At 42.8% G+C, this 288,358-nt stretch overlaps 1 protein-coding gene across 1 annotated transcript; it reads left to right on the plus strand.

The window, feature by feature from the left end:
* The first annotated feature begins 75,967 nt into the window (after positions 1 to 75,967).
* On the plus strand, positions 75,968 to 199,801 carry LOC140597336 (uncharacterized). The gene is made up of 3 exons (XM_072745555.1): positions 75,968 to 76,304; positions 77,830 to 78,729; positions 196,991 to 199,801. The coding sequence occupies exons 1-3, from the start codon at positions 75,968 to 75,970 to the stop codon at positions 197,107 to 197,109; spliced, it is 1,356 nt and encodes a 451-aa protein (XP_072601656.1). The 3' UTR covers positions 197,110 to 199,801.
* The last annotated feature ends 88,557 nt before the right edge of the window (positions 199,802 to 288,358 follow it).

The raw sequence follows: 288,358 nt of genomic DNA on the forward strand, positions 1-288,358 counted from the left end.
TGCAGGCTCAATAAAGCTAAGTAAGGATAGAAAATAGTTCTTTTGATTTTTGGATGATCCTTAGGAACCCTAATATAGGAAGTGCCCATTAGTCCCAGGGCTTGGCCCCCTTTCTTCTCTTTGGTCGGTGTCTACGTTCCTAGGGTTGTCATAACAAAGCATCACAAACTAGGTAACTAAAAATAACAGAAATGTATTCCCTAACTTATTTGCTTCTGGATGCCCCAAGTCCAAAATCAAGATATTGGTGGGGCTCAGCTCCCTCAGAAGCTGGTAGGGGAGGATTCTTTCTGCCTCTTCCAGCTTCGGAGAGCCCCGGGCATTCCTCGGTTTATGGCAACACAACTCCACTATCTGCCTCTTTCTTTATGTGTCTTTTTTCTCTATTGTGTCTGTGTCTAAATTTCTCTCTTCTTATGAGGATCCCAGTCATATTGCATTAAGGGCCCACCTTCATCAAGTATAACTCACCTTAACTAAGTGCATCTGCAAAGATGCAAACCACGTCACATTCTGAGGTTCTGTAGACATGAATTTTTAGGGGACAACATTCAATCCTGTGTAGTGGATGTAGAAAAGAGATCTATAAAAATTGAATTATAGTTATTCCATAGAAAGGTAAATGATATTTATTTATTTATCTTTAAAATTTTTATTTTATTTTATTTTAAATTTTATTTTTTTATTTGAGAGAGAGAGTGAGCACATGAGAGAGGGGAGGGGAGGTGGGGAGAAGCAGACTCCCTCCTGAGCAGGGCTCCATTCCAGGACCCTGAGATCCTGGCCTGAGCTGAAGTCAGACGCTTAACCAACTGAGCCACCAAGGTGCCCCAAGTGAATGTTTCAAAGTGATGCTGTGCAATTTGGTGTCCTTTTCATCACTATCACCATTTATTTCTTTTTTATGAAGAATTGACATTAAGGAGTGAAAATGATTGAGAATGACTCATTTCATTCATTCAAGATGCTTTTCTCTTAAATTTTTCTCCAAATTTTAGAAAAATGAATGCTTTGAGGAGAAAATTAGATTTGCTAAAATAATATTAAAGTAGAAATATTAAGAAATAGTATTCTTTACTGGATAAATGCCTTTGCCTGTGAAAGAAAAACTAAACTGAACGTCTCTTCAAGTCTTGAATTTTATCCATTTCACTTCCCCTCAATAGATGACCTAACCTATTACTTTACTAAAAATCCAGCTTAAATAAGTTCTGTCATGATGCAGAGTTGCCTTCAATAGCTTCATTTATTTTCCTTCCCCCTCTGTTTCTCCATTTTCCTCCAGGAGGAAAGTGCATCTCTTCCCCTGGCAGAGGCTGGTCTTTTCTACCTGTGCTCTTCTTGGTCTAACCTATTCTTCTTCCTCTTGGATTTTATTCCTTTGATTTCCCTTTTTCTGTTATAAATTTGATCTTTTTCTCTACTAGCTCTTTCCCGAATGTTGACAAACACATGTGGGTCTCTGTCTCCTGACAAACTGCATTTTCTTGACTCTGCCATAAAATCGATACTATTTTTCTCAGATCTCCATTCTTTTTGCCCTCTGAGCGGCATTTGACATGTTGACCATCCACTCTTTGAATTTTCTTTTTCCCCATTTTTCATTTCTTCTAACCTCACTAGTATTTCCTCCTGTCTCCTTCACCAGCTCCCATCTCTCCTACTGTATCTTAAAGTGGACATATTCCCAAGGTTCTCTCCTCAAAACTATTTCGTTTATTTTATGATTTGATCAACTCTCACATCTTCATGTGTAAATTCCTTTCAAACCTATACCTCACTCTCTCAGTTTTTTATAATTTTCAGGAGAAACAGAAACAGGAAGAGTAAAGGTACAGTACTGGGTGCTTTTTCTCTCCTTTTTAAAAAGCACTGTTTTATTTAATTCTAAATAAAGTCTGGGATGCCTGGTAGCTCAGCGGTTGAGCATCTGTCTTCGGCTCAGGGCGTGACCCCAGGGTCCCCGATCAAGTCCCACACTGGGCTCCCCACAGGGAGCCTGCTTCTCCCTCTCTCTGTCCCTGCCTTTCTCTCTGTGTCTCTCATGAATAAATAAATAAAATCTTTTAAAAAAATCCTAAATAAACTCTATGTGTTTAATATTATTATTCTTATTTTTCAGAGAAAAAAATAAGCTTAAAAACATTAGGCCAATTTTGCAAAGTCACACACTAAGGCATGATACTGAGAAAGCAAAAGTTCTCTCCATAGGCTCTATCAACATCTCAGTATTCCCCATGGGCCTCTTACCTCCTATTTTTTTTTTTTTTGTTAATATTAACACTTCATTCCTTATTTTATTAATTTTAGGGCTCAGATTCTAAACCTTTGGTTTTTCTCTCACTTGAAAAAAAATCATAGAACTCATAACACAATCACATAATTATTTGCCAAGTTCTTCGTAATGTCTCCAATCCATCCCCTTTTCTAGTTTCAGTGCAGCCCCACTAGTTTAAGCCCCCATTTCTTCTCTTGCCTTTTGCAAACAAATATTCTCGCTACTCCCTCTTGCATCCTGCACTGCACACTCTTACCTGACAATTAGCCTTACTGAATGCCAATTAGAGCGTGCCCTTTACTTTCTCAGAGTTCTTCAATTGTTCCCTGTTGGATTATGTGCAGATCCCTCACAGAAGAGGTGATATAGAAAATATTGTATATATAAAAAAAATTATTTAGGGGATCTCTGGATGGCTTGGCGGTTTAGTGTCTGCCTTGGGCCCAGGGCCTGATACTGGAGTTCCGGGATCGAGACCCACATCGGGCTCCCTGCATGGAGCCTGCTTCTCCCTCTGCCTGTGTGTCTGCCTCTCTCTCTCTCCCTGTGTCTTTCATGAATAAATAAATAAACATCTTTTAAAAAATTTATTTTGACAATAAATTGAAAAAGTATACATAAGACATTTAGCAGAATGCCTAAAGAGTTTAATGCATATATTTTAAATTTTTTTTTCAAGATTTTATTTTTTTTTGTTCATGAAAGACACACAGAGAGAGAGACAGAGACACAGGCAGAGGGAGAAGCAGGCTCCCTGCAGGGAACCTGATGTGGGACTCGATCCCAGGACCCCGGGATCATGCCCTGAGCCAAATGCTCAACCCCTGAGCCATCCAGGAACCTCAAGTTTAATGCATATTTTATAATAACATAGTTTAGTGCCCTTTACAGTGTGATGTAAACTTACTCCTTCAGCTTACCTTCAACTCTACCCTCTATTCTAACGGGACACATGGAAAGGCATTCACTTCCCTGTTACAGTGCTCTCATTCATACTGATTTCCTTCTTATCATTGTTTATCTCTGCTTTTGAAATCCTTTCAATTTTAGGTCCTTCTCAAAGGCCATCCTCATGAAGACTTTTCTGATTCAAGATTTCTTGGTCCAGGTAGATAAAATTGTTTTCTACTATAATCCCATAGCATCTTGCTTATAATTCTCATCTGGGTACTTAGCTCATCTTTTCTGGATTATAATGTCTTTGAGGGCAGAACTTGCATCTAGTTAATTCTGCATCTTATACACCCTGACATAGTCACTTGCATAATACTTGCACTCAATACAGGTTTTTAATTTAACTTCTATTATTTTTCTCTAAATTTATTAAGATAATACTAGTCTGCTATGCCAAAAAGACTCCAAAGTGCTCTGACTCAAATGAGATAGAAGTTAATTGCCTTGAGGGTGGCATGGGGTCCAGGGGATGAGGGCACCTTCCGCAAGTGGACCTGGGGACCCAGTTTCCTCTGTGTTTCTGTTAAGCCAAATTTCCTTGGTTGCCTCCTCGTCTGTATGGCAGAGGTAGCTTGCTTGCTTCATGTTCCTAACATAACTTGTGGAAAGAGGAGGAGGAAATAGAAGGCAAGCAATTACCTTACAAGGAAGCAACGTAAGTTACCCAGTAGATTCCTTTTATATTCCAGTGATGTGAGTTTAGTCACATGACCACCCTGATCTGCAAGGGAGACAAGAGCTTGCAGTCCCTAGATGAGCAAGTGGTTATAACCTCATATACTCAAAGACATTTCTTTTTTTTTTTTTTCCTCAAAGACATTTCTATTTCCAAAAAGAAAACTTAAAGAATGAAAGGTAGGGGGGCAATTAGCAGTCGTTGGGCACACTTCTTCATGAAATAATTTGCTATGTCATATTTTGTTTTTACTCTCAGTATCTTCTCATAAGAACATTTAGGTTAAGTCCTTCTGAATAACTGAGTATTTTGGATAGCAGAGTATATAACTAATAAGGCACTAAAATTTCTTATATGGCTCTTTCAAATAGAAATCTTTCAGAATATATTTCATCGTTGATTGAATGATTGGTCTCTTAATTATTTCTGGATGCTCAGCATGGTCTTTATAAACATCAACTATTCTACTGAGCTGAAATAGATGTCCTTGGACAGATTAGTCGAGGTTCCTTTTTATAAACTTTCACTACTCTATTGTGATGTAATTAAGTGATGTGCCCTTGGATACTCACTAGGCTTTTACTTCTAAACTCTACGTCAAAAAAAAAAAAAAAAAAAAAAAAAAAAAAATAAAATAAACTCTACGTCTCCAGTTCTTGGTGTCCATCGACAGATGATGGATAGAGAAGCTGTGGCCTCTGTATACAATGGAATATTCCTCAGCCGTTAGAGACGACAAACACCCACCATTTGCTTCGACGTAGATGGAACTGGAGGGTATTATGCTGAGTGAAGTAAGTCAATCGGAGAAGGACACACATTATATGGTCTCATTCATTTGGGGAATATAAAAAACAGTGAAAGGGAATAAAGGGGAAAGGAGAAAAAAATGAGTGGGAAATATCAGAAAGGGAGACAGACCATGAGAGACTCCTAACTCTAGGAAATGAACTAGGGGTGGGGGAAGGGGACGTGGGGCGGGGGGCGGGGGTGACTGGGTGGTGGGCACTGAGGGAGGCACTTGACAGGATGAGCACTGGGTGTTATTCTATATGTTGGCAAATTGAACTCCAATAAAAAATAAATTTATAAAAAAAATTAAAAAACTCTACATCCTCAGTTCTTATGTTTATTTTTAAACAATACCCTCTTCCCCTTGCTATTAAGTAGACCTTTAGTTGATTATGCTTGCTGGTGTAGGTGCACATTCCTGCAGAAGCCCTTGTCCCTCTCTCTTCCAGCTGTTTATAGCATTTTATGGGCTTCGAAATCAAACAAAAATTATGTAGTTGGCACAGTCCTAGGTGTTTTACATATTTTAATTAATTTTATCCTATACCAACTCTATAAAACGTATTATTATTTTGCTCATCTTATGGGTGACCCAACAGAACACTAAGTTTAAGTAAGTTGTCCAAGGTTACGGGCTAGTAAACAGCAGAACCATGATTCAATTACACAATCTAACTCCAGAGTTTGTGTTCTTAATAATTATACTGTCCTGCCTTTAGGCTTCTCTGATGCTATTCAAACTAAGAATAAATAGATTCAGAAAAAGTGTGAGACACATTCTTTTTTTTTAATAAATTGATTTTTTATTGGTGTTCAGTTTGCCAACATATAGCATAACACCCAGTGCTCATCCCGCCAAGTGTCCCCCTCAGTGCCCGTCTCCCAGTCACCCCCCACCCACCTCCCCTTCCACCACCCCTAGTTCGTTTCCCAGGGTTAGGAGTCTTCCATGTTCTGGTGAGAGGCATTCTTATATAAATATCATTTTTGGTCTTTAGAGCATTCTCTCCTTGCTCTATTACATGAAGATTGAATTGAAAGATAGACAAGTTCCACAAAGGTGAGGTAATATGGCAGCTTATTTGTGGAGGCAGTTATGCCAGAAAGTAGTGAGGAAGATTATTTGTACCATGCAAAGTAGGTCAGGTATAAAGCACGCAGTCAGAGGTGAATCAAATGTTTCTCCTCTGCATTTGATGTCACTGTAATTGCAAGCTCTCTCATTCTCTTTTTCAACGTGGTAAGACAGTTTGATGCCTCTTGGTTTAGCATATATGTGAGACCCATGTTTCATGTATTGACTGTTGAAGCCACCAGGGTATTAGAGGGAAAATTTCAAAGGAAGAAGGAAAAAGAAAAAAAATGTCACCAGTGTTTTTCTTTGTTGCTATAATATAGAAGTTAGTTTCTAAAAATGATTGATTGATTTTTAAAAATATTTTATTTATTTATTCATGAGAAACAGAGACAGAGAGGCAGAGACACAGGCAGAGGGAGAAGCAGGCTCCATGCAGGGAGCCCGACGTGGGACTCGATCCCGGGACTGGATCCTGGGACTCAATCCTGGGAACCGGAGCCAAAGGCAGATGCTTAACCCCCGAGCCACCCAGGCGTCCCTAAAAATGATTGACCTAAAGGGAAGTGAAATGGTTATCTTTCGGCCACAGAAAAAGGTATTTACCTCACGTGGAAAATTGGTACTTTGAAGGAAATGTGCATTTGAAAAATGCAATCTAAAGTATCTGGGCAACATTTTAACTTCAAGTATAAATGCAACAGAGAGCATCTTAGAGTGAGGAGATACGAGCTGGGAATGATGCCAACAACCAAGAAAATTAGTCAAGTGAAAAAAATGTTCTGTAAATGCTCATGATGAAGAGTCGACACCATCTACTTTGCTCTACCTTCCACAAGACTGATACTTTCAAAGGACTTTTAGGCGTTGCTAGTTTATTTTGATGACTAACATCAGTTTTTGGAGTATTTCTTGGGTGTTTACTTATTTTTCTGTTTCAAAACAACCCAGAAGTTTTGTTTGTTTGTTTGTTTTATAGCAGAGGCGACTATCACTGAAAATTAAGTCTCTTCTCTTAGCCATCGCTGTGAGTGATGTTGTTACAAGGCAGTAGCGTATTTTGGAGGTCGGCAATTGGGTGTATTACAAAACAAGGATAATAGTCGAGTTTTCTCTAAAATCCCATACTTCTAGCATTTTGTACTCCTGCACCTCATTAGCCTGATTAGCCTGTCAAAACAAGTGGTTACATTCATTTTTTTATATAAACAACACATATAAGTTAGAAAACTCAGACTGCAGCATACAAAGGAAGTCAACTAGCTCATATAGCATCAAAACGAGTGTGAAGGAGGTAGTGGCCCAGTACTAGGAAATTTTCTATTTCTAGAACCTGATAACTGGCCGACAAATGTTTCTACTTCAAGTCATTAGACATTCCCTTCTCCTCCCTCTCCCCATCTCGCTCAGCTACGACGACACACGTATATGTTGAGGAACACGGAGCCCTGAAAAGTTAAAAGAGAGAGAAAGAAAGAAAAGGACATGGAAGCCGATTATTAATTGTTGGCCTACTGCCAGAGTGTCCATTAGCTTATACAGATTTCCTTAAATTGAAGCAATATGAGCTGGAGCCTAGTTTCAAGGTTGTGCTAGCTTCATGCATTTAAATCTCTTTAGAATTGACACCACTGCTCGGAGTGTGGGAAGAGCTCGCCCAAGAGCCAAGCTGAGGTTTTCGAATTCCTCTTAGAATCTTAAGCGGGTTTGTTGAGCCTGGTCTCTGGGACGGAGCACTGCCTTGTGCAATCCTCAGCACTTGATTTTGTAACTTCTGTTGGGTCTTTGGGTAGGAGGATCTTCCGGCTCCCCCATCTGTAGCACATTCCCTGGCAGAGGCTGAGGTCACACTTCAGCTACCACGTTCCTTTATGGCAAGTCTAAGTACTTTCCCTGTAACATGTGACCAGGAATGTAAATCTAGATCTGCTGGTGGCCTTTTCTTCTGGCTTTTGTGTCCATAAATTTTATCTCATTTTTTTTTTTACCCCACATAAACCTTGATTTTTAAATTCCATCATTTCACTGCAATGCAATGAAATGCAATGGATGAAAATATCCACTTACACCAAGGTTTTAATAAATTCCCCAGAAGACTGAAGATTTGAAAGGCAGGGGGGTGAATACACTGTCATGATCCGGGTGGCCTCATTTTCTCTCTATTTCTTTCTGTGCGTCACTCTTTTCCTCTTATTTTGCCTTGAAATTGTTCAAACCCTGTCTCTTTATTATGGAAAGTATTCCCCACTCCCTCCTGTAAGCTTTCATTGGTTGATATGTGGGCCCTGAGGGGCTTAGCTTCTACTCTAAGGAACTTTCCAGCTCTTTTTGCTTTTGTTTTTTAAGAATTGTGTCAGCTATTAGCTCTTATAAACTTTAACTATCCGATTATGGGTCATAGCTGAATAATTTTATTAATTGCTTTCCTCATTACATTTCTGCCTTCCATTTGTCTTCTTCTTTGACATTTTCCTTTTATTATTCATGTCTTCCTCTCTTCCCCCCTTTCCTTTTTTCTTTCAAACCTTGTACACCTGATGTTTACTAGATACTCTTCTAGCCACTGAGATAAGGAGGATGAAGAAGACATGTCCTTACTTTTCAAGAAGCATCAGTCCAGAAGGGGTAGACAAAAAAAGAAAAAAAAAATCCAAATGTGGGAGTCACAGAGGGAGGGGGAGAAGCTAATGGGCATTCCACAGCTGCTAACATGGAAGATTTTTTTTGGAGAAAGCAACAAGCTGGTTTTCAACACGATGACTTTTATACCTGCGAGACACCTGAAAAAGGAAAATTCAGTCTGGAGCTTTGGAAAGAGATTAAAACTGGAAAATATGTTTAATTATAACCAGCACGTGTGGGTGAGATTATCCAGAAAAGAGAAAAAGAGTAAAAAGAAAAGGGACCACGGAAGATGCAATTTTAAATAAAACCTACCTTTTGCTGGTAGTCAGAAGCAGAGCCAATAAAAGTGAAAGCAAAAGTAAACAGTAAAAGGTAAAAAAAAATTTAAAAAATTACATGGAGACTAACTCAGCCCATTTCCAAACTCTTAGCTTCCTCTTATGACTTTGAAACCATGGATAAAAAAGAATGACGAGCCAAACAAGGTAGTATGAAAAGAGAAAGTCGTACTTTAGGAAAGAGAGGAGGATCTTCATATGGGAGGGAGTGGTTGATGGTCCAATGTCTCAGGAACGTTAGGTTCCTAAAGACTGGAAAGGGGCCATTGGATGAATGTTCTTCCTCCTTAACCTTCTCCTCTAGGTGGTTCCATCTTGTTCTGTTTCAGTGAAGATGTAGGGCAGATGCTCCCAACTTCCTCAGTTTTCTTGCCTAATATTTTTTTTCACCGTTTTCCATTAAATTCCATTCTTTTAAGTATTATTTTGTGAACCTTGTCAGAAATATATTCTAGTTTTTTTATTTCTGTAAAACCCCTATTGAAATTTTATCTTGAAAGGGTTGAATTGAATTGATGTTTCATTTGACCTCATGCTTTTATTAATTCATTCCTAGAGAGCACTTGTTTATTCAGAAGCATGTTGAATTCTTGGATCATATTCACGTGATCTTTAGATTTCTTTTGTTTACCTTTCTGTTTGGACCAAAATTAATAGATCTTAGTATGTCATAATGGCACTGGTTTCAAAGGATATGGTTACTAGTATTTTGTTTTGTTTTTTTTTTTTGGCAGGTGTGGAGGGATAGAATCTGGGTAAACATAATGGGAAAAGTAAGACACAGTATTAAAAAGATTTTTCAGTTAATAGAATTCATGCTGAAGGTTTCTATAGATGTAACCAGTGATCAGTTGAGTCTTTCCAAATTGGCAATAACAAAATGACTTTTTAATCCTGAAAGCACGCAAGAAGTTGAGCCGATTAGAGGCTTAAAGAGTAGAAAAGTTGTTTTTCTTAAGTGATAAATGTCTTCAGATTTGACATCTCTCAAAAAGTGATTTTATTCTGCTATTTTCTATAAAATATATGATTGGTTTTAGATAGTTTTTACATTATTTTATTACTTTTATAAGGATCCTTGAAATAAATTGCATTGTATTTTTTACAAGGAGAACAGAAAGATAAAATTGCAACGAGGCTGAAATAATTCCTACACCTAAATATTCATTATATGAGTTTATGTAAAACTTTGTAATCAAAAGGCCAGTGAGTCTAAAAGTCTATTTTTATGTCGTCCTTTTCTGGAGGAAGCATATTTCTATTCATGTCGTATTTGGATGCCAGATTTCTGTGACCAAGACTTTATCCAACCTAAAACAAGTCATTGGGTTTAGAAAAGAAACTGCTGGGGGTCCTGGCGGTAGCCTTCAAGTCTTTCTTGGCTTGAAGTCTTTCTTTGGGTTCATCCATCCTAAGAAACGCAACTGATTGAAAGGGTCTTTAATACAGAAAGTCTTATCTCATCAGGCAGGATGGGGATGAGATGCTAAGTTTTAAAACATTTTATTATGATTTTCCTCAAACATATAGCAAAATTGAAAGAACTTTATGGTGGAAAACCACACTGCATATAACCACCATCCAAATTCTATCATTTACATTGTCCTATAGGTGCTTTATCACATTTTAGATACCCCTTTTATCCCGCCTTTAATTCATCTTACCTTTTTGATGCATTTTGAAATAAATTGCAGATTTCAGCACACCTCTCCCTGAATATTTTAGCATGCATATTATTAATTAGAATTCAATATTGGATTACTATTTTTCTTTTGGCATAAAATTTGTCTCCATAACATGCAAAAACATTATCAGCACATTCACTGAGATATTTTTGGTTTGTTTTCAAATTTTTTTAGAGAGAAGGAGGGTGGGAGGGCAGAAAGAGAGGGAGAGAGAGAATCATAAGCAGGCTCCACGTCTAGCATGGAGCCCAATGTGGGGCTTGATTTCACAATCCTGAGATCATAACCTGAGCCTAAATCAAGAGTCAGATGCTTAACTGACTGAGCCCCCGGGCGCTCCACATTGACTGTTTTGACCAATGAATACACTTGTCTAAACCAAATACATATTAAGATATCACCACCCAAGAAAATTCCTTCATTACCCTCCTCAGTCAAACTCTACCCGTATCCCCGGAGGAAAATACTTTTCTAATTTTTTTCTACCATAAATTAGTATTTCCTGTTGTAGAATGTCACATAAAGGGAAAAATATATTGTATTTTGTAGGGTTTTGTGTCTGACTTTTCCTTTAGCATAATGCTCTGAGATCTAAATTGTTGCATATATTAGTAGTTCATTGCCATTTTATTGCCAAATTGTATTCCATTGTGCAGATATATCAAAGATTGTTTATTCATTCTCCTATTGACAGACCATAGATTTTTCTAGTTTTGGGTCATCATGAATAAGAATGCCATGAATGTTGTTGTACAAGTGTTTTTTTTTTTGTAAACATATGCTTTCATTTCTTTTAGGTAAATATCTAGAGTGACACTGTTAGGTCACGGGTAAGGAGGAGTTTGTTTAGTTTTATAAGAAACTGCCAAGCTTTCTCCCATATTATTTATATCATTTTGCATTCCTGTCAACAATATATGGGATTTCTTTTTCTAAATTTTACTATTATTTTTTAATATATGGGATTTCTAATTGCTCTACATCCTGTAGTGCTATAAATCTTTTAAATTTTAGCCACTGTGGGGGTTGCCTGGGTGGCTTATCAGTTGCACATCTGCCTTCAGCTTGTGTTGTGGTTCCGAGGTCCTGAGATCAAGTCCTGCACTGGGCTCCCTGCTTAGCAAGGCATCTGCTTCTCTCTCTGTCTCTCCCACCAGCTCATGCTCTCTCTCACACACACTCGTGTGCTCTCTCAAATAAAATAAATAAAATCTTAAAATTAAAAAAAAAAACTATTATGGTGGGGATGAGAACTGCAGGACTTTGAAACAAACCCTCCTCCCATTACCCCCCAATTTTACTCTCTTTCTCTTTCTCTTTTCCTTTCCTTTCCTTTTCTTTTCCTTCTCTTCTTCCTTCCTTCCTTCCTTCCTTCCTTCCTTCCTTCCTTCCTTCCTTCTTTTCTTCTTTCTTTCTTTCTTTCTTTCTTTCTTTCTTTCTTTCTTTCTTTCCTTCTTTCTTTCTTTTCTTTCTTCTTTCTTTCTTTCTTTCTTTCTTTCTTTCTTTCTTTCTTTCTTTCTTTCTTTCCTTCTTTCTTTCCACCTCTTTTCTTCTTATTTCTGCCCAGGAAGCTCTTGCAGTACTCACTGCCTGATTACTAAGACCATGGAGGGTCTAGAATATTCTGCTAACTTAAATTTTTGATTCAGATGGACTCTGTTTTATGGGCTTCTTGACCTCGAAGATTTCCACCACTTTTCTTTAGCTGCAATAATAGATTATATAAGGACCAATCCAGTGTTCTTCCAAACTCTTGCCTTCTTTTTATGACCATTACACAATGAACATCACAATACCAGCTAGCTGATCTAGACATAAAAACAGGGGAAGGGTATAGAAGAACTATTACCTTTCTATGAGTGTTTTATGCAAGATAAATATTTCTACATTAATCCTTGAATGTATCCAATCAGTTAAAAGAAAATACTGGGAGGTTGTATATACCTGGCACTTCCACCTGCATGATTTGCCCTCCGTTTCTGTATGAACGGAGTATGAAGAACTTCCTTTAAAAACACTTTTCTTCTTGGTTTCCCAAACAGCTGGATGGAAATGAGTGGATGTTTTGAGATGTGCTAAATAGAACACTGAATGAAGAAAGGGGAGCCCTCTTACCCCGTTGGTGGGAATGCAAGCTGGTGCAGCCACTCTGGAAAACAGTATGGGGATTCCTCAAAACATTGAAAATAGAGCTGCCCTATGACCCAGCAATTGCACTACCAGGCATTTACTGCCAAGATACAAATGTTGTGATCCAAAGGTGCACCACCCCAATGTTTATAGCAGCAATGTCCACAATAGTGATCCGATGGAAAGGGCCCAGATGTCCATCAGCAGATGAATAAATAAGGATAAATAAGGTGAATAATAAGGATAAAGAAGATGTGGTCTATACACAATAGACTAATATTCAGCCATTAAAAAATGAGGTCTTTCCATTTGCAACTGTGTGGATGGAGCTAGAGTGTATTATGCTCAGTGGAATAAGCCAGTCGGAGAAAGACAATCATCATATGATCTCACTCATATGTGGAATTTAAGAAACAAAATAGAGGATCATAGGGGAAGGGAAGGAAAAAATAAAACATGAGGAAATCAGAGAGGGAAGCAAACCATAAGAGACTGAATCATAGGAAACAAACTGAGGGTTACAGGAGGGGAGAGGGGTATGGGGATGGGGTAACTGGGTGATGGACATTAGGAGGGCAAGTGATGTGATGAGCACTGGGTGTGATATACGACTCAGGAATCACTGAGCTGTACCTCTGATATTTAAAGAATTCTGTCATATAAGAACTTTACAAAATCTAGCATTAGCCTCATGAAATGCTCTAGGTCATTGGCTAGGGGTGTCATTTCTTGAGATACTTTTTAAGCCTATACTCTGAAACTTTATTTAATTCTTAGTTGTTATTTGTATTGACTTCAGTGTTTTACAGCTACAAGTAGCCATTGGTTTTAGTGTCATAAGATTTTCTTCATTTTTCTTTGTTAGGTCTTTCTCCTTAACTGTCCTCTTGTGCTTTACATTTGGGTCAGGATGTTCATGGAAGAATGAAAATTTGAGTTCTGCAACTTTCTTAATATTGGATGGCTGATTTTCTCAATTCTTGGTCTCATACTATCATTCCCTTCCACATGTTACAGCTATTAAAGAAATTTTAACTAGTTTTTGTTTTGTTTTGTTTTGCTTTGCTCTCACAAACATAAAACATCTTGATGTTTATCTTAAAGTAACCCCGGGCCATAGTATCAGTAATTATTATCATTTTATATGTGCAGGAGAAATGTTTTCATAACTAAGGTAGAGGTCATGACCTAAGGCCAGGTCTCCAGGAATATTTAGTGGCTGTCATGGTCCCTTAGACAGGATGAAGGTAGGAATAAAAAATATTGGTGGGGAGGATCCCTGGATGGCTCAGTGGTTTGGCATCTGCCTTCAGCCCAGGGCATGACCCTGGAGTTCCGGGATCGAGTCCTCCATTGGGCTCCCTGCATGGAGCCTGCTTCTCCCTCTGCCTGTGTCTCTGCCTCTCTCTGTGTCTTTCAGGAATAAATAAATAAAATCTTGAAAAAATATATCAGGGGGTAGGATGGACAGATTTGCTCTTCTATTATGGATATCAGAGGTTCTGGATGTTAGTGGTTAAAAATGAGACATTAAAAAAAGGCAACATAACTTATGCCTACCATTTTTTTTGGTAGTAATATCTATAACCTATGCCATCATTTATGCATTCAACAAGTGTTTACTGATGGCATACTATGTGCCAAGCAGTTTTTAGTGGTATATCAGTGAACAAAATAGAGAAAAAAATTTCCTCATAGAGTTTACAGGTGGGTATAGAAAATATACGTAGGTAATTATTGAATGTGTTATGAGGTGATAAGTGCCATGGGGAAAAAAAATAATGCATCTGGTGGGTGAAATTTTCAAGGGAAGTTCTCATTAAGAAAAGAACATTTGGGGATCCCTGGGTGGCGCAGCGGTTTGGCGCCTGCCTTTGGCCCAGGGCGCGATCCTGGAGACCCAGGATCGAGTCCCACGTCAGGCTCCCGGTGCAAGGAGCCTGCTTCTCCCTCTGCCTGTGTCTCTGCCTCTCTCTCTGTCTCTGTGACTATCATAAATAAATAAAAATTTTAAAAAATTAAAAAAAAAGAAAAGAACATTTGAGCAAAGACTTGATAAAAGGTAAAGGAATCAACTATGTTGGAAATCTGAGGTAAGATGATCACAGGCAGAGGAGTACATGCCTGGTATGGTGCAGGCACAGCAAGGGGGTGAATGTGACGCCGAAGATCATAGACGAGAGCAGAAAGGGGATGGAACCCAGATCCTACAGGAATCTCGTCTGCTGTTGTAAGGGGCTTTGTTGTAGGGGAATTTATTCTTAGTGTGCTGTTTATTCTGTTGGAAGACTGACATGATTGGACACGTCTAAATGGGTCACTCTGGTTCTTGGTTAAATACAAACTGCAGGAAAGCGAGATGTAAGGGGAGATCCTTTGAGCATGGGCAGAACCTTCTCTGTGTCTGGAATACAAGAATTTTGGGCATAGTACAACTGGAATAGGCCAATAGGAAAACTAAAATTAAAAGGATGACTCAGAATTTGTGGAAAGACTACACACACTGTGTTTGTGTCTTGGTGTTGGTGTGTTTGTTAAGTCTTGAGGCATTTTTACATGTTTCCAGTGAATAAATCTGCAATTACACATTTCTTTCCATGTCTAGATATTCTATTCTTTGAAGTTCTGTCTGTACCTCAAAAGTAGTTTTCCTGCTTAAGTTATATCCAGTGGCTTATCTCAGTGGATACTTGCCCGACTGTCTTTGAAGAAATATTATAACTCTGCTCAAGGACAAAAGCTTCCCTAAAAACAAATAATAATGAACCCCGGAAGGTCTTATGTTAGAGGCTTCTCCAGGAGTAATGGACTAGACAATCTCAAGAGTATAATATTAAGAAATGTATGAGTCAATAGAAATTAACTAAGTGTTTAAAATAGTAAATATTTTATGTCTAAGACAAATTGGATTTTAAAAGTCATCAAGACTACAGAATTGAAGCAAATAATAAGGCAATTTCTTCTGCCTATGAGAGTATAAGAAGAATATCAAGACTTCAGGAAAATGAAATAGAAAGGAAAAATTACTCATCAGCTGGCTATTCCTGAGTTATGGTGTATGAATAATTAAGACGATCAAACCAATAGGAACGAAAGCTTAAGCCAATTGTATAAGCATTAATTTAATTGCCCACCAATTCAGAAGCTCAAAAATAGGATTTTATTTTCCTATAATTGAAATTAATCTCTGTCCCATTCCAACTGCCTAGTAGCACAGATGTACAAATGTAACCATTGTCATTTTGAGGTAAATGTAATTAGCGCAATAATTTCTCAATTTAATCATAGTTTTCCTCTTTCCATTCTCCCTGAAGATGCATATGCATTCTGGGGGGCTTGCTCCAGTGCCCGGCACCAGAGGGGCAGGACATCTATTTCTCAGTCGTCCTTGTTGGCATCTGTTTCCACCTTCCAGGGGCTGATCCATCCTTGCACTCAAGGTAAAATTTGACTCTTGTTCTTTGTGTACTTTGCAATTTTTCTGCTGAGGCAGTGTAATTTAGTATGAAGCACATCTTAGTATGATAAGGAAACGATGCAGAAGTAGTATTCCTATCTCCCAGATGGCTGGCGTCACTTCCTTTCCTCCCTGGATGTGCATGCTGTTTCCTCATCCAGTAATAGCCTGGTTGACCCTCCTCCTCTTGAATCTAACCTCAACCAATCGACTTGCTTGACTAATAAAATAAAGCCTCGATAGTGAAATTTGGAGACTTTCAGAGGCTGGGTCGTAGGGAGTCTTGCAGCTTTGCTGGACCTCTTGGAATGCTCACTTGTGGGAACACGTTCTGGGAACCCTGAGCTTCTATATGAAGTCCAACCACTCTGAGACGCCTGACCTGGAGAGGATGCACGTGAGCGTGCGGATGAATAGTTTAGCTGAGCCCAGCCAGTCTTCCAGGCGTCTGGGCCAAGGCACGCGTGTGCAAGTACAGCCCTGCTGGGCCTTCCAGGTGAGCTCCTTCACTGACTGGCTGCCACTAAGTGATCGCTGTTGACATGACAGGGAGCATGAGAAGGGAGGTGAGCCTTGTCCGTATCTCTGACCTACAGAATCATGAGAGATAATAAGCAACTTCCTGTTTTAGGCCACTAAGTGTTGAAGTAGTTTGTTATCGCCTCAAAAGACAGCCAGCATGGGAATGGAGTAACACGTTCACTCCATAGCTCAAGTTCTCATCCCATTGTCTAGTCAGTACAAGCCAGCTGGTAAGACTGCTTTGATTTCAAATTCCTTTGAGCATTGTGGTCTGTTGTGAGGAAAATGATCTTTCCTCCACAGAGCAGGGTCTACTCCATGACTCTGAACTTACCATTGTTTGCTGCTTTCATATGTCTTCACCGGTAGATTCGCAGAAACACTTCCTTAGGAAATATCACCGCAGTCCTTTTTGGGTGAATATCCATTCTCCCAGCTTTGAACCCACCTGCTTCGTTCCTCTGGATCTTTTAGCTATTTTACATACTTTCACTACCTTTTTTTGTTTATTTCTTTGGGCTCTGAAAGTGCTCAAATCCCACCAACCTACCCTAGTCCTTCATTCCTCTTTTGATATGCGTCTTCTTGATTAGTAGATTTACTTTCACCGTTTTTGTTGATTTTTATTGGATGGTAGTGTGCATACAGAATAGCGCACAAATCTTAAGTGTATGCACAAAACAAAACACACTTGTATAGCTATCATCCAGATAAAAAAATAGAACATTCAGGAGTACCCAGAAGCTTCCTTTCTATCAGGTCTCCACTCATCCCGAAGTAACCAATATTTTTATTTTTATTTTTTTATTTTTTATTTTTTTATTTTTCCTTTTTTTTTTGTCTGCTACCTTAAGAGAGTCTTAGTATTTTTATTTTTATAGCCATAGTTTTGAACTTTATGTAAATGGATTTATATAGTAAGTATTCTTTTGTTTGGATTCTTTTCTTCAACATCATGTTTGTGATATTCACCGATGTTGTACACGGAACAATGCTTTTGGTCGTTTTAATTGTTATATAGTATCTCACTATATGAATATATCACAATAGTCATGAATATTTGAATTGTTTATAAGCCTGGACTAAGTATTGTCACATATGAATATCCAAGGATATGTATGTTCTAGTACACAGGTACACGTTTTTGTTACGCACTCTAAAGTAGAATTGTAGGATCATAGAGTATGGGTATGTTCAGCTTCGGCAGATAATCTCAAACCAACTTCAGAAGTAGGTGTGTCAATTTACACACCCAGAAGCAGAGTGCCTGAGAGATCTAGTTGTATCATATCCTGACATTATTTGGTTTAGGTTTTTTTTAATAATAAATTGTTTGCTATTCTACTGGATGTGTAGATTTTTTTATTATGGTTTTAATATTCATTTTCCTGAAAAAATAATTATTTTAAACACCTATTCATGTATTTATGGACATTTGAAATACTCTCTGTGATGTGCCTGTTTAATTTTTTTTCCTTTACAAAATCAAGTTGTCTATATATTACTTATTGATTAATAGAAGGTTTTTATATATTGCTGAATTGAGTTTTTTCCTTGGAAATGGTTGCAAACATATTCTCATTTTACAACTTGTCTTTTTACTCTCTTAATGGTGATTTTTGTGAGCAGAAGCCCTTATTTTTAATGAAGTCTAGCTTATCAGTCTTTTTCTTTGTGGTTAGCCCTTTTTTTGCATCCTATTAAAGGAACCCTTGCCTACCCCCAAAGGGTTTTCTATTGCTGTTGAACAAATTACTAAAAACTTAGTAGTTTAAATAACATTATCTCATAGTCTCTATGGGTCAGAAGTCTAAGCATGGCTTGGCTGGGTCCTTTCCTAGGGGTCCCACAAGGTGGAAATCCAGGTATTGGCTGGACTGTAGTTTCATCTGGAGACTCCACTGAGAATCTACTTTTAAGATCATTCAGATTGTTGACAGAATTAAGTTCTCTGTGTTGGTCTGACTAGAGGCCCTGGATTTTTGCTTGCTTTCAGTTACCCTGAGGCCACAGAGGCCACTTGAAGTGGGAGGCTGCCTGTAGTTCTTCATCACGGGGTTTCTTTGACAGGACTGCTTGCTTCATCAGGCCCACGAGAGGGTCTTCAGGGAAGCCCCAGTCTCTCTTGGAAGGGCTTTCACTTGATTAAGTCAAGTTCATATAGGATAACCTCTCTTTTGATAAAACTCCAAATCAGCCTGTTTGAGACCTTAATTACATTTGAAATCCTTTCACCTTTGCCATATTCTTTGGTTGGAAGCAAAACCACAGGTCCCATCCACACTCGAAGGGGACAGGTGTCATGGGGGCTACTTTAGGGACTTCCCCACAATCTGGGAGACTTTTGAAAAATGTTATCTTTTAGCAGTTCTACTATTTTATATTTCACATTACTCACATTCTACTTGGAATTGATTTTTACGTGAAGAAGGGATTAAGTTTTTTTTTTAATGTAGATAAACAACTGAACCAGTACAATTTATTTGTCATACGCCAAGTGACTATATACATTCGATTATTTTTCTGTTGTTGTTTCTATTCATTGGCCTATGTATCTCTTTTGTGTCAGAATCGCACTTTTTATACTTTGGTTTATATGTCTTGATATCTGGGTAGTATAAATGCTCCACATTTTTTCTATAAGTTTCTCTAATTTTTTATTCTTCATATTCCCATATAAGTCATATAATCAACTTGTCAGTTTCTACAAAATGTCTAATGGGATTTTTATTGGTATTCCATTGAATTTATAGATCAATCTTCAGGGAACTGATAACTAAAAATTGAGCATTTCAGAAATCTCTCTCTAGCTCTCACTCCTTTTGGTCTTTTAAAATTTCCTCACTACTGTTGTGTAGATTTCTGTGTAGAAGTATTGTGTATCTTTCACTAGGTTTATTTCTCTAGGAGGTGAATTAGCAGTTCTCTCTGTGGTTGGAGATTTTCATTCGTCCCAGGAGAGCAAGCATTGTTGAACCCTGAGAAAACATATAGCTTCCCTGAATTACTCAATCAGAGAGCTAAAATATAATTTCACTAATAAAAATTGTGAATGTTCAGAAGATTAGAGACTCCAGTATTCAAATATATGGACAAACTCCACTCCAAAACCAAATCTAATGGCAATTACAGTGACAGCAAGAGAATTCGCCTGCTTAGAAATCTATACCAGGGGTTGGCAAATTTTTTTGTAAAGGGCTAGATAGCAAAAATTTTAGGCTTTGTTGGCCATAAAGGAGATGACTCAATAATCAATTCTGCCTTCATGGCTTGAAAACAATCATAGAGGGATCCCTGGGTGGCGCAGCGGTTTGGCGCCTGCCTTTGGCCCAGGGCGCGATCCTGGAGACCCGGGATCGAATCCCATGTCAGGCTCCCGGTGCATGGAGCCTGCTTCTCCCTCTGCCTGTGTCTCTGCCTCTCTCTCTCTCTCTCTGTATAACTATCATAAATAAAAAAAAAAAAAAAAAACAATCATAGACAATATTTGAATAAACAGGCATGGTTATGTTCTAATAAAACCTATAAGACAGGTGCTGGCTGGATTTGGCCTAAGGGCTATAGTTTGCTGGCCTCCTGCTGTAGGGATTGTATAGATATTATTGCAATCTACGTAATCCATTTAATTGTGAATATGGAATGCCTAAATGATAAGCCTCTGACTCATTGCAACAAAGAAGGATATTTAATGTTATTCAGAAGGTATAAAAGCATCAATGCTTCTGCCCAAAGGGCCAACGTGGTTCCTGACCTCATAGTGTTTGCAAGCTAGTTGAGCGGGAAAGAGGTCCCAGGAAGAACAAAGTATTTCTTGACCATATTGCACTAAGGATCTTCGCAGATTTTTTAATGAGGAGGGGAAGGAAAATCAGATCCATAATGTAGATGCATGTTCACATGTAAATGTATATGTACACATATATTTGTGTTTGCATTAGCGTACAGTAACAATTCTCTACGTATTTCATATGCTTTTGTTATTTCATTTGTGTAAACTCTTTAAGAGCTAATTATTCTCTTTCAGCATGACTATAATGCATTTACTATATATAATTTGACTTATTTATGAATATAGACACAATTAATATAAATAATTTGAGTTATGGGAATTTCACTACACATTTTTTTGGTGTGCAGTGTTTTAGTGTAATAACATTCAGAAAATAATAAAGTTCTGAACTCAAAAGCTATTGATTTGAAACTTTTAAACATAAAGAGAACAACTTTTTTATGATGTATAATTAAAATATATATAATGTCTTAAATAATAATTGAGGATTAGTAGGGATGAGGAAAGTATCCCTAAGCCCACATACAGCTGTGGTAAATTGAATGCGAATTCAAATATCTGGAGAATATGTTAGGGTGAACAGATAGATCATTATTGTCCAAGAATTTCTAAAAATTTCTGCTGCCATTTTAGTCTAAGGAAAACATGGCACAGTCTATCTAAGGTCTAGATTTATTTGGTTAGCTAAGAAATCAGGGTACAATTGGTAATTTCTACTTTTAGAATTAATCATTTTGTATTTAGCAACTGCCTTGACATATTTTTTTTTAATTTTTATTTATTTATACCTTGACATATTAACAAGCATTTTGTGCAAATGTTGACAAGCATTTTGTATAACAGGAACCATTACTAGCTATCATGGAAAAAAGGATTTGTGATCAAATCAATGTGGGATTCATTGGATACTATCTCCCTCTGTTAGGGATTCACCGTGTGCATGAACATATGTTGAGAGCTTCAAGTCTGGAACTTAAAAAAATATGTTCCTGCTTAGCCTAGATTTCTCACAAACTTTTAGATGATGAAGCAAATATTTTTCCCCCTATAAAACACGTTGTTTTACAGCGGAAAAAGTGCTAGTGTTCTATAGGGAAAAGTTTGGGAAACAACTATTTTGATCCATAATTTATTTATTTTCCCTTTTTTCCCCAAATCACTCCCCTTTGTTTCTGACATTTCTAATCAAATTAGTTGTATTTGTTTTTGTCATTTCACGTAGACTTCTAGAGTTGGCTAACTTGAGGATAACTTGGGGAGAGAAATTTACCCTTTTCTGCACATTGATTCTTGCTTAGTTGAAGATATTAGAGGCAAGTTGTTTTTTATCAGCAGTTTTAAAAAGTGTGTTGACAGAGAAATATGTTAATCCGGTAAATACTTTGATTATTAGTGGCTTAGCTAAGTATTGCACAATACTTTTTATTTTATCGCTTTAAAATTTATACAATAATTATGAAAATATGCTCATTTATTAGAAAATAAAACAATTCAGAATTCCTAAAAATTATCTTTATTTCTTAAATAAAATTTTAAAATTCTCCACTTTCTAAAGATAATCTTCATTAACAGATTGCATTCTTCGAGGTTTTTAAAAAATGCATATTAAAGTATTTAATGTTGGGGATGCCTGTGTGGTTCAATTGGTTAAATATCAGTCTCCCTATTTCAGCTCAGATCATGATCTCAGGGCTATGAGATCAACCCCATTGTGGGTGGGCTTTGCATTAGGTGTGGAGCTTAAGATGGTCTCTCTCCCTCTCCTCTACCCCCTCTACACTCCCTCTCATAAATAAATAAGTAAATAAACAGATAAACAGATAGATAAATAAATAAGTAAGTAAGTAAATATATTTTTGGCTTTTGAGTTTTTAAATTTATTTATGTATTTATGTATGTATGTATGTATGTATTTATTTATTATTAATTAATTAATTAATTTATTTATTTATTTAAGAGAGAGAGAGAGGGGAGGGGCAGATGGACAGGGAAAGAATATTCAAGCAGATTCCTCACTGAGCCCAGAGCCTGACATGGGGCTTGATCCTCGGACCCTGAGATCATGACCCAAGCTGAAACCAAGAGTTGGACCCCCAACCAACTGAGCCACCCAGCCACAACTTGGCTTTTGAGTTTTATTACAGATGTAGAAAGGCCTCCTTTCTCCCGTGATTTAAAATAATCATATACTTCCTCCTTAAACAGGATGACTAGAATTTCTGGAACCATAAAAAAAATATGTACAAAAATGGCTTACTGATATCATGTTATATATTTATTTATATATGTTCAATGATATTCATGACATGTTCAATATGTCGTCCCTCATTAGTGCTCCATAGTTCAAGTGTGCTATAAAGTTGCATTAACAGGGACTTTCCATCCACACCAGCTCATGCATCTGTAATGCATTAATTTATATCTCTAATTTTCACTGTGCCTTTAACATCATCTCAGAAGACATCATCAAAGTTTGAATTATAAATATATGTCCATATTTGTATTATATTACTTTATGTTATAAATGTATCTATGCATTTGTTTTCAAACTTTATGACCACTCTGTGCTTTTACAGAAATACTTTTAAAAAATGTTTATCTCTTTAATCCATCTAGAATTAAATTTTATAGATGGCATGAAGATAGGATCTATATTTATTTTTTTCCAAGTGAATCATCAGTAGTTCTAATGCCCTTTATAGAGCAATCCATGTGGGATCCATGTATGTCCATTTCAAGGGGGAAGATGAAGAACTTTGAGCTACCTACAAAGAGATGAAAGTCGAAGGTACCTGAGACCTGGGGGGAAGAGAATGGATACAGGGAAGGATGATGCATAGCCTACGGAACCTTAGGACTTGGGTGACTTTGAAGGGGGAGAGGAAGGAGAGGAGTTAACCAAGAGGTAGGCAGAGGGTCTCAGAGTGGTGTCATGGAAGTTATGGATTAGGGACATTTCAAGACAGGGGGAGGGCAGCAGGGAAGCAAGAGTGTCCTGTGAAATGAGTGAAACAGAACACTCGATACTTGGTCATGCAGCCAATGGAATTCTGTGGTACAACTGTGGTATAACTGGCTTTTGGATTGTTTGGGATTATCTTCAATTCATTCTATCATTTTCACCCACAGATGTGGATAATTATGAGCAAACTGTAGGCATGGTCTATTTTCGGGGATTAAAGTGAAATTTTCTGAACACATTTTAAAATTCTGAACACATTTTATTAAACTTTTACTTGTATGGTGCATTAGAAGAGTATTTTCAATGAAAACCCAGTGGACATACAATGATATATATTTAAAAGGGCTTTTGACCTAAACAAATATTAAAAATAAAAGATATGGTTTGTGTGTATAATGCGCGGCTTTTCCCCATTCACTTGGTGATAATATGGAGCCCATTTGGCAGGCCTCTGAGCGTCACCATGTCTGTCACCACCCAGCAACGCCATGGAAGACATTTGAAGCTCGCTCTTTGTTTCTGTAAGCCAGTCATTTCTGACACCTGCCTGTGGCCCACTTTTTCCTGTTTGTCGCCTCAAAGGAGGTGGAGAGAGGTAGTGAGTTTATCCCAGTTAAGTGGGGACACACCGCTTGATCAGCCTGCGAGGGTGACAGTCACTACACAAACGCACAGCGGCACCCAGGCCTTCCCAGCTGCCCTGGAAAGCAGCCAGTCTGCCAGCGACCGGGCTGTGGTCAGCTCTGCTCGGCTGGCCCAGGGCGATGGCACAGGCCCTGGAGCGGCTGCTCTGCAGCAGGACTCGGGGGGCGGCTGCAGCCACCCTGAGAAGCCCACAGGAAATGTTGATGCCACACCAAGGGGGGCACTGTCTGCAGGCGGATAAGGCCCATGGCAGTGTGACAAGAGTGACTCATTTTGATTCAAGGTACTGAGCAGGCTGTGACGCTACAAAAACCAGCCAGCAGTGACAGGCCGTGCCCGGGTGCCTGTGGTCGGAGGGCAGGGCTTGACCAGCTAAGCTCTCAGTTTGGAGCAGTTTGAAGTAGTGTTTTTGTTGTTGTTGTTTTTAAAGCTTTAGCTATAAATATGGAAAGTAACTTTGCCAGCGTCATTATAATCACACGTGAGGAAGAGGGTGCACATCCATAAATCATACTGATGAGCGCCGCTAATGGTCATGTGCCCAATGCTGTGCTCCCTGAAAGTCTTCCCGTCAGTCTCTGTCTGCTTATCCTGATTTATTTTCTTCACAGCCTATCTCTGCCAGGTATGTCATTATATATATTTATTTCATTACAAATTGTTTTCTTCCAGGATCTTCCTAACTAGAGGTCACGGGGAGTAGGCTCTTTGGCCTTATTTCCTCCGTATCCCTGGTGTCAGTGAGAGTGCCTGCATGCAGTAAGCCCTCGATATATATATATATATATATTTGGAAAACAGTGTAAAAATTTGGTCTGACAGGTTTCTCATGGTTTCACATAATATTAGATCCAGAACATCAATTTAGAATCATAAATGTGCTCATTCACTAAACAGTAATTTTCTTCAAGGCAATTCCTAACTAGCTGAGTTTTACAGTATCCAAAATGTTTGATGCCATCTTTCTTTCTTTTTTTTTATAAATTTATTTTTTATTGGTGTTCAATTTGCCAACATAAAGAATAACAACCAGCGCTCATCCCATCAAGTGCCCCCCTCAGTGCCCGTCACCCGGTCACCCCCAGCCCCCGCCATGTTTCTGATGGATCCATCAGTCAGTGTTAACAATTTAGCCAGTAAATTCATTGCTTGTGCACATGCTGTCATATAACAGGTTTTTGACTAAATTCCCCTCCTCCCTTTCTTATCCCTCCCATCTCACCCCAGAGAGGGTGTTGTCACTGTGCAAAAACTTACCTTTCTCCAACTCATTGTCAGTACATTGATAATAGGAATCGAATGATCTACTTCCTCTCATAGACTGAGTGTGTCTGTGTATAAAGGGAGGTGGGAAAACCATGAGTTTTCCTAGGTAGAGAAAACAAGCTGGTCGTGATTATTTTAGGTGGAAAAGGTTTGGGCTCTCAGCACGGAGGTGTTCAAGCAGACAGAGTAAACCGGGTCAGGCCAAGGGAAGCTGTTCTTGAGCCAATCAGACAGCGGAGGCGTCTGGGAACATTAATACACAAGCAACAACCCCTCCAAAACAAGAGCAAGCAAACCGACAAAATCCCACCCCGTCACAAGACCCCATTCTGGAGGTACCGCTGCAGAAGTTCAGGAGTCCACAGGGAAGAAAACTCCCTAGGTGGTTCTCGTGCACAAAAAACATTAGGAACCACACAAGGCCAGCGTTTAAATTTCAGGTAGAAAGTTGAGCCAGATCAGCCTTTCTCGAGTATCACCTAAGAGCAACTGCAACCCCTTAGTCAAGGCTTTTCCCACTGGGGATTCAGGTGTGCCAGGGTTGGGGCCCAATAATCCTTTCCTATTTTTTAGGATTTAGGATTTTTAAATAAGATTCCAGGTGATTCTTATTTTCAGGCACATTTGGGAGAAGGCCCTGCAGACTGGGTCTGGTCCTAAGAGTCTATGGTTATTCAAATAGTTTAGTTATCTGCTTGATCTGTGTGTAGACTCAGTCTTTATGTGATTTTTTTTTTTTTTTTTTTTTTTTGGTATTAGGAGTCATATAACTGAAATCCTAGACGGTGGTACATAAATCGAGCAGTGTATGCTTGGCTGAAAGACACATAAACAAATAAAGAGGCTTCATTTCATACAAACTTCTCTGTGGAACGACATGCCCTACGGATCACTGGGCCCGGGAATGTTTTTCATCTGTTTGGGAGCACACCCTATGGTCCTGCATCCTGTGGTATGCAAAGGTTAAACTCAACAGCTAGAAAAATGATGACAATAACAAAGTTTAAATAACAAAAAAGCACAGTGCATGAAAACCAATCTTCAAACCCTATAAAACGCCCAGTGCCAATTCCTCATTGTATTTTTAACTACATCATGATTACGCAACCTGAACTACCGTACAAGTTGCAAAACAAATAGCCAGGAGTTGGAGCGGTATTTCCCAGCGATGATTCTGCTTTGAATTTTCTCTTTCTTGCTTTTTTTTAAAACTATATATTTTGAGTGGATTAAATAGGGAATTTTAATTAAGAAAACAGTGTTCAGAGCCCTATTTGCTTCTCAGATGCTGTACTCTATGGTCTAGTAAGCATTTTAATGAGTTGTAACACTGCAAGATGTTTCTAGTTCCTTTACATCCTTGACTCCATCAGCACATATTTCTGCCAGACTTTCAAAATGAATTCTATTTTCCCAAAATGGATAATTCTTAACAAAGAGCTTAGTGAAGGAATTTATTCCAATTCTACTTCTTAAGGTACCTAATTTAAAGTATAAGCTATTCTTTACCCTAAGTAGGATTGAACCAATTTTTCCCCGAGCCATTTTTACATAGATATTCAAACTGCAAAAGTCTTTGGTAGTTCTTTTTTTTTTTTTTACTTTTAGGTCTCCAGATGCTGCAGACAATAATTATAGAAGTACGGAGTTTTGTAATTTGAAATAACATTCGAGATCATTTATTGTAACATTCTCAAATTTCAGGCATGAGAAATGAGACTCACAAGGACTAGGCCTTAATGCTTAAGGCCATTAATTCAAGACAACCAACGCCAGCGGCACACGAGCATTCAGAAGCGAGATTCTGAGTTCTTTCCAACCCGCACGTCGACTTCAAGTGTCCTCACCCTAACAAGACATGTTGGTTCTAAATTTTAAGCTATTCAAAGAGATCCTTACAGATGATTTTGAAAACAAGGGATTTCTGCTTGTATACTTTGTGCAAATATGTTTCTAGGTACACACACACGTTTTTTATGGTTTCCATCATAACACACATATACACGTAGAAATAAAATGTCTCTCCAGATCCAGACTTAGAAATGATTTTCTCAAGCATCGTGTGGCTTTTAGGTTCTCCTTTCTTTTTTTTCTCTTTTCCTCCCATTCAACCTTTATATGTCAGTTCAAGCATCATTTCCGTAAAAAGGACCTTTCTCTGACCGCCCAGATCAGGTCAGGAATGATTGTCACATCTCTCTTACACCTTTTAACCTTCCATCCCAGCACTTCTAATAACTGTGATTTTCTATTTATTTGTGTGATTACTTGATGAATGTCGGTCTTTCCTCGGGTCTAGACTGACCCACCCACATGAGGGCTGGGCCACTTGCTGTTGCTCATGACTGTCCTCTAGAGTCTGACGCAGGGCCTGGAACACAGTACTTCCTTAGGAAGCATTTATGGAATGAATGAGGACATGAGTGAAATTTCCTCTATCGTTGCGTCTATATTTGAAGTAAATACTCTATTGCTTTCCTTCTGGTATCACATTCATGAAAATTAATTTTAATTTGTGGTTGCTACTCATTGAACTCCAATATGCTGGAAGTAGACTTTACTCCAAGCACCTGCAAGTGGCCCCAGCCTGGGTCTCACCTCAAGGGGGTGTTTCAGGGTGAGCTGCTCTGCAGGAACATCAAAGTCACCTTCCTGGTGCCCTAGAACCACAGACAAGGCGGGAGGAGACCGTGCTCGACAGCCGGAGTGAGAAGCTCTGCAAGACTCCCAGCAGAGCTGTATCCAGTGAGTACAGCGCAGCACTGTTCAGGGTGGGCCCTCGGCATTTATCCCAGCCGGTTTTGAAGAGGGTGCAGAGATCTTACCGAGAAGGTGAACCCGGACTGGTAGGCGGGTTCCTTATTTTGGAACTGTGAGGATCAGGCCGGGATTCCACAGCCTAGACACATGCCAGTGCAGACCGTGAGAAATCCCGAAAGGCATTCTGGAAAGACGGTTTTGCGGGCCCTAGAGGGGGCACATCAGGAAGCAAGTTGTACGTTCATCTCTGGATTGGGTTCTTGGTCATCTCCAAAGCCTCTGAGAAGCTTTGCGAGAGCTTTTGGCCTGATCTGAGCTGTGCTACGGGGAAGTAAGGGAAATTCTCTTCCCCTGACTGAGCGTAGAAGGGGGTGGAGGCCCTGCCCCTTCCCAAGGGTGGTGGTGCAACTGCAGACCCTGTGGACACTGGTGGGGCCTGGCACAGTATCCCTTGGGGAGGCGCACTGATGGGGCGCGGACATCATGAGGTTGACCAGGAGGCCACGGGAGGCTGCAGAACTCCCCCGGGAGCAAGCACAAATGCTTAAGAAATAACAGGGACGGCACTCAGCCGTGTGTGCACACTCAACAGGATAGGACGGCCCTACACTTACAGCCTGGGGAAGCAGGGCCATCCTAGGAACTAGCGGGCAGACAGACCTCCAGCTGCAGGCGTCAGTTAGCGGGACACGCGGGCTCAGGAGCATGTGCAGCCCTTCATTCTCCAGAGCGACTAATGCTGACGATCCCCTGCTGTCGCTGCTGTAGGCCTCGCCTGTTCTAGGGGCTCCATGTCTGCCCTGTCACTAGTCTTTATGAGGAGCCTGCCCGCCAAGCGCTTCGTTTGGGTTTGTTTTAGCCCCACTCTGCAGATGACGCTCTCTTGCCCAAAGTCACACGGTTGAGTAAGTGGGTCAGAACATGAAGCCAGGGAGTCTGACTGCAACACGGGCCCCTCGGTCAATGCCTCCACTTCCTTTCTCCATTGCCCCAGAAGTGGTAGCATGAGTGGGCTGCATAGACATAGGCGATGGACTCACGTGTTTCCGGGCGTTCATGCAAACAGCCCACACTGGTTAAGCAGAGCCCTCGTTGACCCGCCGCCACCTGGGCGGTGCTGACATGCTGTGCTGGCCCAGGCCAGTCGCCGCTCCCCGAGCTAATCGCAGAACCACCTGCAGAGCAGCAGCAGAGCTTACCTCTGGGCCGCACGGGGTCGGGCATTGGGCCCAAACCCTGCCTACTCTCGGCCTTGTAGACACCATAAAGATTTTCTCATTCCCCCGGGGCCTTGTTCTGTTTCTTCAGCCATTTTCATCCCCTGATGGCACCATTTCCTCTTGCTGTGCCTTGTGAACTTCTAAATACCTTTCATGAGTCTGCTCCTTGAACTCCCTGCCTCCCTCCTCTTCCTACCTTACAAATGTGGACGTCTCAGGGTTTTGTCCTCTCGTCGCTGTCTACACTGTCTTGGGGTGTTCTCAGTCAGTCCCGTGGCTCCAGGCACCACCAGGCCACCCACGAATCCCCATGATCTCTCTCCTCCCATATCTCTTTCCTGCTCTGGGGCTCATTAAGATTTTGCTATAAAAGATGTGTGAGAGCTGGTCTTTTTTTCTGAAAGATATTTTAACTTGGTTGCTATAAATTGCACATTTTAATAGGAAACAAATATTGTTCTTAGGTCTGTGCTTATTCAAACTATCTTGATTTTTAGTTAAATTTATAATATGATAGGAAACATTTTGTAGTTTATTTAAATCATAATTATATGTTAGATATTTAATGTGTCCATTTAATTTTTATTGGTAATAAAAATCATAATACCAAGTAAGGATTAAAAGCCACTTAGGGGAATATAGAAATATTAACTAATAACTTCTTAGTACTTACATTTAATAGAATTATTTTTTGAAATTACTTTGTCTCAGAAATTAAAACATAAAGCGAACTTACAGGTATTAATTTTTTAAAGCACTTTTGCACATGGGGAACGCTTAGCCATTTGTATAGGCACGAACTTTGCTTATGAGAAAAACAAATGTTTCCTCGGTAGCGATCCATAAATACAGTTACCAATGGAAAATGGAGAACTTGGGTTTCCTTATTAGTCTCTAGAAACATCCAGAGGATTTTCTTTCTTTAATATAAAAATGAGCTAATGCCCTTTAGATTTTTCTGTCCATAGTCAGCCCCTCTAAGCTAGATCCTGGAAGAAAAGTGAATCCAATTACTCAGGTAATCCAGGAAAATCTTTTAATGTCCATGCAAAATACTTTGTTTAAAACATCGAGTTTGGGCTTTACTTTTTCTCACTGATTTTTACCTTAATTAAAAAAAAAAAAATCCTATTTTAGTTACTTACAGATGATCTGGGCAAGTCAAGGACAAAGGCCGGGACATGGGTCACTCTTCTGACCTGGCATCACCGTTTCCTGGAAGCATGAAATTAAACATCCCAGAAGATCCGAATCTGTGTGTCTCTGTAAAATAAATAAGACAAGCGCTAGGCATTGCCCAAGTATGCAGGATAGTGCTGTCTTAGGTCCTCAGTATTGGGGAGGCGAGGCTGTCAGTCCTCAGCGTTCACGTGATGACAGACCTGGCAGGTCTCCCAAAGGGCCCAGCAAGCCCACACAGCCAGTGGCCCAGCCCGGCCCAACCATGGGCCACACCTATCTGCATGTGTGGGTCCACTCCTGGGTCGTCCCGTGGGAAAGGGGGTTCGGACGTGTCGTTTGGGCAGCTGAGGAAGTCTCGGGGTGCGTGGCTTGGTGCTGAAAAGGCCCAGACGTGGCCCTGAGTGTTCACGCCATGTGACCGGGCTGTCTGTCCACGGAGGCGATGTCCCCGTTGACCCTCAGAGGCCTGCCACGCCTGGGAGAGGAAAGAGAAGGGGGGACGCAGCCTGGAAGGGGCAGGGGGCACTCTGCAGACAGAAGCCAAGAGCCACCGCGGCGGGGAAGTGAGACCTTCCAGAGCAGAGGTGTGAAGCGCTCATGAGCCAAGCGTGTGGCCTAGGCTTGCCCGGCCTCCAACTCCAGCTCTCATGAGCTTGAGGAAGTTCGTTGCCCACCACTGGGGACGGGGGACTTACAGGCACCTCCCTAAGCCATTCCTACACTCCAGAGAAGCCAAGTTGGAAGCACACCAAAAAGCAGCGGCTCGTCTGATGGATTTTCACAACAGGGGAAGCAAAGAGCGCTCTTGCTCTGCGAGGCCCCATAAGTCATCTGTATGGATCTCCTCCCTCCACCCGGAGACTTTCTGTGAAGGGGCAGGTTTGGCCCTATGGGGTCAGGAGGCCCCCCTGGAATGACTTACTTTGCATTCCTCTCTCTTTTCTTCCTTCTCCTCAAAGACAGGCTTAGGCTGGTGGGGAGTTTTCCTTAGTACATAACTCGGCTGCTCCGCTTGGTGATCTGCTATGCGGAAAATTTTCCAGATTTTGCTTCCTGATTGAAGAAAAGCTCTTGGAAATTAAGGCGTGTGTGTGTGTGTGTGTGTGTGTGTGCGCACGCGCACACATATGTCGGTATGTGCATCTGTTTGTAAACTCTTGCTCAAGGAAACCAGAATTTCAAGACTGTTTCTCACTACGAACCTAACAAACGAGACTTAGCACTCAATTATGAGCAATTCCTTTTTTTCTAGACTCTTCCCCTAAAGCAGTGAAAGCCCTTGATTTAGTGCCTGACAGAGCCATAGGAAATTAAAAATACACGATTACATTATTTTCAAAATATTACAGACATCACATATATATCTAGTTGGATGTTACTTCCTGAGCGGATTTTCCTTTTATGATCCTCAATGTTCATAAAATTTTTATTTAACTCTTCCAGTGTGGTTTCAGTTGTGGTTTGGCTGGAGCTTTATTTTTTTTTTATTATTTATTTTTTTATAAATTTATTTTTTATTGGTGTTCAGTTTGCCAACATATAGCATAACACCCAGGGCTCATCCCATCAAATGCCCCCCTCAGTGCCCATCACCCACTCACCCCCACCCTCCGCCCACCTCCCCCTTCCACCACCCCTAGTTTGGTTCCCAGAGTTAGGAGTCTCTCATGTTCTGTCTCCCTTTCTGATATTTCCCACTCATTTTTTCTCCTTTTGGCTGGAGCTTTAAATGGGCAGCAACAGTATTTGCTATTCCAGGGACATTGAATGAAGAAAAGGAGAAAGTGATTCCAGGGAGGAAGGGGTGGGGTGTGGGGTCCAGCGGCCCATCCTCACACTGGGGACTGTCTTCCAACCCTAGCTCTGGAGGTTCAGGGATTATCTGTTAACGAAGGTCATTTCTGTCTAGGAATGTTTAGTGTTTGGCAATCTTTCTAACGTTTTTCTGACTGCCGATGTTATTTTTGGTTCTACCTCCCTGTGCGTTGACTGTGGAACGCAAATACGCACTATTACGCAGAATGTAGAGTTTGCTATAGATTTCGTATGGAGATTGGGTCTCATGTAGGCATTCTACAGGGTTTTAAGTCTTATTCTATCATTAAGGATGACATTTCATTGTGCTCTGTACCTGGCATCCTGTTAAAAGTCAAACATTAATGGGAATTTGAAGAAACTCGTATCCTGTTATGTTTCCAGAAGTGTGTATTTCTGACTATGAAAGGAAATCCAGAAATCTCTGTGTGTCTCCAAAATGCAGGCATATATTTTTGTAATGTTCAGTGCTACTCTTCCTTCATTCATGTTGTGTCCTGCCTCACTCCCCCTTGCTGCCCCACCCGACCTAGTAGGGTAGGGAGACAGTTTTGTTTTCCCTTTTACTCTGGCCCAAATGCAGACTCAGTTTCCCCCCAATTCACCATAATGGAATTGGGAAAGAGCATTTAGGTAATAATTTTCTATGGACAAAGGCCATTATTTGCTCTACAAGGTACGGCTTCCTCACGTTCAACTGGGCTTCTGAGTTTCCCTGCTTCATTTTGACCTCGTTGGCAATTAACCTAAGGAATCTTAAACTATTCCTCCAGTCTGATGAGAACACGAGCAGGAAAAACCCATTGATATGAGTAACCACCACCAACCAGGAGAGCTTCTGAAATGCAAAGTATCTGCTAGAGATTAAAAGGGCACACAAATAAATCCTAGGACACAGCCCTCACTTCTTTTGGTTGCATCCTTAATGCTCACAGGTGGGGGTGGGACAAGAAAGGAACCGAGGGAGAAGAGAGGTCAACATGACACAGAGCTCCATCGAAAAGGGAAGCAGGAGAAGAATGATCAAGGAGTGAGCGGGCAACTGTAGGTGCGGTGACGGACAGTGTTGGGCGGTGTTCTGATGACTTTCTAAACCCTTTGTGATGTCCTCCTGCTTATAATATTCTCTTTCAACATGACTCTGTCCTTTTATTTTTTTAAATTTATTTATTTATTTATTTATTTATTTATTTATTTATTTATTTATTTAAATCTGTCCCTTTAGATCAATTGGCACTGCTCTGGGTAACTGGAGCCTGTTTGTGTAAATTCCACACATCGCTCATATTTTAATGTCTTAGATTCTTCCTCATGGAAGATTTTCATAATTCTGCTTGATTAATATCCCGTTCCCACATTTATCTGGGTAATACCACATTTTATGTTTTTTTCTGTTCTTATGCCCACCCAGCCAGACCTGAGCAGTGGTACAGCTCCTTCACCTTCTCCAGTTTGCCCTTGTTCTTGGAAGTACCTGTTTCTGTCTCCGTTGGTACTGATGGGAAGAGAGTGGGTGCTGTGGATGCTGTAGCTAGACTGCCTGGGTTTATTTCCCGGCTTTGATTTGTTAGTGGGCAAACTCAGGCACCGGAGTCACTTTAAATGACTTCAAATCTTACCGGGGTGATGCACATCCAAACTGAGTAATTTGATGTGTGTAGTGGTTTGCCACGATTGTCCGGGTTATTCACCCTCCTTCCCTTACCCCCTTTGATATGTCACTTTGCAGAGCTTTTTTACTCGAGGCGGTTCACCTGCCTTATCCACTGCCTCCACCTTGGCACTGGGTTCGAGCATTGGCCAGTGAAATATTAGCAGAAAGAATAAGAGCAGACCCTTGGAATGGATTTGGGCACAGAAGATTCCTTTTCTGTGCTTCTACTAATACAACAAAAGCACACCAGGGTGACTTCTGAGGTCAAGAGGCGTGAGGAGCAGATCTGAGGCGAGCTTAGATGGGCTGTCAGCCAGCTGCCAGATACATCAATGAGCCCGACCAAGCATTACCTAGCTGACCATCCGGCTGATACTAGACCTATGGGCCATAAATGCTTATTGTTAGTGCTTTTTGAGGCTTTCTGGGTTTTATTATATAGTATTGTGACAATGTGAGAATTTAATTCTGGGACTTTTTAAAAAGGGATACATCCCTTTTAGATAAACCAGAGTTTAGATAAACCAGGGTTACCAGTTTAGGGGTAGTAGCAGCAAGTTGCCCTTAACCATACTCAGGCCTGAAAGATCTGGGAGAGAAAGAGGTTAATAGAATTAAGAGAAAGGAATGTATGGATTTCAGAGCTTGAACCCCAGCCAGTTGGTGGTTACACTGCAGGGAAGGAGTTGGGGGAGTAAATACCCTCACCCCACTTCCCCCTTAGACCTACTGGCTGCGTGAACTTGGTCCAAGATTTCATAAGCACCCACTCTGCACAGTGGCGTTTTAGGAATTGGGATTTGCACCAGATCAGAGTTGAAGCTCCAATTAGCCTAAGATGTTCTGAGTATTTTCCTTCCCGTAGGGAATAGTCAAGCTGGTAAAATCGCCCTGGGTCCCGTGGGAAGGACTGGGGTAAGATGAAGGATATAGGCCTCTGGCTGTGTTGCATGGTCCTTCCTCGAAGGTCGCAGCCTCCCTCTCAGGCAAGGGCCTCTGGGTTTATGAACTGGCGTAAGCCTGCTTGGGTAAGGCGTACATTCCCCCTATAGTTATTTGAGATAAGTTTTTGATGCCCCAAATCTAGAATATACCTGCTAATATACGTACAGAGATACTTTAATGGGCAGCCTATCTGCTTTATTCCTAGGGATCATTACTGATCCCAGGATCAATTCATCATCCCCACAAACCCTCGTGGGTTTAAATAGTTTGACTTCATTTTTCCCAGAGGCTTATTGTTTAATTGTATGCACCTTATCGCTAATGCACCAACACCTGCTTCCTACCCCTCTGAGACTGCATCATATCCACCGAGACCAGGAAGCTAAATTTTAATGCCACATTCTCCATTGTCATCTGTAGCTTGCAAAGGGCAGCCACCGCAGAGCTCTTCAGTCTTCTGATGACATTCTCCTCAGTGCTTTGGTAAAGGAAGTGTTTGGGGGGCCTTTCCATGAGGTTTGGTTGGGGTGGTGAGCCAGTTGCGTATGAGGGATCCATTCCAATCTTCCATTTCCCCTTAGAACTCCTTTCTCTCCAGTAACTTGAGTGTTTCCGCATTTTGACCTCACCGATGTAGATCAGGGGTCAGCAAACTTTCAGTAAAGGAGCAGATAGGAAATATCTGAGGCTACGAGGATCACATAGCCTCTGCTGCAACTACTCAGCTCTGTCACCGTAGCCTAAAAACAATGATAAACAATATGGAAATAAATAAGTGAAGCTATGTTCCCATAAGGCTTTATTTACACGAACAGATTGAGGACTGCATTTGGCTGATGAACCATCATTTGCTGACCCCTGATGTAGATGACTTTTGGATCTCCCTTCAATCACCAGCTTCGCAAACGATCAATGCCTCCGCCATGTTTATGGCCTAATACACTGTTTGTGTGTCCTGGGTGAGAAGACTTTATTTAATGAATTCAGCTAGATCAAGCTTTGTGTTTCTTTTTTTTATATAAATTTATTTTTTATTGGTGTTCAATTTGACAACACAGAATAACACTCAGTGCTCATCCCATCAAGTGCCCCCCTCAGTGCCCGTCACCCAGTCACCCCCACCCCCCAAGCTTTGTGTTTCATTATAGATCTACTACTCTTAGATTTTCCTTCCATATGTGCTCCTCAACACTGCCAGCATGTGTTATTTCTCTTTTGGTATATAGATTATCTCCTCTGGAGCTGGCCTCGTATTATTCCAACTGGACTAAGTAGGGCTTTCACTCCTGTTAGGGTCTAGAGTTAATGGTTGAGGTGGACCTGACAATAGGCACTAGTCTGTGAGGCAACCCTCCCTGGTTAATCTCTGAATGACTTTTACTATGGATTAGGCTAGTCCCCTTAGAGGAAGTGTGGGGAGAGTATTCTTGAGGGAAAGAGAGTTCCTTGAATTCTACAAGGGGTGTTCAGAGTGGGTTCATCAGCCACATCTGTATGTGCTATTACATATCTCGGGGTCCTATTACTTCAAGCCCTTTCATTAGGGCCTTGCATTTTATTAGGACCAGGAAGCATTGAGCATTTAACTGCTGATGTAGTTCTTCTGTGAGCCCTTAAGATTAAGATCAATTCATTTTTTAAAGGCTTTATTTATTTATTCATGAGAGACACACAGAGAGAGATACACACACACACAGGCACGGGGAGAAGCAGGCTCCCTACAAGAAGCCCGATGTGGGACTCCATCCCAGGACCCCGGGATCATACCCTGAGCCAAAGGCAGATCCTAAACCACTGAGCCAAAGATCAAGATAAATTCCAATTACAGTGGAGTAATTTGAAGGGCATCTGAAGAGAGATTATTTAAAGGTTGGGCAAAATTCAAGGAAGATACAGCTGATGATGGGGTGTGTTATTAGGACACAGGCCACCCTGCAACAATTAAGGGACCCCAAAATACACTAAATTAAGAGAGAAATCTGTTACTTTCTAATGTAAGAATCCAGCGGGAAGTGGTCTATTTCTAATAGGAAAGCTCGAACTTTTGCAACCAATGATGCCCAACGTTGTCCCCATCATCTTCATTTTCTAAGAAGTGAGAAAAGGAAAAGGGAAGGGTCAGGAGAAGTAGCGCTGACTCTTAAGAGATGACCTGGATTTTGCATTCATCATTTCTTCTCCTATCTCCTCAGTCAGTATTGTCACTAGCCATGCCTTGCGTCAAGAAGGCTGGAAATGTAGCTACTGTCTGGGTGGTCACATGCCAAGCAGAAATGTGGTAGAGTTTATCACTCAAAGGAAGACATGGAGATATACTGGGTGATAACTTGCTCTAACTGCCTCAAGTGACGTATTAAAGATAAAAACCCAGCAGGCAATACTTATAAGGACACATGGAAGGTTTGAGATGATGGCCTGGGACCCATACTTGTATTCTGGGGGAATTGATTTTTTGGACTGAATTTGTAAGTTGATTCATGAATTCATTTGGTTTAGGATTTTGATGTGAATATTCAATACCCTGAGGTATATTTGTTAATCAGAGAGAAATTACAATTACACACTATTCTTTTGTTATTGAAATTCAATGTGAACACTCATAATTCATTTTTCTTAATATGTGCTCTCGTCCAGTCAGAATTTATTTTCATAAGCTTATCTTATATTTACATTAGCTTTTTCAATTAAGATCTGCACTGATGAAGGCTCAAAAAGTCTAGAAGGGTTATTGGTATTACAGAAGTGTACTTTACTTCATTCAACATGGGTTAATATTTTCCAGCTCTGAAAAGATTTTTTATTATCTCTTTATAAAGGTGTCAAGGCCTCATATTTTGCCTTTAATCAAATAGTGGGGAAATGTATTTACTCCTATTTCAAGCAGATCTAAATGCTGTTGGTGGTAATTTGTGATAATGTAATAAGAATTTGAAATCAAGGCAATATTAAAAATACAGCATGGGCTATGGTAAAAATGCAACGGTGGTTCTAACATTTCCATTTCTGGCTGATATTAGGATTGGTGCCAAAAAAGAGATTATTTCTGATATTTGAAAAATGAAAAAGATGATGCATTACATCTACTTGACATTATCATTTCTGATGATGCTTATCTCCCTTAATTTTAACCCTGGAGGGTAAGATAATCATCTTTTTAGAAGATTAAAACGTATGTTTAGTCCCATTTCTCTAGGCTCAGTGAAATTATGTGGAAAAGTCAGCAACATTTTTTACCACTTTACCATGTACATAGCGCTACCTTATGTTTCATGAAGGTAATATTGTTTCCATTTTACAGAGAAATTAAGTCAGGTTTAGAGATATTAAGGGCAGTAAGCAAACATTCATTTGGTAGGAAATTAAGAATAAAGCAACTCTGTCTTCAACTTCTGTGTACTTTCTATTATACCATTACTGCCTCTCATTATATTAGACAAATAATCATGGTAATTTGTGTTTAAGAAGACTACCTAGATTCTAGCAAGTCACTTATTTTATCTTCTAGTGTAGATTTCCAAACAGAGAGCTTGGAATGCCTAAGTTCTTAAATAATGGGTTTATTGTTTGTTATTTTCTAGTATAGATTTCGAAAAAGAGAGTTTAGAATGCCTAAATTCTCAGTAAGTGTGTTCACGCTCGTGATCCATGTTAAACACTGTCCATTGTATGTCTTGACTAAATCACTGGGCAAAGATTAATATGCTCAAGAGCTGCAGGTACGGTTGGGGTTAGTTTCTGTTGGGATATTTCTCAAGGTGTGACATCTGTGATCTGTGTGGCCTTAAGGAGCATTCAACACAAGAAGGTGAGGCCCACTACTTCTTGCCGATTTAGAACCTTAAAAAAGTTAAACTAAAAAAATTAAAAGACAAATTCACGTAAAATATAGGATTTCTATATTTAAATGTTTAATCTCAATGAGATAGTGTTGCTTTGATTTTCTCCAGAATAATAGTATCTAGTTCCATCTGGTGATGGATAGTTTGCGCTTCTGGTCAGGTTCTACATTCTATCCTTCCCTTTTTATTTTTCTAGGAAATCCCAGCTTGCAGGGATTTGATAAATTAGCCTATGGTTCTGGATATTCAGATATGTAGTGATTTTTATAGATTTTTCATACTGAAGACAACATTAACCAATAACACCAGAAGCAAAATTATAAGCAAGTCATACACAGAAGCCGGGAGATCTAGTTAGTATTTCATTTTGGGAGGTAGAGGCCAGTGACCCTCTAAATTCATTCTGGAGATTCATTTACCTCTGTTCTGTTTTAGAACTTATAGCAGGTGATAAAATATGCTTTATAACACATAAAATATATCATTAATTTCTGCCGAAGGGTATGAAGAATATCATTCACTGTTATCAGTGAGACTCTTGGAGATAAGCCATTTGTATCACAGTTTGGTTTTCTTCAGAAACCCCAGTATCTTGTCTTTAGTGAATAGTAATACTTTTTTCCATATATAAAAGGTTCAACTGTTTGAAAAATGCTAGATAAATCCCTAAAGTATGTCATTTGAGGAAACAATTTGAAATCATAGATTTGTACATAACTAGGTTTGCTCATTTAAAAATAACCCCTTATTTCTTATGGCCTACATTTCACGTAGAGAAGGGGCTCTTGCCTTTGCTGGCCGTTTCTCTATGCAGCGTGATGAAAATAAAGTTCCCAAAGTCTTGTCTGTGTTTTGGACATTGGTTACGTTTTGCCAAACGGTTATAATCTGGTGAGACTCTTATCAGGAGCCTTTTCCTCTGCCGTTCAAGGTGGAGTATTTGAATCCTATGTAGAGAGAAAAAAAAAGAGAATAACAGCTGGCCTTCTGTGCCGAATCAGTGGCAGACTTTCATCATTCTGGTCCTGATACAGCACAGTTGCTTCCCAACCCTTAGTCTCCGACTCATTTCATCCCTACCATTCCCAAGCCTATTTCACTGGGCTGCCATCAATTCTCTGAATTCTTGTTACCATTCCAACAAATTTATTTTTGTTTAAATCAGCCAGAAATTGGTTTGGTCGTAACTAAAGAACATTGACTTGATTATATTCACAGTTATTCCTATTTCCTGCAGCACTGAATCAAACACAACTTATTTATTTATTTTTGTATTAATAAAGCACAGTGTTTGGTATTTTGGTGCAAAATCTTAATAACACCTTTTCTTGCCGCACAGCTAGTGAGTGCTACTTAAGTACTCATTCCAGTGTACCATTTCTAGACTACGTCATGATTCAAAAGTATTGTAGCTATAATTTTTCAAAAGGCTTTTTCTCAAAGAGTATGAAACTTCAGTCCTAAATGTCATAGAAAAATCATTACTTTCTTTTGAGTATCTACTGTGCATATTATAAGAACTGATTCATACTACATCAATGGTTTCATCCAAATGCAGGGTGAAATATCTGGTAGGATGCAAGTATATTTGTTTTGTTTTGTTTTTAAGATTTTATTTATTTACTTGATGGGGGAAGAGAGAGAGAGACAGATGCACAAAGAGGGGGAGTGCCAGGCAGAGGGAGAGGGAGAAGCAATCGTCCTACCGAGAAGGGATCCCTACTAGGGGCTCAATCCCAGGACCCCAGGATCATGACCTGAGCTGAAGGCAGACACTTAACGGACTGAGCCACCCAGGGGCCCCATAAAAAAACCCTTCTTTCAATATAAACCCTTTTTTTATACTGGTTTTACCTTTAATCTATGATTTCTTTGCGGGAGTCTTTTCAAGACACTTCATTTTGTGAAAGTTAGCTTCAAAGTTAGCTTCGTATAATCTGCGAATTCCTGTAAGTAGTCACTCATGAGTTGTAATACCTATGACATTTCTGAATATACTGAAAGTATTACGGACGGTCCCCTCTACTCTTACCTCAGAAAGTCACATGATTACAAATTAGTGTCAAGTTACACGTCAACTATCAGTAAAACTTAATTTCTTTTACTTTTCTCTTTAATCAATAAAAGAATGATTCTAATGTTTCTTCCTACACTATTACGTATCATTGTGCATACTTCCTGGGATGTCTATACACTCATTTTAGAGACAACTTCCTTTTTTTTTTTTTTTTTTTTATAGATATTAGATATCTACTGCGGCATCCTGGGAGTCATTTAGGCCTGGAAAACAGCTGCCCTTAGTAGATATGTATAAACAAATCGTAGGGAAGAAAGGTTATTATCAATTGCCTATCTTCCCTTATTTTTATTAATATAACGTAACATGATTTTTAGCTTGGCATATGGACTACCCAGCTAGAAGCTGCATTTTCCACCTGTCTTGCAACAAGGCATAGCCACATGACTATAGTCTGGCCAATGGGTTGTAAGTGGAAGTGACACATGCAACATCCAGGTCATAAAGTCAGAAAGGAGGCCTCCATGAACTCTACTTTCCCCTTCCCACTGAATCACATGTGGCCATCAGAGCTCCCAGCCTGGAGCCAGCGATAGAGATGACTTGTTGAAGATGACAGAGCCATCCTGTCATGAACTCTTACGTAAAAGAGAAATAGATTTCTAGTTTACCTGAGCCATTATATTTTGTATTTTCTTGTTAGAGCAGTTTGACCTGTTTATCCTACTATAAATCCACATTTGTTTGGACGGCAGAGGTATTTCCAAGGGACGGTATCTGCTGGTAGCTTTCTCATTGGCACTAGAACCAATTGCAGGTGAATTTTGACTCACCTGCTATCTTGACCATACATGATAGAAGTAGAACCAAAGGGAAGAATATGTTAGATCATTTCATAGCAAGATAGTAACAGCTACTACCGTTTATCTATTTTATGGATAAAACATTTGTCCAAAGGGTTTGAAGACTCTGTAACTACTAAGAGACAAGACCTAAGAGTCCAAGGTCTCTGGTCTCTTTCCATTCTGACTCTGCCTTTCTAGATCTATTTTAAAAATAAATAAAGCTATAGCTTGATGGGTGGAGGGATGCTAAAGTTTTGCCAACTTTTTTAACAAGGAGATTTCTGTCTTTTTTTAATATACCGAAGTCAAGGTTGTGAATCACCCCCACAAAGAAACAGAAAATCAAAATAGTTTGGCATACCCAGGCCATTTATTCCATCAAGATGCATGTGTTTGACCTAAATACTTGGTCAACATGATCTGCTATTGAGATCACCAATAGATATGTTGAAAGAAGTAACACAAAAGGAAACTTTGATTTATATCAGCTGCATCAGTTTTCACAGGGGTGGATAAATTAAGAGGATCCATGAGATTTTCTATGGCATTATTCATGTAGGCTTAACCAAAGGTAAAACTTATGCTATAGGAGGAGAAGAGAAGCACAAATATCAGAGAGGTATGAGACTTTCCGGCACAGGTGCCAGCTTCCATTCTCAGTCCCACAGGATGTGCTTGGTCTGTGGATTATGAGCCACCAATATATGTGCAAATTGCCTTAATCTCAGGAAAATCAGAGCCCCATGTGAGATGTCTTTTATACCCCCCCCCCCCCCAGCCACGTGGCTCAAGCAAAGCCTTATGACAAGGTTCAAGAACAGAAACCAAGAAAACACACAGAGGCCAGGTGTTAATCGTCAATGTGTTTTTTTTTAAATAAACAATGGTGATAAGCTGGTGGCCTGGACCGCCCGGTCCGCCGTGGATCCCAGCTCAGGACTGTATTCATCAATGGGTAGTAGCTTCATTCAGGTTTGGCCAAACGTCAGCACCATGGCTCGAAGTATCCCGGAGATAAACATCGGGTTGAAACAGATCAGCTGAGTGAACTTGTTCTTAGCACCATCCACCCCTCGATGCTGGGTCAAGCTTTCTTAATTACAAATTGGTCATCATCATTCTTTCTGCATTTTCAAGCTATTTATGGAACAAAAAGAAGGCAGAAAGATAAACACCAAACTACTAATCATTTGTGGTATTCAATGAAGTGTAGGTATTACTTTAAAGAAATGTTTCAGCTTTTCAAATATTCCAGCAGCACAAAATTGTTCATAATTACATACAAGCTTGACAACTCTTTTTTTTTCTTAAATTTCATTTTATTGTTTTTTTTTTTTAATTCTACAGAAAGAAAAGATCATGAGAAGAATATTACATGTTGGTGACTGAGGAAGCAGATAGAAGGTTTGGGGTAGGGCTGCATGGAGAATTCCTATGTGTGAGTATCCTAGTAGGTGTGTGGAACATGGAGTCTGAAAGAAGCAATAAGATGAAAATTAAGACTTGTTTGGCCCAAGAAATGAGGATGTTGTTAGGGGAAAACTCAACCACGGGACCAACATTCGGGAGCAGTGTTCATATTCCTAGGAACATTGCAGAGCAAGGAAAGATCTTAGAAATACCAGGAAATACATCAAGATTCACTGTTTTGAATTCAGTTACAAAAAGAGCTTTTTGCCTAGAACTCAACTAGGACAACAGAGAATCCATTCATTTATTCATTTATTCATGTTTACTCTTTCAATACATATTTACTAAACTCCCACTATGTGGCAAAAATCAGGTGCGAATACATAAGGCTAAACATGATAGAAAAGAACAAAAATCCCTGTTCTCAAAATTTATATTTTGATGACTGACTACAGAAAAGTTACTTTAACTCTTCCCAAATAGAAATAACACTTGTTATCAGAAAGGGAGACAGAACATGAAAGACTCCAAACTCTGGGAAACCAACTAGGGGTGGTAGAAGGGGAGGTGGGTGGGGGGTGGGGGTGACTGGGTGACAGGCACTGAGGGGGGCCCTTGACAGGATGAGCACTGGGTGTTATTCTATATGTTGGCAAATTGAACACCAATAAAAAATAAATTTATAAAAAATAAATAAAATTGAAAGCTTAATAAAAAATATTAAAAAAAAAAAAGAAATAACATTTGTTCCCAGAGTCTATAGTAGGAAGACCCTGAAGAAGGGGGCTTAGCTTTCGAAAAATGTGCCAGCAGAAAGTCAAGAAGGCTGTTTCACTGCCTACATCTTCAGAATGGAGGACCAAGAAATGACATAGTTTGGGTTGGAAATCTAAATTCATGGGAAATTGTCTCCCAAATCATCTATGGTCATGATAGAATTATCTTGATGTAACTGGCTATTTCCGCATTCCGCTTGACTTTGTTATACGGATCTAGACTTAAATGAAGCACAGAGTGAGAAAATGTATTATTTTACTCCATTGATGGTTGTTTTTAAAAGTATGTTTAACAAAGGCTCTGCTCAAGCATCCTATGTCTAATAGTCAAACCTTAACATCGTCCTTCTGTCTCAACACCCATTATGATAAGTACTTACTATATTCAAGCTCTATGAGTTACAAGATTTTCAAACTTAAAATAAATATCTTCTATCAACTACAGAAATACAGTTTTTCATGTTATCGTACTTCCCGAAGCTTTTGTAAACTATTTATTTCATTTTACCTTATTTTTAATACTGAAATAGTGAGCACCAATTCATGCAGTTACAGTTGGTAACAGTAAAATCAGAAACTTCATTAGCCAATCAAACTTCTTGTTGCTTAATGGTGAGGAAAAGAATCTTTATTTCCATTTCATTAAAACGTTGACTGCTACTTTACTCCCTTAAAGAAATAAAATAAATTCTCATGGAATTAGCTGGTGGTTTTTAAGACTCTTATGCAAATTGGTAGCAGAGCTTAAGCAGCTGTAAAAGAAGCATTTAACTGAAAAATATGAAAAACTGGAGTGCTTGAACTTATATACACATATGTGGCTCCATTTAAAGGTTGAACATGAACCAATAACTTTGTCAGAAAAAAATGAGGTTTCTGAATTATACGTAGTGAACAGAAAGGAACTAGCATCTTTGAGAAGAGAATTTAAGTGAAAGGCAATAGAAATACATTGAGATCTTAGAAAAGATACTGGAGCATTAATAGGTTGTCACATTATGAAGAGTAAAGAAATGAAGGCATCAAGTAAGGAAACAGCGTACCCATGACAACTTGGGTAGTTTCTGCTTTCCTTTGTCAGAAACAATGGATCTCATCACCATGCGCAAATCTAAAAATAATAGCTTCTTGTCACAAGAAAGTCATCCCGGATTTGTATTTTGGTTTAGGCATTTATGTGCCATTTGCCTGTCTTTTGATGAACAACCTATCTAAAATTCAGAAAGGTAGGTCTTATTTTCAAAAGGTATTCTTAAATAATATTTTGAAAAACTGATCTATTTTGAGGGAAAAAAAAGGTCATGATCACAGATTTGCTGACTCTAGGACTCTTGGCTTATTCTTCATTTGTTTCAATTATAGAATCCGATTAAACAATGAAGCCTGCACATTTCATGTCAGAAAGATTATGTAGCAAATGCCAAGGTTAGTTATTGGACAGTTGAGTCTACCAATGAATGGCAGATGTCGTAATGAGATTCATATAAAGAAAAAAGGGCGAATGTAAACTTTTTAGAATTGTAAAGGCATAATCAAAAATGCATATTGCTACACATGAGCATTGAGGGATGGAAACCTCTACACTCAGTAGCCTTAGCTGGGGCTTGGCATCTAGCAGGTAGCTCACAGAGAGAAAGCTTGATAAGCGTGTCTCAGCGCAGCATTGAGGTCTACAGTGTGGACTCTAATCTCTACGAGATTAGTATCTAGACAGTGAAGAGAGACTGCAATACAGAGCAGCTTTGAGGCCGAGACTAGGAGAGGTCTGGATCTGGAGTCAAATAAAACTGGCTTAATAGTATGACCTGGGTGTACAGGTTTCCTAGACCTTGGTTTCTACAAAATGGAAAAGGTGGGTTCAATGATATTTAAAATTTTTTTCCTGACTCTAAATTCTGTCACTTGTTTTTAAATTGTATATTTGGTACTTCCTGGTCAACTCTTTTATTTTGTATTGTTTTTAAAGATTTGTTTGCTTATTTATTTATTTATTTATTTATTTATTTATTTATTTATTTATTCATGAGAGACACAGAGAGCGAGAGAGAGAGGGAGAGACCAGGCAGAGACACATTCAGGGAACCCGTCGTGGGACTCGATCCTGGGACTCCAGGGTCACACCCTGGGCTGAAGGTGGCTCTAAACCATGGCGCCACCCAAGCTGCCCAACTCTTTTATTTTGAAAGCAAAATCAGATTTAACTTTCAGCCACTGGCATTTCAGAAGTATGAGTCAGGTGAATTTTGGATAGTGATACCATTATAGTCAGACGACTTAACTTTAAAAATCGGTTCCATTTCTACTAACATTAAAACTCCATATCAGTTTAGTATTTCGAAAAAAACAATATAATCTATCACTGTATAAATTATTTTCCTAATGTTGTGGGCCTCCTGAATAATGAGACATGGTGAACTACAGCATCATCTTAGGAGTGCTTCTCAAGGGTTCACCAATCAATCATGACTTAAATAATACTTATCTTGGGTAACCAAGGAATCTTATTAGAAAAGTTAATTGAGTGGATCCCATTAAAAAAATTAAAAACAAAATCACAGAATAAGAACAACACAAAAAAACCCAGCTGATTTAAACTATGCATTTAGTGATCTAAGATATCCAAATTGAACCATTTCCACCACTACTGAATTTCAATTAAGAAATGTTTATTGAATGGACAAGTGTTCTAGAAATGTTTTTTCCTGGGAAATAAAAGTTCCAGATACTTTTCTAAGAACATTTTTATAAATATATATTTTTATTTGAACTGCTATCGACGACTCTGAGAGCATTCCTCTGAATAGTAATATGATAACTAGACAAAGAAATGCATGTATTTATATACTGCCTGAATCAGTTAGGAATTTTTTTTTTCCCTTTGATAGAAAACCCAAAAGTAAGAGTCATTTAAACATGATAGAAATGGATTCCTCTTTTACATAAAATTCTGTGGTAGATAGTCCCGAGTGTATTTGGCAACTTCTTTTTGTCTGGCTCCATCTGGTTGGTTCCACTACCATATCTAACTTCCATACTCAAGATCCTTTCATCTTCTCGATGGCTGCTAGGATCCAAGCAGTTTATTGCTTTATTTTCGATAGCAAGTATGAGGAAAGAGATAAAGAACATATTTTTCTTTTTCCTTGAGGACATTTCCTGGACACTCCTCTTACACTGCATTGACCAGGACTTAGCCATTTGGCAATACCTAATTGAAATTTAGGCTGGAAAATGTGGTCTTTACCTAAGGTAGTCATGTGCTCAGCTAAAAATCAGGGGTTCTGATAGGAACATGGAAAGGGAGAGTAGATATTAGGGGCCACTATGTATTATTATTTTTGCCTGAATAAAAAGCAGAGTATACAAAGTCTATAAAGCAAGCTTTCTTCCTTGATTAAATCAAGCAGTGTTGAGCAAAATTAACAAATAGATAAACCACTAGCTAATTTAATCTAGAAGAAAAGTGAAAAAACACAAATGCACAAGATGAAAAATGACAAGTGGAATAACTTGTAAGAGTAGAAAATTAAAGGGAGGAGTTAAGATGGTGGAGGGGTAGGGAAATCCTAAATTGGTCTCATTCCTCAAATGCAACTGGGTACTTATCAGATCATCCTGAATAGCCAAGAAACCAATTGGAGATCTGAGAAAACAAATGCCGCTGCAGGTCTACAAGGAGAAAAGCGAGCACTGTTGGGAAGGTGGGAGGTGCGGAGACCAGAATCTGGTGTGGGTACCTAAGGATAAGGTGGCAGGGAGGGAGCCTGCTCACGGAGGCTACTGCAAAGTATTACGAGCGGCCTAGTGCAGAATCAGAACCTTTAGAGGTCTGTTTCAGCGAGGGACACGGCTGGTTTGCAGGTGCTCAGGTGGTAACGTGGGGTGGCAATCCCAGGGGTGGCAGCCTGGTCTCAGATTCCCTGGGGTTGCAAGAAGGGGTGGTGCTAAGGGAGGCAGGGTTTCTAGGTATAGGAGCACGGAAGCCCGCTGAGCACAGTGAGTCTAGGTGCTGGTTTACTGCTGTGTGTTGCCATCAACTGTGAACCATCGCACAGTCATGGGATTGCTTTCCTGGGAAAGGTCCAGCAAAAAGCAGAAGCACGGTGAGACCACCCTCCCTGTGCCAGGAAGAGCATGGGTTCATGCTCGAAAATTTGGAGTTTTAAAACAGTCACATGCCTGAGATAAAAAATGTTCGGACCCAGGGACGGTGAACACAGAGTTCCGACAGAAACTGGGGAGACAAGAGTGATTGATTGCTCTTCTATGCGGGTGCACTGAAGGCTGGGGGGCATGAATTTTCAGCTCTGGGGCGAAGAGCCAGGGAGTGGCCCACCCATCAGTGCTGACAGCTTTCAAGGAGCAAAACAGCACTGCTTAGTGGAACTCTAGAGCTGCTCACGCTGATCCCTGCCTCCTCTGCACTGGAGGCACATTTCCACGAGGGCAAGTCCACCTGAGAGTCAATGCACCAGGACCCGCCTCCAGAAGAGCAGCACAAACAACTCACTCACACCAAGTTTTCTGATCACAGAGGGCTGCAAAACCTCAGCTCTTAAAGAAGATGGTATACAGCACTCTATATTTTTATTCTTTAGTCTTTTGTTATTATTTTTCAGTTATTTTCTTAGTCTTTCATCTTTAAAATTTTTATTTTTATATATACTTTATATATCTTTCATTTCCTTTGATTGTAATATATATATATATATATTTTTCTTTCCTATTTTGGGATCCAGTTTCTTTTTAACAAGTAGACCAAAACACATCCAGGATCTAGTTTTTCATTTGTTTGCTGTTTTTATTGTTGCTTTTGCTGTTTTTTTTTCTTTTTCTTTCTTCTTCTCCTTTCGAGACAAAAATGACAAGATGGAAAAATTCACCCCCTAAAAAAACAACAGGAAATAGTACTCACAGCCAGGAATTTAGTCAATACAGATATAAGTAAGATGTCTGAACTAGAATTGTAAAAGGATGATGATAAGGATACTAGCTGGGCTTGAAGAAAGCATAGAAGACACTAGAATCCCTTACTATAGAGATAAAAGTACTAGCATCTAGTCAGGCCTAAATTAAAAATGCTATAACCATAACAATTCTAAGTGAAGGCCATAAAACAAGGATGGATGAATCAGAAGAGTGAATCAGTGATACAGAAGATAAAATTATGGAAAATAATGAAGCTGAAAAGAAGAGGGAAAGAAAACTATTAGACCACAAAGGTAGACTTAGGAAACTCAGCAATTCCATAAAGCAAAATAATATCTGTATTTTAAAACTGCCAGAAGGAGAAGAATGAGGGATATAAGGGACACAAAGTTATTTGAACAAATTATAGACGAGGACTTCCTTAATCTGGGGAAGAGAACAGGCATTCAAGTCCAAGAGGGACAGAGAACTCTCCTCAAAATCAACAAAAATAGGTCAACACTCGGACATACTAGAGTGAAACTTGCAAATTACAAAGATAAAGAGAAAATTCTGAAACCAGCTTGGGGGAAGAGGTCCTTAACCTGCAAGGGTAGACACATAAGGCTTGCAGCAGACCTGTCCACAGGGACCTGGCAGGCCGGAAAGTGCAGGCATGATATATTCAATGTGCTCAATGGGCAAAATATGCAGCCAAGAATACTTTATCCAGCAAGGCTGGCATTCAGAATAGAAGGAGAGAGTAAGAATTTCCAAGAGAAAAAAAAAGACAAACTAAAGGAATTTGTGAACATTAAACTAGCCCTGTAAGAACTATTAAAGGAGACCCTTTGAGTAGAAAGAGAGACCACAAGTAACAAAGACCAGGAAGGAACAGAAACAATCTACAGGAAGAGCAACCACACAGGTAATACAATGTCACTAAATTTATATCTTTCAACAATTACTCTGAATGTTAATGGACTAAATGCTCCAATCAAAAGACACAGGGGATAAGAATGGATTAAAAAAAAAAAAAGCAAACAAGACCCATCGATATGCTGCTAACAAGACTCATTTTAGACCCAAAGACACCTGTAGATCGAAAGTAAGGAGGTAGAGAACCATTTATCACACTAATGGTGTTAAAAGAAAACTGAAATCGCCATCCTTATATCAAACTAGATTTTAAGCCAAAGACTGTAATATGAAATTAAGAAGGACATTATATCATAATAAAGGGGTCTATCCAACAAGAAGATTAAACAATTGTAAATATATATGCCTCTAACTTGGGAGCAGCCAAATATATAACTTGATCAAACAAAATTGAAGAAACTCATTGATAATCATACAATAATAGCAAGGGACTTTAAGACCCCACTCACAGCAATGAACAGATCATGTAAGCATAAGATCAACAAGGAAACAAGGGCTTTGAATGACACACAGGACTGGATGGACTTAATAGATATATTCGGAGCATTTGCCCTAAAACAGCAGAACACACATTCTTCTCAATCGCACATGGAACATTTTCCAGGATAGATCACAAATCAGGACTTAACTGGTACAAAGGGATAGAAATCATACTATGCATATTTTCAGACCACAATACTATGAAACTTGAAGTCAACCACAAGAAAAAATTTGGAAGGGCCACAAATACATGGAGGTTAAAGAAATCCTACTAAAAACAAATGGGTCAACCATGATACTAAAAAAGAATTTTAAAAATTCATGGAAGCAAATGAAAATGAAAACATGACAGTTCAAAATCTTTGGAACACAGCAAAAGCCACCCGAAGAGGGAAGTATATAGCAATATAGGCTTCCTTCCTCAAGAAGTTTAAAAGTCTCAAATATACGAGCGAACCTTACATCTAAAGGATCTGGAGAAAGAACAGCAAATAAAGTCAAATCCAGCATGAGAAGAGAAATAATAAAAATCAGAGCAGAAATTAATGATACAGAAATTAAAAAAAAAACAATAGCACAGATAGATGAAACTAGACACCGGTTCTTTGAAAGAATTAACAAGATTGATTAACTCGTAGCTAGACTTATCAAAAGGAAAAGAGAAAGAATCCAAATAAATAAGATCATGAATGAAAGGGGAGAGATCACAACCAACACTGAAGAAATACAAATAATTGTAAAGGATATTATGAGCAATTATATGCCAACAAACTGGGCACTCTGGAAGAAGTGGATGCATTCCTAGAAGCATATAAGCTACCAAAACTGAAACAGGAAGAAATAGAAAACCTGAACAGAGCCATTACCAGCAAGGAAATTGAATCTGCAATCAAAAATCTCTCAACAAACAAGAGTCCAGGGCCAGACAGCTTCCAGGGGAATACTACCAAACATTCAAAGAAGAATTAATACCTAGACTTCTGAAACTATTCCAAAGAATAGAAATAGAAGGAAAACTTCCAAACTCATTTGATGAAGCCAACATTACCCTGATCCCAAAACTAGACAAAGACTCCACTAAAAAGAATTACAGATCAATATCCCCAATGAACATGGATGCAACAATTCTCAAGAAGATACTTGTTAATAGGATCCGATAGTATGTTAAAAGGATTATTCATGACAACCAAGTGAGATTTATTCCTGGACTGCAGGAGGGGTTCAACATCCACAAATCAATCAATGGGATGTACCACATTAATAATAGGAAGGAGGGCAGCCCAGGTGGCTCAGCGGTTTAGCGCCGCCTTCCGCCCAGAGTGTGATCCTGGAGACCTGGGATCGAGGCCCACGTCGGGCTCCCTGCATGGAGCCTGCTTCTCCCTCCTCCTGTGCCTCTGCCTCTCTCTCTCTCTCTCTCTCTCTGTGTGTGTGTGTGTGTGTGTCCTTCATAAATAAATAAAATCTTTAAAAAAATAATAGAAAGGATAAGGACCATATGATGCTCTAAATAGATGCAGAAAAAAGCATTTGACAAAACACAGCTTCCTTTCTTGATAAAAACTCTCCACAATGTAGGGATAGAGTGAACATACCTCATCATCATAAAAATCATACATAAAAAATCCACAGTTGACTATCATCGTCAATGGGGAAAAACTGAGAGCTTTTCCCCTGAATTCAGGAACATGCCAGGGGTGTCCACTGTCACTACTGTTGTTCAACATAGTACTAGAAATCCTCGCCTCAGCAATCAGACAACAAAAAGAAATAAAAGGCTTTCACATCAGCAAGAAGTCAAACTTCCACTCTCTGCAGGTGACATGAATACTCTATGTATAAAACCCAAAAGACTCCACCAAAAAAATTGCTAGAACTGATACAGGGATTCAGCAAAGTCGCAGGATATAAAATCAGTGCACTGAAGTCTGTTTCATTTCTATACACTAATAATGAAGCAGCAAAAAAGGGAAATGAAGGAATCTATCCCCTTTACAATTGCACTAAAAACCATAAAATACCTAGGAATAAACCTAACCAAAGATGTAAAAGAGCTGTACTCTGCAAACTGTAGAACATTTATGAAAGAAATAGAGAAAGTCACAAATAAACACGCCGCGCTCATGGATTGGAAGAACAAGTACTGTTAAAATGTCTACGCTACTCAAAGCAATCTACACATTCAGTGAAATCCCTATCAAAATAACACCAACATTTTTCAGAGCTGGAACAAATAATTCTAAAATATGAACGGAACCAGAAAAGACCCCAAATAGCCAAAGGAATGTTGAGAAAGAAAACCAAAGCTGATGGCATCACAACTGTGTGCTTCAAGCTGTACTACAAAGCTGTGGTCATCAAGACAGTGGGGTCCTGGTGCAGAAACAGACACAGAGATCAATGGAACAGAATAGAGAACCCAGAAATGGGCCCTCAACTCTATGGTCAACTCATCTTCAACAAAGCAGGAAAGACTCTCCACTGGAAAAAGGACAACCTCTTCAGCAAATGGTGTTGAGAATATTGGACAGCCACGGGCAGAAGAAAGAAACTGGAGAACTTTCTTCTACCGTACACAAAAATAAACTCAGAATGGTTGAAAGACCTAAACGTGAGACAGGAATCCATCAAAATCCCAGAGGAGAACATAAGCAGCAACCGCTTTGACCTCTTTGACCTTGGCGAAGCAACTTCTTGCTAGACACATCTCTAGAGGCAAGAGAAACAAAAGCAAAAATGAACTATCGGGACTTGATCAGGATAAAAGCTTTTGTACAACAAAAGAAACAATCAATAAAACTAAAAGGCAACCTACAGAATGGGAGAAGATATTTGCAAATGTCTTTTCAGATAAAGGGCCTTAATCCAAATCTATAAGGAACTTACCAAAGTCAACACACAAAAAACCAAAAAAATCCAGTCAAGAAATGGGCAGAAGACAGGAACAGGAACAGGTCTTCTCCAAAGAAGACCTAGACATGGCCAACAAGCACATGAGAAAATGCTCCACATCACTGGCCATCAGGGAAAAACACATCAAAACCACCATGAGATCCCACCTCACCCCAGTGAGAATGGGGAAAAATAACAAAACAGTAAACAGCAAATGTTGGAGAGGATGCGGGGAAAGGGGAACCCTCCTGCACTGTTGGTGGGAATGTGACCTGGTGCAGCCACTCTGGGAAACTGTGTGGAGGCTCCTCAAAGAGTTAAAAATAAACCTGCCCTACGACCCAGCAATTAAACTAGTAGGTATTTATCCAAAAGTACAAAAATGGTGATTGGAAGGGGGCACATGCACCCTAATGTTTATAGCAGCAATGTCCACAGTGGGCAAACTATGGAAAGAGCCTAGATGTCCACTAGCAGATGATGGATAAAGTAGAAGTGGTCTCTCTCTATATATATATCCAAAGGAATGTTGAAAAAGAAAACCAAACATGATATGGTTCCATCATATACCTATGATGGAATATTACTCAGCCACCAAAAAGAATGAAATCTTGCCATTTGCAAGGATGTGGCTAGAACGAGAGGGTATTATGCTAGGTGAAATGAATCAGTCAGAGGAAGACAAATACTATATGATTTCACTCATTTGTGGAATTTAAGAAACAAAACAGATGAATATAGGGGAAGGGAATCAAAAATAAAATAAGAGAAAAACAGAGAAGGAGGCAAAGCATAGGAGACTCTTAACTATAGGAAATAAACTAAGGGTTGCCAGAGGGGAGGTGGGTGGGGGGATGTACCCACTGGCTGGTGCACATTACGGATTGCACTTGATGTAATGAGCGCTGGGTGTTATACGCAACTGAGGAATCACTGAATTCTACCCCTGAAACTAATAAAACACTATATGTTAACTAAATTGAATTTAAATAAAGAGTAGAAAATTAAAAATACGACATTACTTTTTTTACCTCCTGTATGAAAATAAATTTGAAAATATAAGTTCAATGGCTAATTTTTTATGAAAATGATTTTAGCAGTCGTGTTTTTATTTAGATAGTGAGCCTAAACAGATCAATTTTTTATAGAAGTAGAGAAAGTTGTAGAGAAATTACCCTACTAAAAAAAAAAGAAAAAAAGAAAAAATTACCCTACTAGAAAAAATTGGGCCTGAATGATCTTATAGGGAGAGTCTAACAAAATCTTAAAGACCAGGTAGTTCTAATGTTATAAAACGTATCTTTATTTTTTATGAGACTCTAATTATACCTCAATAGAACTAAAAAAAATCCAATCAAATTCGATGTGGTAAGCTGATTGAATCCTAGCTTAAAAAATCATAAGAGATATTTTGGGGACAACTGAAGAAATTTGAGTATTAACTAGATATTAGATGATTATTAAATTATGATAATGTCTTTATTTTTAGGAGATACATATTGAATTATTTAGGGATAAAGGGCTGTAACATCTTCAACAACAACAACGACAACAAAATTGTTCCAAAGGAAAAAAATTATTGGGAAAGTTAACATTTCTTTTTTTTTTTTTTTTAAATAAATGAAATGTTGCTATCTAGCTAATAAAAATAGTACAAAAGTAAACAATCACAGACCAACCAATATCACTATTAATGCAAATATCTTAAATAAAGTGAGCTGAATTCAATGATATATTTAAGAAGATAATGTACCTGGACCAAATGGGATTGATTCCAGGAATGCCAGGTAGATTTATAATTAGGACATCCATTAATTTAATATACTACATAAAGCGCCCCTTTAAAAATCTTTTTGCTAAAAAATAATAAAAATAATAAAAATAAAAATTTTTTTGCTTTATTCGTTTTGGTGTTATATATATTTTTTGATGCACAATCTCATGACAGTTCATTGTGTGAAAGTAAAGATACTTTCTATCTTTATAAATTTTATAAATTGTTTAATGCTTTGAAATTCCCAAAGTTCAGTGTTCCCATCCAGGCCTATTTCACTGTGTCCTCCATCCATCACCGGGGTGGTTAGATTTTATCATTAAGTAGTATTTTCACAAGGCTCATGGTTTTACTATATTCCTCAAATTCTTTATGTTTGAAATTGTCGGCCTCTATAAAATTCTTAGTGTTATATGTTAGTCCTATGCCAAATTTATTGAGAACCTCCCTATATTCTGTTATTAACTTGGCTATGAATAATTTTAAAGTTGACCTAATTTTCTCCCTTAAAGATAAATTAGTTGACTCTTCTGCTTTGGGGCCTGAAAGTTTGCTACAGATAACTATCTGCTGCCCTGGAATCCTGTCTGATTTTACATTTAGAATTTCCATGTTTTAAAAATAAAATATTTCATAAATATTTATATATCCTATAAACCTGAATGTATTTGATAGATCTTCACTCTGCACTTCCAGCCTCCATTTGAAACTTGCTGGTTATGCGTATCCAGGGAGTGGAGCTGAGCATGCTGTTAGGGCTGAAAGCTGACTAGCAATGATCTGTCCCATGGGTCCCAGATACACCTTTCATGTATGCAGGGCACACGCCCTTGGAGTCCACACAAATAGCTGGAGGAGCTAACCCCCTGGTATTTGGTGAGGGTGTTGGGTGCCAGACTCTTTGCTGCTGCCTCTGCGGGCCATGCGGTCTACCAGGGAGCTGCACCGGGGTCTGGCGGTTGCTTTTGGGATGTATTGGGACGCCTCAGGAATACAACTTCTTCATGCTTGGAGCTTAGAGCAAGGGCGGAGACGCTGCTGGATGACCAGAGGAAGCTGGCTGCAGCAGGAGGGGAGTCCCAGGGCTCCGAGGGGAGCCTCACTGTCCCAGGCCTTCTACCCACGGTTTGCCATTTGGTGTCTGTTGACAGATCCGGGGGGGTAGGCATCAAGTTTTCTCAGATTCCTAGCTTCGAGCAAGGGCCATTGGCCGGCTTCTTCTTGGTCTTCCACTGGCGTGGAGGGCTCCGCGGGGGCCCTGAGACCTGCTCGGTAATACGTTTCCTTTCAGAGTCCTTTCTTGACTTGGCTCTGCTTCGGTGGCTATTTTAGATCGATTCTGGGTTGGGGCTCTGGTGTTTTCTGGCGTCACCAAGAATCATCTTTTCTTGCTTTCTGTGTTTAATCTTTGTTGTTTTCCCTGGTTCTAAAGAGCGAAGCGATGGGAGAACCACAACTTTCTTGTTTTAGCTTTCTTGTGGCCTCCTGCTCGGCCTTTTGGTGCTTAGCTACCTCCCCTGCACAAAGGGGTCGCCGGCCACCTTCATTTTCTCTGGATTCATTTTTTTGTGTTTATGTCCCTGTCACTCGCATTCTCTCTCTAACGTACGTACACATACTCAGATAACCTCACCACAACCTACGATCAGAGCAGAAAATATTCCTTACTCAGTATGAGGTAAGTGGGAAATACCTGTAGGTTAACAAGGAAGCACTCTGTGATTTGGTAGTGAAATAGAATAAAGGGAAATAAGTCCACAAAAGTTTGTGCTGAGATTGACTTAAGTAGTGCCTTTTGAGCTCCATCAGCTGAAGTAGGCATTTTCTTTTTCTTGAAATCTCTGTTACAGCTGATTACCTTGCAGCTCGGATGTTGCCTAAATAATAAGGAAATGATTCTAGGGAGCCCATTTAAATGGGCTCACGATATCCTTTAAAGGACAATGAACTACGATTTTTCAAGGTGTTTCTAAGAGAGAGGAGACCCATTTCCATGCGATTGCTCTGATACCGCCATTCAGAAAATAAAAATAATAAAAAAGATGTCTCGGATCTTTGCTGAATAGTTCTGTACTTTTTTTTTATGTGAAATAAATTTTAGAAAGGTACTTTAAATCCTAAAAGCATAGGATGCATTCCAGGATAGACCATATTTCATCCAGATCATCTGGAGGATTACGGGCCATTGCGAGGTCTTTAGTGTTTAGTTTGAGTGAAATAAGGAGCAATCGGAAGGTTTTGAGGAGCAATAGGATCCGACCTAATAAGGTCACTGGTTGCCGTGTGAGGAAAGAATCATGAGTGTAAACACTGGGAGACCAGTTAGGAGGCAACTGAAATAATTTAGTCTGGAAACAACGCTACCTGGAGCCGAGCTGGTACAAAGTCATAAAATTAGAAATGTATTTTGAGAGTAAGATTTGCTAATAGGATGTGGGGTGTGAGGAAGACACAGAAGCTGAGGGTGAAACCAATCTTTTGTCCTGAGGAGCTGCCAAAGTGGCTGGGAGCGGTCCCAGTTACCTGAGACGGGGAAGCTGCAGGAGGTGCTGGCGGCCGGGAGGTTGACAAAACTCTCTCTGGAGCATGTTCTGTCAGAGCCGTTTATTGGACGTGTGTCCCAAACAGACGTGTGAAGTAGGCAGTGGGCCCGTAGGGATCCAGAGTCCAACGGAGAGGGTGCACCGCAGCGTGGCCTGGGCGCCTCTGGCCTACGGGGGTAGTCCAGCAGGAGTGGAGGAGGTCACAGCCGAGGGCTAACTGTGGACGGAGACAGAAGAAAGCCTCGGGCACATGCACTTGTAGGGTCTGAGAGGTAAGGAGGGACCTTGCGGGGAGATGGGCACGGGCTAAAGGACAACCAGGCGAATGGGGACCCTCTGTCGGGGAAGAGCAACCAACAGCATGAAGAGCTGCTGACAGGGAAGAGCAGGACCGGGGATTTCACAGGGGACCGCGCGACCCCAAGGCCCTTGCAGACATGCAGAGGAGTGGGTGTTATATATTACTTATTTACACATGTGTGGTTTTAATTCACATCTTCTCTTCCACGAATATCCAAGCATCAGACAAATGCTGTATCTTCTTGGTTCACCAGAATATTCGGTGTTTAGCGTAAAAATCACTTGTAAGTATTTACTGGATGAGTGAATTCAGGTCAGACGACCCAACTTTAACCTTCATTTCAGGTCTACTTCCGAGTGCCTACGCCGTGTATGAAGCATTTGGTGTGTGTGTGCAGGCGTGGAGTCCTTCCTCTGGATTCACCACAGTCGTTACCAGTTGTTAAGTGACTACTGTGCACAAGCCCCGAGCTTGGCCGTGGAGGTGAACGGGTCATCCCGTGTCATGCCTGGTTTTCTTGGGACTCCGGCTGGAATAATCACCACATCGCAACTTCAGCATATTTCCTAAAAACTGGATCAAACATAAAAGAAACGTTTACCAAGAGACCCTGTTGCATCTTGTTAGCGATCATAACAGTGTGCGTAGCTATTTTAAACTTGTTTGGATGGATGAATTGGTACTTAGGACCAAGATTTTTTGCATAGTTGACTAGTTTGTAATGTTATCATGAACAATCTATGGAAGACAGCCTTGGGCCCTGAGAAAGACCAGGAATTAACAACAAAAGAGCTGAACGGAGATGGTTCTGCACTAACGTTCTATATTCGAGTATTTACCAGGAATATTTCCATATTCTTTTCTCAATGGCTTGGTGCTGCATCTATACATGTGTGAGTCCCATAAAATGGACTATAAAATCCTATAAAATCTACCGCATCACGCTCACATGTAGCCGTTTACGTGCATTGTCCTCTTTCTTCCGTGGTTGCCAATCCATCACAGCGCCGCAGAGGCCAAGTCTGTTTTCTCATCTCTGTTGTTCTGTGAACAAAGTAGCACTCAGGTAATTTTAAAACTTGACAGATAAATGAAGCTCTAATGGCGTTTGGCTGTTTAATGACTTAATATCAATGTTAAGTGAATGAAAAGACCCCGCAAGCCAAAATAATAAAAAAAAAAAAAGAATAAAATCGAAGGAAGTTTAATTCCCAACTGGAAAATTTACTATAGAGATACAGGTAATAAGATGGTGTGATACTGTTGTAAGGACAGACGTTTAGAAAAATGTAACAGAACTGAGAATCTAGAAATAAACCTTTATATTTGTGGTCAAATTGATACTCCACAAAGGAGGCAAGGCAATTCAGTGGGGGAAAAAAGGACAGTCTTGCAACAAATCATGTCAGAACGATCGGATATACCCGTGTAAATAGGCGGGAGTAGACTCTTGCCTCACACGGTACACAAGATCCAATTCAAGTCGATCAGAGATACGGGTGGAAAAGCTGGAAAATCTTTTAGAAGAAAAGATAGAAAAAAAAATAAGAAGAAAAATTAGAAGAAAATCTTTTAAAAGAAAAGATACCCAATTTTCGGTATCTTGGGTTAGGTAAATATTTCTTGGACGTGACCCCAAAAGCATGATCCATAAAAGAAAACACGATCAAGTGGACTTTTGTGCTTCGAAAGACATCATTGCGAAAGTGGAAATGCAAACCAGAGACAAGGAGAAAGTGTTTGCAAATCGTGTATCTGATGAAGGGCATGTACTCAGAATATACAAATGACCCTGACGCCTTCAGAAGAAGAAGACCACAGCCCAGTTAGAGAGAGATAAGATACTTGAAGAGACTTTTAGCCAAAGAAGTCATACGAGTGGTTGACAAATCCACCAAAGGGTTATCAACCTCATTAGTCATTAGAGAAATGCAAAGTAACCCTGTAGTGAGAGGCCCTTTCACACTCACTAGAGGGTTCTAACATACAAGATGGTTGGCAAAGGTTGGCAGAGATGGGGGGGGGGGCGGTCCAGAAGCCGCCTGCGTTGCTGCTGGGATGTATGATGGGAGAGTTGGGCAGTTTCTTATAAAATTAGCCAGAAATTTATCAAATATTCCAGCAATTCCACACCCAGCCATCTACCCTAGATAAATGAAAGCATACGTCCATGTTTAAAGAATTGCCTGTGAATGCTCATGGTATTATTATACACAATAGAGTGGAAATGGTGCAAATGCCCTTCCATGGATGAATCGAGAAAACGTATATTCCTACAGTGGAATACTACTGAGCAATAGAAAGAAATGATGTACTGACAAAGATACGACTTGAACGAACCTCCTAAGCGTTACGCTAAGTGAAGAAAGTCATACTCCCAAAGGCGTGACTGGGTGGATATAAAATGATCCAGCGAAGGCAAGTGTGTAAAAATAAGAAGCAAAAAAAAAAAAAAAAAAAAAAAAAAAGAAGCAGAACACCGGGTGCTGGAGGCATGAACGTGGCATAAGGATGGGGATCAACAGCTAATGTGCATGAGGGATGTTACTGGTGGCATGAAAACATTCCGAAATTCGATTATAATAATGGTGCACACACACACACACAAATAAATAAAAAAATAAAAAAATAAAAATAAATAATAATGGTACTTGCCTCAGTATGTTCACTAAAAATCAGTGAACTGTGCACTTAAAAGGGGTGAATTATGGAAATGTAAGTCGCACCTCCATAAATTTGTTGAAAACTGGCAAAAGAATGATTGAAACAAGTAAAATCTAGGTCTGTGTGTCATCTTGCTGTCCGGTTGGGTTCATTCTTATTAGAACTGGCGCATGACCTCGGTGTTACTACTCCCGCCGGACCCCAACATCCAGTGGGACACGTCTCTACCTGCCAGCAAGCTAGCTCCTTACTTGCAGGTAGACGTGGGCCCAGGGCAGATCACACCCTCTGCAGCCGCAGGGAACGGAGCCTTCCTGGGCCACAGCGGGTTGTCCTTTCCAGCTACTGGTGTGGCCTCAACACCCTTCTTTTTTTTTTTTTTCTTTCTTTTTTTTTTTTGGTGGCCTCAACACTCTTCTAACCCCATTGCCTCCCGCTCATATTTCAGATTTTACCTTAAATCGTGCATCCCCAGGGAGTTCTGGCTCCCAGACCAGGCGTGTTTGCCTGGCATCAAGATCATGAACCAGTCCTTTGGTTTCCCTGATCACCTGCTGTTTAGACTTTTTCTCTGTTCTGGGCACTGATGCCATTTGTCACATGATGTTTAGCACAGCGATTCTCCGAAGAGTCTGATAAAGGGCCGATTAAATACTTATTACGTGGGACTTTGTTAAAAACGAAGATTTCTGTGTCCCCCTATATGACTCCCGGGGAGTGGATTAGACCTAAGTGATTTGGACGAGCCCCCACGATGCCCCCATGTGTGTTGTCCGCAGACCACACCACGTTTTGGGGACACAGAGATCCACTGCTGAAGCCGGAATCCGTCAGGGTGTTAGTTAACGTGATCATATTTTGACATATCGCAGGATTCACATGTTTAAGGCACACAGTTCACTTTGTTTTTGGTCAGTTGGCCAGACTGCAGCCAGCCGTGCCCACGGAGCGGGTTTAGAACATTTCCGTCTCCTGATACGAGTGCCAGGGCCGGCACCGCTCATCCCCCTTACATCGCGCACAGCCTGCCCCGAGTGGGCACTAATCTGCTTTCTGTTTCTGCAGGTTGCCTTTTCTGGGTATTAAAAAAACAAACAAACAAACAAACCTAGAATCATGCAACATATGCTCTCTTCTGCTTTCCTTCCTTGCCTGTTGTTTAGGAACTAAACGAAACCCAGAGTCGCCACATCATGGACAGGCCGGGCTCGTCCCCGTCCTTGCCCAATGCTCCTCCACGACACGGGCACCCTAGGTTGAGTCTATTCATTTATCAGTTGATGAACATTGAGGTTTTCTCCCAATTTTGGCCATTATGAGTAATACCCGTGTACCTATTCGGGGGTGAATATTTGTACACATAGACTCTCTCTTCTTTTCTTGGGCAGACACCTAACAGCCGTTACAGTAGATTTATGTAACAGTGTAAGAAACTGTGCATGTTTCCAAGTCCGCGGTCCATTATTTTATGGTCGCCTTCTGATGCTCCACGTTCTGGCCAACACCTGTCGCTTTCTTTTTCCTCAGGGCCTTTCCAATGTGTCTGAAGCAGCGCTAATCCGCGTTACCCTACCGGTTAATGACACGGAGGACCTTTTCATGGGCTTATCAGCCATTCATATATTGTTTTTGGTGAAATATCTATTCAAATCTTTTGTCCATGTTTTCACTGGGTAGTTTGTTTTGTGGTTGAATCGTCAGGGTTCTTTGCATGGTCCGGGGACATGTTCCTTACTAGATACGTGTTTTGCAGATATTTTCTTCCTGTCTATGGCTTGTGTTTTTATTTTGTTAATGTTTTTATTTTGTTAATGGTGTATTTCAAAGTGTGAGAGTTTTAATTTTGAGGAAGTCCAACTTATTAAGTTTTTTAATGGACCACGACTTTTATGTTGTGTTTAAGAAATGTTTGTTTTACTCAAGATCTCAAATATTTTCTCTTATGTTATCTAAAATATCTGCTGTTTTAGCTCTTTAAGTCTATGATCGATTCTGGTTAATTTTTGTGTATGGTGTGAGAGAGAAGGATCTCAGCCCACTTCTTTTTTGCATGCGCATATCCACTGGTCCAAGAATCATTTGTTCAAAAAGCAAATAAATTTTATATATAAAAAGAATATGTCTGCTCTTATTCCAATACCATGCTGTTTTGATAATTATGGATTTCTATTACGTAACTTCGCAATTTGTTCTTCTTTTAAAAATTGTTTTGGCTCTTTGGGTCTTTGCAATTCCATATACATTTTAGGCCAATGGGAAAATTCTCCATACACATTTCTCATCATTTTCAGTCAAATACAAAAAAAAAAAAAAGACCTCCTGGAATTTTAATAGATATTACACTGACTGTAGACTGTGTTGATCCAGAGATCAGTTTGAAAGAATTTCCATCTAAAACATTAATGAGTATTTCAATCCAAGTAGATGGAATTTCTTTCTAATCACTCAGAAATCAATTTCCCCCAGTAATGTTTATGAGTTTTAGTGTATAAGCCTTCCACTACTTTTTGTTAAATCCATTCCTATATATTATATATTTTTTTAAAATCTCACCACAGTACTTAATGTCTATCATGATCAAGATGATTTAAAACTGTATACTTAGATATTAAAAGTGTTTTTGTCTGACAATGTAGTAACAAGTATAATTTTATTTTTCAATGCTTGTCCATATTTTCCAAAATTTCCTGAAGGTCCACAAATCTCTTTTTGAGTTGATGATGCCCCTCAAAATAACAAATCATGAATATACGAAAAACATATGAGATGGAAAACCTTAACCGTAGTAATTAAAGCTATTACATACTAGACTCTTACTATATATCAGGATATTTTCCTAAGAACTTTACATGAATCACTTCATTTAATTTTATCATTGTGTCCATGAATTATCTCTATTTTCATGCCTATTTTATTGGTATGGAACCCGAGTCACAAAGTAATTAAGGTACTTGCCCTAAGTCTCCAGCTTACCAATGGCAGAGGAGTAATTTGAAGTGGCTCTAGATCCCACGCTCTTAACCCCTGAATACTGAATGAAATCCATGAAAATATAAATAGTAAAGACCTCTGGGTAGGTTAAGATAGATCTTTTTAATTAAAATGCTCTTTTGAATTTTTAAATGAGTGTTAATACTTTTGTAATTAGAAAACAAATATTTGAAAGTAGCACAAAATAATTCAGCGACGGGATGCTTTTGCTTACCTGACGGATGATCCCGAAACTCAGTTACCAGTGGTTGATCCAATGAGTAAAAACATTTTATCTTTTTTTTTTCTCCATGAAATACCTATTCTATTACTGTGATCAAAATTTTACACTTGTACTTGTATTACTTTATCCAAATCACAAGCTGATCCAATAGCAATTTCAGTGGTGCAACAAAAAAGAATTGAATGTTCACATATTCAGGTAAATATAAATAAGGAAGGCAAAGGGAATGCAGTTATCTTTAAAAGGTTACTTAAAAAAAAGACATACAACTTATTTTCTTTCACTCCTACGCCATTAAACGGATTCCTGTGTAATGTTTAAATTGACATTTTCACTAAAGTTTTTCTGTTTTTGTGTCTTGTTAATGAATAGGCTTTTTAATGTCCCAAAGCCATAAGGTCATTGGAAGAACCCTGTATACCGGAATTAAGAATTGCCATCCTTCTAGCTGTTTTGCTCAGCAAAGGCATAGGGCACAGTGTCTTTTAGAGACACTGCTTCTGAGACGGGAATGAAAGATTTTGACCTTTTATTGCAGCATTCACGAGTTGGAGGAACTTCATTTATTTTAGGTAAAGAGCAAATGGAGCCTTGCCTATTTTTAGTAATTCAAAAAGGACTGGAGTCACATCCAACTCGCCAGTCAATAGACTTTTCTAATGCTATCCGTTTAGGAAACTATCGTATTTGTCTTTAAACATCACGGGCTCTCAGCAGTTTGAACACGCACACGCACACACAGACACACGTGCACACACCCAGCCGCGTGACCATAGTCCAGTTCTTGATGAGCTGCGGTCCCAGAGAACAACGCTGCCCTCGTGTATCAAAGTCTTCCTCCTCTTCCAACAGAAAGGACATATTTTTCAAAACTGAGAAATCACTTAAAAATTGAATTTTAAATGTAAAATAAGGAGAGCTCTGGGGCTCCATCTAGCTCAACGTTTAAATGTGAAAAAAAAAATGGCTTAAGGTCTATTTGATATTAAATCAACTCTATAAGCACAATACTGTTAGCTGACTCAGCTGCTCCTCCGTAAAATTAAGTCCATGGGTAATCTGTGCACTTACTTTTGCTGCAAAGGAAAAAAATTCAGATAACAATTAAAAACTGGTAGGAAAAGATCTTGTCAGTGTCTCCTTAGTCACTAAGTCACCGTTCAAAGCCACAGGTAAGTTCTTGGAAAGCTCAGTCCCCTCTGGTCTGATTAGGCCACGGGGAGCCGGGAGCACCTGGACATCAGGTAGGCTTGGGGGTGCTGGAGTGGTCTCCAGTCGCCGGGACTCCCCGTGGCCCCTGGAGACACTCCTTACAAAGGGGTCTAGTCAGCCACCCCTCCCGGGGACGAGCCACCGAGAGCCAGGGCCACCGCTGCTGCTGCAGGCCGTGGACCGTGGGCAGCCCGGGGGGACCCAGGGGAACAGAGTGCACCCCTGCTTTGCTCCCGCATTGAAGAAGACTGTGGTCAACGGTGAAAAATGGAATTCGGAGCCAACAGAAATGTCTGCTTTTGAGGGTTTGCTACAGGATGGGGCGCGCCTGGGGGCACAGCTAGGCGGGGGACCCCAACTTCCTCTCCTTGCCGGTCAGAAGGACCAAGTAAATTAGCAGCTCTGCTAGGCAAGACCTCCTTACAAGAAGAAGGAATGACTTAGGGATGCTGGTGATGGCGGGGGAGACAGTGTGTGGATTTTAAAAACAGCAAGGAGAGAGAAATTCTGAGTGATATTAATAACTTGTGAAAATTATGTAATTTCAGAAGGCTAACCTGGGAGCAATCCAAGATTTATTTTTAGAGTCAGATGTGTCAGACGCATTTACAAAAAAAACCAATTTCCTAACTCATCGAAGATAGAAACCTTGCAACTATGTGCTGGATACCTAATCTCCAAAAGAAAAAAAAAAAAAAAAATATATATATAAACGTAATGGGGTTGTTTTTGAGCAAATGCCTATTTTATTGGTGGCACAAGTAATAAAACAGAAGTCTCTGTCCATCCTACAGTCGCGCGGATACAAACTGCGTGTGCACAGGCCGAAGTCCTAGAAGCAGCAGCTGTTGGAGGGAGACTCCACGGGCTCTTTTTCGGTTTTGCTGCGACCCGGGTGGAAAGGCCGCGGAGCAGGGAGGGTGAGCGTGGTCCCTGGTGATTCGCTGGTGGAGAAAACCTTCCTGGAGCCTGAGTCTGTACGGAGGAGGCTGCAGGGTTCATCCTGTGCTGGACCTTCAGAAAACTCTGAAGTTGGAATATAAAGTCTCTGGAGCCAAGTGGTTGGCACGGCCTGGGGCGGGGGGCATGGCCTGGGGGTACAGGGGCAAGGCTGGGGCAGTCTAGGGGGCAAGGCTGGGCGTGGGGGGTGCGGGGGGGCACGGCCTGGGGGGCGGGGGCACGGCCGGGGCAGGCCGGGGTAGCCTGGGGGTGCGGGGGGCACAGCCTCGGGGGGCGGGGAGCGGCCTGGGGGGCGCGGCCCGGGGGCGGGGTGTGCTGGGGGCGCGGGGGGCCCCGTGTCCGCTCCGCGAGCGCAGCTCCGGCCGCCGAGGGTCAGGCGCCCCCGGGCGGGAACGCGGGAGGCGCAGCCCGTGAGGGTTTTACTTACTGATTTGAGAGAACGAACCCGGGAGGGTGGGGGGGCAGCCTCGCCGGTGACGTCACGGCCCGGGAGGGTGGGGATGGGGGTGGGTGCGGTCCGCTGACGTCACCGACCGCGGGCAGGTGGGTCCCACGCCAGGGAGCCCCGCCCCGGGGCAGGCGCAGAGGACGCGGCGCCGCCTCCTCCGGGGGGGCCTCCGGGCTGCGGCCTCCTGCATTTCCGGGCGCCGCGGGACCCGCCAGCCGGTGACCCATGAACGCGCGGCACGACCCGGGGGGGCCCACGCGAGCCCCCCGCCTGCTCCTCGAGGGCCCCGGCCGGTCCCACGTCTCCTCGCGGCCTGAGCCTCTGACCCGGCGTTTAGTCCCGGTAGACGCGTGCCCCGCGTGGTGTGTCTGCGCGGTCCCGAGCCGGCTCAGCGGTGACCCGGGGTCACGCCCAGGGCTCCGGGCCCAGCAGGCAGGTCTATGCGGCCGCCCCGCCTGCAGAGACGGCCCCGGAGTCCGCTGGTCCTGGCCTGGGAGTGGCGGAGCAGGAGGACGGGCCGAGGGGCTTCCAGGGGCCCCGAGGCGCCCCCAGACCCAGGCCCCAGGGCGGCTGAGCCGTGAGGCCCCGCAGGATGCGCGGCCCGGGACACCCGCGGCCTGCGGACCCCAGGGCGGGTTGGAGGCGGCTCAGGCCGCGGCCCCCTTGCTGCTCACTGTCCTGGGCCGCGGCTGGCTCCCCTCTGCGCACCTGCCCGCAGGCACCGGGAGCCCGACCACACCTGCACACTCACCTCCGGCTGCGGAACTCCACCAAATTGTTCACAGATTGAAAATAGCCGCTCTGCCGGCCTGTTTCCCTCTCCCTTCAGAGTGCCCATCTATCAGGTAAGAAAAGAAGAAAAGGAAGAAAGAAGAAAGAAAGAAAAGAAAGAAAGAAAGAAAGAAAGAGAAAAGAAAGAAAGAAAAGAAAAGAAAGAGAAAGAAAAAAGAAAGAAAGAAAAAGAAAAAAAAACAAAGAAAGAAAGAAAAAGAAAGAAAACAAAAAAGAAAAGAAAGAAAAGAAAGAGAAAGAAAGAAAAAAGAAAGAAAGGAAAGAAAGAAAGCAAAAGAAAAAACAGAAAGAAAGAAAAAGAAGGAAAACAAAAAAGAAAAGAAAGAAAGAAAGAAAGAAAAAGAAAAAGAAAGAAAGAAAGGAAGGAAGAAAGGAAAAGAAAGAAAGGAAAGAAAGAAAAGAAAAAGAAAAAGAAAACAGAAAAAGAAAAAAGAAAGAAAGAAAAAAGGAAGGAAGGAAAGAAGGAAGGAAGGAAGGAAGAAAAAGAAAAAGAAAGAAAGAAAGAAAGAAAGAAAGAAAGAGAAAGAAAGGAAAGAAAGAAAGAAAGAAAGACACAAAACCACTCCAATCCACTCCGAGCGCTCTGGTCACCACCAGCAGAGGCTCACGCGGAGAGCGAGATTTTTATTTTTACATTATAGGAAGCTTGAAATGAGTCACTCATTGGTTTTCATCGTACCTTTGATGAAACTGAGACTTGGTCCTAGAAAATGTTACTTCCGTTTAGACCAAATAAAATCGTTATCTTTGGTTGTCTTTTCACATCGATGAACTTTCTCAAGCATTTCCTAAGGTTTCCAAGGATCCTATTGGCCGCAAGTGCAGGGCTTCAAAGGAAGAAGGTTCTTGAGCTCTCTGCTGGCCCGGCTTGCCCCCGAGAGAGCGCTGCGATGTGCTGGGTGCGAAATGCTTAAGCGCTCCTTACGCACAGGGAAATCTGTGACTTTATGCTTTTCTGGGTCTGTGCAGGAGGCGGTGTCACTGTATATTGAAAAGAAAAGTTACTCTGAAGTTTCCAAGGTCCTCAACAAGCTAGTGATCCTACACACGTGCAGACACATCACACGCTGTTCGCCCGTTGGTGTAAGGCGCGGTGCTATTTTCGGCATGACACAGGTGAGTTCTCCTCGTGTCCTCTCCAAATTCCTTCTCTGCATCTTCTCCGGCATCAGTTGTCCCAAGAAAGAGAAGCACAGTTGCCACCAGAGAAAGAGGAGGCTGTGGTGTGCAGGCCGTGGTGCCGAGGGCGGGAAGCAGAAGCCTGGGGCACGAGCAAGAACAGGGAGGGGGTAAGGGGCGGGAGAGTGGCTGCGGTTGTCCTTCCTCCCGTTGGCCTGCTGGGGACGGGCAGTAGATACAGTGAAGCACACTCTGCACTGCCCTGAATACAGCACATTCTAGAGAATTCTACACTCAGCCTGGGGCAGGGTGTTAATGAGCATTGACAGAGGAAGGTTCTAGATGGACGAGCAGTGACGTCCCATGATCTTCATGAGCTGCATGGGAATCCAGGGCCCCAGCTGATCCTGTGAGGGAAACTGAGGCACTGAGGGCATGAGGGCTTGGATGACGTCTCAATAGGAGGAGGCCGCAGGAGGCCCAGATGCAGATGCTACCGGGGCCATGCTCGGACCCACTGTGTCCTGCCTCGGTGGCCAACGCTGGTTTCACCAGCCGGGAGCAGGTCACCAGGACACGGTGGAGCTTGACCAGAGCACAGAAAAGACACCTCGTGTGGTAACTTGTAGGGGACAGTGGACGGAGACGAACGACTGGAAACATGATGAGAAGGATGTAGTTCCCCGTGGAAGCGACGGAGTCGACAATGAACAGAATGTGACAAGATGTTCAGGAAGTGGCCTTCGCTCTGGAACGTACCATTGCTCCAACCAATGCCAATTACCACGAACATTTCCCACAAGTGTGTCTGGTATGTAAGTTTGTCATTGTCCGCCACTAGCGACATAATTAGGTAATAAAAAATATTTGGTTGAAAATGAGGACAAGAAGAAAAACAAGATATTTTTGCTTTTGAAGACTTCTGTTTTTCAAAAAGTTATTTTTCTGAAGTTAAATTCAATTTGCCAACATATAGTCATATCACCCAGTGCTCATCCCGTCAAGAGCCCCCCTCAGTGCCCGTCACCCAGTCACCCCCAACTCCCACCCACCTCCCCTTCCACCACCCCTTGTTGGTTTCCCAGAGTCAGGAGTCTCTCATGTTCTGTCTCCCTCTCTGATATTTCCCACTCATTTTTCCTCCTTTCCCCTTTATTCCCTTTCACTATTTTTTATATTCCCCAAATGAATGAGACCATATAATGTTTGTCCTTCTCCGATTGGCTTATTTCACTCAGCATCATACCCTCCAGGTCCATCCACGTTGAAGTAAATGGTGGGTATTTGTCGTTTCTAACGGCTGAGGAATATTCCAGTGTAGACATAGACCACAGCTTCTCTATCCATCATCTGTTGATGGACACCGAGGCTCCTTCCACAGTGTGGCTCTTGTGGACATTGCTGCTAGAAACATCGGGGTGCAGGTGTCCCGGCGTTTCCCTGCATCTGTATCTTTGGGGTAAATCCCCAGCAGTTCAATTGCTGGGTCCTAGGGCAGGTCTATTTTTAACTCTTTGAGGAACCTCCACCCAGTTTCCCAGAGTGGCTTCACCAGTTCACAGTCCCACCAACAGTGCAGGAGGGTTCCCCTTTCCCCACACCCTCTCCAACATTTGTGGTTTCCTGCCTTATTAATTTTCCCCATTCTCACTGGGGTGAGGTGGGATCTCATTGTGGTTCTGATTTCTATTTCCCTGATGGCCAGTGATGAGGAGCATTTCCTCATGTGCGTGTTGGCCATGTCCATGTCTTCCTCTGTGAGATTTCTCTTCATGTCTTTGGCCCATTTCATGATTGGATTGTTTGTTTCTTTGGTGTTGAGTTTAATAAGTTCTTCATAGATCTTGGAAACTAGCCCTTTATCTGATACGTCATTTGCAAATATCTTCTCCCATCTGTAGGTTGTCTTTGAGTTTTGTTGACTGTATCCTTTGCTGTGCAAAAGCTTCTCATCTTTTTTTTAATAATAAATTTATTTTTTTATTGGTGTTCAATTTGCCAACATACAGAATAACACCCAGTGCTTATCCCGTCGAGGGCCCCCCTCAGTGCCCGTCACCCAGTCACCCTCACCCGCCGCCCTCCTCCCCTTCCACCCTCCGTAGTTCGTTTCCCAGAGTTAGGAGTCTTTATGTCCTGTCTCCCTTTCTGGTATTTCCCACTCATTTCTTCTCAATTGGAGAAGCTTCTCATCTTGATGAAGTCCCAATAGTTCATTTTTGCTTTTGTTTCTCTTGCCTTCATGGATGGATCTTGTAAGGAGTTGCTGTGGCCAAGTTCAAAAAGGGTGTTGCCTGTGTTCTCCTCGAGGATTTTGATGGAATCTTGTCTCACATTTAGATCTTTCATCCATTTTGAGTTTATCTTTGTGTCTGGTGCAAGAGAGTGGTCCAGTTTCATTCTTCTGCATGTGGATGTCCAATTTTCCCAGCACCATTTATTGAAGAGAGTGTCCTTCTTCCAGTGGATCGTCTTTCCTCCTTTATTGAATATTAGTTCACCATAAAGTTCAGGGTCCACTTCTGGGTTCTCTATTCTGTTCCATTGATCTATGTGTCTGTTTTTGTGCCAGGACCACACTGTCTTGAGATCACAGCTTTGTAGTACAGCCTGAAATCTGGCATTGTGATGCCCCCAGCTATGGTTTTCTTTTTTAATATTCCCCTGGCTATTCGGGGTCTTCTCTGATTCCACACAAATCTTAAGATGATTTGTTCCAACTCTCTGAAGAAAGTCCATGGTATTTTGATAGGGATTGCATTAAACGTGTACCTTGCTCTGGGCAGCATTGACATTTTCACAATATTAATTCTTCCAATGCATGAGCATGGAATATTTTTCCATCTCTTTGTGTCTTCCTCCATTTCTTTCAGAAGTGTTCTGTAGTTTTTAGGGTATAGATCCTTTACCTCTTTGGTTAGGTTTATTCCTAGGTATCTTATGCTTTTGGGTGCAATTGTCAATGGGATTGACTCCTTAATTTCCCTTTCTTCAGTCTCTTTCTTCAGTCTCAGAAATGCCACTGACTTCTGGGCATTGATTTTGTATCCTGCCTCACTGCTGAATTGCTGTATGAGTTCTAGCAATCTTGGGGTGGAGGCTTTTGGGTTTTCTGTGTACAGTATCATGTCATCAGCGAAGAGGGAGAGTTTGACACCTTCTTTCCAATTTGAATATCTTTTACTTCTTTTTGTTCCCTGATTGCTGAGGCTCGGACTTCCAGGACTATGTTGAATAGCAGTGGTGAGAGTGGACATCCCTGTCTTGTTCCTGATCTTAGGGGAAAGGCTCCCAGTGCTTCCCCATGGAGAATGATATTTGCTGTGGGCTTTTCGTAGATGGCTTTTAGGATGCTGAGGAATGTTCCCTCTATCCCTACACTCTGAAGAGTTTTGATCAGGAATAGATGCCGTATTTTGTCAAATGCTTTCTCCGCATCTATTGAGAGGATCATAGGGTCTTGTTTTCTCTCTTGCTGATCTGATCCATCACGTTGATTGCTTTATGAGTGTTGAACCAGCCGTGCATCCCGGGGATAAATCCCACTTGGTCTTGGTGAGGAATCTTCTTAGTGTGTTGTTGGATCCTGTTGGCTAGTATCTTGGTGAGAATTTTTGCATCCATGTTCATCAGGGATGTTGGTCTATAATCCTCCTGTTTGGTGTGGTCTTTGTCTGGTTTTGGAATTAAGGTGATGCTGGCCTCATAGAACGAGTCTGGAAGTTCTCCATCTCTTTCTATCTTTCTGAACGGCTCTAGTAGAACAGGTATGGTTTCCTCTTTAAACGTTGGCTAGAACTCCCCTGGGAAGCCACCTGGCCCTGGACTTGTGTGTCTCGGGAGGTGTTTGATGACTGCTTCAGTTTCCTCTCTGGCTATTGGCCTGTTCAGGTTTTCTATTTCTTCCTGTTCCAGTTTTGGCAATTTGTGGTTTTCCAGAAATGCATCTATTTCTTCTAGATTGCCTCGTTTGTTGGCATAGAGTTGCTCATAATTCCTTTTTAAAATCGTTTGTATTTCCTTGGTATTGGTTGTGATCTGTCCTCTTTTGTCCATGAAAAAAAAAAGTGTCATATTTCTTTAAGTGCAGCAGCATCATCCTGTCACTTCCAATCCCTCTACTCCTTGAATACAGCTGTCTTTACCCAGTGATTGCCTATAATTTCTCCATTTATGATTCTATTATTTTTCTGGCATTTACCAAACATAATCATGTGAGCTATTGTGCTGTAAATTACAGACATGATTCTCTTTAAGAAAATAGAGTTTCAAATAATACGTTAGTGGAAAATTATATATATAAGCAGGTATTTTTTGGTTAAAAAGGAATCAGATTTAAAGAACCAGATCCCCTGGGGCAAATATTCTCAATCTGGAGTCATAGATGCTATTCTGAGAGATCAGTGCACGTCCAGAAAATCCATTGAAAATGAATAATGTAAGGGATATATTCTTTAAAGTCAGTAGAGTCTTTAAATCTCAGGTATAAAAATATATATATGTAATTTTTCTACAATAAAATTAACTTACAAACTCCCATATATAGTCAAAAACAGAAAACTTAATTCAGTTTTCTTAGCTCTATTAAACTGAGGGTATCTGGGCTTAAAACTCACCCCGTTTAAGATACTGTTGCTCCCTTTCTTCCTCCTTCTCCCTCACTCTGGTCCAGGGGAGACTTATGAAGCCCTGTGACATTGGGGGACCCCCCCGGGATGTTGGTGACCTCTCTCAATTTCCAAAGAGGTGACTTGGCCTCTGTCCTCTGGGTAAGAGTGAAGCACAACTTTGCTCTAGTGAACAGGCACTGACTATTCCGAGGTCGTCGCTTGTCGCGTGCCTCACGTGTGCGATGCCATGGACTTGCGGCCACATCTGTGCACCCCAGTCAACAGGACACACGGTTCCTGGGTATTTGGGGTAGTTGCCATTCCAGGTGGCCTCTCCACGTCCCATTGGCTGGATCCCTTTTGTAACGAACTTCCAGGCCTCCTACAGCTCACACAGTCCCATCCTTACTAGGCGGCACCATGAAAGCACCCCGGAGGCTGGACAGGCCACAGTCCTCAGCTGCTCAGCTCCAGGGAACGCATCGTAACCTCCGTATTTCCACTTTACACCCTTGTGTTCTGGGCTCTTCTATTATGACAGATTCTCCCAACACTCCAGTGGCAGAGCTGGATACAAATTTCTTTACTCTTGAGCCCTGTTAACATAAAGGGGAAATCTCTGCCTCACCTCCACCTGCGAGACCGTTCTGGGGGTGGAGGTGGCGCCTACCTGGTCCGGGCTACCTGCGTCCTCTCAAATCTGTATGCGGAGGCCCTGAGCCCAGGGTCCCGGAATGGGGCTGTATCTGGAGAGAGGGCCTCTAAGGCGGTGCTCGGGTTAGGTAAGGGTGGTACCCGACCCAGTGTGAGGGCTGTGCACAGGGAAAAGGCCACGTAGGGACACAGAGAAAGACGGTCACCTTCAGGCTAAGGGGAGGCCTCCGGAGAGAGCCACCCCGACAGCAGCGTGATCTTGAGCTTCCAGCTCAGGCACAGCGAGAAGTAAGGCTCAGTGGTTAACGCCACGTCGCCTGGGGTTCCATGGTGCCAGCCGGCCAGCACCTCAGCCTTCCCCGCCTGGCCTGGCGGCGCTCGCACCTTCTACGAGCTCTGTTTTCTGTTCCTGCTGGTAGCTCATGTGTGTCTCATCCAGCGCAGGCGTGCGTGGGGAGGGGACTTGTTCCCTACGTGCGCGTGGGCTCCAGCACCCCCTACCCTCAACTAAATTCTTGGCTTATATTTACTGGGCATTAAAAAAAAATATATTTATCCATGAGAGAAACAGAGAGACAGAGACACAGGCAGAGGGAGAAGCAGGTTCCCTGCAGGAGCCCGACGCGGGACTCAATCCCGGGTCTCCAGGATCACGCCCTGGGCCAAAGGCAGATGCTCCACCGCGGAGCCCCCTCAGGTGTCCCCTCACTGGGCATTTGAATCTTTTGGTAAAGAATCTAGATTCTTTGTTTCACTTGTTCAGATGGGGAGGACTGATGGACGTAAAAGGAAACGTGGTATCTAGAGTCTGAGTGCTCACGTCCAGCTGACCGCCCGCGACGGCAGGGGACGCCTCCCCCCACAGGGGCCTGGGGCCACCGCCAGTGCTGAACTGCGGACACACTACATTTTCCTGCACGTACCAACCTATGATGTGGTCTAAGTTACCCATCAGGCGCGGGGAGCTCCGGCGCCCGCGAGCGAGCCTCCAGTGGAACCGCTGGACGGACAGTGAGGGAAGTGTGGGCCACTCCGGGTCGAGCCCCGGGCCATGTCCCCAGCCCGGGCGGTGACATGGGGCTGAAGGCCCCGCGCTGCGGTGGAGTGAGTGCGCCGCGGGGCCTGGTGGCCTGGAGCCGGTGATGGGGGCCCTCTGACCACACGTCACAGGGGGCCCCAGTTTCCAGGCAGAGTCACAGAAACGGTGGAAAGTGCAACCGTATCTCAGAGGCGACTAACGTTAGGGTGTCACATACTGTCCACCGCACACGTGTGCATCTGCCTGTACTTTTTTTGTAGGGAGAGTGTGCAGCTCTCTTAAAACTTCAGAGGGGTTCACGACCACAGAAACGTTAGGGTTCACCAGCCGATTATGCTTGAAATATGATTCACTTGCAAATATATGATTTCTAGTCCGTTTACAGATGCAGCTATTATGTAAAAGGGAGCAGGACGCTCATGTTCCGGAAGTGTGACGGCGTCGCACTCATTCCTTCGTTAGACACTGCTCTGATTGAATTTGCCCCGATGAAAGCTGCTACAGTAAACTGCGAGGCCCTCGATTCGTGCGTCACGCTCATGCACTTGCGCCCCGAGGGCACGGCCCGTGTAACCCCTCCCGGGACAGGTCGCAGGAGAGCAGCTCGGGTGGAAGGGCTGTCCCGGTCACTCGTGCCCGAAGCCCGCGGCCTTTGACCTGATGGCCTCGCCCCTTGGGTCGCCTGCCTTGTGGGCCCGAGCGCACGGGGCACCAAGGACCCGGCGCTCAGGTGGTCGGCGGGGGCCTGGCTTCACCCACATTCTGGGAGCTTCCACGGGCTCTCTCCCGTGTCAGCATGTCGCTGCTACCCCTGACAACCGTGGCAGCTGTCGTGTGGCTGAGCGGTGCCCTGGGCCGCAGGCCATGACCGTCGTGGCCCGTCGGCGCCTGGGACCCTGCAACTGGCCCACAGACTGTGAAGCCCGGGAGCTGTGGTGACCGTGCGACCCAGGGCACAGCACACAAGGAGGGTGGGCCTGGTTCCAGGTGACCCGATGCCGGCTGCGTTTCTGCTTGTGGTTCCCTGGGCAGCCAGTACCGTCGCAGTGGCTCCCCCGTGGACTCCAGGGGTCGAATCTCTAGTTCTAGTAACATTTCCCATTAATTTAAATACCCACGAGCATCCACGTAGAAACGACCTCAGGGCAGCCTGGGTGGCCCAGCGGTGCAGCGCCCACCTTCGGCCCAGGGCGTGACCGTGGGGTCCGGGGATCGAGTCCTACATCAGGTCCCTGCAGGGAGCCCGCTTCTCCCTCTGCCTGTGTCTCTGCCTCTCTCTCTCTCTCTCATGAATAAACAAATAAAATCTTAAAAAAAAAAAAAAAACCCGACCTCAACGTAAGATCATCAAAGCTTGATCTTCCAACGTTAAGTTCTCAGAAGTGAAAACCCTGACCCCATCTACAAGTGGCAGCTGGTGTCAACCCCTGCGGTGGGACAAGGCTCCCCTGCGCTACTTGGTGCTCCATTCTGAGAGGTCTGTAGCGCCACACGAGTGTAGGGTCCTCCTTGCACCGAGCCCCCCGGAATCATCAGGAGGAGGAAGGAACCGCCTCGCCACGGAGCGGGTGTGACGCCGGCCCTGCCCACCCTGCCTGATTGTGCTGCTTTAGCAGCAGGGGGACCCCCGGGAGTCGTGCTTGTGACCTCTGGCCGCACAAGGATACCTCAAAAGGAGATGAGGAGGGCTTAGTCCTTCACAGGTAAGCGGAACTAGGTTGGGGCACAAGTGGCTGAACGTTCAAGGTTTGCACAAGCGGATGCTCGTTCAAAAGGAGTCGGTCGAGGCGCAGAAGCACCTGCACCTCTGGGCCTGGAGGACCCGGTGGCGCCGTGCCAGGGCCCTGACTCGCTCCCTGCCTCCCCCTCCCGTCCTGTCCCCCGTGTCCCCAGACCCTCGGCCCCGGCCAGATGCCAGGTGCCAGGTGCCAGGCTCGTCACAGCCTCCAGGCGGCCCCTGCGCCAGGCGCTCATCCGAGGATCTGCCGGGCTCCTGCCCTCGCGGTTCACGCCCAGGAACAAGCGCTGCGGCCGCGTCTGAAAGGGACCGGGTAGTACTTTGCACGCACCACCGCGTGCACGCACACGCATGCACACGTGCTTACACACGCACACCCCCACGCACACATGCCCACACACGTGCACACACACGTACACATGCACACCCCACACGTGCACACGCACGCCCCACACACGCACACGCATGCACACGTGCTTACACACGCACACCCCCCCACACTCACATCCACACATGCCCACACGCTCACACACGTGCACATACACGTGCACACGCACGCCCACACCCCACACGTGCACACACACGCCCCCACACACGCACACGCATGCACACGTGCTTACACACGCACACCCCCACACACGCACACGCATGCACACGTGCCTACACACGCACACCCCCACACACTCACATGCCCACACGCTCACACACGTGCACACACACGTGCACATGCACACCCACACGTTGACACCCCACACGTGCACACGCACGCCCCCCCACACACGCATGCACACGTGCTTACACACGCACACCCCCACACACTCACATGCCCACATGCCCACACGCTCACACACGTGCACACACATGTGCACATGCACACCCACACGTCCACACCCCACACGTGCACACGCACGCCCCCCCCCACACGCATGCACACGTGCTTACACACGCACACCCCCACACACTCACATGCCCACATGCCCACACGCTCACACACGTGCACACACATGTGCACATGCACACCCACACGTCCACACCCCACACGTGCACACGCACGCCCCACACACGCACACGCATGCACACGTGCACACACATGCGGACGCACACACACGCGCACCCCCACACGCACCCACAGGCACCCACACGCACGCGCAGCTCCACCCCAGGTCACAGGACAAGTATGTTAAAGTGTTTGCAGCTCTGGCGGCAGGACGCGGGGTCGCCTGGGCTCAGTGGGGCTGGAACCTTCCCCCCTGCTGCCCTGAGACTCCCTCAGTCTTCCTGGACGCGGGGGGTGGGGGGGGTGGGGGGGGGCGCGCCCGCTGCTCCGCGGGGGTCCCGGAGTCCCGTCGTCTCCCCAGGGCCTGGCGGGACGCGCCCCCGTTTCAAGCCCCCCCGGGACAAGGTGTTTTCCCAGGCAGGACAGGCTGCTCGCAGATGCACGGTCCACACCCCGCGGGGCCTGCCCGGGCGCTGGGAGATAGGGACTGGGGGGGGCAGGGGGGGCTGGGGGCTGCGGGGGGCCAGGGGCAGGGGGAGGGGGAGACGGGGCAGGAGGGCTGTGGGGGGGCAGGGGGGAGGGGGCTAGGGGAGGGGGAGACGGGGCAGGGAGGTTAGGGGGCAGGGTGCTGCGGGGCGGGGGTTTAGGGGGCAGGGGGAGGGGGAGAAGGGGCAGGGAGGTTAGGGGGCAGGGTGCTGCGGGGGGGGGGTTAGGGGGCAGGGGGGCGACGGGGGCAGGGGGGAAGAGGCAGGGGGACTGCCGGGGGGGGGGGGGGGGGTGGCAGGGGGCAGGGGAGGGGCAGACGGGCAGGGGGCCTGGCCGGGGAGGGCGGGGCGGCCGAGCGCACTTCCTGGCCTCGTGTTCAGTCTATACACGTTCCTGGAAAGGGCAGCGCGGGAGGCGGTGCAAGCGCTGCAGGGGGGGGGGGGTGACCCGAGCACGACCCGGGGGTGCGCTCGCGGGCGGGGCGCGTGACCTCGCGGCACTCGGCTGTCCGGGCCGACGTGTCCCACCTGGGCCTTCCCGCCCGGCAGGCGTGGCCCGGGCGTCCGCTCCCTCCGCAGGCTGCGCTGGCGCGGGTTCAAGGCGCCCTTGGGCAGGGCCCGGCAGGGGCGCCCCGGGGACCCGCCAGCCTCGCGTCACCTCCGAGCGGGCGGCTGGAGGCCCCGGGGACGCCGCCAGGTGGCACCTGCGAGGCGCGGCCGGAGGGCAGCGGCCCCGCATCCCCACATCTCCGAGTCCCACACTCCGCATCCCCACGTCCTGCATCCCCGCATCCCCGCGCCCCACACTTCGCGTCCCCGCGCCCTGCGTCCCCGAGCCTTGCGCCACGCATCCCCGCGCCCCGCATCCCTGTATCCCCTCATCCCCCCTCCCCGCATCCCCCCGCATCCCCCCTCCCGCATCCTCACCGCATCCCCCCTCCCGCATCCTCACCGCATCCCCCTCCCCGTATCACCCCTCCCCGCATCCCCCCTCCCCGTATCCCCCTCCCCGCATCCCCCTCCCCGCATCCCCCCTCCCCGCATCCCTGTATCCCCTCATCCCCCCTCCCCGCATCCCCCTCCCCGCATCCCCCTCCCCGCATCCCCCTCCCCGCATCCCCCTCCCCGCATCCCCCCGCATCCCCCTCCCCGCATCCCGCCGCCAGGGGCTGCCGTGCACCGCGGCCCGCCGGCTGGGAGCGGGGACCTGGGTCTCGGAGCCCCGGTCCCTGACACTTGGACGCGCGGAGCGCAGGTCCCGCGGCGCAGTCGGGCGGCCGAGGGCGTGTCCCCGCTGCCGAGGTGCGGCCCGGGCGGGGGCGGGGGGGGGCGGGGGCGCGGGGTCCCGAGCCGGCGGGCGGCTGTGCGGGGGAGCTGCGCCACTGGGGACGGGGCCGCCGCCTTCGGGCCGCTGGTGACATTGGGAGGAGGGCGCCGGGGGGAGGGGAGGGGGGAGGAGGGAGGGGGGGGAGGGAGGAGGAGGGAGGGGGCGACGCCGCGGGGGCGTGGGAGCAGCCGGAGACAACTTCTCCCGGGCGCGCGCGGGGGGCGGGGGGACGCGGGGGGACGCGGGAGCGGCGGGAGCGGCGGGAGCCTCGGGAGCCTCGGGAGCCTCGGCCCGCCCCCCCCGCCCCCGCCTGGGCCCCCGCGCGGCTGCCGGGCTCGGCCCTATAAATAGCAGGTCGCAGCCGCTCCGCGCGCCGGGGACGCAGCAAAGTGGGGCCGAAGTGCCCGCCCGGCCGCCGCCCCCGACAGGTAAGCCCCGCGCGGCCGAGGCCGGGAGGGGAGGGGCGGGGAGGGGAGGGCGAGGACGGGAGGGGAGGGGAGGGGAGGGGAGGGGGGCGGGGGCGTCCGTGCGCACCAAGTTCCGCGGCCCCCCCCCGCCCCGAGCGCGGCCTCCGGGAGCCTGCAGGGCTCCCCCCGCCTCTCCCCTCCCCGAGAGGCCCGGGCCCGCCGCCCCCGGGAGGCCCGAGGCGAGGGAGGCGGAGGTGCGGGCGCAGGTGCACGGCCCCCCCCGCCCGCCTGACCCCGCCGCCCCGCGGCAGCCCCGGCCCGGGACGTGGGGGACCCGGCGCGCAGCAGCCCCGCTGGCAGGACCGGCCGGGACCGGGGCTGCCCCCACCCCCACCCCCACCCCCACCCCGGGACTTGCGGGGCCGAGGAGCCCGGGTGCCCGGCCGCACCGCGCGCTCCTGTCCCCCCTCCTCTCCTCTCCCCTCCCCTCCCCATCCTCCTCCCCCTCCATCCCCACCCCCTCCCCATCCCCTCCCTCCCTCCCCTCTCCCTCCCTTCCCCATCCCCATCCCTCCCTCCCCTCCCCCTCTCTTCCCCATCCCTATCCCCCCCATCCCTATCCCTCCCTTTCCCCTCCCTCTCCTCTCCCTCCCCATCCCCCCTCCCCCTCCCCCGGGAGGGGGTCTCTGCCCCCGGTCGCGGTCCCGGTCCGTGCGGGGACAGGAGGATGTGCCCATGGACCAGGTGGCTGCTGCCGCGGCACAGAACTTGCGGGAGAACCCACCGGGGCTGCTCTTCTGTTCCTCCCGCTTCGTGAGCGCGGCCCCGCGGCCCCCGGCCCCTCCCCTTCCCCGCGGCCAGGTGCCCCCGGGTCCCGCGGCCCGAGGCCCTCGCAGCTCCAGGTGCCGCGCCCGCGCCTCGGCTCCGGCTCCGGCTCGGTCTCACCGCCAGAACTTGCTCCCGAGCTGTGGCCTCTAAAGTCGGTGGCAGCCCCGGAGCCAGAGGATGGACGCATCCTCCCCCTCATGGGGCACAGCTACCTGCCCCAGACCTCACCTGCCACACGGGGTTCCGCGTGGGGCCTGGACCACAAGTGGCAGCGACCTGACTGATGCTGAAGCCAGTCAGGTGCAGGGCACCCAGGCGGGGCACCCAGGCGGGGCACCCAGGCAGGGCTGCACACGAAGGTGAGGGCCAGGGCATCACCCCTTGGCCGGGATTTTGTCCTGGGCTCCTTGGCCACATGCTCGCTGAGACATCCACAGTCAGAGTAAATGACCAATGGCCTCGTGACAACGGCGTGGCCTTCCAGAATTAAACCCCTTCACATGATGCTAATGTAAAATGCTGCTGCGGTGGGAGGCTTCTCGGGCACATTTCTCTAAAATGTTGATTTAGAGGATCGTCCTTGAAAGGTCATGACATTTGCATGTGAAGCGAGTCTAAGTGCTCAGCGCGGTTAAGAAGCGCCTGTGCTGCTTGGAGCATGGCTCTTGTTTCGGGGACAGTATTCTCTTTAGGGGACAGTATTCTCTCTCTTTGATTCGGCAGGTCGCTGTGTCTGTGATGAACTAAGGGGCGGCTGGAATGCACGTATTGACACCCGTGTCTGGCCTTTGAGCCTCCGATAAGGCATGAGGAAAGCCAGACAGACCGAATTTAGCCTCGTCCCCCTAGTTTTCTAAAGAAGCACATGGTCAAAGTTACAGGCAGGAAAGACTTTTAAAATGTTGAATCTGAGCCTTACTTGGGGAGTGCCAACTGACTGACTGACTTCGTTTATCATAGGATTTTTGTGCAAAGCCTCAGACTCATCGTTAGGTTTGATTGTCAAACAACGCTGTTGTATTTTAGTTGCATGAAATGGAAGCTCCTTAAGTTTGGGGAAAAACCCAGATATTAGTTTTAGATTGTGCAATTTGAGAGTAATACGTTTCTTCTTGGACACTTGGGAGTTTCTTCTAGTACAAGTAATATAAGTCCCCACATGGGTAGCAGAGTTGACTTTTACTACTTTGAGGCAAAACCCAAGAGAGCGATTCTCCTAAAGACACAGGAAAAAAAAAACTGCAAACTAATCTCCTATCTCTTAGCAACCAAGTGGATGTCAGTTTCCAGGTAAGTATCTGACATCCGAGAATACAAAGTTAAAAAAAAATTATGAAATCATAATTAGTGAGCAAAATGCTTACTGAGTATCTATTACATTCTCTGATTTCACGGTGTGCAATACCAGCCAGTACTAATATTAGACATACAAGTATCATAATTTTTGTAATCTTTGTGGAATAAGTTCCTGTCTTTCATAACCATGGGGATTCTAATAGAAATGTGCTGTTTTAAGTAATCTCAAGTTAAATGTTAATGTTTAGTTCAAAGCTGTGACTGTCTCTTCTGTATTCTGTGCTCTTCGGTGTGTCTTATCTTTCTAAAGCCCAAGGGAATTTGCTTCATAGGCCATTTTGTTGCCTTTTTTTTTTTTTTTTTTTTTTTATGTTGAGTTAGAAATTCTTGGTTACAGATCTCCTTAGGACACACTCCTAAATATATGTACTTCCATATCCAGGCTTAGGAAATGAGGTTATTAGGTGAATAATTTCAGCTTAAACATTTATTTTTCAGTAAATCCAAATGATGATGCTACGATTGCATTTTTTTTTTTGGTGTGTGTGTGCAAATGCACGCAGCCTTTGTTTTCCGGAACTTTAAATGCAGTATGTATCCAGAAAACACAGTAAGGTATGTGAGAACCTTCTACGGAATCTTCAGTCTCCGGCACGATTGTCATTTGAATCAAGACTTGTTAGTTCATTCACTTTATATATTTTTGCTACCTTGTAGATTAATAGGAGCATTTTAAAAAATGCTTATGGAGTTTTATAGTTAATAGAATAAATATAACTAGGATATATGTGTGTATATACGTATATATACACACATATATCTGTCATTGCAGTGCTTTTTCTTATATCAAGCAAAGTCATAACCACTATTTCCTGGAATTATCTTTATAGAGAATATACCATAATTCCAGTAGAATATACAGGAGTTATAACTTTAGACTTTTTATTCAATTGACTAGTTTTCCTGATCATCGAGATGATATGATAGACGTAATCCCAACGTAGTGAGAAGAGTTGGATTTCAATATGTGTTCTTAAGTCATAATTTCCGGACTAAATTTCTTAAGTTGCAATATTTTGAGTTACTCTTTTCTTCTGCCTTGGGCAGCCATATCAGCTGGGTACCTTGACCGCGTGGTGAAGGCCTCAAAATAGCCCTAATAGCCTCACTGTAGCCTTAATAGAATTAAGTGAAATGGATTTGGTAGTAGTCATTTGATTAAGCTGATTAAAGGAAATCTTGAGAAGTTTTCTAGATCATGTGGCTTTGATCAAAGATTCCTTTGGGAATTATCTAAATTAGTGATTTCAAGGAGATGGAGGTCGTGCTTCCCTTAAAGGAAAAAATCTTTCTTCTCCTCTCTTTTCCTCATTTTCTCCCTTCTTTCTTCCTTCTTTGTTTCTTTTCATCTATTAGTCTGTCATCTATCAATTTTTACCTATTTTACCCTCTGATTATTAAAATGAAACAATGCAACAGGCCTAAAGTTGAAATCACTGAATTATATGGTCTATTGTCCACGTTCCAGGGATGGAAAAATTCATAGGGTATGTGGGCAGCCTTAATACTCACACGGATTTTGAATTATTGGAATAACAACAACACTGAAAAGTATCTTCCAAAACCAAACTAAAAATAAGATTCTTAAAAATTTCCAAATATTGTTTTAAATATATCTTTTATTTTAAAATTTTAAGTAATATTGTTTTAAATATATCTTTTATTTTAAAATTTTAAGTAGTTTGGAAGAAGAACCTGAGATTTTTATGTTTCACAAAAGGGAGTGTGATTTATAAAAAGTTCAAGTCAAGTAAAATGGCTTAAAGAAATCCTCTTATTATTTTTCTCTATGAAAAACTTAATTGACAGAAATATGAGTCTTTCACTTTTCACTTTAGTTCTCAAAATGGATAGTTATGCGTGTGAAGTAGAGCAAGGTGGGGATTCCATCACAGAATATGATGAAGCAAATAATATATACCTAACCATAGCAGGGTCCTCTATAATCCTTTCTTTAATCTAGTTTTCCAGATGGTTCTCATTTCGTTTTCATGGGGCTTTATTTTTCTAGCCAGAGATGACTTCTAGCGATTAGCACAACTGAAACACACGCACACAAAAATTATTCATCTCTGGGAAAATAAAGTAGAAGTAAAAACCAGTGGCATCTGAAATTGAAATTATAACCTGTAGACGAGGTAAGATTACAGCTCCGTCCTTAAGAAAGCTTGCAAGTATCATTGCTGATTATTTAACATCCCGTGACGCCTCTTTAAACGTCTTCCCGTGTCACACTTGTCGGATAAGTGCACGTTCCACTTAGAATGCCAGCATACGTCGCATTCATAATGGGGTATGTTGCATACTTTATGCGCAGGGCAAAAAATACCTTAAAAAAACCCCAAACGGTTCATGTTGTCATTAACAAAACCTGTAGCTTTTAACACTTACAATCTAATCAGATCTTTCTTACCTGAATGTATGAGACAGCGCTGATTTTATGGTGTGTGTGATTCCTTTATTTTTACATCGAAATAATTATGAATAAATATGTTTCAAATCTTTCTGGATAAATTTGCTTTCACCCCGAGCCTTTCCACTTTCCTGAAGACGTCCATTGTGCAGTTGTTTTAAAGAGACGTTGGGCACTAGGTGGCAGCAGGCAATGCTGAGTAGCCTTGCGTCATTTTAATCGCAATAGATTCATTATTAAAGCTTTTTTTTTTTTTTTTTTAGAAAAGGATATATTTATGGTGTGAGTGTGTTAATGAAATTGAAATCAACAGGCAGCGGAGCCTTTAGCAGTATATTGAGAAGATCTACCGTCTACAAGATTTTAAAGATTTGAGTCTAATATTTAGCAGGCACCCTGGTTTTATGTGGGGTCTGCTTCCGTGAGGGATTGTTAGGAATTAATTGAATTAAATATGCCAGAATTCTGCTTATGACCGAGTAAGAGAAAAGGAAAGGGAAAATGAAGGGAACAAGACGGGAAAGAAGCCATATGGCCGTTCCAAAATAGACATCACATTAACTGTTTGCACTTTAATCCTAATCCTCTCACTATAGAGGCTGAGCAAAAACACTTTTTTTTTCTAGGGAGTAGAATGCTACGGTCGTTAAATCTTCTCTATCTCGTTGCCGTTGGGACAATGCACAACCAAAAACAAACCCAGAAAGAAAACGTGCAGCTTGTCTCCCGGATGCTTCAGCAGATCCCTTGGCATCCTCCGGGGCGGTGCTGGCCTGGCCGCCACAGTGAGCAGCGTGGATCAGTCGGCACCACGCTCTCCCGCCACTAGGATAGTTGAAGTTCATCCGCACCAGTTTTTTCTTGGTTCATCTCGATGTGTGTATCTCTGTCTTTGGCTGAATGATGGAATTATGGGTCTTGGCGGAGTCAATCAGTTTATTCCATCGGGGTACAGCGGAATGGGACTTCTGCATGGCTTAGCCAGCGGGTCGGTCGGAACTTCCTCAGGACCCATGGGGTAGGCATTTCAGCCCTATTCCCTGCACGTGGCTGCGGGGGGAAAGGAGGCCAAGGGGAAATGTAATCATCATAAATTGACACAATTAAGAAATACGCTTCTTTAACCAAAGCTTTTTACTACATAAAATTAAAATTTGATAAAACATAGAGCACCTGGGTGGCTCAGTGGTTGAGCATCTGCTTTCGGCTCAGGGTGTGACCCTGGGGTCCTGGGATCGAGTCCCTCATCCGGTCCCTGCAGGGAGCCTGCTTCTCCCTCTGCCTGTGTCTCTGCCTCTCTGTCTCTCATGAATAAATACATAAAATCTTTTTTAAAAAATTTTTTTATTGGAGTTCGATTTGCCAGCATATCATATAATACCCATCAATAAAATCTTTTGAAAAAACATAATAAGACATAGGATAGCACAACAAGCTCCCACGTACGTCCAGCCAGCTTTGATAATTGTCGCCATGTCTGTTCTTGGGTCATCCACAATCCCACTCGCTCTGCTCCTGCCTCGAGTTTTTGAGAGCAAACCCTAGAAATTGTCAGAGGACATACCTTTGTGAAGTAGTTACTTACAAAAATAGGTGTTGTATGTATGAAGGGCAATTTAAGGCCTAATTGTTGCAGTTCAAACACTAGACACTTCTCCTAAAAAGCCTGAAGTCTTGGCATTGGGTGAATCAAGCTCTTGCTTGATTTCCAGGAAATATGGCAACTTTGAATCGTTAGGGAATGAATGTCAACGTACATATCTGTCCTGTATGTTCTGAATGAGCAGAGGTGTGTAGCCATGGTCCTTGAACGTGCTGGGTGCCCAGGGCGTGCTCAGCAGCCCGTGACTGCCGTGGGCTTCTTAGGTGAAGACACGAGTTGTCCCCGCGCCTCATTACCAGCTCTCTGTGTAGTGTCTGAGCCCGGCCTGTGGCCTGCAGGACTCAGTAGGCACCAGTCAGCCTTCCACTGCTCACGCTAACCATACGTAACCTAGAGTGATCTGTAGTTTCACCCCAGTAGGAACCTGAACTCCCCCACCCCCCGGCCCGGAAACCGGCCTTTCAGTGAATGAGCTCAGCCAGTGGCCCAGTGTCGCGCATCTAGCTCGCTTCGTACTCCGGGTAGAAACGGTTTGGTCCTCTGCTTTGAGAATATCATGGATATTCTGAAATATACCCATGAGATGTTGTGTAGAGTTAGAATTTTAAATAAAATTCTTTCAGATTTCAAAACATGGGTAGTAACCACTGTGTGATATTATGTGCCCTAGAGAAAAATATGATCCCATTATAGAGAAAACAAGTGATGTGTATTGAGAAGGTTAAGATGCCGTCACATGTTCTTCATGTACGTGAATTATATGGGGAGAAAAGCCCCTGTGTACTTCTCTTAATATTAGACACATGATTTTTGACTTTATTTTTGAAATTTACTATGGGGCAGCCCAGGTGGCTCAGCAGTTTAGCGCCACCTTCAGCCCAGGGCCTGATCCTGGAGACCCGGGATCGAGTCCCACGTCGGGCTCCCTGCATGGAGCCTGCTTCTCCCTCTGCCTGGGTCTCTGTCTCTCTCTCTCTGTGTCTCTATGAATAAATAAATAAAATCTTTAAAAAAAAAAAAGAAATTTACTATAATGTTTTCTTTCCTGAGCTCTGTTTTAAGGCTGCCTCCCAATTTATTCATGCTATTCATATTTCCATTTCTCATTTTATATTCGGGTGGGAGTGAAGAATGGTACATACTTAGAATTGTGTAATGAGAAGTAATTGAGCCAGTTGGCTTCTAGTTGATTTCTGGGATTCTTTCTTTCCTTTTCTTTCCTACTCATTTTTTCCCCTTGGTTATAAATGTAATACATTTCCCTGAAAAAAATTTGGCAGTAGAGACAAGTCTAAAGAGTCAGGAAAAAAAAATCACCCGAGGACAGTAGTATTGACATTTAATGATATTTCCTTCTAGGATTTCCTGTGACTCTTTTACAGAAGTTGAGAATAAACTATGTTCAAGTGTGTGTGTGTGTCTGTGTGTGTGTGTGTGTGTGAAAATGAGTGTTCTGATTTTCTTTTTCCCACTTAGAATTCCATCGTTCAATTCAGTTTATTTATTTTTTTAAAATTTTTAAATTTATTTTTATTTATTTTTCTTTTTTTTCAATTCAGTTTAAAATTTGATTGAGCAGTGTGCCAGGTACTGTGTGCCAGGCACCATGCTAAGCTCTGTTCTGGTTTACTGCAATGGATGAAAAAAAATCACATTTCCATGCCTGTAAAATTTTTTTCTATCACTTTTTAATTGCTACCTAGTATTTAGGCATTTGGATCATTATCATTTGGTTACTCCTTCAACTTAGGCTTTTACATTATTGCGCATTCCCCCCTTTGCTGTTATTTCACTGTGATATTTTCCTTACGACCTCATTTTCCAATATTCCTTGTCTGTATTTCTCATCGTTTTCTTAGGAGTGACTTCTAGGAGTAGTAAACTGGATAAAGGGCATGAACGTTTAAGATGCTTCTAATACATATTGCCAAATTGCTTTCCAGAAGGGCTGAACGCATTTCCAGCCTCCCTGGAGGTACATAGGTCACATCTCCAACCTCACCAGCCCTGAGCGATACTATTTTTTTTTCTTTAAGAAATCTTGTTATTGGGAAAGGTGAAGATGGTTGTAACACCACCACCCCAACATCGTCAGTGATCACAGCTGTAACACTGAGCATCTCCTACACGCCGTTCATCACGCGAGACCTTTTTATAAAGTGTCTCATGTGATCTTTACAGCCACCGTGAAGGAGAACAATATTATTATCCCACTTTAAAGTGGGAAACTGGGACGCCTGGGGGCTCAGGGGTGGAGTGTCTGCCTTGGGCCCAGGCCATGACCCTGGGTCCCAGGATCAAGTCCCGCATGGGGCTCCCTGCATGGAGCCTGCTTCTCCCTCTGCCTGGGTCTCTGCCTCTCTCATGGATAAATAATTTTTTTTTAAAGGAGACTTATTTCTTGAGAAACAAAATGACTTATCCAAGGCCACATAACTAGGAAGTGGTAGATTTAGGTCCTGGCCCGTGATTGACCTTCTCTCACTCCCGGGCTCTGAAGTGCTACCCTCTTCTTGTGCCATTTCTGGTGAGGCTGGCTACGTTTGACCTGGTTATTTCCATTTATATGTGATTTTTTTTGACATGAATTCCTGTCCTTAGCCAGTGTGTGTATTGGGACCTTAGTTTTCCTCAGTTCCCGTGTCCTTTGTGACCCAGGGCATTGTGTCCTTGTCATTTACGTCATCTCTACCGTGTTCTTATTTTCTTTCGTGTGCAAGTTAAAAACGTGTCTAGTGAAGTTGAACGTCACATTTCTGCTGTTGCTTATTTGGCTCAGACAATACCTTCCTGTTTATAGGACACATTAAAATCTCCCTGAATTATTCTTCCCTTGGTACAATTTGATCCGATTCTTTAGTGATTATTTTTTCTCCCGAGTCCAGCCAACACTGAGATGGCGTGAGACAAGACTTACATGGGCTCCCTCCTAAAAATAGTTGAGCATTTTCCAGCAGCAGATCCTGAATGATCCACTCACTTCCCATTTATCTGAGCTGCTATCTCGTCACATCCTGCATCACCTTATTGTAGAGGTAAACAAACGCACCCTTCAGAGGGGGGCTGGTTCTGCTGTACTTAGTGCAGTTTTATGTCATTTCTTTTAGTAATTACACGCAGGTTTCAGTGTTTTTATTTGCTTAATGTCTGGTACGGTCGATACCCTCTTCCTGTTCATTTTTTCTGTATTTATATGTAGCTTTTAAGATTCTCACTGATAAATCTTCCAGATTCATTTTACAATTATTTGGTAAAGCAGCCCCAAACATGATTTTGGAATTTTAATGGAAATTTCATTGAGTATATGAATGAAATTGAGGAGAATTGCCACTTGGTAAGGTTTAGTCGTCTTATCCAGGAACCTGGTGAGTCTCTCCGTTAATTTCTGATTTGGGGAATTTTTCATACTGTGTTTAAGGGCTTCTGTTAGACATCAGTTATTTTGCTGAAATACTTTCCTTTTTCATGTTTCACTCTTCAGACTGACCAAGGAACAGTACAGCCTGCCCGATGCACCATGGGCCCACATTGGCTTCGCTCATTCACAGACGTATGTTTGGCCTACTGGCATCTCTCTGTCCCTGTGGGGAGGGACCCAGGAGGCCTGAAAGCTTCTCTTCCCCATTACTGGGCCACCGTCTTGTCCTAAACATATATTTAGTTTGAATTATGTTACTTAAATTATCCCAAGAAGATACCTTTAGCATAAATATTTAAACCGTCAGTATGAATAATAGTTCAACTTCAACAGCTCACTAATGAGATGTCATAAAATTGTCCACAGATATGTATTACTTTGTTTATCAACAGCGTACAAGGCAGCAAACATTTCTCAGTTTGATATTTGGTTTCCAGTTGTCAAATCCAACGTAATTACCTCCAAGATCATCAATTTTGGCCCATTACAATGGGGTGGCAGGCTTGGATAACCAGCCTGAAGCCGTAGCTCACCCGTCTGCGTCTATACTCCAGTTACAGAGATTCTCAGAATGGAAATCTGGAGGTGTTTTCATACGCACGGTTTGTTTATGAGTTTCCTAAGTGCCACGTAGCCATATACGCCAGCTCTCTCCCATTGACCATGGTATGCCAAACTATTTATTTATTGGGATTATTCAGAAGATAATGTGAGTCCTAATGTGAGTCCTCCAGGTTTTCTCGAAGGGGAGACTTCTTTATCTGTCTCAGGCGAATGGATCCTACTTTTGCTGGTGCTCCGTCACGGGAAGCTGCAAATGGATAAGTAGAGGCATTATGCATATGCATGAGGTCTTCAGGCCTGCTCTTCTATACTTCCAACTGCGGTTTTATCATTTTCAGGAACAATTTTGCACGGTGGAATTGTGCATGAAAGTTACAGATGAGCTACAAGGATTAGGGTATACTGAGAGCTGTGTTCGCTTCCCTGCCTAAAGCTGCAAGGGCCTGCCCATGGATGGATCACCCGTCAGATTACAGCAGCATCCACTTTTCATTTCATGGGCTAGATAATTAAGCTCAGCAACAGATGACAACAAGAGAAGAGCTTGTAATTTGCTTCTGTTAAGATCTTCTAATTTCCATGCTTAGGTTTATATGTTTCTTTTTAGCTCAAAACTGGAAGCAACCATAATGCACTAGCAGTGATGAAATTCCTCTCAAAGCCTCAAGAGACTTTTTTCTACCACTTGTTGAAATTTCCCCGTCAAAATATCTTGGGTGATACGATGCTAGGGAGGAATATGTGAGAGAAAAACACAGACTAGTGCAGATAGTACACAGCAAAGAAATTGTAATCTGCTTCCAGCCCAGAAACATTAATTATAACAAAAAATGATAAAAATTCACTGAAAAAAATACAGCCTTAGTTCAAGGAACCTTCAAAGATCTTGATTTCTGTGGTCTGTTGTAGGATGACCAACATTCTGATTTGTTTGGGACTGAGGAGCTTCAGGACTAAAATTAGGAGAGACTTCAGCAAATGGGACGATTGGTCACCTTATCTCCACAAACATGGTGAAAAGTATAGGGAGAGTAATAGGTACAGATTTTTAAGTAACCTGTATTACTCAGTAGAAAGAAAAGATGATTTTTGGTTATAAACATGTACCTTCAACATTCTATGGGTAAAAACGATACAAAATCTGGACTTAGGTTGTCCTCTGCTGGAAGATACTCAATATCTTTTATTTATGTACTTCTACTTATTCATAATTTATTCCCTGCGTACTTCCCAAAATGATTCGAGATGGCTTACAGTAAAACTATGTATAAAGATACTGAGCTTTTATAGCAGTTCAATGATCGTGTAAAAGATCCCTTCTGGAGCTTGACTGAGAGTAGTGAGCTTGAAATAGTAAGTGTGCCAGTGCGGGCTCCGAGGTGCTCTCAGTAGAGCAGTATGTTGGGACATTTAAAGTCACTACATGGATCCTATGATTTTGGATAAAAAGATGGCAATTGCTTGAGCAATCCTTTGATATGATGAGGCTCTCACCAGACAGTCTGGGCGAGGTACTGGGATGCCCCGGAGGGAAGAGCTCCAGATCCATCCAGGTAGGAACAGCAGCTCTCTTCACATGCATGTTCTTGATTCTGGCTCCATATCCTGGTGTCTAATTTGGTGACTAATGCATATACTGTAGCGTTAGACACGGTGGTTTTGCATTGAAAAGACTGTTGTTGCATTTATTAGAAGACCTGGTCTGGGTCTTTGTTCTTCCAAGTCTAGACTATAGCGATTTGGAGAAAGCTGTTGTAATCTACATGAGGCTATTTTCTCATCTATTAAGTACAGATAACAATAACCATCTCATTGGGACGTCTGGGTGACTCAGCGGTTGAGCATCTCCCTTTGGCCAGGGCGTGACCCCGGGGTCCTGGGATCGACAGAGGATGACCGCGGGGTCCTGGGATTGAGTCCTGCATCGGGCTCCCTGCAGGGAGCCTGCTTCTCCCTCTGTGTCTCTCAGGAATAAATAAATAACATCTTAAAAAAGTAATAACCATCTCAGATTTGTAGTGAGAATTAAGTGGGATTGTATACAAAAAAATACAAAATATACTGTAGAATCATAGTATTAAAAATATTGATAAGCATTAGTATAATTATTTTTCTGTTAATATGTCCTATACACAGAATGATCATTTAGGACTTGATTATGGCTCTAAATGTAACCAAGGAAACAATCAAGATTCAACTTGGATAGGAGTAGGTGGCCAAGTATCTTTACTAGAGAGATACATTTATTCTAATTTATCCAAGTTAGTTCTTTTTTTTTTTTTTTTTTTTTTTTTTTTTAGTTAAAATTTATTTACAGGGGTGCCTGGGTGGCTCAGTCCGTTAGGCACCTGCCTCTTGATTTTGGCTCAGGTCATGATCTCACCATCATGGGCTCTGCACTCAGTGGGCAGTCTGCTGGAGAGTCTCTCTCCCTCTGCCCTCCTCCCCGCCCTGCTTGTGTGCATGTGCTCTCTCTGTCTCTGATAAAAAAAGTTTTAATTATAAATGTAATTAATTGACTCCGTAAGCATAATAAGTGAAATTGCCTCATTTTTTATATATGTAAATTTATTTTTTATTGGTGTTCCAATTGCCAACATATAGAATAACACCCAGTACTCATCCCATCAAGTGCCCCCCTCAGTGCCCATCACCCAGTCACCCCCACCCCCCATCTACCTCCCCTAAATTGCCTCATTTTTGTGTAGGAGCCATCTAGAGTTTCTAGAATAAATGACAAATCATAAGTGTTTTAAAAATTGCCTTAGACAAAGCAGGGGAGTACATTTTTAAAAAAAAAATATTGAATTTAACTGTCTTCAGACAGGATATGTCTATTCAGATGGCCACAGTCTCTACTACCACCTGTTATCTTACACTTGACCCACTTCACTTATGTGTGTTAATCGCCTGACCCTTGTGGGCATTTGAGCTTGTGTCTTGTAAACTAGAAACAACAACGAGTGGATTATATATTCCTCGAGCTATCTGTTACTATACTGTCACATAAAACGAATCTCTAGTAAATGTAACCTGTTATGTTTTTTGGTAGTGTTTTGGTTTGACTATGCTCTATGGCTACCCCCAGCTTAAAACTTGAGCTAAAATAGAAATGATAGGCTTGACATTATTTTGTGAAAATTAAGAACCTAGTATAGATTCTCATCCATATGTGTAGTTATGTCTCGTGCCAAGGAGTTATCTGTGGGCATAGCCAAGAAATGGTTTCAAAAACAATTCAGAGTCAGTCCATTCTGATGAGTTTTAAGCCATAATCTCCTTATCTATAAGGTGGTTCATTAGTAGCCAGGTGCAAAAATGTTATGAGGATCAAACATACTAAGGAGCGGAGAGTGTACTGTGTCAGAACATGGTGAGTCTTCAAGCTCTGTTATTACTATGATTCATACTTTTTATTATTATATGAATGAACAAGGAATTGCGATATTAGAGTTACCTCTAACTAGTTATCTTCTAAACTCTTGATAGTAGAAATCTAAATGAATTTCCAGCATATAAAGTGAAATAAAAATAATATTCTATTAAGATGGGCACGTTTTGGAAGTTCACATTTAAAAAGATATCCTTATTGATCATATTGATCATATCAATATGTTTATTGATCACATCAATATCAATAAGGTTAATCGGTGAAACCAACGAGGTTCCTTTGCTGAACAGAAATATGTAAAGTTTGGACATACAGATAATAGTTGTGCAGTTATATCAACTTCATGCAGCTTATTTTTTTGTTTATTTTTTAATTTGGTGTCTTTGATTTTTGTTCATTTGGTATTTTTATTTTATGTCTTGGTTTATATGGCTTCTTCCTCAAGATTACTAATTTTTCAAGCATGGAAACTCTTTTGTGCCAAAACGCAGTAGAATGCGTGGCACGTGATAGACCTCACAACTGTTTTCTGAGTAAATGAATAATTGGTGGAGCGGGCTTAATTCCACCTGAGAGAAATCGCTGGGCTGTTAAAGGTGTTAGAGTTTTAAAAGGACAGGAAATGGTATAATAAGGTGACTGATCTAACAATGGTACTTTCCAGAAGAACTTTAGGCTATTGGTAAAGCTCTTGCTATACCAGGGAAGACTCTAGTCTGAAAAGTCAGCGTGTGAGACATCCGGGGGCTTCTGGTTGGGCACCTGCCTGGGGCCCAGGACATGACCCCGGGGTCCTGGGATCGAGTCCTGCATGGGGCTCCCTGCAGGGAGCCTGATTCGCCCTCTGCCTGGGTCTCTGTGTCTCTCTGTGTGTCTCTCATGAATAAATACATAAAATCTTTAAAAAAACAGAAAGGTCAGCATGTGTGTGTGCGTGTGCAGACGTCCACACGCCCGGGCGTGCTCCTGCATGCACGTACACGTGTAAGAGCTGGCGAGGGCGCAGCGTGGAGCAGGCCTGTGCGAGGCCGTGGACTGACTGCCTGTGGCTCGGCTCCCCCGGACGCTGGCTGTCGAGGGTGTGCAGCCCCGGCTCGGCCGGCTGCGGCCTGTCGGCAGGTGGACTGCGGCCAACAGGGACAGGCTGCAGGGGGAGCTTCTGTCTTTGAGGCTGAGCAATCTGTAGGGTCTTAGGTGTCTCTTAACCACACTTATCCGTGAGAACCAGCAGAAAGGTTGAGGTAAATAAAAAAATAATGATTCTCGGGGGCTCTGCGTGGCCGTCGTTCCTTGTCTGTCTGACCTTCACTGCCCACAGGCCGTGAGCGCGGCCCAGATCCTCGCGGGGTGGGCGAGTCAAGCCCCAGCAGGTGCCACGCGCTCTGGGGCCTCGCCTGTCCTACCCGGTCTCACTCCCTCCCAGCTCCAGTGACACTGCTTGCCGCCGGGGACTGAGACACTGTGTCACCGTCCACAGGTGGGTCTCGGTTTCATCCCGCTGGACCACCTGGTGACGTCCGATGGTGTAGACGGCTGTTTCTCTCTGTTTTCTTGATGGCGAGTCTCCTTAATGTTTCAATAGGAAACGCCTTGCGTCATGTATAGGACATGTCAGTGCCTTAGGGTCAGGCATGCCTGAGTCCCCGTCGCCCCCCCACACCCCTCTTTGATTGGAATTGCGCTCGACTCTTAGTTTGGGTGACCTGGACATCGATGCTGTGACCTTGGTGTCCTGAGCAGGAGCCTCCCCGGCGCTCGCTCTGGTGCCCCTGCGTGCAGGCCAAGCGCTCACTCTGGGCCCGTCGTCAGCAGCCTCTGTGCCTTTCCTTCTCAGGCACCTCATTTTGATCGTGATCATTCAAAATGGGACCTTTCTCTAAGATTAGCGTTTTTACCTGTTCGTCGGTGGTGTGTAGACGCTGCTCCTGCGTTCAGCCGCTGTACTAGGCTCTCCTGTTCCCACGATTGTTCTCCAGCTTCCTGCTTCTACGTCCGTGTGTTGGGATGGGTCTCCTGCAGCGGTAGGTCCGGGGTGTGTGACCTGGGGCACCCCATCCGGGGCTCGCTGGGGAGTCGCCCCAAACGATTCCAGCTTTGTGGGCTTCCTCGCCGCGCCCCACGGCGCCTTTCCTCTGCATCTTCGCCATCGGCTGCTTCCCTTCTGTTCCTAGCACCGGCTTTCCTTCGGGTTCAGGTACAGAGGCAAGCACGGCAACGGGGCAGGAGCCCGGGGTGCAGGAGCCTGGGGTGCAGAGGCTAAGGATGCAGGAGCCCGGGGCTCAGGAGCCCAGGGTGCAGGAGCTCAGGGTGCAGGAGCCCGGGGTGCAGGAGCTCAGGGTGCAGGAGCCCGGGGTGCAGGGACTTGGGGTGCAAGGCCTAGGGGTGCAAGGGCTCAGGGCGCAGGGGCTCAGGGTGCAAGGGCTCAGGGTGCAGGAGCCTGGGGTGCAAGAGCCCGGGGCACAGGGGCTCAGGGTGCAGGGGCTTGGGGTGCAGGGTCTCAGGGTGCAGGAGCCCAGGGCTCAGGGGCTCAGGGTGCAGGGGCCCGGGGCGCAGGGGCCCAGGGCGCAGGAGCTCGGGGCGCAGGGCCTGGGGGTGCAAGGGCTCAGGGTGCAGGGGCTCGGGGTGCAAGAGCTCAGGGCGCAGGGGCTCAGGGTGCAGGAGCCCGGTGTGCAGGGGCTTGGGGCTTGGGGCCCGGGGGATGCGGTGATGGGCTGTCGGAGAGGAGGTTGCTGGGTGAGGAGGGGCCGTCTGCAGCTGCCGTCAGGGGCGTCGGGGAGGAGACTCGGGGTCCTGCAGACCTGGGCTGGCTCCCTTGGCCTCTGGGTCCTGCACTCAGGCCTATCCCCTCCCGGGTGCAGCCCCCCCTCTGCTGCAGGGGTGTTAGCCAACCCGGGGCCTAGTGTCCCGGCCTCCACGCCTGGCCGAGCCTCTCCTGAACTTTTATTCCTTAATTTGCCCCCGAGGCCTTTTGCTCAGTCGTCCTCTGGCCCAGGAGTCGCCCAGGATTCGCCCCGTCAACGGACTTTAATGAAACCCAGGCCTCCGGCTTCACTCGCTGCTGCCTTCCTGCCTTGTCGTCCGTGTCGCGTCACTTCCCTGCGTGTCCTCCAAACTTGGGGACCTTCGGGGTTCTGTCCAATTCTCCGTCCCTGGATCATCCATGTATCAATAGGTTTTTATAGGCCTCATTTACGGATTCCCTTGCCTAATTACATCCATTTGTAAAGGAACTACCCCGTCACCGTTGGTCATCACGTCTCTGCGGCAGGGATGTGCTGATATTTCCTGCCAACACGTCCCTGGTGGTTAGCGTGGGGCCTGGTCAGCGTCTGGTCCGTATCTGAGCCTCCGTGGCCTGGGACCAGCTCGCGTCTAGGTGGCAGCGGTGGGAGCAGCGACAGGGCCACGGTGAGGACGTACAGTCGTTCCGCTGCAGTTTCAAGTTTGCATTTTTTTCAGAAAATATAGCTTTGCCTCTGGATTTGTGTCCCCTTCATTGCACAGGCCCCGTTACGGGTTTTTCCCGTCTCTTAGAGGTGCACGTGGGGGCCTCTCCGCAGCTGCGGGCGGTTGTCATCGGGGCCCTTCTGCCCGCTGCCGGGCAGGTTGTTGGGGCTTTGCCGGCAAACGGTCACAGGTGGCCGTCGGCCCTTCGTCCCGGTTATCATGGGGACCTGTTGCTTTGGGAGCTTATGAAGCTGGTGGCGGGGCTTGAGGACAGCTTGGAGCGGAGCAGATAAAAGGAAATGTGGCAAGGTCGAGAGCCGCAGCCCGAGTCCCCAGGAGCGGCCCAGAGGGCTCGGGGTGGCGGCCCGGCCCACCCGACGGCTTGCGAGGGCTGCGCGGTGGGCGCTCTCCCGAGGCGCCGGTGCAGGGCCAGCGTCGCTGTGCACGGGCAGGCCGATGCGCCCTCCAGATGGGGCTTTGCGCCTCGCTGAACAACAGGTGCCTGACCTTGGGGGCAGGTGCCTTAGCAGCGGCGAGGGGGCTGCTGTGCGTCCTGGGGAAGCCCGGGAGCAGGGCTGGGCCAGCAGCCCCGGAGAAGCCCCGCGGACCCGTGGGCGGACAGATCGCAGCCACTGCAAGGGGAGAGCCGTTTCCACAAGGGCGACAAGCTGCTGACGACCAGCGTGGTCACCGTGCTTCATCTCGGCTACTTTGGAGGCCTTGCTGGCCATTCATCCTGCCACGCGGCGGCAGCCGGAGAGCGGTGACCGTGGTGACCGCGGTGGGACGGCTCCTGCCCAGGTGAGTGGAAACTGAGGCAGGGCCGGGGTGGCCCTCGGAGCAGAAGGGTGGTTGGCAAGGCCGCTGGGAGCAGGAGCGGCAGGTGGCTGAGGCGGCCCGAGCGGGGACGGGGACCGTGCAGGGGACGGGGACCGGGCCAGGTCAGGAGCTGGGGCACGGCCTCCAGTGGGTTGCACTTGGCTGCGCTTGAGTCTAGGCCAACAGTTGGGCTTCCGGGGATGACGAGGGGGTCAGTGTGGGGCCTCTGGGCCCTGGGGACCTCGGGACGGCGGGGACGTCTCCGGGCACAGAAGGCAGCAGTGCCCGGGCCAGGTGCGGGGCGTGATGCCGTGGGGGCCCGCGGAGCCCCGGCCGAGCACTCGGACCAAGCTCGCCTTGCGGGACTTACGGGCCTTCTGTGGCCCTGCGCCGCCGAGCACGCGTGGAAGCCTCACCTGGCCTCCGGGTGTGGCCGCGAGCTCCTGGGGGGAGGAGGATGCGCGCGTGGGTCGCAGGGGACCCGGCCAGCTCTCTCCCCAGCCGCTCCCTCGAAGTGACGCGTGAGCCTGTCCGTGGAAAACGGGCAACACGATCGGAGTAAGAATCAGCAGCTGCAAGGGGGCACGGAAGCCGTGGCCACGCGGACAGAGGCTTTTGTTTTCTCGGAGGGTAACGCACAGCGGGTCCCCGAGACACCGGCTGGCTCGGGCGCTGCGCGGCCCCAGGTCCACAGGCTGCGTTTCATTTCCCACGTGGCGGGGCCCGCGCTGCGGTCACCCAGGACGGGCTTGTCTCGCGGGCTCCCTGCCTGTTGGCACTTTCTCCTTCAGACTGTTCTGCCCTCAGGTCTGTCCCCCACCCGCCTGCGCGGATTTTCTATTCACACGTTGGCCGAACTGAAAGTTGAGCAAAAAACAAAGAAACAGACTATGTATTGGTAGATTAACGCCAGCCGGGTAAAGGTCTAGAAATGTTCTATGCTTATGTGATAAATTTAGTGAAAATAATCAAATTTTATGATCCAGGATCTAAAATATCTAAAATACATGAATACGACCTTTTTTTTTTTTTTTTGCCTCTCTACTAGCAGTTAATGACATCTTAGATTTTCAATATTTTTTTTTTTTTAGATTTTATTTATTTATTTATGAGAGACCCAGGCAGAGGGAGAAGCAGGCTCCTTGCAGGGAGCCCGACGCACGTTTCGATCCGGGGACCCCGGGGTCACACCCTGGGCCCAAGGCGGGCGTTAAACTGCTGAGCCCCCCAGGCATCCCCCCAATACTCCTCTTGAAGTAATCTAGTAACTCTGTCCCCCCCCCACTGATAAACTACTAAGTTTTCTAGAAGTTGAAACACAGAAAATAGCCTATCATAGTCACAAAATGCAAATAACTTGCTCTTAAAATATGTCAGGAGAAGCATGGCCGTTAGGAAAGTTTGACCTGCGCTTCAGCCCAGCAAAGAGGTCAGCGCGCAAACCAAGGCCGTGGTTCACAACCTCGCCATCATTTCCCCCATCCAGCGTGCCTCCTAGCTTTAATTTTTCTGGTGCTAAAGTGGAAATGGCTTTAAAAAAAAGTCCTTAACACTTAGTCAAGAAATGTTATTTTTAAATCCAAAGGCAAAAAAAACAAAAACAAAAACAAAAAACAAATCCAAAGGCGATGATTTCCATTTTGAAGTATTTCTAATTTGTATCATTAAAACGAACGTTCTTTCCGTTCTGGATTTCTCTTAACAAAGAAAAGATCCTTTTATTCCAAAAAAAATAAAAAATAAAAAATCACTTGTGTCAAGTGGAATAATGTGGAGGTGATCAAACTATCTTTTTGAGAGGGAGACATCGAAACTCTGAATCTGGATAAAAACTAGGGGACACAAGTGAGGGTTGAGGGTGCCTTGATGGCTCGTCAGCGGGGACGTGTGCTCTTGGGCTGTTATAGGGAGGAAGCTTCTGGATGGAGCCGCTGGAGCCAGTGATTCCTACCACAGAGGCCACGGCTTTGGGATGTGCTCGGTGCTCAGTGCTCGGTGCTCGGTGCTCAGTGCTCGGTGCTCCGTGCTTGGTGCTCAGTGCTCGGTGCTCGGTGCTCAGTGCTCGATGCTTGGTGCTCAGTGCTCGGTGCTTGGTGCTCAGTGCTCAGTGTTCAGTGCTCGGTGCTCAGTAACCACGTTCTTCCTTGAGTGGGCTTCAGGCGACACTTGCCAACCGACCACTCTTTGTGTTTAAAGCCACGAGGCCTCAGGAAAAGAGCCCAGAGGACTCCTGGCTGCTGCCGCGCCTGCCGCACCACGTGCTGTCGTTGCCGCCGGAACCACCCCAGGTCCGCCGGGGCTTCTGTGAATTAGTGTTGGAAGCAGGGTCGTTTGAAAGAGGAAATATTTAGGGATTCGTAGGACCTGTGAACAATAAAGCGTTTTAATAAAAGAAAAAGTACATCTTCATCATTTAAAATTATTGGGATTGAGAGAAATTCAGTCTGTTTTTAAAAAGGCTGCATACGGACATTGCATCCTTACCTCTACTCCATGGGGTTGTTTCGGGGGCGGATAAATATATCATGCCCTTGGAACACTTAACATCTTGATTAGTTTTTTTAAAAAGATTTTATTTATTTATTCATGAGTCACACAGAGAGAGAGAGAGGCAGAGACACAGGCAGAGGGAGGAGCAGGCTCCATGCAGGAACCCAATGTGGGACTCGAACCCGGGACCCTGGGGTCACGCCCTGGGCAGAAAGCAGACGCCCAACCGCTGAGCCCCCCCGGCTCCAGGCCCACCCCGGCCCGGGAACCTCTAGGCCGTGTTTGCTCTGCACTTAAGGCTCTGGGTCCTGCTGTGCTTCTCCCTCTTGTTTTCTTCCTTTGTTGGTTGATTTTGCTCCTTCACTTGCACGTGGGCGTGAAGTCGCCTGATGTGCTCTTTCGCGGCTGCTCCCACCCAGGCTCGCCCTCTGGCTCCCCCGTGTCAGCGCGGACGGCAGCGTCTCACTCCTCTTGGGGCTGAGTCCTGGTCCACGACACGTGCATACCCCACAGCTCCTTGCAGTCGGCTTCTCGGTTGCCCTGGTCCTGGGTGTGGGTGGCCAAGCGGCTTGTTCCGACCGGTGACCCCTGAGTGATCGTGAGCCCCGGGCACTGTCCCCAACCACCCGTGTGGCCCACTTCAGACCGTTTCCCCTTTGCAAAGGCCCGGGACACCTTGGCGGGCGGTGGCTGCCCCCCAGGCCCTGGTCCGACCTCAGCAGGTGCAGCAGGTGCACGGGGCTGCTGACACAGCCTTGCCTTGTGCATTCGGAGTGAGACACGGGGAGCCCCAAGCAGCAGAGCCGGGTGGGCCGGAGCTTCCTTCTTACCATTTCCCCATCCCTGGGATTGGGATGAGGTACAGCAGGTGTCGGGGATCCTGGGTACAGCTGACGGGGGGACTGTCCTCGTGCAGCCTCTCTGCCCGGCCGGGCTTCCAGCCCCGGGGGCCCACGTGCTTCCCGGGCAGGTGCGCGGTTGCCCAGGTGGGACGAAGGCTGCCTCCCCACGGCCCTGCCCCTGCTCCCCAGTGTTTTATGGACACTCAGAGCCAGACCGAATCTTCCGTCTGCAGAATACGCTGCTTCCTTAGGTCAGTCCTTCGGCGGCAAGACTTCCAGTTCCTCTATGATGTCCTGGGGCCTCCCCTGTGCCGTGTGCGCAGCCCCACGCGCCGAGCCAGTGACCCCTGTGTCTGGGCCGTCGGGCCGCATTTAGTGAGTGCTCAGTCCCGGCCGGGGGCCTGTGTCTCTCTTACGATTCTAGGAGTTGATTTTTGTGGGTTTCTCCATTTTATGTTCAAGCAACGGAGAAGAGTGAGAGTGTATCATTTTACCTGTTTTTACATGAGATCGTTGGGTAGATAGGAAAGCATCTGCATGTAGAATTAGAAAAGGAGATTCAGTGAGCAAACTACGGGATTGAAAATATGTTAAATAAGAGTACGTAGCTGATGGCCATTTGAAGAAGAAAATGCAATGATAATATATTAATATGAATCAGATAAACCGATAATATGATGCAGGACGAGTGTATTTTGATCAGGCTCTTTGTTAACTTGGATTATTCTAAGCAACAAAGAACATCGTCGCCCAAAAAAGGCACAGCCTTTTAATTAAAGCCCTGAGTATTCCTAACGTAACGTGTGAAAATAGGACGCCGACCGAAATATAAATCCCACTGTTCTATGAGAAACTAGTGTATAAATCAAATATATATAAATGCCGCAAGAGAATTTAGGCCCAAGAGAACGTCATAAATACTCCATCTTCATAGAACTTTTTTATAATGTTATTACTAAAAATGTAAACTAAAAAAAAAAAAAAAGCAATTGACCAGGTTCTCAAGAGGCATTTTAATTCTTAAGAGAAATAACTGACCAGACGGGAGCAAAGGCTGCATATTGGGAAGATAATTCACAGTTTGCTAATAAAATGCAGGAGACAGATTAAATTCTTAACCGACTATAGCCAATATAACGTTATAATGGAAACCATGAGATAGAGTCCTCTTAAAATCCGCCGAATACACAAGCACAACTTCAGACAACGAGCAAAGAATTTAAATTAGAATAAAGGGACTCTGAGTTGGCTAAATGGGTGATTCCTTCAAGAATCAACTTTTCTATATTAAAAGATTGGAAAGAAATATGCAAATAAAAGCAAGCCAACCAACTATGTGTGCAGAAAAGGAGCAAAATAAAAGGCAGTAGGGACGCCCAGGGGCGCTCAGATGTTGAGCATCTGCCTTAGGCCCAGGGCGTGACCCCGGGGTCCTGGGTTTGAGTCCCGCGTCGGGCTCCCTGCAGGGAGCCTGCTTCTCCCTCTGCCTGTATCTCTGCCTCTCTCTCTCTCTCTCTCTCTGTCTCTCATGAATAAATAAATAAAATAAAAAAAAGTAAGACGGCACAGTACACTGCAGCCATCCATTTGAGTGGGCTGTGCTCATTTTCGTCCGTCATAGCACAGATGGACCGTGAACTTGTCGACCGAAATACAAAAGTTCTTCCTCCGCATAGAATATCTTTGTTTTTTGTTTTTGTTTTTTCATAGAATATCTTTGTGGTTCCGTGAACTTAGAATCTATTAAATTCGGGTGGGCTTAAAATGAGGCGGGATCTATTTCAATTTGATCTAACTTAAGCCATGCTAATTTGGGGTTTTAAGCCCAAGGCCTAAGCTGGACATCTGCTGCTTTACGCTGGGTTTTCAGAAGCACTTTTACCTTTCCCAGGGCAGCGTATTTCACAGAAGGGCATGCACAGTGCAATTACATGATCAGATATTGGTTTTTTTTTTTAAAGGTTTTATTTATTTATTCATGAGAGACAGAGGGAGAGAAAGAGGCAGAGACACAGGCAGAGGGAGAAGCAGGCTCCATGCAGGAGGCCCGATGTGGGACTCGATCCCGAGTCTCCAGGATCAGGCCCTGGGCCGAAGGCAGCGCTAAACCGCTGAGCCACCAGGGCTGCCCCAGATATTCTTTAAAAATGTCTCATCACAATATTCTTGATGATCCTTGACGTTCTTAACAATTTCTTAATAAATGGAGCCGGGCAACTTTGAAGTCAACCTGCTTTTTTTAGTCTCTTCTGAAAATTACTTGCCCTGACAGTCACAGCCCCAAGGCTAGAGGGGGGCGAGGTGCTCCTGCAGTGGGGTACCTGCGCCGGAGGGTCGGCCTGGGTGCCGGGGCGGAGGTGCTTCCCCCGGGACGTCTCCCCAGGGACAGAGGCAGAGACGCCCGGGGCGGTTCTGGCCCGGAGCAGCCCCCGTCATTCTTCTGACCTTTTTTTTTTTTTTTTCCAAATCTACTCCTAGAAGTAGATTTTCTTTTTTTTCCAAGAAGTAGATTTTCATCTTTCCTTCAAAGCAAGACATTTCAATTTTTGAAATAGATCCCCAAAGAATACACCCGATTTGTAATAAAGTAAAATCCAGAGAGACCGATGCGAATACGTAATGATATCGAGAAATGGAGATAAGGTTTTGCCACGTTTACTCACGTGATTTGTCTTCATAAGGCTCAAAAGTCTAACGACAAAGTCCCGCAGAAAGGTGGTTCTATTGAGATGTCGAATTTTTCTCCTTTCAGCTTACAGTTCAGATAATGAGTAGCGTGAAAGTTCATTGTTCTATTTTTTAATATAAATTTATTTTTTATTGGAGTTCAATTTGCCGACATACAGAATGACACCCAGTGCTCATCCCGTCAAGTGCCCCCCTCAGTGCCCGTCACCCCATCTATTAAACTGAAATGTATGAATGGCCCAATAGACATATTTGTGTAGCTTTTGTTAAAATAAAGTTTCCACTTTACAACAGTTTGGGATTCATAGAAAAAAAATTATCAGGTACTCCGGAATTCCCGTGGACCCCACACCTAGTCTCCCTGTGAATGGCACATGAGTGTGGGGCAAGTGCTAAAATTAATGAGCCCAATATTGATTTTTTATTATTAACTGAACTCCGTGGTTTGTTCGGACTCCCGTGGTTTTGAACCCAGGCTCCTTTTCCTGTCCCGAGATCCCACTCGGGATGCTGTATCACATCTTAGTTGTGACGTCTCCCGAGGCTCCTCTTGGCTGTGACATTTTCTTAGATTTTCCTTGGTTTTGATGACTTTGACAGTTTTGAGCAGTACCAGTCGGGTATTTTGCCGACGGGTACCCTTCTACTGGAATTTGGTATTTTCTCATGAGCTGATCGGTCTGCTGGTCCTCGGGTGGGAGACCACAGAGGTCAGATGCCGACGTCATCACAGGATAGCAGGAGTAGGTCCGACCCACGTGTTTTGCTGCTGCTGCTCTTCACCTTGATCGTGTCTTCATCATTTCCCTGCCGGGAAGTTGCTATCTCCCGGTCCACCCTCCGCCTTTCCATATTGTATTTGGGGGCAGCCCACACTCCACGAGTTTTGGGATGTGCCGGTTGTGCTCCGTCTCCTGGGGTCTACATACGTTATCTGGGGCTCTTCTGTGCGGGAGTATTGCCTCTTCTCCTATGTGGATTTTTGCAATTATTTATGTGGTTTGGTGTAGACCCATGGATATTTATTTCATGCCTTGGATTACAATCCCATACTACTTTATGAATTTTGTTGCTCAGATTGTCCCAGCTTTGCCTATGGGGAGCTATTTCGCAAGTCAGTTCCTGTCGGTTGGTTTTAGGTCAACCAGACTGAATTTTATTTTATTTCATTTCATTTTATTTTATTTTATTTTATTTTATTTTATTTATTTACTTTAAATATTTTATTTATTTATTCATGATAGACAGAGAGAGAGAGAGAGAGAGAGAGAGGCAGAGACACAGGCAGAGGGAGAAGCAAGTCCATGCAGGGAGCCCAACGTGGGACTCGATCCCGGGTCTCAAGGATCACGCCCTGGGCCAAAGGCGGCGCTAAACTGCTGAGCCACCCATGGATCCCCCTTCATTCTCCTTTTACTTGCAGATCTTGTGCTTGAAATATGGCCTGTTGGTCGAGGGCGAGCTTACCTGGCCCTCCTTCATCCCTTCCCCAGGCTTTCCTACCATGCCTGTCCTTTGTCTCGGGTGTGACAGTGGGGAACAGCCTGCTAAGTCAGAGTAGCTCAGACGACGGCAGCTCCAACCACCTTGCAGTCTCGGCACACGGGGGAAAGGTCCAGACCTTTCTCAGTCACTTTTCCCTCCTTTCAGGGACAACACCAAGTTGGAAGCGTCTGATGGTCTGGAGCAGAGTGTTTTTAGAGTTCGTAGAGAAGTTAGTATCATGTTTGTTTTTTTTTTTGTTTTTTGTTTTTGTTTTTGGTATCATGGTTTATTAAAGTAGTTACCACTGTGTTTTACTGGACCTTAGAATTTCTTTTTATTTATTTTATTTTATTTTATTTTATTTATCTTATTTTATTTTATTTTATTTATCTTATTTTATTTTATTTTATTTATTTTATTTATTTATTTAATTTTTTTGGACCTTAGAATTTCTTTTTATTTTATTTTATTTTATTTATTTTATTTTATTTATTTTATTTTACTTATTTATTTATTTATTTATTTTGGACCTTAGAATTTCTTTTTATTTATTTTATTTTATTTTATTAATTAATTAATTTAATTAATTTATTTTTATTTTAATTTTTTTTGGACCTTAGAATTTCAATTCAGAGTATAAATACTGATCAAAGATACAAAATACGGCATCATAAAAGGCAGCGAGAGATTAAGAGGTGGAGTCCCTCAGTTACTTCGTGGTTCTGTAGTGCTTGGGACGCCAATACGTTGTAAACCACTTATTTAGGATTCATTATGTTGTTGGCATATGATCTTTTAAAATGAGACTTTTTATTAGCTTGGATCTCTAGTCTGTGTCCCTAGAAAGCTTTGCCAACCTCTTTTATGCGTCAGTGCTTATTTCTTTGTCTTTGTATTGCCGGCGACGAGGCATAGAGCGAGGCCTCGCTGAGCAACACGAAACCCCATGACATCGCTCGGGAGCGTGGAGGGGAAAGGAAGCCGCGGAGAAACTGGCCTCACAGAACACCGTGGGATGCTTACTGCGTCCACCCAACTGCCTCTGACAAGGAAACCCCGGGTTCTGCTCCAGAGAGATTTTTTTAGCTCCTTGTAACGATTGGTCTGGAGGGGTTTTTCTTAAAAGACCCACTGGCATTCCTTTGTCTTTTATCAAACGGATGTTTAGGGAAACATGTTAATTTCCATTTGCAATGACATGTTTATGAAACATTTATAGGGTTGCAAGGCAGAGTCGTGTTTTCTTCTTTTTTTTTTTTTCTCATTACTGGTTTGGAATAGGAATAGTGCATGTATACATCTCCGTTCTGGGTTTAGGAAGAGGGTTTATGGAGCACTGGAGTGGAGTGGACGAAACTCGTTCCCCAGTGAGGCTGTCTCTGCATTTCCCTTTTACCGTTTTGGGAGCTAGGTCACAAGCACACGGGGGGAAGCTGAGGCAGGGCACGTGGCATTAAATACCCGGATGGGCCTTATGTTACAGATTAGAATTTAGTGTTGATCATAGTGAAGCCTTTTATTTTTTGGCATCTAAAGGATGAACGTAAATCCTCCATCTGCGGCTGGTGAGGTGTTCCAGAAAGGTGTTCTTCTAATAATTATAAAAGATTGTCACGCTTTTTGCAAATACGACCTGTCAAATACGTATAGCTGAACGAGGTGGGAATAGTTTATGGATTCGAGCGGTCTTTGTTGCTCAGAAATATTTGAAGTCCGGTGTTCTGATGTTTTTTTTAGCTTATTTTGTAATGAGTAAATTTAAATGAGTCATCAATGAGGGAATATAGCTATTCCTATCAACGGTAGCCTAGTTATTATTTGAATTCTTTGAGCAATCCAGGTTGTGTGCGTCTCACGATTATGTGCTCACATCTATTATTGCATCGTAGGCAATAAGAAGAGCATGTTTGTAAGGACGGGATTGCACCGAATTTAGTGGAATTAATAAAACATTTATATTTATTAGAAATGCATGGTACAGTTTTCTAGCTTTAAAGGAGGGGAAAAGCAAAGCAAAACCAAGAAATTCGGTGATGAGGCCGCTGTCATGGCCTAGAGCCGGAACATGTAGTGTCTACTCTGCCCACCAACCACAGCCATGAGGGAGAGCGCACTTCTGGGGCCACGTAGGAAGGACACGGTCCCCAAATCCCAAGCACTGCTCTGCTGTCCGGGCTGAAATACCTACCACAGGTGAGTGGCCACGTGTGCACCATTCAGTGCATCGTTTCCCCAAGAGTTTGTTGCCCGGGGAATGTAAAGCCCAACACAGAAGTGTGAAATAAATGTTGGGGATTATAGTTTTTACCAAGAAGCTCCCGTCTCTCATTCAGTTTTCGGTTGTTTGAGGGCAGGGACCGGGTAATCGTTTGCCTTCATACCCCCCGCAGAGCCCCATGGCATCTTACCCTTAGGAGGTTCTCATAGTCTTTTTGTGTGTATGCAATTGAATTATTGACTTTGGATTTAGGGGGATTTGGGAAATCATAACCGCTAGTTGGATATATATGTGTTCAATTATTTAGGCATTCACTGGATAATATTTTGAGGCCTGTTGTGTGCCAGTACCACGTTTCTTAGGGAGGGAAAATTAGCAAGTGAATGTAGATTCAGGCCTTCATTCTCACGGAATGGGGGTGATGAGAGTGAAATGAAAAAAAATTTTTTTGAAGTATTATTAACTAGATGGGCTGATAAATTAATATGTAAATCAATGCATAAGACAGAATTTCCGAATATTTTATTTTCTGACTTAACTGGTGTGCATGAGGAGGCTGCTTACCAAGTGTTGCGGGCTGTGATTTAAATACCCTTAAATTTATCGAATCATTGGTTGATTTTTGGATAAAGCCGATGCGATGTTTTGTCGGAGTCCACTGGTAGTCCCGTCAGTCTCTTCCAGTAACGTCCTCGTTGGGTGTCCCCGGTCAGCCTTCCTGTGCGGGCAGGGTGCAGGCCTGGGTGTCGGCGGGTCCCTCGGCAGCGGCACCTCCGCCAGGGCTCCCGCCCGCCTGCACCAGGCTGCCCTGGGCCGGAACAGCCGGTGCCCACACCTGCCCTGGGCTCTACCTCCGTGGTCGCCCCGGGACGTGCGAGACGGACGGGCAGGTGGACGTAGCAGGTGCGTATCTGCCGACCCCGCACCTGCCCGTGCCCAGCGTCTGCGGCCAAACACTCCACGGTAACGTCCTTGAGGAAGAGTAAGTGTTTGGATTCCAGGTAGATGGGTATCGGAGTTGCCAGTGCAGAGAAATGTTAGCGCTGTGTACTGGTGTCTATATGATACCTGTAATTTTTAAACGGCTGGAAAAGAGCCCTCTTCTGCCTGGACGTGGCTAACGAGAAAATTAGGAAGAGATAATGTCAATAAATACTGCGTATCTGTTGAATGATGGCTTGTCTGCAAGGATTCTTTTGGGGGGACAAGAGGAGAGGGGTTGGGTATAGTATAGGCTACATATGATGACGACAAGAGTTAGTCTCGGAAAATTTCCATAGTGACTTTGGGATCGCAGTGTAAGGTGAGTAAGTCTTACATGTGAGTGTAAGTACACGGTGAATGGAAGGCTTACAAGTCAGTCCACAATATATTAACAATAAAAATGTCTGGGAGCGGCCCTTGTGTTCCACAGGGATTCAGTAGATGTTAGTTGAGCTGATTTTATGAAGCCACTGGCACGGCGCGGAAAACATGATTGAATATATTAGCTGTGGCCCCATAACTGAAACGTTCATCGCAGTAGATTACTGCTCGTGCTTATGGCAGTAAAATATTTATGTTCTGAATCGGATAAATAATGCTGGTGGATCAAGATATGGTTCAGGGTTATAAGTAAGAGGTAATAGACTAGGAACAACATTTTATGAGTAGATGCACGGTAAACAGATATGAAATATCTTATAATTGATAAGTGGCAGCATTATCAATAAATGTTTAACAATGAATCTATTTAAAATTTGTGGTAAAATATATGCATCATGAAATTCATCATCTTAACCATTTTTTAAGTATATAGTTCTGTGGCATTAAGTACATTCACAGTGTTGTGCAGCTTGACGATAAATTCTTATTAAGACCAAGGTCACGTTATATCCTGTAGGGTTTCTTTAAAATGTGGGAAAACCAGATCTTTTCACGACCACTGACTACAGCTCAAGTGACTCTTGTTGATCCAGGAACAGAAATCCTAAAGAAGATACAGGGGATGGACACATAACTTCGTGCAAACCTCACCCCCTTTTATTCTAGTATATGTTATGGGATGTTTGCACAATTTTTTTCTTCACATTTGAAGAAAATGTGAAGAAATCTCACTTTTTTCACATGATGCCACAGTATTATTAATAGTATAGTGGGAATTCAGTTTGTGAATCCATCCTCTATAATGTACATTTACACTAAAAGGGCAGTTCCTGGTACCTTTAGTGTAGAGCTACATGGAGAGGGGTAAGAAATGTATTAAAAGATAAAATATGGGGATCCCTGGGTGGCGCAGCTGTTTGGCGCTTGCCTTTGGCCCAGGGCGGGATCCTGGAGACCCGGGATCGAATCCCACGTCGGGCTCCCGGTGCATGGAGCCTGCTTCTCCCTCTGCCTGTGCCTCTGCCCCTCTCTCTCTGTGACTATCATAAATAAATTAAAAAAAGTAAAAAAGAAAAAAAAAGATAAAATATGTTGACCAATAGCCCTCATGTGGAAGGTAAGGTTATGCTGAGTTCTGGAGTGCTTAGGACAGCTGGGTTTTTAGAAGACCTTTGTTTTTTTTCAGAGAAATTAACATTAATTATTAGGCATTAAGGCAATATCCAAAGTCATGGTTAAAATTTAGTGTTGCCATTTATTTCTGTTAAACATGTTATATCACGTAAATGGAAATTAAATGTGAAAGAATGTTATTTTGGAGAAACAATGGTTTTACATTCTCTGATTGACTTAACTTCGCTTAGCGTAATAATCTATTTCCATTCACATCACTGCAAATGGCAAGATTTCATTCTTTTGATGGCTGAGTAGTATCCACTGTACATGTGGGGCCACATCTTCTTTATCCATCATCTGTTGATGGGCATCTGGGCTCTTTCCATAGTTTGGCTGTTGTGGATATTGCTGATATAAACGTTGGGGTGCACATGCCCCTTCGGATCACTATGGTTGTATCCTCGGGGTAAATCCCCAGCAGGGCAATTGCTCGGTCATAGGGCAGGTCTATTTTTAACTTCTTGAGGAACCTCAATATCACCCACGTTCCCACCATCAGGGTGAGAGGGTTCCCCTTTCTCCACATCCTCGCCAGTATCTGTTGTTTCCTGCCTTGTTAATGTTCCCCATTCTCACTGGTGTGAGGTGGGATCTCATTGTGGTTTTGATTTGTGTTTCCCTGATGCTGAGTGATGATGAAAATTTCCATGTGTCCACTGGCTATCTGTAGGTTTTCTTTGGAGAAATGTCAGTTTATGTCTTCTGCTCATTACTTGACTAGATTGTTTGTTTCTTGGGTATTGAGTCTGATAAATTTTTTTTTTACATCTTTTTTTTGTTGTTGAATGCTTTTTATTTTTATTTTTTGTATATAAATTTATATTTTATTGGCATTCAATTAGAACTAAATTACATCTTAGATACTAGTCCTTTATTAAAAAGATATTTGCAAATATCTTCCCTATCACATATCACTCATATATGGAATTTAAGAAAAAAAAAAAACAGGGGAAGGGAGGGAAAATAAGATGAAACCAGAGATAGAGACAAACCGTAAGAGACTCTTAGCTGTAGGAAACAAACTGTAGGACTGCTCAGTTGTTCTAAAAGCATCCACTAAAAAGTCCAACTTTGTACAAATCATTTGATATGATGGTTTTTTTTTATCATATATGAGGTCATTTAAATATCTAAAGCTATTTTTGCATGTAGTAAGCAGAGCAATGGCCTTCCAAAGGCGTCTGCATCATAATTCCCGAATCTATGAATATGTTATGTTGCAGGGTAGAGTGGAATTCAAGTAGTGGATGTGATCCAGTTTACTAATCAGCTGACGTTGGATAGGGACGTGATCCTGGATCACCCCGATGAGCACAGCATAGTCACAGGGATCTGTCTATCTATCTATTTATTATTTTTTTTATTGGAGTTCAGTTTGCCAACATATAGCATATCACCCAGTGCTCAGCCCACGAAGTGCCCCCCTCAGTGCCCGTCACCCAGTCACCCCCACCCCTGCCCACCTCCCCTTCCACCACCCCTAGTTGGTTTCCCGGAGTCAGGAGTCTCTCACGTTCTGTCTCCCTCCCTGATATTTCCCACACATTTTCTCTCCTTTCCCCTTTATTCCCTTTCACTATTTTTTATATCCCCCAAATGAATGAGAACATACAATGTTTGTCCTTCTCCGATTGACTTATTTCACTCAGCATAATCCCCTCCAGGTCCATCCATGTCAAAGCACATGGTGGGTATTTGTCGTTTCTAATGGCTGAGGAATATCCCATTGTATACATAGACCACAGCTTCTCTATCCATCATCTGTCCATGGACACCGAGGCCCCTCCCACAGTTTGGCTATTGTGGACATTGCTGCTAGAAACATCGGGGTGCAGGTGTCCCGGCGTTTTGCTGCATCTGTATCTTTGGGGTAAATCATCTTAAGATTTGTGTGGAATCAGAAAAGACCCCGAATAGCCAGGGGAATTTTAAAAAAGAAAACCATAGCTGGGGGCATCCCAATGCCAGATTTCAGGTTGTACTACAAAGCTGTGGTCATCAAGACAGTGTGGTACTGGCACAAACACAGACACATAGACCAATGGAACAGAATAGAGGATCCAGAAATAGGCCCTCAACTCTATGGTCAAATAATATTCGACAAAGCAGGAAAGACTATCCATGGGAAAAAAAGACAGTCTCTTCAATAAATGGTGCTGGGAACATTGGACAGCCACGTGCAGAAGAATGAAACTGGACCACTCTCTTGCACCAGACACAAGGATACACTCAATATATATGAAAGATCTACATCTGAGACAAGATTCCATCAAAATCCTCGAGGAGAACACAGGCAACACCCTTTTTGAACTTGGCCACAGCAACTCCTTGCAAGATCCATCCATGAAGGCAAGAGAAACAAAAGCAAAAATGAACTATTGGGACCTAATCAAGATAAAAAGCTTCTGCACAGCAAAAGAAACAGTCAACAAAACTACAAGACACCCTACAGATGGGAGAAGATATTTGCAAATGACATATCAGATCAAGGGCTAGAATCCAAGATCTATACAGAACTTACGAAACTCAACAGCAAAGAAACCAACAATCCCATCATGAAATGGGCAAGAGACATGAAGAGAAATCTCACAGAGGAAGACACAGACATGGCCACCAAGCACATGAGAACATGCTCCGCGTCACTGGCCATCAGGGAAACACAAATCAAAACCACAATGAGATCCCACCTCACCCCAGTGAGAATGGGGAAAATTAACAAGGCAGGAAACCACAAATGTTGGAGAGGATGCGGAGAAAGGGGAACCCTCTGCACTGTTGGTGGGAAAGTCTCGGGGTTCTTAAAAGTGAAAGCAGGAGGCAGAAAAAGGGTTAGTGTCAGAGTGATGCGATTGGAGAAAGACTTGACCGGCCACCTCCGCTCTGACTACAGCAGGGGCCGTCGGGCGAGAAGTCTAGGCTCCTGAAAGATGGAAAAGCCAAGAAAAGGATTCTTCCTAGAGCCTTTGGAAGGAGTATCGCCTTACTGATGTCTTGATATTGCTCGCTGAGACCAATTCTGGGCTCCCCTCGTCTTCATTGAGGTGCAGTTGACCGATGAAAACGGTGAATATTCAAGCTGTATCCCATGATGACGTGACAGCCTTTACGTTGTGAAGAACCGACTACATCAGGCTGACTAAGGCGTCCGTTGCCTCTCCTAGTTGCCATTTCTGCGTGTGTGTGCGGTGAGGACACTTGAGGTGTATTCTCTGGGGGAATTTCGAGGGGGCGTACAGTCTTGTTAGGAGGGTCCCTACGCGGCCCATCAGGTTCCCCAGGAGGCACTTAACTTACTGAACATGTCCACATCCTCTCCCCCCTGCGCCCCCAACTTTTGGAACCACCGTTCTCCTCTGCTGCTGTGACTTCAGCTTAGGTGTCACGTCGGTGAGATCGTGCGGTATCGTTTCCCTTGTCTGGCTTCTTTCACGTCACATGTTCATCAGTGTTGCTGCAAATGGCGGGAATTCCTTTTTTTTTTTTTTTTTAAAGATTTATTTATTTATTCATGAGAGACCCAGAGAGAGGCAGAGACCCAGGCAGAGGGAGAAGCAGGCTCCATGCAGGGAGCCCGACGTGGGACTCGATCCTGGGGCCCCAGGGTCATGGCCTGAGCCGAAGGCAGACGCTGCATCGCCGGCCGAGCCACCCGGGCGGCCCATGGCATTCCTTTTCTTTATGGCTGAATAATATCCCATTACATATAATATATACATTTACCAGTTAAGAGATATAATGATATAGAAGTTCCAAGCTATCACAGCAAAAAACAAAAAAACCCCACAGCATAACAGATAAAATATTGCTTTTCAAATTATTTTTCCAATAGGTGTGCAAAAATTTACTGTTCTGATACCTTGCTAAAAAGCTCATGCTCTTCATTTGAATTTTTCGCTCCAGTTGTATAACCCTCTTATCTACAAACAGTTCTGTTTTCTCTGTCCGTGCTTTACACACATGTAGTTTCTATTTCTAACTAAGCCAGCTAATGCACACTATAGAAGTTACGTGGTCGGTGGTGACCGTGGCCGTCCTTGTGCCTGGTGGGAGTGGAATCTTCCAGTGTTTTCTCTATTCTAAAAGAATTTTTTAGGTAAATAATTTTAAGAACGAAGCTGTCAATTCCTACCTAGTTGGGTATTTAGCAAGAATGTATATTTGTCTGCCAAATGGCTTTTTGGCGGTTATGGGGAACACCACGTAGCTTTTCTTCAAATATACTAGATAATCGTTCAGTCATTTAGGAAAATCAGTAGAATGGTGACTAAATGCCGGGTGCTGCTGTCGGCATATGGGATATAATGGTGGACAAAACAGACAAAATGTTTCTATGAAGGGGAGAGATGAGGGAGAACGTGACCTATAAACCCGGTGGATTGGTTCTAGGAGATGACGCCCACCTGCTCTGGTAAGTGCTACAGGAAAGAGAACCAGAGCAGGGCAAGGAGCAGGAGCGCCCCGGGTGGGGGAGCACGGCCCCCTCCAACAGCGTGGGCAGCGGAAGCTTCACGGTGACGGCGACACGCAGGGAAAGTGTTTTAGAAGGTGAAGGACTTAACCTTGCAGATATTCGGTGGCAGTTTGGAGACGAGGACGGTGGCGGTGCCAAGGCCCCAGGGCAGGGACGTCCAGCGCGGCCGGAGGAGAGACCGAGTCGGGAGGGGGCGGCTGCCAGGGGCGACGGGGCCCTCGGGTCACTGGGAGTCGGTGGCCTTCCTCCGAGGGACGGGAGTGTCCAGAGGTCTTGGAGCAGAGGAGCGACATGGTCCGGCCGAAGCGTCAGATCGATACGTTTATTGTCCCTGGTGTTAACGGATCATATTGGCATTTTCTCCCAAGCTCCAGCCAACGACCTTAGGGTAAGGAGCCGCCTCTGGTCACGGCGCGTTACTCTTCGAAACCCTGATGCGTTCCGTTCGCTGGCGTCGTCTTTAGGGTTTTTACAGCGATGGTCAAGAGCGGCCTTGGTCTGGAGTCTATGTTTGTGTGCGTTTTCAATACCATAGATATCCGCAAGGTTCATAGTAGTGTTTTGCGCATTCATGAAAATAATCCGAGACGTTGCTTCCATTTTTCTATGTTTTTCAATGCTTCACCAGAATTGGTATTATCCTTCTTAGAAAAGGTTTCCTGGAATTCCCCCGGGAAACCAGAGACTTTTTTTTTTATCTCTGTTCCTGCATTAGACCACAGAAGAGAAGTCACCGGGTAGAGCTCTGTGTCGTAAAAAAAATAAAGTGGTAGAGATAGTTGGATTTTTAAGAAGTCTAGGATAAAAATGCAAAGAAAAGTCCTTGTAAGTTTTTTTTTCTTACACAAGGAGACTGAAAGTGATTTTGCTCATAATTTTCCGTGATTCTCACATCAATCAAAAGTATTTTTGAGCATGGACTACCTGATATTAAATATACGTATACTCGAAATCACGTCGCGTCTTGATGGCAATCGTAAAAACCCACTTAAAGCTTTGACATCGTATAAAATGCTTTAAAGAACGGGTTCTTGAGGTTTCCTATCTTGAATCCTACTAACTATTCAATTGTAGTATTTTGGCACACACAGGGGGTGGCCGATGCTATTTTTTAAATCATCACCGTTTTCTAAGTAGAAGCGAAAGAGGACATAGGGACCCCCCGGCTGGGGGCTGGAGACGCTTGGCTTTAGAGTTGACGTCCGAGGAAGTTGACATCTTAGCCTGCGCTCTTGAGACACTTTCCCTAAAATGGAATCCCTGTGTCAGGGAACTCTTGGTGTCCCCGTGTCCAATGAAGCATTATTTTCCATTGCTAGGACACGGAAACAACTGAAGCATCCACGGGGCGGGCTCGGGCGTAGACCTTGTGTGCACGGCGGAGGCTTGCTCGGCCATAACAGGAGGAAAGCCCGGCTCCTGTGACAACGTGGGTGGGCCTGGAAGCATCGTGCTCTACAAGCCAGACACGGGAAGGCGAGTCCTGTGTGGCCTCACACGTGGAAGGTAAAAACGTTAAAGTCAGAGACCGAGTGGCGGGGTGGTTGCGGGCCCGGAGTGTGGGAACCGGAGCGATGCCCGTCAGGGGCCACACACTTTCAGCTGAAAGGAGAGTGGGTCCTGGGGGTCTAGCAGGCAGTGAAGCGCATGTGTGGAAGTCGCTGGGGCAGTAGATCCCGGGCATTGTCACTGGACGATGAGCCGTGTGGATGATGGAGGCGAGGACAGGCCCGACTGCAGTAGCCTTCTGCGACCTACTCCTGGGCCCGGGCGTCCTCTGGCCCCAACCGAACACTTGCACGACGTGGTGGGCGCGTCGAATCTCAGGGAGCTGAGCGCGAGCGATGCCTGGCCGGCGTCGGAGGGCAGCCCTTGGGGTCACCCCCGGGACCTCCTGGAACGCTCCGGCCTCACGAGGCGGGATCCCAGCTGACCGAGGAACGGACGGCGGGGGGAACCGCTTTGCTCCCGAGACGAGCCAAGTAGACACCGGCTCCGGCATCGTTTTAGCGACTCCACAGCTCCACAGCCTGGGGCAGCCTCCCCGCAGTTCCGACGTGACTGCCCCTAGCAAACGTGGCGCCTTCTGAGCAGTCCCCAGGCTCAGGGGGAGCGCGGGAAGCGTCCTTGCACGTGTTGTCTTCCCCCCCTTTTTGTCAAGAAAGAAGCGTTCAGGCGCATCGCCGTTGGGAGTCAGCGGGCCAGGTGCCTGCCACCCACTGTCCGGCAGAGGGAAGGGGGCGGCAGTGATTTCCAGGTGCCAGGTGTGGCCCGGCCCCGTGTGCCTGAAGCCTGATCCCAAACATGCTCCTGCTAAGGAGAAGACTCGGGGCCCCTGTTGCACGTAGGCCCCGAGTGTCCGCCCCGGGGCCTAAGGGCCAGCACGGAGCGAGCGGCTCACGTCTGCCCCCGAACCTGCCGCCAGTCTCCAGCAGGCCCCATCTGCAGCCGAGCTCCCCTCCTCCCTTCCAGGTCCGTGCACTTACCCGATTGTCTCCCCCATAGCTTTCTCCCTCGATGTCCCAGAGTTACAAGGAATCAGGGGGTCCGCAGCGGAGCTTGGGGCCCCTCCTCCCTCCTGCTCCCTGCTGCGGCGTCCCTGCCTCCGAAAATGGCTCTGCCGTCGTCTCCGTGGATCCCGCCTCTCGCTCACAGCCCCCGTCTAGCCACCGAATTTAGCGGCCGAGGCGTCTACACGCCTCTGAGGCCCTGTCGCTTACATCCATCTCCCAGCTTTTCTGTAGGACACAACAAAATATCCCAGACCGAGCGGCTTGCAAGCCAGACCCGCATCTTTTCGTGGTTCCGGAGGCTTCAGGTCTGCTCTCAGGCCGGAGCAGGGTGGAGGCCTCTCTCTGCGGCCCGCAGACGGCCGCCCTCTGGCCGCGACCTCCTGGGCCCCTTCCTCCCAGCGCGGCTCCTCCTCCGGGGGCACCGGCCACACTGGATCAGGACCCACCCCAACTGCATCCCTGTACCCGCCGTCCTCCATGAGGCCGTGTCCAAATGCCGGGGGAGGGGGCGGCTTCCACATCCGGATCTGGGGAGCACAGCTCGGCCGCAAGGCCATCCCAGCTCTCGAGTCTTCACTCTGCCTACTGTCCCTTGCCCAGATTATTGCAACGACTTCTCTCCGCTGCCCCGCGCCCCCCACCCCAGTTATTTCTCTGTTTGCCAAGTAGAATGTTATTTATGTCTTATCATATCCCATGTTGAAATGCCCTCAGCGATGTCTTACTACTTGTAAAACACGGCCCTTTGTCATCTGTTTCTGGTCAATCTCTCCATCTTTTTTTTTTTTTTTTTAAAGATTGTATTTATTTATTTGAGAGAGAGAGAGAGCGAGTATATAAATGAAGGGTGGGGAGGGGCAGAGGGAGAGGGAGAAGCAGACGCCCCCTCCCCAACCCCAAGCAGGGAGGCTGACTCAAGGTTCGATGCTTCACCAACTGAGCCCCCCAGCGCCCCTCAACCTCTCCATCTCTATCTCTGGACAGATTTTCCTCCCCACATCCTACACTACATTTATTTTCCGGCCACATGGATCTTTCAGATTCTCAAAATGACTTGCCTTACAAACTCTGGGCCCTCACGCACCTCCCTTGTTTGTAGCTTTACTTCCAGCGTGGAATAGTTTGCTGCCTTGCGCTTTCTCCCCCGTCTTGTGTCATCACTGCCATGCAAACACCTCTAATCACTCATGAGCACTTGAGAAACCCCAAGCATAGTACCAAGGAGGCCCTTGACATTTTAAAAATTAATTTATTTGTTTTTTTCAATTCCAGTAAAATCAACGTACAGTGCTATGTTAGTTTCAGGTGCACAACCTAATGGTTCAACGATCATACACGCTACACAGTGCTCATCGTGATAAGGGTCCTCCTAATCCTCTTCACCTCTTCCACCCTTCCTCCCATCCACCTCCCCTCTGGGACCCACCAGTTTGTTTTCTATATTTAAGGGTCTGTTTTTTTAAAAAAAAATTTATTTATTTATTCATGACAGAGAGGGAGAGAGAGAGAGCGAGACAGAGGGAGAAGCAGGCTCCATGCAGGGAGCCCGACGTGGGACTCGATCCCGGGTCTCCAGGATCACGCCCTGGGCTGAAGGCGGCCCTAAACCGCTGAGCCATCAGGGCTGCCCAAGGGTCTTGGTTTTTATGTTTGTCTCCCCCCCTTTTTTTTCTTTGTTTGGTTTCTTAAATTACACAGGAGTGAAATCATGTGCTATTTGTCTTTCTCTGCCTGACCTATTTCACTTAGGATTATATTCTCTAGATTAATCCATGTTGTTTCAAACAGCAAGATTTCATTCTTTTAATGGCTGAGTAATATTCCCTTGTGTGTGTCTATATGTCTATAGACCACGTGTTCTTCATCCGCTCATCTACGGATGGACACTTGGGCTGCTTCCATATCTTTCTATGTGCACAGGGGGGCACATATCTTTTCAAATGAGTATTTTTTGTATTCTTTGGGTAAACATCCATAGTGGAATTACTAGCTCATATAGTATTTCTTTTTTTAATTTCTTGAGGACCCTCCATACTGTTTTCCACAGTGGTTGCACCAGTTTGCACCCCCACCAGCTTGCCCGAAGGTTCCTTTATCTCCACATCCTTGCCAATACTTGTTGTTTCTTGTGCTTTTTATTTTAGCTATCCCAACACGTACGATGGGAAATCTCATTGTGGTTTCCATTTACGTCTTACGAGACTCCCAACATTTAATACCTAAGTAATTAATACGAGTCCCTCAACAAAAATAATCATCATACATCTTATGGTATTTTCAGGGTCACACGCCAACTAGTATGACATGGTTAATTAGTGTTTTGCCTTTAGACGTCAAAATACCAGGAGATCCATCAAAGTCATTGGATCTCTTCTTTTCCTCCCCGAGATCTGCATTTAAACATAAGTCATTTAATATTTCATGAAAAAGTGATTCTATGATTTCTGGTGGTCCCGTTTCCAGTAGATCACCGTTCCTTTACCTTGATGCGATGCAAGAGTCATTAGGAGCAGAGAGGAAGCGTGGTTGTTAAAGCGACCCTTTTAATAGCCTGGTAAATAAGCTCCGGTACTTTATAAGGTGACTGAGAATCTTTATCTGCTCTGCTGCTTCCGTAGAGACACATGGACCATAAAAGGAACGAAACCAGCAGTTGTTTGTTTGCCTGGTATAAATTTACTCACTTTTGGGAGAAAGGAGATTGTTATTTCCAAGGTTTCACGTGTGTACAATAAACCTAAAAGGCATCATATTTTCTTACTGACTGTAAAAGCATTTAAAAAGAACTCACACCACTCGTTTTGATTTTTAATTACGCAGCAACCTCTTACATAACTCAAGGAATCACTTCACCTTCATCTAAATTACATACTTTCCCAATTATTGTATTCAGAATGATCTTTATACAGTCTAAATTCATTGTGCTTCTCTTAGAGATAGGATTTGTACTTCTAGAAGTTTAAGCAATGAAAATGATCCAAAAGAGGCAAAGATTTTATGCACCGATTCGGTCGTTGCATCATTATGTGCAATTGGAACAATTGAAAAATTAGAAGAACAAAATATTTAGTAGCGGGACAAGAATTTGATAGCGTTTAATAATGGGACAAGAATTCATTACAATTTGATGAGTAAAATGTAAAAATATCTATGAAGAAGTTGATGTACAGGAGGAATAGCTTTAAACCTTCTAGTGTTTAGTTAAAAAAAGGCAGGAAACAAACTTCCAGATACAATAGATCAACTATTCAAACACACTGTGTGCACACAGAGCAAAGATGGGGAAAGATATTAAGAAAATGTTAAAACTTAGTATCTCTAGACCATAGTATTGTGAAGGATTGTTGTTTCCTGTGCTTTTCTTTATTTTCTGACTTTTCTCTATTTGATATGTACTATTTTTTATGATTCATTAACATTTATTTTAAAAATTACTTTTAAATACTGCTTTTAAGAGGATGGAAACTTTTGTATATTAATTTTTAAGTAGAATGCAAAATATTAGTCATGTTAGGATTTTTGTTATGTTAAACAATGAAGATAATTGAAGATAAGTATCAAAAGTGGTTGCTTCCATCTTTTTTTTTCTATTTAAGGTTTTAAGTTTCTACTTACATCTGTTTAGTTAACATACTGTGGGATATCACTTTCAGGTGTACAAGTTAGTTCTGAAGAGCGGATTATGATTGATCTATATACTTTCCAGAATCGCCCAATTTTTCTATGATATTGTACCCCCTTTTATATATATATAATGTAAAATCAGCAAAAAATGCAAATCGTCATTTAAATATATTGGGACTAACGGGCTTCAGATAGAAATAGGTGGAAAGTGATCCTGAACTATATATGGGGAAAAGAGAATTAAGAGACTTTATAAGTAACATTTGTAAGCAGTGCTGGCTGTAAAGCATTTACTAGAGATTGAACTTGAAACTTTCTTGATGTATGATGACATTTCAATAGGCATTAACTCTAGTCTTAAAATCTCATTTTATTTTATGTTGTTTTTTATTAAAAAAAATAAAAATAAAAAAATAAAATAAATTGTTTTTTATTTTAACCACTCATTCTTTCTTGTTTTAAATGACCCATGTATCATGGGCCTATGGGCAAAGTCCAGTTGTACCAAGAGACCCATCAGGGAAAGCGCCAGCCAGTCTCCCCCAGTCCCCATCCCACTTCTCAGATACACTTTATTTTTTTGATTTTTTTATTTTTTCAGATACACTTTAACCACTTAAACCATTCCTGTCATTTTTTTAAAATTAGTTAATGCTATGATTTTAAGTCAATGCTCAAATACTAATTGATTTGTCAACTTTAGACATGGTTTCTACCCCTCGCTGTAAAACATGGCGGATTATCTCACTTATATGATGTGCTCCACGCAATTCCCTGCCTACTTCTCAGCCGCAAATAGTCACCTGATTTAGAAAGGTCATCCGGTCAGGCACCCGAACGACTCTTGATAATACACTTGAACCTCTACTTCGGTGTCGTGACCTTTAGATGGGGTCTGTGGGCTCCTCGGCGCCCTGTGGGTACCGGGCCCTCCCTACCCCCTGCCCTTCCCCAGCTCTGCCTTCCAGGCTCTTACCTGTATCTGCTGGGTAGCATTTACCTTCTGCTCCGAGACCACAACCGACCCTCTTGCACTGTCATTCGATGCCTGTTTTAAAGTCGATGAGTAACCCTGCTCCTCCTTCTTGGTGGGCCCGGTTCCCGCCTACCGGACTGCCTGAATCAGTCTGGCATCTGGGTCACGTGAGTCCTGTTGTCCTCTTATGCTTGACTAACTGCTCAAAATCATGCCACATTTTGGTTGCCTTATATTTGTAACAAATAGCTTTCTTGTAGAGATTTTTCTGTTTTTCCCTGATGTTTCTGTTCCTCCCCTCTCCTTCCCTCCCTTTCCTAATAGTGAAGAGCTTTTTTGATCAGTGCTTATCTCTTTGTACTTATTATTCTTTATATTGATTGGAATCTATTTCATCTTCTTTGAAATTTTCTACATGGCCCAGCGTCTTAATCTTCTGATCGAAACTGTTGCTTTATAGGCGTGCTACGTAGCTGTTATGTTAAAGTTTTCTTTTACTAAGCTCTGATTTATTTCTGCTGTTATGTCTTTCTCTTTCTTGATTGCCATTCTTGTTTTTTTTATTTTTTTTTTAATTTTTATTTATTTATGATAGTCACAGAGAGAGAGAGAGAGAGGCAGAGATACAGGCAGAGGGAGAAGCAGGCTCCATGCACCGGGAGCCTGACGTGGGATTCGATCCTGGGTCTCCAGGATTGCGCCCTGGGCCAAAGGCAGGCACCAAACCGCTGCGCCACCCAGGGATCCCAGCCATTCTTGTTTTAATGAACCACCCTCAAGTGATTTCCTCCAAGAGGTAAATGTGATAAAAAAAAAATTAACTGAATTTGTGAATATATGAAAATATATTTATTTTACCTTGCATTTGAAAATAGATAATCTAAGGTTCAAAAAATTTTCCCTTAAATTCTGAAGGCATCGCTCTGAATTTATTTTCATTGCTCTGAATTTTATTTTATTTAATTATGATAATGACGTATTGCCATTCATTTTTTTGAACTTTGTTTTTATTTTTGTCCCTTTGGAAGCGTTTAGGACATTCTCTTTCTGCTGGGGGGTATAAAATGGCACGAAAGTATGTTTAAATCTTTTTCCTTTATTGTTACTTGGGCTGAGATATTTGATGATTCCTTCTCATGTGAAAACACGTATCTTTTCTTGTTTTTGCTGTCTAGAACTTTAGAGACTCAAATGTAGATTTTCTTTTACTTTTTTTCTTTTTCATAGATCTTTTGTTTTCTCACTGTCTCTTTGCTCTGGAAAAATTCCTTGACTTTATCTTCCGGTTTTCTTTTTGGTAAGTTTGATTAACATTTGTGGAAGCTTTTTTGGTGCTGAGGTTATTACAGCAGACTCTTCTTGTTTTATAGGTGTTATGTTTCAAAAGGCATTAAAGTATAAAGCCAAGAGTACAGGCTTCGGAAGGACACGGCCTGGGTACATATTTTGGATTGGCTACTTACTGTGTAACATTAGAAATGTTTAATTCTTTGAATTTAGGGTTCTCCATCTAAAGTGAAGGAAAACACCTTCACTCTTTTATAAGGATATTAGGAGGATTAAATTGAATTAAGCAGGTAAAACTCTCAGAGAAGAAGTTGGCATATCGTAAGCCCTAAATATAATACTAGTTTTTTTGTTATCTTGAACCTCACTGATGAAAATAATCTCAATTCCTGTTTATTTTTCTCTGTAGCCTAAAAGTTTATTTTTTTTAATTGTGTCTTTCTCTTTTATACTGCTGCTGGTTTTCCATGTATGCCTCTTTATTTCCAAATGTCACTCATACTTAATAGTACAAGTCTAGACTGGTCATCAATATTTAAATTTACCTTAAAATATTATAATTTTGTCTTTTATATTTAGCTCTTGAATACACATAGAATTTTTGTGTGTATGGGGTCAGTAGGAATCTAATGTTATGTTTTTCTCCCATTTTGTCTTAGCCCATATATTTGTTTTTTTACGCCAATTTCTCCTGAATAGAGAGATTTATTGGAAACTCTCTGTCCATGGATAGGTCTTATAAACTTACAGTCTATTTTCTTGAGTAAATGAGCAAAAAGCTTTCTCTTAGGTCAGTAACTCATAAATACCAGAAGAGGTAAGTGTCTACTTCAACACCAATAATCCAATCCAGTTTCTGCAGCAATTATTCAAATGTTCGGAAAGAAGCTATCTATATATAACTATATAAATATATATAACTAAATATATATAAATAATACAATGTTTAATAATATATAAATATTAAATAATTATATGTTAAATAAGTATACGTATTTGTTTATTTATTTTGGCCTGGTTATAACTGTTAAGCTACTGGTAGCTCTTCCCTGTGCCTTGGCCGGGCAGTGGGAGTCCAGGCAGCCCTGCTGTGACAGCTTTCCCTTACCTCGGTGCTGAGCATCCCTTTCCCATTATCCGTGTCCCTGCTGACTTTTTTTTTTTTTTTAAGATTTTATTTATTTATTTATGATAGACATAGAGAGAGAGGCAGAGACACAGGCAGAGGGAGAAGCAGGCTCCATGCCGGGAGCCCGACATGGGACTTGATCCCGGGTCTCCAGGATCGCGCCCTGGGCCAAAGGCAGGCGCTAAACCGCTGCGCCACCCAGGGATCCCCTCCCTGCTGACTTCTAGCACAGAGCATGTCTGGTCCTTTCATTGTGTTTTATTCTTAATATATTTCTCATCTACTTTCCACCTCTCGGGATTCTGTTGAAATCTTTTGGCTGCTGAACCCTTGATCCCTTTTATAGATTTCTTCCTTTTGTGTTGATTTTCGTCAACTTAGTGACACTGTTGTCTTAGAACAGAAGACAGGCAAACATACCTGCCCTGTCCTTTAACTTAAACAAGAATCTCCCAGGTTTGTGTACTCCTTAGTTTTTTTCATTTTACTACCCATTATTCATCCTACAAACAGCTTTTGAACATGTGCAGATGTGCTCAGTATGTAGAGAAAGACGTTGAGGATAGAGAGAGAAATGATAAAATGTGACCCTCGTCTTCAAGATGCTCACTTTCATTGTATGTGAATATTGAAACCACAAAAGGTAAAAAAAAAAATTAAAAACAAAGGTAAGAGGCCTTACTGTGGGAGGAATGGATCTGAATATAGAATGAATGCAGAACCTGACAGTATTCTCAAATTGAAAATAATGACCTAAATGAGATGAAACATGTAAGAGGTACACCGAAAAGAGGCAGTCACTGAAAATTATAGAAAAAAAGATTTGTAATAAGAACAACAGTATATATATATATGATTAGAAAGGTAGTTGAATAAAGGCATAATTCATCAATTTAATTCATTTTTGTTGGTTGTAGAAAGCATTAAAGCATTGAGTAAGCAGAGAGGCCATAGATTGATGTGGCCACGTTGACAGTTATATTGATAATAACAGATATGATTATGTTGATGATAATGATAACTAATAATTATTAAGCAACTGCTATATATAAGATACCATTTTAAGATATGCTATAATAAATACTGTTAGTTTTTTTTTTTCTTTAAACTGAGAGCACAGGTTTAAGGAATGGGATTTAGGGATCCCTGGGTGGCGCAGCGGTTTAGCGCCTGCCTTTGGCCCAGGGCGCGATCCTGGAGACCCGGGATCGAATCCCACGTCGGGCTCCCGGTGCATGGAGCCTGCTTCTCCCTCTGCCTGTGTCTCTGCCTCTCTCTCTCTCTCTCTCTCTCTCTCTCTGTGACTATCATAAATAAATAAAAATTGAAAAAAAAAAAGGAATGGGATTTATCAGCCAAGGACATGAAGAGGAACTTCAGACCGCACTCTCTTGTATATTTCACTTTTTACCTATTGCACAAAAACAAAAAAATGATTTATTAGTATGCATAATGTTATCAAGAATGAAAGGACAGCAATCTCTTGCATACCCACCACTTCAGATTAAGAGGACCATTGCCTTTGAGGCTCCTTGGGTGCTTGTATCATTGTCACCCCCTCTTTATGCTTCCTAAGAGGTAGATAGTAACTAGATTTTGCTTTTTCTTCATAGTTTTATCATAAATGTTTCTATCCCTAAACCTATATTTTTAGTTTTTTTCATGCGTTTGATGTCTTATACATGAAATTATGTACTCTTCTGTAGCTTGTTTTTTTTTTTTTTTACTCAACATTATACTGCTAAGGTTCATCTGTGTGGTTGCACACAGTTGTCATTCATTCATTTTCATTGTTACATAGAGTTCCACGGAATGAGCATATACCAGAATTTACTTATTCCTTGTCCTCTTGGATTACTTTTTGCCAATGCAGGGAATGCTAAGTGAATATTTTGTGAGACAGTCTTCTCTCTCTCTCTCTCTATATATATATATATTTATCTATATATTTATATATATTTATATCTCTCTCTATATATTTATATATATTCTATATATATTATATTTATATATCTCTATATTTATATATATTCATATACATTATACATATATCTTAAATAAACACAAATCTTAAATTATATGCACATACTTATATTCTACTACCTAATACTAAATTGTTTTCCAAATTTCATTCTTCATTTTTTTTGTTTTTTTGTTTTGGCCATTTTTATTGCCTCTTTTGTTAAGTGCTGCCATTTTCTCATTAGTTTGTCACCCGTGATTGACTTCCAGGGGTGATTTCTATATTTTTATGATAATATTTTAAACATTGCAAATATCTCTCAGTTTGTGGCTTGAATTTTCACTTTCTTTTTATGATATCTTTTGATGGGCTGACGTTCTTACTTTTAGTACAATCTAAAGATATCGACATTTTCCTTTATGAGCTGGGCTTTTTATATTTAATTTAAGAAATTATCCCATGCCCTAGGGTATGAAAGATATCCTAACCTATCTTCTTAAATTTTTATGTTTTGTCTTTTATATTTAATACACGTAGAATTATTTTTGTGTATGTTATCAGTACAAATCTAATGTTATATTATTTTTTCCTGTTTTGCCTCAGCTCCTTTTATTGAAAAATTCCTCCTTTTTCTATTAACTTTCAATTCAGGTATGTACTAAATCAAGCTTCCATATATCTTTGACTTTGGATCTTTATGATGCTCCTGTCCTGTTTGTCCATCCTGAGTCCACACCATCATAAACTAGAGCTTGATATACTTAATAGCTTATTTATAGCTTAAACATACTAGATTTTGATATCTGGTAAGACACGTCCCTCCTACTTTGTTTTGATCTTCCTTGGGGATGTTTTGACTATTCTTGATCTTTTCCTCTTCCATAGACACATTTTAGAATAATTTTTTTTTTTTTAGCTAGAATAAACTTGTAATAAGGAGACAGATGATGTATGGATGGAGAGAGAGAGAGGGAACCAATACCGCCAAAACCAACTCTTCGATTCTTTACTTGTAGTTGCATTGCTTCTGTAGATCAATTTGGGTGGAACTGGCATCTGTCGGATATACAACCTCTCAATACGTGGACATGGTATCTGTTCATTTAGTTTTATTTTTCATTTTTTGTAATTCACCCGTGATTCCAACCCTTCTCACCACCACCAATTGATTATCTGCTTTGATTTTGTTCTAATGATTAATAAGTAGGAGTTGACCATCATATATTTGTTAGCCATTCAGGTTTCCCTTTCTGTGAAGTTCTCGTCTACATCTTCATGTGATTTCTGGTTGGTTATCTATATTTGCAGAAATTCTTCATATTCTGTATTCTTTTCATACTAGATATTGATTACTTCTCTCTATTTGGTATTACTCTATTAATTTTCTCAATTATATCATTAAAAGAACAGAAGTCTGTAATGCTTTAATGTTAAATCCCGCAATTTTCACCTAATGGTTTGAGTTTGGTGTCTTGTTTGAGAAATCCTCATCCTCTTAAATTAACAACAGATATTCTCGTATTTATTAGTTTCATATTTTTATATTTCATCTTTAGGTCTTCAAAACTGTGCATAATTAGGATTGATATATAGTATTAATTTTCATCACATAATGATCTAGATTTCCTCACATCAGCTTTGTACAATCTGTCTTTTCCTCAGTGGTAAGCTCTATTTTCAGCTCTATCAGGGGGAACTTTTGTTCCATTGTTTAAGTTTTTTTTCATAATTGCATATAGTTATTACTGTGGTCTTGTTCTGTGTTAAAATGTGACATGGAGGGAGTCCTGCTTTTATTTTCTAACTTGGTGTATCTATTCAGGGATACACACACACACACACACACACACACACACACACATACACCATGAGATATGTTTATTAACTTAAAAATATACAGCTGGCAGCCTGGGAGGCTCAGCGGTTGAGCATCTGCCTTCAGCCCAGGGCGTGACCCCAGGGTCCCGGGATCGAGTCCCGCGTCGGGCTCCCTGCATGGAGCCTGCTTCTCCCTCTGCCTGTGTCTCTGCCTCTCTCTCTCTCTCTCTGTCTATCATGAATAAATAAATAAAATCTTAAAAAATATATATATACAGCTGGAATTTTGGTTAGTCTTATGTTGAATTTATAGATTAGGTTGAAGAGTATTGATTTTAGGAGTATTTTTAGTGTAATTTGCTCCATTCATAAATTACATTATGCATTTATTCAAGTCTTTATGAATGTCTTCTGGGAAGTTTAAAAATTTGCTCTCTGTAGGTTTTTTGTAATTTTCACTAAGTTAACTTCTTGGTAGTTTTAATTTGTGCACTATGATGAATGGATCATTTTTAAAATGAAATTTTCTATCTGGTTATTAGTGATTTAGGAATGTTTCTGAGTTTTGTATGTTAACCTGTATTTGGACCTTGCTAAACTTTTTATTAATTCAAGTTTTTTTTGTTGTTGTTGTTGATTCTAATGGTTTCTCATATGGGTGATCATAATGACATAATGACAGTTTTACTTCTATTTCTTATCACTTTTTTATATTAAATAACAATGGCAACAGTTATCTCCGTTTTGTTTCTGAATTTAAAGTCTGTGTCAAAAATTTCTTTGTTAAGTATGATATTTGCTTTAGTGTTTAGCCAGTCAGCATGTTATCAAGCTTAGTAAATGTTTAATTATTTCTATTTTCTTTGGTTTAATCATGTATAGCTTGTTGAATTTAAATTATTTTTTGTACCTGTCGAGGAAGTCATATGAATTTTGCATAGCAGTCTTCTTTAATTTCTTCTTTTCCATTTAGTTTTCTTTAATATTTTGAATGAAGCAGTTAATTCGATTGCTTGGTATTAGTGTCATTCGAGGATTTTGAGACCTCTGAGGAAATCCTTATAGATACACATTTTTTTTCACTTTAAGGGCCTGAACCCCCACCTGCTGCAACAAATACATCATTTGCTTTGTTTTGCCCTTATTCATTTTGTTCTATTGGTAGTTGCATTGAAGTATGTACCCTGCTTGCAGTTCTGTTTCTTTGTTCAGTTTAACATTAACTGAGTGTCTACGGTGGGTAAATGCTGGTTCAGGCAGTGGGCTGGGGGCTGGGAATACAAGAGTGGTCAAATCAGTCTCATCCTTTCAGTATCTTAGAGTCTGGTGGATTTTTAGCAGGTTTGTTTCAGATTAATTATTTGTGTTGCGAAGGGCTTGGGAACGCCATTTCTGATGGGCTGTTACTAGAAGCAAAACACTCCCTGTGTGTGTCTCGTGTTTTTTAATCTTTGTGTTTAAGCAAACGAACATGGTTATTGGCCCATTTCTGGATCTATTGCACTGTTGCTATCCATCCTTTATTTCCTGTGGCATCTTGGGGCAGCAAAAAAGTTAGAAGATCAGTATTTGTGCCAGTGTTTTGGTTTGGTCATGGATGTCTGTCTTGTCATGGGGACACAGAGTTGAGATTAGGGTATAGAGAAAACTTGCATGACCAAATCCATTTTGAGATTACCTTTGGTAATTTTTTATCTTGTGTTTCTAAGAATGTCTTGGACACTTCATCTGAAGGTCAGAATAATGTTTGAATTAAGTTGGTGCTGTTGACACATCAGCTCTTCACGAATGACGTGCACAGCATCCTTCTTCGGCTTATGCTATGTGCTTGGAAAGACGGCTGTGCTTCGAGGTGGAGTGGTTTTTTTTTTTTTTTTCATTTAGGATGTCTCTAATGACATTTGCCATTCTAATGACAATGAGAATATGCCCAAGGAATCTGTTACTTTTTCTGAGCCCGTGGGGATGCTTTTGATTTCTTAGGCAGTGTCCCTGTTTGACCTCACCTTAAAGCAGTTTCATAATGTAAAAGAAAAAGACCTTGGGGGAAATGATTAAATAAATGAGCTTCCTTTCATATGATAGAAAATCATGTAGCACCTAGAAACATTTTCAAGGAATTTTTAATGGCAGGCAGAAATGTTCTTGATAAAATACTAAGGGAAATGAACAAGACAAACTATTGCAATGCAATCCAGCTTATTATTATTCACTTAGAAATGAATTGAGAAATAAGAGTCTTGCTATTTTTTTTCTCTCCCTTCCCAAATCAAGTTCTCTAACTTGCATGTATTGTTTTGACAACTGGAGGGAAGTTTTCTAAAAAAAAAAAAAATAAATTACACATACACAAATACACCCAGTGGGATTCAACATGAGACATTACAGGGATATTTGTTTCAGAAGTAAAAAAGAAAACCAAATTTTAAACAATTATCTCTTGGTTCCTGCCATTTGAACTTTATTTTGGAGCTTCCTGTTAACCACACTAGGGTGCAAGAGTTGTTGGGAATGGGCTGATGGGCAGTGAGAAGGCAGAGCAAGGCAACGTGAGAATATTTGGGTGGAAAATCAATGCTTGGGAGGGTCATATTGATGGCGGCTGGTTTAGGGAGCCGTCGGTGGGCGCGTAAGTAGAAGAGTTTGAATCTTAGGGTCCAGACTTTACTGGAGGGTTATAGCTCTGGAAATAATTATAACTGAGAAAGAAGGCAAAAAGAAGGTCAGTTTTGATCCTTGAGGCCATAGTACAGATAGGCAAGGCCGTAGGGGGTTCTCCGTAGGGAGATACGGGCAAGACGTCAAACTAGCAACTGAGTTAGAGCTGAATTATCAAGAAGTTAAGAGTCACGTGGCTGGTAGGGCAAGGGGCAGGCCCACTGGGGGCCTTGATCCTGAGCTGCTCCAGTGCCCGTCCTCAGTCTGTTTGCCCCCTGCCAGCTACCCCCACACACCTGTGCGGAAATTCATCCTGGAGTCTGAGTGTGCAGCGTAGTAGCCATAGGGAGAATCCCAGTGTAGCTGTTGCCGTTATAATCTCCAACCTTCTTTTTTTCTTTTTTAAGACAGTTTTATTTATTTTTTTTATAAATTTATTTTTTATTGGTGTTCAATTTGCCAACTTATAGAATAACACCCAGTGCTCATCCCATCAAGTGCCCGTCACCCAGTCACCCCCACCCCCCGCCCTCCTCCCCTTCCACCACCCCTAGTTCGTTTCCCAGAGTCAGGAGTCTCTCATGTTCTGTCTCCCTTTCTATTTCCCACTCATTTTTTCGCCTTTCCCCTTTATTCCCTTTCACTATTTTTTATATTCCCCAAATGAATGACATTATCTGGTCTCATTCATTTGAGGAATCTCCAACCTTCTTGTATGAAGCCATTTCCTTCTAGTGAATTGCCCCTAGGAAACGATATTTGGTGGATTGCTGAAATCAAATGGAATGAAACAAGAGCCCTTATGGAATAGCAATAGTTAAAGTCCCTCTTCATGCAGCAGTACACGTCAGATGTGAAGTCCATGAGGCTTTCAAATGAAAACTACCAAGTTAGGCCCTTTCTTAGGCATCTGATCTTGGACAAATCATGTCAATATTCCAAGTCTCTGTTTCCTTTGTATAAAATCATGATACGTCGGGCACTGAGGAGAGCACATGGTGGGATGAGCGCTGGGTGTTATACTGTGTGTTGGCAAATTGAATTTAAACAAACTAGGGGTGGTGGAAGGGGAGGTGAGCGGGGGGTGGGGGTGACTGGGTGACGGGCACTGAGGGGGGCACTTGACGGGATGAGCACTGGGTGTTATTCTATACGTTGGCAAACTGAACACCAATAAAAATAAATTTATTAAAAATAAATAAATAAATAAACAATAAAAAATAACATGATATGTTTTACCTCTCCCTGTAAAGTCCAAAGTTAAAAGTTAATGATGTGAAAACACTTGGTAAACAATAAGAGTCTATAAGAATATTAGGTAGTATGATAATTATTCTTTAATGCAGACCATTTTGCAAGGTTGGTAGGTTTCTAAAAGTTTGCAGTGGTGTTAGTGTTGGGTGTTAGAGAGGGGACTGGAGTGAAGTGTGGTGCTTATCAACTAATATGCCCACTCTGATGTTGGCCTTGTCCCTCCCAAGCCTTTACAAGAAACAGGGAGGCTACCATATGTCCAGCAATTGCACTGCTAGGTACTTACCCAAAGAATACAAAAATACTAATCCAAAGGGGTACATGCACCCCAGTGTTCATAGCAATGTAATCAACAATAGCCAAATCATGGAAACGGCCCAAATGTCCATCAACTGATGATAGATAGAGAAGATGTGCTATGTATAGAATGGAATATTCCTCAGCTATAAAAAAGAATGAAATCTTACCATTTGCAATGATGTAGATGAGCTAGAGAGTATTATGCTGAGTGAAATAAATCCGCCGGGGAAAGAGAAATACAACATGATTTCACTCAAATAGGGGAATTTAAGAAACAAAACAAACAAGCAAAGGGGGAAAAAGAGAAAGAGAAGCAAATCAAGAAATAGACTTTTAACTATAGAGAATAAACTGATGGTAAACAGACGGGAGATTGGCGGGGGCATGGAGGGGACATCGGTGATGGGGGTTAAGGAGGGCACTGTGAGGAGCACCGGGTGATGTGCGGAGGGCTGGATCACGATATCGTACATCTGAAACTAATATTACGCTGTGTGGTAACTAACTGGAGTTAAGTAACCGCTTAAAAAAAAAGGAGAAAATAAGTCAATCGGAGAAGGACACACATTATATGGTCTCATTCATTTGGGGAATATAAAAAATAGTGAAAGGGAATAAAGGGGAAAGGAGGGAAAATGAGTGGGAAATATCAGAGAGGGAGACAGACCATGAGAGACCCCAACTCTGGGAAACGAACTAGGGGTGGTGGAAGGGGAGGTGGGTGGGGGTGGGGGTGACTGGGTGACAGGCACTGAGGGGGACACTTGACGGGATGAGCCCTGGGTGTTATTCTATATGTTGGCAAATTGAACACCAATAAAAAATAAATTTATAAAAATAAAAAAATAAAATAAATTAAATTTTAAAAAAAGGAGAGTGCGTGAGAGGGAGAGCTAGAGAGGAAGAAAACAGGGCAGTCCCTGAACCTGATTTATTTATAATATATGAGGGGAAAAAATACCCCGATCTCAATCTAAAACAATATTCTATTCTATACCATATAGAAATAGATTTTTATAATCTATTTTGGGAAATAATAGGGCAGTTTATTATTCCATCAAATTAGTTACATCGGTTTTCTGCTCCAGTTTGTTTTTCTTTTTCCCTTATAGGCCCACTAGTTATGAAAATATACCTAGTAGGACTTTTTCAGTTCCTCTAGCATTTTATTTGTTTGTTTTTAGAGATGTTATTCATTTAGTTGACAGAGAGAGAGAGAGAGAGAGAACAATCCGGAAGAGCCAGAGGGAGGGGAGAAGCAGGCTCCCCACTGAGCAGGGCTTGGTCCCGGGCCCTGGGGTCATGACCTGAGCCCAAGGCAGACGCTTAACTGACTGAGCCACCCAGGCGCCCCTCCTCGCTAACATTTTAAAGAACTTTCAAGGGTTACCTACCAGGAGATAGAGCAGAACCAAGAGAAAACCTTGTATCACACTCTGGAACCTCAAATTTTAGTCTCATCTAATCTTAAAAACTCCATTTTCTATTCTCGTATATAGGCATCTTTATCTCTTCTTTTGCTACCTTTAAGGATTGTAAAAATTTAAGTGAAGTTATATTCGAGAAATACATTGAGCTTCATGGAATAAAGACACATTATTAAAGTCATTAATATATGCTTTACATTTATCAAGCATTTGTTGGCGAGCATATCATGCTTCTATGCTCCCGGCCCCCTTGGGGCAGCATTTTGGGGGACGTGGCAGGTGTGGACATGTCCGTATTCCTTAAGCTGATGTTCAGACTCTCCACAATCAAAAGTGGTCCAGCTGCTTCCATCCGATTCCCAGAGCTTTCCTCCAGTCTGTCCCAACAGCTTTGTTCTCTGCGCTCATCATATCTCTGCCCTCTGTCCCTTGTACCTTTGTGAATCTTGTACTCGTGTGTCTAGGACACATTTTCTTTTTTTTTTTAATACATTAATTTTTATTGGTGTTCAATTTACCAACATACAGAAAAACACCCAGTGCTCATCCCGTCTAGGACACATTTTCTTTTTTTTTTTTTAATAAATTAATTTTTATTGGTGTTCAATTCACCAACATACAGAAAAACACCCAGTGCTCATCCCGTCTAGGACACATTTTCTTTTTTTTTTTTTAATAAATTAATTTTTATTGGTGTTCAATTTACCAACATACAGAAAAACACCCAGTGCTCATCCCATCTAGGACACATTTTCTGATGCTCAAGTCGACATCTGTCCTTCTGAACTTTCATAGCACTCGTGTTGACTTGGTTGTTACTGTGTGTTGTCTTGTACCACCCTTTGCCTTCTCATGTGTAGGTCTTGTCTCCCTCTCGTCTCGACAATAGGGTTTTTTTTAATTTTTTAATTTTTATTTTTTTTAATTTTCCAAAAACAAAAGAAGTTTAATAAGAGTGAAATTGTCTTACATTTTACGTGCCTGGCTTAATAGAAGACAGGTACTATATGTTGGCAAGTGAACTTCAATAAAAAGAAATTTAAAAAATGTAAAAAAAACAGCAACAAAAAAAGAAGACAGGTAGATTTTCATATCTGCTTCACCATTCAATGTTTGCAATGATGTTGTTTTAGTTGAAGTACGTGAAGAAAATCCAGCCTCATATAGGGTTTTTTTGGAGGGAAGTCACTATCTGTCATAGGATATTTTGTCTTTTAAGCACACACCTAGCGTTTTCCCCAATACGGATTCATCATTATTACAGTTCCCAACTACTGTTGTGTCAAACAAAACAGCTGATTTTTTTTAAGGTCATGAGATAGGTTGGTAACGTACATAGGAACGGAACCAGAATACAAGATTTCTAGTCATCTTGACCCCAGCCCTTATTTTGATGGATTTTATTTTCAAACTGTTTTTGAACTGTTTTATTTTCGAACTAGTTACAGCAAAATGGAGAAGATAGTACAGAGAATTCTTATCTACTCCCACACACAGGTTCCCCTATAATTAACATTTTCTGTTAGTGTGGCACTTTGATATGATTAATGAAGAAATATTGATACATTATTATTAACTGAAGCTCATATTTTACTCCTATTTCCTTAGTTTTTATCTAACGTCTTTTTTCTTTTTTAAGATCCCATCCAGATACCACATTACACTTAGTTGTCCTATCTCTTGGGCGTCCTCTTGACCGTGACAGCGCCTCCCTGTTCTTGTCTTTGATGAACTTGACAGTTTTGAAGAGTCTGGTTGGGTGTGTGCTAGGCTGTCTCTCAGTCTGGGTTTGTCAGATGTGCTCTCATGATTACAGGGGAGTTATGCTCCTTTGGGAGGAGGAGAACGGAGGTAAAGTGACATTTTCTTAAGATTTATTTGCTTATTTGAGAGAGAGAAGGGGGTGTGCGAGTGGGCAGAGACAGAGAGAGGATGGAATCCACAAGCAGACTCCCTGCTGAGCATGGAGCCCTCGTGGGGCTTGATCCCGGGACCCTGAGATCATGAGCTCGGCTGCAATTAAGAGTTGGACACTCAACTGGCTGCGCCAAGCGGACACCCCAAGTGCCATTTTTATCGTATTCTATCGAGAGCACATGCTGCTGACACTGTTACCACTACTGATGTTGACCTTGATTACGGGGCTGAAGTTGGTTTCCTCCCTGGAAAATTCCTCCCCAGCCCCCACACCCCCATCTTTTTTTTTTTTTTTTTTTTAGACGGAGAGAGTGAAAGAGAGAGAGAGTGCAAGAAAGGGCAGAGGGAGAGAATATTATTTTTATTTATATTTATTTATTTATTTATTTATTTATTTATTTATTTATTTATTGGAGAGAGAATCTTAAATAGGGTCCGCACCCAGTGTAGAGGCAGAGGCGGGCTCCATCTCATGACCCTACGATCCTGACCTTACCCCAGATCAGGAGCTGATTGCTTCCCTGGCTGAGCCGCCCAGGAGCCCCTCCCTTTATCATACTGTTCCCTTGGAGAGAAGCCGATGTGCTCAGTCCACACCTGAGGAGGGCAGTGGTATCTTTTACCTCCTGTAGGGCGGAGTATCTACATAAATCATTTGGGCTATGGCTCTTATCCTCAATGCATTAGTTTTTTTTTTTTTTTTCCCCAATCATCTATTTATATCTCTGTGGACTCACTGATATTTATTTTGTACTTTGGGTCACAACCTAATACAACTTTATTGCTGCTTACGTTGTTCTAGCTTGGCCAAAGGGAGCTCTTACATTCGGGTCCTGATGCCTTTTTAGTATGTTCCCCCCCACCTGGGTTTCTTAGGTTGGTGTCTGTCCTTTTGGGCCCTACGTGACGATCCAGGTGGATCTTGTGTACTTCTTGCCTCAGTCCTAGAATCAGCCACTTCTTCAAGGGCCGCAGGATCTTCTTACTGGAGAATGACATCACAAACCAAGATAGGAGTGTTATGGCCTCTTGCGTTTAGGCTCTCCCGGGACAGCGCAGAGATACGTGCGTGTGTACTAACGGGCGCGCACACGCTTCTGCATACGCATATTTATCTGGATTAGGCTAAGCATGATTCCTTCCTGATGACTCCACCCTAACCATCACCGCATGAGTCATTTTAGTCTCCTCTTGCTTATCAGTAACATCCAGTCCAACAGGAGGAGCCCCCCTCCCACCGCCTGCCACCCGTCACTTTAATTGCTCACAGTTTACACGTCGCCCTTTCAGGACTGTTAACTTCTATCCCCATGAGAAATAACTTTATCAACTAGAAGACAGTGTCTACAGGGACTTCCGTTTGTCTTCAGTCTTACAGGCTCCACTTGTTTCCCAAATCCCTTCGGTCAGCATCCTTCCCCCCCAACCACATTCGGTGAATGTGTTTCATGTATTTGTAGTACGTGTGGGTTCTCTTGTCACGGACAATCGTACTTCCTTGGATCCCCGGATCTCCAAAATGATTTATTTAAAAAACTTGCATACATTATGTTATGTTCTTTGTGTCGTATGTTATATGGGCTTGAAAAATGCATAATGTCATAAATCCACCATCATAATGTCATACATGATAATTTAATTACCCTAAGAATCCCCTGTGCTTCACCTACTCATCCCTCCCCGTCCCCCTCCAAACCTCTGGAAACCACTGATTTTTTTTCTTAACATCTCTATATTTTTATTTCCAGAAATCATGTAATTGGCATCACACGGTTTGCAGCCTCCAGGCTGGCATTTTTCATTTGGTGAGTGATGTGCACGTAAGGCATTCCTGGCACTTGTGGCTTCAGCAGCGTTCGCTCTGGGTAGGCTGCTGTCGGCTCTGATTCCCTGCACTTTGCTGTGTGTTCACCCTGAGACCTCACTTCCCTGGCTGGTCTGGGAATGGTTGTTGAGTTTTAGTCTGATCAGCTTTTTTCTTGTGAACGTGGGAATCTTGACTCCCAAGCTCTTGACCTACAGGAGCTGAAACCAGCTATCTGGCATTTTTCCTAACCTTCAACGTCTTGAAATCTCTTCTTCTTATAAAGCAAGTCCAAGAAAACATGTTTACCTGCTCTCATCCACTCTGCCATTCATCTCACCTTGCTCTGTATCGACTGTTTCCCACCCAGACCCTCAGACTTTTGATGCTGAGTCCGCCTCAGTAGCTGGTAAGGAAGAGGTGGGGAGGATGGGGAGAAGGTGGGTAATATGCTACATGAAGTGTTATTACATTCTCTATTCTCTCTAATGCATATTTTCTATCCTGGTAACGTTTTGCAGAGCTCACAGAGGATCTACATTTCTGTTGATCATAATCCCAATGTAGCAAAATGTGGTGTTTAAAAAAATTAATCTTTCACAAGGGATGCATAAAAATGAAAGTGGGAAAACTACACACTGAGAAGAGACGAAAGGAAGCCAGGTCAATAAAAATCGTCTATGCATGGTGCTTCGGTCCTCCCTCTAACATAAATATTGCTAATAGGGAGGATATCCACCTTATTTTAAAATACAGTTTCTTTTAAAAAGGTTAGTGAGACAAAAAAGAGGCTGTAAGTCATTCCGGCTGAGCCAGTGACTGGCAAGTAAAGCAGTGGCTGTTCTGTAGTAAGTTTTTAAATAAATAAATAATAAATATAAATATAATATAAATAAATCTATCTATATATATAATAAATCTATATATATAATATAATAAATAAAAATCTTATTTTTATCACTTGATGGGATGAGCACTGGGTGTTATTCTATATGTTGGCAAATTGAACACCAATAAAAAATAAATTTATATAAAAAAATCTTATTTTTAATGCTTATTTTCTCAGGGAAAGACAATTTTCATGAAGTTCTCCTTTATTTTGCTGTTATGTTCAGCGTGTTCAGTGCCGTAACGTCAGTGTTACATACCTTAAGTGAAGACGAACATCTTACTTTGTGAGGGTTCATTCTTACTGAGTCTCTGGATTCTTCTCTCGCTCGTGAGATCTTCCCTCCAATCTGAGTTTTCATCTGATTTTTACAATAGTTCTGACGTTTCTTAAGTCATAGATGGGGACTGTTTAGCGAATCCAACCACAGCCATTCACTCTACATTTGCATCTTACCTGCGCCCGAGATCGGTGCATGTGTTTCCGGCGGCAGGGAAATGCGTCCCAGGAGATGACCTGCTCCATGTGGAGCAGCACCTGTGGTTAGGAGGCATCTTGGGACGGTGACTGAAGGCTGCTCCCGCCTGTCCTGTCCACACGGAGTAAGGCCCTGTTCACAGGGGACAGAGGGGGCGGGCCGGGCCTGCCCGGGAGTGGGGCCAGCAGCGGGAGGATGACCTGTGGGCAGAAGCACACGTGGCAAGGCCAGGCGGGTGCAGGAGGAGGCGCTCTCCCCGGCACCCCTGGGGGGTGATCCCCCCCCCGACCGCTCCCGCTGCCTGTCTCCCCTTGCCAGCACCCAAGCACCCAGCCCCACCACCATCTGCACGTGGACATCGGCCCCGGGCATGGAAGACCCACAGCACTGACACGCTGCATTGTTCCAGCACTTTTTTTTGTTCACAAATTTTGTGAGTATTGTGAGATTGATTTCTCTAAAGCCTCTAAGGTCTTGAGATAAATGAGCTCCTAGGCACTCTCTCTATTTCATTAATTTTATATTCACAACCGAAAAAGAAACAATCATGTAGCTCCTGACACATTTATGAGAAGTACATTAGGATCCGATTCAGTCTAGACAGAATTGAATTTTCGGTTAAATTGGAAGTTGTTTTCCTGGAATTTATTAATGCCTAAATTCCTTAGTGCTAAACGTATGTGTCCTCGGCGTGTATCGAAGCAGACACGACTGCTTTCCTCTCCTGCGTCCCTCCCCATCTTGTACTGTGAGTATGTCCTGTTTGTTCTGTCCCTGACAGTCCTCCTAGTCGAGCCCCTTCCCTCCATTTCCTCTAATAGTCAACCTCAGTTGCAACCCTCAGCACTGCTCTCCTTGAATTTTGTTTGAAGGTCAGAGATGAGAAAATCTGCTTGATTTTATCATATGTCGAAAGGCAGAGAGTCAGCTTTACGGAATTGACATTAATAAACTGTGAAAATGCGTTCACTTTAAAGAAAAAATGTAATTCTCTCTAAATTGAACCCGAACTTGTTTCAGCTGTCATTGAGGAGCCAGAGGTTGCCCTATTCTTTCTTCTCTACTACGAATGTAAAAGTAATGATATTTGCTTAATAAATCTGAACTCACTCCCCTAAGGAGCGCTGCAGCTTGCAGGCTTCTTTCCCATACCCGCGGGCACCTTCGCTGCTGGCTCGACCTCCCACGTCTCTGTCTTTATGACTCCCCTTTGAGCTCCCGCCGTTGTAACCTCATATCGCCGCGCAGCTTTAAGGACTTTCCAGCTTTCTTTCCATCCTCCTTGCTTTCCTTCTTTCATTCTTTTTCTTCCTTTATTTTTTATCTCCTCATAGTCCAGGTCTACTTTTCCCTTCTTTAAAAACCAAATACAGCTTCCTGATTTCTTAGATGGAACATGGAGCAACCTCTCATGGTTTCAACCACTACTTTTCTTTTTTTTTTTTTTTCTGTGAACGTGGAAGATTGGAAAAAGAGGGGAGGGATGCCATAGTAGCAGTGACCTCAGTGTACCATACTGGTATGACATAATTAATAATAATAATAAAAGCTAAGAGTTATAGATTTGCAGAAAGAATAGAACAAATTTCTGACAGGATAGTAAATATTCCTAATGTGTCATCATCTTTTTTTTTTTTATAATCTTCTTTGGTCTATACTATTGGTGGTTTATAGATCCATGCAGATCCCAAATTATATGGTGTTTATATTTCAAAAGTTCGTTTATAAGTGACTTACTTGAGATTTTATGTAATTAAAACATTGTTACCAATATTTAGATTTGCCCACAAAACAGTATTTAACCCATCATAATAAATCTAGGCTATCATTTTACTAGTTTTGTTGCTTATAACGGGTATTTATAAAATTATTTTAGGGGCATCTGGATGGCTCAGTTGGTTAAGCATCAGACTCCTGAGTTTGGCTCAGGTCATGATCTCATGGTAATGGGATTGAGCCCCACACCCAGCGTGGAGCCTGCTTAAGATTCTCTGCCCCTCCCCCTGCTCATGCTCCCTTTCCCTCTCTCTCTCTCTCTCTCAAAATTACAAAATTATCTCAGAAAAAAAAAGTTCTGAATTTCATCTTAGGATGCCAGGGACATTTGCCTGTGATTCTGTTAGTGACTGAATTGGAATGGAGTCTGATGGTAGGTCACTAAAAATCAGGGATGTACTAACTCTGCTTATGCACATGTTGCATAAAAGGAAATAAGTTCATAATTCCATTTATTCTCTAGAAGCTACATTGGTTCTGACACTCACATGTGTGGGCAAGTATAAATGCTCGGAATTTAGGCCCCCAGCCTCCATCCATCTTTTTTTTAGTATGAATTGATCCCCCCCCCATATTGAAAGTCATATGTTGCCTGTGCACAAACTTACATGATGGAGAGGTTAGAGGAGTAGCAATTTATAAAAAGCTGTAGACTTAGAGAAACAATTATATAGGGAATAAATACAACCTTTTCTATCCCTAGAAGGCAAACTGTATGGAAATCTTTCTAAAATAAAGATTCAGGACAAAGTAGTGGTGGAGAGTTGTGTGCTTACCTTGTCAGAATCACCAGAGTCTTTTTCAATCTACCCACCCGCCTTGGTTCTTACAGCTCCTCCTTCCAAGTCCCAACACTTACCCAGCTCCAGTTCTCCGTTGTGGTGTCACTGATCCCGATGAGCCTGGGCCACATTGCTCAGGAGGACTGGACAGGGCAGGGGACACCTCTCCAACTACTACCAGCTCCTGAAGTTCTTATAAGAGTCGGGTAGTAAGATGACCGAGATCTATTGGAAAAACCTTGGGCTCTTTGTTAATCTGTGCTGTAAATCTCTGGGTAACGTGCCAGTTTTTTAAGATCTGAAAACAAGTAACAGTCTCAAAAAAAAAAATCATCATCTTTCACCTGTCGCATTGTCCTTGGATGACTAACCTTACTATATTGTCTGTGTTAGGACAAAAAAACAATAAGGAAGGATGTGTGTGCTTGAGGCTGACGGCTCAATAATAGGCAGAGATGAAGCAAGATAAAGAAGCCAGCGTGTGTTGAGCACCTATGCTAGACCAGGAACGTCCAAACACACATTTCACAGTGTTATGTGTTGCCAGGGACCGCGGGCCGTTTTCTACAGGGGACTACATGGAGACTCCGTTTAATCTGCTCGAGGCATCTAATAGGGCATAAGACCCGGTGTCATGAGGAGTTGCTCTGATGGGCCCGTGCTTGGTTTAATGCCCTGCGGTCACCATCCTGAAGTTCTTAAAAACTTTTGAACAGGAGGCTCCACATTTTTATTTTCCTCTGGGCCTTAGAAGTTACATAGCTGGTCCTTCTGGTAAGCTATGCCAAGGTCTTCCATGAGGTTCCTTAAAGATGTACACAGAAAACCCCTAGGCCCTAAAAGGCCGACTAAGAGAAAAAGAGGTAGCTCCAAGGGTTGCATAAGAATTTTGTGTTCTGAAACCAGGATGTTAGGCTTGGGGGAGTGTGGCTCCCTCAGAAGAACAACCATTGCTTCATATGATAGGTAAGTGGTTGCCGGGTGCCAGCATGGTTTGATGCCTTCTTTACTTTTTCAATTTTTCTATTGCTATGTACAAATTACTACAAATTTAGTGATATGGTCAACACATACTCTTCGAGGCCAGTGGGATGCTCAGTCTCTCTTTCGTGGGTGCTCTAATGTAATCACAAGACTGACTTGCTATATTCTGTTGATTAGAAGCAAGTCACATAGAAGGGAGTTTACACAAAGGCCTTAACAATAGGAATGAGGAGTTTTGGGGATCACCCCAGGGTTTGTCCAGCGCATAGAAAAAAAAGTCCACTGTGGTTGGACACTCTGCCTAGGTGGCCTCGCCCTTTATCTGGATTTGCCAAAACCACCAGATCGTGGACATATGTTCATGAGAGAGAAGGAGAGCAATGTGGCTACTTACTCCTCATCTGTACTTATATCTTATATATATATTTTTTGCACTGTTTATTGCTACTCTGCACTTCCTCACTAGCGACCAGCAGATGTGCCATTTAATCACCGGCTCGTGTAGCTCTGGAGTTCATATTCTTCTCTGGGACAGAGCCAGGTTTTGTGGGGCCTGAAATTCATACGTTTTACATTTTGGGGGTGGGAGCTTCGTTGAACAAGGGAATGCAAAATAACAACGTAGAGGATTAGATACAAACTAAATATTTGCAATGAGATAAGAAATCACAATAAATCACTCAAAACTTTGAGATTCAGTCTCTTTTTTTTCTGAGATCTCTAAATACCAGAAACACTTATATGGAGATGCTCCCTGGTTGCAACCTGGTTTCCTCCCATTCACCTAGAATATTTTATAGCTCCTGCCAACCTCCCGTGCTCCAGGGAGGCAGTGCAAGTGATGGGCCTTGGAGCTTTATTAGCTTCCCAGTAAATGTGTCCCTGCATCTCACTATATCCTCACTACTCAAAACCCAACAGTGTTGCCACCTCTGGGTTCTTGTTAAAATGCAGCATCTCAGGCCCCGTGTACACCTGCTAAAGAAAACCCTGCAAGATCCTGAGTCATTTATATGCACATTAGTGTTTGAGAATCACCACAATATGCCACACACGGAGCAGCATTGCTTCCTCTGTGGGCTGCACCCTACGTGTCCTTCTTGGCCAGAGCAAGTGGATAATAGACCTTCGCCCACAGCTGGGAACAATCTTGACAAGAAATAGTAAGAGCACGTCAAACTGCTTTAAATTAATACAAGTCTCCAGGGTCAGACAAATTATATCCTTCGGATATAGAAAAAAATTTATAGCTGTGATTAGAGAAACACCACTAGTAATCTCTGAAGAATCACGGGGAAGCAGAGAGGTGCCATTTTTTTTTCAAAGAAAGAAAAAGATGAATTCCGAAAATTACTGGGTCGTGAGTCTGACAGCAATTTCCTACAAAATTCTGGAAGAAATTATTAAACACGTAACTCGTCAGCTCTTAGAAGTGGTGATCACCAGGAATCATGCCAAATCAACTTCATTCTTTTCAAATAATGTGTTTTGAAGAGTGGGAGGCCCAGGGAAAGCTGCAGGTGTGACAGTTTGGATTTTAGATCGGTATTTACGAATTTCCCAAGACTGTCCTTACATCCGTACAGACCATACGCAGAAATGTGGTGCAGTAAATAGTGTAGCCAAAGGAATTATGGTTCACTGATGGTCATCTCAAGTGGAATCTCAAGGCATGTGAGGAAAGGGGTAGATAGTGGGTCTCTATCAGTCAGGGTTCAATTATAGAGGCGAGGCTCCTAGGAATGGTATGAAGTAAGGCACTGGTCACTAAGATTTGACTTTATACAATCGTGAGAACTGGCTAAAATGCCTGTGTGGAAGCTGCTGCGTTTGCTGGGCCTGAAGTCAGCCCCGCGGGAACTCAGGAAGAAAAGATTGCTGTGGGGTTGGGGAGAACAAGGACAAACAGGACTGTGTGAAGAGGATGGTATGGATCTTGCTTTAGCCTCCAGATTTCTGATTCTGATCATGGAAGTATCTGGCAGGAGGAGCTCAGGGCCAAATATGCTCCTGGCCTGGGAGCGGGAGAAGCTTGGAAGGGGCTGTGGCCCTGGCAGCTGCTGCATGCCAACGAGGTCAGCAGATTCCTACAGAATCCATGTGTAGGAGCTGCAGGAGCACCTGGCCCAATGCCAACCCTCCAAACGTCAAGATGACTGCAGCCGTCCTCTTGCCTTCCTGCCTCTCCTAAATTTCTCCTGTGGCCAATCTGAACTCAGAACCACGAGGGGGAGGAATTCTGGGAAATGCAATTCTTGCTTTGCTGGGGCTCGATTCTATGCTCCTGAGATCATGACGTGAGCTGACCAACAGTCGGATGCCCAACCAAATGGGCCACCTGGAGGCCCCATCCTACTTTCTCTTTTATCATCATACTTAGTGTTGGGAAGCTATATACTTCTGGTATCTGGGCAAGGCACGTATGTGCACTCTTACCACTTCTATTCAACCTCATACTGGAAGTACTAGCTGAAGTAGTGACACAAGAAAAGGATAGGAGATTTGTACAGATGAGGAAGCGCTTGTTTGCAGATGACATGGTTGTCTGTGTCGAAATCCCAGAGAATTGACAAAAAAAAAAAAATAATAATAATTCCAGAAGAAATAACCAACCATAGCAATTTTGTAAGGCAAGGCTAACGTACGATAGTCCATTGCTTTCTTACATACCAGTAATTAAGAATTTGAATTTGAGATTTTAAAATGCTATTTACAAAAAATGAAATATTTAGGTATAAATCTAATAAAATGCATATGGAATCTATATGAGGAAAACCACAAAACTCTGATAAAGTCAAAAAATATCTAAACAAATACAGAGATATTCTGTGTTGAAGGGTTGAAGGACTCAATGTTGTTACGATGCGGGTTCTTTCCTATTTTTTTAAAAGATTATTTATTTATTCCTGAGAGACACACAGAGAGAGAGAGGCAGAGACACAGGCAGAGGGAGAAGCAGGCTCCATGCGGGGAGCCCGATGTGGGACTTGATCCCGGGACCTGGGGTCACGCCCTGGGCTGAAGGTGGGCACTAAACCACTGAGCCACCCGGGTGTCCCGGATTCTTTCCTATTTGATTTATACACTCAATTCAATACCAACCAAAATCCAACAATATATTTTGTAGATACTGATGAAAGTTTAGATAGAAATTCAGGGCACCTGGAATAGCCACACTGTGCTGAAGAACAAAGTTGAACAAAGTTGACGGACTTAGACCAACAGACTTCAAGGCTCATTATACGGCAGCAATAATCAATAGAGCGTGGAATGGGTGACAGGGTAGACACATAAATTAATGAAATAGAAGTAGCACCCAGAAGCAGACACAAATATGCCAACTGATCTTTGATAAAGAAACAAAGGAAATTCAATGGAGAAAGGATAGTCTTTAACTGACGGTGCTGGGGCAATTAGACAATCACATACAAGGAAATGAATCTAAACACAGAGCTTACACCTTTCACAAAAATTAAAGCAAAGTGGATCATAGAGGTAGCTGCAAAATGTAAACTACAAAGCTTTTAGAAGGAAACAGGAGAGTGTCCAGGTGACCCTGGATTTGGTGGGGACCTTTAAATACAATACCAAAGGCATGATCTATATGATAAAAAAAAAAGGGCTGGACTTAAATTTAAAATGCCTGTTCTGCAAATGACATTATTAAAATAAAAAGACAAGTCATAGGTGGGGAGAAAGTATTTTCTTTTTCTTTTTTTTAAGAAATTTGTCCATTTCTTAAAAATGGACACTTATTTGTCCATGAGAGACACAGAGAGAGGCAGAGACCCAGGCAGAGGGAGAAGCAGGCTCCCTGCGGGGGGCCCAGCTTGGGAGTCGATCCTGGGACCTGGGGTCACGCCCTGGGCTGAAGGCGGCGCTCAGCCGCTGAGCCACCCGGGGATCCGAGAAAGTATTTTCAAAACACGTATCTGATAAAGGACTTCTTTGTAAAAAATAAAGAATTCTTAAAATTTAAATAATCTGACTTTTAAAGTGGGCAAAGGCTCTAAACTGACATGTCCCTAGAGAAAACAGACAGATGGTAAGCAAGGATATGAAAAGATGCCCCACATCATTTGTCATTAGGGAATTTTGAGTGAAAACAGTGACGTTCCGTTCTGCAAGTGTTAGGATGGCCAACCCCCACCCCCCCCCCACTGAGAATACCAGGTGCGGGTAAGGGCGCCCTCGTGCATTTCCGGTGGGCGTGCAACGTGATGCGGCCTCATGGGGTGACAGCTCAGCAGCTTCTCACAAAAGAAAACTTAGTCTCGGCGAATGATCTAGGGGTTGTGTGCTTAGGCATTTACCCAGCCGCATAAGCAGCATATGTCTTCACAGAAGCCCGCACCTGGAAAACTTGTAGTGGCTTTACTCACTGTCACCAAGACCCCGAAAGCAACCAAGACGTCCTTTGATAGGACAACGGATGAGCTAGTACGTCTCTGTCGTGGAACATTATCAATAAGAAAAATACGCTCTCAAGTGACAGTCAGAAAAACGAGCTGGGCAGCCACGGACAGGCACGGCGCAATCTTAGATGCGTAAAACTCCGTGAAAGCAGGCGGCCCAACTCGACGTGTCGCGCGATGGCAAGTAGACGGCCTCGTGGAAGGGCACAGCTGCAGAGGCGGGACCGACAGCAGTGGGTGTCAGGTGCAGGGGGAGCCGCAGAGGGATGGGCAGGTGCAGCGGGGGCCCTTGAGAACGGTCAGACGGTCGTGCCTTAGATCATAACGGCGGGACGCGGCACCGCGCGTCTGTCAAACGCGTGGAACTCTCCCCCACGAGGCGTGACACCGGATGTGTGCTAACTTAAGAAAGGGCCTGGTATGATATGAAAAGAAGCTCGTGAGGGGCACAGCCTCCAGGAAGCTGAGCGAATGGATCACGGTCCAGCTGCCCTTCCTTATCTCGTACGATTTATCTTTGATTTTGCCTGGTCCGTTGCATAAGGCCAAGGCTCTATTATATGTGTAGGCAAAAGATGTGACACAAATGCCCAACAAATGACATTTAAACAATTGAAAAAAAAAAAAAGAAATGGTCTGTATGTTGGGATATTTCTGGGGTAGAATGCAGAACCTAACGAAGTAATGCCGCTGGGTTACGGGAGGGTGAAACGGCCTCCTGGAGTGGCCGAGGAGGAAAGAGGTCGTGACCGTTGGGGCTGAGCTAAGTCCGAAAGGCTGAAGCCAGAGGGGACCGAGCGTGGCCCCGCATAGTGTTGTGTCTCACCCAGGCCTGCACCTCGGGTCCCGCTACACGAGTGCGCTGGGACCAACAGCCACGTACTCGCGGGATGGGTGTGGAGCCAGACTTCTCAACTTTGGAGCAGGAATTTACAGATTAGCTCGGGGGGGTGGAGTGACTCCTGGTAACGGGTTAGGGTCAGAACTACCGTAACCCATTAGGTTAATGGGCTAATCAGAGACAGAGCTATTTTTAGATACGCATATGACATGGGCACGTACCGAGACCCCTGTTTTTCGCCCTGTGAGCTGAAAGAGCCTGGAAGCAGCCTCATCTCAATGGCAGTAAGAGCACCTAATTCTCACGTAATTCTTGGTTCGAATGTTGTCTCCAATAAATAAAAACAAACAAGCAAAAAAAAAAAAGCAAGTAAACACAAAACCAGAGAACAGACCATCTAGGAAAAACTGTTTCCTTTTAGGGGCAGGGGATGTACGAGGTGAGCCCAGGGAATCTTACGGTACCTAAAAGTAAGGAGGTTCTTTAACAAACAATTGGATAAATAAGATCAAACAAACCAAACCCCCGAACGAAGAGGGTGTTTCCAAGAAATGGAAAACCAACCGAAAGGGCTGCCAGGAGCCAAAGCTGGAGCATTTCAGGGACAAAACAAATAATATTGCATTGTAGCCCAAAGCACAAAATAAATATCCATGGGCCCATACAGCTGTGAATAAGGGATTTAATGAATAAATAGCGGGCGAAGGCAAATACCCCGTGTGAATGATTTCCAAATAATGCCCGTTGACACGCCGCCCTCGAGGCCTGGCAGCTGGACTTGTCAGTCTTTAAATATATGTTCCTGGCGCCCGCGTGGCTCAGTCCGCCACGTGTCCGCCTTTGGCTCCGGTCGTGATCCCAGGGCCTTGGGATCTCCCCCGGGTCAGGCTCTCTGCTCACCGAGGAGCCTGCTTCTCCTTCTCTCCTGCTCCCACTTTCTCAAGTAAATAAAGAGAATCCTAAAAAACGTAAAATACGTGTTCTGCATAGTGATGTTCTTGCAAAGAATACAGCACAGCAAAGGAAGTGGGGGGAGGGTGAGTCTACAGTGGAAGAGCTTCACAGACCCCCTTCGGGTGGCCCAGGTCGGCCTCCGTCGTGATGTGGTGTTGGTGCACGTGCTCCCCACGCGGTGTGCGGACGATGCCGTCCACCTCCGTGGCCTCCTTCCCTGAGCCCATAACCCCACTCCAGCCACGAGCAACACACCGGACAATCGGGCCTGAAGGACGTCCTACAGAGGTGCCGGGCCAGTGTTCCTCAGAGGCCAGCGAGGTCACCCGAGTGAGAGAAGCCTGAGGAAGCATCACGGAAGGAGGAGCCCAATGCAACGGCCCATCTAAATCGGACCTGGATATTGGGTGAAGCTGAGAAATCCTGAATAAAGTATGGGCTTCGGCTAGTGACAATATACCAACGTAGCTTCGTGAATCGTGACCGACGTCCCATCCCGAGGTAACATAATAATAGAGGAACTTGGGTGCACACGGCATACGGGAATCCTGTCCTCATCTGCAATTTTTTCTGTAAGTCTAAAATAATTTTGGGATGCCCGAGTGGCTCAGCGGTGGAGCATCGGTGTTTGGCTCAGGGTGTGATCCTGGGGTTTCAGGATCGAGTCCCGCATCGGGGTCCCTGTGAGGAGCCTGCTTCTCCCTCTGTCTATATCTCTGCCTCTCTCTCTCTCTCTCTCATGAATAGATAAATATTTAAAATAAACAAATAAAGTAAAATAATTTTAAGATAAAGACTTCCATTTTTTAAAAAAAGAGTAACAGAAAGTGCAGAAGACTGAATCATCGAGTGACTTTGGCAACCAGAATGGTTGATTAAAAAAAATAAATAGAGAATATTTACAGGGCCCTTAAACTTGAATGGATGCTTAGGAGGCAGTTGTGATCAGGGTGCTCCGGATTCTTGCCTTCCTCTGCGCCAGGCTGAGTACACAGGCCCGGGCGCAGTCGCAGCGGCCGAACAAAGGCCACTGGAACAAAGTTGCATGGAAGCAGGCGTCGACTTCGACTGAAAAGCTGAATTTACAGCGATCACAACCGTCCAAACGTGACTGGGCTGTCTCCGGAGGGAGGCACGACGGCCTCCTCGTGGGCGGTGGCGAGGACAGCAGCGGGATGCGCACGAGCCTGACCTGTCCTCATCCCGGCGCGGGGACTCCACGGTGTCGCCGAGCCGCGGCCACCGCGGTAGCTCAGGGGCTACAGGCGGGCCCGGGCCTGGCTGCTCCTTGTGTCGTGCGGGTGGCAGGTCCCCCTCGGAGTTACGTGCTCTGGGCGGGGAGGGACGAAGGGGAGTTGAGTGCCGAGCGCTGCGGCCGCGGCCCGGGAAGGCCTCTGCGACCAGTGGGGGCGTGTGCTCTGCTTTGAGGAGAACAGAAGGTGCAAGGAAACAAAGTGCAGACGCCGACCCCACAGCGGTTGCTCCTGGATGTGGCCGTCTCAGTCTCACGGACGCTCGAGGCCAGCCCAGCGACCAGGAGGGGCCTGCGGAGGGGGCCTCCCGCTGCTGCCGCCCGGGGCCACATGGTTCTGGCCGCTGCAAACCCCGGGCCACTCGTCCTCTTCTGGGGAAGTAGCACCGGCAGGAGGTCGGGTCACCAGGCTTTCTGCGGCCACTGGCCAGTGAGCACAGCACCTCGCCGCGTGTTCCTGTGCCCCTCCATGTCCTCTTCACGGATCTCGACCTCGTGATCCACACCGTAAAGTCATGGAACTGCTGGAACGCACAAGTGAGGTGGGATTGCGGTACCTGCTGTCACCGTGGAGCTCCGGCACACCGTAGCCCGTCCTGTAGAAAGTCTGGCCAACAGGTCTCAGATCAAGAAATACCTCAGCATACTGGGGCGCCAGGGGGGTCAGCGGTGGGGCGTCTGCCTTTGGCCCAGGGCGTGACCCCGGGGTCTCAGGATCGAGTCCCGCGTCGGGCTCCCTGCATGGAGCCTGCATCTCCCTCTGCCTGGGCCTCTGCCTCTCTCTGTGCCTCTCATGAATAAATAAATAAAATCTTTTTTTAAAAAAAAAAAGAAAAAATCTCAGTATATCTAATACAGAGAGAGTAATAGGTGCATATGTACATTTGTGTGCATGTGTGTAGCTCATGTGATTTTTTAAAAAAGATTTTTTAGATTTATTCTAGACAGAGGGAGTAGGGGTAGGAAGGGGAAGAGGGACAGAAACAGACTCCCCCCTGATCACGAAGCCCAAGGATATGTCGCAGGGTTAGATGCCATGACCCCCAAGATCATGACCTGAGCTGAGATCAACAGTCGGTTGCCCAACGAACTGAACCACCCAGGTAGCCCCTCATGTGATTTTTTTTAAAATATTTATTTATTTATTTATTTATTTATTTATTTATTTATTTATGATAGACACAGAGAGAGAGAGAGAGAGAGAGAGAGAGGCAGAGACACAGGAGGAGGGAGAAGCAGGCTCCATACCGGGAGCCCGACACAGGACTCGATCCCAGGACTCCAGGATCACGCCCTGGGCCAAAGGCAGGCGCCAAACCGCTGAGCCACCCAGGGATCCCCCCCTCACTTGATTTTTAATAGACAATTTGTATTCAGGTAGAGAGTTCGGCCGCCTTGAAGTAGAAGTACCTGGTAAGTAGGTCGCCCGGCCTGTGCAGGCCCTGTACTCCTCAGCCATGGTTGACATGCAATAGGAAATGTAAATACGGTGATTTTTTTAGTAGGGCCCTGACCTTTGGATTTTATGTCTGCTCTTCTATCACACGAGTGTTCTAATTCCTTTGCTGGTATTAATTAGAGCCAAATTAATGATACGGTATATGACAAAGGGCAAGAGACAGCACCGACCTAATTTTTTGTTGTTGTTGAGAATGTGCAGACATAGCAGTCTATTATCTCTGGCCTATCTCCCTTCCGTTTTTGCAAGATTTTATTTATTTATTTTATCTATTTATTTTGAGAGAGAGAGAGAGAGAGAGAGAGCACAAGCAGAGGCAGAGGCAAAGGGAGAAAGAGAATCTCAAACAGACTCCACGCTGGGTGCAGAGCCCCATGCAGGGCTTGATCACATGACCATGAGACCATGACCTTGGCCAAAATCAAGGTCGGAAATGTAACCACCTGAGTCCTCCAGGCACCGCTGGCCCATTTCCTTCTTGTCTCCAGTCTAGGAGGCCTCTGACCTTCGCTCTCCGGCCTCAGTTTCTAAGAGCATCCACCTCCCGGATGCAGACCCAAGAGCACCGGTCCGGTCCTTCCAGCCTCGGCTTTCATGGCGCAGGCTTCCCTTCATCCTTCACGGCGTCCTCGCCTGACCCCTTCGGATCACCACTTCCCTTGTGCACACGTAGGTCTCCTTACGCAGGCCCTCCCCTCCCTTACTGTGTTCGTTGCTTCCTGTTGCATCACGGTGCTTTGCATTCGCCTTCGCACCTCCCTGCGGTGGCCCGTACTGACCTCCAACCCTCGCCCTCTTCACCCACCTACCAACACCCGCCCGTTAAGGACCACCTGAAGTGCCGTAGCCTCTGAGAGACATTGTCCGGTCTTTCCGCGCACTCCCCCGCGCTCGGTCTCCCGTGTGGCTGTTCCTCTGCTGTGTATTTCCTTACGTCTTACCCCGCCCCGGACACACACATGCATGTGCTAAGTCCTAAGCTCCTGGACGGCGCCGGCCTGTGGATTCCAGCGCGAGGACCAGTATCTCCTTGACACATGCTCGTGCCTCCAACTGTGAGCCGAATGGTACATCCCCGGGCCCTGTTAGGACGGTTTCAGAACCACCTGCCCAAACGGCTCCGATCTCTGTCTCCAGCCCCTTTACTTGTATTTATATGTTCAGTTGCCAACTTACCTCCGGTTGGCTTTTCAACTAGAATCTCAAACCCAGCGCGGTCAGGAAACTCTGGGTTGTTTCGTCACAAAGCTTCCCTTATCGTAGTGCACGAGCCTTCATCTCCCTTTTCCCCAGAGTCTGTATCAAACTCATCAATAAATTAATGAGTCTCGTCAGTTCTTTACCGAAATCGTTCTTGAATCTTATGCATTTTCGCCCTCTCCGTAACCACAGCTCCGGTCTAAGCCACCCCAGCTCTCCCTTGGGTCAGTGGCACCATCATCTTACCTCCTCATCCGTCTTGTGACCTCCATGACTGCTCGCCTGAAACTAGTTCTCCATGCAACGCCAAGAAAACTTTTTTTTCCTAATAATAAATTTATTTTTTATTGGTGTTCAATTTGTCAACATACAGAATAACACCCAGCGCTCATGCGTCAAGTGAGGCATACATCAGACCACAGCATTCCCACTTGATTTTTTTTTAATCTTAATTTTTGAAAAAGAGTATATTTACCTATGAGAGAGAGCGTGGGCACATGAATAGAGGGAGGTGCAGAGGGAGAGGGAGAAGCAGACTCCCCGCTGAGCAGGGAACAGTAGTGAGGCTCGATCCCAGGACCCCGGGACCGTGACCTGGGTGGAAGGTGGACGTTGAACCAGCTGAGCCCCCCAGGCATCCCGCGTTCCCGTGTTTAAACGCCCCAGTGGCGCCTATTTAAAGTCACATGTACATCTCTAACTTCGTCATCCAAGGGCCCAGGCGATCGGAACCCTGAGTAATCTTGGACTTTCCTTCTGTTTTCCCCTTTTGTTCTCTGTGCCGCAGTGACCTCGGCTCCCTTTCTGTCTCTCAAATGGGGAAAGCTTGTTTGTTCCTGCCTAGAAATTTCGTTTTCGCTATAGTTTCAGCTCAGAGTTTTGCAAGATCATCTCCTCCTCCCCATCCTCAAAGAGGTCTTCCCGGACCACCGTGGCTAAAAGCACCCTCAGCCTCCTCCACCATGACTCCTAGTCTTCCCGGCCCTTACTCTGTGCCGAATGCATCTGTCCCACCACTTCCCAGCAGAGGGTCATCTCTAGAATCGAAAATAGCGTCTGCCTTAATAGGCATTTATTGACTGACTGATACTGAATGACTGATTTCCTTCAAGTCCGTCTTGCTTCTCTAGATAGTCGGTCCTTTGGTTGAAGAGTTTGACTCTGTCTGGAAGGTGTCAGTGCACCTCACGCCATTTCCCATGCTTGACCGTGAGCCCTTTACGTAGCCTCTTTCCAGAGAGCTCGGCGCAGAGTAGTCCCGGGTAGATGAGCGCATGTGTTTTCTCTTTAATTCTGTAATCACTCTTTCCTCCCTCGTTCTTTTTCTAATGGAATTGCTTGTTAGTTAGAGGAGACTTAAATTCCTATTAGAGCCTCTTAAAACCGAGATTGGGGAATTGATGAGGCCTATAATTGGTAAGAGAAAGTCTGACCTAAGGTACCCGCCTAATGAAAGACCGTGGTGGGAGGGCAGCGGGAATAGTTTCACTTAATGGAGGAGATGAAGATTTGATGCTCATGGTCCCAGTTTATTAGGCAGGAAAACCAGTGCTATTAATTCATTGAAAAAATGATCTGTCAGAGACGTTCATTTGCTCGATAAGCTCGGAGACCGGCTTAGGTCTTCTCACAAATTAGAGCCCTTTTACTTATATTAACATGATTAAAGAAAGATCCATCCCTCTAATATAACTGTACGTCGTCTAAGTTCATGTTTTAGACTAAACGTTGGTGTCAGACCTGGGTCCCCGGCTTCGCGCGCAGACAGGGCCTGTTACCCGTTCCTTGGTGTAACTCTCCTGACCAGGAACTGGTCTGATTTTGCAAAAACCGACGTACAAGTGAACGGTTCGCGGGTTCTGCAAGCCCGACCCGGTCTGTTTCCAGGGTCTCCGGTGTGGCTTTCTCCCTCCACATGCCTCACGCCTCCTGCTTGAACGTTGGGCCCAAAGAGCTGAAAGTAATGCAGTTGGCCTTTAATTATTTCCCGTTTCTTCTGAATCCCACACCCAACCCAAGTCCACCTTTCCTCCAGACACGTTCTGGGCCTCTTGGTATGACTTCTGATCCTGAAGAAAGATTATAGTCTCTTTCCCTCCTGTCTGCCGCGCCCGAGGGCTTCAGGTGACCCTGTTCCTCTGTCCTCACATCGAAGTTCCCATTCCCTCGCTGCCTTTCTCCCAGCTGCATTACATGAAGAAAAACATAGACGCGCCAATGAGTGGTGACCCCTCAATTTCTGCATCCAAAGGTATTTGTACTTTTAAAACAAAGATTCCTGGGGAGAAAAATATTAAATCATTAGTGGTGGGATTTTAGGCCCAACATCCATGTGTATCATATTCTAAAACAAGCATCACGCACCCAACGCCCAACGTCTACTCTTGACGATGACCGAGCCAATCAATGGCATTTTTAACTCGGTTGTGTGTAGCTTAGCTACAGTTCACCAACGTATCACCCGCTCACCTACTAAGGTCTGTTTTCAGTGTGGGGCCCAGAAAAACACTCCCACGCGCCCTCTCTCTGGAGGGAGCCTCTCTCTGTCTGCCCCACGTCATCGAGGCCCTTCTGGCTGAGTTTACGTGGAGACTGGTGGGGCAGCTGCGGGCGGGGGGTGAACCTGGTGGATCCCTCGAAGTCAGCGGATGTGGAATGAACTCGTTATTGCCTTCTCCCTTGCTCTGAGACATCGTCTCTTTCCTGCCTACCTTAGCTGAACATTCCTAAACCATCAATTAAACCAGTAAGTTGGAGTCATCTTAGAAAATTCATTCTTTCTCCATTTCCACATACATCCGTTCACCAAAACTTATAAATTCTACCTCTTATCCTCACTTGTAGACTAATTTTGGTCTTCGTCGCGTTTACCTTGGGCCATTCCAGTAGCTTCCCATCTGATACCTTCTTGGTTTTTCCACATCAGTACATGCTAACAAGCTCCTAAAATATGAATCCTTCCATTTTTCCTCATTCCCTTTGGAATTATTCCAAATTAAGGAAAATGCTACTCGTTTTTCTTGGTGATTGTGCTTCGGCTCTTCACGGTACAGATTTACTTCCTGACATTCACCTACGGAAGTCTGTTCTTTAAGAGCTCCAAGTTCTCTCTTGCCTCTGTGATGTGCTTCCGTATATGTTGCTCCCACTACTTGAAATGCCTCCCCTCCCGAGGCCGTTTCTACTTATTGTCAAGAATCTGTGCGGAAACAACATCTTCTGTGAAACCTTTTTGATTGCTATCTATGATCTCTGGGAAGAGTGTGTTTCTCCCTACTTGTTGGAGCAATTAGACCCAATATATGCCCTTATCATAAAGTTTATCACGTTGGTTGATTCGTTGCTTCGTTGTCTGCTCTCTATAGCAGACTGTGAAGAACTTGAGAGCAGAGTCCATTTTTGAACTCAGATAGTCCAGCTTCAGAGCTTATTATCGTGACTACCACTCCACAGTGAGCAAAGATCATTACAGACGTAGAGATCTCGAATTGCATGATAGAAGTTGCCTGCGCTGTATTTAAACCTTGCGGTTGACAGATTAAAGTTCATATTCCTGCCCTAGACGTAGAACACGAAAGTACATTGCTTCTTGGATCTTTTCTCCCCTCCAAGTAAATTCCTAATATTAAGTTCCAAAGCGTTTTTCTTCTAGGAGAAGAATAGTGTAGCAGAATGACCGAGGAGACATTACAGTGTTGTGATTTCCCATTTTTAGAAGCTCAATTTTTAAGATTTCACAGTGGAAACCTCTGAACAGTGGCACTGTGGATAAAGGAATGGCCATTTAGATCATAATCTAGGAGAGCAGTGTCACCTGAACCACTAACTAGTTCTGTGACCTTGGGTGACTCTGTTCCCCGGTCTGAATCTCAATTTCTGAAGGTGTAGAAGAAGAATAAAGGTTTATTGTACATGTGTGGAATGTAGAGCGTGAACCTAATGTGTAAAAAAAAAAAAAAAAGCAGATATTCGTACTTTCTTTTAGAGTCATGCAACCACTCAAATACCTGCTGAAATCTCTGTATATCCTCCTCACTGCGTCTTCCCCACCTCAAAAGCACATGTACAAGTACATGCACAATTCCTGGTGTAATTTCAGGGGATGGCATCATCTGTGGACCTTCTAGGTTTAAAAATCCATGGGCATGATCTCTTCAGTTCCCATTCCAACCCTATCCCCCCATGGTCTTAGGTAAGGAAACACTTATTGAATTCTTCCTACTTAAGATTTTCCTACAAGAAAATAATTTATGCCTTTTGCCAACCATCTGACTCACCACGAATGAATTATTTATTAAGAATCCCGGTGATTTTTAAATAGACATTAGTGAGAGGCAGCAAACATTTATATTTTCCTTGTATCTTATTCTCTTATTATTCTATGTGTGAATATATTTTTAAACCTTGGCAGTGGAATATATAATAGATTGACTGATGGGCTATGTTCTACAGATAATGTTTGGTGTACAATATAAATAAATTGAGAAGTTTAGGAACATGATTGATTAAATGGATAATCATTCCCATATGTTTCTATCAACTGATTGAGCATCTGTAATTAGGACATTTAAGCAAATGTTAGACTTCTCTGTGCTATATTGATTCAATATCTCTATTTCCTTTAAAGAGAAAAATCTCATTAAGTGGGAATCTAATGGGTTGGGAAAAAAATCAACAGAATGACCTCAAGAATGAATATATTTATTGAAAAAAATAGAGCACCTTGTTAGCTAGAAAGGAATGGTAGCTTTGCTTTATATTGTATTTGTTTCATAAAACTGGTACCTCTTGCGGACAGTTTCCTGTCCACACTTCATGAGTTGAAATCCTAGCTTAGAAAAGAGAGATAATGATGATCAGAAGGACAACGCTCACTTTTAATCCAGGTCGCGTGAATAATACCAAGGTGGCGTACTATGCTGTCGTGCTGCTTTAGTTAATTTTTCCTGTAAAGACAGGGATTCTGATGATGTTAGCAAGAAAAATCCTGTATACTTTTCTGAATCTAAACCAAATTAATTCTATTTTGTCAGTTTTATTTTGAGCTAAACTGGCTCTCAGGTGACTGATTAAAAGAGGGTAAAGAGATTCATCAGCTCTAACCACGAGGTCGCTATCCGTTTACCTACCGGGGATGTGTAAAAACTCTTCCTCCAGGTACAGTCGAAGTGATCAGTGCAGTCTGATTTTCTGTGCTGTTTGGAGAGAATTTTTTGGTCATGGCTCTTGTGTTACATTTTACAGCATGACATAGCCAGGGCCTTATTTATTTTTATTTTTATTTTTATTTTTATTTTTATTTTTATTTTTATTTTTTTTTAAGATTTATTTATCTATTTCGGAGAGCAGAGAGAGAGGGAGAGAGAAACTCAAGCAGACCCTGCCCTGAGCACAGAGCCCGATGTGCGGCTCAATCTCAGAACCCTGAGATCAGACCCGAGCCAAAACCAATAATCAGATGCCCCTAGTCCTTTACCTTAGCCTTTCCCTCTCTATCATCTTGGCTCATAAGCACCTTCTAGGTTTCACTTGCCTTGCTTGTCCTCTGGACCTATCGTTAGTCATTTCAGCATTTCCATTGCCTGGCCAGTCTCTAATGTTGGGTCTCCCAGTTGTCTGCTTTCTCCACTGTCAGGTGACCTAGCTTTGTTGAGAAAGCCATGAAAATGTTTGGGCTGAGGTCTGGGCAGTATCATGCTCCCCCCTCAGCAATGCCCTCAGTGTGGCCTAATCTCCTATTTATCTGATACAGACGTTTAGAGTATTTCTGAGAGCAATTGTACCGAATCTTTTTCACTATTTTCAAACCCTTGAGTATTTACGTGCTTCCAGAGTGGATGACTTACTCTATTTATTGAACTCACACTCATTCCCTTCTTTAAAGAGTCATGGGTTTTAAACCAAGTCCAGCTTCTTAGCCTCATAGTCAAGACCCGCCGCACTCTGGGCCCAGCATCCGTGCTGTGGTACGTATATCTGCAGGGCGCTAGTTTCTTAAGTTTTCTGAACAATCATTTGTTCTCAGAGTAGATTTTGATTGTCGTTGATAGTAGGGGGTGGAAGGGTAGGAATAGAGAGGATGGGCATCATTCTTTGGGAGTTGTATAATCAAGAAAGCTCCAGAAATCTAGGGCAACTTTCAGGAACATCTCTTGAGGAGCAACGGCTCTCTGATTTCTAGTATGCTACTGGGAGGCCAGCTGGTTCCTCTTTGTTCTTGTCAAAATAAAATGGTTATGCTCACAGGGTGGGATCCCAGAATCATCAGAGCCCCAAAGACGTTATTTATTTTGTTGTTGTTGTTGTCGGAAAGGAACTATAACATCAACAGCTTCTTTGATGTGTCAGCCCAGTATGGTGCCGTGCCAGCTATTTTCTGACAGTTGCCTTGAATTTTTCATTACTAAATAAAGCAAGAAATGACCTTTGAGGGTTTCAGTATCTGTTTGATGTACGTACTCATCCATATGCTTTTTTCAGTAACCGTCTTAAAAGGGTCAAGAAATGAACACAATGATTTTAGAGAAGAGCTTTTATTGATGCTTTGGTTTATTTGTAAGTTTTAATTTTTAAAGATTTTTTTTAAGTTCATTGTTGTTGTTTTTTTTATTTTTTTATTTTTATTGGAGTTCAATTTGCCAACATACAGCATAACACCCAGTGCTCATCCTGTCAAGGGCCCCCCTCAGTGCCCGTCACCCAGTCACCCCAACCCCCCACCCACCTCCCTTTCCATCACCCCTTGTTTGTTTCTCAGTTTATATTTTGAATATAAACTACATATTGTTTATTGTATGCACAGTGTAATTTTGTCTGACACATTAAAAAGGGAGATAGAAAATGTCTTGAGACTGTGATAAAACCTTTTAGGAAAGAAGAATTTATGCTACCATAAATTGAGTAATAAAATTAGCATTTTGTCTTAACTTTTTGAACTTGAGATAAAATGTCTTAAAAGTGGATAAGCTCAAAGAATTTTAAACAGCAGGTTCGAGCTTTTAGGAAGCTGTCAATGAGTAAGGTTAATCGTTAATTTCCTACAGAATTTTCCTTTTGTTTCTTTCTTGTAAAATGGAATAATTTCATCTGTCTTGACTACGTTGCTTTTTCTGTTGATTTTTTTCAATTTAAAATTCCTTTTTTTTTAATAGAGGAAAGTCTGTTATTATCTTTGGAAAAATGTCTTAGCTGCAGAAAAATATGAATATAACAACTGACCCTTAGTTAAATTGGGTTCTGACATCACTTTTATTCTGACGGTATAGCTACTGCCCTGATGCGTTGCTGCTGGTTTCCTATTTCCTCGTGATATTTTTATTCTTCCTTTAGAAAAGCAACAAGTCCAAACTGAATATATTTATGGTTTTAGAATTCTTCCTTAATATTTGATACCATATTGTAATCCTCAAGCTAGTTTCCCTCTGCAGCGGTGGCCAGTTTCTCTGGTGAAGCTTCCTGCGTCTGCAAGGGCAGTATCTCAGGTATTTATCTGACGTGTTCTGTTTGTTTCTTAGGTACATCTTGTTATCGGGATTAAAGCCAAACAAGGAGGAAATTAATTAGTAATATTGATAGAGTATTTCTCTTAAATCCATCATTTTTATTTCATACGTAAAATGTTTGAGTTTTGCAGAATTACAAAGGGCTTTCTCATTAGTGTTGATGAGCTCGCACACTTGGAAAAAGATCTTGAATATATTTAATTATACACTTTTGACCAGGGACACCCGGAGGGGGGGCGGTCAGTGGTTAAGTGTCTGCCTGGGGCCCAGGGCGTGACCCCAAGTCCTGGGATCGAGTCTCACGATGGGCTCCCTGCATGGAGCCTACGTCTCCCTCTGCCTGTGTCTCTGCCTCTCTCTCTCTCTCTCTGTGTCTCTTGTGGATAAATAAATAAAATATTAAAAAATATAAGCTTCTAACCAATATTCACAGTGTTTATGGAGGGTTCAAGTAAGAACGTAATGACACCAGGTGGAAATGTAGACTTAGAGGCTTCCAGTGACTGCTCTAAGCTGACGCAGCCAGAGGCGGGTGCTCGTGCTCGCCTCATGACTACCACCGGCTCTCCGAGCGTGTCCTGCCCCTCCGGGCCCAGCCTGCCCGTGTCCCCCTGCAAAGGCTGAGGAACCCCAGTGTCCTCCCTTGGAGTGGTGGGCAGCCAGCGAGACCGATCCAGGCCGGCCAGGCAGGGCGTCCAGGGGACACCTGGGCCAGCCTGCAGGATTGCTTCACCGCTGGCGAGGGCCGCGGGCAGCCTGAGCAGGAGTGAGCTCGGGGGGCCAGTTTGGACTCGTGACACTTCCCAGGCCGGGGGCCCAGAAGCACGTGCGAGTGCGCCGCTGCGTGCTCCACGCCCCAGGGCCGACCCTGAGCAGGTGTGCAAGCACGTCTGCAGGCAGCTGGGCAGCCCGGGAGCATGTCCGTGGGGCTCCTTGGCTCGCTGCAGTGTCAACCGTGGGGTCCGTGGGCCTGCGCGGGCAGGGCGGGCAGGGCGAGGAGCAGGCCTCGGAGCAGGGAGAGGAGCAGGGCGAGGAGCAGGGCGAGGAGCAGGCCTCGGAGCAGGCCAGGCCTTGGAGCAGGGCGGGGAGCAGGGCGAGGAGCAGGGCAAGGAGCAGGGCGAGGAGCAGGCCTCGGAGCAGGGCGGGGAGCAGGGCGGGGAGCAGGGCGAGGAGCAGGGCGAGGAGCAGGCCTCGGAGCAGGCCAGGCCTTGGAGCAGGGCAGGGAGCAGGGCGAGGAGCAGTGCGGGGAGCAGGGCGAGGAGCAGGGCGAGGAGCAGGGCGAGGAGCAGGCCTCGGAGCAGGCCAGGCCTTGGAGCAGGGCAGGGAGCAGGGCGAGGAGCAGTGCGGGGAGCAGGGCGAGGAGCAGGGCGAGGAGCAGGGCGGGGAGCAGGCCTCGGAGCAGGGCGGGGAGCAGGGCGAGGAGCAGGGCGAGGAGCAGGGCGAGGAGCAGGCCTCGGAGCAGGCCAGGCCTTGGAGCAGGGCAGGGAGCAGGGCGAGGAGCAGTGCGGGGAGCAGGGCGAGGAGCAGGGCGAGGAGCAGGGCGAGGAGCAGGCCTCGGAGCAGGGAGAGGAGCAGGCCCGGGGCATCGTGGCAGGTGCCCGTCTCCTCAGGCCGGGCCGCAGCCGTGGACTCCAGGTAGGGAACACCCTTTCCGTTTTAAATTCAGTTGTGTCGGGGTTTTATGCCGGAGGCAGAAGAGCAGAGGACCTTCCTGGCTCTCGGCTGGGTCTGGCCAGCCTGCGCGTCTACACGGTCGCCTTGTGTTCCGAAAGATCCTGAAACGGTTCATGTTCTACCCTTGGCTAAACCTGAGTCGACGTGTCGGAGCCGCTCCTGTGGGGCGGGGTCATATTTGAATGCAGGAAAGTTAGAGCTGCCCCAGTAGGCCACCGTCCCGCGGAGCCCATCACACGACTCACCTGCATCTGAGGAAGGGGCTGCGCAGTGCTTCCACCTCGTCCTGTGCGAAAACAGGAGCAGTCGATACCCCGCGCCTTGGGTTAGCTTGACCGCGGCCTTCAAGTAATTACCTTAACACGGAACAGGTTTGCACAGATCCCCCACAACAACGATATAGTGAGATCCACTGTGAGCGCTTCTCAGAAAGACAGAAAATTAATTAGAAGATACGACCCAGTCCCCTGAAAATATTGTTACGAATAGTAAGATAGAACATTTCTCAGTCTTGACCACATGCTTTGTGTAGAAAGGCTTTCCTAGCAACGACATGAAATACATTTAAAAAAAAATAAAAATAAATAAAGAATGTGATACGTCTTTGTTTTCAGAGTGGGAAATCAATATGCAAAAGTATCCAAAGGGCCCCACGTCTAAAACGTCATCTAGTTTTCCAATTTGCAGAACTGAGGATTCCTACTACCATGGCTAGGAGATAAAATGGAAAATATCATGGAATACAACCACAAATACTCAAGAAGGTTAAAAAAAAAAAGAACACCAAATATTCAAGAAGGTGTGGATGTTTTCAAGCCAAGAACAAAAAATTACTCATTTTTATGACACTGTATTCATTTAAGAAAAAATATATTAGGTTTGTACTGTGTTCTTAGAACGATGGCAGATGCCACGCCCTGGTCCTTACAGTCTGTGTGCACGGGTGCACGGGTGTGCACGGGTGTGCACGGGTGCACGTGTGCCCAAGATGGGGCGGGTACAGGTAAATAAGAAATGAGAGGACAGTGCGCTTGGTGCTATATTAGGAGACCCTGAGTCCAGCTTTGGGAAGGATCTTCAGGGAAGAATTCTCAAAGAACTTGTCATTTGAAACTTAAAAGAATGAATGTAATTTAGGCAGAAAAGGGAACCTGAGAACGGAGTGCAGTAATTGGGAAAAATGTTCCCAGATGCAACACCATTGCTTGGCCAAAGGCCAAAAAAGAGCAGAGTCTGTTCGGGAAACACTCTCCTTCAAAAACTTGTTTTCAGTGGTTTTACCCCAAATTTATTACAAGAACAGTCTGAATAATTAAAATGATAAAAATCACTTTTAGTTTTTTATAATGAGCAGTTATTATATATTGGGCTTCTTTATAACATGACTGTCTCATTATTTTTTTTTTTTTTTGCATTCAGTCATTGAAAGTATTTTCAGGATAATTTATTGTTCTTTAAGAGTATCTTGGCTTTTGAACACAGTTGATTTCCTCTAGAATTGGCTGTGGGAGCTTTTATAAATATTGACACTAACCGAGTATATTGCTGATTGCTCATGTAAATTTCCAGTTTTTATGAAACAATAACTTCTCTATTTATTTATTTTGCTACGTTTTTCTACCAAATTCTCTGATTTTTGCCTTCTTTTCTGTGTATCTCTTCTGTGAGTCAAAAGACGTTTTCTTTGTCTTTTCCACGTGGGACACAGCAGGGAAGCTGTTAAAATGATTTGTTGCCATTTCTTAATATGATCGCGTACGAACAGCATTCTCCAGATTTATTTGTTCAGGGAGTGTGTTCTCAATTCCATGATACTATCTACTTAATTAGAAAGGTAGGTTTCTGGATATTTGTGAACTTTAGCAGTTGTATATTTAGTGACTGTACTGACAGATCTTGGTTTGAGGGAATTAAGGCTTGATTTTAATTATTTCAGGTGAAATATCATTCCGAAATACGACAACAAACAGATTTTCTGCTTTTTTACTTTTGTCAGAGAAAAAAAAAATTGACTTCTCCTATAAATTTTTGCTTTTTTCCCTGTCCCTTGAAGAGCTTAATCATCTTTTTTTTTCTTGCTTCTAATTATCTAAGAATGTAGTAGGATTGCTTTATGGCATAATTAACTAATCAATAAAAAATGCCATTATTATTATTATTATTATTATTATTATTTGCAATGCTTTATATAAGATGTAGGCTCAAGTTCTGGTAGAGATACAAATTACTTTCGTGATCCCTGGGCAACTCACTTAAATTCTTTGTGGTTCAGGTTTTTTCTTCATTTATTTATTTAATCAGAGGGCATTGACTATCCACTGTGTGCGTGGTCGTACATTCAGTTTGCAGGGAATTTGTTGGGGGGATTTTAGAAATGTGTGTATGCTGCTTTTCTTTTCTAACCAAGAGGCTGGTGTTGGCATCTCTATCTGTCTCATTCCCTGGGATCTAGTGGGAGACACAAGTTCGGGGCTGGAGAAACGGGGAAGGGCTATGGAGGTCAAAATCCTCCAGGTTTGCAGGCCTAGGACACTGGGGCCTCGGTTACCGGGGAGCCTAAGCTGTCCAGAGCTCAACATGGGTGATTGGGAATCAGGTGTGGAAATTGAAAAAAGGCATGAGACAGGCCATCTCCCCCCTTACAGCCTGACTGGGGGTGGGGAGAGGTGAGGCCAGCCTGTGGAGTGTCCCAGCGAGCCCCGCTCTTGGGATGGCTGCAATGATGAGAAATCCCGGGAGTTGTATTGACATGAAGATTCTTATCGCACTTGCATTTTTTATGTTTTGTTTTGTTTTTGTATTAAAGTTTGCATGGTTTCTTTTTTTTTTTTTGAGATTTTATTTATTCATGAGAGGCACACAGAAAGAGGCAGAAACATAGACAGAGGGAGAAGCAGGCTCCCCACATGGAGCCCGATGTGGGACTCGATCCCAGAACCTCGGGATCACGACCTGAGCCAAAGGCAGATGCTCAACCACTGAGCCACCCAGGCATCCCTTTTTTTTTTAAAAAAAAAAAAAGATTTTATTTATTGCATGGTTTCTAATAAAGGATTAAAATGTAAAAAAACAACAAAAAAAGGAGCAATTAGACACAGAAAAACTATTAAAATGCAACTCACACACATAAACATAATCAATGCAAAACAGAGTGTGAATACTGCAAGAGAACTAGTACAGGATGCAGTGGGAATTCTCAGGACAGGAAACTTATTTTGAGTTGATGAAGGAGACTTGAGGAGGGGGTATGTGAACTAGTCTTTGAATAGAAGTCAAGTTGAAGACATGTGGAGAGCAGAAGAAATGGTGTTAGAAGGAAGAGCTTTATTTTATTTATTTATTTATTTATTTATTTATTTATTTATTTATTTTGAAGGAAGAGCTTTAATAGGAGGCTTGGAATTAGGAGATTTTTTGGGCTTAGACGGAAGCAAGTAATTTAATTTAATTGGATCAAAAGGTGCATTGAGGGTAATCATTGAAAAATGAGGGTGAAGATGTAGGTTGGTGAAAGATCGTAGAAGTTCTTCGATCCAAATAGGAATTCACTACGTAGACATTGAGAAGTCATTGGGGGTTGTTATTTAAAAAATAAATAAATAAAAAAATAAAAAATGAGTGATCCCTTGGCCTTGGCAAGACTTGGTTTTAAGTCCTATCTCTTCCATTTTAATGGCTTACGGTAAGCTAGAGATTTTTACCGGAAACTGGTTTTGTTATCTGTAACATAAGACTAACCACATGATCTTCCTGGTTGCTGTAAGAATTGAGGATAATGTTGCACGAAGGGTCTGACATCTAGTAGTTGTTCACCGAGGGCCAGCAAGTGGAGAGTGCAGAGTGGAGAACCTTTAATGGGTAAATTCCAAGGTTGCTTTCTGTGCTGTGTTTTTGTGAGCATTTTGTAGGATATTTGCTCAGTGTATCAAAGAATCTCAGAATCCAAGGTAACCTCAAAGCTGTTCTAAGTCCGCTCCCTACTGGGGGCAAGTATTCCCATTAAAGCTCTTTCCTGATTGTATTTCAGAGGGGTTGTCACCTGACCTCCTGGGGGAACTGGTGATTATGAGAAAATTGCTGTTTTTCAAAGCAGTCCTTTCCGTTGCTTAACGTTTAATGGCTCGAGAAGTTTTCTTTATATTGATCTAAAATCTATAGCTTTCTAACTCCACGCATTAGTCCTTTAATCCCTTCAGAGCTATCAGGCAGCAGCACCCCTTCCCCATGTCAAACCTTAAATATCCAACATGTATAGATCGTTTCCTTTCATAGGTTCCTCGTCCTTTGACTTCTAGATGAACTATTCCTGCGTCTTTCATCTGCTCATAGTGACGTAATTACAAAACTACTCTCTTGGTTGGCTTTCTGTGTGCATTCCAGCTTTTAAATGCTGTTTATGAAAATATAATTCCCAGATCTAGATAAAGCCCCACTGATGAGGCCTAGAGGTGAATTCAGCAGATCTCATTTGACCTAGAGTCTAGATCAGTTATTGGCTAGGCTATAGCCTATGGAATTTTACAAAATGCATGAAGCTGGGTCCACCTCCAAAGTATTCTGAGTCACTAGGTCTGGAGTTGAGCCTAGATATTTGCATTTAAAAAAAAATAGATAATTTTGGGCAGCCCGGGTGGCTCAGCAGTTTGACACCGCCTTCAGCCCACGGCGTGATCCTGGAGACCCGGGATCGAGTCCCACGTCAGGCTCCCTGACTGGAGCCTGCTTCTCCCTCTGCCTGGGTCTCTGCCTTTCTCTCTCTGTGTGTTCTCATGAATAAATTAATAAAATATTTTAATAAATAAATAAATAAATAAATAGATAATTTTGATATCTAACTGGGGCCGAAGATCCTTCACTCTACTTAGTGAAGGAAGGAGGATCATATAATAGCCACATAACATTATTTTTATGGGCTGAATTTGGAAACAATCACTAGGGCGGTTTTGTTTTATTTTGTTTTGTTTTGTTTTAGCTCTTTCTTAAATTTGTACACTGCCTCTTCTAAGACCTAGATCTAAGACTTTACCTTTATTCCTCTTACGTGCCTGGCCATCATTCTGTTCTGCCCGTAACATTTTCAATCTCACATACATTATTCAGATCGCCCTTAAGGATTCGCTCATTTTGGGGAGGCATTCCAAGGTGGTAACTATAAGGAAAACTGCAGATGCAGATCTTTCCTCTATTCATCACTACTCTTCTCTAGTGAGTATTATGAATTGCTCTCACTTTTTCACAGCTGACATATTTATTATTTTGCTCGATGCGTTGAATCACCTTCCCTTTCTAAGTCACCGTAGCACAGGCCTGTGGGGTTGGAAGCCAGTAGAACGTGGGTCTCGGCATGTTGTCACGTGGCGTCGCGATCCCCGAGCCTAGCACCAAAGTGATGACGTCCTTTGCTCCTTGTAGGCGTCTCAGAAGATGACACCGCTGTAGCGTAGTTAGGCCTATTTTGGCTGCAAGTATCAGGAACCCCAACGCAAGCTGTCTTAAATAACGAGGGGATTCAATGTCTTACACAGCAAGAACTCTAGAGGCAGGACAGTCCCGAGATTAGTTAACCTGGCAGTGTTCAAGACTCATCAAAATCCTGCTTTATTTTTGTCTTTCTGCCCTGCCCTCCCCAGCATTTCCTTTCGGCCTAACTTCCTTCACGGCCCCAAGATGGGAGCTAAGACACGGCGGCATCCGAGAGCACAAGAGGAGCCCTTTCTTCTTGTTGTTTACCTGTTCTTAGAATCCTCTCATCAGATATCCTCCTTATCTCATTCTCCTGAACGTGTCCCACATGGCCCCGGAGGAAGCGACCACTGGCGACGGGGCCTGGCCAGGTGGCGATTCCCTTCCAGGTCTAGGGCTGGGGCTGGACCTGGAGACGGGCCCTCTGCCCTTGAAGCTGATAGAGGGTTTCATACCTGGCAACAGTTGGGGTTTAGTGAGGAAGACCTGCATGAAATTGGGATTCTGGGAGCAAGGAAGAAGCGAGGGGGTATGGGAATAATTTCTGGGGGAGCAACTACCAATATTCATTATATTATTAACGCTCAACACTATTTTTTTTTCTCCAACAACATCTTCAGAGAGTAGATATTATTACGCCCCTGAAAATGTCATCGAAATAACATTTTACGAGTGGTGGCTTGTTATCTCTAACGCAAATTAATGAAAGCCCAACTTTAAACAATCATTTGTGCGTGGCTCCAGGTTGATGCTACGTCTGTGATTCTCGGTCCTGTGTAGAAATGCTCCATCTTGCCGAGAGGCAGGATCTTCAGCTCTTCGAAGCAGCAGCTCTTTGATTTTTCCTTTAGTCTGACGTCTTATACCACCTCCTTGGAAAGGAGAGCTTTAACTTTGCAGTTGGACGTAATGGGGAGGAAGGACAATTGAGGTCACTGTCAGAGGAGAGTAACCGGGGGAGAAAATACAGTGTTTAAAAGCTGGGGTTTTAAATGCAGATTAAAATTTTGTTTGAAAGTTTGTAAAAAAGTCGATGCAGTATTATTTCTAATCGATCGTGGTGAAGTGTAGAGTCTGGAAACGGAGAGAAATGAGTGTAGGTACAGATGTAGGCTGAGGAGTTCATGCACTGTGAAGTGCTCACTGGCTTTCAGAAAGAAAACCTAAGGTGAATGAAAGTCTGTGGCTATTACTTGATGTCAGTGTTAACCTGGAGAGACTAACAAACCAGCGTTTTCCACTTATCGTGACCTGTGTATGTGCCAAGAATTTACCAAGTTTGTTTCACTTGATCCTTGCAACACTTTGAGGCAGGTGCAATAGGAAGCAGGTATAATCCCGAAAAATTATGTAATTTTAAGTTGTGATGTGCCACACGGATGCAAGATTTTTATTTTTATTATTTTTATTTATTTTTTATTTTTTTATTATTTATTTAGATGCAAGGTATTTTTATTTATTTATTTTTTATTATTTATATATATATATATTTACTTATTTATTTTTTATTTTTTTGCAAGGTATTTTTAGTCCGTGTTTTTCTGCACCCATGCCTGTCCATTGTTGGGTAGACTGACCTGCCTCAAGTCTGGGGTAAATTCCCCAAAAAGCCCATGCCTGCATTGTTGGCCGGAGTTTAATTATATGAGAATCATTAAACAGTTTTACCTGCCATGCTTGTCACAGCTCTTTGTGTTAAGTAATTTCCATAAATCAGCCATGAGTTTACAAAATTGAATTCATGAGCCATATCGTGCTTTGGAACTGAACCCATTAATATTGCAAATATCCATATATATATTTTTAATAATAGATTTATTTTTTATTGGTGTTCAATTTGCCAACATACAGAACAACACGCAGTGCTCATCCCATCAAGTTTTCCATATATTTTTAAAGTTGGCAGATAGTAGAACTCTGAACTCCATAAGCATCCTTATTTTTTGAAATTTAATTTAATTTTTTGGTTCTGGAAAGGTTACATCTTGCTGATTAGCATAGAGCTGCGCTGAAAACACCGCTCCAAGAATTTTTAAGCCTGGATATGGCATAATTGTAAACACGACACGACACAAAACGACAACAAAAAACCTCAAATACTGGAGTGGGCAGGGACGGGGATATCCAAGGAAAGAGAAAGCCGGAAAGTCTCCCAGTGTGCACTTAGCTTATTCATATACAAATAGACTGTTTGCATTTTTGCAATTATTTTTGCTGCCTGTCAGCCCTCGAGGTCAGCACTGCTTCAGCCCAAATAAAGAAGCTCATGACTCCGAGGGTCTGGAGGACGGCGGGGCCCGTTTACTTGGGAGACGGAGTGCGGGAGCAGCCCCCCGCTAACACTATTCCGGGGGTATTTTTGAGAAAAGGAGGTATGTAGGGGAATTATTACAGGCATAAAAGAAAATTATGAATGAACAATTCGCTCTCTTCTTCATCCCAGACCCGCTGATTTGGAAATGAGCGCGGTGCCCACGCAGGCCGCCCCGTGTGGCCTTCCTCGGGGTTTTGCTGTTCTTGTTTGTCAGCGGCTGCAGGTGGAAACCGGTCCTCAGAGTGATGCCCCCGAGGGTTTCCTTAGTGATCAGCAAATCGGAAGTGGGCATTTGTGGGGTGAGGAAGAAAAGGAAAAAACGGGAAGGAAAGGAGGAGAGAATCACAGCGGGGTTCGGGCTGGTGGCCTCGCGCCGTTTGCAGAGTCTCAGGAGCGTGACCCATGAAGCGGCCTAGGGTTTTTTGTAGCGATTCGCAGCAACAGAAAACGATTCTGGCATCATTTTTATTTTATTTCATTTTTTAAAAAGATTTTATTTATTTATTCATAGAGACAGAGAGAGAGAGGCAGAGACACAGGCAGAGGGAGAAGCAGGCTCCACGCAGGGAGCCCGACGTGGGACTCGATCCCGGGTCTCCAGGATCACGCCCTGGGCTGCAGGCGGCGCTAAACCGCTGGGCCCCCCGGGCTGCCCTCTGGCATCGTTTTTCGATGGAGCCTTTGTCACAATGACCCGTCCTAAAGCTCACCCTCTTGTCTGTGTGGGGGAAGCGACCTGTTGAAAGAGGTTTTGTTTCCTCCGAGAAGGGAACTCGGTGTGGCTGAGCTCCCACAGCAGGATCCAGCCCGGGGACGAAGTGTGAAGGGCCTGGGGTTTTCTCTCCTTGGAAACTTCTACTCCCAAGGGGCCCTGGGGCCCAGCCGGCCTCAGGGTGGTCCCAAGGATGGGGGCCGAGGGCAGGCCGAGGGGACAGGAGGCAGGTCCCCCCCCCCTCCCGGGCTGCTGCGGGCCCTGCTCGCTGGGGCTCCCACCTACGGCGCAGGGGCCGCCCTCAGCCAGGGACCCAGGTGAGGTCGCTGGGCCAGGCCCGGCTCGGGAGCAGCACGGGTGACCCGTGGCCGCCACCTCTCAGTCCTGCGGGACATGGCGGCTCTGTGGCAACCAGGGCCTCGCCCCGTCCGGAGGCCGCGGCTCCACTGCACGGAGCCAGTGCACATGGGCAGGTGGGCCCGGGGCCTTGGCGTGGCCCAGCTTCCGGGAGGTGGAGGCTCAGCTGCCCCCAGAGGTGGAGGCCTGGCTGCTCCCAGGAGGTGGAGGCTCAGCTGCCCCCGGGGGGTGGAGGCTCAGCTGCCCCCGGGGGGTGGAGGCTCAGCTGCCCCCGGGGGGTGGAGGCTCAGCTGCCCCCGGGGGGTGGAGGCTCAGCTGCTCCAGGGAAGTGGAGGCCCAGCTGCCGGGCCATCGGTACCTGGGGCTGGGGGCTGCGATGCCAGCTGAAGGACTGTGGACGGGGCTCCCGGAGAGCTCTTGCTGCCCGACGGCCGCATTCGGTGACTCGTCCGAGGACGAGGAAGGGCGCATCAGGTCCCGAAGTCCCCCGCTCGCCGCCTGCGGCCCCCCGGGAAGCCGCGGCCGACCGACCTCCCTCTCGGCCCCCAGCGGCCGCGGGCGTTCGCTTCTGACCGAGCGGTGGTTCCAGGCCTTGGGGACGGGCCTCGGCCGAGAGTCCGGCTGTGGGTCTTGACCGTAGGCAAGTGCCAGCTGGAAACGGTCCACAGAAGGGGAGACCGAGGACACGCTCGCCGCCCGGCCGTGCGTGTGAGGTTTCGCAGGATCTGCTGCAGCCGCCGGTCTCCCCTGCCAGGCCCCGACCTCTGCCCCCGCGGGCCCCAGCCTGAGGGTCCTCGCGGTGCCCTGCCCCCACCTCCCACGCCGGCCTCCGTCCTTCTGGAACGAGGATCGGCTGCCGTGGAGCAGCGCACGCCCCGGGCCTGTGTCCCGGCCTTACCGGGTACGGGCAGGCCCCTCTCGGGAACAGAGGACAGTGCACGCCCTGAAACCAAAACGTTAGAGTTTATTATTCATTCATTCATTCATTCATTCATTCATTCATTCATTCATTCATTTTCATTTCCGAAAAGCAGACGAGCCTCCAGCCTGGGCTGCCGAAGTGAAACGCCGACCGTAGACAGGGGGCTTGTGAGCCAAGAAACTTCTTTCCACGTCGTTGGTGGAGGTGGAGACCCGAGGTCGGGGCCAGCGTGGTGGGTCCCGGCAGGGCCCTGGTCCGGCTGCAGCGGGGCAGCTGCGGTTGCCCTTCCCGGCGGGGAGACGACCAGGCCCCGGCCTCTGGGCATCAGGCCGCCGACCGGCCCGGCGCTGCCCCGCACTGCTCACCGCCCGGGGGCCGCCGCATCCCATCGCCCCATCGCTTGGGGCTGGTGTCCATGGGGGGACTTCGGAGGAACAGAGACATTCGGCCTGAACGGGGTGCAGGTGGGGTCCGCTGCGCTTTGAGGGGACCGACGGGGTCACTTTCCGAAGTGCACGGGGAGCAGAGGAGACGCGGAGTGAGGCGACCCCTAGTCAGGCACGGGCGCCCCAAGCTGCCAGCCAGCGGTCTCTGCACAGCGCCCCGAACCCTCCAGGCCCCCGCAACACTCCCCATCTCCGTGATCTTGTTTCATGATTCAGGAAAGTCAGAGTCAAAGAGAAAACAAAAGGGACACCCGGGTGGCTCAGGGGTTGAGCATCTGCCTTCAGCCCAGGGCGTGACCCCGGGGTCCCGGGATCGAGTCCCGCATCCACTCCCCGCAGGGAGCCTGCTTCTCCCTCTGCCTGTGTCTCTGCCTCTCCCTCTCTCGATCTCTCTGTGTCTTTCATAAATAAATAAATAAAATCTTTTCTTAAAAAAAAGAAAATAAGAGAAGACAAAAAAAATTGAAAATCAGAGTCAAATACGGAGTAGGCGGTGAGGCCGTAACATCTACCGCATCAGGACTTTCCCGACCTGGGTCACGGGTCCCACTGGCTTCACGGGGACGTCTCCCTTCTCATTTCCACCTGCCGCAGGCGACGGTGCTTAGGCGACAACCTTCCTGGACGGGGCCAAATGGAGACTCGCAGCGTCCAGGGCTTGGAAAGGGCTTGAGGACGCCTCTGGGAATATGAATGCACGAAGCGGGGCTTACGGGAGTTTTCACGGAATTGGGGTGCAGGAGAGAGGGAGGTGGGGGCATGTGTTGGGAGGGGAGGGGTCTTGTTACATCCAGGGCAGACCCGTCCTGTTTCCATGACGGGCACCTTGCACGGCACCGCCCCACCTCGCTGTCCCTCCCCTTGCGGCAACTGTCCTCACCGGCTGCCCCTTACCCGTGAGCATCGTCACCTTGACGCTCGGAAGGGGCCGAGCGCGACCACGGCGCTTCTCGCTTTGCCTTCTACGTTACCGATACTCTTATTTCTCACTTTTAACAACGACACATGAAGCCACTGCACACAGTTCTGACTCTGTAGCACATCCTGACCCTTTTTTTGTCATCTCCCTCTCCCACAGGGCTCAGCGGTAGGTCATTTCTACAGTCGTAGCCAAAATACGGCCTGTGTCTAGAGTCTCCGGGTCTCTCCACGGTGTCTGGGCTCCGGTTTTGCGTGCCGTGTTACTTCCTTGCTCTTCTATTTTTATTTTATTTATTTTATTTTATTTTATTTTATTTTATTTTATTTTATTTTATTTTGTTTGTTTTATTTTATTTTATTTATTTTATTTTGTTTGTTTTATTTTATTTTATTGTTTTTTATCTTGTTTTATTTTATTTATTCATTTATTCATTCATTCATTCTAAAGATTTATTTATTTATTTATTTATTTATTTATTTATTTAAATAAATTTATTTTTTTTGGAGTTCAACTTGCCAACACATAACATAACACGCAGTGCTCATCCCGTCAAGTGCTCCCCTCGGTGCCCATGACCCAGATTTATTTATTCATGATAGACACAGAGACACACAAAGAGAGGCAGAGACCCAGGCAGAGGGAGAAGCAGGCCCCATGCAGGGAGCCCGATGCAGGACTCGATCCCAGGACCCGGGGTCGCACCCTGGGCCTAAGGCAGACACCAAACCACTGAGCCACCCAGGGATCCCCTACTCTTCTATTTTTAAAAAATGTTCCTTATTAAGTCTGGTCATCTGATATTTTGCATTCATCTCCCTGGTTTTAGACTCCCTGTTTCACATGAAATCACCTAAAAGACAATAGTGTAAGTCCTAGCCCTTCCCTTAGAAGCTTCTGAAAGTTCCCACCACCCATAAGGCTGATGGTTTAAGTTCTTAAACGTGGCACCTCTGCTTGTCACCTGACCCAGTAGCCGCTCCCCGTTTATTGCTTTCCCCGGAGGAAGCCCCCGATCTGATGAGGCCCACGTGCCCAGGGCCCTCCAGACGGGTCCCTCGGCCTGTGCCTGTGTCTACGCAAGCGTCCCCACCGGCCCTCAGACGTCTTCCCGTTGCTTCCCGGGGGTCTGCAGCCCGCCCCACCCACGCTGGCCTGGCCTGGGCACCACCCTCTCCTCGAGACCTCCCCTGGCTCCCCGGAGGGCCGATCCTGCCCTGCTCCCTGACGTTTCCACCCCCGCCCCCCGGCCTGGCATCCGCGCCCCAAAGCTGTGCACATTTGGGAAGTATCATAAAATGGTGCAGAACAGGTTTTTTTTTTTTTTTTTTTTTTGTATTCTTTTCAGTATTTTCCTCTTCAGTTGCATCTTGTTTGGTCAAGGTCATTTTAAAATGAGTTTCAGTGCCCGTCACCCAATCACCCCCACCCCCTGCCCTCCTCCCCTTCCGCCACCCCTAGTTCGTTTCCCAGAGTTAGGAGTCTTCATGTTTGACGGGATGAGCCCTGGGTGTTATTCTGTATGTTGGCAAATTGAACACCAATAAAAAATAAATTTATTATTAAAAAGAAATAATAAAATGAGTTTCAAAAAAAATTTTAAAAAGTAATAAAACGAGTTTCATTTTTGCTGAGTGGTACAATTATGAGTGACCGATTTTCTTCTCTGTGTACTTTGGTATTTTCCAGATATTCTTTACTCAAAAATACTGCAGCCACGGTTTATAGTAATAGCTACACGTCCTGACCGTGTGGTCGCAGCCATATGGGGTCTCACCACCTAGAGCGCAGTGCTAGGGTAGCAGTATTTCCGTTTTGCACGTCGGGGGATTTACTTGAACCGTAGCCGAGTCTGTCTGACTTTCAGCCTGAAGCTCTCGAGCACTAGAGTCCTTTTAATGATCAGGAAAATAAAACAGCTTCAATCAATCATTTTCATTTTTGCAGATATTAGCGAGCCTCTTGATTTACCGTTGGCCACAATATTGTGTATTTGCCGATTCTTTATTCGGAGGTCGTAGCAGATTGCATTTTGGCCACGCTGCTTGTTTTTATTGCATCCCACTTGCTTTTTTCATAGGACTGGCCTGCGTGTCGTTGAGGATGTGCCGTGAGCCGGGCCTGGGGTCCGAGGAGTGGCCTGGCTCTGTGCTCGCTTGTGTCCGGGCCCCCCCTGCCCCTCCTGCGCCCTGTCTCTCTGCACCTGAAGCCCCAGCGCCCAGTGATCAGGCTGCGGGATGGATGATCACTGATAAGTAAGAGACTCCAACCTGGGCACAGAGCAGGGGACACAGGATTCTAGGAAAGAAGTCAATTGGGTCATTCCATGTAAAGGCATTTATTTTGAGGAAACAAGGGAAAAGAGAAGTTTTTTTTTTTTTTTTTTTAAAGCAGGAATGAGAACAAATTGGAGCAAGAAAGAGGTAGCAGGTGTTCTCTGGGACGTGCTTATCGAGGCGGCTCCCAGCGCACCTGGGCTTAGGGCTGACTTTGGGTTTCCCCCTTCCCCCCTTGCCCCGACTAGCTTGCCTATTGGAGTCTATCATTTTTTATTAGACTTTTCAAAGAACCAACTTGTGTTCTTAAAAATGTCTCTATCACTTGTCTATTTGATGTTTCGTTGGTTTCTGTTACGATTTCTTAAACTAGTTTTTTAAAGATTTCTGTTTACTTTTTTTTTTTTTTTGCTTTTTTTTTGAGGGGGGTTGTAAAAGATGTATTGACCACATAAAAGCAATTAAAATGAGGTGACAGGGGATCCCTGGGTGGCACAGCGGTTTGGCGCCTGCCTTTGGCCCAGGGCGCGATCCTGGAGACCCGGGATCGAATCCCACATCGGGCTCCCGGTGCATGGAGCCTGCTTCTCCCTCTGCCTATGTCTCTGCCTCTCTCTCTCTCTCTCTGTGACTATCATAAATAAATAAAAATTTTTTAAAAAATGAGAAGACAAACATTTAACTCAAATCATCACAAAACTTTTATGGGATAATAATGGTTAAAGCTCTCTGATGTGTCCTGCTAAGGAAAAGAAATCATGTATATTTTTAATCCACAAGAAGCTCAAAGTCAGCGTTGATATTGTATGACTATCAGCGCTATTCTAGTAACCTAGAAATTTGCTATAAATAGCTTTGTCTTTTGCTAATCATTCTTACTATGATTCTATTTTATTTAACAGTGAGGACTGAAGGGGCATAACCATTTTTTAACCACTGGGTAAAACAGTACTCTAAATCAGCGAGGGTGCTAGGCTTGGCATTTTGTGTTTAAAAGGTGGAATATATTTAAGGATTGAATATATTTCATGAGGACTTGGGTACATTTTAAGCCCAAAATGTCTTATGTTTATCTCATCAGAGGTGCAGAGAGAGAGGCAGAGACACAGGCAGAGGGAGACGCAGGCTCCTTGCAGGGAGCCTGACATGGGACTGGATCCCGGGACCCCGGGGTCACACCCTGGGCTGAAGGCAGACACTCAACTGCTGAGCCACCCCGGGATCCTCTCTTAAACTATTTTTTTTAAATTCAAGTATAACTAACACACTATGCTATATTAGTTTCTGGTATATATATCGATTATAAGTATCAATATAATGATTATATGTACCAAGGTAATGATTCAAAGATCACATGCATTACTCAGTGCTCATCAGGATAAGTGTCCTCTTAATCCCAGTCCCCACCCACCCCCTCTGGCAGTCACCAGTTTGTTCTCTATGGTTAAGACTCTTTTTTTTTTCTTTGTTTTCCCCTTAAATTCCCATTTGAGTGAAATCACAGGGTGTCCGTGTTTCTCTGACTGATTTACTTCACTGAGCACTATACTCTCCAGATCCACCTATGTCATTGCAAATGGCAAGATTTCATTCTTTTCTTTTTTGTGACTGAGTAATATTCCATTATCCTCAGACCTTCCTTACCTATTCATCCATCAGTGGGCACTGGGCTGCTTCCGTATCTTGGCTGAGGTGAACAACGCTGCCATAGCCATAGAGGAGCAGGTATCCTTTTTTGAATGAGTGTTTTTTGTTTTTTTGGGGGGTAAATACCCAGTGATGAAATTACTGGATCATATGGTAATTCTATTTTTAATTTTTAAGGAGTCTTCATACTATTTTCTGCAGTGGCTGCACCCGTTTGCATCCCCACCGACAGTGTACAAATATTCCTTTTCCTCCATATCACCACCGACACTTGTTTCTTGTGTTTTTTATTTTAGCCATTCTGATAGGTGTGAGGTGATACCTCATTGTGGTTTTGATTTGCATTTTTCTGATGATGAAACTTGAGCATCGTTCCACATATCCGCTGGTCATCTCTATGTCTTCTTTGGAAAAAGGTCTGTTAGTGAATGTCTCCTGCCCATTTGTATTTGGATTATTTGTTTTTTGATATTGACTCATTTAAGTGTCTTATATATTTTAGATATGAACCCCTTATCAGATATGTCATTTGCAAATATCTTCTTCCATTCGTGGGTTGTCTTTTTGTTTTGTTGATGGTTTCCTCTGCTGTGCAAAGGTTTTCTATTCAACTATAATAATTGATATTGATCAATATCATTGATTAATTGATATTGATCAATATCATTGATGAAATGATATTGATCAAAGAAATTGAAGACGACAGAGACAAATGGGAAGATATTCCATGCTCATGGTTTCAGACAACAGATGTCGTTAAAATGTCCATGCTAGGGATCCCTGGGTGGCGCAGCGGTTTAGCGCCTGCCTTTGGCCCAGGGCGCGATCCTGGAGACCCGGGATCGAATCCCACATCGGGCTCCTGGTGCATGGAGCCTGCTTCTCCCTCTGCCTGTGTCTCTGCCTCTTTCTCTCTCTCTCTCTCTCTCTCTGTGACTACCATAAATAAATAAATAAAAATTAAAAAAAAATGTCATGCTATGCAAAGCCATCTACACATTTAATGCAATCCTTATCAAAATACCAACAGCATTTTTTAACAGAACTAGAATAAATAATCCTAAAATTTGTATGGAACTGCAAAGGATGCCACATAGCCAAAGTAATCTTGAAAAAGAACAAAAGCGGAGGTATCATAATTCCAGATTTCAAGACATACTACAAAATTTTACTAACCAAAACAGTATGATACTGGCACAAAAGTAGGGACATAAGTTAATAGGACAAAATAGAGAGCCCAGAAATAAACCTGTGATTATATGGTCAAGTAACCTCGACGATTAAAGGGGGCAAGAGCACACAATGGGGAAGAGACAGTGTATTTATTCAAAGAGGTGTTGGGAAGACTGGACTTTCTGACACTTAAACAAAAATGAACTCAAAAGTGGATTTAAGTTCGTGGGGCGCCCAGGCGGGTCAGTCGGTTAAGCATCTGACTCTCGATTTTGGCTCCGGTCATGACCTCAGGGTCATGAGATCGAGTCCTGCTTAAGATTCTCTCTCTCCCTCTCCCTCTGCCCGTCTTCACTGCACCCTCTCTCTCACTCTCTCTCTCTCTCTGAAAAAGAAAAAAAGTACTAAAGACCTAAATGTGTGACGTGAAACCATAAAATTTCTAGAAGAAGGCATAGGCAGTGATCTCTCAGATAGAAGCTATAGAAACACTTCTCTAGATATGGCTCCTTTGGCAAGGGAAACAAAAGCGAAACTAAACTAGTAGGACTACACTAAAATAAAAAGGTTTCCGTTGTTATTTTAATATTTCTTTCCTTTTCTTTAATTTGCTCTTCTGGTTCTTAAGCCAGAAACCTCTATTGTGTTTTCTTTCTTCTCTTCTATTTTTTTTTTCTATCATGTTTTCTAATATAGGCATCTAAGGCTATGGTATACATCTTTTTTATGATCACTGCCTCAGTTATATCCCCTCAATATGGCTGTTGTTGTGCGCTTGTCCTACTGTTTGAAACATTTTCTACTTTTGTTACTTTTTGGTCTTTGGCCCATGACTTAGAAGTGGATCATTGAGCCTCCAATTATTTCTTCCACTGTGGTTTTAGATTCTTAAATTTCGATTTGGAAAAAGAACATATTCCCTAAGCTTTCAATCTTTTATTTATTTATTTATTTATTTATTTATTTATTTATTTATTTTTGCTTTCAGTCTTTTAAAGTATGTTGAGGTTTGTTTTTATGGATAACATACGTTCAATTATGGTGAATATTCCCTGTGTTCTTGAAAAGAGTGTATGCAGTTGCTGGGTACGTTGCCCTGTAATTGTCAATCAGGTCAAGATGGTTAGCTGGTAGGATTAAGGTCACTTTTTCTTTATTGACTTTTTTGTCTCCTTACATCAATTACTGACAAAGGGGTATTGAAGATCAATTGTTGTTACGGATTTGCTTATTTTTCCCTCTAGTCCTATCAGTTTTAGCTCATGAGCTTTGGATCTCTATTATTAGATGCATACATATATTTAAGATCTTTATGTCTTCCTGATGTATTGACACTTTTATCCTTAAGCAACATCTGTCTTTATCTCATGGGATATATTTAGCTTTGAAATCCACTTTGTCTCATATTCATATAACTACACCAGCTTTCTTATGTTTCCTGTTTAAATCATATATCTTTTCCCATCCTTTTACTTTCAACCATTTGTCTCTTTATTTTTTTAAGATTTTATTTAGTTATTCATGAGAGAGACAGAGAGACAGAGAGAGAAAAAGAGAGAGAGAGAGACACAGGCAGAGGGAGAAGCAGGCTCCATGCAAAAGCCTGACACGGGACTCGCTCCCAGGACCCCGGGGTCACGCCCTGGGCCGAAGGCAGACGCTCAACCAATGAGCCACCCGTTGCCCCCATTTGTCTCTTTAAATTTAAATTTTAAAATAAGTCTTTTGGATTACAGGGTAGTTCTAGTTTCATTTTATTATTTATTTATTTATTTATTTATTTATTTATTTATTTATTTATTTATTTATTTTTCGTTTCAGCTTTTTGAGGAAGCTCCATACTCCATAGTGTTTTTAAGGGGGGAATTTAAGAAACAAAACAGCTTAACACAGAGCGGGGAAAGAGAGAGGCAACCAGAAAACAAAACAGATTCTCCACTGGAGAGAACAAACTGAGGGGAGGCGGGTGAGGGGAGGGGTTAGATGGGTGACGGGGAGGAGGGCCCTTGTGATGCGCACCGAGTGTTGTGTGTAGGTGATGGGTCACTCGATTCCACACCTGAAGCTAATGTTACACGGTATGTTAACCAACTGGAATTTAAATAAAAACTTGAAAAAAAAAGAAAAACATTTATTATTTATTTATTTATTTATTTATTTATTTATCATAGAACAGAAGGTTTTGTTTATTTATTTTTTTGAAAATTTTATTTATTTTTTATTTTTATTTTTTTATGAATTTACTTTTTATTGGTGTTCAACTTGAAAAACATTTTTTTTTAAATTTTATTTTAAATTTTTATTTATTTATGATAGTCACACACACAGAGAGAGAGAGAGAGAGGCACCGGGAGCCTGACGTGGGATTTGATCCCGGGTCTCCAGGGTCGCGCCCTGGGCCAAAGGCAGGCGCCAAACCTCTGCGCCACTCAGGGATCCCAACTTGAAAAACATTTAAGTAAAAAATAAAAATAAATAAAATGAGCCTTTTGTTACCAGCATATGGTTGGGTCTGGCTTTTTTGTTCAGTCCTAGAAAATCTGTCGTACGATTGGAGCATTTAGTCCAAGGGTCGGCAAACTTTTTCTGTCAAGGGCCAGAGAGTAAATATTTTAGGCTTCATGAGTCCTGTGGTCTCTGTCACGACTACTGAACCCTTCACTGTGCAGAAAAAACAGCTACAGATGATATGTAAATAGACAAGGCTATTTTTCAATAACTATTTATAAAATAAATGGGCTAGATTTGATCTGCAAGTCATAGTTTCTACCCCATGTTTAGTCTTTGCTTTTCTTTCTCTCTCTCTGTTTACATTTTACATGACCATTAAATTTGTTGTGTTTAAGTCTATCTTCATCGTATTTACTTTCCATTTTTGTTACTGTTTTGTGTGTTTTGTTGCTCCTTTCCTGAGTACTTAGGGCGAATTGAATATGTTTTAATATTGTTTTATTTATTTTCTTGGCTTCTTAGCTCTTTTAAAAAATTTTGGTATAGTATCTGCCATAAAATTAACAATATCTTATCCTTCACTTATTAAATTCTATATAGAATTAATATTCTACAGAATATTAAATAAACCTGAATATTCTATTCAGGTTTGACACCTGAATCTTCCACTTTGTTCACATTTGATGCTTCTCACTTCCCAGTTTCTAATTCCCATTTCCAAAGTGTGATACCCACTGGATAGTAGAATCTTATTAACTTGTACCTTATGTATTGTGCTACTATTCACAAAATCTCTATTTTTTCATATATTATGGACTCTACCTTACAATGTTAGTATTGCTTTTTAATAAGTATTTATCTTTTAAAGAAATAAGGTGACTAATATAATCTCTTATATTACACACAATTTATTTTCCCAGCGTTCATCTTTCTTTCCTGTAGATCTCTACCTTTTCATATGCAAAAAATTCCTTCTTTTCTAACATTTCTTGTAGTTTGTTTGTCGTGAAATAATTTTTCGCTTTTGTTTTTAAGATATTTTCACCTTATTTTTGAAGTATATATATAAGTGTGTGTATGTGTGTATATGTCAAATTGTATTTATTTATTTATTTATGTCTTTTTATATGTCAAATTTTAAATTTTAATTTATCTTTAGAGAGAGAGAGCAGGGGGAGAGGCAGAGGAAGAGAAAGGGAATTTCAAGCTGACTTTGTGCTGGAGATAGAGCCTGCTCGGGGCTGAGATCAGGACGTGAGCTGAAGCCGAGTCAAACACTTAACCCACTGAGCCACCCAGGCGTCCCGTATTTTTAATTTTTTAAATTGAGATCTAGTCGACACATAGTGTTGCATTAGTTTCAGGCGTATACCCCGTGGTTGCCGACCCACACCACGCTGGGCTCGGCACAGGTGTCCTTACCGAGCCACCGCACAGCGCGACTAGGACCGTCGACCGTGCTCCCTGTGCTGTACTTCCATTCCCATGACTCGTTCATCCCATACGTGGAAGACGTCCGACCCCCTTGCCTTCACCTATCTTGCTCATCCCTTTGCCCCCTCACCCCCGGCAGCCACAAGTGTGTTCTCTGTGTTTATGGGACTGTTTCTGCTCTTTGTTTGTTTGGTGGTTGGGATCCACACAGGCGTTGTATCACGTGCTGGTTTTCTTTGTCTGACCTGCTTCACCTAGCACCATACCTTCTAGGCCCTTCCGTATTGCCACAAATGGCAAGATCTCATTCTTTTTTATGGCTGGGAATACTGCCTTTCACATACATACACAAGAGCGTGAGGAACCTCCCTACTGTGTGCTACAGTGGCTGCCTCAGTTCCCATTCCCACCAGCAGTGCTTGAGGCTCCTTTTTCTTCACATCCTCTCCAACACTTGTTACTTTTTTGTCTTTTCTAGCGGTTCTGAGAGTGTAGGCTGATAGATCTCATCGCCGTTTTGACTTGCATTGGCCTGATGACCACGGACATTGAGCGTCTTGTCATGTATCTGTTGGTTATCTGTATGTCTTCTTCAGAAAAATCGTCTATTCAGATCCCCCTCCCCATTTTTTTAAATTTTACTTTATTTTATTTTATTTTTTTCTGTTCCCTCCCCATTTTTTATTTTTTTATTTTATTTTTTTTCTGTTCCCTCCCCATTTTTTAATGTAAATTTTATTTTTTGGTAATCTCTACACCCAACATGGGGCTTGAATTTATGACCCCCAAGATCAAGGAATCATATACTCTACCAACTGAAACAGCCAGGTGCCCTGCCCCGTTTTTAACTGAATGATTTGTTTTTTCATTGTTGAATCGTATAAATTATTTATATATTTTGGGTATTAACCCCTTATTGGATCTATCATTTACAAATATCTTCTCTGATGCAGTAGGTTGCCTTCTCATTCTGTTGGTGGTTTTCTTTGCTGTGCTGAAGTATACTCTTACTAGACATAAAATTCTTAAATAACAGGACAGTTGACCCTTGAACAACTGCTGTTGTTGGCGTGGAGCACCAACTCCCTGCACTGTTGAGGACCCGTGTGTAATGTTTGAATCCTTACAAACTTAGTGCTAGCCTACTGTTGACCAGAAACCTTACCGACAACACAAACGATAGACTAACACACATTTTGTATATTATATACTATATTCTTACCATAAAGCAAGCTAGAGAATGGAAAATGTTAAGAAAATCATAAGGAAGAGAAAATACACTTACAACACTATACTGTATTTATTTAAAAAATGTATATAAGTGGAGTGTATAAGAGTTCAAACCTGTGTTGTTCAAGGGTCAACTGTATTCCTTTTTTTTTTTTTTTTTTTTTTTTCACTTATTACAGATGCTGGTGCATTGTTGTCTGGAGTAGCTTGTCCAGATGAAATGTCAGTTTCTATTTCTATTGTTTCTATTTCTATTTCTGTTTCTATTGTTGCCTGTAGTCATGTGCCTTTTTCTCTGACTGCTTTATCTTCAGTGTTTAGCAGATTGCCCAAGAAGTACTTTGATGTAGTTTTCTTCGATTTTTTTTCTTTTTTGGGGGGTTCCCTCAAATTCTTGGTGTGTATGTTCATTACTTCACCCATCATTGAGCACATCTTTAGTCATTTAAATACTTTCATGTCCTATTATCTTTTCTTTTTGAGACTCCTTCTATACATATGCTCAATTATTTGAGATTGTTTTACAGGTTTCTGTAACTGTTCATTTTTCTTCGGACATTTGTCTCTGTTTCTCAGATTGTGTAATTTCTTTTTTTAAAAAAAGGGTTTTATTCATTTATTGAGAGAGAGAGAGAGAGCGAGTGTGTACACAACTGAGTGGGGGTGAGGGGAGAGAGGGGCAGAAGGAGAGAGAGAGAAAATCCTGAGCAGACGCCATGCTGAGTGTGGAGCCCACCATGGGGCTCGATCTCATGATCCTAAGATCACGACCTGAGCTGAAATCAAGAGTCGGATGCTCAACTGACTGAGCCAAACAGGTGCCCCAGATTGTGTAATTTCTTTGATTTTTTTTCAACTTCATTAATTCTTTTTTCTTCCGTCTCCAACTTGCTATTAAGCCCATACAGTACATTTTCAATTTTGTTTGTTATTCCTTCTAGCTGTAGAATTTCTCTTTGCCTTTTAAAGCTCTTTTCATTTCTCTTCTGAGATCCACTATCTGTTCTCTCATTAAAACCTCATTTTTCTTTAAATCTCTCAACACATTTTCCATTGGTTCTTTATTTTTAAGGCTACTTTAAAGACATTATCTGCTAAATGCAAGACCTGTGTCATCTCAGTTTATTTTGATACATTTTCTTTACTAAATGTCCTATTCTCCTTTATTTCTGTACATCTAGTAATTCATGTATATTGACATTGTAAAAAAGTCACCATAGTAGGAGGCATTAATGGGCTATCTCTACTCTGGCTGGCACGGACACCAGCATCCACTGTCACCACTGGCTCTCTAATATCTCTGTTCCATTTTTAACAACTCTTTAAAAAGCGTGGTGTATCTTGCCCTGTGTATGCACAGCCCTGCCCTTGCCCTAGAGCTTATAGGGAATCCTGCTTAGACATCTGAGACCTCCTGTCTGCTCGCTCCCTCCTTCCCGACTCCTTGCCATGCACATTCCATGTACTTCAGCCTCTTTGAACTCTCATCTCTGTCTTCTAAATGCAGCAGGACCAAATGCTTGGCCTGGATCCCAGCTTGCTTTACTGAGGCTGGAAAATTGTTTTTATGGAGAGAGGTGGGGAAATTGTGGAGCTTGCCTTTCACTCATAAAGTACAGTTTTATGCTGCATGTTGTCTAATGCCCCCAAAGATTTGCCTTATATTTTGTCTGACTTTATGACTATTGATAGTGAGTGGACTATACCAGGCCCAGTTACTCCATTATAACCTGAAACAGAATTTCCTGAAGGCTTCTTTCTGATTAAGATTTACTATTCTTTTCTCTCTTCGATTTGGTGAAGTTAATATAGTTGATTTCTATTTTTTTAGAGATTGACTTTAAATTGTGTACTTAAAATCTTAGTTAATCTCTACTGTCTCCTCCTCAACAATGCTAGATATCACAACTTAAATTCAAACTCCCTCCTTTTTTTGGTAAAAAAACTAATTTTTTATTACCTAATTATTACCTAATTAAACATTAATATTATTTTAAATACAGTTATTGTGGATTAAGTCTACCACTGTGATCATTAATTATTCTTTTTCCTCATTTTTGGTCCCTCTTGTGTCTCAGGCTTCCCATCAGGCATTATTTTCTTTCTGTCCCAAATTCTTCCTTTAAAAATTTGTGTGGTGTGGGTCTATTGGTGATAAACTCTGTTTTGATATATCTGACTGGTTTTATTTTCTCTCTGCCTCGAATTATGGTTTGGGAATAGAATTTTAACTGACGGTTGCTTTTCTCCGTGCCTAGCATCTATTACTCTGCAGTCTTCTGATCTACATCCTTGGTTTGAGAACCTGCTGCGGATCCGTTTGTCATTTGCTTGTTGGTACTTGGTACAATTGCGCTTTTTAGATTCAAACCCAGGATGAGGATTCTTAGTTTTGTTTGTCAAAATCAGAAAAAGAAAATTAGGAAAGTGTTATAGCATGGGAAAAAGTAGGCAGAGGTGAATTTAGTGGCAAATCGGCCTGATGCCACGAGACCGTCTGCATCTTGAGGGCTCCCTAGAAGGTCCCACATTAGTGCTGGGGAACTGGCCTCGCGATCCATTTACAATTGTCACTGGGTCTACATTTCTTTTTATTTATCCTGCTTGGAAAACATTGTGTTTCCTGGATCTCAAGTTTCAATTCTGGAAAAGTTATAGCCAGTTAGCTTTCTTGGTATTGTCTCTTCCAGGTGGCAGAATTTAAGAAGACTAAATGCCTCCTTAAATGTTTTGCCCTTGCTATCTCACTTGCCTCATCCCAGGCCTGGATCTAGCCTCTCCTCCATTTTCTCTTATCTCTTTTTCAGGAAATTTGATCTTTCACATGTTAGAACTTTGCATTTTTCCACTCTGTCTTACGTATGCTTCATTACCTTTTCTATCTTTGTTGAATTTTACGTATGTGCTCAAGTGTCCCTTTCATTTTATTAACCTTCTCTGAAGCTGTACCTGACTTTGTATTCACTGCATCAATAGAGAATGCAAATTTATTTTTGTTTATCCAGAAGTTACCTTTTGCCTTTTAAAATCCCAATTGGCTTTAATATTCTATCATGTTTTTAGTTTCCTCTTTTATATGTTTAGAGATTTTTGAAATATTCATTTTATGTTGTGTTCCTGATGGTTACAGAATCTGATGTTCTTGGCCATCAAATTGTGGTGTTTGTTGCTTCTTTGGACTCTCCTTTATAAAGGGCTCTTTTCTTGTAGGTTGTATAATTTTGGGTTGTGTGCTCATTTTTGGCTCTTTAAAAATTCTGGGGATTCTGAGAGGTCTGAGATGAAGTTATATTATTTTGGAGTAGATTCAATTTTCTTCTTTAAGTTAATTTCTCTGCTTGAAGTTTCTCAGGATTTATAATCAGTGTAAAACCAAGGCTAAAAGCTGTGGGGGAAGAACTATGGTTGGTGCATTTTTAGAAGAGTGATTTTCTTTTTCTCTACTCCAAGCTGGGGATGCTATAGATAAGTTTCCCATGTCACTTCCCTGTGGTAGATGGCTTTTTTTTTTTTTTTAAGTCTACATTCTCTTGTGCTTTGAGATGTTCTGAATTTCAACTCCTCATTTTTTTCAAACCTAAAGGCTTATCCATTGTTTCCTCTTAGGCTAATAAATTGCAAAGCTTCAAGATTTTAATATTAGTAAACAACACAAGGACCCCCGTACTTTTGCATGTGGATGTTACTATTGTTCCAACGCTTCCTTCTGCCACTTTAAGGTCATTCTATGACTTGTAAGCTCAACAGTGCATTTTAAAATATATTTGTTGCGTTTTATCAAGCATTCTAGATGTTCTGAAGGAGAGGACTTTTTAGAATTACTAGTGTCTATGTTATCAGAAGCCGAAATTCCCTGATTGGGCACAATAGGTTTTTAATTTTGCCTCCCTTTTTATTTGTACGACTTTGATAGTTGACTATGGAGGCATTCAATTACAATTCTCTTTTCCTAGATTATTATTTATTAATTAATTAATGTATTTATTTTTCATTTAGATATTGTTTAGGTATTCCGTATGTGAGTACCTTCAGCATTACAGAAAAGTTCTTTTTTTTTTTTTTTGCTGTGTTAGTTTTGACATTTATATGCTTCACCAAAGTTGTTGGTTCCTAGAAGGGGTAGAAAGTAAGAACTAATGTAGTTTAAAAAATTGTTTTTTAGCAATCTATTTTTTTAAGATATTTATTTATTTATTTATTTATTTATTTATTTATTTATTTATTTATGATAGAGAGAGAGAGAGAGGCAGAGACACAGGAAGAGGGAGAAGCAGGCTCCATCCTGGGAGCCAACATGGGACTCAATCCTGGGACTCCAGGATCGCGCCCTGGGCCAAAGGCAGGTGCCAAACCGCTGAGCCACCCAGAGATCCTCCCCAAAATTGTTTTTGATGTCAATTAATTTCCAAATTTTTGGACTAAGTTTTTCACTTACTCTACTGCACCTAGGCACAGAAATCACCTACTAATAAAAATATAACTATCTGACTAATGCATCCTTCCTTATCCTACAGGATGGAATAAATAGAAAATAAAATAGAAAGGCTCACTCTATAGCAGTGTAAGACTTCTGTCCCTGGGACAAGCCAAAAATGTTATGAAAGTGGGCAAACTGTTCATGTCTTTCTTAAATAGCTATTTTAAATGTTAAGAGCAGTGATACAGATAAAATACTTATCATAGTGATTAGCCTGAGCAGGAGATCCAAAAAATGTGTCCATAACATTTTTCAAATACGTTAGTTTAATTACATTATGAATATTGAAAAGAAACATTATTTTTTCTTTTATTACTTTTAATCTAATGTACTAATGCCTTATATATATAAGCCTCCTGCCCCAATACTAAAATTTCTCTATTATTGATTTCTTTTCTGGATTCCTAATGGCTCTCTTTCTCTCTGTTTTTGTAGGGTACTTTATTCTACCTCCTCTTTAGTGATGGTGGTATGTGCCTGTATGTCCTATTGGTAATTTCTTTTGATATTTTAGCCCAAAGTTTTTCAGTATACATTTCTAAAAGATAAGGATATTTATCTTAAGTAACCACGGTATGGTTATCATACTTGACACAATTAAAATAAATTCATTTTTACTATCAAATACCCAGAGTACATCCAAATATTCCTTATTTTTCTACGGGCAAAATTGTAATGAATGATCTTCCTTGATTCTATATGCTCAAGTAAATTAATCTTTTTACCCAGCTAGCTCGTAAGTTGGAAATCTTTTCAAGAGCCAATGCAAAGGCATAAGGTAATAAGGAGATTTGATAAGTTTTTTGAAGATAAGACTGCTGGTACTTTATTAAAACAGTAAAAAGCACTTAACAGCACATAATTTTGTCTTGTATCTTAAGATTGATTTTTCTTGCACTGATTTGGTGTTTTTGAAGCTTATTTTTATGATTTTCCATATGGATGTTTCCCTTTGTTTGAGGGCTTTATTAGTTATTATGTTTGATTTTGGTTGTTGTTAATGGTGGTTGTTTTAGGCAGAGCAAAATCCTTAGCTTAGTAGTAATACCAAGATATCTTTGTGGAGATTTTTCAGGTCATCTTATGTAAAAAGCTAGAAAACCCTAAGGCAACGTGTAAGTGAATACCTGAGAACTAAGAAAATTTGAGAAGAATTCTCAAAGGATTGGAGATCAGCATTGTGCTATAATATAACATAAAATCTCTCAGGATTTTGAGAAAACAGCAGCTACTCTAGTATTGATTTCTTAACTTAGGAACTCTCATGGACATTTACGAGGCTCTACACCAGAACCAAAACATGTCAGCTCTGCCTGTTTTCAATTGATGGCATTTGTAGTGACTTGTGGAAGATACAGCTCCTTGCAAATAAAACAGCCTTTCAGACAGCCCTGGAAGAGAAGCTTCTGTTTGAAGTCCTCAATAGTTAATTCAGTAAAATTCAGTAATGCTGCAGGCAGTAAAAGTGATAGAGATGGTGAGGTACTCAAAATAATTTTAACGGACTAAAACACTTAGTTGTAACACTGATGAGGATAAATTTCACAGAACCTGCAGAAATAAATTAGCTGAAGCAAGGATTAAGAAAGTCTTTGGTTTAGGGGAATAGAGCATCTAAAGCAGACTTCTTTTTCTCGTTTTTAAAGATTGTATTTGTTTATTGAGAGAAAGCAAACATGAGCAGGGGAAGGGGCAGAGGAAGAATGAGAAGCAAGACTTCCCTCTGAGCACAGAGCCCGACTCAGGGCTCAATCCCAGGATCCTGAGATCATGACCTGAGCCAAAGTCGGATGCTTGACCAACTGAGCCACCCAGTTGCCCCAAAACAGGTTTCTAACATGCCAACTGATCACTTGAGTTTCTTGTTAAAATGAAGATTCTGACTTGGTTGGTCAAGAGCGGTGCCTAGAATTCTGTATTTCTAATAAGCTCGTAGGTAACGTGATATTGCCAATTTATGGAGTACCCTTTGAGAATGAAGGATCTAGAGCCTTGAGTGTTTGACTTTGGCAATAGCATGAGATAGAGGGTGAGAAAATATGCAACAAAATATATAAAAATCGGGGATCCCTGGGTGGCTCAGCGGTTTAGCGTCTGCCTTTGGCCCAGGGCACGATCCTGGAGTGCCGGGATCGAGTCCCACATCGGGCTCCCTGCATGGAGTCTGCTTCTCCCTCCTCCTGTGTCTCTGCCTCTCTCTCTCTCTCTCATAAATAAATAAATAAATAAATAAATAAATAAATAAATAAATCTTAAAAAAATAAGAAAATAAAATATATAAAAATCAGTGCAGAGAATAGTGCTGGTTGTGTGTGTGTTGTGTGTTTAAATGCAAAAGGCACCATATATGTAAATTGCTTTAAACTCTTAGAAGATAGTGCTCACTCTAAATTCAAAGGATAGTGTGTCTACAATTCTAATGAATAACATGAAAAACATAGGAAATAGTAAAGACATACACAAAATACATATTTTTAAATAACATACGTTTTATTTACTTATTTTTAAAGATTCATTTATTTGAGAGAGTGTGTGTGTGTGAACGGAGGAGGGGCAGAGGGAGAGGGAGAGGCAGAGGACCTCAAGCTGACTCCCCAGTGAGCATGGATGACCGCACAGCCCCGAGGTCATGACCTGAGTGGAAATCAAGAATCTGACGCTCAACCAACCGAGCCACCCAGGCGTCCCAGTAACATACATTTCAAATAAATGAGACGCTTCATAGGAAGAATTAAGTAATATATTTAAATAACACATAAGGACCAAAGATGTGCCATAGTAATGGGTACTGACATGGAAAGAGAGGAATATTGGCTCAGCAGAATATTCAAGAGAGCAGAATTGGTGGCGGCTACCAACCTTCAGGTGCCGCCTTTGCTCCCTGGCTCTGTGGATCCCGTAACTGCTGATAACCAAACTGCGTTTCAGTTTCCTTGTGTATGAAATGGGATAACGGTGTGCCCAGCTGTGATGAGTATGGGATGTGTGAGACAGCCACTCAAGACAATGACTGGTTTGTATTTGGCAGTGATAAGTGTTTATTTTTATTATTACAATAATAATAAGGTACTTCTAAGGTAATCCAGACTAAGAGATTTAAAAAATCTTTTCCAAAAAGTGGACTTTTTTAAAAAAAGTCTTTTTATTGCTAAATTGCCTCTGGAAAAATATTTAGATTATTTTTTGACTAAACAACAGAGAGTGAAAACTTATGATTAAATATATAAGACTATCAGTGAAATTAGAGTGTATCATTTAGAGAAGAATGTTTTCATCAACCGCGTTAAAAGTCTGATTATTAAAAATATAAAAAGGCAGAAATTAATTATTCCTAGTATTTACTTTTTCATGTGCTTTAAACCTGGGATGTGACTTTGTTATTTTACCTTTTCTCTGGTTTACATTAAACATACATTTCAAAATGCCTGTGCCTTGGCTATTACCTTTGTGGTTTTTCATGATTGATGCTTAATGTAGGTATAATTGTAATTCAGGAAAGAAAAAGCTTTTTCTGTCTCATTGTTTGCAGGCAGGGATAAATATGTGTTTATCATATTCTTGTTTTCTATTTATGTTTTCTTTCCAAATCTTAAGTGCAGAAACTTTTAAAAACCTACAATTACAAATATGATAATTGTATCATTAAGTAATAAGCAAAGGAAAATTAGGAAGGAATCCAATTGGTAGAAATTTTGCTATTTGCAAAAGGAAATAATTTAAAAGGTCAAGTATAACACTTAAAATCTGGCTCTAGGAGTTTCTTGGCTAATGTAGCCCAAATTAAAAAAACAAAAAACAAAAAACGAAACTCACATATATGCACTAGTAAATGTGCAAATGTGCTTTAAAGTGGAATATACATATATTTTGTCCTAGATTCCCTTTTATTGAACAGAGTTAACAATGAGTAAGTAATTTGAGGAGGAATGTATAGGTTGAAAATATGGAAAATAGCTTGTGTTCCAGGGAAAACACTAATGTCCTCTCTCCAGGTGCTGCCTTGAATTATCACACCTGGAGATGCTGAGAAAGAACATTTGCAGATTGAAAGCTGCTGTTTGATTTCTTTCAGATTGTCTTTAAAATCAGGGATCATCTTTAAAATCTCTTTGGGCTTTTCTTTTTCAAGTGGTATCGATAGTGGGTAGGGATTCCAGTGCCACTTAAAAAATGAACTTTGTTGAAATATGACGTTCATATAGAAAAGCGAGCAAATCTTAAGTGTACAGCTTGATAAAATTCTTCAAGTGAAGACACCCACGGTCCTAACAGCCAGCTCACAAAGAATATTTTCAGTTCCTTAAAAGCCCTCCCATGTCCTCTCCCACTCTCTTCCCCACAAGAGGTTCCCTCCACATTTTATATACATGCTGTCATATGGCGTGCACTTTTTTGCATATGACTTCTTACCCTAATTATTTGTTTTTTTTTACCCTAATTATTTGTAATATTTATCATGTTGTTCACGTAACTGGTCTGTTCATTCTCATGAATGTGTAGCATTTCACTGTATGAATGAATCTTAATAGCTTAATTAGTTCTGCTATTAACCAGTGGCTTTATAGCGGGGGTAGACCCAGGAGTGGCGCTTGCCCGGCCTCAGGGTGTGCCCGTGCCCCCTGTGAGTGGGCAGCACCAGTCCATTTTCCGAAGTCACACCAATTTCCACTCCCTGCCCTTCACGAGCAGGATATGACACTACCATTGCTCCATAGCCTGGCAACTCTTGTTATCTGTCCTTCTTATTTTGGCCACAGTGGTGCTCATTGTGACTTTAGTTTGCATTTCCAAGGAACTAATAAAGTCGAGGGCATTTTAATATGTTAGTTGAAAATTTGAATGCCTTCTTTTGTGAAACGTGCATTTGTGTCTTTTGCCTATTTTTTTGAGCTGTCTACCTTGTTCTTATTGATCTGCAGGAGTTTAAATGTCCTGAATGTGCGTCCTTATCTGATATCTGCATTGCAGGTTCTCCTCGCGCTCTGTGGCTTGCCGTTTCCTTCTCTCGGTGGCACCTCTTGATGAGCAGTAGTTCTTAATTTAAATGCAGACACTGCATTGTAGCTTCCCTCTAGAGCCTCCTCTTCTTCTGTGCTCTTGAACAAATCATTGTCTACCCCAAAGGGAAGGAGAGATATTCTTTTTCTGAAAGCTTTATTGTTTTATCATCCATGTGTAAATATATAACCCTCTGAAAGTGACTTTTTTTTTGTATGTGAAGGAGTTCAGATTCACGTTTTACCCATATTGAATATACTTGGTTCAGTATTATTTAGAGGAAAAATTGCCCTTTCTTGACTGCTCAACGTTGTCAAATTTGCTTGTGTAATTAGTTGTCGTAATTTGTGTGATCTTCGTTGTTTGTTTTGTTCCATGTATCGGTTTGGTTTTGTACCGATTCCACACTGTGTTAATTATGAAAACTTTATAATAAGTTTGATATCTGATCATTGAAGACCTCTTCAGCTTTGTTCCTTTTTTTTAAATTTATTTATTTATTTTAAATTTTTTTTTTTCAGCTTTGTTCTGTAATATCACCTTGGCTAATCTTGGCCCTTCACATTTATGTATACATGTTAGCTTGTAAATTTAAAATTAAAAAGATGTCAGAGGTCATAAACATCTTTTGTTAGATTCGTTCCAGGATAGTTGAGGTTTTATTGAGGTTTTATTTCTATTTTAAATGTAGAATTTCTTTCTTTTTTTTGTTTTTTTTCTAAGTAGGCTCCATGCCCAGCTCCACACCTAACGTGGAGTCCAATGAGGCTTGAACCCATGACCCTGAGATCAAGAGCTGGATGTTTAACTGAGGCATCGAGAATTTTTATGTTTTTGTTTGTTGTTATGTGGTAGCACAATCGACTTTTGTATAATGACCTTAAATCGGTTACCTTGCTACATTGACTAAATAAATGAGACTAATAGTGTTTCTGTGGATACATTATTTATTATTTTAATTTTAAATGTATTTCACCACTCATTAAAATAAATGGATTTAAAATTACTGGCATTTTTTACTCAGACTGAAATTTGAATTTTTATTTTTAAGTATTAACTGAATAATAATAGCATTAACTGATATTTATAATAAAAATAAGCTGGATGAAAGAGTAGGATAGTGTGTAGGCATTTCCGTGGGTATTAGAACAATTGGAATTATTGCCTCTTTTCTCTCCTCATTTGCATTAATACTCTTGAGTAAATGAGTCTGCTGCTCTGGTCTTTTTTTTTTTTAGCTGTAAAATAATGACTGGATTAGATACACTTAAATTCCTTTTTATCAGGAGTAGATGACTGAGAAGACAACTGTTGGGTAAATGTGCTTTCAGAATTCTCTTTCTTCTACCCTTTCCTTTATGGATTGACTATGGAGGTGGTGGGTCTCGTGGAATCGCATTTTTGGGGAGGGTTGTAGGTGGGACCATGTCTCCTTGGCACTCTCACATTCCCTGATCCGGGCACTTGGGAACTTCTGTCTCCCTGGAGCACCACACACTGGCCGTGGGCATGATTAGATTCGGTCTCAGATTCATGGCTTTGGATATTTCCCTCTCTCCTCTGAGGCTGCTTAGCTGCTCCCATGTCATCTTGAATACTGAATGCTTGTTTTCCCCGAGGGTCTTGAGGTCTCTCCAGTCTATGCCATGAAACATCGTCTGCTAGTCCTAATGCTTTTATTACCACATTCATGTGGGGGCTTAACTTAGAGAAGGGAAATGAGGGCTTGATATTTGACCTCCTCCTTTTCCATCTGTCCTCTTCTCTGTACAATCCTTGAGCCTGACGTCCTTCTCCATGTCCTTTACCCATGTCATCATGTCATACCCTCTGTTTTCTCCACTAATGGTATCACATAACCCCATGATCTAGTTCTCTGGTTCTGACTTCCAATATGTTCATGGCAACTAAGACTTCGTTTTTAAAAATTACAAGGAAAGCCTGATTTTCAGGACTGTCACCTTGTTCTGGATCTAGAATTCTGGATGCTGAAGCTGCAGTCTCCTCCTTTCTCATTTTATTTACCTCGTAACAGTCCTAATCCTTCTGAGGCAAGTGCCGCCCCTGGTAGAAAGGTGAGGTCAAATATAGAGAAAAGGAAGAGCGTTGCAGATGAATTATACTTCCAAATAATGTCATCCTTGTTTTCCGAAGGCGTATCACCGCTCACCCCGTTCCTTTGTCTTCTGCTTCTGTTCTATCTGACGTACTGGTTTGTTCAAATGTTCTTTAAGTCTTATGTGGCAATGGTAAGGACTTATGCAATTTCTACACGGGACGCGGTAAGATATTTAGGCCACAAAGGTTAGCTCTGTCTTATATTTGTTAATAGATATTGAATACATGGAAGTGAGTAGGTATTTCTTGGGAGCCACCTCCTATGTGCTGAGCATTGAATTAAGTACTAAAGGCGATAGGTGAGAGACACAAGATACAAACGCTCTTGAGGAACTTAAAATATAATTGGAGACGTGACAGCATAAGACGACGCAAGAAGACAATATAGATTTTACGCATTGACTATAATTTCTAGACCAGGTCAGAGAATGAGAAAATCAACAAAGTTCAAAGTACCTGGGGATCCTTTTGTGGAGAAGTTGGCATTAAAACTTTGACAGGGTGGCAGCTTTGGAAGGTATGAAAAGTAAGAATTCAACCCAACTGGAAGGAACAGACATGGGAAGTAGAACTGGCGAGAACGACATGGGAGCTATTGAGCACTCTGCCTGACGGAAGACGAGAGATTATACTGAAGATCAGGAGAGATAATATTGATTATATTTTATTGAATTTGTGTATAAAATTCATGGGATGATCAAGGAACTTAAAAAAGTTTATCCAGTAGACATATTATACGATTTTTAGCTGCTTCCCCCGTGAGTCTCTTAAAATTCAGGTTGTGAATACTCATATCACAGGATGTAAAATAGGAAAGTATTGACCGTTTAAGGCAACAGCTATCAGATACCAGAGTGATTTATGAACACGGGTCACCTTGTCGAAATTCCTAGTATGAGCATGAGAACTGGTTAGGCAACTCCTACATTCCTAATCCCAAAAGGGTGAGAGATCTAGAGATTAAAGATTTGAGTGAACTGAGGGGCCATTAGGAAGGTCCACAGAGGGGCGGGGTGTAGGATGTTTTTTGGGTTTTTTTTTCCCTCCCAGTGGTAAAAAGAGGTGCTTCAACAGAACTCAGTGAGAGTTCAGTATGGGGGTCGCGTGGAGACAGTGGACTGATTTCTGATGAGTCGGAAGCCAAGGTGAGCCAGTGAGCGCTTATGGTAGAGAAGGCAGAGGCGCTGCCCGAGAGCGGCCCAGCTCCCCGGGGCCTGGGGGAGGCTGCCCGAGCAGTAGACCTGGGCCATGCTGGGAGGGGGCACAGGAGAGCTGGAGCCCTCAGCCGGGCTGTGGTTGTGGTGATGCAGCGAGGCGGCGTGGTTCATGTCGAGGCGGCACAGCTGAGGGGGCCCCAGTGCCTGGAGAAGGGGGACAGCCTGGACCAGCATCCCTGGTTGAGAACCGCCTTCCAGTCCTTGGCCGCTCTTAGCCCGGCCGACAGGAAGTGAGCTTTCCCGCGTCATTTCCCTCTTCCTTCCTTACCTCCCTTCCTCTGCACCCCCATATTGCAGACACTGGGACCACAGGGAGCTGCTGGGAAGAGCGACCTGAGGTCGCACAGGACCACATCCCTCCCCGCTGGCCGTCGGTGGCCACGCAGCAGGTCCCAGCTGGGGGGGGGGGCGGTGCATGCGATTTAAGCTTGAAATCAGCTTTTTGTAGGCGGCTGGTGGTCGAGGTTGTAAACTGGGAACACGTTTGCTGACTTAGTGCGGCTGAAGGTCCTGGGCTCCGGGCGACCAGGGTGACCAGGGTCGGGCCTGGGTGGCCGCGAGGGCAGGCTTGTTCCCTGGCAGGTGCCGAGGCGGGAGGCCAGGGCGTGGGGTGACGGGGCCGTTGTCTGTGCAGCTCTGCCCTGGCCCTGGGGTGGCGGGGGGCCCGCGGGGGACCTGGCCGTGCCCCCCCTGCTGCGGCTTCCAGGGCCCCGCTCACCAGCTCGCAGGCTCCTCTCTTCCGTGGAGTCTTCTCGGGTGACAAGGACCAGCTGGCGGCCAGGCCGCGCCAGTCCGGCCGCTCTGACCCGTTAACCATCATTTCAAGGCTCCCCTCTCCCGACTGCACAGGATCCGGCGGGACCCTCAGCTTCCACATGCTGTTTAGTGATTCAAACCTGGTACTTACACCAGTTCCCTGAGATCCTTGTGTAACGATGCGCTCCCTCCACCTGGCACTGGTTGGCAACTCACTGCCCTCCCTGGCAAACCCTTTTACTCCGCCCGCCCAGAGACCTAAGATGATTCTTTACTTACCTATTTCCGTCGTCAGAGCGTGATTGATAACTAGGCCACGTCAGTGGCATCCGGCACCCCGGCCCCTGGCTCGCGGGGTGGGGATTTTCAGCGGGGCGGCGAGAATGTTCTTAAAAGGGGAACAATGATAATGCATATTGGCTACGATTCATTAGTTCTGTATCCGTTAGATAGTTTTATTTCATTCCCTTATCAGCCCTGTGGACTAGGAGGGATGATCACTCGGACACTACGGTTGAAATGGGAGGAGGATCATGACATGTGAAGGCTTCCAGAGCGGCACGCACTTCCCCCGGCCTCCCGGTCGTGGTGACCGTTATGGGACTCTCCTAGATGACGGCTGTGGTCCATTAATCAGTGGGGCTTTTCCCTGTTGACATTTGTTCAAGGAGCTTTCGTAAGGGATGAATCGAACATTCTTACGTAGCCACGTGACATTCCTTTGTGCAGAGCTGTCGCTCAGGCTTGTATCGTTCACCCTCCGATCCCAACAATCAGATGACGACGCAGTAAACTCTTACGGGACCTCATCGAGACTGCTCTATGCCAAGGGAGGGAATGAGATATATTTTCATACGTTTCACTTCTATAAAGTGCTTTCCTCCTTGTTGCAGCACAAAAAAAGCTCTGAAATTGCATCATATGAGCAGGGTAATCTGCAATTATTTACAGAGTCCTCCCATAATATCTCCTGTTATCACTTCTGCAGAAAGACAGAACAGGAAAACACCCAAGCTTTCATGAATATTTTAAAGGCCATATTCACTGCGGGAGGGAGAAAAGTAAGTTTAGATAATTGCAAACTCCGTTTCAGTCCCTTGTATTACAAGCGAGCGTCCTGCAAGCCAACATGGCACGTCTTATCTTTCGAAATGGTCGAAGCTGGTGCTTTTTCTTGCTCGAGTGCTAGTTTTGTGCCCATGTGAGAAGAGAGGGAAGCGAGGAAAACAGGGCTGAGTATCTGCCACAGGTACCCACGTTCTCAGATGCAGGAGAAGGGGGATCTTTGGGGAAACTATTTGGCATTTATAGTGTTTCCCAAGGCAGCTGCTGAATGGAGCTGAGTGTTTTGTTAACTGATTTTCCTCTCTGACCTTTATTACTAATGAATCTTCTTTAAGAAGTATTTGAAGAGTACAAAAAAAAAAAAAAAGATTGTTTTTATTAATCTCTTTTCTCTTTGCCCACAGAACTCAAAGAAATGGTGTTACCTGGCAAGAGATCTGCTGTCTTTTATGAAAAGTCAGATCAAGGTAATGCTTATTTTGAACTGATGTACTTTTTAGTCTGTTTAACTTGGATACATTAAACTAGTTGACTTTCTTTGATTACTGGGTTTGGCTACTGCATAACTCATCAAAAAATCAAATCACTCTCAAAAGAGTAGAAGGAATGATTTATGATGATCATATTTATGAATTGAGTAGTAAATTTTAGAATATATATTAGCTTATCAAAACACTGTGGATCATGGTTAATTTTCTGACACTTTTCTTTCATTTATTTTAATATGTGAATAGGATCTTGACTAGAAGATTGCCATTGTCTTTGGAAATATCTCCAACTACTGTATCGTATTTATAAATGTTAGACAACAAGACAATTAGGTTCTTATCAGGTTACAGTGATGAGATTTGCCTTTTATTTAAGCATGAGTCAGATGGCTTTGTTATTTTTTGAATATGTGAAAATTTCAGTACAAATTCCTAGAAAATTTCATCAACTTTTGTAAAGGCACTCTCATGCAAAACATATATTTTCTTAGGAAGATTGAATTATATTATACAGTTGCTGAATAGCATGCCTGATTATGCTTAACAGATTGCCTATTTAGTTGCCAAATTTTCAAATTGCTGTGTGATTTGTTTACATATGTTGGACTAGGAATATGAACGCTCATGCAAATATTCTAATGACGTATGCGCAAGCGAAGGGTGGGTATAGCGGCAGATATATAATGTGTGTATAAATAAAGCTGCTTTCTCAAAATAGTTTTTTGTAGAAATGTCTCTGAAAGATGAGAATTGTGATGGGGAACTGGACTTATCTCTCAATACTTTCTATTCATACAGCTGTGAAGATTGGATATTACTGTACGTACATGAACACAAATAATAGAATTACTGAAATGTGCATTAGGCTGCATACTAATTGGAACTAACTGGGTTTTATTTTTGACAAATCACTGAATTCCTAAAACCAAACGAGTGCTGAAACAAAGGTAGCATTTAATTTAATGAACACGAGCGGAAAACTTGTTTCTGAACTTTAATTTGCAGTTGAACAAACATTTAGGTTGAATTGCAAGTTGGGGTGTCTCTACTTATTTCTAGCTTTCAACTAATTCTTCAAAGGATGTGTAAACCCCTCAAGGAATCAGCTTGACTCCCCTAACGGGGATTTTGAATGATAGGCACTCTATTCAAGTTTTATCTCTACTAAAATGTTAATTCAAACTATAAAATATCTTAAATTGGTTAATGGCATAGTTGAGGGTTGCCTTTTGCATAGAACTATTAACTGTGACTCCCCAAAGAGAGAGAGAGTGAGAAGGACTTACTAACCTAGACGCTGGGTGGAAGAGGTGAGGCTGAGCATAGGGAGCTAAGTGGTGGGAAAGTGCTTGTTGAGGGGAGTTTGATGAATGACGCAGTAAAGAGAGAGAAAAAACACCGAAGGAGATGAAGCCAACGGAGAGGGTCAAGGATCATTCTTTAGAATGAAAATAAAGGATAAAGGGAAAACAGACTATCCATGATGCATTCATGGGATGGTTTTCATTTTTCAGAAGTCTGTATATGCTAATATTCAATTTTACCGGCCTTTTATTTTATGTATTTTAGAGATGGACAAGCTTATTTTGACCTGAATGTAGCAAAAAAAAAAAAAAAAAAAATGAAGGTAGAAGGGATATTTCCATGAACATGGTAGAGTTTTCAGAATTGTGTATGCAGAGTTACAAAATTTACGTCTCAACATGAAAATAAAGAACAGTCCTGCAATACTGCTAGAGTCCAAGTGCTCTGGTCTGACAAAATTCCCGAAGAGCTTAGCTCCAGCCATGTGTGCATTCGTGTGCAGGTTGGGAGTGGGATGTGGATAGCTAATTTGGGTGGAGAAAGTGGTGTTCAAGTCATCATCTCCTTAAGTTAGACCTTTCGATTCGTGGCAATAAGGGTGTTTGCGATCATAAAAATAATTCCTGCTAGTATGACAAAGGGTGCTGATTATTGACGCTCATTATCTATTATCTCAGATGGAATATGGACGTTTAAATTTCAATATTTAATGTATGGTTTGGTTTACTAGTGTTTTACTGAGAATTTTTGTATCCATTTTCATCAAGGACATTGGCTTGTAGTTCTCTCTTTTTTTTTTAGTGGAGTCTTTAATCTGGTTTGGCATCAAGGTAATGCTGGCCTCCTACTATGAATTTGGAAGTTTAAGACATACTTGGTGAAGGTGCTCTTTTTAGATAAATGGGACCATTCAGCTTTTCCCAGTTGCACATGACAACTAACACATTCATTTTGTGTGGGATTAACTCTGGCAATGGAGCCCAGAGAGCAATCTGTTGGAATAACAGGCATTTTTGTGCGTTCTGCTACTTGAAAGTTCTGCATTTAATTCTTTTAAAGGGAATATTTCAGTCACAATATTCTGAATTTTGTCATCCAAAGAGAGCAGCAACTTCAATTAGGTCAAAATATCCTTCTATATACCCCTAGGAAGATTTTGTGCAAAAAATAGAGACTGTTATTCTGTTGGATTTTTACATATATTTATATGTCCTGGAAAAAGATGGAACTTAATTAAGAAAATTTCATGTCGGTGATTTATTTTTGTTATGTAGGTGTATCAAATTTTATTCTCATATGTATTTAACTTTTTTTGTACGTAATTTTAATGGGATATCAAGGATTTGGCAATTTTTCGATGTACTCTAGGTTGAACTCTAACCTTAGTAAAAACAGTTTTAAGAATTGAAAGTAAAAAAAAAAGAATTGAAAGTAAATTGTGTCATAGATTGGTGTATAATAATTTGGTTTATGTTCAAGGCACCAATAAATTATAAACAAATTGTTTAGTAATGGGTTTCATTGTGGTTTATTATACAGGCTGTAGAAAACATAGATGTAATTTATGTTGGGGTTTAAAGGATGAAAATCTTATATTTTGAGAGCTTATATTTTATATTATTTATTACATACCTACCTAACAATGGAAAGTAAATCATCAAAACTTGCAGTTGATTAATAAGTTAATGACCATAAACTTTTTAAAAAGATTTTATTTATTTGAGAGAGAGAGACAGAGAGAGGCAGAGAGCACGAGCAATGGGCAGAAAGGAGGGAGAGAGAGAAGCAGACACCCCCTGAGCAGGAGGCCCAATGCCAAGCTCCACCCCAGGACCCCGGGATGGCTGAGCCACCCAGGTGCCCCAATGACCATGGATTTAAATAAGAAGTAGAAATACTCATAGGGCACGTGATAAAAGGTGTGATGTAATTGTCACATTACCCGAATTAGGTGCCAGGTGTGATAAATGTAATGCTTTACAGAAATATAGTTGTAGGGCACCTGGTGGTTCAACGGTTGAGCATCTGCCTTTGACTCAGGTCATGATCCCGGGTCCTGGGATCGAGGCCCTTATCGGGCTCCCTGCTCAGCGGTGAGTCTGCTCCTGCCTCTCCTTCCCACTTGTGCTCTCTCTCTTTCTGCATCAAATGAATAAATGAAATCTTGAAAAAGAAAACTAGAGCTGTAACACCAGGCCAAGCAATGCTCCCAGAGAGTGCTTAAACCGCCGGCCGGAGAACAGATCACTGAGCATTTTCATATAGAAGTGATCAAAAAGCAATTCTTCAAAGAGGATTTACATGAGGAAGAGCCATGGCAATAATTTTAAAGAATGTTTTTGGCTTTTATGGTTTTTGTCATTTAAAAAGTTCTTGCTATGTTTTAGTCTTCTGACGATTAGATTCTGTGGGATTCTCCGTCTTTTAAAGCCTGTTTAAAAACTCACAAAACTCTAAGGCATGACGCTGTCTGGAATTGACTCCTGCAAATAGTATTTAAGTCCTTCCGTCGATTCCCTGCCTGTATTGCTTCATTTTTCTCTTACTCCGCTGCATACCCTGAACATCCTTGTCTTTCTGCTGAATACTCCTCTCTGGATGCCCAGTCTTTCTCCCTGAATCCCAGGCCTTCGTAACCTTGAAACTTCTCTTTAAGAAGCTTTCTGAATTCCTTGTAATACCACTATGTCTCCCCCTTAGCCCATATTCACTTGGTGGAATCATCTAGATAAACAGCTCACACTGTCACTAATATGCTTATATTGCTCCCTAGTAGTTCCTATGTGGACATGTGTGTGTGTGTATATATATATATATGTATAAATTTTTGTTTTATTATATATAAAGGTACATACATTGACATGGGATTTCTTTCCTTTAATATGAATATATATATGTATATATATATTTATATTTTTATTTATTTATTCATGAGAGACAGAGAGAGAGAGAGAGAGGCAGAGACACAGGCAGAGGGAGAAGCAGGCTCCATGGAGGGAGTCCGACGTGGGACTGGATCCCGGGTTTCCAGGATCATGCCCTGGGCTGAAGGCGACGCTAAACCGCTGAGCCACCGGGACTGCCCTCCTTCAATATGAATATAAAGACGATTCTTCTGCAAACCATTTTTACTCCCACTTTTGAGTCAAGTGCACAAACTGAATGAATGAGCTCTTTGCATCTCTACGATTTGCACTAAAGTCATATTTAAAGGCTAAAAGAGTCCTCTGTACGACGAGAGTTATAACCTGGCTGTGTTTTGTATGCTGTAGGACTGCCCTGAGAAGCTACTCGCCCTTTATCACATCTTTTCAATGAGAATAGAATCTAAATTCGAATACACGAACTCATAAAGAAAATAATTTTCGCCTATTGAAACATTCCTTTCTCCAAGTCAGGATTGCCCAATTCTGTCGCCCATTGGTTTTTGCCATTTTGCACGTGTCGTTGAAGAAAATTCTAAGCTGAGCTGCTGAGTAAGGCTCTTGCGGCCCGAGTAAAACCCTGCCTTATAAAGATCCTGCCTGCCGCGTAGCGCTCATCAGAACCAATAGGAAGAAAAAGTCCTATTGTAACTCGCCACCTCATTCATTCATGTATTCATTCATTCGATCGGTATTGAACTGCTGTGTTCATAGGTGCTCTAGCTGGGCAGGACTGGAGAGTCTCCCGTTCGGCCCACACACGTACCCACCTTGCGTACACACGTGGACTACAGTACGAGTGCTCTTACGTGCTTGTAGGAGCATGCTCCGTGCTCCTATCATTTTTCCCGAGCTCCATTTCTTCTGTGTCCTATTCATCATCATTCATGCGGGGGCTGGGAAGCCATCCAAGCTGCCCCTCTCCGAAAGCCATTTTTAAGCTCGCAATGACTGCTGAACCTCATGCCTAAGACGTTCGTGGGCATTTTGAATGTGTCCGTATGTTTGTGGAAATGCAGTCTGCAATAACACGTTCCCAGCTCTGCAGCAGCTTCTCGGGGCTGGGATCCTAGGAGTACCTGGTGCCTGTGAAGGTTGGGAAGGGGTGACGGTTATTGAGAAAGTTGAAGTGGAATCAATGACTATTGGGGCGGTAGCAGGACTTTTGGAATTTGGGGCTGCTTGGGAATTGGCAATTCCCAGTAGAGGACTAAGGACTTTGAGGGAATCGGTTCCTTTAAAGCTTTAGCGTGTGTGTTAGTTTTCATTTCTTTGGTTTTGCAAAACTAACGTGAACTTGGAAGGGGAGCAGGTCACTGGCATCAGGGTAGTGTGGGCAGAGGCCAATAATTTATGACATGGGGTGTCCACTGGACTTGGCATGTGCCTACGTCTGTATGTTTGCCCCTTTGTCTCTCTGGTTGTGTATTTTTCATGCATTTGGCATTTAAAAAGTGATGCCACTAGATGTCAGCAGCAACCTCCTAGGGTTCCCGTGGCCTTAATTCATAATGACAACGAGTCGGTGGTCTATTAGAACACCTTCCCTGAGAGTGGTTAGGACCTATCTTGAAAATGTAAGAGGTCGTTTTCGAATGATGAGGAGGATGACAAACATCATGAAATATTCTGAAATTGTTCTCTAAACTGGTTTCTGTTGACATGTAACATGTTGCTCTTACTTCTAATCGTCTTTCTACAAATGAGGTGACATGAAGAATGATGCGTGCGGCTGAGTCATTTGTCAGAAGCTGTACGTGTTGCCAGACTCTAAACTTCTGTTTTGATACTTGATGATTCATTTATGCCATGATTACATGAGTATTTGTGCTTGGGTTTATTTCATTCTGTTTTTGTAGAAGCCTTTTGGTACTACAGCCCGTCAGATTGTGTGCTATTAATTTTTCAGCACCCACATCTGTGTCCTGTTTATTTAGTAATGTCTAAATTTTCCTGGATCTGTGCTCTGTTGTTATAAGATACTCAGAAAACTTTGATAGATGCCAAAGAGTCTGATAGGTATTTGCTCACCAGTAGGCAAGGAAAACAACCTAGAAATATGAAAAAAAAATGTATTCCCCATGAATTATAATGCATGTAATTGTTTAGTCCTTGAAACAGCAGACACCAATGATCTCAAAAGTTTTTTTTCCAGAAATTAATAAGAAAATTGTAGTACTGGCCAATGTTCTATAAATACCAATAACATTATTCTAGATAATGCAGTTAATATCCGGTCAAATCAGATTCACATTAGCAGAATGTTTCAAACTAATCTGCTGGATTTTCATCATGAATTAGAACTCAGGTGATTGACTCTTGGTTGATCAAATGCCAAACAGATTTTTAAGTAACCTTGATAAAGGTAGATTTACTTCTATGTTTCTCCCTTGGAAAAATTCTGCTTTTATGGATTGAATATATTATATATATATTCATACATATTATATATAATGGATATATGTAATATATAATATATATGTTATATATATAATGGATTTTATATATATAACATATAATGGATTATGGATTAAATATATATAATGGATTAAATGGATAATATATAAATATATAATATATAATATATCCAATATTAAATGGATAATATATAAATATATATACATGAATTAAATATATTGTATATAATGGATTTTAATGGATTAAATAAATATATGTATATCAGGAAAAACTTTTAATGGATTAAATAAATACATATATATATATATATATCTTAGGAAAAACTGGAAATGAGAATATGAAATTATTTCCTTTCCTAAAACCAGTTCTACCAAGAAATATATTAATGTAAATGTTACACTCTCATCACTTTCAAGATTTTTACAAATTGTTTTAGTTGGTGCAGGGGCTAACTCAACTAGTACGTAGGCTAAAGAAATAATTCCTTTCATAACAGAGTTGTTATATTTGAGAGTTATTGATTTAGCTTCACAAGGTTATCAGTAAGTTTCCTATTTTTTTGCATTTCTGTTGTAGAACTGCTAGTAAAAGGGACTTACCAAGATTTCCCCCCAAGATTGTGGTTATTATCTTTAATTATGCTTGTAGATGGTAAGGCAAACATTTGAAATCATGCTCCAGTTACTTGGCCCATGTAGTTACCTTCCCAACCTCATTTCCACCTTGTTCTTCACCCAGATGTTGCCTCGTAGCCCATACACAAAGATTGGTCCACCTTGTGTATGACTTACTTATTTCTCCCTTGATGACTTTTCATTTACCATTACTTTTCTCTCTTCTCTCCCAACTTCTCATTCTTCGTTTCAGAAACAGAAGAATGTAACGGGGACACTAGTGAGAGCCAGATGGTCTATATTCGAATCCCCTATTGGTGATTTATTAGCTTATTGCTGCTAGACCGGATGGAAGCTATTTAACCCACAAAATCTCATATTGGTTCCTTCTACAAAACGATGAAAAAATATTTAGATAATTGAGTTAATTCTAGTATTAACTCATTACTTGTAGCTTATAATAGCTACTAGCACATAGTAAGTTCTTACTGTATACTAACGACTGCTAATTCGAATCAATTTGAAAACTCACTTTCATAAAATTTAGTTTCAAACTTACTGTCTTTCATCTAGTCATTGTTAATCTTATTGGTGTGTGTTTGCAGCTTTACTTATTGGTGTGTGTTTGCAGCTGTACAAAATTAGAAAATAAAAGGAATAACAAAAGTAGTGATGATTACTACTTATCGTGCTTTGGTTATGCGCGAGGAGTAGGACTAGGAGCTTCACTTACATTGAGCTATCACGTAACATACATGTATTTTGTGGATGATGGACACGGAGGCAGTGATTCGTGTTAAGACCTATAGAGAAAGGAAATAGCACAACCTCCGAGTACACAAGTGAAATGGAAATGGGGATCTCTGGGGGGCTCAGCGGTTTAGCACCTGCCTTCAGCCCAGGCCGTGACCCCAGGGTCCCGGGATCGAGTTCCACATCGGGCTCCCCGCAGGGAGCCTACTTCTCCCTCTGTCTGTGTCTCTGCCTCTCATGAATAAATAATAACAAAAAAAATTAAAAAAAAATAAAATAGAAATGGAAATATGGAATTGGGTCCCCAGGAGAATTTTCAAGCTGAGGTGGAGTCTGCAGGCTATCACGGGGTTCAACTGAAGTTGTGTTTTGGGATGCGTGATTCACCTGAGACAGAGCCGACTGAGAAGGGTCCTGTCAGAGTAGAGCCTCCCCCTCATACAGACACACACAGAAGGGTGAGCCTCAGAGTCCTCGTGCCTCCAGTTTTTGTCAATGCAAGATATAATAATGTTTTCTAGGAGCTAATGCACTGATTCTTTGTAAAGCCCGCCATTGAAAATAGTATCAGACCTAGAATTATTGTGTCTGAAAAATACTAGGAGAGAGAAAATTACTCTTGTTCTAATTTTTGGCCTACTATAAATATTGTGAACAGCAGCAATTAATCACATGATAAGAATGTTGCTGCCTATTTTGCAAGGAAGAAGCTTGGTATTTGATGTGATCCGTGACATGAGAGCCGGGCACAGGTCGGCTGTTAGGAATTGATGCAGGAGGCGTGAAGGGCTTGGAGATCGTCTACTCCATTGACAATAAGTGATGGGCTTCCCATTGTGATATGCTTACTTTTTCTTGTAAATTCATTAAAATTGCTAAAAATTTAATAGATCAGTATTCTCTATTAGACCTCATGAAACATGTGGTAGATATCTCATTTTAATTTTGTTTTTGGAGTTTAGCTTGGGAAGCCTTTTCCGCTTTAGGAAGCTACCCCGCTCGCACTCTGTGCCGTGCTGGCAAATTATGGATCGTAATAACAGCAGATCTTTATTTGCTACTTTTTTGAGGCCGGTGTTCTAGGCAGAGTACTAAGATTCAGCGACTAATGGCGCTGCTGCTTCCTATTTCATAGTAACGCTGTGGAGCAAACCCACAGGAGCACGACTCGGGCATGGTGTGCGGGTCGGTGGTCTCAGCCGGGTTTGCTCCTACATCCCCGGACCGCTGGGCTGGTTGCGCTGGGCGCGGCCGAGCTGCCCTATGGGCTGGGACTTTGGCTGGGAGAGTGGGGCGGATGCAGCTTTGCTCCCCCTGGTCTGTCTCCCTCGACAGTCTAAACTGAGCGTGTTCTGGTAGCATCAGGCTTCTGAGCGAAGAAGCAGGAAGGCTCAAAGGGTTTTAGGCCTGGGCGCAGAACTGGCCCAAAGCTACTTCAGCCACAGCCTGGGCTAGACTGGATCTCAAGGCGAGCCTGCAATCCAGGGAGAGGGAGCCAGGCTCCACCACTGGATGACAGCGGCTACAACATCTCGCTACCGTTGGTTGGACACAGGAAAGGGCAGAACTGGAATAAGCTTTGCCATCAACCTATTGGAAGCTCCTTTCTACCTGCGAGAAAAGGGCACTTCAGTGCTTCCCGCTGGGGTGGACTCGTGATCTTCACCTGGCCCGTGATGCAACTTCATACTCCAGGACCCAGGACTGGACAGAGGGTGGCCAGGGCACCTACGCAAATTAATCGCGGTCCTTTCCCGAGACGTGATCTACGAGAAAAATATTTCCTTTAGGTTCAAGAATTGTCAGAAAGTTGACTTAGCACTGTCCGTAATCTTTGGTTCTGTTATTTGGAGAAGATCCTGAGACAGTTGAGACAGAGAGAGACAGAGAGAAACAAGAGGCAAGAAGGAGAACGTTCAGCACGTAGGAGAAACAGGCCTTGGCGTCACTGGAGCCACTAGACGCAGCCGTACTTGAAACCCCGAGCTTACCAGCTTCTTAAACCAGTAAGTTTCTTTTTTGTTGTTAGTCTAGTTGGAAAACTATTTCTGGACACTCGTGCTGGGAATCCAGGCTCCAGGTTGTGAGACAATCTAGACCTCATGGAGGAGCCATTTCTCAGGCATTGCGGCCACTGCTGTAAGAGCCGGTGGTCGGCATCGCCGACACCCTGTGTCAGTAGTAGAGGCAAGGCCTTTAAATGATTTCAGCTCCAGGCCTTAGGACAGTTCGGTGATGATGACTGGAGCAGAGACGCACTGTCTTCCCATGGGCCCGGCCCAAGCTGCAGATTCATGGACACAACAAATGTCATTGATTTAAGCCACCAAATTGCGGGGCTATTTGTTAGGCAGCCATGGATGACCACAACACTAACATTACACTCTTCTCCTATGATTCTTTCTTAGGACTCTCTTTCCTTTTTTTTTTTTTTTCCTTCTCTTTTGTTTTCCTTTTCTAATTGAGGCATGATTGACGTACATGATAGCACTTTTGGGTAATGACTTGATTTTTTTTTTTTTTAAAGAGGGAGAACATGAGTGGGAGGAAGGGCAGAGGGAGAGGGAGAAAAAGCATCTTAGGCAGGGTCCAGCATGGGAGACGCACAGCTCGATCTCACAGCCCTGGATCATGACCTGAGCCTGAATCATGAGTCAGATGCTTTGCTGACTGAGCCACCAGGTGCCCCATGACTTGATATTTTTATGTATTGGTGAATGAGCACCAGGAGTCTAAGTAATGTCTATCACCACCACGTAGTAATAGCATGTGTGTGTGTGTGTGTGTGTGTGTGTGTGTAATGAGAACTTTTAAGACTTTTAGCAACTTCCAAGTATGCAGTACAGCCTTACCAAGTGTAGTCACCGTGCTGTGCGTTGCACTCCCATGACTTTTTTATCTTATCACTGGAAGTTTGTACCTGTTGATCACTTTTACCCATTTCCCTCCACCCCCTGCATCTGGAAACCACCAATTTGTTCTATCTATGAGCTCATTTCTTTTTTAAAGATTCCAAATGTAAGTGAGATTATACAATATCTGTCCTTCTGTCTCTAACTTACTGACTTAGAATAATGCCTTCAAAGTCACCCCGTGTTGTTGCAGATAGAAAGATTTCATTCTTTTTTAATGGCTGAATAATATTCGAATGTGTGTATATATTCCACAGTTTTTATCTATTCCTCTGTTGATGGAGATTTGGATTGTTTCTATGCCTTGGCTATTGCAAATAATGCTGCAATGAACATGGGGGTACATATAATTTTTTTTAAATAAAAAATTATTTATTTTTATTTTAAAAATATTTTATTTTAAAAATATTTTATTTTTAAAATATATTTTAAAATAAAAAATTTATTTATTTTTATTTTTAAAATATTTAAATATTTTTTAAAATAAAAATTTATTTATTTTTATTTTTATTTTTATTTTTTTGGTGCATATAATTTTTAGGACTCTCTTTGTTTACTAAAACACTTATCAGACCCTCCCCCTACCCAGTGCCTATCATTCCACAGTTGCCCATGCCTCTATTTAAACTCTGATTTTCCAAGTAGACGTGGGCATTTTTTATTGACTCTTGCCCTTGGCTTTGTGATGTAGCTTTGCCTGGAGGGAAATGACCAGGGAACATGGGTTGGAGGTATCCGTGTTGCTCTACGTCCTTACTCAAAGGCTGGGAATCCCGACTTGATGAGCTCAGCTCTCATTCTCCACTGCTGTGCTGTCCAATATGGTGGCCACTAGGCGCGTGGAATTATTTAAATTTGAATTAATTAAAATTAAACCATATTGTCAATTCAGTCCTGTAGCTCTACTAACCGCATTTCAAGCATTGGATATTTCTACGTCGTTGCTGGCTACCATGTTGCTCGGTGCAAAGTCCTAGAACATTTCTGTGATCTCGCTACGCTCTTTTGAATGGTGCTGCTCTGGTTTGCAACTTACACCTGTGGGCCAAGGCCAACTCCTCTAAATACAGCAAAAATCTCTGACCTAGAGCAGAACTCTGAGGGATCTAGTCTGGATTTCCTGGGTGTAAGCTCCAGGAGAGGAAGAGGTGGGAATCTTGGCTCCATTAATAAAGTCTTGTTTCATTTACATCCACGTGAGAAGGTGCCTCTCGGAGCCGTACTTACATTCTTTTCTAGCCCTTCAACTCGTGGATAATCGTTTATTTTCTTGGCTACGTTGGTTCCCTTTTTTCAACCCTGCCTGACTGTCAGAACAATTTAATTCGCAGAAGCTAGCCTAGTAACAAAAGATATCCCTCCGAAAATACCTGGGGGCTCTGTTCCCGGTGGAGAGTCCTCATGAGCACACAGGGCTTCTGTTGACTTGAAGTGAACTCTGGCTGTGGAGCGGATATTACTCCCTTAAAAAAGAAAAAGAATAACTTCAAGGCAAAAGGGCCTTTATTCTCCGTGGGTATAAGTTTCCGTGAAAGCTCGTTTATTGATTTTCCTTGTAACAACTGAGCTTGCAAGCTATAAAAGAAAAAAAGAAGCAAATAGAAGCAGGGAAATAATATCAACGATCAACAAGTGTATTCATCAGCTTTATCTCATTTGTTCTCAGTCACTGTGTACACGGTGAAATAAAAAAACGCCACAAACCCCAATCCCATTTTTTTTAATGCAGTCCATAGATTTTTGTTGATCAAAAGGGAAAGCAAACACTTAAACTCTCAAGCAAAGGTCCATTCCCATTAAAAGTGATTATGACCAGACTAACGTCATTATGTGAGGAAAGAGCTGAAAGTGAGAGGAAGTGGGGGGATGCTCCGGTGGGGTGATACCTGGTATGGTCACAGTGCCGCTGATTTTGATCTCTAGTTAATTCGTCACATCGCCTGAAATAACTGCCATTAGCATTGTCCCCCCAGGAAGATAGGCTTTTCACATGGGTCAGAAATTTAGGAAGCTATTTAAGAAGTCCTGTAATCAGGTAATTTTTGGAAATGCCAAGTTTTATGCATCTCTCCTGTAGTTTTATGATGCACATTAGGATATTAGTCTCTGAAAATCCTGCTGTAAAGAAACTTGTTTAACTTTGCGTAGCCCAGCATTTCCTAAAATTAGTGGACCATGAAGCCTTTTATACTTTAGCATATTTTTATGAGATGCTAATTGCATCCAAGTGGCACTAGGCTTTAGTGAAGCACACTTTGTGAAATGCTGCTTTAGAATAAAATGTGGATCCCCGAGAGCACTTGTTTTAACACAGAAGTCACCTGAGAAGAGCAACACTTTGACCCTTGGCATCCATCCATACAGACTAACTTGCCTCAATGAGCAGGATCCCAGGACCCTGCTGGTGTGGGAGAGGCCGTAGATGGGAGTGTTTCCTAAAGAGAGCTGTTTCAGGAGGGTTCCTGGGGAAGTGGAGGATGTCCAGCCCTCTGTGGCACGGTCTTTTCCTAGGAACTTCCACAGCTATGTTTCTAGAAAGGTCAATCTTAGAAGGTATCAACAGGGAGGTGATCCGCTGAAGAAAATTTTAACATCTCCGGTGACTTCCAGATGGTGTCCCATCGCTTCCTTCTCCTTTGCACATAACCATTTCTCAGGAAAGTGGATTACGCCCACTGCTCCTGCTTCCCCACCAACCATCACTCTTTGGCCCATAACGATTTTTCATTTACTCTCTAATTCTGGTAAAACTCCTCTTTCTCAGATAACTTGCTATTTTTCTATTTGCCAAGTGTAGTGAACTCTTCATGGGTGAACATACTGGTCTCTATAATTTTGGATTCTGTCCAAAATGCTTTTGAGTTCCGTATTTATATATATTTCCCCGGACACAGTTCTGAGCTTCAAAATTATATTCCCTCAGCATCCTGAACTTCTACCCAAAATTGATCTGATGAACTTGTGCTCTGCACCTCTTTTTCTCACAGATCGTTGGAAGAACCATCACTCACCTAGTCACCTGACTCAGACACCTGTGGACCATGCTTGGTTCCTCTTAGTGCCCTTGCCCCCTGACAATCAATTACTTTTTTCAAAATATACCTTGTGTCCCGTAAAGCACGTATCCTTCCATGTCTTAGATCTCAGAGGCAAATCCTAGCTCTTCCACATGATACTTGCATGACCTTGAACAAACCTCCTAGTCTCATGCCTTAATTTCTCTTTTGTTCAGTGGAGATAATCATAGCTCAATGAGAGAGTTTTGAGTCTGTGAAGATTAAAAGGGGATAAACTAGGGGAGTAAAGACAAGATTAAATTGACTTTTTCTTTTTGGTCTCTCTATAGAGGGAAAAAGCATTTATTATTAAGGGAAAAGTCTTAATGGCTCATTGAGTGCTTTTACAGGAGCAAATATATTTTATTATTTTATTTTATTTTATTTTATATTTTTTTGGAGCAAATATATTTTAAATAACAATAGCTGCGAATGAAAAAAATAAGGTTGTGATCTGGTTATAATTCATGGGAAAAATAATTTTTAAATATTTTTATCTCCTTGTTCCATAATTATGGGTTATTGAAAAGAAAATAAAAGGAGGAAATTGGGCTATCTTTCACATTCTTTAGGCCATTAGAAGTGGTTACACATATGATGAAATAGATTAAAAAAAAAAAAAAGACCCCAAAGCGGCATTCCTAGGACATTTGTATTATCTGTTTAACCAGGGAAATATATAGGTATCTGCAACATGTGGGGCTAGCCAGAAGGAATATTGGTAACATAGGATTAAGACCTGGCTATGAATTTCAGGCAATTTCTATAAACATTTCTTTCTTTTTTTCTTTTTTTTTTTCCTAACAGCTAAAGCTTCTTAAAAATCATATTACAAAAAAAAATCGTATTACACATAGAACTGAGACCTACTATCATCATAAGAAGAATACACGATTGATGATAGTCACTCATTCTTTTGATAAGTATTATTGGTCTCTTAGGGCTGCCCATTCTGGATTCTGGGGATGTCGTATTCTTCACAATAGACAGAAATCCTTGCCCTACTGGATCTTATATCCTAATAGGAGGAGATAGACAGTAAACAAAATAAACAGTTATATAGTATTTTATACAAGGGCTTTGGAGAAAAGAAAGCAGGAAAGAGGGACAGGGAGGGCATCTTGTAGTGGCAGTAAAATTATATGTTTAAGGAGAGAGGCTTGGAGCTCTTCACGATGAAGATGCTATTTGAGCAAAGACCTAAAGGAGGTCACAGGGCCAGTGAGTGGTTCTGATGAAAGCAATGAGATGGCCTGACCGTCTGTTATAAGGGTTTCTCTGGCCACTCTTTGAGCACAGACAGAAGAGGAGACCAGTCATTAGTCCATCGCAATAATCCAGCCAAGAGATGGTAGTAAATAGGGGCAGGGAGGTGGCAGCATCGGAAGGGATAAGTGGCAGAGATAAAGTCCAGTCTTGAAAGTGTGTGGCACCTCGGAAGCCCATGCTCTGTTCTGCAGAAATGCCAGCATTTCAGAGGAAGACTGAGCGGAAGGAATCAGAAAGCAAAACCCGAGAACACTGGGGAGATGGCAAAAGAATCATACAGAGGACGGTGCCACACAAGCCAGAGCCGATGCAAGTTTTAAGAAAGAGACATGAGCCGTGCTCAGCCCTGCAGAGCGTTCAGCCATGAGTGTATCTGAAGGAGGTGACATCCAATCTGATAAATAGAAGGCCATCGGTGGCATTATTAGGAGCAATTTTGAAAAAAAAAGAAAAAAAAAGAAAAAAAACAGCAATTTTGGTGAGTTTGCTGAAGCAGAAATAACAGATTGAGATTGGGAAGTAAACGCGGCATATGCAGAGAATATAGATTATTCATTTATGAAGCACAAAGTAGTGATTCCAAAAAATATTTTTATATTTTGCCACAAGTTCTACCACAGTAAGGAGTGCGTTTTACACTGTAATCTACTGGAGCTGCACAGACATCCAATATCCATATCTATGTGACTTAATTACTATTTTTTTTTAATTTTTATTTATTTATGATAGTCACAGAGAGAGAGAGAGGCAGAGACACAGGCAGAGGGAGAAGCAGGCTCCCCGCAGGGAGCCGGATGTGGGACTCGAACCCGGGACCCCAGGGTCACGCCCTGGGCCAAAGGCAGGCGCTCAACCGCTGAGCCACTCAGGCGTCCCGCTATTCTCTCTTCTATATAGTTTCTTTTACAAATGCTCACTAAATTGATTTTATAACCTGCTCTAGGGTGTTGCCTCATGTTTTGAAAAGTATGATTACGAACAGCAGTTAAAATAAAGTTTTCCCCTCAGAACCACTGCACACATTTTCTGCATGCCTCTCACTCATATATCTGGGCACTTGTCTTGAAACTTTCAGAAACGTTATCTCTCCCTTATGTTTGGAATTTTTGCCCCGTCATCTGTGGTTAAAAACTGAAAAATCAGGGATCCCTGGGTGGCTTAGTGGTTAGTGCTTGCCTTCGGCCCAGGGCACGATCCTGGAGTCCCGAGATCGGGTCCCACGTCGGGCTCCCTGCATGGAGCCTGCTTCTCCCTCCTCCTGTGTCTCTGCCTCTCTCTCTCTCTATGTCTATCATAAATAAATAAATCTTTTAAAAAAAACTTAAAAATCAGTAAAATAGTTAATCCAGACTCTTTCTAATATGACGAAGACTCGGTGTGTAGTAAAGACATTGGCTGTACCGATAGATAAGTGTTTCCTGCCAACTGAACAATATGGGCCCGTTTCCATACTTTGATTTTATTCTGTCCCTATGACACGTAAGCCGGAGATCCATGACCGATGGCAGAGGAGGTTACCTGTGCTGAGGCGCTTCAGCCTCTACTGGGATTTAGAATGGATCACCCTTGAGCAGTGCTTGGTATATACTAGGCTAATAGGTATTTATCAAACAAACCAATGGCATTAAGTAATACAATTTTTTTTTTAAAAGTCAGAAAACTTCACCTACGTCAATAAAAATGATGGCTCCTTGCTCTGTAAATCTATGCTACTATAATAGTAAATCTCAATAAAAAGTACAAAAATAAGCTTTACTTTAAAGGAATTTTTTTTTTTGAAGATTTTACTTATTTATTCATGAGACACAGAGAAAGAGGCAGAGACCCAGGCAGAGGGAGCCCGATGTGGGACTCGATCCCAGGACCCCGGGGTCATGCTCTGGGCTGAAGGCGCTAAACCGCTGAGCCGCCCGGGCTGCCCATACTTTTAAGGAAATTTAAATTTTTATTTTTATTTTTATTTTTATAATTTAATTTAATTTAATTTAATTTTAATTAATTAATTAATTAATTAATTAATTGGAAGATTCCTTTAAAGAGGAGAAAGGCCACCTCTCCTTTGAGGTTGGATGGTTCCAATGACAGGTTTGTAGACCGAGAATGGGGAAAATGAGGAGGTTGTTTACTAATGTTAACTAATGTCTAAAAATCAAGATTTTCTGCTGAGAGTGAGAGGTTATAGGTTAGGAGGTGCTTGAGGATAACATTGAAATTTTGCAACTGCCCTTCTAAGGTAAAGGCATTCATAGGCATGACAAATTAGTACTTATCTATTGGCTATCTCTGAATTTGTCTTCTTTCTCATCGATTTAAGGCCTAGATCATAAGTTAATAATTTACTACAACTGTGTAGGCGCCATTGATTTGTTTGGTTTGCTTCTTGTTATTTAAATAAGCCATATTTTAAAATGAATCGCCTTACATGCAAATTTTGGATTTCCAGGTTTAAAAAACCAGCCAGACAACCTGGGAATAATACCCGGGAGCTGAGCAATGTCTGTTCCCTTTAGAAAAGGCCTGCATTCTCCTTTTAGCTCAGTCCCCACTGCTACACGGTGTGCATTTACCTGCATCACTCACCTGCGTGCTTGCCCAGACCCTGTAGGCCCAGGAGTATAAATTCCCCACTTTAAACCTCAACCTATGGGGTTTGTTTTTGAAATAAGCAGTGGAGACAGGCTTCCTTATTTGGCTTCAGCCTAGGAGGTGTGTAGCTCAATGGATTGATGTTTTTTAAGGTCTGATCACTAGCTCCCGATGACGGAGTTCTGGATATTAATTCATGTCAATAAAACACGTGAGACAGATTTATAAACAGACACCTACTCTGAGCAACTAGATGATGAACAGGCCACCCCTCTCCTATGTGTAAGGCTACTTAGCGGCCAAAATTATTTATTCATTTATTAGTATAGTCTCTCAAAATCATTATTGAGTACCTGCCATGTGTTAAGTTTGGTAATTTGGGGGTTTACACAGATAAATAAGATACATATGGATCTATACAGTCACCTCCCTAATAAAGCTAAAAACCTGGAGGGGGAGACAGACAATTGAACAATTATGATAGTGCCATACCCTGGGTATTCCAAGGTCATGTGGATATTCTCAGAGTCAAGCCAACGGCCTTCAGTTCTGGAACCTGATTGTATTAGCCAGGCAAAGAGGAGGGGGAAACGACATCCAAATGAGGGGACGTCGCAATAATATTAATATTAATATTAATATTATTAATTAAAAAATAATAATATTTCCAAACTTTGCAAGTTTGGAAATATGGCAGCATGAGATTTGGGGAAAGTAAAGGAAATTACCCATGACCATTTCGTAGAGGGCAGGAGTAGAGGCTGAGAGTCAAGGCTGAGAGAGTGTCAGAGGCCAGGTCACGAACCATCTGGTAAACCATCTTAATGGGCTTGCGTTTTATGCCACATGCGACAGGATCCACCAAATAGTTCTAAATTGAAGAATGATCTCTACTTAGGAAGATCGCTCAGGTCAGATCATTTAGAATGCTCCAGTCTAAATCTCAATCAACGTCAAAGCTCCTCAGCAAAGTTAGCCCACTCTGCCGTGGGTCAGAGCTCTGGCTGACACGTCACAGAGACACAATAAAATCAAAGTAGGGAAACGAATATATATTTAATTGTGAAGAATACATATATGAAAGGGAACGGCTGGCAACTTGGAGACACTTTCTAACGTATACGGAGTACCTGAGTATCTGTCGGCACCGTGACACGATCTTGTGCGTTATTTCACTTAATTTTCGTAGAAGATTCTAAGAAATGGTTACAATCTGAGGTAGGCAAAAGCACCTGCTCAATACAAGAATCAAAGATTTTAGTTCCATGCCAATGACTCAGGCGAAAACAAATGAGTAGTAAATCGGGCAAAAACATAGTGGCTGGGTATTTTCTTCATTTTTTTTTATAGGAAGGAATGAAAGGGTTAATAGAATTTGGAACATATATTTAGAAGAAAAGAAATTCTTTATCTTACAATAGGAATACATGCAGCAGTAGGAATACAATGCACCGTGGGCATTTGATTTCTATAGTTCTATAGAAATCTGACTGACTAGTCCCGTCTTTGAAATGTGCTTCCCTATGGGCTGAGTTGAAGGGAAACCAGATATACCACAGAGAAGAATTGTTAATATCACATTTAACTCAGTATTGTGCACTTATTGGGAAAAAAAAGCCATAGAACTTCTCCATTTAGTGCATTTCTTAAGTTAAAATGGCAGCTTATAAGTTGATGCCTCCATTTTATTTTATTTTTTTAAGGATTTTATCTATTTATTCATGAGAGACACAGAGAGAGAGGCGGAGACACAGGCATGTGTCCCCCAATGTGGGACTCGATCCCTGGACCCTGGGATCACAATGTGAGCCGAAGGCAGACGCTCAACCACTGAGCCACCCGGGCGTCCTGATGCCTCCATTTTAAATAATAAAAGATTTATATGAAGGCCCATGGACTGAGCCAGATTCCCCACTTAGTGAGCTTAATCTTTCCTCCCCCTTTGAGGCATCACCATGGGCATAGACTGAAGACAATCTATCACCTTTACAACCTGTCTTAAGTACAGAGGCAAATTACAATTTCATTTCTGGAAACTTTGCTGATTATTTAGTTATTAGATCACAGCTGAATGACCATTGTTGCACAACAAGGATGCCACTCGTGATATGACAACAGAAATTTTGATAGAACGATAAAGGCAAAATTTGATTGGAGCAGTTTTAAAGAGGATACAAAAGACAATTTGAGAATGAAGAGTTCAGGCAAATCTATAAAGATGTTTTTCTACACAGGGTTGGAGAGAAAGGGGGGTGGTAGCTGAAGAAACTGTTTTTTGATTTTTTTTCCTCTTTTTTAGAGTATAGGAGTTATACCAATATGTTTGTATGTAGGTGGGGAAAAAAGTTAAAAGGGAGAAACTATAGAAAAAAAGAGAGAAATATTGGATGACGCCCTTGAGTAGCCAAGGATTGAGATCTAGTGTGCATGGAAAGGGTTGGTATTAGCCAAGAGTTTATGGAGTTTATCCATAATAATGGGGCAGACTCGGGATATGCAGATGCAAATGAAGTCAAGAAGGTGGACATGAGGTGGGAGCTTGTATACCTTCTGATTTCTTATATTTATTACTGAAATAGGAAGCAAAGTTGTCAGAGACACGTAAGGATGGAGGAGAGGGGTTTCAGGAATTAACAGGAGACCATTGTATTGAATAGTCCTTGAGGCATGTGGAAGAATGAAAGTACCAGAGATGTAGGATTGTATTTATTTATTTATTTTTAAAGATTTTATTTATTTATTCATAGAGACACACACACACACACAGAGAGGCAGAAACACAGGCAGAGGGAGAAGCAGGCTCCATGCAGAGAGCCTGACGCAGGACGCGATCCAAGGTCTCCAGGATCATGCTCTGGGCTGCAGGCGGCGCTAAACCGCTGCGCCACCGGGGCTGCCCGAGATGTAGGATTGTAGATGTGGGATTGCCAGGCTGTCGTGAGCGCGCATCGAGGACAGAGATCATGGATATAAAGTAACACTGGTTAGCATGGAAATGAGCTTTGCTCCAGACACATTCACAACTGCACAGGTAGGAGTACAGGGTGGGTGCGGAGATGCTGCTACCAAGTGGGTGGTTTTCTCAAGTGAGATGATGAAATGCAAGAGACTCAAAATAGTTTGGAGTATGAACAAAGGCTGCATGTAAAGGCCAACCATGACATTCAAGCTGGGTAAGAAGGGAGGCAAGGGCAGGAAGGGGTGAGGTAGGCTGTGCGGACAAGTGGGTGCCATGGATTGTAGATCTCAGGGGCCAAGCGGGACGGACAGAGCTGCGCTCAGCTGCTAGGTGTCAGAAGGGCTGGTTGAGACACTAAGCCAAGATGAAGATGAACATTCAAGGCTTTAATCACCTACTGGTTGTAGGTATAAGCAAGAGACGAACCAAAGGACATACTGCCGTCCCCGTTCCATTTTTCTCCACGAACAGTGCTGGCTGGGGTGTAGTGACCAATGGAGATGGGAGGAATCGCTTTGCTAGCAGAGGGAGTCCCAAGCAAGAGATTACTGCAGTCTTGGTCCCAGGACCCAAGGGAAAGGGCAAAAAGGGAGGGCTCAGAGTTTCAACGTGTTGAGTCAGAGGGAAGAAAAGCTTCTTCACGGTTCCCTTCCCCTCATCCCAATAAGAAGGTCTAGGCAGAGATGCCTGAGGAAGGCCTTAGTCCAAAGGGTCTTGACACAGAGGCCTCAGAATAACGGTGCTGAGCCAAGAATACGGACATGCCTGAGAGCGTGGCTGGCCTTGGGGGCCGAGTCCTTCACCATAGCTCCCTTCAGAGACGGTCATGCATGAGCTGACATCAGGCCTGGTGTGGGGAGGGCGGCCTTCCCCTGTGAGGCCAGCCAGGTAAAGCCTTGGCAGCTGCCTAAAGTCTGAAAGGTCACTCAGAGACCTTCAGGCCAGGAGCTCGACTACGTAGCAGGTCCTGATGACGCTGAAAATAGTGGGTGACAGGAAGTGAGTTAGAGAAATTGGGAAATGAGATGCTTGCAAATGAGATACAGAGAATTGGAAATTGGTAATGATGACATCTAGGGTCCGATGATAGAAATGAGTGGTTCCAATGCGGTAGAAAAAATTTTTTTGAGAGAGGGGAAGCGGAATCATCTCTGTAGAAATTAAAGTCACAGCATTTTATCAAGTTGAACGCCAATAAAAAATAAATTAAAAAAAAAGAAACAGTCAACAAAGCTAAAGGACAAAAAAAAAGTTGCGACATTTATGACGGGAATCATGTGGGACAGATAAATGATGACATTTCCTTTCAGTGTAAGATACTTAAACATTGATCTCATCTATTTTTTCTATGAAGAATATTTCATGAAAAATTTATTGACCTGAAATCTATCAAAATAACATTTGTATCAGGATTTTTTTTTTTTTTTTTTTAAGGCTGTAAGATCTGTGACTTCATTGTTCTCTTTTCCTGGCAGGGTGTGTTCACCCTAACAGTTGCCTTTATGAGATGGCTGTGGTTGCTTATCTTGATTAAAAAAAAAAAAAAAAAAAAACAACAACCCACAAGATCCATTTCAGCCTGAGTATTTTTTTCCAACTTTAGGAGAGAATAATTGATGAATATAATTGTATATATTTGAAGTGCACAATGTGGTGTTTTTATACACACACATACACACATTGTGGACTGATTACCAAGATCAACGTAGTTAACACATTTATCATCTCACATAGTTAATTCCTTTTCTGTGTGTGTGTGTGTGTTGAGGACACTTAAGTTCTACTCTCAGCAACTTTCAAATATACAGAACCACACTATTAACTATAGTCACATGCTGTACACTAGATCTTCAGAACTGATTTTTCTTAAAACTGAAAATTTGTACCCTTTGACCTACATCTCCCCCATTTCCTCCTTCTTCTAACTCTTGGAAACTACTTTTCTATTTCTATGAAAAATTTTTTTTTTTTTTAAGAATCCACGTGGAAATGATACCACACAGTATTGGTCTTCGTCTGTGTTATTCATTTAGGATAATGGCCTTCAGATCCATTCATATTGTCACAAATGTCAGGATTTCCTTCCTTTTTATGGCTGAATTAGATTCCATTTATAGACATTACATTTTCTTTATCCTCTCATCCATCGAAGAGTATATAGTTTTCTATATCTTGTCTCTTGTGAATAATGTTACAGTGAACCCCAAAGAGCAGATATCTCTTCAAGATACTGATTTCATTTTCTTCAGAAATATACTGGGGGGGGGGGTTGCTAGCTCATAGGTAGTTCATTTTTAATATTTTGAGGAATTGACATACTGATTTCCACAATGGTTGTGCCAACTAACATTCTCACCAACGGTTCACAAAGGTTCTGTTTTTCTATGTATTATGATTGTTTTTTCTATACTAGCCATCCTAACAGGTATGAGGTGATGTGTCCTTTCGGTTTTGATTTCCATTTCTGATGAGGGATGTTCAACACCTCTTCATGTACATTGGTAATTTGTATGTCTTCTTTGGAAAAATGTCTTTTGCCTAATTTTAAATTGAATCATTTGATTTTTTTTTATTGAGTTCTGTGAGCTCTTTATATATTTTGGATATTAACCCCTTATCAGATATGTGGTTTGCAAATATTTTGTCCCATTCTGAAGGTTAGTCTGAGAGTGTTATAAATAGATTAAAATTTTAATGGGCAGTCATCATGCATTATTATCTTTTTAAATTCCAGCAAATGTGTAACATTCTGAGAACCTATAAAACTATAAAACCCTTTATTCTGTTAAACATTCAGTATTCTGGGAATTTGAAATTCCCAAATGGAAACTTTAAAATTCTGAATTTATCTGATAAGAATATTATTATTATTATTATTAGCATTAGCATTATTATTATTATTTTAGCAGGAGAAATAAAGACTTCATTAAGCCAGTGTCTAGAAAGTGATTTGTAATGTCTTACTCCTACATAAGAACTTTAACCCATTACTAGCGATCTGAGGTTTAAACTTGAGAACTGGTTTGGGGATCTGCATGTGTTTAACTCCCAGTTCTGGGAAGTTCTGAAAGCTGTGTTTTCTTCCATTTCTCACATATCCCTCACCTTTGTCTCCTGTTTTTCTTATAGGTTCCCAGTATGTGGTCTGACCACATAAAGTACTAAATCGCAATAGGCGTTTGTCATTTAATCGTACAGAAAATCTCACTAAGCAAATGTGGTTCAAACCTTTTTCAGTGGAGATTGATAGTTTTATCTAGTTGGATGGGATTTTTAAAGAGAAGATGAACAGAACATTATCAAGTGATTAAAACCTACAACCAGAAATAATAGACTTGGCTTACCTACTCTGTTAGAGTGTTATTTTGATATATATACTAATATATGTAATTCAGTTTCACAATTGATACCAGACTTTTGCTATTTATTTATTTATTTATTTATTTATTTATTTATTTATTTATTTATGATAGTCACAGAGAGAGAGAGAGAGAGAGGCAGAGACACAGGCAGAGGGAGAAGCAGGCTCCATGCACCGGGAGCCCGACGTGGGATTCGATCCCGGGTCTCCAGGATCGCGCCCTGGGCCAAAGGCAGGCGCCAAACCTCTGCGCCACCCAGGGATCCCACTTTTGCTTTTTATTAATGACAATTCCATAAATTTAGTTTTTCCAGGAGTGAGGCTGATGGTGTTGGTTGGGGAAAGCTAAGTGGCTCATCAGGGAGGGTGGCTTTGGGGTTACTTTCCCTGTGTGTATTTAGCCACAGATGTCTTTTCACTAGAAATCTATGATTCAAATGCCTCGTTTTCCTGGACATTAGGAAGCGTTGTACAACAGATCATTTAATAACAACGTAACTTAGGCTGCTTACAACGGACATCAACACAAAGACCATGTGATTGGAAGAAAATCTTAAAAAATTCATCATTGAGATAATAAACCATAACTGACGTACTTTTAAACTAAAAGAAAGTGACAGTTGCTACCTTGCCCGTGGAGCTTCCCTCTCTGACTTCCGCGTACAATGGCATGTGCTGAGCTGCATACCGAGGTTTTATCGACTTCCTCGCTGAAAGAAAGTACTTTTATAAAAGCAAGTAAAACATGCAAAGAAAGCCATATAATAAGTAATTTCACAACAAAGGGGCAGAACTGTAAACCTGCTTTCACGCGGGTGTCCTTGGTGACGGCCAGCTTGCAGCCTCACTAGCTTTCTCCACTGGCAGGCGGGTGGCCTGAGGTGTGCGAGGCCGGGTGACTGTGTAGAGCTGTATCCTGAAATGTTCAGAGTTTCTGGAGTCGTAGCGGATGATAAGCCGGGAATGGGGGTGGGACGGACGCTGCTGATGGCAGGACAAGGCGGGTGGGGGGCAAGCAGTGAGGTAAAATGGCGAAGCTGGGTGGAAGCTGGTGATACGTTTGTGTGGGAGGGAGGAATCGGTGCAAGGCGGGGAAAGAGCGTGCTTCCCTCCAAAGTCAGGCCCGAGTCCATTGCTGCCCTGCCCTGATATGTGGAGACGGCCTGTTGCCCCAGCCAGGTCCTCTGCTCTCAAGGTAGAAGCCACGTCTTATCATCGTCTCCTCACGCTGCCTGGCGCAGCCACGGAATGAGGTTGGTCGTTGCATGAGCATCTCCTGTGAGGTCCCTGTGTGACTTTCTGACCTCTTGGGGCACTTGTCTGACTCCCGTAGTCCCCACTGGCTTGCCTGGAACTTGACCTCTGTCCCGATCCAAGTGTCTGGGCCTAAGTTCTTTCTGGCCCATCCTGTCCCTTGCGACCCAACATCCTGATAAGACCAGTGGCTTCATTTGTGTGAATGATCTGTACGTGACTAAGGAGACCGAGGCCCGATGGTTCAGATTTCGTTGTGGTGGATTATGGGCGGATAACAGTGCGCCGCCAGCGAGAGCACGGTGGCTGTCTCACTGAGCTTCGCATGACGCATTTAAATCCCACTGCACCATGTATCAGGCCGTGTGTGTTGGATGGGCTCCAGGCTTTGAGGCATGCAGCTAACAGCACAACGCAACGTCTCATTTTACCTCCAACTGGTTATTTCCAATCATAGACTTACACATGGCATTTTCAAAATGAACTACTAATTTATAGATAATTGCATGAAACAAACGACAGCTGCATTATACTCGATCCTTTGCTAGAAAAAAAAACACACACACATTAAGAACTAAGACATTTAGATCTTTTGCATGGGAAACATGTTTTCAGCATTATTAAAATATTTTGATGTATTAAGTCTTAAAAAATGTATTTCTAGGGAAACAGGGTAGTTATTCAGTTTAGCAGAATCATTTGTTTCGGGCCTCCTAGCTACATGCTTCAACGTTGGCGGGGATGTTTCAGGATTAGCTCCTTGTTTGGGACTCCTCGGTCTCCTGGTTCATTGCTGGACTTGAATTTCAAAACATTCCTTATGCCCTACTGAAATAGGGTCGGTGATTCTGATGTCTCCGTAATGGAGATTATTTTGCCAGTTGTTGCTTTGTACGACTTATAGATGATTTTATGATTTTTACCACTCAGGCACAGAGGCCGTTTAACACTCAGGGAACAAAAGGTAGATGATTAAGAAAGTGTTCCAGCTACAATACATTATATTGTGATTTTTGAAGACTATGTACCCCTACCCCCACCGCCCACAACCAACCTATAAAGACTCTATGTTATAAGTGGACCAGTAGTGGAATGTGGGTTTTAATGAAGAAAGTGGTTATTTCATACTTTTGTCTTCTACTAGAGAAAAATATTTTCCTAAGGGACTTCAGCTGATATCCGTATACATTTGCTAAAAGCAAATGTATTTTTCAAGCATGTTAAAGTAATTTAATGGAGACTATTTTGGCAAATTCAATCTGAGAATATTCTTAAGCTCACTGTACGTCCTGCTGGCGAATGGAAGGGGGTGAATTATACGATGGTGGGAGGGATACTTTGCGTTAATATTCTGTACTATTTTTTACCTTGAATGTGAATGTCTCTTCCAGTATTTTTGTTTGTTTGTTTCTGCTAATCTATTTAAAGTAATGATAAGGCAGCTGGGAAGCCGGCCTGACTGGTTTTATCTGAGGTTTCTGAGCAGAAGTCTCGAATGGGACAAAGGACTCTTTCACGTGATCCATCAGGTTCTTTTCTGTGCAAAGGCTCAGCATTAATCTGTTTTGAGAACACTGAGAAATCCCTCATAGTTTGTGTGTGTGTGTGTGTGTGTGTTTTAAAGATTTTATTTATTCACAAGAGACAGAGAGAGAGAGAGAGAGAGGCAGAGACACAGGCAAAGGGAGAAGCAGGCTCCATACAGGGAGCCCGATGTGGGACTCGATCCCGGGACCCCAGGATCACGCCCTGGACCAAAGGCAGTCACCAAACCACTGAGTCACCCAGGGATCCCCAATTCTTCATAGTTTTTAAGTCCAAAGGGGGCGCTTAGGCTGTCTGACCAGTCCACCTCGTTTCAGGGGAGACAGGAGGCCCAGGAGCGGCCGAGCCCAACGTGGAGCCCCATCTTCTGAGTCTCCCTATATTTCCTTCTTAGAACTTGCACAGGCCTCCTTGAAGGGAAGACACGGACAAAGGAGAATCTGCAATCCAGGGTCAACAGTGTAGGGACTTGGTCGTTGGGAGGTTTCCACCCGCTTCCTGAGTTGGCCTGAGGAAGTACGGAGAAGAGGGACTTGAGGAGTTTACTCAGGAGTCACGGGAGAGATTGAGGTTCCCTGAATCAGGTGACCGGATGCTGCTGCTGTGTTGTTTCTAAATCTAGATCATTGATGGCCAAGTAGACGCGACCTTACCAGTGATTCTGAGACGCCGGGTACCGGCCCTGGCATTTCTTCAATGGTCGTCCTTCCCCTACCTGATTCTAATTAGTGTACATCAGCTTTTGACCCTCTTAAAATGGTACCTCTGGACTATTAAAGTATTAATCAGCGGAAATTTTTCTAGCAGCATCAGTTTTCCAAACATGGACCGTGTGGTATATGCTGTGTTATATGGATCCTAAAAAAATAAAGTCAACAACAGAAAGCCTACCTTTTTAGGCATTTTGGATCCACTGCTCTTTTTTTCTTTTTTTCCCCCCAAAAATGCTACAACATCACATCCTAGATCACAAGGTCATCATTTTCCTTTGAGTTTCCCCTACCCCCTGGGCCTTAGAATTTGCCAGATAACATGGTGACAGAGCTCATTCATTTGGGGAATATAAAAAATAGTGAAAGGGAATAAAGGGGAAAGGAGAAAAAAATAAGTGGGAAATATCAGAAAGGGAGACAGAACATGAGAGACTCCTAACTCTGGGAAACGAACTAGGGGTGGTGGAAGGGGAGGGGGTTGGGGGTGGGGGTGACGGGCACTGAGGGGGGCACTTGGCAAGATGAGCACTGGGTGTTACGCTATATGTTGGCAAATTGAACACCGATAAAAAATAAATTTATAAAAATAAAAAAAATTAAAAATTAAAAAAAAAGATAGTGTTAAGCTGAGAAGGAATGAAGCACATCGGAGGGAGGAGGTGCACCTAGAGCTTCGTGGTCTCACGGTGACGGGTCTCAACAGAAGGCTCCCCACAAATCTTTGGCTCCGTCAAGTCCCGCAGGTCAGGGGTCATCAGAGGATTGTGCGCTTTGTGATAACTGAGAATTAGGGGCAGATTTTGAGAAACAGTGCGAAAGAGGCCAGTCGGTGGGTATAAACAGCTTTTGGGGATGCTTCTTAAAAACAGGCTCCGAGGCAAAGGTCCCTGGTCTCCGGAGGGGGCTGGGGGTCTTCTAGACTAATCTGTAAGCTCTTGCTGTGCTTTCAAGGAGGTCGGCCCATTATTCACGGGGATAGGAAAGTGGGTATGGGAGCCCCTTGCGGACGTCTACGCTGGCCTTCCTGACGAAGTGGAGGGCGCTGGGGAGGCTGGAGGAGGAGCGGGAGGCGGGCACCCACGGCTCCTCCAGCCCTTTCTGCCAATTCTCCGCAGCGCCCGGCAGGCAGGGGAGCGGGCTTCTTTCAAGAGTGTTTCAATGTTAAATTGACACTGAATCAAGAGCACAGTGAGCCCCTGAGCCTAGTCTTTTTAAGTGAAGACGATTTTGAAGGCAGCCAGGCCTCCCGCGGGGAGCTGGAGCGGAAGGGGGCAGACGGTAGGTGACGCCACGGGAGAAGCTGCAGGTCGGGACTCGGGACGCTGACATTACAGGGCTGCGACTTTTACTTTAAATATGTCTTTCTTTCCTTGTATATCTATCCTCATTGAATTGTTTGTATTATTTGTTTTATATGATGGGTTTTTCCCTAGTCCAAAGAATAAAACCTACGTCTGAAACATTTCTCTGTGTGTTAGGCCCCGCACTGCAGGTCACCTGCACGGAGGGGACGCCTTGTGGGCTGCAGCTCTCGGGCGGCTTCTGCGCGCTTGGTCACGCACCTGGGTCCCACAGCAACGAACGGGTCAATCAAGGAGTGCCTATCGCCTTTTTTTTTTTTCAATTGTGTTTATTTATTCATGAGAGACACAGGGAGAGAGAGAGGCAGAGACACAGGCAGAGGGAGAAGCAGGCTCCATGCAGGGAGCCTGATGCGGGACTCGATCCCAGGACCCCAGGGTCACAGCCTGGGCTGAAGGCAGGTGCTCAACCCCTGAGCTCCCCGAGTGTCCTGATATTTTAGATTCTTTTTTAAAAAAATTTTTTAAAGCTTTTATTTATTCATGACGAAGAGAGAGGCAGAGACACAGGCAGAGGGAGAAGCAGGCTCCATGCAGGGAGCCCGATGCGGGGGCTCGACCCCGGGACTCCGGGATCACGACCTGAGCCAAAGGCAGACGCTCAGCCGCTGAGCCCCCCGGGGATCCCTGTGTAAAGTAGAATTTGTTCTGCTTATAAGGGTTCATCTCTAACAACTGTGAACCTTTTTTTAAAAATGCGTTAGAATGTGACTCCTATTGTGGCTCGTCGTGTCCTGTCAGCTGGGGCTACTTTTTAAAGAAGGTCAGTGTCACAGATCTTGAGATTTAATACCACCAAGTAGAGAAACGTGAGTAGCTCTCCAAAGACTTTATGTATGTTTTGTTCCAAATGACCCCGCGACACAGTCTGGATACTTCTGTTGGAGGGATGATGACCACTTGGTCTAGCCGATCCGAGTGGGTCATCACCGGCCGCTTGGCTGCCCTGTCGGAAGCGCTCCTATCATGATATTGGAGTAAGAGCTTGCAGTTTCAGGAAATCTTGTTCGGTCCACAAATATGTACTGTCTACCAACATTCTGGGACCACCCTGGCTCCCAGGAGCTGGTCCTTGGCCTGAGCAGGCCGTGATGAGCAGGGCCAGGCGGAGCAGGGCCAGGCTGAGCAGGCCCGGGATGAGCAGGCCCAGGTCGAGCAGGCCCGGGATGAGCAGGCCTGGGATGAGCAGGCCCAGGTCGAGCAGGCCCGGGATGAGCAGGCCCGGGATGAGCAGGCCCGGGATGAGCAGGCCCAGGTCGAGCAGGCCCGGGATGAGCAGGCCCAGGTCAAGCAGGCCCGGGATGAGCAGGCCCAGGTCGAGCAGGCCCGGGATGAGCAGACCCAGGTCGAGCAGGCCCGGGATGAGCAGGCCCGGGATGAGCAAGCCCAGGTCGAGCAGGCCCGGGATGAGCAGGCCCAGGTCAAGCAGGCCTGGGATGAGCAGGCCCAGGTCAAGCAGGCCCGGGATGAGCAGGCCCAGGTCAAGCAGGCCCGGGATGAGCAGGCCCAGGTCGAGCAGGCCCGGGATGAGCAGACCCAGGTCGAGCAGGCCCGGGATGAGCAGACCCAGGTCGAGCAGGCCCGGGATGAGCAGGCCCAGGATGAGCAAGCCCAGGTCGAGCAGGCCCGGGATGAGCAGGCCCAGGTCGAGCAGGCCCGGGATGAGCAGGCCCACGTCCAGCAGGCCCGGGATGAGCAGGCCCGGGATGAGCAAGCCCAGGTCGAGCAGGCCCGGGATGAGCAGGCCCGGGATGAGCAGGCCCAGGATGAGCAGGCCCAGGTCGAGCAGGCCCGGGATGAGCAGGCCCAGGTCGAGCAGGCCCGGGATGAGCAAGCCCAGGTCGAGCAGGCCCGGGATGAGCAGGCCCAGGTCGAGCAGGCCCGGGATGAGCAGGCCCAGGTCGAGCAGGCCCAGGATGAGCAGGCCCAGGTCGAGCAGGCCCGGGATGAGCAGGCCCAGGTCGAGCAGGCCCGGGATGAGCAGACCCACGTCGAGCAGGCCCGGGATGAGCAGGCCCAGGTCGAGCAGGCCCGGGATGAGCAGACCCACGTCGAGCAGGCCCGGGATGAGCAAGCCCAGGTCGAGCAGGCCCGGGATGAGCAGGCCCAGGATGAGCAAGCCCAGGTCGAGCAGGCCCGGGATGAGCAGGCCCACGTCCAGCAGGCCCGGGATGAGCAGGCCCGGGATGAGCAGGCCCAGGTCGAGCAGGCCCGGGATGAGCAGGCCCAGGTCGAGCAGGCCCGGGATGAGCAGGCCTGGGATGAGCAGGCCCGGGTGGAGCAGGCCGTGACCAGCAGGCCTGGGTTGAGTACCGTGGGCCCTGGGGTCTGCTCGCGCAGGCGTAGGGACGCATGCTGCCAGCAAGCAGGCCGTGCAGGCGTGAGTGGCGGGGCCCTGGCTGCGGGGGGTCGGCATCCCCCAGGAACCAGGCCTTCCCAGCTGACTTTTGAAGGAAATGCAGGTTCCAGACCAAAGTATGGTGGGAAGCCTGGTCTTTCCAGGCAAAACAAGGAAATAAGCGGCGCTGGGTGGCCCAGTGTGTTGAGGGTTAGGGTTAGGGTTAGGGTTAAGGTGAGGGTTAGGGTTAGGGCCTCCCGTCAGCCCGGCCGCCCCGGAGCCCCCCAGGACGGCCACCCTGCGGGGGGTGCCCTCGTCCGCTGCCGGGGGGAGGCCTGAGGGCCGCCTGCGGGCTTCATTGCGGTGACCACGCCTCCGGGGTAGGCGACCAGTCACGCTTCTGACCTTCTGAGGTAACAAACGACGCCGCGGGAGGGTCGGATGGCAGGAGGCGAGGCGCGGGCAGCCCGCGGGGGCCCTGGCTGCGGCGTCGCAGGGAGCGGGCGGCCGCTGTCCCACGAAGCTTCCGCCTGAGGCCAAAGGCCGGCAGCGACTTGGGATCTGCCTGTTAGGGGACGGGGCGTCCTGGGACAGAGCGGGACAGAGACGCAGAGGGTGAAGCGGGGAGAGCAGAGGCCGGCCGGGCCAAGGGAGGTCCCCCCCGCGGGGGCTCAGGGCAGGGACCCAGGCCTGTGGGGGGCCACCCGCGGGGCGTCCAGTAGAGGCCCGTCCTGCCGCCCAGGGCAGCGCACTGTGCCTGCCAGAGCCCGGCCCGCGGCCCGCACCCCTGCTGGCCCTGGCTCTCGCCCCTGTGGCCCTGTCCCCACGGCCTGGCCCTGGCTCTCACCCCCACGGCCCTATTCCTGTGGCCCTGTGCCCATAGCCCGCACCCTTGCTAGCCCTGGCTCTTGCCCCCATGGCTCTGTCCCCGTGGCCCTGTGCCCGCAGTCTGCACCCCTGCTGGCCCTGGCTCTCGCCCCTGTGGCCCCGTCCCCACGGGCCTGTCCCCACAACCTGGCCCTGGCTCCTACCCCCACAGCCCTGTCCCCACGGCCCTGCCCCCCCGCAGCCTGCACCCCTGCTGGCCCTGGTTCTCACCCCCGCGGCTCTGTCCCCACGGCCCTGTGCCTGTGGTCCTGTGCCCGTGGCTCTGTCCCTGTGGCCCTGTGCTCGCAGCCTGCACCCCTGCTGGCCCTGGGTCTTGCCCCCGCGGCTCTGTCCCCACAGCTTGGCCCTGGCTCTCACCCCCACGGCCCTGTCCCTGTGGCACTGTGCACATAGCCTGCACCCTTGCTAGCCCTGGCTCTTGCCCCCATGGCTCTGTCCCCATGGCCCTGTGCCCGCAGCCCTGTCCCCATGACCCTGTGCCCACAGTCTGCACCCCTGCTGTCCCTGGCTCTCGCCCCTGTGGCCCTGTCCCCACGGGCCTGTCCCCACAGCCTGGCCCTGGCTCTTACCCCCACAGCCCTGTCCCCGTGACCCTGTGCCCACAGCCCGCACCCCTGCTGGCCCTGGCTCTCGCCCCCACGGCCCTGTCCCTATGGTGTCCCCACCGCAGCAAGCTCAGGGCGCCTGGTAGCCTCCAAGGCTCTTCCTGAGGGAGGCTGCTTGGCTAAGAGAAGCCTTAGCGACCTCGTGACCCCTGCGCCCCCCTTGGCTCTGAATCCTGGAGAAATGGAAGCTGAGTTGGCTTCCCGGCTCCAGCGACGCCAGGAGAACTTCCGCTTACCTGTTTCTGTGTGCAGACCCCCTCAGAGCCTCCTCGAATTTCCAACGATTACTTTCCCTTTCTCTCGATGCCAGTTTTTTTAATGCCATGGATAAATTTGCACATATAGACCTATTTGATTCTAGAAAAAGTATAACTGATAGGGGAGTTTATTTTTTATTGATTTTTAAAGATTTTGTTATTTATTTATTTATTTGACAGAGAGCGCGAGCGAGCACAAGCAGGTGGAGGGGCGGAGGGAGAGGGAGAAGCAGGCTCCCCCCCAGAACAGGGAGCCCGACCCAAGGCTTGATTCCGGGCCCCCGGGGTCACGACCTGAGCTGAAGGCGGACGCTCCACCGACTGAGCCCCCCAGACGCCCCTGATGTGGGAGTTTGCAGACCACGTGAGCCTGGCGGGGACACTTGATCATTCGTATTTCTAGAAATGGTTGCAGAGAGTGGAGTTTCGTACGATGGAAGGAGACCGTATCAAAAAGCCACACATGGAATGTTCGCTGTGGAAGTCACTAGAATATTTATTGTCTATAAAACAGTTTTTCATCCTTGAACAGTGTTTGAAATATCATTCACTAGAAAACGTCTCCCCCCTGAAGGGTTTCTCTAAAGTGCAGCTGGCGCTTCCCCCCGTTCTCTGCAGCCAGGAAGGTTCTATAAAATGGTAAATGTTCAAATGCTCTTCTTGTAAAGTACCAAAGATTTCTGTGTCTCCGGCAAGCGTAGGGCTGTGTTGGCAGGAGTCAGCTTCTGCCCATTAATAATATTGCCGCGGCTCGTAAAATCGGGAAGCAGCATGTCCCGACCTGCAGCATTCCGCTGATACCTCCCGGCCGTTCTGCTTTGCAGAATTATGGAAGGAGAAAATAAACGCCCACCTTTCGGGCAGCAGTTTAAATGTATTAGATCTTAGAAATATATTGACGTCACGCATATGTTCTTTAAGTCATTTCCTTTTATTAATATGCGACTGGCATGTAGCCTTCAAATGGACCTTTTGAGGTTTGGGCTATCACTCTGGCTAAGGTGTTTTTCTTTCTTTAGTCTTATGCCAATTTAATCCAATTAAATTTTGCCAGCTAATTAGTAATAGGGAGGTATATTTTTTTTCTTCTGTAGGATTAATCTGACCAGGGTATATTTAATTAAAGACATTCTGTCTTTTTATTTAAAGCTGAAATGTCTGTTGCTGAATATCAAGGTACCTCTTCGAAAATAATGCCGCTGACCACTCAGGAAAGTGCAAGCAAGTATTGATGCCGTATACTAAATCATAACTAAATGACTGGCTTTTTTACTGCTAAATTTCAAACTCTCTTTCTATCGCTGTTCTAAATTCTTGGGTCTTTTTTTTTAATTTTTTAAAATTTTTTATTTTTATTTTTATTTTATTTTTAATTCTTGGGTCTTTTTAAAATTTTATTTTATTTTTTAATTTAATTTAATTTAATTTAATTTTATTCTATTATTATTATTTTTTTAATTCTTGGGTCTTATGGGTTTTGTAGCTGTTGAGCTATTCGGGAATTATGGGTCGAGGAGTTCTCATTTGCTTAAGTAAGAAGAGGGGTAAGGGGCATTTCTACAGTGGACTTCGTATTATTAACTTAGATTGACCTGTATTTTGAAAATATCGCCATACTCCTAGCTCTGCAGCAGCCAATCATATGCTTTTGGGTAAATTCTACGAAACTGTCTGGGTTACTGTTTCCCATGAAGGATCGTATATGTGCGGTGTTCTTTTGTCAGAGCCTTTCGTGAAGGCCCAGATTTCCTTGTAAGGATGTCCCATTTTGTGCTGTGTCACAAAACCCACCTGAAATCTTGATAAACCGATCCACTGGGAAGCCTGATTGGATGACAGCAAATGCCCCATTTGCCAAGTGTGGGAACCGCAAAGGTTCCAAAGAAAGTTTTATTTATGTACACACATTGAAGGAGGTTTTTCCCTTCCTTCCTTCCTTCCTTCCTTCCTTCCTTCCTTCCTTCCTTTCTTTCTTTCTTTCTTTCTTTCTTTCTTTCTTTCTTTTTCTTTCTTTCTCTTTCTTTTTCTTTTTCTTTCTTCTTTCTTTCTTTCTTTTTTTTGCTGTTTGTAGTTGCTTTTCTTTTTTTTTTTTGTATATATTGTTTTTATTGGAGTTCAATATGCCAACACATAGCAACAGACAAATCCAAGTTATACCTTTCATGATTTATTTATGGCCACTCCATCTCCATAAATACCCTGTGCTGTAGCCTCCCCAAATGACGTGTGGTCCTGAAACACAGCATGCTCTCTTTTTGCCTCTCTGTTTGCCTAGAACACTCATCAAGCCTGTTGCCACCTGGTAAATATATACTCACCCTTCTGACTCAGCTCAAGCACCAATTCCTCTGTGAATTTCCCCAATTTCCTTCCCTCTTTCCCCAGTACAGATTGGTGTTCATAATGGCTTTTTAAAATTGCCCCGTACTTTTATACCTGTTATAATACTTAATAGATTATATTGAAGTTTTCTAGTTTGTTTACATGTGTAATTTGGACATTCCCAGATCTTCCCAGCCTGGAGAGTGACATTTAGGGCCACAATAACTTGACAAGAAGGCATTTGCCTGGCTTCTGTCTTCAAAGTTAGTAGTCATGAGTGGTCCTATATGAACCTGTTAAGTAGTCCTGTTAGTATTCAAGTGGTAGATGGCATTTTTTTCCTTCTATAGCATTTTCCCCTGGGGTCCCTTGGAAGACACTATCACCAAGAAGTCCTGCTTAATGCTTTCAGTGCCTTACAGAAGCTTTTATAAATTAGTCTTCTAGTGTCTCCTCTTCCACCAGACACACACAAACAAAACTCATCCCTGAAAAACAAAACAAAACACAAAAAAACAAAAAAACAAAACTCATCCCTGATAAGGGATGTTGTTTTATTCTAGAGCTACGGCACTTAAATGTAAGAAGGAGGCTGCTTGTGTAAGTAATGTGCATGTAGTATATTAAACGTGACTTAGAAGTTCAAGGCGGTTTTGCCAAAGAACAAAGAAAATGAATAAGATAAGTTTTGACTGAGGTGTTTCAGTTACCTAGAAAAGTTATCTCAAATTCCAAAGATAAAGTATTCTGAGAGGCTTTCCATCTATCACATATATATGTGTGAACACATCTATAACATACCATCATTGCGATATCTTTATTGTACGATACAGTCTTCCTTCCCCAAAGCTAAAATTTAACTCTCTTTTTTGGTTTCTTCCCAGCCCTACTGATTGACAACTCGTATGTACCAAAGTCATTTTTTCTATTAGTGTTTTTATAACACCAAACTTCCAAACAGAACACTGTTTCCTTTGGTAATGAAATGCCAAATATCACTTCCCTGTCTTTTAGAATCTGAAAGACATGGTCAGAATCTGTGGGAGGAAGGTGTTTTTACCTTCATACAGCAGTTCTCTGTGGCAGTACTTTCTATCGTGATGCAATGGAGAAAGCACTTTGTTTTTCATTCGATTATGCTTTTTTGTTCAGAAATGGTTGTTATAATCATTAGACACTCAAATCAAGACATTGAAAATTGTTAAAATATGGATGCAAAACAAAAGAATTTTGGTCTTTTCATAAATTAATCTAAATTAAAATTAATTACATATATTAGTTAAGTATATATATATCACAATTAATTTGAATCTTTTGAAAAGAATCTATAAAAGTTGACAAAGGTAATGTGATCAGACAGCTTAAATAGATAAAGAAATAATTTTAAAGGTCTACATTAGAATAAATACTAAATTGTTTTGTAAGTAATCAAGTTGTTCTCAGCAGTCGCAAATAGAAATGCTGCAAAAACCATCATCATTCAACATGTTTAAATACTGATCGTTACTGTGCTGCTTCTTCACATCTGTGGCCCCAGGCTTCAAATATCTTTTTTTTTTTTAAAGATTTGTTTATTTATTTATGATAGACATAGAGAGAGAGAGGGAGGCAGAGACACAGGAGGAGGGAGAAGCAGGCTCCATGCCGGGAGCCCGACGTGGGACTCGATCCCGGGACTCCAGGATTGTGCCCTGGGCCAAAGGCAGGCGCTAAACCGCTGAGCCACCCAGGGATCCCCAGGCTTCAAATATCAAATCAGAGATACTGGAGCAGATACGTGTAAGGAAACGAGTGTGCTTTAAAGTGGCGTGGAGCGTCCTTTCCTCGTTCTCGTTGTGCTCCCAAGTGTGCCACCGTGAAGCGGACCCGTCTGTCCCAACCTCAACCCCTGGCCCAGGACAGACGGGCGCTTGGCTGCCTACAGCAAATCCATGGGGTCACACGGTCGCCTTGCTGTGCACATTTTGGTTTTACACAGCACTGTGTGACTTCCCTTCTAAAGACCCTCTGTCTTCTGCAGACAGGGATGGTCGCTGCCGGCTGAGAACGAAAGGGCAACATCCACATGGCCACTCTAGAGACACTCGGCTGTGCAGAACGCGTTACAACCCTAGTAACCGCCTTGCTATCAGGTATAGGATCTGACATGGAAGCCGGAGACTATCAGCGAGTGAGCCATCACTATTCTTATAGAGGTTACCTGTGTTTTATTTAATCAGATGTAACACATTACTGATAAGTTGATAAGTTACTTATCTGAACGGTGCTGCACTGAACTTCAAGATATCCTGACCTCCACTGCTCTGGATTTTGTCTTATAGAAAAGTTATTCTTATAATAATGCACGGATTCATTGTTGATTTTTTTTTTTTGGTGTTTTCATTTGAGACTTTTGCAAATATCTCAACAGTCATGGTAAAAGTACAATTTTTTTTATCTTAAATCAGCTTCAAGATAATTTCAATAAAAACGTGAAGACACACCAAAAAGTATTAATAGTCACACTACTTTTTGTCCCTGAGAAAAGTAGACATATTGAGTAATGAACCATGATTGAATATTGATGAACTTGGTTTATCTTGAAACTTCTACCTTGGATTGGGGAACAGCTAGAGTTTGGCTCTCTCTACTGATTATGAAATGAGGTGGATTGGAACAGCTCTAGGAAATACAGGTTATTGACATTTTCTTAACAGAGATGTCTCTGCATACAATTTATTTCATCTAACAACTATTTATTGGCATTTCTTGGCACAAGAAATGCTAGGTGCTATTGGGAGGAATAATCAATATTGTACTGGAAACATATACAGAAAAATGGTGCTTGTGAAGGTAGACTTCATGCAGAAGCAAATCAATACATTTTGTTCTAAAACAAACATTAAATATTTAGCATGTACACAAAATCAGGAGACAACCTTGTAAGTGTGATCATTTTCTTTCCAACTAAACAATTATCATCAACTTGTAGTTCCTCGGTTTTCATGCAGGTCACGAAGGCAATATTTCAGTATGTGTTAGTAGAACATTTCTGTATCTTAAGAATTTACTTCATCTTTCAGATCTTGTTTTTTGCCTACTTAATAAGTCTAGTTGATTATTTTGTCTGAATGAAGTTGTGACAGAGTAGATAAAAATAATTTGTGCATCTTTGTACATTAAAATAATTTAAAATACTCAATCTGTTGACCTCAATAAGATTAGTGTTGATTTTCTTAAGCTGTATTACCGATCTTGGTTAATCTAACTTTAGCCTTATTTTATCCAATAAAATAAGTTATTGATTTTATCCTGTCAAGTATTGCAAAGTTTTATTTTCATCTATCCCGGAATTCTGGTTAGTTAGAAAAGGAAGTTATTCTATACCAGTGACGTACAGGAAGGTGTCAGTGTGAGGACCCAATTACCTGGCTGCTCAAGCTCTTCCTATGTCTTTGAATGAAAATTACCCTGTTTTAGGTAGAAATCATTATGGGTGAATTGGTGATGATGTTTTCCCTTTTTTTTTTTGAGGGGGGGGCACTAGGGGCAGAGGGAGAGGGAGAGAGAGAAGCTCAAGCAGGCTCCGTGCTGTGTGGGGGCTGGGTCTCATGACCCTGAGATCGTGACCTGAGCCAAAATCAAGAGTTAGATGCTTAACCGACTGAGCCACCCAGGCGCCCTCATGATGATATTTTAATGAAATATGGAATATTCCAATTATTTATCAGTGACATAATTTAATATTTTTAAAGATCATTATTATACTTGATACATATTGTAGAAATATTTCCCCTTTTTCTAACATTTATTATTTTATTGACATCAATGACAAAAACTTCAAAAAAGGATATGATAATATTTCAGAGTTTTAAGATGTTGCTTTTGTTTTTTGTCTCTTTTCTTTCTTTTTATACAATCCTTGTTAAGGTTAAATTGGGTTAAGTATTGTTTTATAACCACGAGGAAGAGAGTGAGAGAGGGAGGGAGAGAGGGAAAGAGAGAGAGACTCTTGTCAAGGAATTCCATTAAATATATTCTCTGGGGGGAAAATGTGTCAAAAAACTAGAAAAGTTGTGGAAATTGATAAAATAAATTAACTTGTTGTAAAAATCATTTTCCGCATCATTAGAACACTTGTTTTCAAATGTCAGAAGCAGCTGAAATAATTTTACTAGAGTCATTGCTTCAAGGATGAGGTTAAAACTCACAGAGCACTAGAACAATGGAGGATACAAAGCCTCCCAAAGGTATGCGTTGAGGCTAAATTGCACATTGGGTAGAAAAAATAGTGCTTCTTATGACTGAACTTTTGAGTTGTTTCTGCATGGATCTGGGATAATTATACATGATGAAATATTGTAAAGCACAGACAGCAATATCTGCCAGCTGTATTTATTAAGATTGAATGCACACGGAGCACTAAAATGCCATACAATACAATTTGTTACGTTAAATCTTAAGAAATTTCAAGGCAGATTAAAAGTGACATTAGAACAAATCGACTGTCTTTGCCTTCTGCTATAAATCTTCCCCTATTGTGTGTGTTTTCCCCCTTATCATTAACAGCCTTCATTTCCTTGGCTTATGCAGACATCTACCTCTTTGAAAACTCTTCCATTTTTTTTCTTTTCTTCACTCTCCTTTCTTTTTTCTTTTCTTTTTTTTTTTTCTTGACTTCTATTATCCAGATGTTTGCTTTAATGGCAAAATTAATACTTTTAAATGTACTCTTTCATTTTGAGTTTCAGACACCTGACCTTTTCTATTTAATTTCTTTTTTCTTCAGCTTTCCCCAGGTAGTCAAGGGCAGCTAATTAACTAGCATCCATAGCAGAGTAGGAGAAAGAGCCGAACTTGCTTGCGACGCTTTTTATCTCAGTATTCAATTGCACTTAGAATTTCATAAGGTCTGGTCTGGTTCAGTAGGCTACTGCATGTTTAAGACACTCAGTCCTGGCGTCCTCAGGTTAAGTGGAACCAGTTACCCTGAACAGGATCTCTGTCTTCTTTACATCATAATAGAAACTGAACACCTGTGCTAGGAAAGAATACTGACTTCAGATCCACGGCTCATTAGAAAACTGTACAGAGTTTGGAAAAACTGATGCTAACATAAACGTGTGGTTAAGACTGTTTAAAGCACCATGTAATTACAGTCAATTCGAGCATTAACTGAGTAAAACTACAGGAAAGTAGGATTTTATGCATGCAGCCTGATGCAGCAATATAATTACATACATTGTGTGTAGAATTATATGAAAACTCAGCCCGGTAGTCTCTCCACATAAATGTATAGCTTTGGGGCTGGATGGGATTATTCCCTTTGGCTTCTGAGAAGAAATTTGCTCAAGAGACTTTTCTAAAAAGTAAATGGTACTTGAATTTATGACTCTTGTGAATGGATGTGAGGAGTGTCAAGCTTACCTTTGGGTTTTGGGTATGCGTCAGCACATATCTGGTGGTGTGTCACTTGAGTCCTAAGATGTACCATGAGTAGGAGAAGAGAACCGTGGCTACCATAGTCAGCTCTAGCTTGCCCTAATAGTCAAAGAACCTCTCCTAAGTCCTAAGCCTAAAACCCAAATGAGATGCCTGGGAAGTGGAAATAAGAAGACAGTTGAGAGGACATTTCTGGTAATTGGCAGCCCAATTCTGGAGCTGTATTTGGTGGACTGGCACTTCTCTAGTAAAAATAATTAATACAAAGATGCCCTGTGTGTGTGTGTGTGTGTGGGCAGGGGAGGATAGGGGTGGAGGGTGGGAATGAGGAGAGAGAGAGATAGAGAGAGAGAGAGAGAGAGAGAGAGAGAGAGAGAGAGATGAGAGACAGAGACTGAGAAACTTCAATTTCTAACCAGCTTGCAGGTAACTCATCAAAGAGAGACTTACGTTATGCATTTGCTGGAAACTGTTTCACGTCAAGCAAGCGTCTTTGATTCTATGATTTTCCATCTTTTTCTTTTTCACGGTTATTTAGAAATGAATAGCCAGCTATAAATAAAGATTCGGGTTGTTTGGCAATAGTTACTTTACAGGGGAGACTAAATGCCTTTTTAATTTGGAAGGAAACCTAAAACAAATGATCATGTTAGTTGAAGTGCTTCTCTCGGGGGATGTGATAGGTAAGAATGGGCAATGGGATTTGGCATGGAGTAAATTATCTTGGAATGCAGTGTAGCTGCAAGAAATATTTTGATTTGCCTTCCTGTTGGTTTCTTGGCTGGGATTCCTGGCACAAAGTGAGCAAATCAAGTTAATAGGAATATGTGAAGTTTCAATATTTTATGTTAAAATGCCATTTTAAAATTAGTCTAAAAAAAATAATCAAGCCTAGTTTGGATTCACTAACTAAGACCTGTAATTAGATTTATGCACTGTGATGTTATAGGTCCAAATCAGAATTCCAGGTGGATGAAGAGTAAGGCTAGCTAAAACCAGCCACCTTGTCCATGGTTGAAAAGAAAATGGAGCAGATAGAAGAGATGTTACATCTTCACTAAAAGTTGTCATCCATTTCTAAATTCAACCATTCAGGTCTCCAACTGGGTATCTATTGTTTTTTAAATGTATTGACACGGTGATGGTGATATGCTGTTCATAGGGGCACAGCTCTTCCTGCCCTCCCCCTGACTTAAGGAGAATGTTCTCTTGATACAGTGAGGGTGATCATTAGTGTTTTCTGGGTGAGGATTGATTCCTACATACAGAACCTGAAGGCTTCTCCCATAGATGAGTGTTTCTCCCATAGAATAGAACATTCAACTCTTCATCTTCTACAACCCCAACTTCTAAACGGGTTCGAAGTGCTGCTGATGGCGCCAGAGAACAGACTGCCTTTGTTAAACACGTGCCGATGGCACACAAATCCTATAATGATTTAATTTTACTCAGTGTTTCTCAACCTTTCGATAACTATTATTTTGGAATACCTGCTTTCCTATCCTGAAGTAAAATTCACATTGTCATGCAACCTACCTATATACATAATTAAAAAAAAAATCTATCTAATGCTATGAATGGGGAAATAAAAAAAAAAAAAGATTAAGTTAGGGGCCTCTGGGTGGTGCAGTTGGTTCAGCTCCCACCTCTTGGTTTCAGCTTGGGTCATGATCTCGGGTCACGCATTGGGCTTTGCACTCAGCGTGGAGTCTGCTAAAGTTTCTCTCTCCCTCTCCCTCTGTCCTCTGCTCTCTCTCTCCCTTTCTTTAAAATAAATAAATGGATCTTATTTTTTTAAAAAATAAGATTAAGTTACTATAAGATAGTTGTCTTGCAGTAGATAAATACTCATGGAGGACTTTACAGAGGACAAAAGAAAACCCTGCAATTTTCTATGACATTCACTTTCCAAGAAATTTTTAGGGGACTCTGCTGATCCCATTAAGATCCTTGCTGTAAAGAAAAAAGTATATTGTCTTGTAAAGCCTTTGGACTCTAGATAGATGTTTTCCTGACTTGCCAAAGCAGCAGGACCCTGTCTTCCAAAGAAATATTCAGAGGTATCATATATTAATAGTATATAAAGCAGATAAAAGCTCTTCCCTACTTCCAGGTCACCATAGTGGCTGTCTCTGAAGCACTGCTGGTCTAGGGATGGATCTAATATCTGATTGTTTCAGTGACATCTTGAGAACTAAAAATAACTTGAAGTAAATGAAAAGAAATGGGGTTTAAATAGTAAGGAAGTACATTTTTTCTCAAGCTTTCCTCCCCACCCCCCTACCCCCATTTAGAGCAATTGAGCAATTCCTTCAGCCTTACCATTAGAAGGAATTTTTAGGGATTAGAAAAGATAAATTAGTGTCTCTTGGGAAGACGTCTCAGGAGTGCTTTATACAATTCTTCACTGCACAGCTTAAAGAAATAAAAAATGTTTGAGTGGATGAGATGTTCAGCTCACTAAATGTTGGCCTAATTTCAGTTACTCATGTTTAAAATAAACTCATTTGAGGGCAAGCTTTCTAACATTTCCTCTAATTCAAAATATAGATTAAAAATTTATCTCATGAATGGATGTGTGATATGCCCAATTTTCCTTTCACCAACATTTTCTATATCTTTTTGTGTTGAGTGTTAGATCTCTTTTATAGTCTTCTTTTTTTTTTTTTTTTTTTTTTTACTTAGTCTTCTTTTTTGGTGTAGCGCTTCATAGAATCAACATCTTTTAGAGTCAGAAGAAACCTAAGGAATAGCTGTCTCAACGTCTAAATTAAAAAAAAAAAAGAAACAAAGTCTAGAGACGTACATTTTTTTGCCCAAGATCACACACAGCCACCTAATGAGAAACATATGCTGGCCAGAGTCCATACCAGCTAAAAAATACCTTCCCTAAAAGAATTTAAATCTTCACTATTATTTTGGACATTATCAGATACTTAGAATTAAATACTTCCAACAAAAAAAGATTGTTTTATTAACTGGAAGGAACCAAAAATGTTGCAGGAGGTCATAGTTGTCCTCTCTGGGTGACTCACTTCCTATCAGATCCCAAATGGCCAGTCAGCAGGCCTTGTGGGTTTTGTTCAGGAGACCATCACCACAGTCTTCTAATAAGTAATGTCATGATGGTCTGCCTTTATGTTTCTCCTGAAAAGTTAAATTCATATTTCATTATTAATTGATCTCAATATGACCAGAATCTTTCCTGTATACTCTAAACTTTAATAGGCATATATATCTTTTTTTCTTCTTCTAAAAATTACTACCAGAATTGAGTCAAAATACTGCCAGACCTCAGTCTTGGTTCCCAAGCAGAAATGCACATCATAAACTCCTCAGAAATCTTTAAGACCACGTTGGCCTAGACTCTACCTCACATTTACTCAAAGAGGAACTCTAGGCATGGAGTACATGCAGGTGTGTCTTAGGAGAGATTATCTAGCATCCAGATTCTAAGCAGGTTTACATTCAGGGGGCAGGAGGGTTAACTAGGAAGAACTGTTGGAAATATCCCTTGTAAGAAATTGGAAGCAAGGTGGGCAAAGGGGGAAGATGAATGGGATGTAGCCGCAATATAGAGAGGCCTCAGATAACTCTGAGGAGCTTTGGACATGGCCCCAAATTAGGGAAGAATATGGAGCCCCATCATTGGATGCAGACTTTTCCTGGGTAGAAGTGTAGCCTAGAGAGACAGTTTTTGTCCGCCATCTGGGCCATGTCAGAGACTTAGCTGTGAGCTATTAACAGCCAATACTCTTGGCAGCTAGGGAAAGGAGTGCTGGGAGCCTGACGTGGAACCTCTCCTGGTGTTGATTCAAACCACTGAGGGGTCTGAGCTCCTGATTCCCATGCCCATCTCGGGCTAAAGTCCACCATCACACTTGCCAGTTTACCGTTGACATTGGGTAAGAGAACACAAAGAAATGCCTAAGTCATCATCAGATTGCAAATATAGCATTTCCTGTCCCCTGAGTAGCAGCATCCTTACGTCCTCATGACAATCAGAGTCAACTACACTCTCAGAAGTATAACACCATCCCTTGTCTGCTATTGTCTTGACATAAAGAGCCTAGAGTGACGGGCAGCATTTACAGGTCAATATTCAGTAGGACTCTCTCCAAACTACTTTAAGAATCAGAGTAAATTCAATGCAGTCTCAATATCAGTGTGATTTTTCCCAGAAATTGGCAAGTTGATTTTAAAATGTGGGAAAGTGAAGGAACTGGAATAGCCGAAATAATTTTTTAAAAGATGGGCAAAGGTGGAAGACTCACACTATCTAATTTTAAGACTCCATAAAAATATAAAACTATAGTCATTTGGAGAATGTGGTAATAGAAAAAGGATAGGTACATATCCTTTTTGGAAATGAATGGAATGATTGGGAACTTTAGAAATAAGTTTATACATACATAATCAAGTGATTTTGACAGAGTTACAAAACTAATTCACTGGAGAAAGATAGTCTTCTCTACAATTATTACTGGAAAAATTAGATATTTATATGCAAAAAAATGAACTTCAACCCATACCATGCACCATATACAAAAATTAACTCTATATGAATCATAGATTTACATGTAAAATCTAAAGTTCTAGAAGGATATATGGGAGAAAGTTTTTGTGACCTTTGGTACAAAGACTCCTTAGATATGCTCTCAAAAGCATGATCCATAGAAAAATTATAAATTAGATAATCAAAATTAGAATTTTCTGTTCTTCAAAAGACATTGTTAAGAGAAAAGATGGGCCAGCCACAGTCAGGAAGAAAATATTTTCAAAAACACATAGGTGGTATAGGGCTTTATCTAGACTCTATAAAGAACTCTGAAAACTCAGTAAGAAAACAAAACAACCCAATAACAAGCAAAATAATTAGAGACATTTTGTCGAAGGAGAGAAACAGATGAAAAATAAGTACATGAAAAGATGGTCAGTATTACTAGTCACTAGAGAAAAGCAAACTAAAGCCACAATGATCTATTAGAATGCCTAAAATTAGAGGGGGGGGGGAAGGACAATAAAAGACCACACCTACACCAAGAACTGGTGAAGATCCAGAATATCCAGAAGACTGACATGTTGTCCATAGACACGTGGAACAGCTGCCTTCAAAGACAGCTTGGAAGTTTCTTACTGAGGTCGACAAAAACTTATGCTTCAACAGACCTTCCCCTGTGTATTTGTTGAAGAGAAATGAAAACTTGTGTTCATACCCAAGTACACAAAAACTTGTTTGTCAATGTCTGGAGCAGCTCTATTCGTGACGGTCAAAAATGGGAACTATGCAAATGTCCTTCAACTGGTCAATCAACAAACTGTGGTACATTAATACGATGGGATACTACTAAGCAATAAAAAGGAATGAACTTTGATACACGCAACGACATAAATCATACGAAGTGAAAGGAGCTGACTCAAAAAAGGTTACGCACTGCATGATTCCATTCTGGAATGGAACAGAAAGAGTTGGCTGCAGAGTAACATGAGGAAATTTTTTTTTTTTATTCCTCTTTAAATTTTTATTTTGACTCCAGTTAGCTAATGTACTGTGGGACATTGAGGAAATATTTTGGAGCCATAGGATTGTTCTATATCTTGATTTGGTGGCGGTACCTTGATTATATGCACCTGACAAAACTCAGAATTGTACACTTTTTGAAAAGGTTGAATTTTACAATATGTGAATCATATGTATAAAATAAAACATTGAAGTGGTCCAATGGGGCTTTATCGTTTCCCCCGGTAGAAGTGTTAATCTTTGAGAATTAAGACTTCTTTTTTTAAAATAATATTTATTTATTTATTATTTATGATAGACATAGAGAGAGAGAGAGGCAGAGACACAGGAGGAGGGAGAAGCAGGCTCCTTGCCGGGAGCCCGACGCGGGACTCGATCCTGGGACTCCAGGATCGTGCCCTGGGCCAAAGGCAGGCGCTAAACCGCTGCGCCATCCAGGGATCCCTGAGAATTAAGACTTCTAAACCCTCAGAACCTAAATTTATGAGAATGAGAAGCACAAATTTCCCAGTGTCACTGGCGATGATAGTAAGTAGGGCAACGCGGATCCCTACTCTTGTTTTCTAGACTCATGTTCTACCCAATTCAAGTTGCAGCATCATACAGTGACCTTGCATGTGAGGCAGGCCTCGAGGGATGGGTAGGGTTGCAACAGATTTACAAGGTACGGGAGGTTTTCAGGAAGAAGAAATTGTAACAGCAAAAGCATGGAGGCCGGAAACGCACAGCATGTTTCCGAGTGTGTTTTGTTGGAGCGCTGAGTACAGGCGGCGATGGACTGGGATCAAGTCTGCAAAGGCCACTTGGATCATATGGCGATGTTGTGCTGAAAAGATTGTGTTTTGTAAAACAGGCAAGGGCTTTGAGAGACAGCTTGGCTGATGATCGTCGCTGCACTTTAGGGAGATTGGTGGGTCAGCAGTCCTCAGGATGGATTTATGTGGCTCAAGGGTAAAGGTGTCTGCAGCGATCCTCCGACTTTCAATACAGCCTGCTTCCAGACCCCAGCGCGTTAGTGTTTTACCTGCATCTACGTTCTCATCCCCATCTGGTGCCCTAGAATTGTCTTTTATTTATTTATTTATTTATTTTTGCAGAGGAGGGGGGTGTGTGAAATTTAAGGTTTATCTTATCTTTTCAAGTAAGTTTACATCAAGATAGTCTTGCTTTTTCCTTGGCACTGACCTTATGCCTAAATATCTAAGGCTTCTAGTTTTTATATCTTATAGACAAAGATTTAACCTTGAATCATAATCCCAGCAGTGAGTTCTTGAACTGTACTCGCATCCCCAATTATCTGTATGCAATCATCTATTCTGAGCCTTCCCTCTTGGCCAGAAGGTCCTGTGGGCTCTTGTCATTTTTCTTGCTCTTGAAGGCCTTATATTTTTCACTATCTGTGGAGAGCCTGCTCCTAGTTATGTAAAGTGCCAGCCATATGCCTGGTTCTTTATATGAGATCTCATTTAATTTCTAAAATAACCCCCTGGAGATATTTTCTCAGAAGGAGACAAAACTTCGAGAAGTTAAATGGCTCATTCCTGTTGACACAGTTAATGAGCAACTGAGACAGGACCGGGACCTAATAGTTTGATTCCAGAACCCCCGACCTCTCTAATGTCCAGGTAGAGGCCATACTCAAACATCGCCGTGCATTATAGTCATTGGGCTTGGCTGTCTTCACTTTATGGAGCCGGATTCTGTTGGCACCATGATTAGTACCTGATGATGGAAGTAGCTTCCAATAGACAGATATCAAAGTCCTGGCCAAGTGGGTCAGGACTCTGAAGAAAGAGACTGGAGGACCTATCAGGAAACAAGGAAAAGCCAAAGCATGAAGATTGGACAAAAGTAGCAAGGACAGAGAAAGACTGAGCAGGCCACGGGTCCTGAGAGCTGGCCCCCAGTTACACCATGGAGCGAGCAGTCTTACTGGTGACTCCATCTGGTGGTGGTTCTTTAGCCCATCATGCTGTCAATTCGGTCAACGTAGCTCCAGAATTCAGGCTTTCAAGCGCCAGACCACAAAGACTGATCCAGGCTCCGGAAGACAGGCGTCGACACACGTCATGTTCAATGATTTCCTTTATTTATGAAGTCCATGCTTACACATATGGGTGGGCATTTGGTGTGTGTTTATAGCAACTGAACTCCCGGGGCCATTAAAGTCTAACGGGACAGCATGAAAGTAGCCTCAGGCTGTGTTGACCTTCCATTCATATAGAACGGCTTGTTTATCAAGCAAATGAATATTAAGGGTTATTAGTCCTCATTAAGGGATTTTAGCAAATTAAAAGGTTGATAGATAGCTTGTCTTTACCCTTCTGTTCCCAAAGCCAGTGCTGGTGATGTCATTGGACATCAATAAATTGTAGCTGTTCAGCAGCAAGGAAAGTAAGCACAGACACAGAATACCAATCCCACATTAAAAAATCTTATTCCCAAGGGCTGAATCTTAGAACAATCTCAAAAATTTTAGAAGAAGAAAATTCATGCGATTGATTTCCTTGTTGTTGGTAAAATATTATTCTCTGTGTTTCTATAAGAAATTCATTTTAAAAAACAAGAAAAGCTCAATATGGGGGTACTTTTTCATTGATTATATCTTCTAATCTTAATGTTAACATAAAATGGTTGGTTGGTATAAGTGACACATAGTTTATGTTTTAAATATTTGTACTGATTGTAAAGACAATAAACATATATATAAATATGAAAAGATGCTATAAACATTTTTTTAAAAATCACTTATAATATATCCCCCAGTGAAATTGTTATGAATATTGTGCTTTATTTCTTACAGTCATTTGGCTTTTTTTTTTGCAAGTGTTCCTTTTATCTCCTATTACTTTTTGTTTTATCTTAAAACTCTTCCTCATCTTTGTATTTTTAAACTTTTCTATCATTTTCTTTTTTTCTCCAAGTTTTTATTTAAATTCCAGTTAACATATAGTGTAATAGTTTCATGGTTACAATATCACAATAGTGATACCACACAATAGTGATTCATTTTCTTTAGGCATATCTCTTGTAAATAGGTTTTTAAATTTTTCTTTGAGATTGCATATATGCACTTTTATATATTTGTTTATTTTTTAAAGGTTTTATTCATTTATTCATGAGAGACACAGAGAGAAATGCAGGGACACAGGCAGAGGGAGAAGCAGGTTCCCTGTGGGGAGCCCAATGGGGGACTCGATCCCAGGACCTTGGGGTCACAACCTGAGCGGAAGGCAGATGCTCAATCACTGAGCCCCCCAGGCACCCACTATATGAATATTTACTGAAACTACCAGTATTTCCTTAAGTAAATTCTGAAGTTTAAAAGACTTGGGGAACATGTCATTTTACATACAGACATACTGTCTATAGACATTTATGTCTAGAGATTAGTTTTATGGTTATGACTAGACAATTTAGCAAAGCTTGAGCCCTAGGCTATAAATAGCAGGTGCAAAACTGACCCTAGTGGCCCAGAGTTCATCAGCTATCTCAACCACTGACCCACCCAGGCATCCCCATTTTTATTCTTTTATTGCAGAAGTAAAAATGTGTATCTTGCAGAATAATTAGGAATTAGGAGTTATGGATCAGTCATAGAACCTCCCCACATCTGTTAATATTTTGATGTACACTTTTTAAATATATATGCATATATTTATCAGGTAAAATAAGTATTTTATTTTTTTTAAAGATTTTATTTATTTCAGACAGAGAACAAGAAAGAGAGAGAGCAAAGCATGAGGAGTGGGAGGGGCAGAGGGAGAAGCAGACTCCCCACCGAGCAGGGCGCCTGGACATGTGGCCAGATCCCGGGACCCCAGGATCCTGACCTGAGCTCAAGGCAGGTGTTTAACCAACTGAGCCTCCCAGGAACCCCTAAAATAAGTATTTTAAACACAAGGTTGATCAGTTGCTTTTAGTGCTCTTCATCACTTAATATTCTGAATTTTTCATATTTCATACAGTCTATAGAAATATCTTTAATGGTAGATAGCATCTCACTGTATCATAATTTTTTAATCAGTTCCTTTGTTGATATTATTTCCATTTTTTTGCATTTGTAAACAAAGCTGCAGTTAATAAGCTTGTAGTCATTGACATAGAATCACTACTTTTGAACATGAAATCTTAGAACTGAAAATTCTGAGGAACAAAGGGTATATGACATGTAACAATTTTGATTCAAAAAAAAGTAAGAAATAATATCTTCCTTCAGTTATCTTGTCTGTGTTTTCTTTTTTCCATGCTTTCTTCCTTTTTTTTTTTTTTTTGATCCAAGGTCTTGAAGTCGTTACTGTTTTCTTTTAATAAATTGAAACAATTACATCCCATTTCAATTAGTGCTTTACTTTAAAGAAATTCTTAAAACTTAATTGTTCTAATTATGATTAGAGTATAGAATGGATAATTTTTTTAAGGATTTATTTATTTATTTATTTATTTATTTGTTTATTTATTTATGATAGACACAGAGAGAGAGAGAGAGAGAGAGAGAGAGAGGCAGAGACACAGGCAGAGGGAGAAGCAGGCTCCATGCAAGGAGCCCGACGTGGGACTCGATCCTGGGACTCCAGGATTGCGCCCTGGGCCAAAGGCAGGCGCTAAACCGCTGAGCCACCCAGGAATCCCTAGAACTGATTATTTTACCGTTATTTGTCATCTGTTTCAGGTTTCCAAGTAAAGGGAATTAACTTGACTTTGGCATTCTGAAGCATTAGACACTGTCTGATTCTCCACCCTGGACCCTTGTGTTTGTGTAGGTAGCAGTACCGGGTTATTGGATGGCAACACCCTAATCTAGACCGAGAAGGAAGGACACTGGGATTGGGTGAAAGCTTAGTGGAACAGTAAAGACAAGGCCTAGAAGAGACAGAGCTGCTGCTGCTGCAGTGGGCCGCAGAATTGGTAAAGAAATTCAGGGGCCGGCAGGTCAAGCAAATGGGTTGAGTGGAAACAAGGAGGCCTGGGTAGGGTTAAGCAGCAGGGTGGGCCTCAAGGACAGTGGAATGGAGTAGACGAACATGAGCTAGCTCTGGAAGCCTTGAGGAGAGTCTCTTTACGGGGCGTGGCTCAGCCTGCTAGCACCAAGTCCTGGGATGGATGGCATGGGTGACGGTGAACAGGGAAAGTCAACAAGGTGCTGGTGGGTTTCTTCCAAGGCAGAGCTCCTTCATGCCCTCCTGCTCCGATCAAGGCAGGAGCCCCATGGATGCCCCCGGGAGACAAAGTCCTCAGGCCAGACAGGCTTGACTTCCCCAGGAAAGTGGAGTTGCCCTCGTTACCTCAAAAGACACACATAACTAAGCCACTTCTCTCATATGTTTTCGTCCTTTGTCATTTTTTTTTTTTTTTGGACTGTCCGGAAGTATTTTTCCAAGATAATTACTTCATTTAAGCAAACACTTTTTAAAAATCCCTGTTTTCTTTCACTTTCTTCTCCTAGTCCATAAGCTTTAATTTTATCAGAGTGAAAATTTTCACCGATGGAAAAGTTTCTAAAAATTTTTTAGAGCTTTATCTGAAAATCTCAAAACTATGGTGACAGTTGCTATAGAAATTCTCAGAAACAGGTCAAAATGATTAAAATAATCTTTCAATTTGTAAATGAATACTATCTCAAATTTATTAGTTTTCCTTTGTGTAATAATAAATTATTTAAGAAATACTAAATATAATTATTTCAGCAAATTGGACAGAAGTTTTCAAGAGACACAATTAAGTGGTCATGTTTTAAAACCACCCACCTCTTGTATTGAAAAAAATTCTGTCTCAATATTCTTATTCTCTAAAAGGATATTTATTTGTATTAAAATGTCAATTTAGACCATTTTAAAATATGCCATCAATTTAATTCTCACTCCTTTTACTTCTAGACTTCTATTTCCTATATTAAAATATGTAATTACAAATTTTCTTGAACTCCCATATCTAATCTGAAAGGAAAATGAGATTAATACAGAACTGTTCTGATTAATTTATTAGCAATGACACTGCTTTACTTTTTAAAGTACTTGACAGTTTTTCAAGGACTGTCACATCTTTTAATCTGACTTGATATTTTCACAAGTAAGACAGATGAGGTTGAGATGGAATGACTTGTTTGAGTAGGTCTGGACTAGAAAAACACCAATTGTCCTTTGTATTTTCTCCACGCTTTCATCCTAGTCTATATTCTGAATCTCTCTCAATTTCTCAGTGACCAAACTGAATGTTTCCTCATCTTGATAATTTATCTCAACAAGGGATCCCAACCTATTCCAGCGATATTTTTATTTATTTATTTATTTATTTTTTTCTGACTGCCAATATTTATTAAATGTTTTGGAAAAAGAAATACCTTTCAACTAGTATACCTTTCCAGCTTTGAGACCATCCCATCTATTTTGGGATTGTAGCCATTTATCTGACATTTCCATAACCAGGAATTTTCTTTTTTCTTAAAGTAGAAATCTGTGTTTTTCTTTTACTTTATTTTAGGGTGTAGAGTTGTAGGGCTCCTCTAGCTGTCTCAATTAATACGCATCAAGTTTTCTTTACTTCTCACTTCTGAAGGGTCCACCGTGGGTACCTCTCATTAGTAGGCAGTTTTCCTCCATGAGGTCATTCAGGGATCTCAGGCTCTTTTCACATTTTGATCCCACCATCCCCTGAGGCCTGAGTTCTCTGCCTCAGGTTTATCTGCTTCTTCAGAGCTTCAGGTTGCAGATGCCACAATCCATTCTTACATTCTTTTGGTGGGAACTAGTCACATGGACAAACCCAAAATGTATCTCTGATTGGGCAGCTACCTCCCAGAACCTACACCATGCTGTGACATTTCTGGTGGACAGTTGGCCATCGATGCCTCGGAAGATTATGGCTATAATCACCCCAAAGATAACACATGTGATGGAGTCAATAATGAGACACTAACAAGGGAGCATCAGGATTGTGCAGGGGGGTTAAGAGCTTGACCGCAGATGCGTGAGGGTGGAGCTGTGTTCGACCTCTCGTGCTCTTCTGGTTGGTTGTGCTTTGGAATCCTGTTTACCGCCATCCCCATCTGATCAGCGGGAAGATTTGAGCCCAAGGCAGTACTTCCTGGGCTCCATTTAGTAATGTCTTGTCCCCGACCACGCATCCACTAATGTTTTCAGTTGAACTATCTCCTGCCTTGAAGGGAAGAGGAGACAGCGTCTATTACTTCAGGTGGAGGTAACAGCCTCCCTACTTCCTGCCCAGGAGCTGGTGCCCTATAGGTGAACGGGGCTAAAAGATTTCCTGTTTGAAATAACCATCCTTAAAATCTAGCAGAGCATAAAAGGAAGATCTAGTTGCATTTTTAAAGGATTTTTCAATTCTGAATGAATTGCCAAATTAAGAAGTTCCTGCGGTTTAACCATCGTAAAAGATATAATATTGCAAGTGAAAAAACTCTCAAACGTTACGTACTATTAAGATTGTCACCTTATTTTTTAATTCTACTACATTTTCTATCCATTTATGGACTGAATATCAGGAATCTGACAAATTCTTCACGCTGTAGTTAAGCCTATTTCCTCCCGTGCTCTCCTCAGAATCGGGAGAGTTGCTGGTTATGAGGCTTGGCCCTTCGAGCTTTATCATTGCCCATATGGTATTTTTTTCCTAATGGATGATTAGGAAATCTTCCCCAGAATTAATATTTAATTTTGCCCTTATTCTTCAGTATTGATTTTTACCTGTATCTTGGATTTCGGAATTAATCGATCAAATACCATAGATCACTGTCAAGATTGGAAGAATAACATTATCTTTCTAACTGATAAATCCTGCTTTTGAAAAGTCAACAAAAATACAGGAAGCTAGTACTGTACGACTGAAAATAGCAGATAGGTCAAGGGAATGGGAAGGTTCCCTTGCCCTTCCTATGGGCTTTCAAAGGAATAATGCACGTAAATGAGAAAAACCAAATTAAATTAAGTTTATAACCTACAGTATGTCACCACAGATTCCAATTTTTCTACTCCTGTAATTAACTGTGCCACTCATTAACTTTACAGTATCCTTTTAAGTCTTGTTACTTAACCATAGCCTCGTGCTAGTTAATTATGGAAAATGTAAGGCACAGGATTTTTTTTTTTTTTTTTTTTAGAAATATAATTCATTCAGGTACTTTAAAGCACACAAAATTAGCTTCACTTGTTAGGTAATTTTAAAGCCAGATATTAAAAATGAGCACATGGAGGATCCTCTCGTTTAGATTTGGGCCAGTTCTAAAGGAGTATGGTTCATTGAAAGCATGGTATGTGCCATAAAAAAAAAAAAAAAAAGTGAATTCACTGAAGACAGGAAATGTGAATCTGCTATTCCCTATAAATGAAGGTTTAGAAAATAAAATGACAAGAAAGTACACGACTGTGGAGATAATGGAGCTCGCCTACTGAGTGGGACCCCCAGGTGAGATGATTTTCATGAGTATTATTTTAACCAGGAAATTGATGCCATTGAGCAATAATAAGAGGATTCACAGGAAGGTCTTTTTTTTTTTTTTTTTAATTGTTGTTGTAAAGAGCATGGACTTCTCAAACTGCTGACGTACAGTGGGTTAGAAGACAGAAAACCTGAATTCTAGATCAGATTCGTGACTTTTGGATCCACGGGTAGTTGCCGTGAGGCCTAAGCGAGGTGTTTCCGAGGGACTGGGGCAAGTTCGGGGCCGGGCCCCTCGCTGGGTGCCCACGGCCTGCTCGGGCCTGTGAGCGTCCCGCGGCCCGGTGGTGGCCACGTAGTGCACCTGCGTGCCCAGTCGCGCCTCTTGGCTTTTGGGGCCGTTGTTTGAAGGACACGCTCTTCCTCGCGCGCTGTTTCGTCCGCCTCGATGGTGACCACAGTCTTCCAAAATGCCTTCAGGAAATCTGCTGACTTTGAGGAACTGGGTTTCAGGGAGGGTGACGCCGCAGCCCTGCCCTGGTCTCGGTGCCGCCGGGTCAGGAGAGGCTGCTGGGGATGGAGGGCGGCCCGCGGGGAGACCAAGAGCTTTAGGAAATCCGGAAGGATGTGGGATAAGAAGCGAGGAGCATCCCGCAAGCAAGCAAGCGACGTTGCCCTGGGACCACACCACCCACGGCGTTTGGGCCGTGAGTTTGCTTAAATCTGGAGGCTCAGACGTTGCCGTGTTTGCAGGAGCTGCGCTCGGCAGAGACGTGGGCCCGCACGCCCTCGAGGTGCCACCTGTCCGGCTTCCTGTATCGTGGTGCTGATCGGAGCCGGCCCCTTTCCTGGCCACGTGGCGGCCGCGTGGGCCGAGTGGCCCCGAGACACCGGCTCCGAGAGGCCGCGCAGGGAGGCCGCGAGCGCCCCGGACAAGCTGCCTCCAGGCTTCCAGCCGGGAGGCCCCTGGGAGCTCAGTGTGGGGCCTGGTGGGGGGGGCGGCCTTGCTCACCCGGGACGACGTGACCTCCATTCTGTGGCCCCGGAGAGGGGGCAGCGTAGGGCCGCGAAGGACAGGAGGGAGCCGCGGTGGGCAGCTGCTCTGGGCCTTCCTCGCCAGGCCGCGGCCGCCCTCCTGATGCCCACGTCGACCGGGAGGATCCTGTGCGCATCACCTCCAGGGAAACTGGGCCTGGCCGAGGTGATGAGGAAGGTGAGGGCACGGGGGCCTGGGGCTCCCTCCGTCCCCCTCGACACCCAGGCCCTGGCGCCTCCTCCCCCAGCGCGGTGTGTGTTCCGGGCTCTTACCCCCGGGACAGGTGTGTCAGCAGGACTTGACCTGAGCTACCCGCGCCAGAGGCCTGCGGGAGCTGCATCGCCTCCGAGGACGCCCCCTGTTCTCCTCACACAGCGAGGCGCGCTTCGGGCCAAGTTAGGGGCCCGCGGATAGCGCCCCTTCTCCCACGTGGCCTTGTTGACCTGCCCACGTCTTTCCTGGGCATGTCCTCCCTCAGGTCCTCTGTCTACTTTGCACCTGCTACGACAGGACAGAGCTGGTGTCAGGCGTCATGTGTCTTGGGTTCCAGCCACTGTATTACCTGCATTTCTTTTTTTTAGGCTGTTTTTCTTTAAAACAGTGATCCATGCACACGGTTAGCACGTACCCCCAGGTACAACAACGGTAAGCACCCGCGGACACCTGCGCCACCGCTCCTGGCTCCCGAACCCCACTCGCCTGAGGCAAATGTCCCCGACTGTTCCAGCTATTCCTTTCGGCATTTCCTCTTCTCTTTCCCTCAGTAACAGCCCTGCGCTGCTATACCTTTCCGTACTCGATTTTAAGCGTCATCTATTTTCTTCTTTCCGTGGAAGCCGAGGAGTGAATCTCAGACCCCCCCCACCCCCCCGCACACACGCTCTTCCTACCTCTGTGCCGCATTTACAGCTTGACGTGCCGCTGACAGCCAGTCCCGGGGCATGGCATGATCCCATTACTCTCCTTCTAAATCTCCCCACTTTCCTTGCAGTTACGCGCTGATAAGTAGGACAAGTTCCACTGCTGAAAAAGAGGCCAAAGTGGCAGTGGCTTGAAAGACGGAGACTGTTTCTATCTTACCCAACGGTCGGAGCAAGCCGACGAGAGCTGATGTGACAGTGAGTGGCAGGGACCCAGGCTCCTCGCATCTTATTGTTTTCCAGCCCTTCCCCCTGGCTCCCACCTCGTGGTCGCCACGTGCTTCTTCAGCTTGACGTCTTGTCTGTTTTCCAGAAAGTGGGAGGGGGAGAAGATGCGGAGAGGACGCAAGTGGCCAACATCATATTCCATCGGCCAAAATTGTGACTCGTGGCTACACCTGACTTCAAGAGGATCCAGAACACAGTCTTACTAGCACACCTGCGGGTCTAGCTAAATCGGGAGACTTTATACTAAAAGGATAGGGAAGGATATTTGTAGACAAATAAATGTCTCCCCTGCCTTGGTCTCCACTCAAAGTTTTTTCTGACTTTTGTCTCTACTACTGCGTAGCAATTGTCCTTCATAAAATCACCTCTTTATCCTAGATTGCCAAATGCTAGGAGCTCTTCAATCAATAGGGCATGTCTTTCACTGAAATTTTGTTCAACTCTGTTAACTATACATTTCCTGAAACTCCTGTTTTATTTTTATTTTTTTATTTTTTTAATTTTATTTATTTATGATAGTCACAGAGAGAGAGAGAGAGGCAGAGACATAAGCAGGCTCCATGCACCGGGAGCCCGATGTGGGATTCGATCCCGGTCTCCAGGATCACACCCTGGGCCAAAGGCAGGTGCCAAACCGCTGCACCACCCAGGGATCCCCTGAAACTCCTGTTTTAAAGATCACAAATGTTCTTCTTTTTTGTGTGTGGTTATAATTGTGAGTGAGGCGAAATTTAAAATGAATGAATGGACTTTTTGTCTAGTATCTCTTCTATATGTTTATGTGTTGATAACTAGTAGCATTCATGTCAACGGAGTTTTAGAGATCACATCTTGATTTCCAGTAATTAAATCATACAGTTTGTAAGAAAGATCTTGCATTTTCTTTCTCCAGAGAATAAAATAATATTATAAAGCTAATGTTCTGTTTGGTCTTGAAATTCAGTCACAGAATAAATAAAACCTTTCCTGGAGTTGAATTATGTATCGTCTTCCATTGCTGAATTAAGTAGTTAAGTAGTTAAATCTAGTTAAACTGGCTTAACAAGTAATTAGTAATTGCAGTTAGTGGACAATAATATCCTTTTAAGCATCAGAGTGTAGCCAAAAATGCTGTCTTATTTAAGTTTAATAATCTAAGCACAAACCATTCTTTGGTGATATGATCTCAGAACTAATGGGCCTACATTTTTAAGCACTTTTAAGAGAGAGAATATCACCTGCTGAATTTTTGATATTCTAGTTAGGGAATATTGCTGCAATATTCACAGCAGTGTAACTAGAAGTAAATGTTCTTATGTGGGGAATTCATCTAGCTTCTCACCCTTACCTAAATTTTCTTGTTCACATGTGATTCAGGATGGAAAATGTTGTTCAGCATGACATCTACTGTTTAATGATTTTCTGCTGTTAGTCTTGACTTTGGAATTTTTTATTTTTATTTTTTGACTTTGAAATTTTATGATATCCTCACCCAAACCCAGTTGGCTAAGTATTTTTATGGTAAACTTTGAAAATAGTTCAGGCAAAGAAAGCTGAATTTGACATTTTCCAATAATGAAATAGAATGAGGATTGAATGAGGAGCTGTTATAGTAGAGTTTGTCTTTAAAAAAGTGAAATATAGGGAAAAATACAGAAAACTACACAAAACAAAAACATACTCTTTACTGACTTATCCAAGTGAAAATCTTTGTATTCGTCATCAGGTCAAGGATAGAACATGGCCAGCCCACGAGAGGCTCTTTGTGTGTCCATTGAACTGTTTCCCCTACTCTCCAAATATAATTAATTAAATCGCTCGATTAAATAACTTTTTAAAAATGTAGTGTTACCACCGAGGCATGTATGCCGAGTAGTTACTTCCTATAACCTGTCCTGTCCTTGAACTTACTTTATGTTAATAATGTGAACCACACGCAATTCTTTTCTATCTACTTTTGTTCTTTGTTGTTTATGATACTGATTATGTTGTAAGAAGCTGGAGCTTTTAAAACTTTTGGTGCTGTATAGCGTTTCGTTTTATGGAATGAAAATTTACTACATTTTAGCTCTCTAGTCTATTGTTAATGGACATTTGGGTTGTTTCCAGTTTGGAAAATTAAAGATAATGCTGCTATAAATATTCCTGTGCATGTCTCTTGGGGAATATGTGCATATTTCTGATGGGAACATACCTAGGAATGCAGTTAATGCATCTTGGGTTATCTACCTGCAACATCAGTAGATATTGCCAAAATAGTTTTCCAAAGTGGTACCTATTTATAGTCCCACTCGCATAAAAAAGGGTTCCCAGTGCTTCAATAGTGAGGATTGAGAGTATTTTCAAATTTACCCAATTAAAAGGGTATCTAATGGTATCTCGTTGTTGTTTTAATTAGCACTTCCCTGAAGTCTAATGAGCTTGAGCAGTTTTTATATAATTATTGACAATTTGTCTATCTTCTTTTTGCAAATGCTATTTAAAGGCCTGTAACCCTTTTTCTATTGTGTTGATTGCTTTTTGTTTGTTTTTTAATTGTTAGGAATTCTTGATTGCCCGGATTGCAAAAATCTTCAGCTTTCAGGCTTACGTCTCTACTCTCTTAATATGAATTTTGATGAACAGAAGTTTTTAATTTTGATGCAGTCTAATTTATCCCTCAGTTCTTTTATGTTTAGTGCTATTTGAATCCTTTTAAGAAATTTTTTCTCTCTGCTGAGTTGTTGGTGTTATGTTACCGTATATACTACTTTTTAGAAACTTCATTGTTTTACATTTTACATTTACATTTACATTACTTTATTGTTTTCCATTTACATTTTACATTTATTAAACCAATAAATATTGGTTTATTTAGACCATTTAAAAATATAGTTATTCAAATGTCTTAGCATGGATTATTGAAAAAGTATTTTTACCCCTCAATTCTATTTCTGCTCTCTCTGTTGCATCCCATTTATATATTAGTTTATCTCTGTATCAGTATCTCTTATCTTAATCATTATAACTTTATAATAAGTTTTGATTTCCAATAGAGAAGTTTCCTACTCTGTTGTTTTTCCTCAGGAGTATCTTGGTTCCTCTTTTGGCATTTCCATATATATTTTTAAATCAGTTTGTTAGGTACCACTAATAAACCTGTTCATGTTTTTATTAAGATTTCATTAATTATTGAACGTATGTCCTTCATTCCTTATTTGCCTATGATCCCTGCTTAAATCTATTGTCCTGGTATCCTGTCTAGCTTAGTATTTCTCTGAGGTTTTTGTTCTGTTTTGTTTTATTTTTAACTTATTAATTAATTAAATTACAATAAGCAGAGAAAATTTTGCTGGACTACTACTTTGTAGCAGTGAATTCTTTCAAAAGTGGAAGAGATACATGTATAGTGAACAGAAAATAACCATCAATGATCCACCTCTCTTTTTTTCTATGAATTCTTGTCACAATGTTATTAATATCTTCTATTTAAAGATCATAAGCAGAATTCTCACTGATAAGATGAACTCAAACATGAAGAGCTAGGGGTAACTAACTCATTCTGATTGAGGTGATGGTTGGAAAACTATACTATTTGATCTTTTGTTAGTTTGTTTCTGTCAGTCACCTGCTGTACATGTATATTTGATAAATTGTGCCTTATAAAAGTATTTGTCAAAAAAGAGTGCTCTGAGAAAATGCAGAATCAGTACTTGTGAAAATATTTGGGAAGAGGCATTTTAACATGAATAACTCTATGCTCACAAATTTGATAACCTAGGTGAAATGGACCAATTCCTTGAAAGACATAATCTGCCAAAACTCATTCAAGAAGAAATAGGAAGTCTTAAAAAAAAAGAAGAAATAGAAAGCCTAAAAGACCTATATGTATTAAAGAAATGACTCAATAATTAATAACTTTCTAATACAAAAAGTACCAGGCCTATATAGGTTCATAAGTGAATCCTTAAGGAAGCAATTACATCAATTCTCCATATTCTCTTCCAGAAAGTAGAAGAGGGATTATGTCCTAATTCATTCTATGAGGCCAACGTTGCTCTAATACCAAAAATCAGAAGATACTACAATAAAGTAAAACTATAAGCCATTATCTTCATGAATATGCATGCAAAATCCTCAGCAAAATATTAGTTAATCAAATCAAATAATATATAAAAAGAATTATGTACATCATGACCAGATTCGTTCCATGTATGCAAGGCTTGTTCAACATTTAAACATCAATTAATGTAACCTATCACATCAACAAGTTAGAGGAGAAAAAAATTCATGATGATAACAATAAATGTAGAAAAAGTATTTGACATAATACAACTTCTGTCATGATAAAACTCAGAAAAATGGGAATAGAGAGGAACTTGTTCAACCTGATAAAAAGCATCTATAAAAAAAAAAACAGCTAACATCATACAAATGGTGACTAACTAGGAGCTTTATGAGCAGGAACCAGGCAAGGGTGTTCCTCCTCACCTACGCCTTTGAACATTTATTGGAAGTCCTAGCTAATGCAATAAGACAAGAAAAAGAAAAACTATATTGATTGAGGAGGAAGATACAAAACTGTCTCTCTTCACAGATGACGTGATCATTTATGTAGAAAATAATGAAGAATTCAAAAAATACTTCTAGAACCCATAAACAGTTATGACAAAGTGGCAGGATACAAGGTTAATATACACAATTATTTTCCTATATACCAGCAATGAATGAACAAGTATGATTGGAAATTAAAAATATGTTACCATTATATTAACAATCAAAACAATGAAATTCTAGGTAAAAATCTCATAAAATACGTATAATACTTATATGTGGGAAACTGTGAAATTATGATGAAAGAAATCAAAGAAAAACTAAATGGAGAGAGATTCTATGTTATTGGATAGGAAGTCTCACTGTTGTCAAGATGTCAGCTTATCCCAACTTGACCTGTAGACGTATAGCAATTCCAGTATAAATCCCAGAAAGTTATTTTGTGGAAAAATTGATTCTAAAGTTTATAGAGAGAGGCATAGACCCAGAATTACCAACTTGAAAATGAAGAACTGAGTAGAGAACTAACACTACCTTACTTCAAGACTTACTATAAAGTGACAGTAATCAAGACAGTGTCATATTGGTAAAAGAATAAACAAATAGATCAGCGGAACCAAATTGAGTCCATAAATAGACCCACATAAATGTGTGGTAAACTGATTTTTAACAAAGAAGTTAAGGCAATACAATGTAGCAAAAGGTAGGCTTTTCAACAGATGATGCTGGGATGACTGTAAATCCATACATGCGTGTACACACACACGCACACACACACACACACAGGAATCTAGAAACTGACCTTTAAATACGTCATGAACATTAACTCAAAATGGATCATAGAACTAAATGTAAAACACAAGACTATAGACTTCTAGAAGACAGCAAAGGAAGAAAATCTACATGATCTTAGGTATGGTGACGGCTTTTTAGATAAAACACAAAACAAATTATCAAAGAAATAATTGGTAAGCTGGACGTAATTGAAATGAAAACTTCTGCCCTGTGAAAGGCCATGTCAAGGGAGTAAGAAGACAAGCCATATACTGGAAGAAGGTATTTGCAAAAGACGTATCTGATGGACTGTTATCCAAAATATATGATGAGCTCTTAAAACTAAACAACAAGGAAACAGCCTGGTTAGAAAAAATGAATGAAAACGTGGACAGACACCTCACTCAAGACGATATACAGATGGCAAAGAAACATATGAAAAGATGCTTCATATCATGTGTTCTCAGGGAGATGCCCACTAAGGCAATAATGAGATCATAGCTCTCTCGGAGTGGCCAAAATTTAGAACACTGCCAATCCCGATTCGTAGAAGGATGTGAACCAACGGGAACGTTCATACATTGGTGGCAGGAACAGAAGATGGTACAGCCACTTTGAAAGACGGTTCGGCGGTTTCTTGTAAAACTAAATATACCCCTTATCGTATGACCCAATTACTCTCCTTGGTATTTATCCAAAGGAATCGAAAACTAATGTCCATACAAACACCTGTATGTCAGTGTTGACAGCAGCTTTATTCCCAATGGCCGAGACTCTGAAGCGTCTAAGATGTACTTTAGTAGGTGAGTGGACAAACTGTGGTACATCGAGGTAATAGAGTATTATTTAGTACAAAAAAGAATGGGCTATTAAGCCATGAAAATACAGGGAAGGACCTTCCATGCTTATTAAGTAAAAGAAGCCAATCTGAGAAGGCTACGTGCTGGATGATTCCTAATTGCACTACACTATGGGAGGTTGAATTACGGAAATGTAAAAGGAGCAGTCAAGAACTAAGTTGGGTATGAATCCAAAACTGTTCTAAAAATAAAGTTAATTAATAAAAACAAAGAATTGGTAGTATTTTCCATTTAACAGAATTCAGCTAATGTACTTTAGCCGTGTTTACAGAGTATTTCAATAATTTAAGTATTATTTATCCAAAGCATCACGTGAAGGTGTCATCAATTTAAACATTTTTTTTTAAAGATTTTATTTATTTATTTGAGATAGATAGCGGGAGAGAGACGTGGAGGGGACAGAGGGAGAGGGAGAAGCAGGCTCCCCACTGAGGAGGGAGCCCAATAAGGGGCTCGATCCCAGGACCCCGGGGTCATGACCTGAGTCATAGGCAGACACTTGACTGACTGAGCCGCTCAAGTGCCCCCGCTCATGGAATTGTAAAGGTTTAGATAATCTATGCAAAATCTCCTTCCCCCAGGTAATTTTACTTGTTAAGAGAGAGTATCATTTTGAAGAAAATTAACAAATTATTTTATAGGTCTGCCATTATAATCAAACAAATATATTTTGGCCAATAAATAAATACTTGTTTAATGTCTTCTTTGAACCAAAAATACTATGGCTACAGTATCTATCAATTAGGAGGAATGGATGACTCAATGACATTGAGACTTTCAGTCTATGAAAATAATATTTTCTTCTATTTGCCTAAAAATTTTGAATGCCTTAACATTTTATAGATTTCCTCATAGAGCTTTTGCACATCATTTGTTATATTTGTTTCTAGGTATTTGATTTTTGTTCCATTTTAATGTAATATAAATGTTATCTTTTACATTTTATTTTTGTTTATTTTTGATGTATAGAAATGCAGTTATTTTTTTAGATTTTATAGAAATCTTGCAAAAGTTCTTGGTTCAATAATGCAGTATAGAATCTTATGAATGGTCTAAGAACACAAATGTATCTTTAGTAAGTACTGATATTTTTATTTTTTTTCTTTTCAGTTCTTCTATATATTTAATTATTTAACTTATTTTATTTTATTGTTCTGGAGAGAGCTGTCTATGTAATAGTGTGTGAAAGTGGTGATAATGAGCACACTCTTTAAAATTGTCAATCTCAAAGGGAAAGTTTTTTAACATTATACTATAAAAGATGATGTTTTACATAATTTTCCCTACATCTCCTTTAACGTATTAAAGAAAGTTTCTAAGAAACTTTAATTATGAACTATTTTATAAAATTATTTTATAAAAACAAATATTTGCAATATTTTCAGCATTTATGAATATGATTATATGATTTTTATGCTATATATTCTGTTAATGTGATGAATTACAAAGCTTTATTTTTACATTAAATAGACATTGAACTGTGTTGTGTATTCTAATTTCTGCATGTTGCTAGATTTGATCTTTCTATATTTTGTTTAGGATTTTTGCATCTATGTTTTTGAATGAGATTGGACTATAATTTTTACTTCTCAAATGTCATTAGTTTCAAAGATATACAGGATTTGAAGAATCGATTAGCAAGTATTTCTTCTTTTTCTTTTCTCTAGTTGAAAAAGAAGAGTTTTATTTCTTAAGTGTTTCATAGAATTTTCTTTGAAACCATATAAATCTGGAATTTTTGTGATGGATCTAATTTTGGTAATAGTGATAGGATTATAACATGTCAGTTTTGTTAACTAATTTTTTAAGTAATATGTATTTCTTTAAGTACTTGAATCTATTTGCATAGTTTTTTTCTGATATCCTCTTTCTTTTAATGTTTATAGGATCTTTAGTGATACACCTTTTTCAGTTCATCTATTTTATTATACTTTATTTTATCATTCTCTCCAGATTTCTTATCAACTTTGGGCCATTTTACATTTTTGATCTTCTCAGATGTATGTTTATTTTCTCTTTTGTAATTTCAACTCCTTATAATTTTCTTCCTTTCATTTTTTAAATTTTATTTTAGTTTCCTTTCCAAACTTAGTGGGCATTTTGCTTATTGCTTTAAGCCTTAATTCTTTTCTAATATACATATTAGGAATATAAATTTTCCATCGACCATGATCTTAGCTGCTCAATCACATTTATTGTGTCCATAGACCATATTTTATATGATTTCAATTCTTTTAAGAATCTTGAGGCTTCTCTGTTTCAGTAAGTGATCAACTTTGGTAAACATTTCAAGATTTTTGAAAATAAGCTTTTCTGTAGTTGTTGGGTGAAGTGTTCAGTATTTGTCAGATAATTTAAGGCATGTTCTTTGATTGCTTTTATTCTTAGTATGTATGTATGTGTACATGTATTTCACTTATTTTTTCACAGTGAAAAGGATGTGTAAAAATTTCAAACTGCTATTGAATATTTTTTTTTCTTTACTTCTACAAAGTAAAGAAATATATGCCTTCTGTGCTTTGAAGCCATATTAGATGTTCACATATTCAAGTCATTTCATATCCTCTTGGCAAATTCACCCAGTTATTATCGTTAGGTATCCTTAATTGTCTTTAATAATTCTTTTTGATTTAAATATTGCTTTGTGTGATGATTATATTTACAGCAGCCTTCTTTTGGAAATGATTTTCATGGCATCCGTATTTCTCATTCTTTTATTTTCAATCTTCTTTGTCCTCATAGTTTAGAGATTTTTATTATTGCTGAGTTATTTTAATTCAGTCTATATATTCTTTTATTTAAAAAATTTTTAAATATAATTGATATATGTTTACTATTATTATTTAAATTTTGTTTTTTAAATCTACCATTATTCTCTGGCCCTTCTGCTTTCTTCTTACTTCCTTGGGATTGATTTTTTTCCCCTATCAAATTGGAAGTTGTATATTATTCTACCATTTTTTTTTAGTATTTATTCTAGTGTTTACAACATTCATTGTTTACTTATTAAAATTGAATATTAATTGGCATTCTTCCCTCATCCCTGAAAATGCAGGCACGTTTGAACATTTAGCTCAATTTATTTTCCTCTTTAAGTATTGCTCTTATTGTTGGATATTTAATTTTTCATTTAATTTAAAGTAATAGGATATTATTTTTTATCTTGCAGCATCAGCATTCGTACATATCCACATATTTCTTTCTTTGTTGCTTTTTATTTCTTCCTATATTTCTAATCCTATGTTTTTATTGATCTGTATCAACTACGTCATTTAATGTTTCCTTTTATATGAATCTCATGAATTCTTTTAGAGTTTTTTTGGCTAACGTATGTCTATTTCACCTTAATTCTTGAAAAATATGTTATTTTGGTAGAGAACTCTAGGTTGGCATGTATTTTTAAAGTACATTAAAATATAATTTATCTCTTCCAGCTTACTTTCTTTTCTGTAGATAAATCAGCAGTCAGCATAATGTTGCTACTTTGAAGTTAGTCCTTTTTTCAAATCTACTTTTTCTCCAAAGATTTTTCTTCTTTACCTTTAATTTTCTGTCAGTTTACCATGATGTGTTTAGCTTCGGTGTCTTTTTACTTGTTGAACTTTGAGTTTGTACAGCCCCTCTTTTCGTTTTGCTCAAATTACCCAAAATTATAGATCCCCATGTTGTATAGTCCCCATCTCCTAGCATCTTTTTGCCATTTTTCTCCTTTTTTTCTCTCTTTATTCTTCATGTAACTATTTTCTCTTGACTAATTTTCTTCAAGTTTACTATCTATTTTTGTAGTTGTTGCTATTTTGCTTTTAAAACCATCCATCATGGGACGCCTGGGTGGCTCAGTGGTGAAGTGTCTGCCTTTGACTCAGGGCATGACCCCGGGGTCCCAGGATCGAGTCCCATGTCGGGCTCCTCGCAGGGAGCCTGCTTCTCCTTCTGCCTGTGTCTCTGCCTCTCTCTGTGTCTTTCATGAATAAATGAATAAAATCTTTAAAAAAATAAATAAAACCATCATCAGTTGAGGGTTGCTAGAGGGGAGGTGGGTGAAGGGATGGGCTAATGATTATGGGCATTAAGGGGGCACTTGTGCTGAGCACTGAGCGCTGTGTGTAGTCATGTGGTGTTTGTCTTTCTCTGACAGACTTACTTCACTTAGCGTGGTGCCCTGTGGCTCCATCTATGTCATTGCACATGGAGGGATTTCATTCTTTTTTTGTGACTGAATGATACTCCATTATCCTTTACCACACCTTCTTCATTCATTCACCAGTAAATGGACATTTGGGCTCTTCCCAAGGTTTGGCTTTTATAGATAATGCTCCTGTAAACACTGGGGAGCACGTGTCCCTTTGAATTAGTATTTTTGTATTCTTTGGGTGAATATGTGATGGTGCAGTTGCTGGGTTATAGGGTGGTTCTGTTGCCAACTCTTTGAGAAACCTCCATGCTGTTTTCCAGAGTGACTGCATCAGTTTCCATTCCCAAGAACTGTGTCGGAAGGTTCCCCTTTTCCACATCCTTGCCATTAAAACCATAGAGGAGAGCTCAGGCAGTGATGTTCTTGACATTGGCCATTGCAACTTCTTACTAGGTATGTCTCTTGAGGCAAGGAAAATGAAGGCAAAGCTGAACTATGGGGACTTCATCAAAATTAAAAGTTTCTGCACAACAGAGAAAACAATCGACAAAAGTAAAAGGTGATCTACAGAATGGAAGACGATATTTGCAAATGACGTATCTGACAAAGGGTTAGTATCCAAAATATATAAAGAACTATTAAACTCAACACGCAAAGAATGGATAATTCAACTAAAAATGGGCAGAAAACATAAATACATGTCTTCCCAAAGAAGGCAGAAATGGCCAACAGCCACATGGAAAGATGCTCAACATCACTGATCATCAGGGAAATGCATATCAAAGCCACAGTGAAATACCACATAATATCTGTCAGAATGGCTAAAATCAGCAACACGAGAAACAATAGGTATTGGTGAAGATAAAGCTGTTTTGACAAAGGAACCAATGGGGAGTGGGAGCTATGTGAGACACTTGCTGTGAGAAATAGGAAAAGGAATTAATTAGAATTAAGTCAGACTGCTGTTGACCCAGAAAAAGGAGGAATTCAGGTGTGTAATGGAGTCAGTAGTTACGATTCTTTAATATTCTCTACAATATTCAGACTATCAGGAGCAAAAACGAAAAACTGGGAAAGTAAGCTCCAAGTTAAAATGTGTCAAATCCTCTGTTATGACGTTTTTTGTCTTTTCTAACCTACTAGACTGTAAGTTCTAGGAGAGTGGGAACCTGTGTTACACCAAGTTTACTGCTTAACATATAAATATTAATAGATACGGCACTGATACTTCTATTTCTTTAAGTGCAGACAACAATAGTGCTGAAGTCACAAGAAGTTCCCTTGTTCATTCCTGTCATATGAACTGAATCCTCTTTCCTAAGTCATTTGCATACATCGTAGTCCACGTTTTCAACCCCAAGCAGAATCAAATTCATATAAAAGTAAAGACCTTAGCAAAATCCATCAAGTTCTTAATTTTAGTTATCAAATTTACTGGTTCTAGTATTTTATATTATTATTTTTATGGGTTCTACTGGACTGAAATATCCAACCTGATTTTTTTTTTCTTATCTCTTTGAAGATAAGAATCCTGGTCTATTCTGGTATCTGGAGCTCATATTATTTTATTTCTGTTATTTGTCCTATATGGAGGATTTCATCCCTAGCCTTGTACCCTTATTTTGGATTATGTGAAATAGTAATTTGGGGGGGAGGGGTTCTAATAGCATTTTTATTTATTTATTTTATTTTTATTTTTTATTTTTTAAAAAATTTTATTTATTTATGATAGTCACACAGTGAGAGAGAGAGAGGCAGAGACACAGGCAGAGGCAGAAGCAGGCTCCATGCACCGGGAGCCCGACGTGGGACTCGATCCCGGGTCTCCAGGATCGTGCCCTGGGCCAAAGGCAGGCGCCAAACTGCTGCGCCACCCAGGGATCCCCATCTAATAGCATTTTTAAACTGGAGAAATAATTTGACTTCTTTTGTTATATTATTTTCCTCAAAGAGGATTTATGTCAGCTTCCAGGCACCTGGTGGCCTAGGTAATATGGGAGCGTCTCAATCATCTCCAGCCGTTGCGATGACCAGAAGTCAAGCTGCAGTTGCAGGGAGGGCCGTTCACTTTGGTTCACTGAACTTCTGACATTCAATCTTCTCTTGTCACACCAAAGGGATGGATTTACCTACCTCCCCAACTTAGTAGGGCTTGGACTCCAATTCCATTCTTCTTTATGCTGATAGGTTGTTGAAGTGATTCTTAACTATCCTCCGGTTGACTTTTGAAAAAGTGGCCCCAAAGTTAGGCTTGTTTTCCTGGACCTCTGTCCTGCTCTATACTCTGGTATTATATATTTTTAAAATATATAATATTTTTTATATTATTATTTTTTATATTTATTATATATTTTTAAAAAATATATTTTAAAAAATATATTACATATTTTTTTTACCTTCTTGTTAACTCTATGAAATCTGAAAATACGTATATTTTTTATAACACTTTATCTAGCTTTCTAGTTGTACTCAGTCGCAGTATTACTTTATATTAACCAGTCTGCTATTAACAGAAATAGACGTCTTAGTAGAGTCTATTAAGTGTACTTGTTAAAAAACTGAACATTGCCCTACCCTCCCAGCATAAATATCACTAATGTTTTTTTTTTTTTTTACTTTAAAAATAAAGTACTAGAAATTTTTTAAGAATTTAATTTGGTGGAAAAAAATAAAAAAAAATGCTTGTTACTCTTACCTCACACATATACAAAATAATTATGTGAGGTGATAGAGGTGTTAGCTAATGTTATGGTGGTAATCATGCTGCAATATATAAGTGTATCAAATCAAGAAAAAAAAGAATTTAATTGGGTAAAAAATAAAAGGACACAAAACGAAATAGAAACTTAGTGGTTTGGTTGTAATAGGCATACAATTTTAACTAGTTTAGAGATGGAAGTATTGGCTTATTTAACCAAGTTGTTGAAACGGGCTATGACAAGGCCGCCCATAGGAATGACCAAATTCAAAGAGCCGAGCCCTGAGGATCGTACTTCCCTTGGTTCCTGCGCTTCTACTGCTCCTTAGGTGTTGACCTGACCCTACTATAGACGAGCTTTGTCATCGTGTCAGGGAGCGTGACTCATGAGAGTGCTGAGTTTGCATACTTAAATCTTGCCACCAGAAGAGGGTAAAGGGTTTTTTCCGCTCTATTTTTTCCTTCTTTCTTCTAATATCCGATAAGAAGAATTGCAGTAAATGCCTAGAAAATGCGTAGCTTAGGTCCTGTGCTTGTCTTTGAATCCTCACTGTCATCAGTTTCTGTAGCTTGATTTAAATCCTATGCCCATCTATGGACCTGTCAGTAGAAGGGCTTATTCTTTTTGGCCACAGCAGATACTAGCCATAGCCATGGGACTAAGGTCTGTGTGAGAGAGAGGAAGAGCGGAGAGGACAATTGGGCAGAGGAAACCAATTACCCCTATGTTTCACCATATAACACCTTTCACAGGTAAGGCCTGTTCTGCTTCCACCACATTTTACTGTTGTTTCTTTCATGCCTTTCTCCTTGCCGTAGTAAACTAAGTCTTTTCTCCAAATGAGCCATGTGTTCTCATGACTCCGTGTTGTTTTCTTGCCCACGAATGCCTCCTGTTACACAGCCTGCTATTATCTTGCATTTTTAAAGGCACAGCTTATGGCTCACCTCTGCACATTCCTCTCTCTTTCTCTTCCTCCTTTCACTCAAATGCGCGCGCACACACACACGCACACACCACATAGCTGCTCTGGAGTTTCCTTTAGAAATAAATAACCTTGGGGATCCCTGGGTGGCTCAGCGGTTTAGCACCTGCCTTTGGCCCAGGGCGCGATCCTGGAGTCCTGGGATTGAGTCCCACGTCGGGCTCCCAGCATGGAGCCTGCTTCTCTCTCCTCCTGTGTCTCTGCCTCTTTCTCTCTCAATGTCTATCATAAACAAATAAATCAATCTTTAAAAAAAAAGAAATAAATAACCTCTACTTCTTGAAGCCACCCCTCTGCATCCATCCTGTTGAAACCAATCTTGTTACGCACATTCTCTTACATCTAATTCTGGTCCACGCTAGTTCAGTTGCCCCTTCTTATGCTTGTGTGCTCCTATACTTTGTCACACCAAAAATGAGGCCAGCGGCATTTGTTGAATGAGCAAATGGAAATCAACATCCTCCAAAGTTTAGACCCCAACCCAATAATCAGTCGATAGTGATTGTCCATTCTCCCCGGAAGCAGTTCGAATGTGTGCCTTAGAATCTCCTCACTTTTCCAAAAGTCTAGGGCAGAAAGAAGAGCCACTGGACATCCCGTTTAGCTATTAACTACCTTTGTTTACTTCCTTAGCCTAGGAAGAGAACAGACTACTTTCATCTCTTGAGTAGTATATTCTTTTTACTGCATTACACAGGACAGTTGGTTAAAAACTGCTTCCCTAAAAATGAGCGAAAAGAGAGAGTAATAAATAACGTGCGGGAGAGGTAAATTTGCTTTTTGCCTCTTGGGGACACATTGTGAATGTACGGTAATGGATTATTTCATAGAAAAGGCATGTTTTGTGTCATCTCTCTGATTTTCTGTTTGCTCCCCCCTGCAGCAGGCCTTCCCTGGTGTGCAGCATGTTACTTATTTTTCTTTATCGTTAATTTAGAGAACTCCTTGGAAAGAATCGGCCTGTCATAGAGAAGGAGTGTATCTACCCTGCAAAGAAAGTAAACATTAGGAATTCTGTAATATGGTGAGCTCATATCTTATGAAATGCTCGTCAAAAAGATGAGTCAAAGAAAAGCATGAACAATTGAGCACCCAAAGAATAATCACAGCAGAAAAATGGTGCTATAGGAACGGACACAGTCAAAGACTATGTCTGGAGAGGGGCGCGGTTGGCTGAAGCACACTGACACTCTGCGGAGCTGCCAAGGGAGAAGACTGTCACGTAGGTCACGTGACGGTGTCGAGGTGAAGGGTGCTGGTAGCTGTGTCTCAGAGGCTTCAGCAGTACCACATACAGACGGCTGCAAAAGTCTCCCAAGCAGCACCCTTTAATTCTATTTTCATTATGTGAGGATAATGGATGGGTGGTACATTGAGGAGACAGCTTTCTGGGTGTTCTTGGAGGGAATATATACCACGGGATGGAAGAAACGTTCACCCTGTAGCATCAAGTAATATTTATTTGAGAAAATTGCATCAAATTTAAAGAACAGTCAACCATACTAGATCATCTAGGGAGAGAGAGAGATTTGTCAAATGGAAAAGGGCAAGCTGGATGTATTAGGTTGATGATGATGATGATGATGATGATGCTGATGTGACAAATTCCTTCAAACCCAGTGGCTAAAAGCAATGTCCCCTCATTTATTCACGGTTCTTTAGGCCAGAAGTCTGGGCCTGGTGAAACTGGGTTCTCTGCCTCATGAGGCTGAAGTCAAGGTGTGAGCTGGGCTGAATTCCTACCTGAAGCTCAGGTCCTCTCTCAAGCTCGTATCACTGTTGGCAGAAACAGTATTTGTGGCTGTAAAGCTGAGGCCCCTGTTTTCTTGGGGGCTGATGTTGGCTTCTAGAGGCTGCTCTCGAGTCCTTGCCACATGGCCCTCTCCATCCTCAAAGCTAGCTTGGGGGAATTTCCCTTAGGTCCAAACTCTTTAATGTCAGGAAGGGTCATATTCCTTTAAAGGACTTACCCGATTAGGTCACTCTCTTTTGAATAATTCAAAGCCAACTGGTTATTAACTTAATCATAGAAATGATAGTCCATAGTCCATTCTGTTCAGACTTCTACCCATAGGAAGGATGGGAATCTTAGGAACCATCTTAGAATTATGCCGCCACAGCGGGTCCCTGTTTTCAGAAGGTGACTCAGGCAAAATATGAATGATAGATCAGAAAAGTATGAAGATACAGCTAATGGGTGTCACCTTATGTAACATTTACAATCACGTAGTAGGGGCTTCATAGAACGTGGTGCTAAGGATCGAGATGGAAAGATCCTCACAATCCAGCAGAGTCAAGAGAAGTGCCAACAAATCCACCGTACGTTCACCATCCTTGACTTTTAGAGGATATCGGGGGGTACTGGTCATGGACAATGTCAGCTTGAGTCAAAGGGGTACGTTAGGAGTGGAAAAGATGTAGAGGGTAAACACACCATGAGACTGTGATCGACCCTGAACAAGGAAATCAGAGGGAGACGTGAGGGCGCTTCTGCTCTGGAGCATCACGTGCAGGCAGTTCCACAGGTCACGTCCCGCAGTCAGGAGCGCACAAGCACGTGGGCTAAGAGGACACCGAGGAGCTACACAGGGGTCTCATGGGCCAGAACATCCCTCTTAGTGAAACTAATTCCTGTGGGATTAACACAGACATTTTTAATAAAAAATAAAAGACCTGAATCCCATAGTGGTTCCTATTTTCTACAGAAGCCATGATCTGCGGTGCCGGTCTTGCTCCTTGTCTTGCTCACCATTGATCTTCATTGTGGTTTCTTTTCTGAGTCTCCTTGAATATTCTTTTCTCGCGGTCCAGGGAGTTTTCCCAGTGAGTTTTCTCTTCAATCATCAGGCGGTTTCATGGGCTTTCTCCTCAAAGTAAGGGGACTCATTTCACAGGGCTGAACTACACAAACGTGTTTTTTCCCCATTGTATGTCCGATCTCGACCCCAACTCCCTATTGTTCCAACCGTTGTGAACAGGTACGACTGGCGCGCAGAAATGTTGGGGAACCACTGGGCGTCTGGGTCCAGAGCTCAGCAGAGAAGTTAAGAGCTGGGGACTTGCTTTTAAAGTGTAATTCTTCACTTTTGATTAGCATCATCATTCAAAAGAAATCTCCGACTTCCCTGCACTGGTGAAGGGAAAATGAACATTATCCCAGCGTTAGCAAAATAGTTTTGTTTACATCGTTAACATTTGTAGCTCTGCTCCACTTTGAGCTCCCAGGAGCCCAGTGAGATGAGTTTGCCATAAAAAAATAAAAAGCTGTAGTTACAGCAGCAGCCATTAGTTTAGCATATACTTTGTGCCAAGTCATTTATGGATGGGGCAATAATCATGAAGTTCTTCTTATTCTATTTTATTTTATTTTATTTATTTTATTATTTATTTTATTTTTTTAATCGTGAAGTTCTTAATCAGATGGACTCTGGAATCAGAATTTTTAGACTCTAATCTCAGTTTTCAACTCTATGATCTCCAATAAGTTACTTCACCTTTGCGTCTGTTTTCTTATCTCTAAGATGAGGATGATAACAGGATTTATCTCTGGATTTTTTCTGTGGATGAATATATATCATTGCACTTACAGCACTTAAAACAGCGTCTGGTACAAGGCAAAAACTAAGCAAATGGTGACTTACTGATATGCATCATCCTAGCTGATCCACACAATTATGCAGCAAGGCAGGGAGGATTTCTGAATTTGTCAGTGAGAAAACTGAGGTTCAGAGATATAAAAAAATTCATGAGACATCTCAGAGCGAGACAGAGTGGAGTTGCAATTTGAATCCTGTTGCGTGACTCGGGTGGTCGCACCCTTTCTACCCTGCGGTGATCTGTATTCATCCCCTGTGTTCGCACGGACACAGATGATTGACATTGGCAAATATTTCTTTTTCTCCTGAATGCTTACTTTGGACTAGTTATAATTGACGCCCATCTGACGCAGCGTCTACTGCATAAGTGTCAGGCAGCTGCGATCATCATTTTTTTCACCGTGACCTATTTAGGCCTGACCTACAAGGATACAGTTCTCTAAATTTTTGGCAGATCCATAGAGCTTACCTTTCCACTGGTAAATGTCTTACACACACACGGATTCTTTCTAATTTTTTTTTTTCTGGCAGATTCAGCCAATAATAGGAAGGATTGACACTTCATTCTTATTTTTTTTATTTTACATTTACCTTTGAAGATAGAGAAATTGGACAAGGTGAAATGGTAGGCCACCAAATAGGATTAGTGGACAGAGTTCTGATTTTATTCTTGGTTTTCTATTGGAAAATACCTAAGAAATTATAGTATGAAAAATTCAGATACACTGGATATAAAATCAGCTCTTTCAATGACACTGAAGGTTATTTTTTAGATGTTTTTAATTTACTTTTTGTGGTGTAGAGTCATATGAATTTTAATACATGCATAGGCTTGTGTGAGAACTAATATAAGAGGATACAAAGCAATTTCATTATTCCTAAAAAGCTCTCTTAAAGGTCATGCTTTAAGTGAGTCTTTGGAAAAAAAATAAATAAAAAGGTTAAACTCAGAAATACAGGAGAAATAGAAATGGAAAAAAAGAAGATGAATAATTTGAAGAAAATCTGAAGACCTAAGTTTTTCTTCTGAGTCTGCTGCTAATCACCTTTAATTTTGTGCACATTCTTAGCTTCTGTAAGCCCCAGTTTCTTCATCTTTAAGTGAGATTAGGCTAAATGGGTCTTACTACTCTTCCTTGATTTTGAATTTCAGAATTAAAATTCTACATTAAATCATGTCAACCCAAACATTTCAGAAATAATTCTTATTTTAGTAGCTAAATAAATATATTTCCTCCATTCTTTTCTTATGGTTTTTTACTTCTCACATGTAGTCTTTTGTTTATATCTATTTTTTAAAAGATTTTATTTATTTATTCATGAGAGACCCAGAGAGAGGCAGAGACACAGCCAGAGGGAGAAGCAGGCTCCATGCAGGGAGCCCGACGTGGGACTCGATCCCGGGATCAGGCCCTGGGCTGAAGGCAACACTAAACAGCTGGGCCACCGGGGCTGCCCTAGGGCTCTTTTTTCCCCCCTAGGGCTCTTTACAAAGGTGTGCACATTGTGAACTTTACCAAGGTTGTCTAGCTGTCTATTCCCATGAATATTAAGAATCTACTGTTGTATTATGAGTACGTGTCTGATGGTAACCTTTTAGCCTCTATCAGTTCAAAGCAGAGACGACCGTTGTAGTGGCATGTGACAGTCCTTGAGCCCTGTAATCTTGAAACTATCCTACTGTGCATAATATCCGAGAAAAAGGACGTGGATATGTTGTATGCACACCAATTCCCACATTAACAACAGTACTAACAAATCTATGTTTCGGTGAAGCTTAGGTTCGGGGCATCCAACAGAACAGTTATTTAAAACAAAGAGTAGTGTCTTCAACTAGATGAAATTTAATTCTTCTTCCATGTGAAATCTGAAGGTAAATAACCAAAGAGTACTTGGTGCTTCCAAGAGGTCATCGTGGAAAAAACTCACTTCTTTTCTGAACTTCGATCGTCACATAGGTCATTTGCCTCATGGCACAAAGTTGCTGCTGGATCTGTGCTCATAACCGTCACATTTTAAGCTGCAGCACTGTGATCACATCAGGGTGCCCCAAACTGAGCTGCAAGGAGGACCAGGAAATGACGACTTGTATTCTAAGTGACAACAAATAGAGTTAAAAGTTGGGGTTTCATTACCAAGCGGGAAAGGGAGGATGGATATTGCAGTAGGGAATTCACAGTCTCAACATAGCATCTGTGAAATGTTTGTGAAGCTTAATTTCTTTTCTTTTTTTTTAGAATAAACGCTAAATAAATAAATAACAAAGTAGAAGGTTTTCCCGTTTCCTTTCTGTATACCAAGGGATCGTCGCACGTGCCTACTGGGGGTGGCCGCCCACATTGGAGGCAGAGGTCACCAGGTCGCTGAGTGTGCCTCCAGTTCAGGTCGCGGGAGGAGCACAGCGGGAACACCGTTGTCCTCCTCAAAGTGGCCAGTTGTGCAGCGCGGTGGACGGCACCTGTGCGTGTACACGGGGTGCAGCTGTGCATGTGCTGAGCCCTGGGCTCCGGAAGCCACCCCTTCACGTGGACCTCCCAGAGACCTGACGCGCTTGGGGAGCCAGTTTACTTTCTGTACAGAAATGGGGGGAAAAACATTTATCTTATAAATACGCAGGCCAGATAAGGTGTTTAACTCGTCGTTATTGGGGCGTCCTGTGCTTTTGCCGTTACTTTCTTTTCCTTGAAGCAAACAAAACAAGATCTGAAATATCATAGATATTTATTTGCAAATACCGGCCTATCTACCTTCTGTGGCGGCCCAGAAAAACGTATGGATTAGGGTTTCAGCATCAGATCCTAGTAATTTTAAGAATTGGTGACCTGAATCATATGCATTAAAGTGCTACTTTCTAGTCACAAAATGTCCAAACATATGTATTTTTTTCTCATTTGATCCACAAAAAATACCGTCAAGATAGTTTAAAAAGCATGAGACTAATACAGAATCAAGTAATTTCAAAGTCGGTCACCACATGTTCTAAACTTTTGGGGCCCTGAGAAATAAAGCAATAAAAGCAATTTTCCCAGTGCCACACAGCTAGATGGGACCGTAGCTACACACACACACACATCTCCTGACTCCTGGGAAATATTCTTTCCAAATACTTGTTTGCATTTACCCGGAGATATCAACTGCGAGTAAGAGGCGCATTTACTGTTAAAGTAAATGTCATTTTATCTTGGGTATTGTTGACTTAACCTCTGTACTTCCAGTAAATACATAATCTTAACGATGTTGAGTACATTAAGATCACACAGTATTGAGTAGAATATACCAAAATTACACTACACGTGGCTGTTTAAGTAGAATGAAAAAATCTAGTTCCTCAGGTCCACTAGCCACACTGCAAGGACTCAGTAGCCAGATGTGGCTGGAGCCCTTGTCTCTGACACCACAAATTGTGCAGCATTTCCATCATCATAGACGTCCTGTCGGGCAGCGGTAGGTTAGAAGGCAGTCGTGTTCACTACTTCGTGGTGATTATGATCATATTCTTGTTTCAGCTGGTGCATGAAAGTGACTGGGACAGTGAGCAAACAAACTAGAACTGATAAAAGGGCTTAGAACATGGTTGACTCTAAGAAATATTTTTTCCTATTTAGCAGAAAGTAAATACGTGTGAGATGAGGATGATTAGAGCCCCTAAGCAGGTAGATGGTTTGGGGAGGTCATCAGCACAATGGGTGTGTGTCGAGGGGACTCTAGAGAAGCGTCTTAGGGAAAGTATTTTAGATCATAATTTCTATCATCAGTAAAGCAAGTTGAAGGACAGTGTTTGCTTCAGGTCCCTATCACTGAAGTTTGATTGATTGATTGATTGATTTAAGAGTGAGAGAGAAAGAGAGCGTGCATGAGAAGCAAGACAGAGGGACGAGCAGACTCTGCACCCAGTACGGAGCCGGACATGGGGCTTGATCTCATGCGCCTGAGCCCATGACCTGGTCTGAAATCGAGAGTCGGACGCTTAACCGACTGAGGCACCTGCGTGCCCCGTGAAGCCTGAAGTACTTGAAGTCGTACGATATGCAGCGGTGAAGCTGAGCATGATCTCCTTTCAGAAAAGCAGAAAAGAGAGTTGCCTGGGGAGGAAAAGGAGAGCAAGCTGGGTTCGGTCATTTCGAATCGAGACGCGCACTTCCTTGCGTACACACGATTACGCACTCACAGGCCTTGGTTCTGACTGAACGGAGACATTGATTCATTTTTATGACTCTTGCCCGGCAGGACTGTGCTTTGATAGGACGTGGATGGCGAATTGCCTTGGCCTCCTAGCACTTGCCAGGCGGCCCGGGTCTCCGACCTCGCACACAGCCCTGTGACTGTAACGTGAGTCACGCTGACGCGCCCGAGGTTGTGGGGGATTTTGAGGGAGGAATCTGATTGTAGAAGCACATCCCAGAAAAACAACCGAGGAGTAAAACAGTAAGTATATTTGAATTCAAGGAAGAAAATCTCAACGTAGAGTGACAAGAGGGGAAAGACCTTTCACCAAATGAGACTTGAACTTCTTCGGAAGCACGAAGGGAATTTTCAAAGGGAGGAAGCAAAGCAGGCTCTTGGGAATCAGGAATGAAGAGCCCTGAAGATATCTGTGAACGTGCTTACGTTTGGGCAAGGGGGGTGGCTGGGAACAGAGCTGGGGAAGGCCCGGTGGGAACGAGAGCATGTTTGGTTCGTGACGAGAGAGTTGGGTCACAGCGAGGATACAGAGGAGCTGGAAAGCGAGGGTGTTGGCTCCGGACGCGGTGGTCAAACGCGGCTCTGTTGACTGTTGGTTGGAGGAGGAAGAGGCCAAACTGGTCTTTTAGGGCCGAGAGTGTTTTTCAAGGTGGACCACATGGAGAGAGACCGGGGAGACCAGAGTGTACTGCTGGTACCTGGAAGTTAACCCATATTGGTTGAGCACCTGCTGTCTTCCAGGCCTTGTTCTAGGCCCTGGGGATGTAAGAGAGACAAGTCAGAGACTGACTTTGAGAGCAGTGGGTGGACGGTTACAGTTACTAAGAAAGGGAAGAATAATTAGAAGGTTCTGGACAGTCATAAATCCCTCATATCCAAGAATGTTGAAATCTTTAAAAAAAAAAGGGGGGGATGCCTGGGTGGCTCAGCAGTTGAGCATCTGCTTTCAGCCCAGGGCGTGATCCTGGAGACCTGGGATTGAGTCCCACGTTGGGCTCACCGTGTGGAGCCTGCTTCTCCCTCTGCCTGTGTCTCTCCCTCTCTCTTTCTGTGTCTCTCATGAATAAATAAATAACATATTTTTTAAAAAAGGATTTTTTTTTATTTTTTGGCCATTTATATTATCATATCTGTCTGCAACCCCTCTTTTTCTCCAAACTCATAATATTGAAGTTGTATTTGCATGGAGATGAAAGAGGAGTAACTGCCCTTTTATTGGCTTTTGCCTTATGCAAGGAGGTCAACAGAGGGAAGAAGTCCTGGTAGTTTGGCTAGAAACTCCAAGAGGAAATCTCTACCTTTATTTTTAGGAAATCTGATGGCAAGGGGAGCCTCACGGTGACTATGTATAAATAGTGAATCATTCACCAAACAACAGCAAGAACACTGCCCTTCCCTCCTGCCCCTCCCCTGTAAAAAAAAAAAAAAAAAAAAAAAACCTTTTTAAATGCTTATTTTATGTCCTGAAGATACAGCAATAAATAGATACTAGGAAATACCTGGCGGGGGGCACCTGAAGCCAGATTTGCTGCTGATGTTGCAGGCGAGCTGCAGGCCACCCTCGTCTGCGGAGGGTCTGCTGCATCCGCGTCCCAGGGCAGACACATGAGCATCCCCGTTGAAAAGCGGACCACCAAGCAACTAAGGGCCGTGGGGAACAGACTTTCCACCCCAACATCCCTCGCAGGGGATGTGACCCGAACCCCCCTGCTTCTGAGAACCAATACGTGTGTGCGCGCGCGTGTTTTAGAAAATGTATCTTCTCTATAGTTACGTGTGGAACAAGGCTGGTATCATGTAAGGAACGTGGAAGTCTACACGTGGAGACTTGACATGTCATCAGTTTAAAGACTGTTTTGTACACGGGCACCTGAAAAAAGCGACTTTAGAGTTTTCTGGGTTTTATCCTGGATCAGACCGACAGACCGGAAGCCAATCTACACCTCTAGAGACCAAGAGATTTGAGTGTCAGGCTTTGTGCGGGCTGGGACTGAAGCACGTGAAGCTGCATCGCACAGAGACCCGCGGAGGACGGCCTGTCAGTGCTTCATGCTGAGCGCGACCCGTCGCAGTGCTGGGGGTGCGCTAAGCAGAGGTTACCGCTCTGGCGTTTAGCGTAGTTTATTTACGGGTTTGCCTATACTCGATTTTGTGGAAGGTTTATATTTAAATAAAATGCTCACCTGCCGTGTGTGCATCTCCAGAACAGCCAGCAAAAAGCACAGATGATTAAATAAATCATTCAGTATGTATAAGGTGGAATTGATGTAGCGCTAGAGCTTGTGATTTCCCCTTTTTTTTAAAAAAAAGAATATTTTTATGGGGATATACTTATGACAATATGTTGAGCAAAAAAATCAGAATATAATATTACATTTTCATTATAATACCATATATGTAAGAATTTAAAGAATATCATGAAATATAGTGTGAATTAATTTTACGGATATGTTACATAGATTTATTTTAGTCACACTTTAGATTTATTTTGTCAATATTGTTGGATTTTCCAATTCTTCTCTACTAAGTGTATGATCTTTTACAATAAGGAAAAAAAAGCAGAACTAGAACTCAAAAACATTTTTAAATCATTGTTTTTCTTTGTGTTTTAAAGAATTCGCCTTTGATATTGTCATTTTCAGTACTTCTCATTTCACTCTTTGATGTGAATTCAGAGTTGACTGATCTCAGTGTCCTTCTCCTAACGAAACAGAAGTATTGACAGCAGCTTCCTCGTGGAATTTCAGCACTTTGAAGGCCAGGATGTTGCATATGAAACGACTGAAAAATTCTTTTAGCAAACATTCTTAAGACCCAAAATATCTGAGGATATATATTTGAACAGCTGCGTTTTAATCTGGTATTTTTAAATTATTTAGCTCTTCTTGAGGCAGGAAGTTTATCTTGGCCTTTTTTTTTTTATTAGAATAGTTGTGTTCAGAACGAATTTCTGAGAGGTTAGGGGCATCTGTTTATCAAATCGTGGGTTCTTATTTATAAAAGGGACTTTGTTCCCAGCTCGTGGGTACTTTTGTTGGTACGGCCTACGGTAGCCCTTGGTATTCCAGAAAATACCGCACGGTAGCCTCGGACGCAGACAGTAGGCTTTTACCTACTGAAATCCACACTGAATCCTGATTTTTTACCACACTGAATCCTGATTGTTCATGAGCCACCACTGATTCTTAAAGGGCACTTATCATGTTATTCATTGCGTTTCCCCCAAAGAAAGATGCTTACAGTTAAGGGGAGTCACAGGGCGGCAAGTCCGATTTTGAAACTTGCTGACAATCACCTTCCAGAATTCAATCCTATTCCAGAAGGGATTAGGAGGGGTTCCGAGTGATTCAGAGTCATTCAAGTGAAAAATCACCTAAGTCTTAGTCATCTAAATTTGTGCATTTATCTCAATAATCGTTTCTTCCGACATTATCTGAAAAGCCTATGAAATCCATTGTGAAATCTCTGAGAGCTGGTATCAGCGCCCTCTTAATTTGGACATTGGGATGCCTACAAATGAACCGGGAACCCCACGTGCTGGCCCAAGACAGCCCCGGAGCTGGAGTCCCTCCCCTCCCGCTACAGTTTGCGGACGCCAGAGCTCGGATCATGCCATCCCGTGTCACCTGCGAGCTGCTGTCGGGAGGGTGGGCGTGCGATGCGGCGCCTCAGGCCCACGCTGGGCTCATCGTGATGGAGGCTTATATGGATGGACGCGGCTTCGGAGCCCAGGCGGGAAAAGATGCTGCTAGTTTGAGGGGAACCGAGATGATATTAGCCTTGGAGGCTGGAAAATAAAGCACTAAATGATGCCTTTGATATGTGCAGTTGTGAAGCCTGTAGGGCGATGAGAAGGGCCCCTGACCCGGCATAGACAAAGTCTCTACAGTCTTGGTTCCCACTTGATACCCAAGAGTTGACAAGGGCAAAGTGCTGCTTTAGCTGGTATCGGAAAGACCATTTGCTAAGGAGCATGGGGTGGCTCTAAAACCTGCACGGTCCTTAAGACTTGATGCCTCGGATAAATCTCAAACAGCTTTATTGCGGGTATTAAACTATAAATGTTTAAAGAAATATGGAGGTAAAAATACCTTATTTTAGATTTTTGTTACGTCATCCTTTGTTGTATAACACATCGACCCAAAACTTACTGGCTCAGACAAACACGGTTCATTATTCCTAATGATTCTGAGGTTGTCTAGATGGTATCTCTGCTGGTTGGTCCTGGGCCCGGTGGTTCAGGGGGCGGGAGAGCTGCGGCTGGCCTCTGCTCAGGTGGGTCGGCCCAGCCGCTTAGGTTTCCATCCCGAGCGTCTTTAGGTGACGTGGTCTCAGGGCACAATCCCAAGAGGGCAGAGACTCCACAGCTCTGGAGGCCTGAGCCCTGGACCTCGTGCAAGTCTCAAGGCGAAGAAAGAGCTCCCGCAAACGACCACCTCCCTGACCTTCTACGTTGCCAAGTCGCTGGTTTGTTCTGACCAGGACGGGCCGTATTCCCAGGTTCGCTCGGGACAGGTGCGCTTACGTCTGCTGGCCCAGAGTAAATACAAATACAGCTTTCTCTTTTCCTCTCAAAATATCCAACTTTGGTCAACAAATTTCACATTCCCATTAAGTGTCATTTGACTGCACGCGTTTCTACCTCGAGACTCCGCTGTGCCATGGTGGGATTCCTTGGACCAGTCTCTGACATCTCTGGACCACGGCAGATCCTTTGGAGCAGGAGGGTTTCTGGAGAAGGAAGATCAGGAAAGTTCACATCCAGGAACCCCTGTCCCTGGTACATCAGGGTGCAGCTGCGGCGACTACTAGTTAGAAGGCGCCTGTTGAGTGAGATTGTTGGAGGCGCCCGAGCAAGAATCAGAAGGAAGCAGATAGAGAAGTAGCACCAGGAGAGCAAAGACCCAATTTCTATCTCCTTATCACTAAAAATTAGGTCATGGGCCAAGCTTCACATACTCTAAAGAGTAATTTCAGTGAATTGCTGCAAAAATATCCCTAAGTAAGCATTTCGCTCAAAGGAAAATACAAATAAAGCGAAGTGATGACACCAAGGACATGGGAAAGTCACGGTGGTGGTAATATTCAATGAGATAAAAGTGAAGCAATCTTGAGATGGTGTTTTATGCAATTAATGTTCCTCCTGTTTGCCGGCCGGAACTTTAATATCTCAGTGTTTGATATGTCACATATCATCATGGCCAATGAGAGGCGACAGTGAAATACCCAGTTCAGAAGTCAGATTGGCTGGATTCACATCAGGCTCTGCTTTCTCCTAGTCATGTAACTTTGGGCAAATTACTTCTCTGTGTCTCAGGTTTTTTTCATCTGAATAAATGGAGTTGATAATAATAACAGTAGATGTGTTTTAGTAGTATCTACATTATCTTACACTTATGAGACAAGTGGGTTAATAGAAATAAAGCACTTTTAAGAGTAATAGTACAAAACAATACAAAATGTGCATTTGAAAAATATTGGCTAGGGGCACCCGGGGAACTCAGCGGGTGAGCACCCGCCTCCGGCCCAGGGCATGACCCTGGGGTCCCGGGATCAAGTCCCGCGTTGGGCTCCCTGCATGGAGCCTGCTTCTCCCTCTGCCTGTGTCTCTGCCTCTCTCTCTCTCACTGTGTCTCTCATGAATAAATAAATAAGATCTTAAAAAAAATATGATCTCAAAAAAAGAAAAAAATGGCTATTATTTTATTGCTGTTGGGATTGGACATTGATACAAACCTTCTACAGTGCAAAATGGCAGCATATATCAGACACTATAGAAATGTTCTTCATTTTGTCCCAGTACACACTTCTCTGAAAATTTACTTTACGAAATAATCCACCAGAAGGAAAAAGATCTATACTGAGGAATGGTTAGTGCAGTGTTATTTTCTTGTCATGGCAAAACCTTTATTTGCTTTATGTCCCAACTTTGTTTATAATGCTTGATGCATCTGGGATTGATAATATTTTGTTTTCTTTGTGTTACAAACTAGAATTCAGATTCTTTTTTTTTTTTTTTAAGATTTTATTTATTAGTGAGAGACAGACAGAGGCAGAGACAGGCAGAGGGAGAAGCAGGCCCCATGCAGGGAGCCTAACACAGGACTCACTCCCAGGACCCCGGGGTCACGCCCTGGGCCCAAGACAGACGCTCAGCCCCTGAGCCACCCGGGCATCCCTGGAATTCAGATTTTTATTGGTGAAATCCTAAATGCATACCAATTAGAGCCTCGTTGAGTCGTATTATATTATAGTATATCCATAAAGCAGATACTACGTAGACATTATTAAAGAGAAGGAGGAAGAACAAAACAAGACATCTTGGTTTCTAACGTCCTTCTTCAATAGAAAGAACAAAGGCTCCTGGGGAGAAACGGTTGAGTCTGAGGCTGGGAGCGTGAATGCACGGGATGGGCGTGGAGGGTCTTCTGCTGCCAGAAGGTGAGAAGTGCCGACAACAGCAGAACCCGACGAGGCCCTGGTGCACACACGCTGAGGCTATGTCGGGGCGACACCGGCGCCCCCTGAAAGAACTCTCGGCGGCTGAAGCTGGAAGGATTCGCATAACAAAATAAAGTAATATTGGATTATAACTCAGAGTATAAACTAATTACTCAGAAATCCGCACAGATATAAGTGACTGCATATAAAAGTAAGTAGAGGAGAATAGATAAATCTCCCACAGAGGAGAATGGCAAATAATTCACGCAGAGACTTGGCCTTTGAAGTCAATTCTAATTCCCAAAACCGAGGGCCCGGGAAGTGGGAAGGAAGAGTAACCTCACAGGACAGAGCTGCCTAACACATCCTAACACGTCCTAACACGTCCTAACACGTCCTAACACGTCCTAACACATCCTAACACATCCTAACACGTCCTAACACGTCCTAACACGTCCTAACACGTCCTAACACATCCTAACACGTCCTAACACGTCCTAACGTGTCCTGTCTCGGGGCTCGCGGTTAAGCTCGAGGGTAACGCGTCCTACTGACACTATGTGCCCTTGATGTGACCGATGGAAATGATGCTTCCCCTCTGTGGACCTGCTCCCCGAGTCCAGTGTGAGCCTGAGGACGACGTTAGACAAACCCGGCTGAGTAACAATTCACAGAGGAGCCGACCGGTCCTTTCCCAAACTAGTCGTCAAGAGCTGGGAAAGTCTGAGCAAGTGGCACAGGCAAGAGGAGGCATGATGCCTCGACACGGGAAGGTGTTCTGAGTGGGATTCGGGAACGTGAGGACAGAAGGTAAAACCTGACGAAGTCTGGGTGAAGTCCGAACCTTTAGGTGATTATCCTCAGTGTTGACCCGTCAATGACGGCAGTGGCCCCACCTAACCCAAGACAGTGGTAGTCGTGGGAACAGGATGGGACACCTGGGAGCCCTCCTTACCTGCCTAGCGGTTTGTCTGTGTATCTCAGACTGTTTAAGAACATTCTTTTATAGACAAAACAAGACTCTTACTCTTTTGCTCTTCATCCGCCCTCCCCACCAGAAAAAGAGAACACGGAGCATGTAGAAAAGGGAGGGCAAAGGCCAGAGCACACACACCGTAGGTTTTCCGGTAGAACTGTGGGAAGAGGAGGAGCATTCAGTTGACCAAGAGGTTAAGCTTAAACTTTGATTCTAGTAGAAATTTCAATTTCTCGTGACGCAACTGTTTAATACCTAAGAAAAACCAGCAAAGGCTTTGAGACCTTTCTGAGGTGTTTCCGCGGAAGGACGAGGTTGAAAGCCATTTTGTGAAACAAATAATACTGCTTCTTGGTTTCTCATCACAAGTCCAGTTATTTCCATCAACTTGTGAAATGAAGCATTTGTTGGATAAGGGAACGCATCCACACGCAAGCAGGTATCTCTGCTGACTGGAATCTCCTGGGCTCGTTGCACGTCCCTCTTGCCCCTACAGTTATGGTCCGTATTTGTTGTCACGTATGTACTCAGGGCTTTGTGTCTGGAAATTGGGAAAACTTAACAGGGGTTTTGTTTGAGGTGAGGCACGGGGGGAAACACCTGGCTGGGGAAATGAAGAAATATCTCTTCGCTATTGAGCTCCTTGGATTGGGTGGTCTCCCGTGGAGCAAGAGGGGAGACTCAAAATAAAGAGTCTTCTCAAAAAATAAAAATAAAAAAATTTAAAAAATAGTCTTCTCAGGAGACCGGGATTCTAGAGAGAGGTGGGGCCTTGTAGCTGGTGGGGCTCATGGCCCTGGAAGGATGTCACAGAGTTGGGAGGGAGACCGTGTTTCCTGGCTCTGCAAGGAACCAAGCACAGCCTCCGCGAACTGGAGTCCATGCAGCAGCTGTAGATGGCTGACCTGGCCCAAAGCAGAAGTGATGTCGTGACTGCTTCACGGGCAAGGTGGTGGTGGCGTCCGGCTCCCGTCAAGCAGGACTTGGGCGGTGGGAGCGGTACGCGGGAGCGGGAGAGGAGAGGGAGAAGGTCTGCGGTTGATAGAATCCTGTCTCTAGACTCTCAAAGAATAATCGATAGCATCTTTGAGAGGGGCCAGTTTTTTGCTTAGGCAGGTAGGGTCTCAGCATCGTTGTAATTTTGGCCTAAAAATAAATATGAGTCCATTTAAAGAAAGAAAAGAAAACACTGGCAAAGCTAGCTAAAGGGACATACATATTCAATTCGATCCTTGGAGGTAAGAGGGACAACATTTTCTTATATCTGGTTTTTCAGATGCGATGAGGCCCAGGTGGGTTCAGATTAATTAAGGCCACACAGCTAACAAGCCGGTAAACCTGAGACCCAGTTGTAGGAATCTGTTCTCCGCATCGTGTGTGTGTGGCCCAATAGATACGGTCATTGGTCTCCAGTTAGGAGAAATACACGGACCCTCAGGAGCCAGATGTACAGGGAGCAACCCGCCTTGCTCCTAGCGTCTCACAACAGACCGTCCTGTTCCTTCTGGTTTTACGGGGAACTGATGAGGGAAGTCGATTTTTTTCCTGATTTTCGCTTAGTAGTCACAGATTGACAAGTGTAAGGAATGTTAAGTAGGGAAGCTGTGCCGTGTCTCCTGCCAGGGGACAGGCCCACGCCCATCTCACAAATTTTATTTTACACTCACTGTCCAAAGGCTTTTGCCAAAGAACTTCCTTTTTTTCCTTTGGTTAGACCGTATTCTTTATAGATGGATTACGCGACTATTAATAACTAGCACTTTTCCCTTTATGAGTCACTGAATTCTTTTTGGAACGTCTCTACTTCCAGGTGACATAAATTTTTTCAATTTGCATTTCTCCCCGGCTTTCTCCCACCCACACACACCCACACCCACACCCACACACACACACACGCAGCAAAATATTGTTGGAGCGTGTTACTTAGAGTTTCGCAGACCCCTGGTGACCCGGGTGTCTTTCCACCTACATGAACAGACCCAAGTAAAGCGATTCAAAGTGCATGTGCTTCTCTCTCTCCTCATATGCTTTTGTGGTTTCACTTGATGGTGTTAATGAACGTAGAGCCCTGCATCTCTCTAGGTAGAGTCCTGCAAATTCTAAGTCCGGTTCTTGGGCCTTTAAAAGCTAACGTATACTTTTGTGACATCTGCTTTTTTTCGTCCTGTCGGCGTCTGTGAGTAGATTGATTTTCTGAACCATTAGGTGATGATGTTTTCATCCGAGTGGGGAAATGGTGGGAGAAGGCGGCCAAGACCACGAAGGCCTTACAGGAAGAGCAAATTGGCGGCAGCAGGTGTGATGTGTCTGGGAAAAGCATCAGCACGTAGAGCATGCGCCTGCCAAATTGCCGGGCGATGCAGCAGTTGCTGGCTCCCACCGCGCAGTTGTAGCAAATCTTTTTTTTATTCTTGTAAGTAGCCTCCTTCCTCGGTGTGATTACTGTTACTTCATTTTAACACGATTGCAGCAGACAGCAAGCCTCTCGTGCCAGCTGTTATTTCTAGTAATTTCTTAGTAGCGTCTACTGCGTTATCCCCATCCCTGTAGATTCGAGATCGGCGGGAACAGGGTCCGGCTGTCGCACGATCCTGGGGTAAGCTCGTGCAGAGAGCGCTGTGCCTACACGGACGCCCAGTTTACGGTGACTGTAGCGGTGTCTTTTCCCATCAGGCAATCTGAAGGAAGATTAACTATTGGAAATAATTGTTATTGAAAGAACGTAACTCCCGTCTGTTTTGCTGTGGCCCGACATTCACGGACAGTTGTTGTCGGCTGAGCTGGGAGGTTTTGAAGGTAGCGACAGTGGTCGACAGTGGTCGACAGCAGGTTCACCGGGCAGCAACCTGGGCGGTCGGTGTTCCTGCCCTCAGCTTCCGCCAGGCGGGAGGCTGGGTCCGAGAGCTGTCTGCTGGGTAGGCGTTCCTGAATGCACAGGACAAAACTTGGAGAAAAACTCCCTAAAGCTCTTCGAGGAACACAAAATACAGCCTTATTCTTGTCCTCCCAGATTTCATACTCTCTCTCTTCAAAGAGTTAACCAGAGTACGTTTCTCTAAACTGGACAGATTTTCCTCAGCCCCCTTTTCTTTCTTTCTTTCTTTCTTTCTTTCTTTCTTTCTTTCTTTCTTTTTTTTTTTGTTCAGCCCCCTTTTCTTGGTCCTCCTCTTTACACTCAACATGGTGACAAGGCATGTCACCGTGCTTCCCCCTCGCAGCGCGTATTCCACACTATTTCAGATGTACTTCCACAAATCTCACAAGTGATGAAGTCAGAGGAAAGATTCCTCGATGGAAAAAAAAAAAAAAAGAGTCCTCAATGACTCTTTGCTCTAAGGATGAATCCTATACATACTGTGCAATTAGGGACTAGTTAGGGACGACATAAAGTTCCATCTACCAGTGAAAGTATCAGGCCTGCTTAACTATGACCTCGTGCCATCTAATCTGCCCCAGAAGCCGAAGTTGTGTGAGAGGCGAATTAAGTGATCTTGACCCAATTTATTTAATGTATCTCTCTCTGGTTTAACTTTATCCCACACGATGCTAACAGATTCTGACTTTTCTAAGCCTGCTAAATATTTCAGGCATTTTTTTTTTTGAGGGGGAAAAGAACAAAAGAGGGAAGATTGGATTTTCAATACATATATTTGTCTCCTTTTAATATTTGAACACAAAAATGGACCAAATAAACACAGCCTTTGTAACCTGCCCTGGGATATTATTTTCCTAGCAGTATCAACACCTGGATTTTGACCGTAATTAATGACATGAGGTCTTTAAGTCTCAATCCTCCCCAAATTAAGTGTATCCTTCAATGAGAGATCCTTAATCAAGAAAACTTTCTAAAAAAAAAAAAAAAGAAAAAAGAAAACTTTCTATTAGATTATCTTCAGTTGCAGGTTTAATGGAGGAAGTAACAAAGAAAAGAGAAAATAGTATGTTGGGCTTGTTTCATGTTAGGATTTGTGATATTTGCTGTGCACAGGTTGTGTGCCTGATACCAAGTGCTGTGTTGTTTGGCTCATGTAGGTTTTGCAGTAATGTGCAAATGCAATGACCGCTTGATGCTTTTGAAGTTGGAAAGTTGAGTCTCCGTTAACACAGCTAATAGGGGCGGAGATGGTCTGGGACTTGACCAGGTCATTCACATCCGGGCTCTTCATGAGGCCTGCTCTCTTGACTGGGTGCTTGGACGTGTCAGTGACTAGACTGATGAGCAAGAGCCGGATTCTTCATTTTCAGGCCCTTGTCCCTCTCTGTACTTCACCTTTAGGTTCTCAAACACATCAAAGTCTGTTTTGCCTTGAGGGTCTTTGCATTTGCTTGTGTCTGGTTTGGAACCATGCTTCCTTCACTCTACATTATTGGTCATTTATTATCCTTATGGCCTCAAGTGAAGTATCTTCACCTCTGAGAGGCCATCCCTCACCACTCAACCTAAAGTAGGTTTCTCCTCCCCTAATCTACCGGCATTCACATTTCACCATTTCACGATTATTCACATTTCACAATTCCTTCCTACCCTTTATCAGTTTCCACAGTGCACATTGTGTATGGCATATGTGTTTATCTCCCTGCTTAATTAATGTCCGCCTCCTCCCCCTTGTAGGCCCCACTTAAATGGTGGCTCTATGAATACAGACACCATGTAGCTCTGTTTCAGGGACCCAATAAATTGTTAGATTGTTAGATAAATTAAGGCACAGTTCAGTACCGTGTCTAACATAGTGGGTTCAGCAAAACTGCAGTTATTGTGTCTATGTTTGTCTTTTCGGTAGGGATAGATACAAAACCAAAGCGTGTCTCCTTTTTGGTCATATGAGTCCATAGTCACAAATTCCCTGAAAACAAAGTTGAGAGGAACGTCATTTCTCTAAAGTTTCACAGGGAAAATGTAACAGATTGCAGTCAAAGTGGGTAGATCACTTCAAAGAGGTTGTAGACAAGTGAGACTCAACTGTAGCCTGAGTGATGTCGCAACATTTCTAGAGGACAGCATCTGTTATTGACTGCATTATGCCCCCTAGGATTTATATGTGGAAATCCTCACCCCCAGTACCTCAGAATGTGCCTGTGTTTGGAGACGGGACCTTAAAAAAGTGACTAAGTTAAAATGAGGCAGGTAGGATGGGCCCCCATCCAATCTGATTGATGTCTTTGT

The sequence above is a fragment of the Vulpes vulpes genome, unplaced genomic scaffold, assembly GCF_048418805.1.
Source record: "Vulpes vulpes isolate BD-2025 unplaced genomic scaffold, VulVul3 u000000670, whole genome shotgun sequence".
Lineage (NCBI taxonomy): Eukaryota > Metazoa > Chordata > Mammalia > Carnivora > Canidae > Vulpes > Vulpes vulpes.

Coding starts and splice junctions, on each gene's coding strand:
- LOC140597336 (XM_072745555.1), top strand. CDS start 75,968: ATGCTCGTTCAAAAGGAGTCGGTCGAGGCGCAGAAGCACCTGCACCTC. Junction 76,305..77,829: donor GCACGCACACGCATGCACAC/GTGCTTACACAC, acceptor GTTCCTGGAAAG/GGCAGCGCGGGAGGCGGTGC. Junction 78,730..196,990: donor GGCGTGTCCCCGCTGCCGAG/GTGCGGCCCGGG, acceptor CTTTGCCCACAG/AACTCAAAGAAATGGTGTTA.